This window comes from Crinia signifera, chromosome 3, assembly GCF_055691185.1.
Source record: "Crinia signifera chromosome 3, ASM5569118v1, whole genome shotgun sequence".
Classification (NCBI taxonomy): domain Eukaryota; kingdom Metazoa; phylum Chordata; class Amphibia; order Anura; family Myobatrachidae; genus Crinia; species Crinia signifera.
This window is the reverse complement of record NC_139219.1, coordinates 108,520,032-108,808,389: the sequence shown is the minus strand read 5'-3', so window position 1 is coordinate 108,808,389 and position 288,358 is coordinate 108,520,032. Positions and strand designations below refer to the sequence as shown.

Genomic DNA, 288,358 nt, shown 5'->3' with positions numbered 1-288,358 from the left:
AAAAATTCTTCCTCGCATTTCCCCTGAATCTTCCTCCCTCTAGTTTCAGTGCATGTCCTCGTGTTCTGTTGCTCCTCTTCCTGTGAAGAATGTCTCCCACCTGTACCTTGTTAAAGCCCTTGATATATTTGAAAGTTTCTATCATGTCCCCCCTTTCCCTTCTCTGCTCTAAAGTATACATATTAAGATCTTTTAGTCTTTCCTGGTACGTTTTGTGATGTAGGCCATGCACCATTTTAGTTGCTCTTCTTTGTACAGTCTCTAATGTATTTATATCCTTCTGGAGATATGGCCTCCAGAACTGAACACAATACTCTAGGTGAGGTCGTACCAATGACCTATACAGTGGCATTATTACTTCTTTCTTTCTACTGCTGATACCTCTCCCTATGCAACCAAGCATCTGACTTGCCTTCTTCATTGCTTTGTTACATTGCCTACCTGCTTTTAAGTCCCCTGAAATAGTGACACCTAGATCCCTCTCTTCCTCAGTAGTTTCCATTATAGTGCCATTTATACTATATTGAGTCTTTGGATTTCTGAGACCCAAGTGCATGATTTTGCATTTTTTGGCATTAAACTGTAGTTGCCATTCACTTGACCATTTCTCTAATCTGCCTAGATCCTCAATCATTTGTTTTACCCCTCCTGGTGTGTCTACCCTGTTGCATACCTTTGTGTCATCTGCAAAAAGGCACATTTTACCCTTAATTCCATTTGCAATATCACCAATAAAGATATTAAAAAGCACCGGTCCAAGTACAGATCCCTGGGGTACTCCACTTGTAACCTTTCCCTCCTTTGACTGTACTCCGTTTACTACAACTCTCTGTTTTCTGTCCTGCAACCACGCTCTTATCCATTCAACTATCTTAGAATCCAATCCCAAGCTTTCAAGTTTATTTAACAGTCTGCGATGTGGGACAGTGTCAAAAGCCTTACTAAAGTCTAGATAAGCTACATCTACAGCCCCACCTTGATCTATTACTTTAGTCACCAAGTCAAAAAAGTCAATAAGATTTGTTTGACATGATCTTCCCCCAGTAAACCCATGCTGTTTTGGATCCTGTAAATTGCTGGTTTTGAGATATTCTACAACTCTTTGTTTTAAGAGTGTTTCCATCAATTTCCCTACTACTGATGTAAGGCTCACTGGTCGATAGTTGCTTACCTCTTCCTTGCTTCCACTTTTGTGCAGTGGGACTACATTCGCTGTTTTCCAGTCCTCTGGGATTACTCCAGTAGCTAGTGACTGGTTGAATAATTCTGTTATTGGTTTTACCAGCTCCCCTTTAAGCTCTTTTAGTATCCTTGGATGTATCCCATCTGGCCCCATTGATTTATCCACTTTCAGTTTTGAGAGTTCTGTGAGGACTTTCTCCTCTGTAAATGTACTTGTCTCTCCCTCAGTTTTCTGACTATACTTGCAACTTAACTGTGGCCCCTTCCCCTCTCTTTCAGCAGTGAATACTGAGCAAAAATAATTATTAATATTATCTGCTATTACATTGTCCCCCTCAAGAAAACTTCCACTCTCTGTCTTCAGTCTAATTATTCCACTTTTTGTTTTTCTCCTTTCACTTATATACCTAAAAAAAGTTTTCCCCCCTTTACCCACTGACTGGGCCATTTTCTCTTCAGCCTGTGCTTTTGCACATCTGATTACCTTCTTAGCCTCCTTCTGTCTAACAAGATACACCTCTTTGTCCTCATTCTTCTGCGTCTGCTTAAATTTCTTAAAGGCCAACTTTTTTGCTTTTACAATACTTGCTTCTTCTTTTGCAAACCACAATGGCTTTCTTTTTCTTGTGTTTTTCCTAACTCTTTTGACACAAAGTTCTGTTGCTTTTAGAATTGCACTTTTTAATTTTTCCCACTTATCCTGCACTCCTTCCAAGTTCTTCCACTCTGCCAAAGAATCCCTTACAGAGTTTCCCATCTCTACAAAATCAGCCTTCCTAAAATCTAACACCTTTGTTTTTGTGTGCGATGAGTCAGTCTCTGTCTTTATTTTGAACCATACTGCTTGATGGTCACTGGATCCCAGATTTTCACCCACATTTATGTCAGATATTCTGTCACCATTTGTAAGTATTAAGTCTAATATTGCGTCCTTACGAGTGGGCTCTCTCACCAATTGCTGGAGGGATGCTCCTTGCAAGGAATTCAGCATGTCCCTACTTCTGGTGGAACTTGCAACAGGCAGCTCCCAGTTTACATCAGGTAGATTAAAGTCTCCCATGATTATCACCTCTCCTTTTAATGCCATTTTATTGATGTCCTGCAATAGGCTCTTGTCTAGTTCCTCTTCCTGACTTGGTGGTCTGTAGATCACCCCTATACGAAGAATCGCCTTCTCCCCTGTTTCTATGGTCACCCAAAGGGCCTCCGTTTTTTCTTCAATACTTTGTATTAAGGTAGTCTTTATATATTTTTTCACATATATTGCAACCCCTCCTCCAATTTTTCCCATTCTGTCCTTCCTAAATAAAGTATATCCTGGTATAGCTATGTCCCAGTCATGATTTTCATTGCACCATGTCTCTGTAATAGCCACAATATCCAGTTCATCCCTTGTCATTATTGCAATTAGTTCTGGGATTTTATTTCCTAAGCTCCTAGCATTTGCACACATAGCTCTTAAAGTTGTGTTTGTGCTTCTCCTGCTGCTAGCTATGTTCATCTTTCTGCCTATATCTATTTGGTTTTGATCGGCATTATCTTCTGTTGCAGTGGATAGGCTTTCTGTTCCATTTGCCTGCAGAGACAATACCTCTAGGTTGGGGGAGCAGATTTCTTCATTCTTATTTGGTTCACTGCCCCCCTCTGCTAGTTTAAATAGTTGCTTATGAAGCTTCCAAACTTCTCACTTAATATTCTCGTTCCCCTTGAAGATGGGTGCAGGCCATCACTTTTATATAAGGCTCTGTCTTGCCAGGTAGCTTGACTTTGACCTAAATATCCAAATCTCTCCTCGTTGCACCAATTCCTTAGCCAAACATTGAAGTTTCTAATTCTCAGAGTTCTATCTTCCCCTTGGTGTACTGGCAATACTTCTGAAAAAGTTACAGTGGTTGCCACCTGTTTTAGAGCAGTTCCTAACTTTCTAAATTCATCTTTTACGGCCATGACTTCAGCATTAACCAGGTCATTTGTGCCAAGGTGGACGATGACATCCACCTCCCCATCTTTTCTTGCTGCCTTTACAATTCTTAGCATGCGTTCTTTATCTCTTGGAGCTGTGGCTCCAGGTAAGCACCTTACTTGTTTCTCTACTTTAGTATCATTTCCCAGATTAACTCCTCTAATTATGGAATCTCCCAAAAGAAGAGCAGTCCTTTTTGGAGGTGAAATTTTCCTGGTCCTACAGTTAGAAGAGGTAGAAGTCCTCATATCTTCCTGTTCTTTATTGCCTATGTTGGTCATACATTCCAACCCTGCAAGAGCAGCATATGAGTTTTGCAGTGTGACCACTTGGGGAATGTGTCTGATGCCCTCTGTCAGTCTCTGCCTTTCAGAGCCCACAGCAGTCCAGGCAGAATGTCTTCTGGGGGCTCTCTGAGGCAGTGGTGGTTGCAAGGACACAGACATCCTACGTAGCTCAGCATGCAGTTTAGCTATCTCCTCCTGCAGCAAAGAAAATTGTTTGCAGATTGGACAGCAGCCGAGTCTCCAGAATGTCTCCCTCAAAACAAATGCATTACATCCACTGCACTGCACCAGGCCAAACATTGTATCAGATGTATGGTAATAACAATAATAATATGTTTTGGCTTTTGTGTTCAAACTCACCTTTTTCTGTATTCTAACTCACCTGCTTCTGTTTCCAACTCACAAGTCACTTAAATATTCAAGCTTCACTTTTTAGTATGCAAGCTTCTCTCTCAATGAGCAAGCTCTAATGAGTCTTGTCTCTACTTAAATAGTATGTCAGGCACCTGTTTACACTCAGCTCCTCCCCCTAATCTCTCTTCACACTTAGATTTAGCTCCTCCTCCTAGTATCTGTTCACACCTAGTAACAATACACTATACAGATACAGGCACAACCAAAATCACACTCAGATTTCTCCCTCAAAATTACAGTCTCTATATAGATAGACAGATAAAGAATACAAGACAGACAGAATGCAAGATAACTCACCTGCTTCTGTTTCCAACTCACAAGTCACTTAAATATTCAAGCTTCACTTTAGTATGCAAGCTTCTCTCTCAATGAGCAAGCTCTAATGAGTCTTGTCTCTACTTAAATAGTATGTCAGGCACCTGTTTACACTCAGCTCCTCCCCCTAATCTCTCTTCACACTTAGATTTAGCTCCTCCTCCTAGTATCTGTTCACACCTAGTAACAATACACTATACAGATACAGGCACAACCAAAATCACACTCAGATTTCTCCCTCAAAATTACAGTCTCTATATAGATAGACAGATAAAGAATACAAGACAGACAGAATGCAAGATAACTCACCTGCTTCTGTTTCCAACTCACAAGTCACTTAAATATTCAAGCTTCACTTTAGTATGCAAGCTTCTCTCTCAATGAGCAAGCTCTAATGAGTCTTGTCTCTACTTAAATAGTATGTCAGGCACCTGTTTACACTCAGCTCCTCCCCCTAATCTCTCTTCACACTTAGATTTAGCTCCTCCTCCTAGTATCTGTTCACACCTAGTAACAATACACTATACAGATACAGGCACAACCAAAATCACACTCAGATTTCTCCCTCAAAATTACAGTCTCTATATAGATAGACAGATAAAGAATACAAGACAGACAGAATGCAAGATAACTCACCTGCTTCTGTTTCCAACTCACAAGTCACTTAAATATTCAAGCTTCACTTTAGTATGCAAGCTTCTCTCTCAATGAGCAAGCTCTAATGAGTCTTGTCTCTACTTAAATAGTATGTCAGGCACCTGTTTACACTCAGCTCCTCCCCCTAATCTCTCTTCACACTTAGATTTAGCTCCTCCTCCTAGTATCTGTTCACACCTAGTAACAATACACTATACAGATACAGGCACAACCAAAATCACACTCAGATTTCTCCCTCAAAATTACAGTCTCTATATAGACAGATAAAGAATACAAGACAGACAGAATGCAAGATAACTCACCTGCTTCTGTTTCCAACTCACAAGTCACTTAAATATTCAAGCTTCACTTTAGTATGCAAGCTTCTCTCTCAATGAGCAAGCTCTAATGAGTCTTGTCTCTACTTAAATAGTATGTCAGGCACCTGTTTACACTCAGCTCCTCCCCCTAATCTCTCTTCACACTTAGATTTAGCTCCTCCTCCTAGTATCTGTTCACACCTAGTAACAATACACTATACAGATACAGGCACAACCAAAATCACACTCAGATTTCTCCCTCAAAATTACAGTCTCTATATAGATAGACAGATAAAGAATACAAGACAGACAGAATGCAAGATAACTCACCTGCTTCTGTTTCCAACTCACAAGTCACTTAAATATTCAAGCTTCACTTTAGTATGCAAGCTTCTCTCTCAATGAGCAAGCTCTAATGAGTCTTGTCTCTACTTAAATAGTATGTCAGGCACCTGTTTACACTCAGCTCCTCCCCCTAATCTCTCTTCACACTTAGATTTAGCTCCTCCTCCTAGTATCTGTTCACACCTAGTAACAATACACTATACAGATACAGGCACAACCAAAATCACACTCAGATTTCTCCCTCAAAATTACAGTCTCTATATAGATAGACAGATAAAGAATACAAGACAGACAGAATGCAAGATAACTCACCTGCTTCTGTTTCCAACTCACAAGTCACTTAAATATTCAAGCTTCACTTTAGTATGCAAGCTTCTCTCTCAATGAGCAAGCTCTAATGAGTCTTGTCTCTACTTAAATAGTATGTCAGGCACCTGTTTACACTCAGCTCCTCCCCCTAATCTCTCTTCACACTTAGATTTAGCTCCTCCTCCTAGTATCTGTTCACACCTAGTAACAATACACTATACAGATACAGGCACAACCAAAATCACACTCAGATTTCTCCCTCAAAATTACAGTCTCTATATAGATAGACAGATAAAGAATACAAGACAGACAGAATGCAAGATAACTCACCTGCTTCTGTTTCCAACTCACAAGTCACTTAAATATTCAAGCTTCACTTTAGTATGCAAGCTTCTCTCTCAATGAGCAAGCTCTAATGAGTCTTGTCTCTACTTAAATAGTATGTCAGGCACCTGTTTACACTCAGCTCCTCCCCCTAATCTCTCTTCACACTTAGATTTAGCTCCTCCTCCTAGTATCTGTTCACACCTAGTAACAATACACTATACAGATACAGGCACAACCAAAATCACACTCAGATTTCTCCCTCAAAATTACAGTCTCTATATAGATAGACAGATAAAGAATACAAGACAGACAGAATGCAAGATAACTCACCTGCTTCTGTTTCCAACTCACAAGTCACTTAAATATTCAAGCTTCACTTTAGTATGCAAGCTTCTCTCTCAATGAGCAAGCTCTAATGAGTCTTGTCTCTACTTAAATAGTATGTCAGGCACCTGTTTACACTCAGCTCCTCCCCCTAATCTCTCTTCACACTTAGATTTAGCTCCTCCTCCTAGTATCTGTTCACACCTAGTAACAATACACTATACAGATACAGGCACAACCAAAATCACACTCAGATTTCTCCCTCAAAATTACAGTCTCTATATAGATAGACAGATAAAGAATACAAGACAGACAGAATGCAAGATAACTCACCTGCTTCTGTTTCCAACTCACAAGTCACTTAAATATTCAAGCTTCACTTTAGTATGCAAGCTTCTCTCTCAATGAGCAAGCTCTAATGAGTCTTGTCTCTACTTAAATAGTATGTCAGGCACCTGTTTACACTCAGCTCCTCCCCCTAATCTCTCTTCACACTTAGATTTAGCTCCTCCTCCTAGTATCTGTTCACACCTAGTAACAATACACTATACAGATACAGGCACAACCAAAATCACACTCAGATTTCTCCCTCAAAATTACAGTCTCTATATAGATAGACAGATAAAGAATACAAGACAGACAGAATGCAAGATAACTCACCTGCTTCTGTTTCCAACTCACAAGTCACTTAAATATTCAAGCTTCACTTTAGTATGCAAGCTTCTCTCTCAATGAGCAAGCTCTAATGAGTCTTGTCTCTACTTAAATAGTATGTCAGGCACCTGTTTACACTCAGCTCCTCCCCCTAATCTCTCTTCACACTTAGATTTAGCTCCTCCTCCTAGTATCTGTTCACACCTAGTAACAATACACTATACAGATACAGGCACAACCAAAATCACACTCAGATTTCTCCCTCAAAATTACAGTCTCTATATAGATAGACAGATAAAGAATACAAGACAGACAGAATGCAAGATAACTCACCTGCTTCTGTTTCCAACTCACAAGTCACTTAAATATTCAAGCTTCACTTTAGTATGCAAGCTTCTCTCTCTCTCTTCTTTTCTGGCCCAGTAAATTTTGAAAACATGTGTTTCCTGGGTCGTACCCGGCTTCAGACCCCATTTTCACTGCATTGCAACCTGGATTATTCCTAGGTAAGCGCCATTTACACTGAACATGGGTCAGCTCTGCTTTTACCTGGATGCCATTAAAAATTGCATTTTAAGGCTGTTAAAGAGGAGTTCACAAATGTAACAAAAGCGAGGGGTGGGGTCTGCTCCCAACTTTGCAGCAATGATGGCAGATGGAGTAGCTGTGTTATAGTGCTGTTCTATACAGAAATAGAAGCTGAGGGTGAAGCTCTGGCTCACACTGCATGTCAAGCTGAGTGTCTTGATGCATATAAGGCTGTGAGCAGTCAGCAATATTATATGCAGTTCAGGCTGTTGCTGTAGTGAAGGCAGCAGGCTACAGTAGATGAATTAACTCTTCTGTGATGATCCATGTGGGATATCTGCGGGGAACTGACAGATGACATCATCTGCCAGTGCTACAGAAGCTCCAATCCGCTTATCTCTGCATAAACCAGGTCAAATAACCCATGTTGGGAATGTTTACGCTGCCACAGAAATTTTTAGCGCCTATTTACACCAAGCCCTGACCGGGGTTGATTCAGCAATAACCCAGGTAATTTATTTGGTGTAAAATGGGTGAGTCCGAACAGATACTTACTTTTTGGATTAGGTTAATAAATTAGAGATTATATTAAGCAGTGGTCTAAAATATGCAAATCAGGATTGGATACCTACTGTATAGGTTGAAACATGAGAAGAGAGCCAAAAATCTCATTTACATATGATGCTTTTTACCATTTTCCAGGCAGAGGAGATGGCATTTTCCATGTTTCTAGAAAAGGGATTGTTTATGTGACTGTATGAGGCTACAGGTATATGGGAAAGATGTGCTGTTGCAGTCTGTGAGGAATGAGCTGCAGTCTGTCTGTAAGATACTGAGTGTGTCTGTGTGAATGAACAATTATCTCCTGGGGGAGGAACGCTACTCCTGCCCCCCCTTGTCCAGACAAAGGAATTGAGCCAGAAAGATATAGCCCATTTTCAGGTGAAGCTCATAATATCAGTATAATCTTGCATTGCTGTTTGTATTTCTTCGGTGGCCCTGACCGGTAACTGCCTGCTATTTAGGATCAGAATATGTTAGCATAGTAATTTTTAGTATAGCTATATTGTAGCTTATTACATTGTATAAATGAATAAATGATTTATATTGTATTATAACTTGTTTAGTTTTAGAGTTATAGATATAGATGAAATAAACTGTAACAAGTAATAGGAAATGAACACACCAGAGAATTGACCTCAGCACCTTCAGTCTATCTCTCATATATTTAGCCAGATCTGTCACTCATCCCCTGTGTATATAACGCTGGGCGGGGTTGCAAGAGTGATTGACAGCGTTATACACAGAAAGTTTCTGCCGTAGGACACCCCGCCCCCGTCCAGCGTTATACACAAACAGGCCCCCCCCCCCCCCACCATAGGGAAAAGACCAGCGTTATACACACCACCACCCCATTGACATCACCTCCCCCCCCCCAGCCAGGGCTACAGTAAATGCCCACCATTATACACCACAGCCAACTGGTGTAGGTGAGCGGCGGGTCTGCCCTCAAACCACACACACACACACACACAAACATACACCCCCCCCAGCAACCCACACCCCCCTCCCCCGTGAGCGGGTCTGTCCGTACACCACCACCCCGGGCACGAGCGGGTCTGCCCTCAAACCCCCCCCCCCCCGCGAGTGGGTTTTTCCACACCCCATCCCCCACCCCGAGAGCGGGTCTGCCAGCCACACCCCCCCCCCCACCCACCTGTACGCACCCCTTCCCCCTGGGAGGGGGTCTGCCGGCAACCCCCCGGGATCAGCGGATATGCATGCACCACTCCCCCCCAGGATGAGCGGGTCTGCACGCAAATACGCATGAGGCCAGTGTGCATGCTAACCCTGCATATGCTGCTTTGATCGATGTGCCACCCCCACCATACAGTGATGGCAGATGGCAGGATGACTACTGCCTGCACCTGTTCCGACCTGATCTTCCACAGAACCTTGTGAATGAGTGGAAATGGTGGAAAAATATATGTTAGAGAAATCGTCCACTCCTGGTACAGGGCGTCTACTCCGCAGGACCCATTGGCTGGAACCCTGGAGAAGAACCGAGGCGTCTGCATTGCTCGCCATTGCCATGAGGTCTATTTGTGGTTGACCAAAGAGTTACATAGTAGGTAAGGCTGAATATAGACTTGCATCCATCTAATTCAACTTAGGTTTATAATAGCTAATCCCTAGTTATTTAGTATGTTCTGATAATTTAAATATAGATTGTTACTCATTGGTACCCATGGATGTTTTTAACCAATAAATGTTCATCCAACCTTATTTTAAACGTATTTATTGTGTCTGCCGACCACTTCTTTAGGAAGAGAGTTCCAAAGTTTGACTGCTTTAATGGTAAAAAAAAAAAAAATTCTACTAGATGAACAAAATCTTTTTCTTCTAATCTAAACTCGTACCCTCGTATCCTACTGTAGATCCCTTTCTAGCAGAAAAAAGGGTGTGTGATAGTTCCCTATATTGGCCCTATATATTTGTACATGTTGAGCATGCCCCCCCTTAAACGTCTCTTCTGTAGTGTAAATAGTCCCAAATTGCTTAATTTCTCCTCGTAGCTTAAATTATTCATTCCCCTAATAAGCTTTGTTGCTCTTCTTTGTTTTTGTTTTTCTAATTCTATGATGTCCTTTTTATTGTGTGGGGCCCAGCATTGTACTCCATATGCGAGGTGAGGTCTAACCAATGCTTTGTACAGTGGCATAATTACCTTGGAGTCCCTAGTTTCCATGCCCCTTTTTTGTTGATATATTACATTGAGCACTAAACCTCAGTTTGTTGTCTATTTGGACTCCTAGATACTTTTCAAGTACTGAATTAGCCAATTCCTCCCCGCTTAGGCTATAACGAGCACACTGGTTATGTCTCCTAAGGTGCATGACCTTGCATTTGTCCATATTGAACATCATCTTTCACTTTTTTGACCATTCATCTAGACTGTCAAGATTATTTTGAAGCATGGTGACATCTTCTGAGTTTTGTGTCGTCTGCAAAGATGGATACATTGCTGAATAACCCCATCCCAATATAGTTAATAAAAATGTTGAACAAAATCCCGAACCCTGTGGCACTCCAGGGTTCACTAGATTCCAGTTCCCATTCTCCAGGCAGGATGCAATCGGCTCAAGAAGTCTGCCAATTTATTGTCCTTCCCTGTTACATGGAGCACTAAGATTGATAACAGATGTTTTTCAGCCCAAAGCATTATGGCACAAATTTCTTCCAACAGCGGGCGGCTTCTTGTCCCTCCTTGTCTGTTGACATAAGAGACTGTGGTCGCGTTGTCTGAGAATACACGAAGGTGAGACCCTACAACATCTTTACTGAAGACTTCTATTGCCATACGAACCGCTCTTAGTTCTCTGTGATTTGGGGACAGTTCTTTTTCCTGGAGGGGACCAAACGCCCTGTCTGGTCTTGCCCAAACAGTGCACCCCCAACCTGTAGCCCTTGCTTCCGTTGTTAACTCCATGTATCGCGGACTTGATAAGGACATCGTTCTGGACGCCAGGCAATTGCTTCCCCACCAATGCAAGGACTTTATCACAGGCTGTGGCAAGCTGATCCGACGGTCTATCGACACCTGACCCTTGGTGTACCTGAGGAGATAACACTACAATGTCCTCATTTTCCATCTGGCCCAAGGGACAATATCCACTGTAGATCTCATCATTCCTAACAGGCTCACCGCTAAGCTTAGTAGCACTCTTCCATCCTCTTTAGAACCTCTGTATGGTCAGTGAGATTTCAACCTTAAGGCCCTCATACACTATGCGATTTTCAGCCGATTTCACCCGATGTCGGCACTTCGGGCCGATAAATCGGGTGAAATCGGGCCAAAATCGCATGTGTTTGACATCTGATCTATCTGATGCACGGTCCCGTGCGCATCGATCGTATTAGGGTGTCGGACCTGCTGAAGATAAGATATATCGGAATCTGGGCACATCTTGGGTGCTTTATAGCACCCACGATGTTTCAGATCCGATATATCTCCGGGTACCTCCTTCCGGCACTGTGGACCTCCTCCAACCCCCAGTGTAGAAGCAGCAGCACCTGGAACTTATGTCACAGAAAGTGACAGGCACCACGGGAGAGAAGAGGGCAGAGGGCAGCAGTGAGACTCTTCCCTGCTGATAGATGACAGCTCAGCACGCGCAGCAGAGCCCGGACCCCCCCTCTCCTGCTATTATATATGACAGCACAGGCAGCAGAGCAGAGTGGTCAAAGTGGGGGGGGGAGGAAGCCCTCAGAATGCACTCAGCATCACGTCCTGTACTGTCAATCATGCTACAGGTCCGTGCTGTGACATGGAGTAGGGAGTGCTTTGCTGTAGCTCCCACCGTCTATCTGCTAATTTATCCAGCGACGAGTGTACCCCAGTGTTTGCAGCTGAACCCCTGGTGACCCCCCTGATACCTCCCGCTCTGGTGTCAGTGCCGCGCTATGGAGGTCCCCTGCATTGTAGACTTGCTATGCCTCTGATCTGCACTCTGCAGGAAGCTGTATATAGCAAACAGTGGAGGCACTTCTAGCTCATTATCACACAAAAGACACAGGCAGTGGCGGTTTTTACCTATGGGCAGCCACCCCCCCGGTAAAATCCGCCACTGTCTCTGCCTAAAGTGAAGCCAGATGCAGTCTGTGAGACTGCACTGGCTTCACTGTGACTGCCAGTCACTCAAGGCATCCTATCTGGAAGTGTTCCCTCCCTCCGGGATGCCTCTCTGCGCAAATGCGCTGCAGCCCCCAAAACGGGTTCTGCATATGCGCAGTACCGCGGACCATACTGCACCGGAACCCGATCAAGCCTCCGGAGGCTGCTGCAAAGGCAGACCCAGGAGGCTTGGGCCAGCGCATGCGCAGTATGTATGAAATTACTGCGCATGCGCTGGCCCCATGCAGGGGACCGGGGTGCGCACGCGCGGCTTCCGGGGACAACATCCGGCGCATTGCGGCAGCCCCCCTCCATAATGGTAAGAGCCGCTACTGGACACAGGGGTCTGAAAGCTACGTTTCGGTCTATTTAATGACTGTTTTCAAGCTCATATAAACAGTAAATGGTACATACCTAAATAATCTCCACCAACACCGCGCCCAGGTCGTCAGCTCCCCGCTGCATGTCCGAGTCCAATGACATCACTGTCCAGCGACGTATACCGGCCGGTATGGACAGTGACGTCATTGGACTCGGACACGCAGCGGGGAGCTGACGACCTGGGCGCGGTGTTGGTGGAGATTATTTAGGTATGTACCATTTACTGTTTATATGAGCTTGAAAACGGTCATTAAATAGACCGAAACATAGCTTTCAGACCCGTGTCTTTTGTGTGATAATGAGCAGTTCAGTAATACCTGCAAGGTATAGCACTGTTCAGGCCACTCCCTAGAGCCATACCTTCAAATAAATCTCATGGCACATCCAATTTGCATCAGATAAATCTGATATGAAATCACATGTGATTTATCTGACACAAATTGGATGTAAAAAATGGCACATCAAGTGTCAAATTGTATGTAGGCCTCCTGGGAAGCTGCCGGGGAAATCAGATGCAATTTTACAGGTCAGATAAATCTCATAGTGTATGGGGGCCTTTACTGTATTGATGACTATACCTAGGAATTGGATTGTTTGAGTGGGGACCAGGTGGCTTTTTAACCAATTGACCAACCAGCCGTGATCCCGAAGAAATTGAATAACAGTTTCTGAGGCTAACACAGCTTTGTCCTCTGACCGTGCAGAGATCAGCAAATCGTCTAGATAAGCCCACACCAATTTTTTTTTCTTCCTGAGGCATTCGATGAGAACCACCAGGACTTTTGTAAACACCCTTGGTGAGGATGTGAGGCCAAATGGGAGGCAGGTAAACTGAAAATGGCTTCTTCCCATGCAGAATCTTAGATAATTCCTGTCTTCCAAATTCTGTCATTTAGGTTTCTTAAGTCTAAGATAGTCCTGAGTCCTCCAGAACTTTTCCTTATGACAAACAGATGCAAGTAGAAGCCTAGACCTCTCTCTGCCTCTGGAACATCTTCGACTGCACCTGAGTCTACTAGGTCCTTTATGCTTGACTTTAAAGCTTCCCTCCCCACCTCTAAGCTGGGAAGCTTCGAAACTAAAAATCTTTCCCATCTGGGATTTGAAAGGAATTCTAACCGATACCCCGTGGAGACTACCGCCCAACACGGACAGTCCCGGATAGGCTGCTTCCAACTTTGAGCAAACTTCAGCAATCTTCCGGCCACCGGGACCTTTTCCACGGGATATGGTTTGTCACTGATTCTGAGTGCCTGTTAACTGATTGTCGAAAAAAATGCTCTGGAGGTCCCAGGCGCATACCTCTCCTGAAATGGCCTACCAGCTTTGCACCTTGAAAAAGCTGCAGGAGCAGCGAAACGCGTTGGGTATTGGTACACCCTAACTGCTGCCAACATACACTTTTCCCAGTGTGAGTCTCCAGGTGCTAAATAAGAATAAGCAGGAATAAAACCCAACTGTTCTACAGTGGACTAGAGGATTGTCATAGAGGCACTACTACTTGCTGTGGAGGAACGCCACCTCTCTAATTTGCCACAAAATGAGATCCTACAAGTGCTCCCAGGCTCACTCATTCCCCTGTGGGAAAAGCCTGATAAATCCCTTTGGAGGAAGCACAGCGATTATATACGTAGGACTCCCTTGTATACACCTGACATCAGGACTCAACACCTTTTGGGCCCAAAAGGGAACGGGACTTCTTAGCCCCTTTTTTCTTTGTAGTAACAGGCACACTACAATAAACAAGAAATGATCACTAACTAATCTACAAAAAAAAAAAAAGGAGAGAATATAAACCAGTCCTCTAACAGAGGACTTACCTGGGCAGCAATGTGTTTGCCTTCTGAGTGGCTTCTTCCATGGTACCAGCACTTCCAATTACTGCTACTGCCCCCTATTCGGAAGAAGTCAGGACGGGACTAGTCACACACTGTGCGCCCGTCCCGCTCTCCCGGCACTGAAACTCAGCTTTACACATGCTGCCAGCCCATCACATGCCCCCCTCTGTGCGCGCCCTGCCATGACACCGCTGCTCGCAAGACCGCAACCGGCACCCAGCCGTACGGAGAGGGGAAGGACCGCCAAGCTCCAGCCTAAGGGAATCATGCAGGAGTCCACACCGCCGGCCATGACTCCACCAAGGATACGGCTCCACCATCCCATGCTGCCCAGGACCAGCAGCATAACACCTACTGGTAAGCAAAAAAAATAAATAAACCATAAACCCGCACTACCTGCTTTACATTAGGAGACAGGAAAAAGCCTAAACGCAAGGGTGAGGAGTTGGCTGATATAGAGGAGGAAGAAGAGGGGTGTGTCCTAGGGAAAAACTACCTGTCTACTATATGAGGGAGATATAGATAAATAGATAGATATAGATATGTCAGGAAGGGACCACCATTTGCTTGTTATAGCATTGATGGATTCTTGAATTGAGTGCCGCTACAAGCAAGTTCCATGACTAGACCAGGGTCACGGGTATAGTAATTGAAGTATGGTATATATTCCCCAGATTTCTGACGTGTTCAAAATACCCCAGGAGATTTGCGGTTTTCATTGTGAGCTGTTGGCTCTTTATAAGAACTGGTATATGGTCCTAGTTTGGATGGTTGAAGAGAGGGAAGGTTCCCCATCCATTAGGCCCAGTTTGGCTCTTTGGGCTGTTAGCCTGTCAGAAGGCTAATCAGTACCTCCATCTGTGGGGGGTTTGTGAAAAGGCTGCCAGACTGAAAGTTAGAGTTCTCTTCTGGGGAAAGTATACACTGTGCAGTTCTCTATGTGGGAGACAACCTGTTACCTCCAGAAACTACAAACTTTGACTGATATGCTTCTGCTATTTTTTTCTAGGGAGTTAGGAGATTATCCAGTGTTTAGTTACAGCCAGATGGAAAGGATTTATTTTATTTTGTTTTTGTGTGACATGTGCAGAGAGTTAGATTTGAGTGAGGTTTTTACTTCAAACTGATATCTATATTGCAGTGTAAGAATAGAGTAGCCAGTATTTACCCTGCAAAGAAACAAAATAACACCCAAATCTGCCTCGCTCTGCACGTTACAGACTTTTTTCTGGTCCGTTCGCAGCCAGCATTTGTAGTCACAGGGACCAATTTCTGCACATGTGCATACGCCTTATGGGTGCGGCCATGGCAAACAGACTGTGCGCTAGGTGCACGCACCCAAGGCTGCAGCTGGGGGGGGGGGCAAAAATGGCCATTTTTTTTGCGAAAATATCGCCAACACTTTTTTCACATCCTATTAAAAGTCACCCCAAATCTCAGGAGTGGATGTGGAATTCATCAACACACACACACACGTTATCAAGTCAGGAGCAGTGTGTTTCAAACAACAACAACATCACACCTGATTTCATTGCGGTCATGGAGAATGAATGCAAACACATTCTGGTCGAGGCTTTCAACAATTAAGAATAATTGGAGATATAAACATACACACACACACACTTACACATTGGACAGATACACAAAACACAACACATACATGTGTATAAATACATTAGGGGCCAATATAAGGAACTTTCAAACACCCTTTTTTCTGCTAGACAGGAATCTAGGATGCGTGGGCATGAGTTTAGATTAAAATAAAAAAGATTTTGTTCATCAAAAAGAAAAAATTTCTTTACAGTCAAACTTTGGAACTCTATGGGGGGTATGCAATGTTGGATCACGGCTGTCGGTACCCGCCGACAGCCGTGATCCAGGCCCGTTTGCGGTCAGATGGACCGCATAACGACAGAGGGGATTTTATGTCCCGCCTGCCGATGGGCGCAAAGGGGGCGTGTCCGCGAAAACGGCTGTGGATTGTCGATCTGCGGCCCAGATAACGACAATCCATGGCCATTATCGGCAGAATAGGCCCGACAGCTTATGAAGTCGGGCCCGTTCTGCCGTCATCCCACATCAATGCTGTCGTTAATGACAGCATTGAATAGGGAGCCGCCGCTATTTACCATGTTGGAAATAGTGGCGGCAGATTGCATATCCCCCTCTGTCTGGAGAAGTGGTGTCGGCAGATACTATAAATACGTTTAAAATAAGATTGGATAAACATTTATTGGTTAAAAACATCCACGGGTATGAATAAGTAACATAAGCTGTCTTTAAAATATCGGAAAATACTCACACAAGACACTACTAAATTTCTTATCCATGCACTCATTATATCCCGCATTGATTACTGCAGTCTCCTAACTGGTCTTGCCAAGAACACACTATCGTCACTGCAATCCATTTTAAATGCTGCTGCTAGACTGATCTTCCTAGCAAGACGCTCACCGTCTGATGATTCGCTATGGCAGTCCCTCCATTAGTTGCACGTATTATACTGTATTCAATATAAAACAATTCTACTCGCATATAAAAGCAATTAACCATACTGCACCAGCATCTATCTCTCCAATTATCACAAAATATGGTGGAGGGTTTAACAAATTACATTCTTGGGACTTTGGCACAGCATAAGATTAAATTTTACAGCAATTTTAGAAATAAAAAAAACCAAGGTTTCCCCGGGCGGGTCAGCACACATACAAACACACATATACATACTTGATAACTCTGTGCAAAATAAATATTGTTCTCTTGCTTTCAATTGTTGTATCTCTACCCAGTTTGACAAGACGCTCATACTTATCATGTCTTGTATCTAGCTCCTGTTGGAATGCTGCAAAAAGAAGGAAAAATATTCATAAACTAAGGGGTAAATTTACATTTCTCTACTGCATCTGAGAAAGTGATGGACAGAATCTGATTAGTTACTATGGAACATCTCTTATTTTTAAAACTATAGTAAATATACCTCTAATATTGGCAACAAATGAAATTATACTATTTACATTTACAAAATAAGAAAATAAAATATTAGTGTTCATTCTAGCACCCGCTATCTTTGATAACACATGCAGTTCCTCTTCCCTGCCTGGGGTGTCGCTGTCTGCTGTGGTGTTTCTAGCACAGGTCTGGTTTGCATATCAGTGCTGATACACAGATCACACTGTGCTAGAAACACCACAGCAGACAACGACACCCCAGACAGGGAAGAGGAACTGCATGGGTTTTCAAAGATAGCAGGTGCGAGAATGAACACTAACATATCAATGCTTCTTGAGTCACTGCATTATTATGATATGAAACGTCAGCATAATGAAAGTTACATATAAGAAGAAAGCATAATAAAAGGTGTTTATGTTCTAGACCAGTGTTTCCTAAACTCAATCCTCCAGGTTATCTTATGCTGGGTACTCACTTGACAACATGCAACATTTTACAATGTAGATCTCAATTTCCCTTGAACTAGCAAACAAACTATACAAGGCCCTATTCAGACACAGTTGCAGATTAGTGAAAAATCACAATTCGTTGACACATTTACCTGTGGGCGAACAATTTAAGTGCACTCAAGAGCTCCCCATTGAATTGTTGCCCTGGGAGAGCTGTGCCGATGCAACAGGGAAAAAAACGTTGACGGACCATTGGGCCTCATGGGGTCTAGACTATTTATGAATATAGTTAGTACTACTATTGTTTTATTACAGTTCTTCTAACCAGTTGTCTGAGCACTTTTTTTTTTGTGAACGTTTTAGTAGTGATTTTTTTTTTATGGGAGCTATACTGCCTAGAAACAGTCCCATTTGTTTTACCAACATGCTATGGGGGAAGGGTCACCAGGACCTTTTTTTTTGGCATGGGTGGGAGTAAAAAGGTATAGTTATGCCACTACCCACCCTGCATGTGTTTTTTTTATATTTACATTTGAATATTAAAGCTTATACCTACCATAAAGGCTTTGGGGATGGCAGTGAGGTAGGGGGAGGCAGGCGATGGTAGGGGATGGCAGTGAGGTAGGGGGGAGGCAGGCGATGGCAGTGAGGTAGAGGAAGCCTGCCTGATTACTCCTCAGATGTCTAAAACAGTGATGCAAGGAGTCTTAAGTAACAGACAATTCAACTGTTTTAGACCCCTTGGATCACTGACTGTGAGATCAGAGAAGTCATCAGCCTGATGGTCGACAACTTGGAGTCACAACCCAATTCTGAGATGGTCAGCACACACTTTGCAGTCAACACCCGCAGTTTGAGAACCAATGGTCTACAATATAATGGACCTTTATAATGTAAACTCTATTGACAATTAAATGCAGATTTGTGTAGTATAAAATGCTTTACAAACGATATTTCTAGAATACCAGCGCTAAAGAGGATATGCAGCTAGGGTGTCAAATGAAATTAGTGTTTGTCAATGACCAAAAACAAGATATTTGTGCAGAAAGTGTTACTCAAAACCTACAAGCGCTACCTCCAGTTCTATCTATCTCTCTCATATATATATATATATATATATATATATATATATATATATATATATATATATATATATATATATATATATATATATATATATATATATATATATATATTTTATTTTTTATTATATAATATATATAAAACACCATACAATTTAAGGAGTAAGGTACATAACTTATAAGACAGGTATCTGTTCCAGATGTCCCAATAAAGGGAAATCGATCTCACAGATCTGTAAAATAATCTCCAAGAACCCCACAATTGGAGTGTTTTGGAGATATAGAAGGACAACAATTGGTGCAATATTTCTTACAAAGTGGAAATTAATTTATTCAATGGGATGCTCTCACAGACATGTGATGTATATAAGGCACTTTATAATTCCACAAGGCAACAACAGCTGGGCTTTCCATACAACTTCAGAATCTTCATATAAGATATAGCATTTCTGAAAACAGATAGATCTCTTGTAAATTTCTCCATTGTGAGACGAATAAAGGAATTCTATTCTAAGGCATCCAAATGTCAATTTGATGGGATGGATTGGAGAGCAAAAGAAAAAAGGCAATTGGTGCAATATTTCAAGATAGACAGTAAAACCGTATTTTAAAACAATGCACTCACAAACTTGAATGGAATATAAAAGCACAAAACATGTCCATCAGGCAAATGCTGCTGGGCCAGTCTCACACCAGACTTCTCACCCACGATGGAACCAAGGGAGATCACTGGAATCCAGGTGCCGGCTCAAGGATCCACACGTCCAGGGAAGGGAATAACCAGGCAGCAGAACCACGATGGACCGTCACACACTTAACGCATTCGGACACTATTGTCCTTAGTCAGAAGTGTGTGTAAAGCCTCCTCAGATGCATAATTATACCCCCAACATACATAAATCAATTAGCAATATCCAGATTTTAAGATTGACCTGGTTTCCTGGGGTCAAACATTATTTCACATATATCTATGAAAACGCCGGAAGCGGAAATACATCATCCACCGCAACCGTAAATTGCCTCTGCGGTTCACTTGCGTTCCACGACGGCGCAGGATATTGCTACTTCCTGAAGGATCCAGGAACTGTTCTTAGATATTCACTTTGCGTTCCACTGATCGTGCAGTGCATATAGTTATATGGACATAGCGGCAAGTGTATACAAGTCCATTTGGGAGGCGGGATATTTCTAAAGAGATATGCAAAAGAGGCATAAATACTGAATATAAAAAGTTAACAGTAGAATAAAAACATAATTAAAACACAGTAGGGAAGGGCACTTGTTCAATAGGGAGGGCACCTTTTAATATTAGAAATTTACATTAGTAACAAAATAAAACACATACAGTATATAAAAAATTGCACACTGTACTAAGATTACACCCATTAAACATTAACTTACTCTGTTATGCCCATTACATATTCTATTGTAATGACAATTACACATTATGGCACATACTGTAATGCCTCTTACACCTTATACCAAACACCATAATGTCCATAAACACATGATGGCATACAACATAATACCCATTAAACATGATGGCATACTCTAAAAGTTCTCAGCGCGGTGGGGGGTAGTGGAAGGTCGCAAAGAGCCACACACAAAAAGGGCAGGGTGCATTTTGAGGTTTTACAAACTGGAGGGTGCGGCACCCTGCAAAAGTAGCTTATAGGGAACACTGGCTGTAATCACTGCTCCAGCAAGTGAGACTCCATGCTGTGGGCTACTATGTGCACAAAGACAAATATTATGATTAGAACTATTAAATAACAAAATTTTGGGATAACTTAATGGCAGATCTCATAATTTCCCTTTCTGGCTGCCCTGTCCTCCTGCTCCGCTGCCTGGACATGTTGAAAGTCACTTTGTCCGCATTCCTCGTCCACCTCTTCCTCCTGGTCCAGCAACACTGCACCCGAGGGGAGGCGAAGGGGCTGATCACAATCTGTATCCATCTCTAGCTGGAGCATAGTGGTTAGGGGTTAGTGGTGGTGGCAACCAGGTACATGGCTTTGCAACTGGAGCTGCTGCTGCTGCTGCTATGTGCGGGGGGATGCCGGGCTCTCACAGCAGCAGGGGGTTAGTGGTGGATGCAGCCGGGTACATCTGCTGTGTACAGGAGGAGCCAGAGCTGCTTTTGCAACTGAAGTACTAGTTCGCAATGCCGGCTCGAGTTTTGAAATAGCCACGGCGGACCTCCTCTGCCCAACTCTTACTGCAAGCGCACAACTGAAATTAAAATCAACAGGGTGTGCAAAAATGGTGGCTGACGTTCCACAGGTGTGTGTTGAAATGAGGCAATGCTCTTAGCCTCCAGTGGGGAATTGATAGAAAGAAAATTATAACACACACACACACTGTGGTGTGGCACCTCCCAATACAACGCCTCCTATGCCGACATAGGATCAGCTAAGGTCGAGAACCAGGACGTCACCAGTTCTCAAACAAACAAAGAGGTCAGAGTGTCAAAGACACCTCAAGATCTCAGACAGCACAAGCCGGAGTCCAGGGGTTGGTAATCTTTGCCAATGGTTCCTTTCAGGGTGTGGAAATAGCAGTCACCAAATGGAGTAGAGTCAAGCTGAAGCGCGTTTCTACCAATGTCTGTGGTCTTTATCAAGGCTGGATATAGAATCCCCATAAGGTTCTGGTTAAATACCGTCTCCATCATGGCTGAACAATTAACAGCTGAGCTGACTGATGTCATACTAAGCCAATCAGCAACTGTGCCGGCGGTCACGTTATTGGAAAAGACCCGATGACCTACATCAGCACGCAGTTCTCACCCGCTGCGGACGTAGGGTAATACAGGAACTTATTCCACTGACTATCTCCCGTGAACAGACCCGCGATCACTTGGTGTTCACATAATGAAATAGGAGCCACATGAATCCAGATACTCCGGGCGCCATGTTACTGCAAGCGCACCCAGCCACAACCATATTCTGCTCCCCCCCCCCTTCCCAAATAAAAAAATCTGGTCGCCATGGCAACCTGGCCCCCGGGGTTTGTCTAGCCCTGAGGTAAACATTACAGGTCATTATGTTTAGGACAAATGTTTGCCAATTTTCTCCGCAATTTTGACAAATTCACAGCATTACAGATAATATATTATTAATGTTGCCATTTAATATATTAACAGAAATACATTACAGATTACATTTGGCCTGATGGATAAACATTTGACCCCCACACAGAAGGAAATACTGAGTACCGGAAGAAGATGGTACTTGTCTCAAATGTGGCAAGGCAAATGCAGACATCCAGCACTGTATGTAGTACTGTTATAAACTAAAAAGATATTGGAACAAACTCTCTGAATAAGTAATAGATACTTCAAACATTATATTTTGAAAGACGATATGCTCGACTGGAATCAACTCATTTTATCAAAAATGGTCGCTATTTATTTTGACTCTTGATACATATTCTATTGACATTTGAAAATTCTAGCGCCATCGGATTTTATTAGTGCTATGTTTATCTTTGTGGACTATCCAAACATGAAAGTTATACTAGAAGGTGAATGTTATACCAGAAGAATGTGCTTGCATGTTATAGTAAAATATAATTCAGTGACTAGCATAGACATCTTACTCTCTCCCCCCCCCTCTCCCTCCCCTGTCTAGTGTGTTTTTTGTTGTTTATTTCTGTCAATGTTTTAGTATAAGTATTATTCCAACTAAGGGGGGTATTCAATGCTGTGGGTGAGCGGCGACAGCAAGCAGAGCTTCCTGCTCGCTGTCACCACTCACCCTGTCAGTATTCAACGCAGACCCCCTCATACGCCAATTCTCCCTCGCTCCATTTTTTGAGTGAAGGGGAATTGGCATATACGGCTCCTGAACTAACGAGACTCACGGCTAAATACAGCGAGTTTTCTGCATTAGCCGCAGGTCTCGCTGTTTTGGGGAATTCTCACCGTCCTGTGACAGCGAGGATTTCCCCAGAACATTGAATAGAGCGAGTGGCCGGCACGGGGGTTAAACAGCGAGGATCGCAGGTTTTCTGCAATCCTCGCTGGTTAACCCCCTCACCGGCCGCATTGAATACCTCCCATAATGTTGGCACTACATAACTCATAGATTATTTTGATCTTGAGATGAGATATAACATAATAACTCTTGTATAATTGAACGGTAAATTCATACTTTTAGTGAAATATATAAAAAGTTACAACATTATTTCTTGGAAAACTCACTGTAACAAAAATTATTCATCATATAATACTTTTTGTACAATGCTGACAATCTTACTTTCTGTATTTAAATTAATCAGAAATATCTTTCAATAAAAATTCTAAAAATAATAAATAACAGCGGACGACACCTCGCTGTATACTATAATCAGACATTCAGATGGCTTATTAGCCATTCAGAATGCTTTACAAGGTTCAAAAGTTAACTCAGATTTACAGAATCTGTTATTAGAGGGAATTGAATTTATTCTACTGAACAATTAGTTCAACGTCTAGGGTTAAAATAAATTAACCCTAGAATGTCTGTGTGCGCGCGCATGTAAATGTTGTAGGGAATATAGATTGTAAGCTCCACTGGGTCAGGGACTGATGTGAATGTTTAAATATTCTCTGTAAAGCGCTGTGGAATATGTGTGCGCTATATTAGAAACTGTTAATAATAGTAATAATAATGGTTTGGCAGGGGCATAGCTGGGGAGCAAATCTGGTTCAATGGTGGAGGTACATTGATGATGTGCTGTTCATCTGGAGGGGGGATGAGACAGTGCTAACCAGCTTCTGTAATCATCTCACTAACAATTTTAACATTATTTAACATTGACCGTTAGTAAAGTAGAAGTGAATTTTCTGGACTTGAAGATATATGTAGAAGATGGGAAATTTGAAACCATGGTATACTCAAAACCCTTCTTCTAGTAATCCACTGAGTAATCATTTAAAATAAATGGATCTCTAATGTTCCTAAAGGACAATTTGTCCGACTTCAACTAAATTGTTCAAATACTGAATAATAAGGGTACTTGTTTAGTTTCACGGCGGCAGTTACGTAGTGCTGTATTGAGAATACCAATACAGCACTATGTTGCCTACGTAAACTACGTATGTCCTGCCGTGAAATGAAACAGGTACCCTTTCTTCATTCATAGGATATTGCTATCCATCTGCACGGCTTGCTGTACTTTTAAAGCCAACCAACCTCTCACCACAACTTGCAGCTTTGTGGAGAACACCGACAGGAGCAAAAAAACTTTGTGTTGTAAGTGCTGTGGCCTGGCATTACCACGGATATAACCTTGGCAAACACTCATCCATAATACTATTAATTAAAAAGTTTGCAGGCAAAATCGAGAGTTGAATGAACTAATTACTATCATTGAATATGTTTTGTAGATACTGCTCTTAAAGTGTATATTTACGTATATTATCAATTATTTTCGTCTATAGGTGGCCGCCTAAGTATTTTTATGTATAAAAATAAATTGTATGTGAATTTTTTCTTTTGAAACAGTCTCCATTCTCATTATTGTGCATGAGTCTTCTTCCATGGTGTATCAGTCATTTATATTTATATATTAGCACAGTTTTCCCAATTCCTCTTGGATAATTATTATTACTCTGTGTAAGCTCCGGGTCCATGATTATACCTGGGCCCGGGCCTGACACTCATTTGCACTGACACTAGTGCATGTAGAAAGCTGCTGCTTATATAAACACCTTTATATATATTGAACATCAAAATTATTAGAGGGTACATTAGCGCCCAAGCCCACCACTGGCTTCCAGTGGTTGAATATAAAACAGACCTAATGACCAACACTGAATAGCCTCAGTGTCTAAATGGATTTGACAGTTTTAATTCAGGTTCTAGAAAATGGTATGTATTCAGTGTTGATCGTTAGGTCCGTTCTGCCAAAAACAGCATATTTTCCACCTGAATAAAAAAGTCTAGATGATTTGGACTATTCACTATAATTTTTTCTAGACAGTCTAAAGTATTTCCCCTGTCAACTCCTTTCGTTTGCCTTGCCTGTCTAATACCCCTTTTCCACTAGCCTAAATATCCCAAAATTCTGCATGGGAGTGTGAAAAACCCGGGATTTTAGGCAGGTGGAAACGCCCCCTGTAGAAATAACCCAGGTCGTGAGACAGGGAATTCCTACTCAGGTAGTGACCAAGGTTGAACACAGGTTCAACCTGGGTCACTGTGTAGTGTGAACGGGTAACCGGGGTCGATGCGACCCGGGTCCCGTTCACTACAGTGCAAAAGCCGGCGCTGGGAGATGCTTTCATCTCCCTGACCCCACCTCTTGGTGACATCACCCGCCCGGCATTATGCCGGGTGGGGACTCTAATGTGAATGGGTTTGCAAGCCGTGTTGCACCCAGGTTGTAGCCGGGTACAAAATCCCGGGTGCTCCCCGGCATGCAGATGGAAAAGGGGTATAAATGAGTAATTTAGACTTTTTGTTTCAAATTGTCTAAACTCAGTAATGTTAATCTGATTTAGCCTATTTGGTGTCCAATTGTCGAAATGGATTCTATAGTGGACATTCCACTCCAGGGCAGCTAGCAGGGGATTACTACATGCAGGGTGGGCAGCGGGTGCTGCATATCGGCTGGACAGGGACAGAAGCAGTATGGGAACAGGTGTGTACACAGAGACCCGGGAGGGATGGATAGGCAGGCATACAGTGTGTACCCAGTGACCCAGCACAGAGGGAGGGAGGGACGGACGGGGGACACAGCCACCGGGCCAGACAGTATAAAGGGGGAGCGGGTGTCCAGCGAACTCCCCTGCATGTGCATGAAAGAAGCAGGGGAGTTAGAAGAAACCACCAGTGCACCAGACCAATGCAGCACCACAGCACCTCTTCAATAAAAGGTAATGGCAGCAGTGTATGACTGTACAGGACTGCAGGCAAATTGGACATGCCCCCTTTCGCCTCAGTGGTGTTTTAGTGTGTCTCAGTATGCTTATTGCATACCAAACTATGTTGCCTGCTGTGACCATCTCCGTAGTAACACCTCACCTGCACTCCTGGACTCTACAGGTGCACAAGCAATCTGTACCTACGACCACCCCACACTATCACCTTCATCCCCAAACAGATTCATATAGCCTCCCCATTCCCAGGCAGAACCACAGGTAGCATGGCACCACTATTCCCACCCCAGAGCAGAGAAACTCCCCATTCCTAGGCAGCATAGCATGGCACTGCAGCGAGCTCCTATCCTCACCACCAGGCAGAGCAGCACCATCCCCACGAAGTCAGCAATGCTACCCTGGCACCCTTATCCCCACATCCAAGCAGTACAGCTTCCCTTTTCACACAGCAACCCTGCCGCCGGCATTATAGCACCACCCACATTCCAAACGCAGCTCCTGGCAGTACAGCTTGGGCAGCAGAGAACCCACTAAGTATGTACATTGGAGTACCTGTCAATAAATCGCTCCTTTTATGAACACCTTGTGTGGAGTAAAGATACCTTAATGTGATTACAACTACAATAATACCAGTGAGTTGGGCTATGCACCATTGTGATTTAAAAGGATAGTTATGAGTAGAGGTACGAATTCCCCTATATGGATACCTTGATGTGTGTTTTCTCCATCTGTTTAACGTGAGATCTGCTACGACATTTATCAAGTACAAAAGGTGGAAGATATCAACATACACACCCCTTTCACAGGAGTTTTTGCACTGAGGTGTTACAGTCTATTTATATCATAATTATTTATTGAACATACTACACCATATTATTGTTGCATGTTCCTTATTTTTCCCTATCGCATCATAAAAATTATTATGAAGTAATATTGGATCTAATAGAATCGTCACAGAATTACCACATTCATACAATAAAGGGAAGTTATAGTTTTACATATACTGTCATACAGGCAATATATTGTCATTATTAGCGTCTATCACCTTTTCCACGTATCACTTCCTGTTACAGTGATCTGCTTCTAAGAGGTGGTGACCCCCGATAAGGAGTTGAGATTGTTTGACGGCTGCGCGAGAGGGTGATAGATTAAATTCTTCTTTCTTGCTATTCGTCATTGTGATTATGTCACTCCAAATAGACTGGGGGCGATGAAGAGCCGGGTACACAACTGTAGCTCGATCCAATAAGGGTCCATCCCATATGCTTGTTCCACGTTCCAGCATAATAATATAACATAGACCTGACATACATCAAAGCTGTCATATAGATAGTGCGGCACGCCCTTACATTCTATTAACACTTTTCCCTCACTAACACTATCTCGCTCTTATTTTAATTACATTTCCTTTTTTTTTATTTTATCTATATCTATCTTCGGCTTCCTATCACTAATTATTAACACTATAGTATCTCACTGGCGTGCTGCACTGGGCTTCCTAGCTTATGATAGTTGTTGGGGTGCCGCACCCTGCACCTAGATATAGCGCTAGTGACCCCCAATATACAGAGAAGCCTTAAAGTGGCTGGGGGGCATATCATACACCTGCGCAGGTATATGTAACCAATATCTCTGAATTCTATTATCGTGTATTGTTCAAGATTGGTTACTAATACTATTCAGTGAGCTGGGGTAAAACAAAAAAAACAAAAAATGTCTCGTTTACATACATCAAAGCTGGTCATCCGAAAATCAGTAAAGACCGAAACCATAAGTGACGATCATGCGCCACAACGCGGATCATTTATAAGCCTAGGGCTAGCAATTTAGATAAGATTAATCATGTATATAAGCACCACCATTGCACTACCCATATATCTCTGTGAAAACAGAGTACATTTTAAAATCCACGACGCCATTGAACTTCCAGCAGAAGTAAGGGGGTGTAATGAACAGATATTAGCCTACTATGCAGATGTATGAATATCTCCTTTACCACCTAATCCTCTCCAAGCCGTCATGAAGATAGGACATCCTATCGAAATTAGTTGGCCAGAGAGAAGTATCTGTCCGTTTTTTAGTGGGATTGTGACTGTCAACTTTAACAGTTCTGCACCTTTACGACCATTACCCGCACCTCCAGGTGCTGTGTTTCCACCTTCCATCCCAGCTGTATGTAATGAATTGTCCAATAAATGTATTGACATTTTAATGAAAGAGGACATTGTCTTCCCTTTATATATACCCATTGGTGTGCGTATTATTATTGGGACATATTCTGATACCAAGTTAAAAGATACCTTTATATCCATGCACTAGCTGGTTATTTAGTGAGTATGGTACTCATCTATTTTTGACCACACGAGTGAGCACATGATGGACCCTGAATACATGTAAAGAAACCTTTACACATACACTTCTCCATCTTTGATCGTGAGTGGGGGTACGAATCTAGGTACCCGTCCATTATTGCTTTGAACTCCATATATAAAAATCCAGATGTTCCACAAAATTGTTATTTTAATTTCTTTTTGTATGCAACATCCAACGAGAGGTAACGGGTGGGATGAATTTAAGCACATACTTACCCAGAAATCAAGCCAAATATACCTTTATATACATGGAGCAGTTAGTTTACCAGTGAGTATGGTACACAACAACCATGAACACTTGGCTAAACATGTGGTGACCATTGGATGCATGTAAAGAAACCTTTACACATACATCTTTTCATATTACAGTGTGAATGAGGGCATGCTTTTTGGTACCCACCCTCTAGGGATCCTCATTTTGAAATTCTTGTAGACTGTCTACATACTGTATTTTGAGCTCTCATTTTTTACATGTAACATCCAACGAGAGTTATACGAATGTGACGGACCCTTGTTGGATCCAGCTACAGTTGTGTACCCGGCTCTTCATCACCCTGGTCTATTTCACGTGACATTTTACCAGTATAGGGATTGTGTGGTGATCCCTTTTTTAAGACTCAGCAGAAGAAGAGTGGTTGTGCCTTGGGACTGATCATCTTTTTTCTGCATCTGTCATTATGATTATGTCAGCAAATTAAGGGTCAGCATTTCAAGTCGGTATTTTGTACCCGCCGGCATATTGATCGTTATTTACACTCTACAGTGTCGGCCAAGTGATTGTCGGCAAATCTGGTATGATTCTTCAGAGCTATTATTCCTACATTAATCCTCCAAGTGTTAGGTGCCGTCTCTATGGCGCCTCTGGTGTCCGGCCGGCCTCCAGGAGACATGTCCCGTCGGCCGCTAGACAGCCGCAATTGTGTGCCGCTGTCAGACAGGCTGCGACTCCTCCGCCAGCACCTCCTCTCCCACAGCGGTTGCCTAGGCGACGGGGACGACAGGCAGCCGCAGGGAGTGTTGATTAGCACACCTGAGGCAGTGTCCAGCTGCTTGTTATCTGTTATCAGGGGCGGACACTCAGGTGGCTGGGAAGTCTTTATAGTTGTTTCATTTGGGCTGCCCTGGGGCTGGATACAGAGTTATATGGAGACTCTGCTATTGCTTTGTCACTGTATCTGGTCCCTGTCATTAAACCCATGTTGCCTGAACACCGGCGGGCGTTCCTGTACTACCCACTGGCTATCATCCTCCTCTGCTGCTTTTGCAAGTATCACCTAGCTTCTTTTGCAGTTTAGTGTTGGAGAGTATTAGCCGTTATAGTGTGTCATCTGTAGTCAGCCCCACTGTGCCTCTGCGGAGGTTGTGGCGTCAGGCCACACATGCTGTTCTTGTATATACTTCTGTTATTCCGTGTCAGTCTGTGTGTATTCTTTAAGAACTCACTTCTGTTTCTAGTATACATCTTAGTCTTGTCAAGTCCACTCCTGTTGATCATTTGGTATTTTGGCTCACGCTTCCAGGCTTCATTATTATGTCCTAGTCCTTGTCTTGTGCTTGCATGTTTTATGTGCCCTTCATGTTACTTATCTGTGATAGGTTAGATTTCTATAGGCAGTGTAGGTCCATATGCTACCGGTAGCTGCTCCGTTACCTTGGAGTCAAGTTCGCACTGCCACTTGTCGACAAAAGTCCTGGTGGCATACTAGTACCGGTAGACACATTAAGTCTTAAGGGAAAAAGGGCTGTTCTAGGCACGAAGGCTCACTGGTGTGATCTGTGGACTTGGGTCTGGGGGTTCTGGGTGGCTACCCAGAAGACGTCCAGAGGTCCAGCTCCTGGGATTCCATTCTGCCTGTTCGCCTGAAGACTCCATTCACCTGTCCTAATTCCCCTCTGCTGGAAGCATCTCTTGAGGACTTATCTGGATCTGTTACTCCCTCCTGGTGAGCATAACACCAAGGCTTTTTTAACCACTGTCTTCAGGAAGTGTAAAACTGTAGACACACGGGGCCAAATGTAATAGGGTGAGCGTTTTAGAAAGTGAGAGATTTTGGGAGAGTTTTCACCTTTTTTTTAAAGCAGCAATCAATTACACTGCAAAACCAGGTTGATTTTGCCATGTAATTGATTGCTGCTTTAAAAAACATGGGAAAACTCTCCCAAAATCTCTCACTTTCTGAAACTCTCACCCTTTTACATTTGGCCCACTGTGTGATGCTGGCTGATGATTTTGTCTATAGAATCAAAACTGAATAGAAAGTTAGTCTAGCCATGTCAGGCCACATTCGATAAAATTGATCTGTTTAAATTTGATCGGAGATTGAAGTTAAGATAACACTATAAACAAATTGTCTACCTATAAATATTCTTACTTTGTGTGACGGAATTTGAACATTAAATGTTTCAACAGTTATATGGAAACTACCATTGAAGAACTATCATGGACTATGAATTATAAGCACTGCAATTTAACACATGGAGAACGCTGTGGTATTCTTGAAGATGCCGTTAGTAACCAGTTGATTACCATCAAAAGTAAGGGATGTTTGCAAATAAGATTGGCAAATAACACAGTATTGTATACCATTCCAGGTTCATAAACATCATAGCGGCCAAAGATTCATTATATTATGGCATTTCTCAATTTTTATATAATTTTTTTTACAACCATAAGCCCAGTTGCAACCAACCTTTCTTACAGACACCACATCATTTATACTAAAACTGCAAGCTTGGTCACCATTAGCCATAAGATATCTGATGGGCACTGTTGCACTAGTATTCCCTGCTGACCCTGGGGGTTATTCAGAGCTACTGTGCTAACTCACAACCGTTTAGATGATTGAACGACTGCACATGTGTACGGATTGTGGTGTGTTTGCGTGAGGCCAAATATCGACACAAAAATAGTGAAAATATCTGATCGCAAAACATTTGCAGTTTTTTGGGAGGGTCAGAGAAAATGTGTGCCCAGGTGATTTAGGAAAGACTTTGAGAAGATACAGACTGGGAAAATCATTTGATGGAGAGTATTGCATATAGATATGCAACAGGACAGTGGATTGCACAATTTTCACAATTCGCTCACAAAATCATAGGGCGGGTTTTCACTCTAAATTGCGAAAGATGTGGGCCGGTCCCAGTGGCATGCAAATGGATGTTTAGGTAAAACATCCTTTCGCAGCCATTGTGAACATACGCGCCTTGCAAATGGTGGGCCGGCGTACCACCAGTCTCAAGGCGGGATCTGGTTCACTCGCAAGGATGCAAATTCGCATCCGAGCCAATAAACCAGAGTAACCCCCATAGACCACTTTCTAAGCTCTACTCAGCTGACTTACGCTCTGCGAAAATATATCATGGAAAAGAGAACATTAATACAAAATACTTACATTTAAAAGCAATGACGATAGGCAATGAAGACTCAGAATTACTTTCTTTATCATCCTTCCAATGAGATGGTTTAAAATCATGTTTGCTTTTGGTTAACACTCCACATCCTAGTTCCAGAAAAAAAATGGTTTAGCTCGCAATTTACAAATGTGTTCAAGTACATCTAGTCTCCTTACATAAAAACACCCCCTCTAGTCTAGGCAACTTTAGGCAAAAAAATTAAATAATTATATGTAATTTGCTGGTTTTCTTTGTGCGACTGTGGCTGCATCTGCATACAAAATGGTATGTGTGTTTCTGGAAAACACAGCAACATTCCATTTCTTATGTAAATACAGACACGTGGGGTATTTTGGTTCACTCACAAAGGCAAATTCCTTCTCAAATGGACAAAACCATGTGCACTGCAAGTGGGGCAGATGTAACGTGCAGAGAGAGTTAGATTTGGGTGGGGTTTTACTACAAAGTGAGATCTATACTGCAGTGTAAAAATAAAGTAGTCAGTATTTTCCCTGCACAGAAACAAAATAACTCCCCCAAATCTAATTCTTTCTGCACATGTTACATCTGCCCCCAGCAGTGCACATGGTTTTGTCCATTTGAGAAGGAATTTGCCTTTGCGAGTGAACCAGAATAAAGTCCAGTCACACACTGAATATATCACCGACTGCTGCAACTGTATTTTATTTACCATATACATGTCCAAATTTGCATTTGAACTGTAAATCACAATTTTCTTGTTTTGTTCTTTTGCTAATCTATGCATTGCCAGGCGATGCGGAACCCTTGTGATGCCATACAAACAAAATGTAATAATAAGCACCAGCTGTAGTACCAACTTTGTTGCCCCCACCATGTCGGTAGTGACAGGCATACACTACATTTCCCTCTCCTTCAGCCAGTTCTAACAACGTCTGAGGGACAAGCTGACATTTACCTTCTTTCTTCAGCTGGGGACCACTGGTCAGGATATTGTTGCACACCAGATTGAGCTGCAGCCCCAGCTTCTCAATCAGGGCATGGGTAGAGCTGGTTGAAAGAGCCAGAAATGAAAAGCAGTCCTGGGATTGCTGACAAGCTGGAGGCAACAACAGCCAGGAAAGTCACAGGTTGTTGATGGAGAAGGTGCACAGAGCCCATGAGAACCACTGCAGATTCATATTGAAGAGCAGAAATGGAGGTACACTGGAATCTGGCGTGCAGGGTGGTCTCAGGTGGCACTCTGGCTATGTAGATACTGCCAATGATGATTGGACGAGCTGAACACAAGCCAGAGTCCCTCACTGCTTGTAGTGCATAAAAAAAAATATACTGTATAACAGATTGCGATCACGGCAATGGCCCAGTCCCATAATAGTGCTCGAATTCTAGCTATAAAATTGCCACTTCCTAATTATTGCATGCTGCACATAACACAACTGTCAGGAATACCAAAATAGACATCTTCCAAGAGTTTACTCACACATATGAAGAGATGGGGATAGCAGAGGTAAACTGTGCCATAACTAGGGGTTATACAATAAGTGGAGAGCTCACACATGGTATCAGGGACAACTCACGTTGCCCCAATGCCCCTGCGTCTGGCTAGCAGAGTGCCTGGAACAAATTCCTGCAGTTCCCATTGCCGCTGCAGAGCTACTCGGAACATCCTTTTGATGCACCAGATGTACACCCTGCATCATGAAATGCCTCCCAAAGCATCCTGGGTAGTGTTCATTCTAGCACTATTGGAAAATAAATTACTCAAAAGGACTTGTGAATGATATCTTTTCCCACCATGGTAACTGTGTAGAGTTTGTATATTCTCCCCATGCTTGCATGGGTTTCCTCCGGGTACTCCGATTTCCCCCACAATCCAAAAATATACTGGTAAGTTAATTGGCTCACAACAAATTAACCATGTAATGTCTTTGTGAGTGTGTGTGATGTATTAAGGAATATAGGATGTAAACTTCACTGGGGTAGGGACTGATATGTAGTTCAAATAGTCTGTGTAAAGCGCTGCAAAATATGTGCACGCTATATAAATAACTGATAATAAATAAATATCCTCTAATGTGTGTATACACTCAATATCTTTAACAATCCCTGCTGTCTACTGAACAGGTCAATTTAGCTATATATCAAACAACCTACATGTTAAGCAACTCCTGACTTTACAGAATTATGTCATTTACCGATATTGTTCAGTGTGTTTACGGTACTTGTTTCCTATCTGGGCGCCCGCTAAGTTAATTGCGCACCATGCTATTCTCCGTAGAGAAATCTGATCGCATCGCATCGTGCACATACACGATATTGAACGATGCGATGCGATTTCCCATAGGAAACAATGTTAAATGGATTAATTTACCCAAATCAGCATAGGGAAGAATGGTAAATGGGCCAGAAACCCCCAAAAAACCCACAGAGCAGTGGAATGTCCCCCCAAAAGTAGTTGACGCCACCCCGCCATCAACGTGAACCCGAAGCGTGGCGAGCGCAGCGAGCCCGCGAGGGGCGGCGGTACGCGTCCTCCGACCTTTTCATGCCCTACTATCCACTAGGGCGTGGAGTGAGAATAGAATAGTGTGGCGAGCGCAGCGAGCCACCGAGCCCGAAGCGTGGCGAGCGCAGCGAGCCCCACGAGGGGACGCGGATACCTTCACAGGTAAACGCGTCCCTTCACGGGCTTCCCAGGAGTCCGCGTCGCCATGGACACCTGGGAAGCCCACGAGGGGACGCGTATAACTGTGAAGGTATCCGCGTCCGCTCGCCACGCTTCGGGCTCGGTGGCTCGCTGCGCTCGCCACACTATTCTATTCTCACTCCACGCCCTAGTGGATAGTAGGGCATGAAAAGGTCGGAGGACGCGTACCGCCGCCCCTCGCGGGCTCGCTGCGCTCGCCACGCTTCGGGTTCACGTTGATGGCGGGGTGGCGTCAACTACTTTTGGGGGGACATTTCAATGTTCAGGGGTGTTTTTGGCCCATTTACTATTGTTCCTATGATAATTTGGCTAAATTGAGCCATTTCACATTGTTTTCACAATCGAATCGGGTCGCATCGCATCGTTCAATATCGTGTATGTGTACGATGCGATGCGATCCGATTTCATTACGGTGCCGTACGTAGAAAACCTGGGCGCCCAGATAGGAAACAAGTACCGTGTTTACTTACATCAGCCATGGCCGATATAGTTAACGATGTCAGCAGTGGTCCAAGTCGTCTAGTGTGTATGGGCCTTAAATGATTGGTCCTTTACTAGGGACGGGCATCGGTGCAGTTACCATCGATGGTGATTCTGCAACCAGCCATCGATAGTTAAAAACTATGTGATGGACAACCATTGATCCATTCTCTTTGACTGACTGGCCCATTGGCACCTGCACCTTGAAGAAAGAAAAAATTAACATTGTTTCTGCTGTGCCTTCAATTTAGGGAAACCACGTGGTTCTCCCCATCAATGGCAAAGTATTCAACATCGGCCAATGGCCATCCCTACCATTAAAACTTGAGCATAACTGCATGAAACTTGCCAATGCCTGCATCAGAGGCCAGACTTTCCAAACTCTGATCCTCAAAGCACACTAACAATCCAACTTTTAGCACGATCAATGATTGAGCGAAGGTGACTTAATAATTAGTAGCTCTTGTTTGATTTAATCATCTCTGCAGAAGCCTTAATATGACTATAAACCTGCACTGCATACGTCAACAGTGATGTCGTTGGTCCTGCCACCTTAGCAGGTCACAGCTGGCATTTCAATCTGAAGGGTCAATGCCTCCTATTCCAACACTGTAGTAACCGCCTATGTTGTTTTTTTTTTTTTAAGATAAGAAAGCAGGGCACGGTATTAGTACTAAAAAACGCACACCAAAAAAACAAACAAAAAAAATCCCACAATATAACGCCGTCCACTCACGTTCTTTGTTGCTCATATTTGACCGATTCACCAACCAGTTCCTATATTATAAAACCAACGGATTTCCTAGTAGTTATTGCTGAGAGATTAACAGCCGACAGATTTCTCTAAAACCAAGCCCGGAGAGAGCCAGAGGACCTTAGCTCAGGACCCCGACAACAGAAATGCGTGCTTCTGTTATAAAACAGCGGCAGTCCTGTACGTTTGCCAGCAATGAAAATGACACGATTAAACGTGCAATGGTACACATATATCACATCAGTTAAATAGATTTCACATATATAAACCGCTAATATTCTATCTGGAAATGTCGTAAACACCTAATCCCGCTATGCACCATGGGAAGTGTAGTCCTTATAGGCGGGATGTACTAAAAGGATGATTGCAGAAAGGGATGATCGGGATGATTGAGTGCAGTTCACCTCCAATACACTAGATGTCACAATTTTTACTGATTTTCAACCTTTACGAACTAAAAAAAAAGTCTAAACATCAAATTATATGTCAGTCAGACCACTTAAGTGTCTTTTATCCTTATAATTGCAGTAAAAAGTGCATTATCCCATTTTTATTGTATATTTACCTATATTGTATATTTTCAGGGGGATGATGGCTCTATCTTTTCTATTTAAATGGGATGATCAAGTTTTTTTCGCAGATAATTATACCTGGGACCGTTTTCTATGTGTTTGCAGTGGGATGATGGCTCTATCTTTTGTATTTACGTGGGATGAGCACATTTTTATCTCAGATAATTACACCTGGGACGGTTTTCTATGCGTTTCAAGGGGGATGATGGCTATAACTATTTTATTTATGTGGGATGATCACGTTTTTATCGAAGATAATTATGCCTGGGACCGTTTTCTATGCGTTTCCCGGGGCGATGATGGCTATATCTTTTCTATTTTTGTGGGATGATCACGTTTTTATCGCAGATAATTATACCAGGGACCGTTTTCTATGCGTTTCCAGGGGGCTAATGGCTCTATCTTTTATATTTTTGTGGGATGATTACGTTTTTATCGCAGATAATTATACCAGGGAACGTTTTCTATGCGTTTCCAGGGGGATGATGGCTCTATCTTTTCTATTTTTGTAGGATGATCAAGTTTTTATCGGAGATAATTATACCTGGGACCATTTTATATGCATATCAAGGGGAATGATGGCTTTATCTTTCCTATTTACGTTGGATGATCACGATTTATCACAGATAATTATACCTGGGACTGTTTTATATGCCTTTCCATGGGGATGATGGCTATATCTTTTATATTTACGTGGGATGATCACCTTTTTATCGCAGATAATTATACCTGGGACCATTTTATATGCGTTTCCAGGGGTTATGATGGCTATTTATTTTCTATTTTTGTGGGATGATCACGTTTTTATCTCAGATAATTACACCTGGGACGGTTTTCTATGCGTTTCAAGGGGGATGATGGCTATATCTTTTGTATTTACGTGGGATAATCACGTTTTTATCGGAGATAATTATACCTGGGACCATTTTATATGCATATCAAGGGGAATGATGGCTTTATCTTTTCTATTTACATGGGATGATCACGTTTTTATCGCAGATAATTATGCCTGGGACCGTTTTCTATGCGTTTCCCGGGGCGATGATGGCTATTTCTTTTCTATTTTTGTGGGATGATCACGTTTTTTCGCAGATAATTATACCAGGGACTGTTTTCTATGCGTTTCCAGGGGGATGATGGCTCTAACTTTTATATTTACGTGGGATGATCACGTTTTTATCGCAGATAATTATACCTGGGACCATTTTATATGCGTTTCCAGGGGGATGATGGCTCTATCTTTTCAATTTAAATGGGATGATCAAGTTTTTATCAGAGATAATTATACCTGGGACCATTTTATATGCATATCAAGGGGAATGATGGCTTTATCTTTTCTATTTACGTTGGATGATCACGTTTTTATCGCAGATAATTATACCTGGGACTGTTTTATATGCATTTCCATGGGGATGATGGCTATATCTTTTATATTTACGTGGGATGATCACGTTTTTATCGCAGATAATTATACCTGGGACCATTTTATATGCGTTTCCAGGGGTTATGATGGCCATTTATTTTCTATTTTTGTGGGATGATCACGTTTTTATCGGAGATAATTATACCTGGGACAGTTTTATATGCGTTTCAAGGGGGATGATGGCTCTATCTTTTCTATTTAAATGGGATGATCACGTTTTTATCGGAGATAATTATACCTGGGACAGTTATCTATGCGTTTTCATGGGGATGATGGCTATATCTTTTCTATTTACGTGGGATGATCACATTTTCATCGCAGATAATTACACCTGGGACAGTTTTCTATGCATTTCCAGGGGGATGATGGCTATTTATTTTCTATTTTTGTGGGATGATCAAGTTTTTTTACAGATAATTACACCTGGGACAGTTTTATATGCATATCAAGGGGAATGATGGCTTTATCTTTTCTATTTACGTTGGATGATCACGTTTTTATCCCAGATAATTACACCTGGAACAGTTTTATATGCGTTTCAAGGGGGATGATGGCTCTTTCTTTTCTATTTAAATGGGATGATCATGTTTTTATCGGAGATAATTATACCTGGGACAGTTATCTATGCGTTTCCATGGGGATGATTGCTATATCTTTTCTATTTACGTGGGATGATCACATTTTCATCGCAGATAATTACACCTGGGACCGTTTTCTATGCGTTTCCATGGGGATGATGGCTATAACTATTTTATTTACGTGGGATGATCACGTTTTTATCGCAGATAATTATGCCTGGGACCGTTTTCTATGCGTTTCCAGGGTGATGATGGCTATTTCTTTTCTATTTTTGTGGGATGATCACGTTTTTATCGCAGATAATTATACCTGATACCGTTTTCTATGCGTTTCCAGGTGGATGATGGCTCTATGTTTTATATTTACGTGGGATGATCACGTTTTTATCGCAGATAAATATACCTGGGACCATTTTATATGCGTTTCCAGGGGGATGATGGCTCTCTCTTTTCTATTTAAATGGGATGACCAAGATTTTATCGGAGATAATTATACCTGGGACAGTTATCTATGCGTTTCCATGGGGATGATGGCTATATATTTTCTATTTACGTGGGATGATCACGTTTTCATCGCAGATAACTATACCTGGGACTGTTTTCTATACGTTTCCAGGGGGATGATGGCTATAACTATTTTATTTACGTGGGATGATCACGTTTTTATCGCAGATAATTATGCCTGGGACTGTTTTCTATGCGTTTCCAGGGGGATGATGGCTATTTATTTTCTCTTTTTGTGGGATGATCACGTTTTTATTGCAGATAATTATACCAGGGACCGTTTTCTATGCCTTTTCAGGAGGATGATGGCTCTATCTTTTATATTTACGTGGGATGATCACGTTTTTATCGCAGATAAATATACCTGGGACCATTTTATATGCGTTTCCAGGGGGATGATGGCTATTTATCTTCTATTTTTGTGGGATGATCACATTTTTATCGGAGATAACTATACCTGGGACTGTTTTCTATACGTTTCCAGGGGGATGATGGCTATAACTATTTTATTTACGTGGGATGATCACGTTTTTATCGCAGATAATTATGCCTGGGACCGTTTTATATGCGTTTCAAGGGGGATGATGGCTCTATCTTTTCTATTTAAATGGGATGACCACGTTTTTATCAGAGATAATTATACCTGGGACAGTTATCTATGCGTTTCCATGGGGATGATGGCTATATCTTTTCTATTTACGTGGGATGATCACATTTTCATCGCAGATAATTACACCTGGGACAGTTTTCTATGCGTTTCCATGGGGATGATGGCTATAACTATTTTATTTACGTGGGATGATCACGTTTTTATCGCAGATAATTATGCCTGGGACCGTTTTCTATGCGTTTCCAGGGTGATGATGGCGATTTCTTTTCTATTTTTGTGGCATGATCACGTTTTTATCGTAGATAATTATACCTGATACCGTTTTCTATACGTTTCCAGGGGGATGATGGCTCTATATTTTATATTTACGTGGGATGATCACGTTTTTATCGCAGATAAATATACCTGGGACCATTTTATATGCGTTTCCAGGGGGATGATGGCTGTATCTTTTCTATTTAAATGGGATGATCAAGTTTTTATCGGAGATAATTATACCTGGGAACGTTTTCTATGCGTTTCCAGGGGGATGATTACTATATCTTTTCTATTTACGTGGGATGATCACGTTTTCATCGCAGATAATTATACCTGGGACTGTTTTGTATGCATTTCCATGGGAATGATGGCTATATCTTTTATATTTACCTGGCATGATCACCTTTTTATCGCAGATAATTATACCTTGGACCATTTTATATGCGTTTCCAGGGGGATGATGGCTATTTGTTTTCTATTTTTGTGGGATGATCAAGTTTTTTTTACAGATAATTACACCTGGGACAGTTTTATATGCATATCAAGGGGAATGATGGCTTTATCTTTTCTATTTACGTTGGATGATCACATTTTTATTGCAGATAATTACACCTGGAACAGTTTTATATGCGTTTCAAGGGGGATGATGGCTCTTTCTTTTCTATTTAAATGGGATGATCATGTTTTTATCGGAGATAATTATACCTGGGACAGTTATCTATGCGTTTCCATGGGGATGATTGCTATATCTTTTCTATTTACGTGGGATGATCACATTTTCATCGCAGATAATTACACCTGGGACCGTTTTCTATGCGTTTCCATGGGGATGATGGCTATAACTATTTTATTTACGTGGGATGATCACGTTTTTATCGCAGATAATTATGCCTGGGACCGTTTTCTATGCGTTTCCAGGGTGATGATGGCTATTTCTTTTCTATTTTTGTGGGATGATCACGTTTTTATCGCAGATAATTATACCTGATACCGTTTTCTATGCGTTTCCAGGTGGATGATGGCTCTATCTTTTATATTTACGTGGGATGATCACGTTTTTATCGCAGATAAATATACCTGGGACCATTTTATATGCGTTTCCAGGGGGATGATGGCTCTCTCTTTTCTATTTAAATGGGATGATCAAGATTTTATCGGAGATAATTATACCTGGGACAGTTATCTATGCGTTTCCATGGGGATGATGGCTATATATTTTCTATTTACGTGGGATGATCACGTTTTCATCGCAGATAACTATACCTGGGACTGTTTTCTATACGTTTCCAGGGGGATGATGGCTATAACTATTTTATTTACGTGGGATGATCACGTTTTTATTGCAGATAATTATGCCTGGGACCGTTTTCTATGCGTTTCCAGGGGGATGATGGCTATTTATTTTCTCTTTTTGTGGGATGATCACGTTTTTATTGCAGATAATTATACCAGGGACCGTTTTCTATGCCTTTTCAGGAGGATGATGGCTCTATCTTTTATATTTACGTGGGATGATCACGTTTTTATCGCAGATAAATATACCTGGGACCATTTTATATGCGTTTCCAGGGGGATGATGGCTATTTATCTTCTATTTTTGTGGGATGATCACATTTTTATCGGAGATAACTATACCTGGGACTGTTTTCTATACGTTTCCAGGGGGATGATGGCTATAACTATTTTATTTACGTGGGATGATCACGTTTTTATCGCAGATAATTATGCCTGGGACCGTTTTATATGCGTTTCAAGGGGGATGATGGCTCTATCTTTTCTATTTAAATGGGATGACCACGTTTTTATCGGAGATAATTATACCTGGGACAGTTATCTATGCGTTTCCATGGGGATGATGGCTATATCTTTTCTATTTACGTGGGATGATCACATTTTCATCGCAGATAATTACACCTGGGACAGTTTTCTATGCGTTTCCATGGGGATGATGGCTATAACTATTTTATTTACGTGGGATGATCACGTTTTTATCGCAGATAATTATGCCTGAGACCGTTTTCTATGCGTTTCCAGGGTGATGATGGCGATTTCTTTTCTATTTTTGTGGCATGATCACGTTTTTATCGCAGATAATTATACCTGACACCGTTTTCTATGCGTTTCCAGGGGGATGATGGCTCTATATTTTATATTTACGTGGGATGATCATGTTTTTATCGCAGATAAATATACCTGGGACCATTTTATATGCGTTTCCAGGGGGATGATGGCTGTATCTTTTCTATTTAAATGGGATGATCAAGTTTTTATCGGAGATAATTATACCTGGGAACGTTTTCTATGCGTTTCCAGGGGGATGATTACTATATCTTTTCTATTTACGTGGGATGATCACGTTTTCATCGCAGATAATTATACCTGGGACTGTTTTATATGCATTTCCATGGGAATGATGGCTATATCTTTTATATATACCTGGCATGATCACAATTTTATCGCAGATAATTATACCTGGGACCATTTTATATGCGTTTCCAGGGGGATGATGGCTATTTGTTTTCTATTTTTGTGGGATGATCAAGTTTTTTTTACAGATAATTACACCTGGGACAGTTTTATATGCATATCAAGGGGAATGATGGCTTTATCTTTTCTATTTACGTTGGATGATCACGTTTTTATTGCAGATAATTACACCTGGAACAGTTTTATATGCGTTTCAAGGAGGATGATGGCTCTTTCTTTTCTATTTAAATGGGATGATCATGTTTTTATCGGAGATAATTATACCTGGGACAGTTATCTATGCGTTTCCATGGGGATGATTGCTATATCTTTTCTATTTACGTGGGATGATCACATTTTCATCGCAGATAATTACACCTGGGACCGTTTTCTATGCGTTTCCATGGGGATGATGGCTATAACTATTTTATTTACGTGGGATGATCACATTTTCATCGCAGATAATTACACCTGGGACCGTTTTCTATGCGTTTCCATGGGGATGATGGCTATAACTATTTTATTTACGTGGGATGATCACGTTTTTATCGCAGATAATTATGCCTGGGACCGTTTTCTATGCGTTTCCAGGGTGATGATGGCTATTTCTTTTCTATTTTTGTGGGATGATCACGTTTTTATCGCAGATAATTATACCTGATACCGTTTTCTATGCGTTTCCAGGTGGATGATGGCTCTATCTTTTATATTTACGTGGGATGATCACGTTTTTATCGCAGATAATTATACCTGATACCGTTTTCTATGCGTTTCCAGGTGGATGATGGCTCTATCTTTTCTATTTAAATGGGATGATCAAGATTTTATCGGAGATAATTATACCTGGGACAGTTATCTATGCGTTTCCATGGGGATGATGGCTATATCTTTTCTATTTACGTGGGATGATCACGTTTTCATCGCAGATAACTATACCTGGGACTGTTTTCTATACGTTTCCAGGGGGATGATGATAATAACTATTTTATTTACGTGGGATGATCACGTTTTTATCGCAGATAATTATGCCTGGGACCGTTTTCTATGCGTTTCCAGGGGGATGATGGCTATTTATTTTCTCTTTTTGTGGGATGATCACATTTTTATTGCAGATAATTATACCAGGGACCGTTTTCTATGCCTTTTCAGGAGGATGATGGCTCTATCTTTTATATTTACGTAGGATGATCACGTTTTTATCGCAGATAAATATACCTGGAACCATTTTATATGCGTTTCCAGGGGGATGATGGCTATTTCTCTTCTATTTTTGTGGGATGATCACGTTTTTATTGCAGATAATTACACCTGGGACAGTTTTCTATGCGTTTCCAGGGGGATGATGGCTCTATCTTTTCTATTTAAATGGGATGATCAAGTTTTTATCGGAGATAATTATACCTGGGAACGTTTTCTATGCGTTTCCAGTGGGATGATGGCTATATCTTTTCTATTTAAATGGGATGATCAAGTTTTTATCGCAGATAATTATACCTGGGACCATTTTATATGCATATCAAGGGGAATGATGGCTTTATCTTTTCTATTTACGTTGGATGATCACGTTTTTATCGCAGATAATTATACCTGGGACCGTTTTATATGCATTTCAAGGGGATGATGGCTATATCTTTTCTATTTACGTGGGATGATCACGTTTTTATCGCAGATAATTACACCTGGGACAGTTTTCTATGCGTTTCCATGGGGATGATGGCTATATCTTTTCTATTTACATGGGATGATCACGTTTTTATTGCAGATAATTACACCTGGGACAGTTATCTATGCGTTTCCATGGGGATGATGGCTATATTTTTTCTATTTACATGGGATGATCACATTTTCATCGCAGATAATTACACCTGGGACAGTTTTATATACTTTTCCAGGGGGATGATTACTATATCTTTTCTATTTACGTAGGATGATCGCGTTTTTATCGCAGATAATTATACCTGAGACAGTTTTCTATGCGTTCCCAGTGGGATGATGGCTATAACTATTTTATTTACGTAGGATGATTGCGTTTTTATCGCAGATAATACTACCTGGGACTGTTTTCTATGCGTTTCCAGTGGGACGATGGCGATACCTTTTTTATTTACAGGGGATGATAAGATTTTTATCGCAGAGAATTGTACCTGGGAATGTTTTCTATGCATTTCCATGGGGATGCCTATATCTTTTTTAATTTATGTGGGATGATCAGGTTTTTCTCGCAGAGATGTATACCTGGGACGGTTTTCTATGCGTTTCCAGGGGGAAGATGGCTATATCTTTTTTATTTACGTGGGATTATCATGTTTTTAATGCAGATATGTATACCTGGGACCATTTTCTATGCGTTTTCAGGGGGATGATGGCTATATCTTTTTTATTTACGTGGGATGATCATGTTTTTATCGCAGAGAATTGTACCTGGGAATGTTTTCTATGCATTTCCATGGGGATAATGCCTATATCTTTTTTATTTAGGTGGGATGATCAGGTTTTTCTTGCAGAGATGTATACCTGGTATTGTTTTCTATGCGTTTCCATGGGGAAGATGGCTATATCTTTTTTATTTAGGTGGGATGATCACGTTTTAATGCAGATGGCACTGTTTAAGGCAGACATGGAGCAGTGCAGCTCCCTCACCAGCCAGACTTTTTCGGCAACCCTCTGCCCACCCCCTCCTAAAACTGGCAGCCTAAGCAGGTAATACCTCCTGGCATGGAGTGCACCAACATACCGCACGGACCAGGTGGCATGGCAAGCGGGAGAAGCAGCCCGTGCTGCCCTCACGGCTCTCACCTCCAGCACAACGGCGGAGCTCCAGTCAGCGGCGGCCCTCCATGCTGGCGGGAGAAGTGGCAGCCACCGCAGCCCATACTGCCCTCTCCGGACCTGGCCCCAGAACCATGGCAGACGGAGTCACTGAAGACAGCCACAGAGCAGTGCGGCTCCCCTGCCCGCCCCCCCCCCCCTGACTTCCTCGGCTACCCCCTGCCCCACCTACTCCTAATACCAACAGATCAAGTAGGGGGTTTACTCCTGAAATGGAGTGCCCCGCCGCAATGCCTGGACCCGGCAGCGGTGGGAGAAGCGGCAGCTGCCGCAGCCCATGCTGCCAAGGCTCTACCCTCTCCGGAGGAGGCCCAGGTCCCGGGAACACGGCAGACCGCAGTCCATGCCTCAGAACAATGGCGGAGCATCAGACGGCGGCCCTCCATGCAGGAGGGAGAAGCAGCCGCGGCCCGCACCATCTCTCTCTCTCAAGACCTGGCCCTGAGCTGGCAAACATGGAAGAAATCTCCAAGCGGCGGCGGCCCTACACCCGATGCAACCGAATGGCGAGGAGGGAAGCACGCAGTGAGTACAGCCCTGTGGCGCACCATCCCCCACACGCACTGCCGCTCACAAAAGCCAGGCCCCCCCAGCCATGGAAGGCGACAGCTGAGGCCTGCTTTCCGCAAATCACGGCACCAAGGCGCCCAGGCACCCAGACCCAAACACTACAACTCAGATGTCCAGGCCCCCAGCATGTCACTCCTCAGCCCAGATGACCAGGCTCACAGCCCACCACGCAGCCCAGAAGCCCAGGCCCTCAGCACCTCACAAAACAGCCCAGACCTTTAGACTCACAGCCACCCACGCAGCCTAGACGTCCAGGCCCAAATCCCCTCACTCTGCAGCCGAGACATCCAGGCCCCCAGCACCCCACACCACAGCCCGGTTGTCCAGGCTCACATCACCACACACCGCAGCCCAGGTGCCCAAACTTAAGGCACCCCCACACGCAGCTCAGATGTCCTGGCTCACAACACGCCGCGACACATGGGTTTTTCACTGTTTTTTTTATCCGAATGTCGACACAGTCGACATGGACACAGTTGGCAATGAGAATCGGACCCTCGCATCGCTCGCCATGCTTCGGGCACGGTGCCTCGCTGTGCTCGGCACACTATTTTATTCTCCCACCACGCCCTAGTGGATGGTAGGGCATGAAATACCACCTGTCGGCACATGTCGGCTCAAAAAACAGTGAAAAACCCATGTCGACCTTATGACCAGTCGACCTTCCTCATGTCGACCTTTATGCAAATTCGACCTTAAGTCATGTCGACCTTGGCCCATGTCGACCTTAAGTCAGGTCGACCTTCCTGCCAGTCGACCTAGTGGGGTCGACCTAATGACTGTAGACCTAAGTTCATTCTAATAGATGACCGCATCCCCCCACCGCTGCCCACCAATGTGTATATTTTTATACACCCACCGCTGCCCACCAATGTGTATATTTTTATACACCCACCACTGCCCACCAATGTGTATATTTTTATACACCCACCGCTGCCCACCAATGTGTATATTTTTATACACCCACCACTGCCCACCAATGTGTATATATTATTTATACATCCACTGCCCACCAATGTGTATATATTTATACATCCACTGCCCACCAATGTGTATATTTTTATACATCCACTGCCCACCAATGTGTATATTTTTATATATCCACTGCTACCAATGTATATTTAAACACCACTGCCCACCAATGTTTATTAATAATAGGTGGTAACGTACAGATTACAGACACAGGCAAGCAATGTATATGTTACTGCCTATTATTCATAAACATTGGAGGGCAGTGGTGTTTAAATAAATATACATTGGTGGCAGTGGGCATATAAAAATATATACATTGCTGGACAGTGGGCATATAAAAATATATACATTGCTGGGCAGTGGGCATAGAAAAATATATACATTGCTGAGCAGTGGGCATAGCAAAATATATACAATGCTGGACAGTGGGCACAGAAAAATATATACATTGCTGAGCAGTGGGCATAGAAAAATATATACATTGTTGGACAGTGGGCATAGAAAAAGATATACATGGGTGGGCAGTGGGCATATAAAAATATACGCATTGCTGGGCAGTGGGCATAGAAAATATATATATATATTGGTGGGCCAAAATATCTGACGAAAATATTTACCTTTTTAACAATGGGGTTGGGCTTCCTATTTTGTCAGTTATGGGCCCCACAATTTCTGATGGCAGCCCTGGTCAGTCCCCCTTGACCACAAGCAATTTCAGTCCCCCCTGGCAACAAGCATGAAGCCCCTTGGCATCGAGCATGAAGTTCCTAGCAATGAGCATGTAGGTTAGTGGCACTTACTGTATGTGTCAAATGTGTAATGGGCATTACAGTTTGTTATGTAGTATGTAATGGGCATTACGGTGTGTTATATAGTGTGTAATTGGCATTACGGTTTGTTATATAGTATGTGTCACGACCACCATGTCTGCCACCCATGCCTCCCACACTGAGGTGCCATGATGCTGTGAACTCTGCCTGGGCCTTGCTGGACACGCTGCCTGGAGTGTACTGCACACACTTTCTGGTTCTGAAACCTGTCGCCTTCCCTGGCGGCGGCCATCTTCTTGGTTTCTCCAACCAGGCTGCACTACCAATTACCTTCAGCCAATTACAGTGCAGCTCTCCTTTTAAATACTGACCAGCTGGGCCAAACAGGCAGTCAGTACAATGATGTCCTTTCCCTAGGCATCTGACTCCCACTCCTGCTGAAAGCGCTGCTGCCTGTCAGCTATCTCCAGACTAAATCCACTCCTGCTCGCCTGCTGTGAAGACCATCCACCTGCAGAACCCTGCTGCCGCCTCACCAGACGGTTACTTCCACTGCAACTCTCTATGGTCACAGCTACTCAGGCCTGCTGCAATACTTCCCGGATTCATCCTATCATCCATCCAACCATCCAATCGTCCAACCATCCAAACATTCAATCATCCAATCTTTCATTCAATCATTCAATCTTCAATTCAATCATCTCTTCAAGTAAATTCTTCAAATCTACACTTCAAGTCATCTTCAGTTTTCAACCTCGTTATCCATCCACTACGAACTTTCCAATAAGTTTTATATATCATTGACTCTGGTTATTTCATATCTTCAGTATTACCTTTGTGCCACAGTTCATCTTCTGTATCGCAGTATCTTTATTAAAACTGGTTTTCTTTTATCCAATTGCATCCCTCCCTTCTGTCGTCTATGCAAAAACCTTACATCAAGGCACCTAGCCTCCGTTACACTCCAGCTGGTGCTACTGCTAGCATGACAGTTTGTACTGACTCCATGGAACCAGTATAAGGTCAAGAAAGAGACACTGCTTCTGTACAACAACTTGCGGCTCGTCTGGATTTACAGGTGACCGCGCAGGAGCTAATTTTTCAGGCTCGCCAAGGCCTGACACAAAGACTGGACATTCTCCAATCCATGGTGCAGAAAATCCAGGGTACTGTAATCACATCTGCACCATCGCCTGGATCTATGTCCACCGCGACAGGAGTTACTGCTCATCTACACCTACCCACTCCAGCTAAATTCGACGGCAATCCCAAAAACTGTAGGGGTTTCATAAATCAATGCTAAATTCATTTTGAACTCCAATCCTCGTATTTTCCCTTCAGACCGGACCAAGGTTGCCTATGTGATATCGCTACTTACAGGCCCAGCCCTCAATTGGGCATCTCCCTTATGGGAAAAAGCAGATCCACTGCTGTCAGACTCGATTTATCAGTACTTTTAAAATTATCTTCGATGAGCCAGGTCGAATTAGTTCTGATGCCACTGAGATACTACGCCTACGTCAAGGTTCCAGGACAGTGGGGTCAATACCTTATCCAGTTTAAAATTCTGGCAGCTGAGCTAGCATGGAACGAGGAGGCTTTCCTCGCAGCCTTCCTGAATGGCCTGCCGACAAAATTAAAGACGAACTAGCGGCTAGAGACCTGCCTTCCAAGTTGGAGGATCTAATCTCCTTATGCACTAAGATCGATCTAAGACTCAGAGAGAGACATCAAGAGAAAAGTCGGCATCTACCTATACCCAAAGCTCCACCACTACCGACGGAAGAACCTATGCAGGTTAACCGTTTCAAGTTGTCCTCAGCCGAACGAAGACGTCGGCATGATGAACATCTCTTGTCTCTATTGCGCTGATCCTCAGCATTCCATGGATTCTTGTCCCAAGAGACCGGGAAACGCCAGAACCTAACCTGTAAGAGAGCGGGCAGGTTTGGAGTTGTTACTACCTCTCCAGATACTAAAGACTATTTTTCAAGTATCACTACAAGTCAAACAACAGCTCCGACATTTACCAGCACTCCTGGACTCAGGAGCAGCGGAAAGTTTCATCACGGCTGATGTCGTCAAACGTTGGCAATTACCTACTGTTCCCCTTCAGCGTCCAGTATTTCTAACAGCTGTGGATGGGAGTCGTATATTAGGTGAGACTGTTACTTTGCAAACCTAACCTTTAACCCTACAAATTGGTCTGTTGCATATACAAAAAATACAGTTTCTTGTCATACCCAAGTCAACATACCCAATTGTTTTGGGACTCCCCTGGTTACGTGCCCATAACCCTAGTATCGATTGGGCCTCGTCCCAGGTCTTGGCGTGGGGTGCATCCTGCACCAAGTCCTGCCTTAAAACAGTGACACCATCCCGTCAAGTCACCCTCCAAATTCCAGAAGGGTTACCTACCTCATATAGAGACTTCGCTGACATATTCTGCAAGAAAGCTACTGACCAATTATCTCCTCATCGTCCATGGGACTGTCCCATCGAATTGCTACCAGGCAAAAATCCTCCACGAGGCCGTACTTACCCATTGTCCATGCCAGAGACACAAGCAATGTCAGAGTACATAAAAGAAAACCCCGCCAAAGGGTTCATTCGTCCTTCATCCTCTCCTGCTGGGGCTGGGTTTTTCTTCGTTAAGAAAAAGGATGGAGGGTTGTGGCCTTGTATCGATTACCGTGGCCTGAATGAAATCACCATTAAGAATCGTTATCCACTGTCACTTATTACAGAGATGTTCGATCGTATTAAGAGAGCCACCATCTTTACTAAGCTAGATCTACACAGAGCCTACAATCTTATCCGCATCCGGGAAGGAGATGAATGGAAAACTGCCTTCAATACTAGAGATGGACATTATGAGTATCTCGTTATGCCTTTTGGGTTGAGTAATGCTCCCGCAGTTTTCCAGTCCTATATGAATGAGCTATTGAGAGACCTTCTGTATAAACATGTTGTGGTTTATCTTGACGATATTCTTATATTTTCCAACAGTCATCAGGAGCATCAAGAACTCATCAGAGAAGTACTGTCACGCCTTAGAAAAAATCTTCTCTTCTGTAAGTTGGAGAAATGCATTTTCGAGGTGCCTTCTATACCCTTCCTGGGATATATCGTGTCAGGCTCTGGTCTAGAAATGGATCCAGCCAAAGTAGAGGCAATTCAGTCATGGCCTCAGTCTCATACTCTCCGAGGGGTCCAAAGGTTCCTCGGATTTGCGAACTATTACAGAAAATTTATCAAAGGATTTTCTACAATTGTTGCCCCCATCACTGCGCTCACTCGTAAAGGTGCCAAACCCTCTAAATGGAATCCTGAAGCTTCCAAGGCTTTTATCACTCTCAAGAGAAAATTCATCACAGCACCAGTGCTGGCCCAACCAGACGTCACTTTGCCTTTTACATTGGAGGTTGATGCCTCTTCCATCGGTGTAGGAGCTGTACTTTCCCAGACAAAGAGTGATGGACAGTTACACCCCTGTGGGTTTTTCTCAAAAAGATTCTCATCGGCTGAACAAAATTATGCCATAGGGGATCAGGAATTATTGGCCATCAAGATGGCACTAGAAGAATGGCGTTATTTATTGGAGGGGGCAGTTCATATTATTAATGTTGTTACCGATCATAAAAATTAGCTTTATCTAAAAATGCACAATGTCTTAATCCTCGGCAGGCCAGATGGGCATTATTCTCTGCCAGATTTAATTAGAAGTTGTCTTTCTCTCCAGGAGTAAAGAACTGCAAAGCAAATGCTCTTTCTAGGTCATGGGAAACAGAGGCGGAGTCCAGATCCTTTGAAGGAAGTCCTATTCTGGATCCAAGTGCCTTTGCTACTACCACAGTGTAAGTATCGGTGCCTCCAGGTAAAACGTTTGTCAGATCTAATTCAAGGAGTCAAGTCTTGTGGTGGGCCCACGATTCAAAATTCTCCGGGCACCCAGGGGTTCAAAAGACCTATGAATTATTGTCCCAAAAATATTGGTGGCCTGCTTTAAAAAAGGATGTGAAAGAGTATATTGCATCCTATCCTCATTTTGCCCAACATAAATCATATAATCTAGCACCAATAGGTCCATTGAGGCCACTCTCAATCCCACGGGGACCGTGGACTCATAGGTCGATGGACTTCATCACAGATCTACCATCCTCAGATGGTTATAGTACCATATGGGTGGTTATCGATCGATTCTCGAAAATGGCGCATTTCATACCTCTGAAGGGGTTACCTTCAGCTCCCAAGCTTGCTGATTTGTTTATAAAAGAAATCTTCAGAGTCCATGGATTACCCAAAGAGATTGTGTCCAATCGAGGGGTTCAGTTTGTGGCCAAATTCTGGAGAGCATTGTGTAAAATCCTCAAGATTCAACTCAACTTTAGTACAGCCTATAATCCACAATCTAATGGCCAAATGGAAAGAGTCAATCAGGATGTAGAAACATTTTTACGTTTACATGTGTCCTCTTCTCAAGATGATTGGGTTGAGGTATTGCCATGGGCCGAGTTTGGCCATAACAATCAGTATCACTCGTCTGCTTCTTCTACTCCTTTCTTTATTAACTATGGCTTCCATCCCAAGGTTCCTGAATTCCAGCGGCTTCCTTCGACATCTGTGCCAGCGGTAACCTTGACTCTCCAACAACTGCGTCACCATTGGAGAAAGGTCAGGAAATCCTTGGTCAGCGCCTCTCAAAGGTACAAAAAATTTGCCGATAGAAGAAGAAGAGCAGTTCCAAATTTAAAAGTAGTTGATAAGGTATGGCTGTCCACACGGAATCTTCACCTTCGGGTCCCCTCAATGAAGTTTGCACCACGGTTCATCTGTCCTTTTCCAATCATGCAGATCATCAACTCGGTCGCCTACAAATTAAAATGACCTCATTATTTAAGGGTTCCCAACTCTTTTCATGTCTCCTTACTCAAACCATTGATTCTAAACAAATATCATGCAAGTCTCCCCAAATCTCCTAAAGTCTTTACTCACAGGGGCGTGGAAAATGAAGTGGCTCGCATCCTGGACTCTCGTTTAAGGTACAAGAGACTCCAGTACCTGATCGACTGGAAAGGATATGGCCCAGAAGAGAGATCTTGGACCAATGCCACAGAGGTACACGCACCCAAACTAATCAAAGATTTTCATAGGAAATGTCCAGCTAAGCCTAAGAAGTGTCCTGGGGCCACTCGTAAAGGAAGGGGTGCTGTCACGACCACCATGTCTGCCACCCATGCCTCCCACACTGAGGCGCCATGATGCTGTGAACTCTGCCTGGGCCTTGCTGGACACGCTGCCTGGAGTGTACTGCACACACTTCCTGGTTCTGAAACCTGTCGCCTTCCCTGGCGGCGGCCATCTTGTTGGTTTCTCCAACCAGGCTGCACTACCAATTACCTTCAGCCAGTTACAGTGCAGCTCTCCTTTTAAATACTGACCAGCTGGGCCAAACAGGCAGCCAGTACAATGATGTCCTTTCCCTAGGCATCTGACTCCCACTCCTGCTGAAAGCGCTGCTGCCTGTCAGCTATCTCCAGACTAAATCCACTCCTGCTCGCCTGCTGTGAAGACCATCCACCTCCAGAACCCTGCTGCCGCCTCTACGGTCCGGACAAGGTTAGCCCCCCAAAGGGGATCACCCTTTCCTCACCTGACGGTTACTTCCACTGCAACTCTCAGTCATATACGACTGCTTTGTAACCCTCCGATGGTGTAACCATTCATATTAGGGGCCGTATATACGGCTGCTAATACGAATTATTTGTAGCAGTCTGCACGTATCAGTCAGATCCGTGCAGGCTGCAAGGTGTAAAAAAAATGTAAAAAAATAAATAAATGGAAAAAAAAACAAACGGCGTGGGGTCCCCCCACAGCCGAAACCAGCACCAGGCTGACGGAGCCTGGAGCCGGTAATAAAAAATCAGGGAACCCGACAAATAGGGGTTCCCTGATTTTTAACAACCAGCCCCAGGCTCCTGCTCTGGGGCTGGTTCCCAAAATACGGGGGACAAAATGACTGGGGGTCCCCCGTATCTTAAGAACCAGCCCCAGGCAAAACCAGCCAGCAGGGTAATTCCACAGCCGGGGGGAGACTTTTTATGCAAGTCCCCCCGGCCAAAGCATTCATCCCTACCGACCAGTCAGCCTGGCCAGGGGCCCTGGGGGAGTGGGGACCCCCCCAATGAAGGGGTCCCCCCCCTCCAGGACTTACCTGACCAGGCTGAAGCCTGGTACTGTCCCCGATGCCCCTGGGCGGTGGGCATCGGGCTGATTATGGTGTAAAAAAAAAAAAAGATAAAACTATTGTTTTTTACTGTGGCACTACAAGTGCCAGCAAGCTGGAACTTGGAGAACCACAAGTCCCAGCCTGCTGGGCATTAAAGGGCCCGCTAGCACTTGTAGTTCCACAGTTAAAAAAATAGTACACAAAACACACTGACACACATTTTAAATAAAAGTTTAATACACACATCACAAACACACTGATACTTACCTATCTTGATCCCGTCGGTAGGTCGCTGGCTCCGGTGTATTTGGCATTACGGCATGTGGCTTTGTGTGTAATGGGTATTACAAAGTTTGCTAAAATGTTCAATGGACATTACGTGTGTGTGGTATAACAGTAGCGCACGCAGGTGGTACCTCCAGGAATCTAAGGGCACTAGTCTGAAAGCTGAGGGTCCCCTTTTTCCATGGGTACAAGAATTTTAAAAATCGGCCCTGGGGAACCAGAGATATCTGACTTCAAAAGAGTGGTCCCCATCCAAGCCTGTTAATTGCTCTTCCCAGTCAAATATTTCAGGTTCTATCTGACTTAGAGTTTTCCTGAGGGTATATTCCAAAAGCTGGGACTCTCCCCCGTTGATGGACACTAGTACCATTGTCTCTACTGTTCCCAGAACCAGAGATATCAGCCTTCCAGCAGCTGGTTACTGATCCAGCTCCACACACCTGGTATATAGTTTTATATTCTCGTTGGCGTATTGCTCTGCCTCCTGAACTCTGATCACCTAGTCCCCAGTACCATTTGGTAGGTGGGATTCTCTCGTTTTTAATTCCATTAATCTAGTTCCGGGAACTGGCGATATCTGCAGTCAAGCAAGCTGTCCCACCAGAAAATGCTGAATAATAAGCCAACTCCACTATACACCCCTCCTCTGCGTATTAAACATCCTCTACCACCCTGGAAGTTATGCTTCAGGACCCCTTCATTCAGCCCAATGCCCCCTTCTCCCACCATCTGTGCAGTAAAGGGGCAATTAGTGGAAATTACTGATCCAGGCCCTACATGCTGAGCGGTTGATGTAATACCCCCTACCACCCACGGGACATCAAAGCTTCCGCTCATAGCACCCCCTACCCCTACCGCTGGAGGATCAGTAGGGGCCCCAATACAGTGCTATGCCCAGGGGTCTACACTGCTGTTAAATATATATCTAATTATAATTTATATACATTTGGTCTATCTATAATACTTTAACTGACTCGGCATATACTGGGTCACCTAAGTGTCCATCTCTGGAAACCCCCTTCTGAAAATCCTGCGTTTGCCCCTGTATAATGTTAAGCCGTGCCTCATTTTCACCGCAAGAGCCACGCCTTATGCAAATCGGGGGGCGCAAAACATGCCCTTGCTCCGGGCACCGTGGCACCTAGCTACACCACTGGATCATTGATATTTTGATGACGAGCTGACAGTCACTGACAGAGAGACTGAGACACAGTGTCTGTCATTGACTGTCACTGAAAGCTGAGCCTCAGTTTGCTCTGTATCGGGACCAGTAGCTGCCCTGCTTGCCTGCACTCACTGTTGGCAGGCCAAGGCAGCTAAGCTGTCTGCCGATGTATGTGGCAGACTGGATGATGGTTGCGTGTGTATGTGCTATGCTATAATAGTGCAGTGCAACCAAACATTCCTTAAGTGTGTCCTTCCTACCATGCTACATTATAAAACAATCTATACACAAAGCACAGAGAAGGAAGAACTAGAGATACTAGGCATGTCTCTATCACTCTCTCTCTCTCTCTCTCTCTATATATATATTATAAAAAGGTGGGGTTTACAGAGGTTTTACCACATTGGTTTCCCACCTAAGGAGCGCCCCATTTTAGGGTCCCTATATAAGGGAGATAAGATCAGAAATTTATGTTTCCCTCATTGTAAATATAAAATTAAAGTCATTATTTTTACTTATTGGTAAAACGGAAGTGAGCATCTGTCACTTCCCTAAATAAACCCAACCTGGACTCAGATCATTCTATCTCAGTCTGCGGGAGTCCCTGTATCGTCCAATCATTTACTGCTTTGTCGTGAGTGTTTACCTGTAAGGTGTACATAATATCTTATGACTGTAAATCTTTCTGAAGGACTTATATTCTAGTAATCATGCTGTAATAAACATAAGTTGTAGTTGTAGACCGTTTAGGTCAATACATTTGTGAAGCATATAGAAATAGAGTGATTTCTACCTGGACTGGTATTGGGAAACCAGGACCAAGGTATAATGTTGTAACAAATGAAGTGATATTGTAACTTTAATAATTTTATTGTAATGTTATTTTATTGTAATGTTGTAACAAATTAAGTTATATTGTAACTGTAGACTCCTGTATAGGAATTGGATAAGAATGTATATGGATTGTAGCTGATAAATTGCAACTGGGGGTGAATACCCCATTTATTTAGTAAGATGATCTACAAAAAGTCTATACTAAATTGGAGATATTAAATATAATTCTTCTATAATTGGTTTACCCGTATGGGGGCATCATACTGGAATAGTATCTAGAATAAGTTTTTATTTAATGACATGAAAGACCACTGGTAAAAAAAAGTTGCCACTGTAATTATCCCTCTTATAGGTGAACTATCCACTGGGTACAGAATATCTTGGTACCCCGAGACACATTTTTTAGAAGTGGGCAGTGCCCAATTATAAAGTTATCCATACGGTAGGTGACCTCCTATAGTTATTACGGTTGGGTGAAAGGTACACATTAATATAATAAGAAATAAATGAAAATAAATTATATCATGTTCCAGGCCAGCTGAGGACATCACCCAAACAGAGTCTGTGTTCAAATTAAAGACGTCACTTGTATAGAGTTCTGTCTTTATAAAGACATATTCTGTCAAATGACCAATAACTGGTACGTGTAAATATATCCTAACCTATATTCCACTCATTGGGGGAAATATACTTTAAAAATTGATGTATTTGTATTTAGAAATACACTTATTTTTTACATTTACTATCCCGAAAATACGGCAATTCGTAGTCGTATTGATAGCACAGTATTTTCGGGATAGTAAATGTCAAAAATAAGTGTATTTCTGGATACAAATACACCTACTTTTTTTTTACAAATTTCCTTTAGTAAATTTCCCCCATTGTATATAAATTAGACAGGCAGGGCAAGTGAAAGGGGTTGACAGGAGGAATGCTTTAGACCAGTGGTTCTTAACCTTGGTCCTCAAGGACCCTTAACAGTGCACGTTTTCCAGGAGGGGAGAGGGGGAGAGAGAGAGAGGGGGAGAAAACACTTAAATTGCATTAAAAGCTGCAATACCTATTGCTACCTGGACTGTTCTGTGGTATTTTCTGTGCTGCATATGGAACTTTGCTCCTGATGATGGTCCCGAAGAGGACGGAAACATTGGACCTTATTCTAATTCACTCTTTCTGACAAAATCCTTCTTAGATGGACAAAACCATGTGCACTGCAGGTGGGGCAGATGTAACATGTGCAGAGAGAATTAGATTTGGGTGGGGTTTTTTCTTCAAAGTGAGATCTATATTGCAGTGTAAAAATAAAGCAGCCAGTATTTTCCCTGCATAGAAACAAAATAACTCAACCAAATCTAATTCTATCTGCACATTTTACATCTGCCCCCCTGCAGTGCACATGGTTTTGTCCAGCTAAGAAGGAATTTGCCTCTAAGAGTGAACTAGAATAAAGCCCATTAAGTATTGACTCCTCTTTATAAATTATGTTGAATTATCATTAAAGTCACAGCAGCTTTTAATGCAATTTAAGCCTAGTGAGTGCTTCCTAACTTTCTCTATAAATTGGAGTATTCTTGGTTCTGGATGTCACCCCAGCGGATGGATTCTGTATTTGATGTGAATACGGTCTTTTTCCTAAATATATTCTAAGGGCACGGTCGTGCCATTATATTAATGCCGACTCAAACAAATTGAATTTTCCCATAGGGAACTTTTGAGATGGGGCATGGTGTTTGAGGGGCTACACCTCAAAAGTGACTGGACATACTGAGCTGAAATTTGGAAAAAACGCGTACAATCGTCAAACGATGCTGCATGCCAATTTCAGGGCAAAATAGTAAAAAATTAGGAATTGGGATGTAACATATGGTTGCTTACCTCTCCTTCAGGGAGAAAATGCTCTGTTCCTGGACTTCACTGGTAATGTATAATAGCCATCACCTGTGGTGAGCTACTTAATTGAAATAAAGGTGTTTCACCAATCCTACATTACCAGGGAAGTCCAGGAACAGAGCATTTTCTCCCTGAAGGAGAGGGTCAGCTATGCAACCCTGGTTTAAACTGTCACTTTTTTTCCTGACACTTCCTGATTGGCTTTTGGAGATGGTTTTTCCATATAGTCTATGATGGGATTTTTGGGAAGGCATAACTCAGGGTAGAGGAATAATTGAGACTTGGGGTTTGTTTTATTAGATAGAGCTTGTCCCAGGGTAGTGCCTTTTGGGGTTAAGGTTTTCCAGATAGTTAGTTTTTTTTTTAATTTAGTGAAACATGCCCCATTATAAAGATAGTGCATTTCAACTTGTTGCGTCTGCACAGTGGCCAGCAGCATGGGGTGCAAACAGATGAGCTTCACTTGGGTGTACCAAGATGGCCGATGGAGATGTGAGGGCTCTACAGAATACACAGGGAGAAGTGTCCTGACTCTGAGTGCTGAGGCTGCTGATGAGGAGGTGACACATTGTGCACAAAGTTAGAAAAGCTAAAAAGTGCCTATTATACCGGCAGGCAGATATCCTCTCCTGCAGCACCTACTCCGAGGCATCCTCCGTCCCCTACCATTCAGCCCAGGGACACAGAGCACGCGCCTACCCCTCCACTGCTTTCACTCATGGCTCCCCACCTTCTCATCCATGGCTCACCCCTGGTCACAAGCGCCCTTGCGCTCAACCCAGGGTTCCGGCTCCCACCTACTTTGAAAGGGGGAGTGCCGGTCCTTCCCTGCCTGTGCTGCACACTGCTGGAGCAGGAGCTGCCCCCTCCACCGCCAGCCCAGATTCTCATATATACTGTATAAAGGGGGGCATGCCTTTGCGGGACAGGGATATGGCTTCATGGGTCAGTGGTGTAGCCACTTAAAAGGGGATATGGCTTTGAGGGTGATATACGGTCATTTGGTCTACAGCATGATGGTCGACAAGCATTGGGTCGACATGGATTTAGGTTGACACAAGCATTAGGTCGACAGTGTCTAGGTCAACAGTCAAAAGGTCAACATGGGGTTTTTCACTGTTTTTTGAGCCAACGTGTACCGACAGGCCCTACCATCCACTAGGGCAGTGTTTTTCAACCACTGTGCCGTGGCACACTAGTGTGCCTTGAGCTGTTCTCAAGCGTGCCCCCAGATTTAGAGACAGGTTTAAGAACAGCCACCACCAATTCAACTGTTATTAACTAGTCTCTTCTTTTCATGTAAAGGGCCAATGTATTTTATTTTTGATACCTGTGGGGACCAGTGTGATTGTTTTTTATATGGGGGCTTATCGGTTTGTTTGTTTTCCTGTGGGTGCCAATGTGTTTGGCCCTGTGGGATCTCATGGTGTGCCTTGGCAATTTTAAAATCTTATTTAGTGTGCCGCAAGGTAAAAAGGTTGAAAATCACTGCACTAGGGCGTGGTGGGAGAATAAATTTGTCTGCCAAGCGCAGCAAGGCACCGTGCCCGAAGCATCACGAGCGAAGCGACCGATGCAAGGGGATGTGGTTCACTTGAAACTGTGTCCATGTCGACTGTGTTGACATTCAGGTAAAAAAAACTGTGAAAAACAACCTTGTGACTGTCGACCTAATGCTTGTGTCGACCTAATGACCTGTCAACAGTGTCCCATGTCGACCTTTCCCCATGTCGACCTAGTGGTGTTGAACTAATGCTTGTCGACCAACATGTTGTAGACCAAATTATCCCAACTCCTTTGAGGGACGGGCGGTACGTATATGTTAGTTGGGCGCCCAATTTGCATACGTACGCTTGCGGAAGAAAATCACATCGCATCGCGTGTCCCATTTTAGTGGAATGCGATGCGATTTTAGTACTTTATATGCATACTAATGTATGTAGTACAGTAAATATGTTTTGTTAATAAAGTTGTGGGAATAACCTGAAGCTGTAAATAACTGCTCCTGATCTCTCAGTCCCTCACTCTGAGGTAAAACAGTTCCAGACATGGATGCTACCCAGAGCGCTCCCAGTATTTTTGGCTTGAGAGGTGACCAAGGCGTTGTAAGAGGTGATGAGATGTCACTGTTTACTCTCCCATCAACTGAGGAGGAGGCACTCACCTTTTTTATGAGCCATAATTTGCTGCCACAGACCCAGACATGCATCAATGGACACCCCATGCGACTTTCCAGAAAGGAATGCACCTGGAGGTGCCATATAAAGGCCTGTCGCCGAAAGTTGGCAGTGCGTGCTGGGCTGTGGTACCCGTTCCAGCGGATTTTATATGCCTGGAGCCTCCTGCCTAAAATATCAATAAGATCCTGTCTGGGTCCTGTACAAAAAATTAGAAGGTCATCTATGTACCGTAGGTACAATAGTACACTCATAGCATTATGACTAGGGAGGCCAATACCGGGCCATTTTTTCAATCCCAGGATTTGGGATTGAAAAACTGTCAATCCCCGGATTTCTGGAATCCCGGGATTGGCCTCCTGATATGCCCAATAATTAATAAATTACCTCTAAGCATAGAGGAAATGTGCGGCGGGCCAGGGCATTCAGCGTTTGAGGCGAGGTAACTCGGCAGGCCGGGGAGGAGGCGGGTAACACTGTGTCCGGGCAGATGCGGTGGAGGAGGCGAGGTGACTCGGCGGGCCGGGGAGGAGGCTGGTAACTCGGTGTAGGGGCAGATGCGGTGTTGTGGGAATCAGTGTGTGGCTGTGCAGCGTGATGTGATCTCTCACATCACACTGGTCAGCTTCACAACCTTGTTGCTAGGCAGTGCAGAGTGATGTTAGAGGTCACGCTGCGCAACCATACAGTGTACAAACACCGCCGCGTCTGCCCAGACTTCAAGTTAACCACCTCCTCCCTGGCCCGCTCAGCAGTACACATGAGAAGGGGATCAAATGTGCCTTGTTGGAACAGTGTCTTCTCTACCTGGCACATGTACGCATTGGCGTACGATGGGGCCACGTTGGACCACATAGCAAAACGAAGCTGCTGTAAGTACATGCTGCCATTAAACATAAAATAGTTCCTAGTGAGGACCAAAGTTAACAATTTGATAAACAGTGACACAGGCGGACCATTATATGAAACACTAGTAGATATTAAGTCATGTACTGCTGCTATCCCCTGATCATGTGGGATACATGTGTATAAATTAGTAACATCTGCACTGCACATAATAATACCTGTTGGTAAAGGACTCAGATTTTGCAAACAATCGATTAACATATTTGTATCTTTTAGGTAGGATGCAGTGTATTGTATGCATGGATTTAGATGTGCATCAAGAAAGGTAGATATTGGCTGGTACAACGACCCTCTGGCAGATAGAATGGGTCTGCCAGGGTTTTTTTTGTAAGCTTTTATGTATTTTAGGTAGGGTGTAATATATTGGCACCAGCAGAAAATCTACCCTTAATGCAGTAGCAAAATCCTGTGAAATCCAACCATCATTTACCGCAACAGATAGTATACCATTGAGTTCTTTATTGTACTTTGCAGTGGGGTCATCTTTTAATAACTGGTAAATATCAACATTTTGTAATTGGCGAAGACATTCTGATACATAAGCAGATACCTCCTAAACAACCACGGCGCCCCACTTATCCGCGCCGCGGATTATAATGTCAGTACGTTTTCTGAGATCGTGCAAAGTCTTATGTTCAGCCTTAGATAAATTATGATATTTATGGGCATTGTCACTGTAGGTCAAATTTTCAGCTTGATCCATTACCTGCAAAAAGGTGCGTATAGAGACATTATTGGAGGGCGGATCAAATGTAGAATAAGGTTTTATCTTGCGCAGCTGGAAAGATACTATAGTGGGAGCAGGAGTTCACTGCATTTTGTTGTGCAAAATGCTCCTTTAATCTCAAAGTTCTCCCAAACTTAAAACAGTCTACCTTCCACTGAAATCCATCATGTCCAGTACTGGGTACATACGATAACCCTTTAGCCAAGATCTGTGTCTCTGAAGTGGTAAATGGAGTACTGGACAAGTTAAAGATCAGCTCCTGCTGATCTATTTTCCTCTGCTCCTTCCCCTGCCTCTTGTTTTGTTGGCCCCACCTAGTGAGCTTGGCGGGGGCCTGTCATTGGTGGCCCTTGTTTGTACGCCTAAAGAGTGTAATTGGGTTGATGCAGTGGTACGCGATGTGTCCATATCAATAGCTGAGGTGCTAGAACCCTCATAGTCAGTGAATTGTCTCCTATGGCGTTGCTGTGGGAGTGATGTTTTATATTTGCGCTGGGGTCTTGCTGTGCTCAGCCATGTTTACACCCTGTTCTGCTCATAGTCTAGCTGAACTTTCCTGCGCTTCTCCCGTTTGAACTTTATTAGATCTTTATGATATTGCCCAATTCCTTAGTTGAGTCATTGATTACCAATAACAACAAGTCCATAGCACATTTATTAAGCATACTTACCCACTTCTTGAAAAAAAGTGGGATTTTGTCATCCTATCGTGGGAGTATTTTTCACCTGAAAACCTCAGGGAATTTGCTTCTCCTTGTAATACTCAGATAGTGTTGAAGCATGGTAGATGTAATCCATTTCCCTCTTTTCAGGAAATAGCAGTCCTTATAAGTGTCATTGTACATTGAGCCAGTATGGACCTGGGAGCTCACTGCTTGAAAAATTGCTTCAGCTTCTGCCTTTGAATAGCTGAAGCAGTCGCCTGTATCCATTGCCAAAATTTACACCAGGTTCATTGAGATCCATGTTCATTCAATTTCTGTGAATAGAGTCCAATATGTTCCAATCCAGCCGAAGAAAAGTAGCTCAGCATAATGGAGGGTCCACTGTAGGTAAAAGTAGATAGATTGGGGGTGCCTTGATCAGCAATAATGCAGTCCTAGCAGGGATTGCAATAGCCATACATGTCCATGGAGAATCCGGCACTCCACATAAAACGTAATATTTACAGATGGCGCGGGTTTCCTAGCACGGCGCCCAATTTTTTCATCTTATGCCATTGTATCGCATGCTATATAGCCGCATACCATGCATGCGATGCGATTTTTTATTGTATAAGCACCCTAATGGGTGCTTACAATGTTAAAAGCAGCCCCAATACTATTTTTTATTGTATAAGCACCCTAATGGGTGCTTACAATGCTAAATGCACCCCCGCTATCAACGCGAACCCAAAGCGTGGTGAGCGGTGGCGGTACGCATCCTCCGACCTTTTCATACCCCCACTATCCACGTCGGTGTGGAGTTGAATCTAGATAGTGTGGCAAGCGCAGCGCGCCCGAAGCCTGGCGAGCGGTCGCGTATTACTTTACATGTATTCCGCGTCCGCTCGCCACGCTTCGGGCTCGGTGGCTCACTGCACTATATAAAATCCACTCCACACCGACGGGGATAGTGGGGGTATTAAAGGGTTGGAGGACGCGTACCGCTGTGCTCGCCATGCTTCGGGTTGGCGTTGATAGTGGAGGGGCATTTAACATTGTAAGGACCCATCTGGGTTGTTTTACAATAAAAAATCGTATACCATCGCATTGTATGGCATACAAATTTTTATTGTACAAAATCGCATTGCATCGCATACCATATTTAGTCTTATGGTATACAATGTGATGGGTGCCCTGCTAGGAAACAAGTACCGCTCCTCCTACTAACAGCATTAAAAATAATTATGCTCACCTGTGTACGTAAGGAGATTGCACGGTCACATCTCCGTCTGGCCCGGCACCATGTCGCGGTGTGTGCCATCACACATAGCACGCTCTCAATGAGAGCATCGCCTAGCAACGACCCACAGCGCGTCTACGTTGCCTAGATATATCAGCGACTGCTTTTTGTAAGAGTGGTGCCATGGAAGTCTGTATTGCTGAGATTAGGTCTCCATGAGAGATGTTAAGTGTGCTAAGTGTGGCAGGTGTACCTGAGTCCATAGATGAGGTTTCAGTATTCTGCTTCTTGGCTGCAGGTGTCCCCGGAGTAGAGTCTATAGCAGGCACAATGTTTTGCTCCACGCACCGTTTCTCTTGCCTTTGTATTTGCGCTGAGGGAGCTTGTTTAGCGGTGCCTTGAGGTTCTAAAAACTTCTCCATGCCAGATACTGTGCGCCGGGGGTGCGGGAGTGGGTCCTGTGTGTTGCGCAGGAGATCGCAGTGAGGAGACGCTGCTCACTCCTCCATGCCGCACCCGGAAGTCCACATCTTGGCAACTTAATCCACCTTCAGATTTAGGGGTTTTGAGTTTTGTTCTAGCTATTCTCATGCGCTTGTCTTGCAAAATCAACTTAGAAAACATCACATCTAACTTGGTTACGTCCTTTTTATGAATAGATATCGGGAGCATTTGCATACAATATAGAAGCTTTGGAAACATTATTGATTGGATTACAGCTATCCTGCCTAATAGTGCTATTAGAAGATTTTTCCACAAGTCTAATTTTGTAGTTATCAGGGAAATGATTGGGGGGAAATTTAAGGAATAAAGTTTGGATAGCTCCGCTCCAATCTGAATACCTAAATATTTGAAGTTAGAATTAGATATAGGAAAAGGTATATTCAATGCCGGAATAATTGTTACATCCGTGTTTCCTAGTGGTAGAATCTCAGACTTGGTTAGATTAACTTTGTAGCCAGTGATCTTCCCAAACGAGTCAATTAGATTCAACTATGCGGGTAGGGATTGGGCAGGTTTAGTTATGAATATTAACGTGTCGTCTGCAAACAGCGCGATTTTCAATTCCTCTGAATTGATTTGAATTCCATGTATTAACGGAGATGTTATCAGTGATAGCAAAAGGTTCTATAGCTATTGCAAATAGTAAGGGCAACAGGGGACACCACTGCTGCGTTCCTCTATTAAGTTGAAAGCGAGCTGAGAGTAAGCCATTACATGATATAGAAGAGATAGGGGAAGAGTAGAGGGTACGTATAACCGAAGTAAATTCCGTGGGAAAACCAAATCTATCCAATGTGTTAAACAGGTGTGGCCATAAGACCATATCGAATGCCTTCTCAGTGTCCAGTGTAATCACCATACTAGGTTCCAGCTCGGACGTGGAGGAGGCACTTGAGTGTTGTATAGCGGCTAGAAGTCTCATTAACTAGAAGCTATTAGCTAGAAGATATTAACCACTAAGTGTCTGTCACAACATTCAAGTATTTCAGTGTTACCTGCTTGTAAAATCCTGCTGGTTCTGTCTCATGCTGCTGACAGCTCTGTGTAATTTGAACTCTGCATGCTGATTACAGAACCTGGTCCACTCCATGCTGCAGGAAAGTTCTGTGTGATCTGAGCTCTGCTAATTAGTTACAACACCTGGTGAATCTCTCCTGCAAGAAGTTCTGTGTAAACTGACCATGCTCAGCCCTCGTTAATTAAGGCACCTGTGAGTATCCAGCTAATTGTGCTTCCTATAAAAAGGCAGTCTCTGGCAGACAGAAGCTGCCAGAGTATAGGTTCACACCGGCTCCAGCGTTCTTGTACCTTGTACAGTATTAGATTCCTGATTAAAACACATTTGACCTCGGCTTACCCCTTGACCAATCTCCTGCTTGATCTCTCGGTACCTGACCCGTGTTTCCCAGTGTATTACCTCGGCTTTCCCATTGACCAATCTTCTGCTTCATCCCAGTGTACCGCGAACTGTGTCCTCCTGTGTATGACCCGGCCTGACCTTGGATTCCCTTCCGTCTCATCCTTTGGTACCTGCTTGTCCGTTCTGATCTCGACCCGGCTAGACGACCACGTTTCCATATTCCCCACTTCTACTTCCAACTCACACAGGAAACCTGACCAGGGGGCCGCGACCGACGTGTCGGGCGCCGCTGAAGCCCAAATCCTGCTTGGAGGGGTCACTGGCAGAAAACCCCCAGCACTGTTAGACTCCGCGCCCCTGTGTCAGGTTGAGCCAATTCCCGAGTTGGTAGGAACAGTACTTCTGTATTGTGACAGAATACTCTGGCCCTAACTGGAATATGGATTCCGCCAGTGGTTTGTCTCATAAAGAACTCCTGGAACTCCTGCTGGCCAGGATTAACAAGCAAGAAAAGGACCAAGCTCTGATTATGCAAAGCTTGCAAAATCTGCAGCAGCAAATGGACCTCGCTCCATCCTCTCCAACACCAGTGATTTCTGATCCAGAGTCCATAAGGTTGCCTCGCCTGCTAATACAGCAGTTACAGGAGCTGCTGTCTAACGTCCTCACCTTTGTCACCAAACTGCTTGGCGAGTCTACTCTGGGTTTGGTGCTTGCGAGACCCTCAGATTCCACTCCAGGGAACCCCTTTGGCAAATACATCTGTGCCCTTTAAGGACAAGTACGTGAGTCGGCCTTGTCCCCAGTTGTCAGATGAGGAACGCTAGCGGCGCAGGTCCTTAAATTTATGTTTTTATTGTGGAGGCCAGGACCATTTGATTGGGGATTGCTCCCTCCGAGAGGCCAGAAATAAGGTTATTGCTTTCTGTGCCCACTCAGGAAGAGTTTCATGGCTATCACTGGGGTCCAAGAACTAAAATCTTTTTACCTAAAACCAGTAAAATTTAGATCTAGGCCCCGAGTGGGGGTCCACCGTCTCCAGCTCCGAGTAGGGGTCCACAGTCTTCATTTCCAGCCCCAGGAGGGGGCGTCTCAGAATGTCACAAGCCCCAGGAGGGGAATCCGAGTATCAAGACCCGAGATGGGAGTCCAAATATTAAACCCAAAGATGGGATTCTGTCTTGCCAGCCCCAGATAAGGGCCCTGTCAGTTCAGCCCAAGGAGGGGCTTCCGAGTATTGTGCTCCAGGAGCTTCCTAGTGTCTTGCCCAAAGAAGGGCTTCCTAGTGTCTTGCCCGAAGAGGGGTATCAAAGTGTTTTACCCCAAGTGGACTCTCACAGTGTCGAGTTCCGAGAGGGGTCTCAGAATGGCGAGCCCCAAGAAGGGGTACAGAGTCTTTTTCCTCGGAAGGGGTCTCGGAGGGTCATTTCCCAGGAGGGTTCTCAAAGTTTCAAGCCGCAGAAAGGGGTTCAGAGTGTCGTGCACCAGGAGGGGTCTCAGACTGTCAGACTCCAAGCAGGATCTCAGAGTACCACACCCCAAACAGGGTCTCTGAGCATTGCACCCCAGGAGGGTTTCCTGAGCACTGTACCCCAAGAGGGGTCTCTGAAAGAGGTACCCCAAAAAAGGCCTCTGAGTACACTACCCCAAGAGAAATCTCCGAGTGTTGCACCCCAAAAGGATCCTCTGAGTGTGGTTTCCCAGGTTGGGCCACTTAGCACTTTGCCTCAAGAAGGGGCCCTATATATCACCCCAGATGGGGGTTCCGAGTCATTCACCCCAGTTAGGGGTTCCAAGTCATTCACCCCAGTTAGGGGTTCCGAGTCATTCACACCATTTAGGGGTTCCGAGTCCGTCACCCCAGGTGGGGATTCCGAGTCCGCCACCCCAGGTGGGGGTTCCGAGTCAGTCACCCCAGGTGGGGGTTCCAGGTCTGTCACTTCTGGTAGAGATCCATCTGCCCTTGCCTCCGGGCATGAGGACCAATCTGCCCTTGCCTCCGGGCATGAGGATCCATCTGCCCTTGCCTCCGGGCATGAGGATCCATCTGCCCTTGCCTCCGGGCATGAGGACCCGTCTGCCCTTGCCCCTGGGCATGAGGATTTGTGTGTCGTGGCCTCCGGGCCGGTCTCTGTTGCTGCCGGGCCTGCCTCCGTGGTCTCCAGGTCTGCTTCCTTGGCCTCTGGGCCTTCCTCCGTGGCCTCTGGGCCTGTCTCCATTGCCTCCGTGGTCTCCAGGTATGCTTCCATGGCCTCTGGGCCTGTCTCCATTGCCTTCGTGGTCTCCGAGCCTGAGTCTATTGCTTCCATGACCTCTGGGCCTAAACATGTCAGCCAAGAAAAAATTTCTAGAGTGCCGATGCCTACTGTACTGGACATCTGTAAGGCTTCAGCAGTGCCTCAAGTTAAAAAGACATCTGTTGTGTCTAAGGTCCCACCAGGGTTGGCTATGACACAGAAGCCAGCTGAAGAGTCTTCTAAAGTCATTTGCTTTGATGGGAACATTGCTCATTACCAGGCTTTAGCTGATTACTACTTAGATGCCATGAACTTTGATCCATCCTCCGGGTTTAATCTGGCTAATATTGTAAAAATTATGATCTTATCCTTCCGAGGAGAAGCACTAGAATGGGTTAATCCACTTGTTGAAGCCAATGATCCTCGACTGCAAGATCTGATATCATTCTCCAGGGCCGTGATTGACAAATTTGGATTAAAGACTCCTTCATCTTCCTTGGATGAAAGTCTGTCCATGCCTCTTCAAAACCATGGGTCATCTAGACGGCATGCTGAGAGTACTAGTGCTTCTGGGAATTTTTTTTAACCAAGATCTGAATTAAAGAACTCAACAGTTAGGGGCATTCGCGTCGGCTCTTTAGCACTTCATGGTCCCAATGAATCATCAGCCAAAAAGTCTTTGATCTGCACCCCAGAACTAGACTCCAACTCAGATTATGATTCTGAACACGATGCCGCTCCCTTTCTGGGTGGTCTAGTGTTGGCCATAGCCCGTTTTGAAGAGCCGGAGGTGTCACCAGCCTTGAAAGGATCTAAGTGTTCTTCTAAGAAAAAGAAGTGCCGCAAGCGACCTGGAAAATTTCCTTGTGGGGTGTTCGGAGCCCACCCCTAGAGGGGGGGGGGGGGGGTAATGTCACAACATTCAAGTATTTCAGTGTTACCTGCTTGTAAAATCCTGCTGGTTCTGTCTCATGCTGCTGACAGCTCTGTGTAGTTTGAACTCTGCATGCTGATTACAGCACCTGGTCCACTCCATGCTGCAGGAAAGTTCTGTGTGATCTGAGCTCTGCTAATTAGTTACAACACCTGGTGAATCTCTCCTGCAAGAAGTTCTGTGTAAACTGACCATGCTCAGCCCTCGTTGATTAAGGCACCTGTGAGTATCCAGCTAATTGTGCTTCCTATAAAAAGGCAGTCTCTGGCAGACAGAAGCTGCCAGAGTATAGGTTCACACCGGCTCCAGCGTTCTTGTACCTTGTACAGTATTAGATTCCTGATTAAAACACATTTGACCTCGGCTTGCCCCTTGACCAATCTCCTGCTTGATCCCTCGGTACCTGACCCGTGTTTTGCCGTGTATTACCTCGGCTTTCCCATTGACCAATCTTCTGCTTCCTCCCAGTGTACCGCAAACTGTGTCCTCCTGTGTATGACCCAGCCTGACCTTGGATTCCCTTCCATCTCATCCTTTGGTACCTGCTTGTCCGTTCTGATCTCGAAACGGCTAGATGACCACATTTCCATATTCCCCACTTCTGCTTACAACTCACACGGGAAACCTGACCAGGGGGCCGCGACCGACGTGTCTGGCGCCGCTGAAGCCCAAATCCCGCTTGGAGGGGTCACTGGCAGAAAACCCCCGGCACGGTCAGACTCCGCGCCCCTCTGTCAGGTCGAGCCAATTCCCGAGTTGGTAGGAACAGTACTTCAGTATTGTGACAGTGAATTTTGGCTATAAATCCCGATTGGACTTTATTTAAAATATGGGGCATCGACAAACACCTTGTTTTAAGTGAACTGTGTTTATACCCCTGTACACATTGTACCTCTATCTCATTGATCTGTAATGCTTCAATAAAAGAAAATTGATTTAAAAAAAATATGGGGCATCGCCGGTTTTATCTTTTCTGCTAGGATTTTCGTAAATATCCTATAGTCTACGTTCAACAGGGAAATTGATCTATATGACCCTGGTAGATTTAAATTTCGACCTGCTTTTGGTAGGACCTTTATTAGAGCGTCAGAAAAATTAGCTGGGAGTAATTTTTGTTCTATTATAGAGTTGAAACATGCAGGTTTTATTAAGAGTTGTATTAATGATTGTTGTCTAGAACCGTGTAACAGATTAGTGAGTAATTTTCCTATCTTGTTTCCAAACATAAAATTTGGAGTGTATATTATACCCATGTAGTTGTAAAAACTCGTTAAAATGCAATATGGCTAATTGGTATAAAATTTTGTTGTCTGGTGTAGGGGATTGTTTGAACGCCTGAAAGTACTCTGATAATTTGACTTGTAGTTCAATATAGCTAGAAGTTTGCTTTTTCTTTAGATTTGAAATATATTCTATAACTTCTCTGCGCAATATGGCTTTAGCTGTCTGCCAGAATAAAATTGCTCTCCATGAGTCTGAGATTAAGAGACTTAGCTAGGTATGGTACTCCTATTTTCGAGAGTGAAGTGGCATTTCTGAGGGGAGGAAATCTATCTGGAACAGGTGATGATATAAGATTTAGGTCACCACATATTATCAAGTTGGTTGAATAATATGTATATAATTTAGTGAGTAAGTAAACAAAAAGAAAAAGGTTCTTTTATATAGGGTTAGTGCATATACATTACATATGGTTATCGAGGACCCAGCAATAGTAATGGAGGCAATCACATATCTGCCTAGAGGATCTACACACAACGATGAGGTCTGAATGTTCAGCATCTTTTTTGCCAAAATGACAACGCCACATGACTGTGTTTAAAGATGCCGATCCTAAAACTACCCAGTTTAATATCTGAAGTTTTTTTTTAACTTCCTCAGGCATTTAGTGCGTCTCCTGTAGGCAGACCATATCCAGATTTTGCTTGTTTAGATAAGTTTTCTCCTTTTAAACGGAGTATGGATCGCTTTGATATTCAATGAGCTTATATTAATTGACATTTTAAATTATAACCAGAGTATACACAGACAATAATCACCACACATAAATCGATAGGGATGGAAAGCTGATGGAAAGAAACAAAAGAATAATGGACATAGACAACTAGGGTAAACAAAACAGATACAGGTTGAGTATCCCTTATCCGAAATGCTCGGGACCAGGAGAATTTTGGATAACGGATTATTCCATATTTTGGAATATTTTAACATTTCAATGAGGTATCTTAAGGAATCTTGCATTTATGTTGTATAAACACACCAACCACATGAAATACACACAAACATATTTTATTTGTTCAAAAAACAAGGTTTCAAAATATGAAACAAAAAACTGCGGATTATACTTACCGATAATTCCTTTTCTTCCTAGAGATCCCATGGCAGCCAAGACCTTGGGATTTCATCCCTCTCCCTCTAGTTAGACAGGCTGTTTTTTCCTTAGGACCTCCCTCTGCCAGTATAAATCCCAGCTCCTCCCCATCCACCTTGTCTTTTTAGTGTCTCCTTTACTCAGTCCTGGAAAAAACACCACAAGGGGAGGGAAAACTAATGGCTGCCATGGGATCTCTAGGAAGAAAAGGAATTATCGGTAAGTATAATCCGCAGTTTTCTTCTACAATCCCCATGGCAGCCAAGACCTTGGGATAATACCAAAGCAAGAACAAAAGGGAGGGAAACTAAATCAATGCCAAAAAATAATTTTAATCCTCAAGGACACTTTGGAGCACTTGATCCCCAAAGCAAGACTTTGATACATTAAGAGCATAATGCTTTGCAAAAGTATGAAGGGATGACCAAGTTGCCGCACCGCAGATATCCTTAACCGAGGCTTGAGCCTTCCTTGCCCATGAAGTCGCCATGACCCTGGTAGAGTGTGCCTTTATAACACCGGGAACTTCTTTGTCTTCCCGCTGATAGATGAATATGATCAGTTCTCTGATCCACCTCGCCATCGTTTGTTTAGAGGGTGACAGACCCTTTCTCACCCCTTCTGGGATAACGAATAAATTCTTCGACTTCCTTATATCTTTAAGTCGGTCTAGGTAGACGGTGATACCTCTCACCAAGTCCAATGTGTGCCATTCCTCCTCCTTCCTATCCTTTGGGTCAGGATGAAAGGCTGGGAGTGTGATTTCTTGGTTAAGATGGAACGAACTGATTACCTTCGGTAGAAAATCGGGATGCGTCCTCAAGACTACCCGATCAGCAAAAATTCTTAGATAAGGCTTCTCAATATACAGCGCCTGAAGTTCACTGACCCTCCTAGCGGAAGTGATTGCGACTAGGAATACTATCTTCCAGGTGAGAAGTTTTAAAGGAGTCTCTGTTAATGGTTCAAATGGATCTCTCATAAGAGCATTCAAGACCAGGTTTAAGTCCCATGGAGCAACCAACGACCTTACTGAGGGTCTAATTCTTTTAACCGCATTGCAGAACCTCTTTATGAGGCTTTCCTCTGCCAGTTTTCTGTCCAGTAAGATACTTAAAGCAGAGATTTGCACTTTCAATGTCGATAAGGCCAAGCCAGCTGCATAGCCATTAAATAGAAACTGAAGCACTTCAGGATTGGAGGCTCGCTCAACTCTTTCCTCTGAGCCCTTCCAGTGAATAAACGCCTGCCACACTCTGTAGTATGCAAGTGACGATACTTCTTTTCTAGCTTTCAGTAACAAAGAGGTAACCTGTTCTGAAAGCCCCTCTTCTCTTAGCAGCTTCCTCTCAATATCCAGGCCTTTAGAGATAACATCTCTGGATTTGGATGACTTACAGGCCCCTGAGACAGAAGGTTTGGAATGACCGGGAGAGTCAATGGTTCCTGTATTGCCAGTTTCAGGACCGTCGAGAACCAAGATCTTCTTGGCCAGAAAGGAAGTATTATGATGACTGTCACTTTTTCCTGTACTATCTTTTTTAGCACTCTGTGGATCAACGGAAATGGAGGAAAGATGTATCCTAGGTGACATTTCCATGGAATCGAAAAGGCATCTACTGCTGATGTTTGGGGTAGATAGTACCTTGAGAAGTATCTCCTCACCTTTCTGTTGACATTTGTAGCCATCAGGTCTATATCTGGGACCCCGAACGACTTGACTATCTGTTGGAACACTTCTCCATTCAGCTCCTATTCGCCAGGGAGGATTTTGCTCCTGCTCAGGAAGTCCGCCAACACGTTCTCTTTGCCTGGCACATGGACCGCCGTAATAGAAAGAACATTCTCCTCTGCCCACCTCAGGATATTCGACATAACCGACATCAGTGCTCGACTCCTGGTGCCGCCTTGATGATTGACATGCGAGACTACTGTCATATTGTCTGAAAAAACTCTGATATGTTTCCTTCTGACTCTGTGCTCTAGGCCTATCAAGGCTCTCCAAACCGCTTCCACCTCCCTCCAGTTGGAAGACTTTCTGCTCTCTTCCTTTGACCAGGACCCTTGGATATTCTGATCTTCCATATGGGCCCCCCAGCCTGAGGCGCTTGCGTCTGTAGTTAACACAGAGAATTGAGGAAGACTTAGCGACACTGCCCTGTTCTCCATCTCTCGATCTGTCCACCATAACAGGGAGTCTCTTACTGCTTTCTCCACTCTGATGCTTTTTTTGAGTGGCCATTTTCTCTTTATGAAGGGGAGAAGCGCCCACTGGAACTTCCTTAACCTCCAATGAGCCCACGGGATTGTGCCGATGGTAGACATCATCGTGCCCAGAAGTTGGAGACATAACCTCAGCTGCGAGGATTCTGTGCCCATAATATCTTCTGCCAAGCTTCTGATCTTCTGACATCTTTCTCTTGACAGACAAGTCTCGAATCTTTCTGAGTCTATCAGAACCCCTAGAAACTGGATCGATCTTGTCGGTGTTAATTGGCTTTTTTGGAAGTTTATTATCCATCCTAGGCCTTGAAGCATCTCTATCACCATCTCTAAGTCTTCCATTACTTTCTTTTTTGAGGATGCCGCTATCAACAAGTCGTCCAGATAGGGCCAAATACGAATCTTTTTTCTTCTTAGGACGGCAATTATTGTAACTAGGACCTTCGTAAAGACTCGGGGAGACGTGGCTAGGCCAAAAGGCAGGCATGTGAACTGGAGGTGCTCCTTCATCACAAAAAATCTCAAAAACCTTCTGTCCTGGATCTTGACCGGCACATGGTAATATGCGTCTTTTAGATCTAGCGAGACCATAAAGTCTCCCTCTTCTATCCCCGCCAGAATAGTCTTCAGAGTCTCCATCCTGAAACTTCTCACATCTATAAAGCCGTTCAATCTTTTCAGATCTAAGATAATTCGAAAGCTTCCCGTACTCTTCTTCACCAAAAATATGTTTGAGTAGAAACCTTTCTTCTCCTGTCGGGCTGGAACTGATTCTACTGCTTTTATCTCTTTCAGCTGTTTTAACAGCTTTCTTAGCTCCATCCTTTCCAGCGCTGTTTTGGGTCTTCTGGATTCCCAAAAGACATCTCTTGTGGGTTGCCTTAGAAACTCTATCTCGTATCCCCTTTCTACAATGTCTATTACCCATCTGTCTTGTATCAGATCCTTCCAGAGGTTGGCAAAAGACAGTAGCCGAGCTCCCACCTCTGGTATTCTGTGGCTGTCATTGCCGACCTCCTCTTTTTGCAGACTGCCGAAAGGACTGCCTTGATAAGGGAAAAGAGCCCCTCTGACCATATGGTCTTCCCGGCCTGTAGACTTTAGCCTCTCTGTACTGTTGTCTAGACGAGGTTGGATATGGAAACTTGTTCCTCTTATCCTGAGGGAGTTTTAGTGATTTTCCTCCCGTCAACCTATGGATTAATGTATCCAATTTTGTTCCGAACAAGTGGGAGCCTTCAAACGGAAGAGCCACTAATCTGTTCTTCGAGTTAGCGTCGGCGGCCCACGACCTCAGCCAGAGCGCTCTCCTCGCCGTTACGCCTGCCGCCATAGACCTGGCTGCAAAAGATACAATGTCTAGTGAGGCCTCACAGACAAATTCCGTCGCCTTCTGCATGGTCTCCAATTTCTTTAATAAATATTGCTTGGAGACTCTCTTCTATATCTGAATGTAATTCGGTTCCCCATAGCCTCAGCGCCCTAGAGACTGATGCCACCGAAACTCCTGCTTTAAGGGACACCGCAGATGAGAAATGGAGCTTCTTGAAGGCTCCCTTCATTCTCCTATCCATAGGCTCCTTGAATGACGCCCCATCTTCTAGCGGGAGAGTGGTTCGGGAAGTAAGTTCTGCTACTGCCGCGTCCACTTTGGGTAGGGAACACCAATTCAAGAATACCTCATCTTTGACCGGATACATTCTGTCCACTCTGGACAGTTTACCTTGTCTCTTGTCCAAGTTAGACCACTCCTTTGTAATTAAATCCTTCATTACTTTATGAATTGGAAAATGTCGGTTCTTTTTGGACCGATCTTCAAACAGAATGTTCTCTCCTGTTTCCGTACTAACCGGCTCTTTATAGTTCATGGTTTTGTATATAGCTTTCAAAACACTCTCTACTTTCTCAAAACTGAAACTCCTAGCCTCTTCCTTAATCTCTCCAGATTCCTCAGAGGACACATAGTCTGCATCCGGAATTCCCCCTGACGCATCATCATCATCGTCATCATCATTATCATCGAATCCGGCCTGATCCCTAGATCTTTTACTCTGTGTTCCCAGATATTCTTCTTTGGAAACAAAAGAACTTCTCATCCATTCCATTAAGTCCAATAGGATTTTTGGTTGCTCAGGAGTAGGAACTTGCTGAACATCACATTTATCACATACTGATTTTGTCTGAGACCCGGAGAATACTTTATCGCAGACCATACAACTCTTATCAATGTTTTTCTTTTTTGCAATTTTCTTCTTGGGAACCACCGGATTGGCAGGCACACTACGAAACAGTAAAAAGCCTGTCACTATCATAATAAAAAATAAATCTTCCTACCTAACCTGTAATACCGGAGCTTACCTCACAGGGGCACTATCTGTCTTTGGGGGGGGAAGGCGAATCCATTCTAGCAGAAATAAACACGCAGTCCTATAATGGATATATTGAATTAAACCATGTCCAGCAGACACCACTCCAAGCGCTAACTGCAGCAGCAGTCAGCTTTACCTTATCCAGCAGTATAGAGCACCGGATGCAGCAACTTCTCTCACCAGCAGCCAACTGCATACTGCTGCCAGAACGTACAGGGATTTAAATAGCCTGTATGCTGCAGTCTTTTCCCGCTGCGCCCGCACCGGAAGTGTGTCATGCGCACGGATTTATGGGCAATGTAGTCCACGCTACTCAATAAGTCATACCCGGAAGTCGCGTCTGTAACGCTCTGACTTCTGGGTACTGTAGTCCGCGACCACGCATCCGGAAGTCGCGGACTTGCTGCCAGCCGCTGTAGCCGGCTTGTAAGATGCTCCAGGAGACTTACCCCCGCCGGAGCTCCGAGTCCTCAGCAGCCCTGGACAGGGCCCAACGCTGGCCACGCTTCCAGGCAGTTTTCACATGGGCAGGAGACCGCAAGTCCACGCTCCCATGCCGCTCTGTCCCCCAGAGTGCCCCTATACCTCAAGGTAAGCTCCCTGGAAAAAAACAAACCTGCTCTGCCTCTCTAACTAAACAAAAGGAGACAGGGAAAAAAAGACAAGGTGGATGGGGAGGAGCTGGGATTTATACTGGCAGAGGGAGGTCCTAAGGAAAAAACAGCCTGTCTAACTAGAGGGAGAGGGATGAAATCCCAAGGTCTTGGCTGCCATGGGGATCGTAGAAGAAATTTGTGTACTATCTCAGGCACTGAATGCAAAACCAAAAAAGAAGGGGAGAACTGCGCTAATTTTCTATTTCTGGCACCATGTAAGAACACACTTTCACACAGAATTTGTATTTAACCCCTTCACGACATATGACGTATATATACGTCATATAGAAACATAGAAACATAGAATTTGACGGCAGATAAGAACCACTTGGCCCATCTAGTCTGCCCCTTTTTTTAAACATGTTACCTCAAACCATATTTGATCCTTATTTTTTTGTAAGGATATCAATATGCTTATCCCAAGCATGTTTAAATTGTACTACTGTATTTGCGTCTACCACCTCTGTTGGGAGGCTATTCCACTTATCTACTACTCTTTCTGTGAAAAAATTCTTCCTCGCATTTCCCCTGAATCTTCCTCCCTCTAGTTTCAGTGCATGTCCTCGTGTTCTGTTGCTCCTCTTCCTGTGAAGAATGTCTCCCACCTGTACCTTGTTAAAGCCCTTGATATATTTGAAAGTTTCTATCATGTCCCCCCTTTCCCTTCTCTGCTCTAAAGTATACATATTAAGATCTTTTAGTCTTTCCTGGTACGTTTTGTGATGTAGGCTGTGATGTATGTCCGTTGCGGGGGAATCAAGCCAGCTCACGGAGTGAGCTGGCTTGAAAGAGAGCAGGTAATGGCTGTATATTACAGCCAGGTCCCTGCTCTCACGGCCACGAGCGGCGAGTTCGCCGATCGTGGCCGTTTAACCCTTTAAGCACCGCGGGCAAAGCGCCCGCAGTGCTTAAATAGCTGATCGGAGGGGGGGCGCCCCCCTCCGGCGCCCCCCGCAGCGAGATCGGAGGGTGCCGATCGGTTGCCATGGTAGCCAGGGGTCTAATGTAGACCCCTGTGCTGGCCGTGTATGCATACCTATTACATCCTGCCTCAGGCAGGATGTAATAGGAAGTGCATAAAATCACTACGTTCAGCCATAGAGCTCTATGGCTGAACCTAGTACAGGCGATCGCGCCCCCTAGTGGTCAAGTACACTAGGGGGCCTTGTAGTAAAAGTAAAAAAAAAAAATAAAATAAAGTTTAAAAATAAAAAAAAAATAAAAAAATATTAAAAGTTCAAATCACCCCCCTTTCCCCATTTCCCAAATAAAAATAAATAAAAAATAAAAAAAATAAACATATTTGGTATCGCCGCGTTCCTAAAAGTCCGATCTATTAAAATATAACATTAGTTATCCCGCACGGTTAAAGGCGTAAACGGAAAATAATCCCCAACGCCAAAACTACGTTTTTTGGTCGCATCGCGTACCCAAAAAAAAAAAACTAAAAGAGATCAGAAAGTCGCCCATATCCCAAAATGGTATTAATTAAAAAGTACACTTCAGCCCGCAAAAAATGAGCCCTCACCCAGGTCCGTAGGTGGAAAAATAAAAAAGTTATAAGCCGCAGAACATGGCGACGCAACGCAAATTAGAAAAACCGTAAAAGTTGCGATTTTTTTTTTTAGTGGTAAAACATAACGAAAACTATATAAGTTTGGTATCGCCAGAATCGTAACGACCCATAGAATAAAGATAACCCATCATTTTAAACGAACTATGAACTCCAAAAAAACCGTAACCAGCGCAAAATTGTGCAATGGCGTTTTTTTTTTTTTTTACCCCACATTGAATTATTTCCTGATTCCCCAGAATATTATACGGTACAGTAAATGGTACCATTACAAAGTACAACTTGTCCCGCAAAAAAAAAGCCCTCATGTGTCTATATAGCCGGAAAATTAAAAAAGTTACGCTTATTTGAACGCAAGGAGGAAAAAAAAAAAAAAATTACCTTAAAAGGCAATGTCGTGAAGGGGTTAAATGATGATTTATATATCCTCAAATTTTATTAGATGAAGTAAATGTTAAAATTTGTTTAGGTGGCCACCTATATGCAAAACAATGTTATACACAATAAAAGGTTATTCATACAAGTGATATTGGTTCACTTTAAAATAATAAGTATACACCTTGAATAATAATTTTCAGTCAATCAAGTTTTATAAAAGTCTTTGATGACTACAACATAAGTTCCTTTTACAGCCAATATGACGGCTGTATCGCTATTTCTGAAAGTACAGAGTTATTTGTATATGGACGCAAATTGATGGCGTCTCTCACCTGCGCCTCCATGCGCTGATGCTCCGGCTGATGGTATTGGAGTTGAGTGTCCCTCCAGTACGTGTGTGTGTGTGTGTGTGTGGGGAGGGGGGGGGGGAGCAGACCTGGGAAGATGATGTGCCGGTCTCTGCTTTTACCCTCCTGGGCTCTCACCGTTAGATGGTGTGCAGCGGCGCCTCTCTCACAGGCGCTGGACTTCTCAGTGACGATGCACGGGGGGAGTGGACCTAGGTGGTAGGTGTCCGGTCTTTGCTCATGCTCTCCTGGCTCGCACCGCTGTGTGAGCGGGCTGTGGCATCTCTCTCACTGACGCTAGGGCTGCCCGTACGTGCTGGAGTTCTCAAATCCTGCCAGAGAAGCTGGCAATGGAGGCAATGTGGTCGTCAGTCGCAGGTGTGTCGACCTTTTCTTGCTGCTGTAGTGAACAAGAAGATGTAGTGGCCCAAGGTGCCACTGGCTGGGGTTTTTCCCTAACGCGTTTTGCCCCTAACGGGGGCTTTTTCAAGGAGTGTTTACCGTTTGTCTTTTTTCACTTAATATACCCAGCTGTTAATTGTTCCTCCCTTCCAATTGGGCTGGAGGTATTGAACCATGTGCACTTAATTTTAACTCTTGTGTGAGTGAGCGTCTTGAATTTACATAGCTGTAGATTTTTTGTTTTTTATTTATTTCTAATGTCCTTTTTTATACACATATGCAAAGTAGAGAAAAATATAAAAAATATATAAATAAGTATACCAATCATCTCTATTTTATCTCAAATGTAGTTTCAAAAACATATATATATACAAAACTTTTCATTGTTACATGCTTAGTAGTGTGCAAAGAGACTATTAGGAGGATATTTTCCACATACTTTATTATGTTACTATACACGTTTCTACCAATTTTATACATAAATACTGTGTGTATGAAAAAGTGGCAGAATTTAGATACATATTGGATAAGTATAAGAGAAAGATGGAAAGAAAAGAGAAACAAGAAAAATAAAAGTAAGAATAAACATCAACAATAGCGAGTCCGGTCTTATTCTATCCTATCTTATTCCAGATGGATTAGAACTTGTAACCTCTTGTATACTGAGCTGTTGTTCTAACTACTTGAGCCACAGCGCTCTGGTATATTTTGCCAATTAATTTTGAACAATGACTTTTTGTGTACATATACAAATATAGACACATAAACTCGACATGCAATTACAATGGTGCTGATATTTTCATTTTTATACTAGGTCTTAGTTTTCTCCTATACATATCGTTTAAAAATCCCAATATTCAGTTTTATTTTTTTATTTAGAGAACATACAATCTATTCTTTTCTCAACATTTCTCATTTCAGTTATTTGTTTATTTATTTGGACAATTTTCAATCACCAACTTATTATTTTGATAGTACTCCATATATCTGTTCATATATTCTTTATTCAGAATTATCGGTCAATGAGTTTAGTTCTCCCCATGGCCAGATCTGCACACAGAGTCTGGTCCGTGCCATCTCCATCCGCAGTGCCGGTCTGCAGTTCGGTGATAGCCGGATATGGGAGTCACAGTGCTCCCCCGTATCTCCGTGCGGGTCCCCAATACAGAGATCCTATAAACCCATAACCAGGTCATTTAAAATAACCACTTATTCTACCTTGGCTTGTTTACATATTTAACTACACAAAGAGACCACATTTAAATAACTAATCCCATAAGGTAAATTCGGAACCGAATTGTTCCCATGCTCACAGACATCCAAGAATTTAATTATTACATAAAGGGTTCTAAATCTATATTGGCATTAAGCCCTGTAGGCAGTGTTCCCTCCCACACAACTTGACAAGCGTGCGCACAGACATTACAACAGAGCGCACAAAGCAGCAGTGGTCCGTTTTTGCAGTTGTGGACTCAATTAATGTGTGTTTCAACCAATAACTACATTGTGTGCTGTGTTTTGAATGTTTAAATGTTTAATATCATTTTGAAGTAAAGTTAACACAAATGCTGAACGTCATTTTTCAGTTATATATAATTGACGCACAAAAATGAAAATGTCCTTCCAAAGTTGCACAGCCAAAATATTTTGCCGCACACAGCCTTCGTAAAATTAGAGGGAACATTGCCTGTAGGTGTAAGAGTTTAAACAGGACACCTACCATCTAGGTCCGCTCCCCCCGTGCATCCTCACTGAGCAGTCCAGCGCCTGTGAGAGAGGCGCCGCCGCACACCATCTAACGGTGAGGGTCCGGGAGGGTAAGAGCAGAGACCGGCACATCATCATTCCCAGGTCTGCTCCCCCCCCACACACCCGTACCGGAGGGACACTCAACCCCAATACCATCAGCCGGAGCATCATCGCACGGAGGCGCAGATGAGAGACGCCATCAATTTGCATCCATATACAAATTACACTGTACTTTCTGAAATAGCGATACAGCTGTCATATTGGCTGTAAAAGGAACTTATGTTGTAGTCATCAAAGACTTTTATAAAACTTGATTGACTGAAAATTATTATCCAAGGTGTATACTTATTATTTTAAAGTGAACCAATATCACTTATATGAATAACCTTTTATTGTATATAACATTGTTTTGCATATAGGTGGCCACATAAACAAATCTTAACATTTACTTAATCTAATAAAATTTGAGGATATATAAATAATCATTTAAAAACAAATTCTGTGTGAAAGTGTGTTCTTACATGGTGCCAGAAATAGAAAATTAGCGCAGTTCTCCCCTTCTTTTTTTGGTTTTGCAATTCTTCAGCTACCTAGCTGGGCACAATGTGTATGTGTCCAGAATAAGGTTAGTTGTTGTGTACACACACTTGTACACTTGGAAAACTGCAGCTGAAATGTATTTACTATATTATCATACAAATATTAACTTCTCAATTTTATTGCAGATTTTTATTTCATTTTTCTATATTTGTATATAAGCGCCCCAATTGTGACACTATTGTATAGTGTCCTCTCCCCCTTCTACTGAATTTGAATGCCAAGCAATCATTTTCTTGCACATATTTAGTGCCAGTTACATGTTATTTCACCAGTTGTGCTGTTACAAATGTCCCCAGTAAGTTTTTTTCACTTTCTGGAATGTATGGTTTTTGGAATAATTCAGATAAAGGATATTCGGATAAGGGATACTCAACCTGTATTAAAGAGTGCAGCTAAATATTTTCTTAAGATGGACTTCCTATAACAACTCAATATGCATGTCGCCAGTACTCTGCACATTGGGAGAATAATTAGCTCTTATATACTAATTCAATTAACAGCTAAAACTCTGTATAACCACTCAGCTATCAAAAGATTAGTAGTAACAATAACTGTCTGATTTATTTAAAACCCCTATAGTGTAAGCTAAGGAGTGCAACCTGAATTAAAGTAACATATGAATGGAAAAGCAAAGGCAACTGTTTTTATAGTTACGTTTGTAATGAGATTCAAATCAACCTATGTATACCTTGTTCTCTCTAATGGAGAAGGGAGTCTTGCATCCTAAACAGGGATATGACATTACCTCACCCATCAGGGGTATCCGAGATATCTTCTAGATCATTCCTTACATGTTCTTGCGCTAGAAAGTCTTCGGCATCTTTAGCTGCAAGAAAGTCTTTGTATCCGAATCCTGAGAAAATCCTCAATCGAGCTGGGAACATCATATCGAATTTTCAGTTGGCTTTTACCAGGGAAGAGCAGACTGTAGTAAACAATCTTCTAGTATTTGGTTAACTCTATAGAAAAGTCTTGAAAAACTCGGATATTGTTACCATTCCACACTACTGGGTTAACTTTTCTAGAAGCAGTCCAGATCGCTTGTTTATGTAGAAAGTTTAAAACTCTAAATATCAGGACTCGTGGTTTCATCTGAGATTGGGGTGTAAAGGACTCTATGCACACGTTCTATAACAATGTCCGTACAAGCAGTTTCTATTTGGAGTAGTTTAGGCAGCATGTTACGCACAAAGTGTTCAAGCTAAGGGCCTTTTATCGATTCTGGGATCCTGTAAGCCTCATGTTATTACGTATAGATCTATTTTCAATATTTTCCAGGCTTTGAGTCTTTTGTTGTCTAATTATACAGTGTGAACTGTTTTTTGTAAGGTAGCAATGTTATCCATGTTATCCCCTATATGCGTTTCTGCTGTAGTAATGCGTTCTGCTAGGTGGCTTATTTGTGAGGTGATATCAGAAACTGCTTTCTGCAGTAAAGGTGCCATTACATACTGAATTGCTTGTGTAAGTTCTGCATAAGAAAAAGGGGGAGTACCTGGACCACCAAGAGTATCCTCCGAATCATAATCTGTACCTGGTGTCTGTTTCTTCACCGCTGGTGTCCCCTGGCTGGCGTCTAATCCTGACACCATTGTATGTTCTCTGCGTTTCTCCTGCCTCTGAGGTTGCGGCTGAGGTTGGGAGGAAGATCTTGCAGTCGATGAAGGTCCCAGGAATTTATTAATTGCGGGAACATTGCGAGGGGAGCGGGATCTGTTTCTGCGTGTTGTCGGCAGGGTTGATATGGTCTATATCGGTGTGGGGTATCATGTCCCTGGAAAGTTTAGTCACTCTTCCAGACCAAATGCAAAGGTCCCAGGAATTTATTGTTTTAAATAGGTGATAATTAAATTTATCAATCTGTGACCTTTTTGCTTTTGCAGTTTGGCAAAACCAATATTACAGCTTCCAAATCTGCTTTTAATTCCAGAGTGTGTGTTTGGGGGCCAGCAAGAATGGTAAAATATCTGGCTTTATGGCAGTCTGTAATATACAAGAAATGGTATTGTGCAGTTTAGCACATTGTTGCAGGGATTACAGATCAAGATGCCACTGCTATCAGAAAAGTCAAAACCGGTATTGTGGGGGTTAAGCCTGTAATCCTTGAAAGGTCTGGTGGGGTCTTATAATTGTATCATTGCTCACCTCTTGGTCTGTAATAAGATTTGTTGGTCCCAGCTGCTGCTATTATTAATCGGCGCATAACCCGGCCGTCAGATGTTCTTTAAATTTTTTGGCCCCAGTCTCAGTTCTGAAGCAGGCCTCAATACAAGGGGAAATAATCTGGGTTTTTTTTTTTTTTTTTGCGGTGACAGCGGGTGCTATACTAGCCGGAGGAATCCGGAGAGTCGGACGGCACCAGCGGGCGGATCAGCCGCCGGGTATAGCACTGCTGCAGAGGCTTGCGGCCTGGGCGGGGATCATGGCTGTATGAAGCACAGCCGCGAGGCGTGTAGTTGAGGGGATTGTGGCCACGGTTGGTGCCCGCAGCAAGCGGTAACAGCGGGTTCTATGCTAGCCAGTGGAATCCGGAGTCGGACGGCGCCAGCGGGCAGGAGTTCAGCCGCCAGGTATGACACCACTGTGGGGGCTTGCGGCCTGGGCGGGGATCGTGGCTGAATGAAGCACGGCCGTGAGGCATATAACTTAGGGGATCGTGGCAGCGGGTGACGCCCGCAGCAAGGACCTTGCAGAGGGGGAGCAGGAGTACCATTACTGGGGTTCCGGCAGAGTCAGCATGGGGTAAGCCAGAGCATGCAGCGGAGCTGTGGAGGGCGGCTGCTTACACCTCCATGCCAGAAACAGAAGTCAGTACATCCTTTTTACCAATGCAACTCTCTTGATCATACTACCTTGATCATAGAAAGGCTATAAATTGATCCCAAACTCATATAGAGTTGGCAGAGCCAACATTAAACGCTAAAGAGTTACAGATTAACCCGGGCAAACCAACCATAGCGTACCCAATTCAACTTATTATAACCAACTTTATTATTATTTGTAGGCTACTCTTGACGTTATCATTCCTGACGGCAGAGTTGAATTTCGTCTGTACGTTACATATATCACTATCACACAATACAACATTAACCATCCCTCACCCTGCCTATCCCACTAGGCATCCCTAATCCCCAGGAACCCCATTTATCCAAATCAACCCCAAATTTCATAACCATCCTTTCACTAGAGAGGGTATTTAACTTAAAGCCACCAATGAAACTTCACCAGCTCTCCAGGGCCTCTTTTTATATAAATAATTTTTATCCCTATGACCCCCTCCCCCCCCACTAAACCTTTCTTATTTTCAACATATCAGCTTATTGCATAACCACTATAACCTAGGATCAGCACAGACATAAATATCCAAAGGACAAACAACCCGAATAAGCCACCTCCTACTTCTTCAAAAATTGTTGCCTACTCGGGTACGCTTTATCTGGTGAGAAAAAAAATTAAGTTTCACCATTTATAATGATTCTTAACTTAGTGGGATATAGCATAGAATAATTGAGATTCAATTATCTTAGTCTAAGCTTAATGTCCCTGAATTTAGCTCTTTCCTACTGAACTTCTATTGGGAAATCCAGAAAAGCAGAAATCCTTTCCCCATTAAACGAGAGATCCCCTTCTCACATGCCATTCTTAGAATATTATCTCTGTCCTCAAAATAAAGTACTTTTGAATTATAAAAAGGACCGAGGGGCAGGCTGGAATCCAATGTGATCTCTCCACTGCGAAGAAAGGGGAGAATGCATTGCTGCAAAATTTTAGCTTTAAAAATTTAAAAGGATTACTACCTTCAACTCTCTCCTTGAAACCCACAAAACAGATGTTGTTTTGATGCAGTCTCTCCTCAAGATCAGACTGTTTAAATCATATCTAAGAGATTTGTCCTGCCATGGTTTTTTACTTGAGTCTGCAGGGGATCCATTACATCCTCCAACCCAGACACCCGATTTTCCACCTTGGTCATCCTTCCTCTCAATTTTTGGGCATCATCTCTCAGAAGCATAATATCAGCTTGCACTTTGTTAATTTGTTCAGCCAGCCATATTTCACAGGTATTAACAGCATCTAAAACTTCCTGTGTAACCTCAGATTGTTGAACACTGCTACCCTCATTAGAGGGAGTCGTTTGCGGGGTATTCCTCTGGGACCCACTCCCCACTTGCGTCTGGGAGCGGGAATATTTTTCTAGCTGTGTAGCAGCCGCACTCTGCCCAGTTTTCCCCATCATAAATACAAAAATAGGGTGGACAGACTTATCTGGATTCTCTCCAATATCATCTATATCCAAGGTCACCCCAACCTGAGTCACTCACAGAAATTAATCCATGCCTTGGTCTTTTATCTCAACCAAAACTTTGCACTCTTTTAGAGACTCAATAGCACATCAAAAAGATCTTGCATTTAAGCAGATGATTGTCCCTTTCTCAATGGTCACTCAGTATCGTAGTATGAAATATCTCTTTGATCTCACACACCACTTTTGACCCTAATTCTTCACTATGCACACTTTTTGTTACTGGTGACACCGGCTTCTGCTGCACAGTATTGTCAGATTATATTGATTTAGTTTCTTATATAGCGCAGCATATGCTGTTGCGCGTTACATAAGCCTAGTCACTGCAGCAACTTCCCCGCACAGAAAAATTCAAAAGAATAAGTGAGAATAGTACTTTTGATAACCAGCTGTAGCTGTGTGCATTAAACTTACCCTTAGGTTCTTATCCAGAAGGTCAGTGAAACATAGTGCATTCACCTTTTATTTCCTTCCTTGCTCCTCCGCTCTAGGGATATTATGTCAACTCTCCCCTGGCCTCTCCTGTCCCCTAAAAACTGAGCTTGGTGACAGGAATCAGATGTTGGAGGTGAGAGCCGGTGTGCCCTAAAGAATCCTGCCCCACTTGCTGAAAGAATTGGAGCCTGGGATCTTGTGCGGCTAACACGCTTTTACCAGGGTGCCCGAATTGCTTCTGGCTATCAGGGGCAGCTGGTAAGCGGCATGGACGGAATGCACGCTATGTGTCAGTGGTGTCTGGCGTGTAGAGCATTACCAGACTCTCCGCTTCTCCGGCCGGCAGGTCTTCTCACATCCGCCCACTCTAGCTGCATGTGGGAGGTGGCTCACTCAAGTAATCGGTTGCTGCTAGAGACAGAGACGCTGGAGCACCCAGACATCCACCCTTACATGCGCACTTCAGTGACCACTCCCTCCAGTTTGGGGGAAATATTTCAGTTTTAACGTCATTTTAATAAAAGATAAACTTTTATGATTGCTAGGTGCACCATATATAGGACAGCTTTTCCTCTTCTTGGTTATTATCAATAGACGCTAGCAGTACCAGGTACATGAACAGTAGCAGTTGATGAAGAGGCTGCAGATAACGATGGTGAGCCAGTAGATGACCAGTGTCACAAACCGCGGTGCGCAGCCCCGTTTGTGACCGCGTCCCTTACCATCACGATGGTCCGCCCTGCGCTCCAGGTCCAATGCCTGTGCTTCTTCCATGGATGGATCGTGGTGTAATGTCCCCTGTGCCTCCGTGGGCACTTGGCGATGCCCTCTGCCCATCTCATGCCAGACCTGCCCGGCGTGGGCGCCACCATGACATCTGCGACCAGCAATGTGTAACCAATCACACTGACCGCTGGTCTGAACTCTGACCTGTACACCTGTGTCAGAACCAAAGGTGTACACTGACACTTCTTGGTTGTGATTGATGCTGTGGCTTGCAGCCAATCACGAACAGGCAAGGGGGATATAGATCAGGCCTTGGGCCTAACTTCCTTGCCTTGAACAATTGCTTCTACCTGTTCCCTGAGTGTACTCCTGTGTCAGAGAAGTTCCCAAGGCTCCTGGCTATCCAGTCTCCAGCGATACCATCTCCAAGTGTCCTGCTGCGACTTACCTGGTTCCGTTCATCTCCAGAGACTCCTGCTAATTCCATTACTGCGGTTGAGTGAGCAAGCTATCCCCTGCAGAGGATACCGCTGGCACTGGATAGCAATCCCCACTAGCTCCCAGGCTAGACCCTTTGGCTCCCAGGCCAAACTACTTTTAAAACCATTAGTGACTTTTACCATCACAGTCCTGATCTGTCGACAGGCACTGTCTACATCACAGTCGACACTCAGCTTCTGCTGTCTCTCCTTGACTAACAACATCTGTCATCCCTGACGTCTATTAGTTGCTGCATCCAAGTATTGTCGCATGATCATCTGTTGTCGACATCCAGTGTCAACTGTTTTCCAAAGTGCCTCCAGAGACTCTGTCATTCTCTTCTGGTTGTCGACAACAGATGATCATGCGACGTGTACCAACGACTCCCAGGTCGTCACCTCCGGCTCCCAGGCCACCCTGCAGCTCCCAGTCTGCCAACTGTTATCACTGGCTCCCAGGCCGTCTTGCAGCTTCCAGGCTGCCAACTATTACCACCGGCTCCCAGGCCGCCTTGCAGATTCCAGGCTGCTAACTATCAACTCCGGCTCCCAGGCCGTCTACAATCATCCCCGGCTCTCAGGCCGTCTCAAAAGACATTCTCTCATACCTCCTGTGTCCTCACACCCAGCCTGCTTCCAGAGGATCAGGGCAGGGGGCCGCGACCTGCTCGTCAGATGCAGCCAAGTCCATAGTTCCTTGCTAGACTCCCTGGTGAATACCGCTGGCAAGTTAGACTCCACGCCCCTGCTTCTGGTCTCCGCCAACCCTCTGGTTCGCTGTTCCCAGGTCCCCAGTGCATGTCATATATAAAGCCTCCTGCTTTCTACTACCCAGCGCCCTCCACTGTTCCACCATGGTCACAGCCGGGAACACAGAATACCCCGATACGGACAACCAGGTAATCACTGTACTAATAACAGGAGTGGAAACTGACTGGAATCAGTAGGAGTGTATGCTAACTGGACACAGCAGGAGTGGAAGCTGCCTGAAAGCAGCAAGAATTAATGCAATAGCACTGCTAGAAGTCAGGGAATGCTGGAGCTGGTAATAGCAGATGGTCTGGAGACAGGAACATACAACTGGGGGTTTGACAATTGAAGCACTGGCAGAGTGCAGGAGTTTTCCCATCATTTTTATACCTGCAAGTAGACGGAGGATTGGCTGGATAATATCCAGGAACAAGCTGCAGTGGATTAGCTGGGAAATGTGATACTGGCAAACATGGCTGCACCCATTTTTGTCTGTGGAAAGGGAATTTACAAAGCAGTCCTGATTGGCCACCTAGCGGCCTTCGGAGTGAGAAGCGCTGAATGTTCGCGATGGTGCCGGGTGTTCCTTTTTTTTTTGCCAAGTGCTGTGGACTACTGCAGGAAAGAAGAGGATGTGATCTATGCCAGAGGAGCCTTGTGAGTATAATTTCCTTACACAGGTCCCTCTATGGATTTCTTCAGACAATAGACACCGGACCCCAGGATCAGCCGGGTACCCACAGCACAGGGGTACCGGGGACAGCACCAGGCTTCAGCCTGGGCAGGTAAGTTCTAGAGGGGGGGGGGGGGGCAGTAGGGTTAACGTTTTGGCCGCAGGACCTTATATAAAAAGTGTCCCCCGTCTGCAACATAGCCCTGCTGGCTGGTCAGGCCTGGTTCTTAAAATATGGGGGACCCCTATTCATTTTGATCCCCCCCTGTATTTTGGGAACCAGCCCGGGCCCCGGGGCTGGTTTTCAAAAATCAGCAGAGCCTTACGAAAATTTTTCCTGATTTCTTTTTAAAACCAGCCCCGACTCTTTGAGCCTGGTTACGGCCTGCACGGATCTGACTGATCCGTGCAGGCTTCTGCCAAACAAGCTAGGATAATGAAGTCTATTTTCCTTGCATATTTGGCTGTCAATTAGCGGCCGTTTTAAGCTAATTAGCGGCCGTAGTTACTTCGTAAATTAGGAATCACTTAGTAAATTAGGAATTACCATTCTTTTAAATGGTGATTCCTATCATATTCTATTGTTTCCCTTCATATTTGTAAATACAAATATGAATGTACCATCAATACGAATTGGTGTATTTTCGGGATAGTAAATCCTGAAAATACGAATGTGTAATAAATAGGTGTATTTCTGTATACTGAGTATGGAAAAGGCTCTCAGTCTTGTGTAGCTGGGCATTCTTGTGGTTACATCTAGCTTGGAGCAGTGCAAGTCCAGTATATGTCTGGCATTATGCTTGCATATGGGTTCAGAAATAGAACACTTATTGACCAAGGGTAAAAAAATTATTTGAACTTACCAAACAGAAGAACAAAGGTGGTATAAAAAATAGGATTTTGGGTACCTACCGGTAAATCCTTTTCTCGTAGTCCATATGGGATACTGGGTTATACTATGGGGATAGTGATCCTCCGCAGGAGACAGGCACATTAAAGCTTTCAGTGTGGGTGCACTGGCTCCTCCCCTCTATTTCCCTCCACTAGTCAGTTAATGAAAAACTGTGCCGAAGGAGAGCTATGTGAGGAGGTATGTGAACAATAACGTGGTGAGATTCTCACAGCACACCCAAACCAAAATAATAAACATAAAAAAACAAAGAGGTGAATCATAACAACTTCTGAGTTCACCATAATCCTTGAAGAAGGTCAATATATGACAACAAGCCCTAACCGTCTTAGTAACAGTGTCAGCAGAAAGCCGCACAGAGGTGGGCTCCCAGTATCCCATATGGACTAGGAGAAAAGGATTTACCGGTAGGTACCCAAAATCCTATTTTCTCTACCGTCCAATGGGATACTGGGTTATACTATGGGGAGGTCCCAAAGCTACCAGAATGGGCGGGAACGTGCAGAGTCTGCTGTAGAACCGCTTGTCCGAACTGGGAATCCTCCCTGGCCAGAGTGTCAAATCTATAAAACTTGACAAACGTGTTACTCCCTGACCAAGTTGTGGCCCTGCACAGCTGCAGAGCCGAAACCCCTCGGGCAGCCGCCCAAGAAGTCCCAACAGATCTTGTGGAATGAACCTTCAACGCTGGAGGAAGGGACAACCCAGCCGATGCATAGGACTGTTGTATCGTGCATCGAATCAACCGGGCTATGGTCCTTGTAGGAGGAGGATGCAGGAGAGCCCTTTTTTTTGCGCATCATACAATACAAACAAACTATCCGACTTCCGGATTCTAGCCGTACGTTTAACATACGCCTTGAGGGTATGTACCACATCCAAAGAGAGAGGGATATCAGGATGTACCGCGCTGGAAGGAACCACAATAGGTTGGTTCAGATGTAATGCGGACACAACCTTTGGCAGAAACTGCGGCCTGGTCCTGAGCTCTGCCCGATCCTCGTGGAATACCAGGTAAGGGCTTTTTTTAGACAATGCCACAAGCTCAGACACCTGCCTGGCTGAGGCTAAGGCCAGTAGGACAACAGTCTTCCAAGTAAGATGTTTCAACTCCGCTTGTTCCAAAGGAACGAACCAAGAGGACTTAAGGAAGGTGAGGACCACATCCAAGTCCCAAGGTGCGGTGGGTGGTACAAAGGGAGGCTGAATCCTCAGCATCCCTTGCAGGAAGGTGTGGACCTCCGGCAACAGCGCCAGTTTCTTCTGAAAAATACTGCCAGAGCCGAGTCCTGTACCTTTAAGGACCCCAACCGGAGGCCCAAGTCCAAACCGGCTTGAAGGAATCTTAACAGATTGTTAAGACGAAATACTGCTGGTGGCAAAGCATTTTTCTCACACCAGGCTATGAACTTCTTCCATATCACATGGTAGTGAGAAGCCGTGACTGGTTTCCTGGCACGCGTCATGGTTGTAATTACAGAGGGATGTAGTCCCTTGAGGCCTAATATCTGCCGCTCAACCTCCAGGCCGTTAAACGCAGCTGCGGTAAGTCCTGAAAGACAAACGGTCCCTGGAGGAGATCTTTTCTTAGAGGAAGACGCCACAGGTCTTCAAACTGCATGGCCTGAATGTCCCCGTACCAGGCCCTTCAAGGCCAGTCTGGAGCCACTAGAATGGCTTCTACTCTCTGGTGTCGAATCCTCTTTAGCACCCGTGCCAGCAACGGGAGCGGTGGGAACAGGTACACCAGCTGAAAATCCCACGTCCAAGTCAGGTCATCTACTGCTGTTGCCCCTGGATCCCTGGTCCGGGCACAGTACCTGTCCAGCTTGTGGTTCAACCGTGAGGCCCATAAGGTCGATCTGAGGGAGCCCCCAAAGATCTACCAGGTCCTGGAACACCTGAGGGTGAAGTCCCCACTCCCCGGGGTGGAGATCGTGACGACTGAGGAAATCCACCTCCCAGTTGTCGACTCCTGGTATAAAGATGGCCGACAGGGCTTTTACATGGAGTTCCGCCCAGGAGAATATCCTGGTGGTTTCCCTCATACAGGGCATGCTCCTTGTCCCTCCTTGGCGGTTGATGTAGGCAACCGTAGTTGCATTGTCCAACTGGACTTGTACCGCCCTGCCCTGCAGCATAGGCTCCGCCTGTAATAGGGCATAGTGAACAGCCCTCAGTTCGAGGTTGTTTATATGCAGCATGGATTCCATCGGAGACCAACGGCCTTGCAGGCGGACTCCCTGTATCACGGCTCCCCAGCCTCTGAGACTGGCATCTGTGGTAATCAGAAGCCAGTCCTTTATCTGGAAGCAGCGACCCGCCAATAGATTTGGCAAATCTAGCCACCACTGCAGGGAGAGTTTGGTCTGCGCAAACAGGCAAATCCTCCTGTGCATTTGCTGGGGGGATCCTGACCATTTCGTGAGGATATCCAGCTGAAAAGTCCTGGAGTGCAACCTGGCATACTGGATGGCTTCGAATGAAGCAACCATCTTGCCCAAGAGCCTCAGGCAGAGGTGCACCGAGACCCAAGGGTTTGATAGGACCTCTCTTACCAATTCCTGTAAAGCTGACGCCTTTTCAGCCGGCAGGAACACCTTCTGCTCCATTGTGTCCAGAGTCATACCCAGGAACACCATTCTCCGGCTCGGGAGCAACGAGGATTTTGGAATGTTTAAAATCCACTCGTGGTCTCTCAACACCTGCATAGTCAGATTTAACGCACTTCTCAGGGCCTCCTCCGATCCTGCCTTGATCAGCAGATCGTCCAGGTAGGGTATGACATTCACCTGCTGGAGCCTGAGAAGGACCATCATTTCTGCCATGAGCTTGGTAAAGACCCGCGGGGCAGTTGACAGCCCAAAGGGTAGCGCCTGAAACTGGTAATGGCTGTTTCCCACCGCAAATCTTAGAAAGACTTGATGGGGAGGCCAAATTGGGATGTTTAAATAGGCGTCCTTGATGTCTACAGAGGCCAGAAATTCCCCTTTTTCCAGGGAGGCAATCACCGACCTGAGCGACTCCATTTTGAATTTGAACACCTGCAGAAAGGGGTTCAGCGACTTCAGATTTAAAATGGGCCTTACTGAACCGTCCGGTTTGGGGACAAGGAACAGGTTTGAATAGTAACCCTGGCCTTGCTCCTGTCTTGGTACAGGTAGGATTACTTTGGACAGGAGGAGCTTGTGAATTGCTCCCTGAAAGAGCAACTGATCCTCCACTGAGGCTGGGAGGGCCGACTTGAAGTAGCGTCGAGGAGGGGGCCTGGCAAACTCCAGCCTGTAACCTAGCGAAATAAGACTCCTGGCCCAGGAATCTAGGCACGAGGCGTCCCACACCTTGCTGAAGTGTAACAGCCGGGCCCCCACCTTGAGACAGTCTCGTGGTGGGTGGACCCCGTCATGCTGCCGGCTTGGAAGCGGCAGGGGCGGTGGAACGGTCCTGATGACCTGAGGGGTTTGGCTTCCTGAATTTCCCTCTAGTGCCTCTGCTAGCATTAGAGGCGCCTCTGGCCTTAGGGTGGAACTTGGACCCACGAAAGGACTGCTGGGAGGGACCAGTGAAAGGGCGTTTTGCTGGAGTGGGTGCTGATGGGAGGAACGTGGATTTTCCTGCAGTAGCCTTAGAAATCCAGTCGTCCAGCTCACTACCAAAAAGCCTCTCCCCTAAGAAAGGTATGCTTTCCACACTATTCTTGGAATCCACATCAGCCACCCACTGGCGCAACCACAGAGCACGCCTAGCTGACACGGCCATTGCAGAATTCTGCACGTTTATAGCACCCAATTCCTTCTGTGCTTCACAAAGCACCCATGTCGTGTCCTGAAAGTGACGCAGGTTTTCACCTATCTGAGCCACAGACATGTCCCCCAACAAACCCTCTTGGATCTGCGTGGACCAAGTATAAATGGCCTTAGCCATCCAGCAACTGGCCAATACTGGGCGTTGTGAAGCCCCACTGGCCGTGAACATAGACTTAAGTGTTGCTTCAAGTCTCCTATCTGCACCATCCTTGAGGGTAGACACCCCAGGAACTGGCAACAGCACCTTATTTGAAAGGCGGGAAACAGAGGAATCCACCGCTGGCGGTTCCTCCTACTTTTTCCTACGAACAGGATCAAAGGGATACGCATTTGTGAACCTCTTTGAAAGCTGGAACCTCTTTTCAGGGTTCTGCCAAGCACCTTTAAAAGCACTTTCTAATTCAGCCTGTTCTGGGAAATACACTGGCTGTTTTTTCTGGGTCATTAAAAAGGAATCTCCCTCAGAGGGTTCCTCCATAGGAAGCTCTAACACTTCCCTAATGGCCTTAATTAAAGCCTCAGAACCATGAACTAAAGACTGCTCCTGAACAGTATCCTGTTCATTTGCCCCATCTCCCACTTCAAGGATGTCATCATCATCAGAGTCAGGGGCCATTGCAGTAGCAGGCCGCTTTGGAGGCTGAGCAGGGGGAGGGGTGAGAATATCAACCCTGGCAGATAACATGGCTAATTCCCTTTGCACCCTCTGCGTCTGCTGTGTATTTGCAGAGAGCTGGGAAGCAACAGAGTCCATCAGCGTTTTTATGCTGCTGGCCCAGGCAGGCTCTTGACTATCAGCCTGTGACCCAACCACAAGTTGTGGGGGCACCCCACTGACCTGAGTGGTTACACCACTGGGCTGTGGCAGCATACACGGCTCACAGGTAACCTGTGACTGTGAAGCTGGAATAAACTTTGTGCTGCACACCATGCATGTTAACTTTTTCACCATGATGAAGCAACGGGACACCCCCAGCAGCGCACACACACACACAACACCCACACCTGATGTACTGTAACTCTACACAGTATAAGTGTAATACACCTCTGTATTAGAGACTATGGTGTGTGTACAAGTGGTTAACTAGCCAGTGGGATAAACTCAGAGCAATATGAGGAGACCAGTACACCCTAAACCTTAACTCACGGATTTGAGTGAGCTGGTAACGCACAAAAAACACAGTGATATATCATACACAGTATAAATAACACAGCTAAGCAACGCTGCTGCGCTGTTATAACTTGCTGTCTCTGCCGCTGCTGCAAAGGATCAAATCCACCACGCCGCTGAGGAGCTATAATGGCGACCTCTGGATGCGTGAAGAAGCAGGAAGCAGAGACAGGGCGCGCCCAGCAGTGCCTGGTCCCGCTCTGAGCGAAGCCCCGCCCCCTTTACACGGAGCTGGCGCTTCCAGTATATTTAAACTGGCATAAGAAGCGCTTTTCACATAAAAATGTTTAAAAATGGTGGTCCAGCGGCATCACCCTATGCCAGTGTGATGAAGGGGGGGTCGCGCGGTCCCTGCGAGAGGGCCGCCGCCATCTTGCCGCACGGAACGGTTTTGGGGTGTCCCCTTGTGGGACCCCCAACCTGTACTCACCACAGAAGTATTCGGACCAGTCAGGGGGTGTGCCGCAGCTGGGGGGCCTGCTCGCTACAGCGCAATGCTGTGCGGTGACAGGCCCCACTCAGGACAGATTATCCTGCAGCATGGTCAGCTCTGCACCTTAAGAGGTCGGGGACTGACCCTACCCCTGACACCCTCGAAGTAGGACAGCTGCCTGGTCAAAGTAGCGCCCCAAAATAATAAACTAAATAAAATTTGAAGAAAAAGTCTGGAGCATCCAGAAAGCACTGCCTCTCCTGAGGCACATTTTTCTAAACTGACTAGTGGAGGGAGATAGAGGGGAGGAGACAGTGCACCCACACTGAAAGCTTTAATGTGCCTGTCTCTCCTGCGGAGGATCTCTATCCCCATAGTATAACCCAGTATCCCATTGGACGGTAGAGAAATACAGCATTTTTTTTTTTTTTTTTATGCATACTCACAATTTTGTATAAGCTTCATCACTGTGTTCACCAGGTAGTAGTTGGTTTACTAATAGTGGGACTGCATGGTCCAAGTTTGGTTATTATTGGCACACCAGATCTAATCTGGGGCAATTTTCCAGTTACAGAGTACATACTCAATAGAGCTTTATCCCAGTGCTTGTTAACCCATGCTGCCTTCTACTGGTGTTTAGGAATTTCACAGGGTGCAATACGACATAGTAATTTTGCACAACATTTTCCCTTTAACTTCAGAATGGTTTCTGCATACAGGGCGTTATTCTGGTTCACTCACAAAGGCACAATCACTCTCTAATGGACAAAACCACATGCACTGCAGGTGTGCAGAGATAGTTCGATTTGGGCGTTTTATTGTTTCTGTGCAGGGTAAATACTGGCTGCTTTATTTTTACACTGCAATATAGATATCAGTTTGAAGTACAAAACACACACAAATCTAACTCTCTATGCACATGCTACATCAGCTCCACCTGCAGTGCATATACTATAGTTTTGCCCATTAGAGAGTGATTGTGCCTTTGCGAGTAAACCAGTATAACCACCACAGTGCACAATAAATCCAAGCAAAAATCTGCATTATTTAGAACATCATTAACCCATTTTTTAAATAAATCAATTTTCCCAAATCTCTAAAGTAAAGAATTGAAAAAAAAAAAATGTTGATCACTAGATTTTATTTAAATGTAAAATATATACATATTTTTAAACACAAATAAAATAATGACATTCAAGTACATACAACGGTTTAATTGCTTAATGTTTGTTATGCTTTATTTTAATATAACATTTAAAAAGGGGGAATTTTATATAGAACATGATGGCTGGGAAGTGCAAGTTAGAATTGCATGACTGTACAACCACCACCATTACAAATTTTCACTTGCAGGCTTTGCAGGATTTGAGTACTGTATTAGATAAGTGTGGAAGAACAAAAGACAACATAAATACTCACAGGACAATCTATATTTTACAGGTATAATTGTGGCCCAGAACCAAACAATTTTTGCTTACAAAATAATAAAATTTATATTGTTATACATGCAAGAGTGTTATAAACAAATATATCATATTCCTGATAGCTTAGCTTTGCGAGAAACACCACACAAATGCCAAAGGTAATTTCAGACAAACTGGGAAAAATGACATATGAACTTTGAAAATTCTAATTTAGATGGATATTAGGATTGCAACATTCTGCTGAAACATTGACATGTTTAACACACCTTCAGATTAACAGATTATTCATGAAGACTTGACCCCACTAGGGATACTGATGCAATTAAATTTGGTGAATAATTTTTTGCAACTGAGTTGAGCAAATATGGAAACAGTCATACTGTGTGGTTTCATTTAAAGCACTTGTTTCTGAGCAAGGCATAATCAAATATTTTACTGAAGATATGGTAGATCTAGTGCAGATATAGTGCAGATCTGCACTATATTGTCTTGGCTGCCCTCTCTATTTCACTGCCAATTTGCGCTCACACGGGAGCGCGCATTGGCAGCGCATCGGGCTCGCAAGCCCTAAAAAAGCATGCAATATGGCTTCCGATGTTCACTATATCGGCAACATCGGAAGCCATATCTGCCCGTGTGTACACACTATTACAATAAGTAGTCCTCACTGGAGCATATCTCATAAAAAAAATAATTGCATTGCTAGACAATGGATGTAGTGCCAGGGTTAACACGGACCAATCTAGATGCATTTCTCAAATCCTGCAGTTGTTTAGCTGGCTTACCAACACCCTCTTCAAATCTCTTTTCAACAACAAGAAGAACAGTATCATACAAAAACGATGCATTTTGCCTTATGAATGATTTCTTTTCTGATTCTTGCTCACATCTCAAACTGTAATCTACATGTTGAATTGAAACCAGGATTATTTCCATTAAACTTTCCAGAAGAATCATGTGCAATTCTGGAAAGTACAGTTTAAGTGCTTCTTCTAAAAATGCCATGATCTGTTTTGTGAAGGCTACAACAGTGTAACTTAGGTTTACCCAACAGTCTTCACCTGTATACTGATCAAAACTGTTTATACAACAGTTTCGCATTTCTTCTTTAAGCTTTCCTAAAGCCTCAGGTGTCATGAGGTTCATTTTCCTCCACATTTCTTCAGAATTGCGATGTTTTGTGGCCTCAATAATAATATCTTTGTTGCTTTGCAAAGCAGCTTTTATGTCTTTCACTAGAAAGGAATGGAGTATGAAGGTTAGATCTAAACCTATTTCGCTAAGTTGCTTACAATGTTCTTTTGCAACTTTTACACACTCTGCTGCAGTAGAAAGGCTTTCCTTACTATCAAAGACCTGTTTGCTAAAAGCATCAACAAACATCTTCAAAGCAGAACGGGACCAAACAATGAAAGCAGAATAGCAGCCAATATTAATAGCAAAATCCATCTCAAACTCTTTGGCTGTCTCAAGCATGCTAGTAAAGAAGACATTACAAAGTTTATGTATATAAAGCAATGTTGCTCCCTCAATTCTCAGTTGACGTATAGCAGTATGCACTGCAACAGCTCTGTTCTTCAAGAATAACTCACATGCTTTGGTAGACTGACCCAAACGAATAAGCTGGGAGACTGCTCTACGTGTTGCCTTTGGTCCTCCTCTCAGAGACCTGTCTGGAGAAAGTTCAAAAACTAAAACATCAGTTAGCTGCCTAACACGCACATCAATTTTCGCTTTCAATTCTTGCACAGAATGACTTGAAGGTTTATCTTGTAAATAACTATTTAAATTGTCCAAAAGGTCAACCGCTGCTTCAAAGTGTCTCTGGGCTATACAGACATCCAAGTCTTCAGGGAGGTCTTGGATCCATTCCAAAGACAAGTCTACCTCCTCCTCTTCAGCTGGCTTTTCTGCATTCAAAAATGGGTTACGTGATACGTCTGCCACAGTAGGAGAACACAGAGCAGCGGCATCTTTTTTAGACTCTTCATTCAAAACTTTATTCTTTTTTGCATCTTCCAAAAACTGAAGCCACTCTTTCTTTATTTTTGCATTTTCTGCCTGAAAAATGCGACTCTCAGGAAACATCAGGATCTTGAACATATCTTTCATGGGTGGGTTTTCTTTTACATTCACTACAGCAAGGTCATCCAAGTTATGTAGTGCATCATATTTAAATGCATTTCTGCGACTTGGGAAGTACGTAGCTATAAGCAAACAGTCATTCATCAGAAAAGCATGAACTTTCTGAATAAGGGTCATATTATCAACATCAAATTCAGTCAGGTCCCCATTATATACCAAGTACCTATAGGGGAAAGTAAACAGATTACACATTTAAAAAAAAAAAATTCAAATAAGTTACATTAAAAGAGGAAACATTAACAAAAAAAACAACTTAATGGCAATGATAAAAATATACTATTTTGTTAGCTAATCTTGTCTATATTATAGTTTAATTTGACCTGTACTTGTTAATACTGGCATAATACTGAATTAAATAAGTGGATCCATTGATCCTTATACTATATAGTGGCTGGCAAAAAAAATCCTGCAAGTTAATTCAGTACTGTAGCATATTATATATGTAAATTCCAGAGACTAATTTAATGTGTACATGGATTTTTTAATGTATTAATCCTTTGAGTGCCAACGTTGCTGCAAGAGATCCTCAAAATATCAGCTAAGAATTACAGCGTCGATGGGTGAAATATTTAACTAAATTTAAATTAATTGACTTGGTTGTACTTGTATTTATTTTACTAAAAGAAGAGTCGCTGTGTGCAATGCTGGCATTTTGCACTTATGTTTTGAGGATCTCTCACAGCAACGTTGGCACTCAGGTTAAACTATATTTGTCTTAATATCACTGTATGAGCTCTCTCTAAGTGGTTATTTAACCAGTTCCTATATTTTTGATCTATATAGCAGGGTTAACAGGATGCATCCTTCTTAAATGCAGCAGCATATGGGAATAGTGGATAGTAATACAGAGGTAATATTTGTGTGATATATATATATATATATATATATATATATATATATATTATATTGGGTACTTGTTTCCTAGCACGGCCACACCGATTAAGATCGGGGTGGTCGTGCTGAAAAAAATCGGTCGATCGCATCGCATGCGATTTGGTCGCATGCGATGCGATCGACCGATCCGACCGATTTTTGACCCGATTTTTTCATTAAATCCAATGTAAATTGGGTCCCTGGGACCCAATTTTACATTGGATTGAATGAAAAAAATTCCAAACCCCCCCAAATTGAAGCGTGTACACAGCGCCCCACGATAGACGGCAACCCGAAGCGTGGCGAGCGCAGCGAGCCCGCGAGGGGCGGCGGTACGCGTCCTCCGACCTTTTCATGCCCTACTATCCACTAGGGCGTGGAGTGAGAATAGAATAGTGTGGCGAGCGCAGCGAGCCACCGAGCCCGAAGCGTGGCGAGCGCAGCGAGCCCCGCGAGGGGACGCGGATACCTTCACAGGTAATCGCGTCCCTTCGCGGGCTTCACAGTTGTCGGCGTCGCCACGGACACCTGTGAAGCCCGCGAAGGGACGCGTTTACCTGTGAAGGTATCCGCGTGCGCTCGCCACGCTTCGGGCTCGGTGGCTCGCTGCGCTCGCCACACTATTCTATTCTCACTCCACGCCCTAGTGGATAGTAGGGCATGAAAAGGTCGGAGGACGCGTACCGCCGCCCCTCGCGGGCTCGCTGCGCTCGCCACGCTTCGGGTTGCCGTCTATCGTGGGGCGACGACGGGGACATTTTTAATGTGAAATGGGTCATATTGACCCATTTCACATTTTTTAACATTTTTACACCATTTCAATGTTAAAATTTTTTTTAACATTGAATCCTATGTAAAAATCGGGTGCATCGCGTCGGGACCAATGTTAATGGTCCCGACCGACGCGATGCCCCCGATATTTTACAGTTCCCGACAAGATTTCAATGTTAAAATTTTTTTTAACATTGAAGTCAATGCAAATATCGGGGGCATCGCGTCGGTCGCGTCGGGACCAATGTTAATGGTCCCGACCGACGCGATGCCCCCGATTTTTGTTTCCTAGCCGGCAAAATGGACCTGATTTCAAAGGAAATCGGGTCCATCGGGCTAATCGTGTCCCTTAATTAAGGGACACGATTAGTTACGATTGTGGCCGTGCTAGGAAACAAGTACCTTATATTGTATAGACTTGGGTAATCAAATAAGTGCACAACATAATTTTATTAAAGGTTGAAATAGTAGTTTAGGCCACAAACAGTAGAATAATACATACAAACGATAACAGCAGGATGGGTTAATTATATAGCAAGTGTAAAGTGTATGGCTGCATGTGGTAACTGCTAATTACAGTGCATCTGGAAAGGATTCACAACACTTCACTTTTTCCCCCCAAATTTTTTTTGGTACTTATAGGTTAGTTGGGCGCCACTAAGCTATTTGCTTAGTGGGCTATTCTGCGTAAGGAAAATCGCATCGCATCTGCACTTGTAGTGTCATGCGAAGCATGCGATAGTAGAAATTAATGTTTTGTTTTTTTTCCGGTATATTTTTCCCGCTATTATCTTATCGCATCATTGACCACACATTGTACGACACAAACACTTGTAATGGGATGCGATATTAAGAATGAATGTATTCCCTTCTATTTTAGGTACCCCCCCATTATCCATACGACCCCATATTAACCCCCCCCCCCCAGCATGCACACCACCCCATAATGTTGAAAGCGCACCGTTGGCCCACTATCCACGTGAACCTAAAGTGCGGCGAGCGCAGCGGAACGCGTCCTCCGACCTTTTCATACCCCCACTATCCACGTCGGCGTGGAGTTGATTTTATATAGTGTGGCGAGCGCAGTGAGCAGACGCGGAATACATGTAAAGTAATCCTCACTGCGCCCGTCACACTTGTGGCCCCCTCATACGCTCAATGTGCTGTGTATACACTCCCGAATCAGGGTCCACAACGTTATAGGTATGATTGACCCTGGTGTGCTCGTAACCGGCCACTACCAACTCATCAGTTTTTTAGGCACACCAGCCACTATAGATGACACTCCCAGGGGCAACATATGTGGTTATCACATCCAGCAGGGTTGTGGCGTTTCTCTGCGTTCCACTTCTTTCATAAAGCAGGCCCCCATCTCTCGGCATATGCCACCGAAGACCCACTGCTGTGTCCCACGTTGTACTTTCTCTTAGTGTAGAGTAGGCTTTCCCAACCACGGTCCTCAAGGCACACCAGCAGTGCAGGTTTTGTAGATATCCAGGTTTGAGCAAAGGTGTCTTAATTAGTACCTCAGTGATTCTGATTAAACCATCTATGCTGAAGCCTGGATATCACTAAAACATGCACTGTTGATGTGCCTGGAGGACCGTGGTTGGGAAAGCCTGGTGTAGAGAGTTTCATCCATCTCTACAACAAGTCCCAGTCCTCCGGTCTGCTGCTGAGGGTGGGCAAGTAAGTCATAGGTACATGAGTCTCTCATTAAGGCATTGTACTGCACTGTCATGGCAATGCAGATCCCCAGCTCCCGCTCACAGTACGCCACACTAGACAGTTCATGCGCCAGGAATAATTGAAGCGTAGGAGCTTAACAAAGGGGAGACGGCAACCTGGGTACCACAGCCCAGCACGCACGGCCACCTTTTGGCGACAGGCCTTAATATGGCACCTCCAGGTACATTCATTTACTGACAGTCTCATGGTGTGTCCATTGACGTATGTATTATGTGCGGCATGTAGAATGCTGTGCTCCTTACTATGCACTGCTGTGGGGGGACACTGAGGCTCACTGTGCGGGACTTCTAAAGTCTGGGGAAAGGAGGCAGCTGGCATAAGGTATGTGGGGGGGGGGGGGGGGTTGAGGTGGACGGTTTGGCATATGTGACATGGCAGAGAGGAGGAGGCTGCCATAGCAATGTAGGTAAGCGCCACTTATGTAGCATAATATATATTAGACCAGGGTTTGACAGACCCCGGTGGCCAGGTCTGCACGGCAACCAGATTCTGCTTCCTGGCAACCATATTTTTTGGGGGAGGCCGGCCGGGTGCACTTGCCGTAACAGCCGAGCACTGCAGGTCCACCCCGGCTATTACAAAACTTGAGCATGTGGGGGCCTGGCCTAATCACAGTGCACCACTGAGCTCCTGCTGATCCCCGCTGCATCTGAGGTCTGAGCGCCTGATCTGTCTTCCGGATACCAGCCGCCCGATCCCTGCTGCCTGCAAACCAGGTCCCATACTGCCTTCCCGCCGGGTCTCCCACTTCCTACACACCTAATGCTTTGCTAACTCCTCCATTGCCTGCAGTTCCCAGGCAGTGGGGGTGCTGGCACCAGCTGCCATCCAGCTCCTTCCCCAGAGGCTGCATCCTCCTGTGGGGCAGGGACTTCTGGCTGGTCAGCACCCTGTGACAGCAGATGGATCATGTCTCCCAGCAGAGTGCTCTAAGAGCTGGCTTCTGCTGCTGCTGATAGTGCTGCACCTTGAGACGGGTGCTTCCCTCCTGAATGCTCTCTGCTGCCACTGTATTGCACCAAGAGAGTGGCCCTGCTGTCTGTGAGGTTGTCAGGTTCTCTCAGGACTCATGCTACTATACCCCTCTACCTTCCAGTCTGGTAAGTCCACTGTCCATTTTATCTAACTAAAGCCGCTTCCTTGACACCCCCCCTGCAGCTTCTGCCAGACCCCTGACTTCTACCACCCAAGGGTGGGTGCACCTTTTCTAATGCTAGGGACACACCTGACTGATTTGATAAACACTAATATAGTGTTCCCGCTAGGCTGTTTTAGCGGGGCGCTGCGCCCTGCCCGATTTTTAAAGTGCAAAATGCGCCCTGCCCCTATGGCAGCGCCCCGCTAAAACAGCCTGCATTGTCCCCTCTGTTGTGACCGGGGAAGCCTGGCGTCGCTGTACTTAGTGATGCCCGGCAGTGTACAGCCGTCCGGGTGGCCAGGATGCACCCCCTGTGCGTGACGTCGCCGGCCGGTCCCACCCCTTTTGCGTGACGCCGCCGGTCGGGCCCGCCCCTTTACGTGACGCCGCCGGCCGGGCCCGCCCCTTTACGCGACGCAGCCAGCCGGGCCGGCCCTTTTTCGTCACGGCGTGGCCCAGGCACGCCTCTTTTGTGACGTCGGCGGCTCGGGCACGCCCAAAACAGTGACGTCGGCGGGCCCGGTCCGACCCCCTCCCGCCCTGCCCACCCTAGTTCCTAGAAGGAACACTACTAATAGGAACTAAAGAACAGTATAATGGCAGTTATTCGGGTTCAATTTTTAACGTGTGCGCATGTGCAGATGCCTAGTGCAGAGCACATGGGAATGCCTTGTGTGCACGGGGGTGTGTGTGTGTGCGCGCACAGCTGACCTCAGTAGACCCGGGGGGGGGGGGGGGGGGGAGGGAAGAGAGAGGGAGAGGGGAGAGAGAGTGTTTAGGTAAAGTGAATATTTCTTGGCAACGTTTCGGGGCTATTTCACCCCTTTCTCAAGCCATATAACAAGTGCGTGTCCCACCCCGCTCTCACCGTGTGGATGACGTCACTGCCGTCAGCTGAGACGCGGTGAAGAGCCTGGGAGCTTCAGCGTCTGGTGACCATGGCAACCATCCTGGTTGCAGACGCTGTTTAATGTTCACCTGAAATGATATATACACAGATAAACGTTGATCAAATAAGAACAATAAGAGACATAGTGATGCAGTGAGAAATAATGTATGAATAAGTAATAGGTGGTGTGGATCAGTTGGTCACCAGCCTGTTGTTACAGTCATTAGGTCGACATGCATTTAGGTCAACATGCATTTATAGGTCAACATGGGTCATAAAGTCGACCTGGGTTAGGTCGACAGTCAAAATGTCGAAATGGTTTTTTTCACTGTTTTTGACCCGAATGTCGACATGGACACAGGTTAAAGTGCACCGCTGTGCTCGCCATGCTTTGAGCTTGGTGCCTCGCTACGCTTGGCACACTTCTTTGTTCTGCCGCCACGCCCTAGTGGATGGTATGGCATTAAATACCACCTGTCGCCTCAAAAAACAGTGAAAAACCCCATGTCGACCTAGTGACCCGGTCGGCCTAGACACTTGTCAACCTAATGACGGTCTAACAACTTGCTGGTGACCCAATGACCGTATCCTGTAATAGGACCCTGTCTAGCAGGCATATGTGCAATACAGGTGAATTAAACTTCGTCCTGTGACAAGCTAATATCTTGTATGATACAATCGGACAAAACATATATACTCCTTCTGACCTCTTCTATCAAAAACAGTCAGAACCATACTTAGGAAAATATGTGTGTGGAAAACGTGTATCTATATTTAAATTTAAAAAAAAACAACAGACAAGCATCTCTGCACTCGTGGACTGTGACATTCTGGACCTCTTTTTTATTTGAAAAAAATATTATATGTCTATACTAATGGGCTATTGTTGCCATAATGGATGAGTGCCAGTTGGCTGAGAATGAACCCAGATAAAACAGAAGTCCTGATAATAAACCACAGGACAAGACGACAGCATAGCCAACTGACAGGTCTTATGCTCGGGGCACAGCATTAAAAAGCTCTGATCACGTGCGGAATCTTGGTGTGGTCCTGGATAGTGGCCTGACACTTAAACATCAGGCGTCAGCCACAATCAAATCCTCATGCTATCATCTAAGGAATATAGCCAGAATCAAGCACTTAATTCCCTCAGAAGACCCGCCTAAAGTCATACATGCAGACTAGACTACTGCAATGCTACCTGGGTCTCCCATCAGAAGAATTGCACCGCTTGCAGCTGGTACAAAATGCAGCTGCCAGACTATTAACTAACCAGCCCTGCTCCTGCCACATAACTCCCATTCTCTACTCCCTTCACTGGCTACCTGTAAAATGGCGAATTGTTTTCAAGATTGGCTTACTCACTTTCAAGGCCCTACACGACCAATGCCCAAGGTACCTGCAGCAGCTGCTGATTCCTTAAGGTGGCCATACACACGCAGATTTATCTTTCAGATCTGGCTGGTTGGAACAAAAACATGGTTATGGATGAGAGCAAATGACTGTTGAACATTTGCTTGGAAATGCTGGAAAACTGTCACTCATCCATAACCATGTTTTTGTTCCAACCAGCAAGATCTGAAGATAAATCTAACTAGTGTATGGGCACCTTAAAGGCCCCCATACACTATGCGATTTTGGGACGATTTCATCACTTTGGGCTGATAACCGGCCCAAAATCGCAGGTGTGTGATATCTGATCCGATGCGCGGTCCCGTGCGCATCGGACCGGATCAGGGAGGTCGGACGGTCTGCACATAAGATCACGTCCGACCTCCCTGTATGCATATGCCTGCCCACCTGACAGGCATATGCATGCAGGCAACCGGGGGAGCAGTGGGACGGGCAGCGGGTCCCTGAGCGCTTGGCTGGCGGCGCCGGCGAGTGCTGACCTGGCCGGCGGTGTGATGATCACAGTCTCTCATTCTGCAGCGCTGCGGGACGGGACGCGCAGTGGCGGCGGGTATTAGATTTTTAAAAAACCTGTCAAATTACTGGCCGTTTTTAAAAAATCTAGGTATTTTAAAAATCTAATACCTGCCACTGCACGTCCCGTCCCGCAGCGCTGCTGAAAGAGAGACTGATCATCACACCGCCCCGGCCAGGTCAGCACCCGCCGCCCCCCCTGCACCTCACCGCTCGCCCCCTGCTTCCCGACATGTGATAAATCGCAAGCGATTTATCACATGTCAAATTTGGCTCATCAAGTGCCAAATTGTATGTGAGCCTCCCGGGGAGCTCCCGGGCGGCTCACAGGAGAATTGGGTCCGACTTGTCCTGAGGACAAGTCGGCCTAATGTATGGGGGCCTTTACTCTCCTACTCAATTACTACAATCAGTTGAAGGAGGACTATTAACAATACCCAGAATTTCCCTGAATTCATCTGAGCTTTCAACTTTGTTGCCCCAACTCTATGGAACTCTCTTCCTTGCACAGTGAGAGAAGCCTCCACTGTAGAATCCTTTAAAAATAGACTAAAAACTTACCTATTTACTCAAGCATTTTACTGATATCTACTGTTAAGCTTGTTTTGTATTTTAAGCTGTAAAGACAATGGTAAAGCACTTTGAGTCCTATTGGGAGAAAATCTCTATATAAATATCATCATCAATTATTATTACTATAATTCCCCAGTAATCATATCCAGGCTGCTTTGTAGTTAGGTTATTAGTAGCCGTTATAAGCCTATGGCAGGCATGCTGTGTCTTATAGCGTTACAAGTGAGCGACTTGGTGATGTGGTACAAGTGAGCAGCCAGCGACGTGGCATTTTGCTGAATTCAATCATAGCATCGCCACCATACGCCACAAAATTATTGATCAGGTCCCTGTGTCTCACTGGGAAGGGAACAGGGGCAAAAAGTTACTAAGTTAGAAGCCAAGTGGATATACCAACTAGACAAAGTGCACCCCAGAGATCTTAAGGAGTCACTCTGGCTAGGATGCTTTCTGTAATTACACATGGGTAACACTTGATGCCCAGTCTCTGGTAAGAAGACAAGTTGGCAATAGATTAGGACAGACAGAAGGCATCATACATAGCCTGGCCATATAGAATGGGTTCTAAAATAGGCGTAGCTTATCAGGCACTATAAGATCCAGCATGCCTGTCATAGGCTCATAACAGCTATTAATAACGTAACTACAAAGTAGCCTGAATATGACTACTGAGGAATTATGGCAACAATAGCCCATTAGAATACACATAGTAGAGTCTCTGTTAATTTTATAATAATTTTTTCAAATAAATTTATTTTTTTGCGCAGAGGTCCAGAATGTCGCAGTCCATGAGTGCAGAGATGTTGTTTTTAACATTTATATATAGATACACATTTTCCGCACACATATTTCCTAAATATGGTTCTGACTGTTTTTGATAGAAGAGGTCAGAAGGAGTATATATGTTTTCTCCGATTGTATCATAGAAGATATTACAGGATGTAGCCGGCTTCATCTTTGCAGGTGCTGGCGAAACCATCGCCAGCTCCCGCCAGGGGGGCACTTGCGCACGAGATGCCCCCGTGGCAACTGAGCTCCCCCCGTGTCCCCACCGCCGACGTTCCCACTCGCTGCCCTGACCCCACCCGTCTCTCTGAAGCGGAGACGGACATGGACCCGCTACACCACCGCCCAGAGACTGGGACGAGATGCAAACGTGTCCCAGTTTAATCCCTCTCCACTGGTGCTAACCAGAGGTGAGGTTCTGGCCGGTGCCGGGACTGAATGAGAGGCGCTCCATCTGTAGCTTGTTACAGGATGAAGTTTACTTCACCCGTATTGCACATATCCCTGCTAGACAGGGTTCTATTACTTATTCATACATGATTTCTCACTGGATCACTATGTCTGTTATTGTTGTTCTTATTTGATACATGTTTATCTGTGTATATATCATTTCAGGTGAACATTAAACAGTCTCTGCATGCAGGACGGTTGCTATGGTCATCAGACGCTGAAGCAAACAGCAGCTTAGCTGACGGCGGGGACTTCTGATGACGTCATCCACCCGGTGAGAGCAGGATGGGATGCACCAGGAACTTGCCGGTGACATGCTTCAGTGGCAGTAGAGGAGAAGCAATGGGGCAGATGTATGAAGCCTGGTGAAGAGATAAACTGGAGATAAAGTGGAAGGAGATAACGCACCAGCCAATCAGATCCCAACTGTCATATTTCAAACACAGCTGATTGGCTGGTGCGTTAACTCTTCCAAGTTATCTCCACTTTATCTCCAGTTTATCTCTTCTCCAGGCTTAATACATCTGCCCCAATATGTGTTAAGGTATTTAAGATTTTTTGTCACATTTTATTGCACTTGTATGGCTTGAGAAAGGGTTGAAATAGCCCTGAAACTTTGCCAATAAATATGCACTTTACTTGAAAACCGTCTGAGTGCCGCCTCCCAGCTATCTATTTGCTGGCCAGAGCCAGACCTGGTCGTTGGAAGGCACCTGGGCAAGTAACCTATAGCAACCAATTGAGTGCCGCTTTATTATATACACACAATCAAATAAAATGTTATTGTTTTGTACACTAGTCCCAACAGAAAAAAAGTCTAATTCACATTGTCTGGAACCTGACTTGAAACTGTCGGATCTATTTAGAGTCTTAGACAGTTTGACCCTGAATAGGCAAAATCAGAACAACATTACAGAGTTTAAACAATTAGACAAAAAAAAAAGTTTAAATCTACAACTTTAGACAGGCGAGGCAAACTAAATGAGTTGACAGGCAGAATGCTTTAGACTGGCGAGAAAAAAAAATGACCTTACATAGTAACATAGTAATTAAGGCTGAAAAAAGACGTTAGTCAATCGAGTTCAACATATCTAACTTGTAACTACTGACTTGAGTAAGTCATATCTATAGGATTCCCTTAGTGGTCAAAAATGCATCCAGTTTTGATTTAAATTCATTAACAGTCGTTGCTGTAATCACCCCCACTAGCAATGAGTTCCAGAGTTTTACTGCTCTAATGGTGAAGAATCCTCTTAATTCAGTACAGAATTTATTTTCCTCGAGCCTCAGTACATGCCCGCATGTCCTAAGTATAGGTCTGTTAGTGAACAAATCATGTCCTAATTCCATATGATTCTCAATCCTGTATTTGAACATACTAATATCACCTCTCAACCCCCATTTCCCGTAACATCGGGGTCTTAATATTGCATAATGGAGCAGTTTCAATGCTATTTTTGCTTAAGGATGGCGAATTAAAAGGCCGTCATTCCATAGGAGGCAGCCCTCATTCCGCGTCATTCTGCATGTAACATAATATGTGTAATGGTCTTAGCAAGATGTGTACTCAAAATATTGTTCATAGGTGTAATCATTTCAGAAATATATATATATATATATATATATATATATATATATATATATATATATATATATATATTTTATAATATATTATATTATAAGTCGTGCCCTTATATTAAGGCTGAATCCAACTAACTGATTTTTCCCATAGGGAACTTTTCGGATGGGGGCATGGTGTTTGAGGGACTGCACCTCAAAAGTGACTGGGCGTACTGAGCTGAAATTTGGCATGTATGCGTAGAATCGTCAACCGGTGCTGCGTGCCAAATTTCAGGTCGAAATATTAAAAAAAATAGGATTTTAATACCTACCGGTAAATCCTTTTCTCTGAGTTCTTATGGGATACAGGGAATTTGTTCATAACAATGGGGAAAAGAGGGTTTCCGTAGGAGACAGGCACATATAAACTTTTATACAGGGTGTACTGGCTCCTCCCCTCTGCTCCCCTCCCATCTAGCCAGTTAATAGAAAACTGTGCCGAAGGAGAAGAACAATATGAGAGGAATGTGTGTAATATTTAATGTGGTGAGATTCATCCAGCACACCCAAACATAACTTTCAACAAACAGATACCCTTGTAGCAACCACAAACACGTGGAAGTTTCAGGGCCTTATAGTATGTCAACTATTGACAACATTTGTAACACTTGGTGTCCCAACTGGGACAACTTTATGTCACCCAAGTGATAACACACTCATGAACAGCTGAGTTACATGATGTAAACGATAAGGTTATTCTAGTAACCTTCACCCTTGTTAACCGTCAAGGAACCAGGTTAATGAAAGGACCCAGTAATGGTCCACAGCTCACCAGAGTGAGTAAGGCAGAACTCCGCACAGCGGCGGGCGCCCTGTGTCCCATAAGAACTCAGAGAAAGGAATTTACAGATAGGTATTAAATATAGGATTTTGGGTACCTACCGGTAAATCCTTTTCTCGTAGTCCATATGGGATACTGGGATAGAGATCCTCTGCCGGACAGACAGGCACATTAAAGCTTTCAGTGTGGGTGCACTGGCTCCTCCCCTCTATCTCCCTCCATTAGTCAGTTAATGAAAAACTGTGCCGAAGGAGAGCTATGTGAACAATAACGTGGTGAGATTCTCACAGCACACCCAAACCAAAATAATAAACATAAAATAACAAAAGAGGTGAATCATAACAACTTCTGAGTTCACCATAAACATTGAAGAAGGTCAATATATGACAACAAGGCAACAAGCCCTCACCGTGTTAGTAACCATGTCGTTACAGCAGAAAGCCTCACAGAGGCGGGCTCCCAGTATCCCATATGGACTACGAGAAAAGGATTTACCGGTAGGTACCCAAAATCCTATTTTCTCTACCGTCCAATGGGATACTGGGTTAAACTATGGGGAGGTCACAAAGCTACCAAGACGGGCGGGAACGTGCGGAGTCTGCTGTAGAACCGCTTGTCCGAACTGGGAATCCTCCCTGGCCAGAGTGTCAAATCTGTAAAACTTGAAAACGTGTTACTCCCTGACCAAGTTGCGGCCCTGCACAGCTGCAGAGCCGAAACCCCTCGGGCGGCCGCCCAAGAAGTCCCAACAGACCTTGTGCAATGGGCCTTCAACGCTGGAGGAAGGGACAACCCAGCCGATGCATAGGACTGTTGTATCGTGCATCGAATCCACCGGGCTATGGTCCTAGTAGATGCAGGAGAGCCCTTCTTTTGCGCATTGTACAATACAAATAAACTATCCGACTTCCGGATTCTAGCCGTATGTTTAACATACATCCTGAGGGTATGTACCACATCCAAAGAGAGAGGGATATCAGGATGTACCACGCTGGAAGGAACCACAATAGGCTGGTTCAGATGAAATGCAGACACAACCTTGGAAACTGCGGCCTGGTCCTGAGCTCTGCCAGATCCTCGTGGAATACCAGTTAAGGGCTTTTACAAGACAATGCCCCAAGCTCAGACACCCGCCTGGCTGAGGCTAAGGCCAGTAGGACAACAGTCTTCCAAGTAAGATGTTTCAACTCCGATTGTTCCAACGGAACGAACCAAGAGGACTTAAGGAAGGTGAGGACCACATCCAAGTCCCAAGGCGCGGTGGGTGGTACAAAGGGAGGCTGAATCCTGAGCACCCCTTGCAGGAAGGTGTGGACCTCCGGCAACAGCGCCAGTTTGTTCTGAAAAAATACTGACAGAGCCGAGATCTGTACCTTCAAGGACCCCAACCGGAGGCCCAAGTCCAAACCGGCTTGAAGGAATCTTAACAGATTGTTAAGACGAAATACTGTGGTGGCAAAGCATTTTTCTCACACCAGGCTATGTACTTCTTCCATATCACATGGCAGTGAGAAGCCGTGACCGGTTTTCTGGCACGCGTCATGGTTGTAATTACAGAGGGATGTAGTCCCATGAGGCCCAATATCTGCCGCTCAACCTCCAGGCCCTTAAACGCAGCCGTGGTAAGTCCTGAAAGACAAACGGGCCCTAGAGGAGAAGATCTTTTCTTAGAGGAAGATGCCACGGGTCTTCTACCTGCATGGCCTGAATGTCCCCCGTACCAGGCCCTTCGAGGCCAGTCTGGAGCCACTAGAATGGCTTATACTCTCTGGTGGCGGATCCTCTTTAGCACCCGTGCCAGCAACGGGAGCGGTGGGAACAGATACACCAGCTGAAAATCCCACGTCCAAGTCAGGGCATCTACTGCTGTTGCCCCTGGATCCCTGGTCCGGGCACAGTACCTGTCCAGCTTGTGGTTCAACCGTGAGGCCATAAGGTCGATCTGAGGGAGCCCCCAAAGATCTACCAGGTCCTGGAACACCTGAGGGTGAAGTCCCCACTCCCCGGGGTGGAGATTGTGACGACTGAGGAAATCCGCCTACCAGTTGTCGACTCCTGGTATAAAGATGGCCGACAGGGCTTTTACATGGCGTTTCGCCCAGGAGAATATCCGGGTGGCTTCCCTCATACAGGGCATGCTCCTTGTCCTTCCTTGGCAGTTAATATAGGCAACCGTAGTTGCATTGTCCGACTGGACTTGTACCGCCCTGCCCTTTTAGAGAAAGGTTTGTCAGTCGCACAGAGGTAGGTTTATTGTAACAAACGGGTGGACCCTCATAGCATAATTGATTAATTGAATATATGTAAATGCGAGGGTGTGCTACCAGAGGCACAGACAGGATATTTTAAGGAGGACAGAAAAGAGTGCCTTTTCTTGGTGCACCTAGAGAAATAATACTTAGTAAAACATCACTTTTATTGAGTTCATTTAAAATAGTTGCGAAGATATAAAAAGGACTGGACAACACGTAAGACAACAAATAGTGATTTTTAAAAAGGATAAGAATCCTCACCTAGCGGGACCCCACTACCCGTTATCACCGTTATTATTTATAATAGATATAGTGTGGCACGGAAGACTTGTTTATATTACCAAAGTCATGTAATGTGGATAAGTCAGGTTTGTAACTTTATCATATACAATGTATCACAATAGTCCTGAGGCTCACTTAGTGCAGCCACCAGCACGCGCTTGAACACGGATGTGATGCCGTTTCAGCGCTGCTGTTAGGCTTGCTGGAGCCAGTAGTTCCACAACCTGCGTTCCAACCGCAGAGCTGAGTCTGAGGTGTGCCTGTGTGCACTCCCTCGCTCATGTGGATCTAGAACAGGCAGGGACACACACGGCTCTGGCGCCAGAGACCGTGTCAGTGTACTGATTGGGGACCATGTCCAACGGAAACCCCAATGTAGCCAACAACAAATATATATACAGTTTGTAAGTGGGGAGGGGAAAGTGGGGTATTAGACACACTAGGTGTGTAGTTAGTCGAGCGTACGCTTTCGTAAAAAAAGCTTCCTCAGGACCCTTATCATTATCATTGTCATTATCATCATCATCAGAGTCAGGGGCCATTGCAGTAGCAGGCCGCTTTGGAGGCTGAGCAGGGGGAGGGGTGAGAATATCAACCCTGGCAGACAACATGGCTAATTCCCTTTGCACCCTCTGCATCTGCTGTGTATTTGCAGAGAGCTGGGAAGCAACAGAGTCCATCAGCGTTTTTATGCTGCTGGCCCAGGCAGGCTCTTGATTATCAGCCTGTGACCCATCCACAAGTTGTGGGGGCACCCCACTGACCTGAGTGGCTACACCACTGGGCTGTGGTAGCATACACGGCTCACAGGTAACCTGTGACTGTGAAGCTGGAATTAACTTTGTGCTGCACACCATGCATGTTAACTTTTTCACCATGATGAAGCAACGGGACAACCCCAGCAGCGCACACACAACACCCACACCTGATGTACTGTAACTCTACACAGTATAAGTGTAATGCACCTCTGTATTAGGGACTATGGTGTATGTACAAGTGGTTAACTAGCCAGTGGGGTAGACTCAGAGCAATATGAGGAGACCAGTACAACCTAAACTTTAACTCACGGATTTGAGTGAGCTGGTAACGCACAAAACACAGTTATATGTTATATACAGTGTAAATAACACAGCCAAGCAACGCTGCTGCGCTGTTATAACTTGCTGTCTCTGCCGCTGCTGCAAAGGATCAAATCCACCACGCCGCTGAGGAGCTGTAATGGCGACCTCTGGATGCGTGGAGAAGCAGGAAGCAGAGACAGAGCGCGCCCAGCAGAGCCTAGTCCCGCTCTGAGCGAAGCCCCGCCCCCTTTACACGGAGCTGGCGCTTCCAGTATATTTAAACTGGCATAAGAAGCGCTTTACACATAAAATGGTTTAAAACGCTCTGGGCATCCCTGGTGGTCCAGCGGCATCACCCTATGCCAGTGTGATGATGGGGGGTCGCGCGGTCCCTGCGAGAGGGCCGCCGCTACTGCCGCAGCCATCTTGCCACACGGAGCGGTTTGGGGTGTACTCACCACAGAGGTCTTCGGACCAGTCAGGGGGTGTGCGGCAGCTGGGGGGCCTGCTCGCTACAGCGCAATGCTGTGCGGTGACAGGCCCCACTCAGGACAGATTATCCTGCAGCAGGGTCAGCTCTGCACCTTAAGAGGTCGGGGACTGACCCTACCCCTGTCACCCTCGAAGTAGGACAGCTGCCTGGTCAAAGCAACGCCCCAAAATAATAAACTAAATAAAATTTGAAGAAAAAATCTGGAGCATCCAGAAAGCACTGCCTCTCCTGAGGCACATTTTTCTAAACTGACTAGTGGAGGGAGATAGAGGGGAGGAGCCAGTGCACTCACACTGAAAGCTTTAATGTGCCTGTCTCTCCTGCGGAGGATCTCTATCCCCATAGTATAACCCAGTATCCCATTGGACGGTAGAGAAATCCTATTTTCTCTCTTACATTCTTATGGGATACAGGGAATTCGTTCATAACGATGGGGATATACCAAAGACATCAGAACGGGCGGGATTGTGCGGAGAATGCAACAGCACCGCTTGTCCAAACTGAGTATCTTCAGTGGCCAAAGCATCAAATTTGTAAAACTTGACAAAAAAAGTGTGTTGGCCTGACCATGTAGCGGCTCTACATAATTGTAAGGCCGACACTCCTCGGGCAGCCGCCCAGGAAGTCCCCACTGAACGAGTTGAGTGGGCTTTCATCCCAGCAGGCATAGGAAGCTTTGCTACCACATAAGCCTGTTTGATGGTTGCACAGATCCAGCGTGCAATAGACTGCTTGGAAGCAGGGCGCCCGATCTTTTGGGTCTCATATAAGACAAAAAGTCCTTCAGTCTTACGAATTCTAGCCGTTCTCCGGACATACACCCGGAGAACCCGAACCACATCCAAAGATGTTGGCACCTCAGACTGAGGGCCGCTAGCAGGAACCACAATTGGTTGATTCACGTGGAATGCTGACACCGCCTTGGGAAGAAAACGCGGATTAGTGCGTAATTCTGCCCTGTCTTCATAGAAGATCAAATAAGCGCTCTTGCAGGTTAACGCCCCCAGCTCAGAGACCCGCCTAGCCGAAGCTAAGGCTAATTTGACCACCGTCTTCCATGTAAGATATTTTAAATCTATCTCCTCCAGAGGTTCGAACCAGGAGGATCGAAGGAACGTCAGAACTACATCCAAGTCCCATGGTGGAGTTGGGGCCACAAAAGGAGGCTGTATGTGCAAAACGCCTTGTAGAAACGTCTGCACTTAAGGTATATTAGCCAGCTTCTTTTGGAAAAATACAGACAGTGCAGATACCTGCACTTTCAAGGAGCCTAAATGTAGGCCCAGATACAAGCCAGATTGAAGGAATCTGAGGAATCTATCAAGTTTAAACTCCGCCGGAGCAAACTTCCCTTGTTCACACCATCCTACATATCTCTTCCAGATATGGTGGTAATGTGCAGCCGTTACCGGCATCCTAGCACTCATCATGGTCTTGATAACTGATGTGTGAAATCCTTTCTCTGTTAGGATCTGCTGCTCAACCTTCAGGCCGTCAAACAAAGCTGCTCTAAGGCCTGGAAGAAGCACGGACCTTGCATGAGCAGGTCTCTTTGCAGAGGTAGACGCCACGAGTCCCTTTGAAGATCTGGATACCACGTTCTTCGTGGCCAGTCTGGAGCCACTAGGATGACCTCAGCTCCGTCTCTCCTTATCTTCCTTAGCACCCGAGCCACTAGGGGAATCGGTGGAAGACATAAATCAGGCTGTTGAACACCCACGGTATGGATAGGGCATCCACTCCCTTTGCCTGAGGGGCTCTCACCCTGGAGAAGTACCTGGACACCTTCCAATTGTGTCTTGATGCCAACATTTCTACTAGTGGGTTCCCCCACCGAGCCACCAGAGCACTGAACACCTGGTGGTGTAGGCTCCATTCCCCGGGGTGAAGCTCATGGCGACTGAGGAAGTCGGCTTCCCAGTTGTCCACCCCGGGTATGAAGATGGCCGACAGAGCCCGACAGTGACTCTATGCCCAAGACAGGATCTTTGTTGCTTCCCGCATGCAGGACCTGCTTTTGGTCCCGCCCTGCTTGTTCAGAAACGCCACAGTAGCGGCATTGTCTGATTGTATGCGGACCGCATGTCCGCTGAGGAGAGAGGCCGCCTCCAGGAGTGCATAATACACTGCACGTAACTCCAAGTTGTTGATATGGAGACGTGTTTCCAAGAGGGTCCATTTGCCCTGAAAGGACTGACCCATGGTCACAGCACCCCATCCCAGGAGGCTCGCATCTGTGGTGACTAAGACCCAATCTTGGATGCCAATCCTTCGCCCCGCCAGCAGGTTAGGCGTGTGGAGCCACCACTGGAGTGACAGTCTCGTCCGAGAAGACAACACAATCTTCTGATGCATCTGAAGATGTGAACCGAACCATTTGCTCAGTAGATCGAGCTGGAAGATCCTGTTGTGGAACCTCCCGAATTGAAGGGCCTCGAAAGAGGCCACCATCTTTCCTAGAAAGACAATGCACTGATGCACTGACACCTGCAGTGTTTTCAACAAGCCTGTGACCAGCTGTTGAATGGCCACAATCTTCTCTTGTGGCAGGAACACTCTCATGAGAGCCGTGTCCAACACCATCCCCAGGAACAGGAGTCTCTGAGAAGGGATCAGAGAGGACTTTGCTAAATTTAGGAGCCAACCGTGACCCAACAGGGTCTGCATGGTAATCTGTAAGGCCGCCTGCAATTCCTCCGACGACCGAGCCTTTACAAGCAGGTCGTCCAAGTATGGTGTTACACAGATCCCTTGTTTCCTGAGAACCACCATCATCTCCGCCATCACCTTGGTGAATATGCGCAGGGCTGAGGACAGGCCGAACGACAGTGCGCGGAACTGATAGTGATCGTTCAACAGCGCAAATCTCAGGTACTTTTGAGGAGGTGGCCAAATTGGGATGTGGAGGTAGGTGTCCTTCACATCCAAGGATGCCAAGAACTCCCCCTCCACCAGTGCTGCTATCACGGCCCGCAAGGACTCCATCTTGAACTTGGTCACAGTCAAGAATGGGTTTAGGGATTTTAGGTTCAGTATTGGGCGAACCGACCCGTCCGGTTTTGGGACAACAAACAAGTTTGAATAATAACCCTGACCCCTTTCTAGGGGAGGGACCGGGGCTATTACTCTGGCCTGCACCAGTTTTTGGATTGCGTGCTGCAATACCATTTGGTCCACCGGGGACACTGGAAGGCCTGATTTGAAAAACCTGTGGAGGTGGTTGTTTTGCAAACTCCAGCTTGTAGCCGTGCAAAATAAGACCCCGTACCCAAGAATTGACACCAGTCTGGCTCCCACCTCGACCGGAGCTATTGTTGGAGCCCCACCGTCATGCTGCAGGTTTACTTGCAGCTGCCCCGGATGGCCGCTCTGTGTTGGCCAAAGCAGCAGGCTTCCTGAATTTACCTCGGGAGCCTCTGGCTGCATTTGCACCACCCCCGGCTTTTGGGCGGAATTTGCCGGTCCGAAAGGACTGCTGGGTGTGAGAAGGGAAAGGACGCTTGGGCGCCTGTGGGGTCGATGGCAGGAAGGTGGACTTCCCTCCTGTGGCTTTAGAGATTAAAGCAGCCCATACACGCTGCTTTGTGGGCGTGCTTTCCGTGCTGTACTAGCACGGATCACATTGCATTGCATGTGCAAGCACATACTTTAGGTTTCATCACATTGCATCGAATTGCATGCGCAACGGATGCACATGCAATGCAATGCAATGTGATCCATGCTAGTACAGCACGGAAAGCACGCCCACAAAGCAGCGTATGGGCTGCTTAACTCATCTAAATCGCTGCCAAACAACCGTTCGCCTGTGAAGGGAAGGTTTTCAACGCTCCGTTTGGAGTCAGCATCAGCCACCCACTGCCGGAGCCAGAGGGATCTGCGACCCTATACCGCCATGGCTGAGTTACGGCCGTTAATGGCTCATAACTCTTTCTGCGCCTCACACAGAACTTTAGCTGTGTCCTGAATATGGTGTAATCTTTCAGACACCTGCGCTACTGTCATGTCACCCAGAAGGCCTTCCTGAATCTGGGAGGCCCATGTATATATAGACTTTGCCATATAACAGCTAGCTAAAACTGGACGCTGGCACGCGCCACTAGCAGTGAAAATGGACTTAAGTGTATTTTCCACCTTTCTGTTCGTGGTGTCTTTCAGAGAGGAAGACCCTGGTACTGGAAGAACCATCTTTTTTGCTAAACGAGACACAGAGGAATCCACCTCAGGTGGCTCCTCCCACACTTTCCGTCCCGCAGGATCAAATGGAAACGTGGTTGTAAATTTCTTAGCAACTTTAAACCTCATTTATGGGTTTTTCCATGCTGACTTAAACGTAGTCTCCAAGTCAGTCTGCTCAGGGAAAACAACCTGCTGTTTTTTCTGAGTGGCAAAGAAGGAATCCCCTTCAGGAGGACTCAGCTAAGGGAAGGTCAAGCACCTCCCTGATTGCCATAATCAATGGCTCTGTGCCCCGGAGCAGTGACTGTGAAGCATCAGGCTCCTCACCCTCCATGTCTGCTTCGTCATCCCCATTCTCCCCCCTGTCCTCTGCACCAGACTCAGGTGTTTGGGAGGGTGCACTTCTCTTACGAGATACCCCAGGAGTAGTCATTATATCAACTCTGGCAGAGAGGATAGCAAGCTCCCTCTGCGATCTCTGGGTCTGTGCTGCGGTAGTAGCTAACTGTGATGTTACAGTTTCTAGCATGGATTTCATCCCTGCTGCCCAGGCAGGCTCCTGTGAGCTGTCCTGTGTGCTACTTTGCTGTCCAGTAAGCTGTGGGGGAACCCCACTACTTTGAGGGGACATGCATGGCCCACAAGTAACTTGTGAGGAAGAAGCTGGCACAAACTTATCACTGCACACCATACATGTAAGTTTCCTCACCATTGTGACAAACAAACAATCTCCCCTCACACACAGAGCAAACACAGTGGATATGCAGTATGATTCAGACACAGATAATTACTATGTGTAGTACTATCTGTCCAGTCTATAGCTTAACAAGCTAGTGGGGTAGTGTACAGAGGGTAATGGAGGGGACCAATACACCAAACAACCTGAGCTCTCCAATTGTAAGAGCTGGTATACAGTACAATATAACAGTACTTTCAGTGTATGCAGGCAAGTGCACAAGTACACAAGCGCTGAAAACCTGATGCTGTCTCTGCTAGCAGATTCCCTTCTGTTCCACACCGCTGAGGAGTGTCTGGAGCAGTACAATGGCGATTCCAGCAGCCAGGGAAGAAGCAGGACGCAGGTTTTGGCGCCCTCACAGAGCTATGGTCCCGCTCTGAGTAAACTCAGCCCAGCGTAATGGCGCCGGAGCTTACCTGCATTTTTATACTAAGACTGACATTGAAAAATGTCCAACCCGTGGTAAACTGCCCTGGACAGTACAGGTGGCAGTACCCTGTCCCAGTGTAAGCGGGGGGTTGCGCGGTCCCTGTGCAGGGCACCGCCGCCACCATCTTGCCGCACAGTAACCCGGGGTCCCCACGGCGGGGGAACCCTGGGGTAGTACTCACCACACGACATCTTCAGACTGGACTAGGGGTATGCGGCATGCCAGGGGTGTGCGCGCTGCAGCTCAATGCCCGCAGTAACATCACCCACGCAGGACAGTGGTCCTGTGGCAGGGAAAGCTCGGTACCATGAAGTGGCCTGCAGCTGCACCCTTCCCCCAGTCTCCCACGTCGCAGGACTGCTGTTGAGTCCAAACAGCAGTCCCAAAATAATAAAGAAATTAAACAGAAGACAAAACTCTCTGGAGCTCTTCCTGATGCGTGCTTCTCCTGAGGCACATTTTCTTAAACTGGCTAGATGGGAGGGGAGGAGCCAGTACACCCTGTATAAAAGTTTATATGTGCCTGTCTCCTATGGAAACCCTCTTTTCCCCATCGTTATGAACGAATTCCCTGTATCCCATAAGAATGTAAGAGAAATTACCAATTGGGAGCGATCTAAACTTCCAACTGTCAGTTTTTTTCTGACACTTGAGAAATGACACTTTGTCACCTATGTTAGTCTATGAAGGTTTTTTTGGGAAGACATAACTCAGGGTAGAGGGACAATTGAGACTTGGGGTTTGTTTTATTAAGGTGCCCACAGACGCTACAATTGTACTGTGCTATGCGTTTTTGTCTGTACAATGGTTCTATACAATTTTTCTTCCAGCTTGCGATGCAATGTGCACTTGGATGCATGCGATGCGATGTGATGAACCCATGTTTGTAATGTTAAATTTCAGATGTAGTCTAAAAAGTACGTGCAGCACGTACTTTTTTAGACATACAATATCGGGCTCCCGGGAACGCGCATCACATCGCACAAGCCCATAAACACCATCCAATAATTGTACATAAGATGCAATTTGTGCTTAAAAAGTACAAAATGCATTCGATAATTGATGCGTCCGTGGGCACCTTAACACCTGCCTCACATGCGGTGCACATGGTTTTGTCCATCTAATGCCCCCCATACACGGTCCTTTTTTGTTCGGTCCGTTCTGTACTTTTAAAGTACACATCGGATCGGATCGCATCCCTAGTGCATGCAGTGTGCATGCACTGCGATCCGTTCCGTTGTGTACCTAGTACAAAAAGTATGTGCAGCACTGTGTGGGCATATGTGTGGCACTGTGGGGGGCATATCTGGCACTGTGGGGGGCTTATCTGGCATATCTTCATTGTCTCTACTCCTTCACAGGACACGTGTCAGCCTGCTCTGTGCCGTTCCAGTCCCGGTGCTGGAGGGGAGCAGAAGAGGAGCAGCAGAAGGTTAGGAAGCTCAGGTAAGTGCACTGAAGAGTGGAGGAGGGGGGAAGGCGGCTGCAGGGAACCTGGAACCAGAGGTCCGGACAGGATGAATGAAGAGTTGCAGAGAGGTGAATCATCCAGTGTCCCCCAAAAGCAGCCTCCTTTGAAGCACAGTGTGCCAGGTTAGTAGCTACTACATACACCCTGCAGCCTAACACCATACTTCCCCAAACCTGCCATTAAGAGGGACACCTCGCGCGCCCGGCTGTCTCCTAACTGCCCCCCTCACCACCACCACGGGACACTGTGGGACAGTTGGAAGGTATGCTAACACTACACCCCCCCAAGCCTAACTAACTATATACCCCCCTCCCCCACGGCGTAACTATAACTATTCATCCCACTCCCCACCAGCCTAACTATGCACCCCGCTCCCCACATCCAAACTTTAACTATATATCCCTGTCCCCTGCAGCCTAACTCTAGCAATACATACCTCCATAGACTAACCCTATCTATATACCCCCCCCACAACCCATTCTTCTCCCACCTGTAGCCTAAACCTAACATACACTCCCTTCCGCAGCCTAACCATACATCCTGCTTCAGCCTATAACACTAATCACACAGACACACACCCCACAGCATATAACCCTAACCATACACACCCCGCAGCCTATAACCCTAACCATACACACCCAGCAGTCTATGTCCCTAACCATACACACACACCCCGTAGCCTATAACCCTAACCATACACATCCCACAGTCTATAACCCTAACCATACACACAACGCAGCCTATAACCCTAACCATACATACACCCAGCTCTTTTCCGACGACTCCATCACCATCATGCCTGAGCTAAGTGAGGTCTGCTGCTCCTATGTTCATTTCTTTTAATTAATTGGGACGCCAGCACCTTAAATTACATTGTTTTACCATTAATTACATGTGATTTTTGTATATGACATTATGTGTTTATAAAATATTTTTGATATTTCAAATGAACTGAGACTTGTGCCATTATTGAAAAGGGACCTATATTACATTTAATTTTTAACTTTAATCAAAGGTATAATTGCTAATGCGGTGACAGCTTTCCAATTGTTTTCTTTTATTTCTTACAAGCTGGTTTGCTTGTTATCATTTGCGGCTTTCCTTGGCTATTCATTTTTAATTTTTTTCATTCATTTCATTTTTTTATTCAATATAGCACCAGAGGTATGGTGTCACTCACTACCTCCCTCCCTTATTTTTTTAGACTAAAATAGGTCACATTCCTCTTATTAGAATTTGATTGTACCCAAAAAACAAATGTGATTATTGCAGAAAGCCAAAATGGCTCCAGGAGGGCTGCTGCGCATGCACAGTCATGTGTAGCTCCTCCCACGGTCCTTTGCAGGAAGGGCTATGGGAGGAGGCACATACGCAGCAGCCCCCCATCGACACTCCCTTTAACTCCGGCGATCAAGTCTGGAGACCGCACCACTGCCATGCCAGAAGGGGGAGGCCTGGCTCTGTGTTCCTGCTCAGCATCTGCGGACACGGGAAAAGGGGAGCGGGTGCCTGGAACTCGCTGCTGGAGGGGAAACCATCAAGTCAGACAGAAGGAACAGATTGATCGCCATGCCCGGGAGGAACACTCAGCCTGGTGGAGTTCCATGACCTGGTAGGGTCAGCGTGTTATGTATAGGTAGGCATCATTGACTCCGCCACCTGTATCCTAACCCTGTACACAGACACACACACACACCCATAGCCTATCCATACATTCATACATATGTGCACACACACATATATGTAGCCTAACCCTATCCATACATACATACATACTCACTCACATACCTGCAGCTGATTCATGACCTGGTAGGGTCAATGGGGCAGATGTATTAAGCCTTAACAAGAGATAAATGCAAGTGTGATAAGGAGAGATAAACGTCCAGCCAATCAGCTCCTTACTGACTATTTTCAAACACAGCCTGTAACATGGCAGTTAGCAGGTGATTGGCTGGACGTTTATCTCTCTTTATCACCCTTGCATTTATCTCTTGTTATGGCTTAATACATCTGCCCCAGTGTGTCATGTACAGATGGGGCAGGTCCCATCTTTGCAGGTAATGGTGACGCCAGCCGCCATACCCCGCCAGCGCAATATCTATAGCGAGAAGGGGGCGCGAGCGTACCCTTCCGACTGAGATTCCAGCCGCTCCCCCGGGTCACCGCCGGCTTGTCGGCTGTCACCCAGGGTCCCCGCCGCCTGCCCGCACCCCCCCCCCCAAGCCTGTCCGTCTCCTTGAGGCGGAGACGGACAGGGTTCCCGTCGCCCCGCCGACGGAGATTGAGACGCGCGTGAGATGCACGCGTGTCTCAGTCAGATGGTGAGGCAGGCTGCTGGCAGATCGCCAGCGCTGATGTTCTGGCGATTCGCCAGCAAAGAAGAGGCCTGCCCCATCTGTATATCTTGGGATAGGCATCATTGACTGTGTGTGTGCGCGCAGGGTTATAACACAGTTGCCAAACACACACACACACACACATAGACTATCCATATATGCACACACACATACACACCCATAGCCTAAGCCTATCCATACACACCCACACACAGTATCCATACACACATAGCCTAACACCATCCACACAAACACATGTAGCCTACCCTATCTGCACACACGCCCATCCGCACACTCTATACATATCCATATATGCACACACACACACACACACACACACACACACAGGCTAACCCTATCAATTCATACACACGCAGCCTAAACCTATCCATACATTTGTAATTTGTTCTCTGCCCCAGGCAAGGGGCATGGTCTCATTAAAATGGGCATGGCCTCACCGGAGAAGAATACCTTACACCCCAGTTTTTGGCCCTGCACTTACAGACCTTTGCCAACACAGGAAGAACATTTTTTCACCATATTAATGTCCCCTGCACCATATGCCCCACACTGCAATTCCCATGATACATTATGCCCTACAGTATAGCTTCTACACACTGGGTGTCATGCTCATTGCCAGGGCTTTCATGCTCTGGGATGGGTGTCATACTCATTGCCAGGGGTTTGTAATGCTTGTAGCCAGTGGTAATGCTCATTGACAAGAGTGCGTTATTGTTAAACATTTTTAAAAATCCAATGTTTATTCTTACAGTTAAATTTTACATTTCTGAATTTAAAAAATAAATAAAAAAAAAAAAAAAAGCGCTGAAATTCCAAAGACAAAAAACCTCACGGTTTCACATGTCCCATTAAGGCTTCTTACACATGATATGGCATTTCCGAAACCTGTTGTAACTCTTCCACTCAAACGCCAAAAAGCAATGAAATTACGATCATTAAGGCTGACGCCTTAATGGACGTGTTTCTTGCGCAATACAGCCTGTGGGTAAGTGCAGATTCAGCACTCTCACAGAGGCCCTTATTCTGGTTGGTGCGGTAATGTCCGTGTGCGTTCGTGCCGCCGATGTTTTGTGTCTGCGCATGTGCAGAGGCATCTCTGCGCATGTGCGAACGGAACGCACGTCCAAATTCCGCATGAAATGTGTACACTACGAACAGGGGGTGGAGAGGGGAGTGAAGGGCTGTTTGGGCTCATTACCATATGTTTACACCCCGCGTTTCATGGGCAGTCCCATGAAAACGCTGGGCATACGTATGGTAATGCTGCCGTGACGCACGTGTAGGGGGCGGACATATGACATTGCCGGATGTCAGCTGCCCGCCCAGATCCCTGCTTTTGCACGGAGAAATGCCCGTGTGGTCTGAGGTTGCGGGAGCTGGCGGACCACTCGGTCCTGCATTCGATGGTCTGTGACCATCGAATGATGGGGGAGGTTCCAAGAGATGGAAGAGGTGTATCCGTGAGAAATCCACTCGTGCTCCGTGCGGTCAGCGGCTTACCGCATTCGGACGGAGTGAGCGATCCGTACGAAAGGCGGGGTTTAGGACGCACGGTCCTGGCCGCATATTCGGCTCCGTCCGCACCGACCAGAATAAGGCCCACAGTGAGATTGCTGTCACTCACACAATGGTGGAGCTGCTAATTCACAGATTTGTGTGCTCATTGGAATACACACATGCAGTCTATGCAACTGAAGGTCTGAGCAGTAAACAGAGCCGAGAGGATCTGGAAAAAGTGGTGTTGATTGGGGTAGGAGGCAGTGTGGTGCAGATGGGGAGGAATAGAAATGCGTAGATAGTAGGAAGGCTAAGCAGCATTGATGGGGACTAACGAAGCAGATGGGTGGGAAACAGTGGCACAGATTGGGGAAGGTAAGGCAGAGTGATGCGATTGGTTGGGAAACAATGGAGCAGTTGGAGGAAAGACAGCACTGATGCGGGAGGGGGTTCGGAGCAAAGGGGATAAAGGGAAAACAGAACAGCGCAGATGGAGAGGGGAGACAGCAGTACAGATGGAAGGAAACGGTCATGGATGAGGCGGGCAGAGCAGCATGGATGGAGGGGGAGACAGAGTATCGCTAATAGAGGGGAAGCCAGTGGCATTCGCCGGGCGGGGTTTGGTGGACTTGCAAGGCTGCGAATTCGCAGCCTTGCAAATCAACCTGAATAACCCCCATTGTTGCGGATGAGGGAATCCACACAGCAGTAGGTATCGGGGAAGACAGAGCAGCATGAAGGCATATGGGAGAAGAAAGTGTAGATGCATAGTAGTTGGGAGTATTATAGTTTTTGCAATTATGAAAGATGTTTCTGGTAACTGCAAGTGAATACTAAATGAAATGGATATAGGTAGTGAGTGTGAAAGATGTTGGACCCTCAGTGGGATAGTTCTAGTAATAGTGTTTATTCTAGCACCCGCTATCTTTGAAAACCCATGCAGTTCCTCTACCCTGTCTCGGGTGTTGCTGTCTGCTGTAGTGTTTCTAGCAAAGGTCTGGTTTGCAGTGCTGATATACAGATCACATTAGAAGCACTAGAGCAGACAGCTACACCCCAGGCAGGGATGAGGAACTGCATGAGTTTTCAAAGATGGCGGGTACTGAAATGAACACTATAGTAATTCAGTGGGCTAGACAGTTTTAGATGATTGCAGGTACTTATTAGGATGGGTGCGCCACATAACTGCTCAGACCTTCAGTTCCATAGACTGCATGTGTGTATTCCAATGAGCACACAAATCTGTGAATTAGCAGCTCCACCATTGTGTGAGTGACAGCAATCTCACTCTGTGAGAGTGCTGAATCTGCACTTACCCACAGGCTGTGATGGCGTACCATATCTGTATTGCGCAAGGAACACGTCCATTAAAGGGTCAGCCTTAATGATCGTAATTTATTGCTTTTTGGCGTTTGAGTGGAAGAGTTACAACAGGTTTCAGAAATGCCAGATCATGTGTAAGAAGCCTTAATTGGACATGTGAAACCGTGAGTTTTTTTTTGTCTTTTGGAATATATATATATATATATATATATATATATATATATATATATATATATATATATATATATATATATATATATATATATATACACATATACACACATACATACATACACACATACACACACATATACAGGTTGAGTATCCCGTATCCGAGTATCCGTTATCCGAATTATTCCGAAAACCATACATTCCAGAAAGTGAAAAAAAATATTTTTTTTTGCTAAAAACTCACTGGGGACATTTGTAACAGCACTACTGAGGACATGACATGTAACTGGCACTATATATGTACAAGAAAATTATTGCTTGGCATTCAAATTCAATATCTGATAGAACACAAATTTTGTTTCATGTTTTGAAACCTTGTTTTTTGAACAAATAAAATATATTTGTGTGTATTTTATGTGTTTATACAGCATACATGCAAGATACTTCAAAATACATAACTGAAATATTAAAATATTCCGAAATACGGAATAATCCGTTATCCAAAATTCTCCTGGTCCCGAGCATTTTGGATACGGGATACTCAACCTGTATGTATATATATATATATATATATATATATATATATATATATATATATATATATATATATATATATATATATATGGGGAAGAAAGGATGTATGGCGCCACTTGTGTCTTTAGACTGTGCAGATAATCTGGTAAGAAATTAGTGTATACTGGTACCCTTTTATAGAAAAGGGATGTCAGCTAACCTCTAAAAATGGGCACCTTGGTAAGGGGTGTCACAGAAAACAATTGCAATGGTTTGGATAGAGGTAAGCGACAATAAATACCTGTATAGTACACAGAAAGCTTTTTATAATAAAAAAGTTTTATTTAACATAAAAAAGTGCACAATAGCACTAAAAATGGAGAACAGACAAAAACATAATTAATATAGAAAAAACACCAAAGTAAAAAATGCGAAATATTTTAAAAAAAGGCCTACATATGATGTCGCTAAAAAATGGGGAGGTAAATATATTAGGAGGTTTAGAAATAAAGGACTTATCTTAATGGAGGAGTCAGCAGGCAGTACCCATTGCAATATATATATATATATATATATATATATATATATATATATATATATATATATATATATATATATATATAAATAATCTTTTTGCCCATTATAGTCAATTGGCATTCCTTTTCAGCAGACCAGACTGTCATTCCACTGTCATTACTTTTAGTACATCCCTTCGTTTCTCCAGTGAAAACACATTCAGCCAGGTTAACATATCTTGAATAGGCTAAATCAATTAGACTTATTTTTTTTTTAGGCAGACAATATGCTGTTTCTGACAAAACAGACATAACGACCAACACTGAATACCCCCATTGTCCAAAAACAATTGCACAGCTACCGCTACTTATTCAAAATCTGGTACCTGTGCCTGCTTTACCATCCAATGTCATGCCAAAAAGCTTGTTGGTCAAAACAAATTGCAAGTGGCTGATATAAAAGGGATCATCCCGTGAGAGCTATAAATGGCAAATATTTTGATCTTCGCTGCTTAACCCTTGCAAAACTAAAGCTACTTATTCAAATTGGTAAATTATAATATGGTGTATGTGATTACTCTGCAAGCATTTTTCATGCCCAAACCAGTGTTGAACCAGGGAAAATACAAATTTGTCACATGTGACAACCCTGTGTCGATTTCAGGCGTCAAATTTGCAGCACAAGACTGGAGCTCAAATAAAAGGCTAACTTCAGCCTCATGTACATGTTGATGCTGACTAGGGATGGACATGGCATTGTGATGTTTCACTCCAACCGATGTTTTGTTTCGATGGTAGTGGTTTTACCATTCAATGGTGGCATTCCGATGTTTGCCACTATTGAATGGTAAACATGTGATGGTGTTCCAATGACCCCCAGCCAGCCAAGTTGCAGTGCTTCTGCATATGTGTGGCAGCGCTAAAGATGGTTGCACATGTGCATAAAAGGAATTTTATGAAATATTTTCTATCAAATTCTTTTAACGTGATAGTCAGTGACCATCACTTCGAAAGATTCCATGGCAGAAGCCCAACCATCCCTCAAACTCGGGCAGGCACTGGCTGCTGCATAATATCGGAAAACTGCCAGGTGGAGTGCCCCCCAATTACATACTACACAACACATACACAATACAGACAAACAAATTGTGTGTACCTTCCTGGTGTCTCCAGCAGATTTTTGCAGCCCTCCACTTTCTCCAGCAGGGTCGGGTTACTCGATTTCTCCCCCTCTGCCTTGTGGTAAACAGCTTGCAGCTCCCGGGCGGCATCAGAGCGGTCTGTGTGCAGCAGGTTCTGGGCGACGATCTCCATAATCCCCTTCTGCTCGGTTAGGATATGACTGAGCTGATACATCTCACCCTCCAGGTAACTGATCTCCCTGGCCGTTTCGATGAACTGCCGGTAGTTCTGGTAGACGTTGCGCTTCAGGCTCTGCGCCGTTTCATCCGCAAGACTCTGGATACGCTGTCGGTGCTCCTGCAGATCGCGGTCCCCGTCTGACTGTTGGGAGAGGAGCTTTACGTATTGTTCAGCCTGAAAGTTTCCATACTCCAGCTGTCTTCTCAATCTCAGCACCGAGGCACTATTTTCCGACATTCTGAAACAAACAGCACAGCACCCAATGCAGGCACTTGAAAGATTCTTCCCGATACCGGAAAGAGCGGCCTCCTAATTTCCGGTAAATACGGAAGTCGTCTTCGTAGTGCTGCTAATCTCAAACTCCTCCATGATTGCTAAGGGCACGACTATACAATGTCATGCAACGTAATGTAAAGTTGAGTTTGTCATATAGTTCATGAGCCTTCTTACAGATTTACCGAAAATCATTTTGTTTATTTTTTTACTAGGAACATTTTGGTAAACATATCTCCTATTGCATTATCCTTCTTGGTATTTCACAGTGAGGTTGTGGCGTGGGTGGCTGCAGTTTAGCTGTGCAAAATAATGCAAAGACACGTGTTCTTAACTGGACCTCCAGGTAAGCCTATTCATTAATACAGATGAGAAACTGTTTTGTGCCTCCACTCCCACCTTCGGTGTTAGTTCATAGTTTATTGTATGAATTTAGGGTTCAAATTTGTGTAATGTATAATGGGGTAGATACACACCCTCCACATGCTGCATGGCAGTTGGGAGATTATCTCTAAATTGCTATTTTCACACCCTCCAACATGATCCATTCCATTAGGTACAAAGTGCTCTCCTTCTGGACTTCCTTAATTTAGGATTGCCTTCACCTTTGCTGGAACACCGGTATCATCACTGAACTAGGTCAACACAGGTGACTGCAATTAAGAGGGAAGTTCAGAAACCTTGCCTAATGGAATGGGTCATGTTGGAGGGTATGTATTTTGTTTATCAGAGCAGCGTAGAATAGCCATGCACAGCGTCAATTCACTGGGAAAAGGCATGGTAGCAGCAAATGGTAGTAGCATAACAATGGACTGCAGCTCAAGCAATAGCTTGGTAGAGACGGTTCTGTGTGGGTACATGGTCTCTGCAGATTCCAATGGGTCTGGCTGCCTCAATGGAATCTGCTTAAAATGTCCCTCTAAAATGGTCTGCCGCCTTGGAGGCGACCGATACTAGAGGTCCTACTGGATAGATACTAGATATCCTTTTGGGTATTGTATATCCCTACACAGAAATGACAGATTGCTGATAGAGAGAAATTGAAGGGGCACTCACCATTTTGAAAGCATAAACAAAGACCAACTATTATTCTCACATATCAGCAGCAGAGAGATACGCAATGTTTCCAGTGCAGCGATACATCTATACCATCAGAGATCATGAAGCCTATTAAACACTGCTTCTGTGTTTCGCCATTCTGTCCCTGAACCACAGGTACATACCTCCCAACATTACCCTCTCCAGGAGGGACACAATGCTCTGTTCCTGGACTTCCCTGGTAGGGTTACCACCTAGACCCTTTAATTCCGGACACATATTAATTATACAGATTCTGTGGCTGGCTGACTTCAAGACTCCACTTCACCTGATTTTAAACTGCCACAGAACCTGTGTAATTAACATGTGTCCGGAATTAAAGGGACTAGGTGGTAACCCTATTCCCTGGTAATATATGATTGTCACCACCTGTGGTGGAACAGCTTTCTTATCAATTACCTAGCTCCCCACAGGTGATGGTAATCATACATTACCAGGGAAGCCCAGGAGCAGAGCATTGTGTCCCTCCCTGTAGAAAATAATGTTGGGAGGTTTGCAGGTATTAAATTCAGGTTTGACCGACAGGCCAGTTGCAGGACATTTCCTGAAAGCTAAGCATCAGGGGTAGACAAAATGTTGACATATCAACTTTGTTCCAACATTGAAAAGAGGATGTGACCACAGATGAGGAGTCCCGTTAGATTTTTTGTTTAAATACCATAACTTCATCTAGGCTTAACGAGAATAATCCTTTGAACATTTCTTAAGGTGCCCACAGACGCATCGATCCCGGTGTGCGTTCTGTGCTTAACTAGCACACATAGCATCGCATCGTATGCCTTGTGCATGCGATGCTATACAATAAAAAGCTAGTACAAAAAGTATGTGCAGCACATACTTTTTGTACTGTGCGATGAGGTGCAGCAGGAGCGCGCACCCAATCGCATAGCATCGCCGGGATCGGGGCGTGTGTGGGCACCAATACGTTAATATTTTTTTTTGATACCCTGATATGATTTAATACGGCTAGTATTAAAACCTTTTTTGGTGGTGTATTATGAAATACATTTTTTTTTCACCGTTTTTGTTCCAGAGAATCTGTCTGTTTTCACTATCTACAGTAAACAAACAAATTTGATTGGTAACTATCTTCTGCTGGTACTGGGGTTGTCAAGCCCCAAAAGGGTATGGACAAATGCAAGTAGGTGTACCAGCGCAGGCTGAAAAAAAAAACTAAACTAAATGGTAGAATGGTATCTTGTACAATATATTTTATTATTCAAAAATAGCTGTAATTTAAATTCATGGAATTCCATAAAGATTAAAACAATATTAAAATAAATGGACATTCATTATCTCAATATTTGACATCACTACATATGCATGCAATTGTATGGGGCATATTACCATTCGGACATCAATGTAAATGGTCTCCCAATGGAGCAGCAGATGAACACCAGGTGGCCAATGAGTCCCAGAACAGAGTCCATAGATGAAATTAGGATTCCTCTGACAGGGGTGATGGTGGTAGACCTGGATGACTTAAACAAGTCTGGAGCTGCCTCGGAATCGCTTTGCTGGATAAGATGTTGGTGGAGATTAAATTGGACAGATAGATTGGAATAGTCCGTAGTCTGGGTAGCCTGGGATTAGTCTGAACCTTGAGCAATTTATACAATAAGCATTCACATATACCTGGCCTCTAATGTGATAACAGTAGGAGTTGGGGGGGGATAACCAACAAAAGAAAGAGAAACATTACGGAAAGAGAATGTGGGGAACTGAAATGCCCCTCTTGGGGGCACAATGAGGTGCCATACCATGGCGAACCTAGCGGGGTGGTGGTCAGGGGAGAAACAATAGACCGCCTTCCCGCAACCTGATATATTCAACAAATGTCTGCCCAACTCACTTATGACGCCTACCAATGTTGGGAATTAGAACAGTGTCTCTGTCTGAGGTGTGAAAGGATGAGACACAAAAAGGCAACCTTAAGTCTAAGTCATAAACTTTCAAACCTAATAGACAAACCGTGTCCAAGGATTGTAAAAACACTATACCACAATGCTGAGTATAGGCCTGCAACATATAAAAAACTAATATTTACGGCAGATCAGGAATGATGTCCATGTGTGGAAATATAGATACATCGCCGGGAATGGATGGTCAGTTCTTAGAGCCGACCACGGCCCAGTCCTGCTGGAGGCCGCTTTCAGGGGATGAAGTCGTAGGTGAAGATCCAGCGAAGTTCCAATTAGAGATGAGTTGTAATCCATCTTCCAAATTAGTGACCGCTGTCGTGGAGCCGTCTCGAGTAATCAGCAGTTTAGTAGGGAAGCCCCATCTATACTGGATGCCTTCCTTTCTCAGGATAGACATAATAGGGAAAAAGGAGCGTCTCTTAGCAAGAGTGGATTGGGATAAATCTCCAAACACCTGAATAGGGCCAAGAGAAGTGTGGGTGTCCTCCGAGGGTCTAGCAGCTTTCAATATCGCCACTTTAATATGGTAGTAGTGCATACGCAGCAGTACGTCTCTAGAAGAGCCTTCTGGTGCATTTCTGGACTTAGGCAGTCTATGTATTCGATCAATCAATAGATCTGCAGCGTTCGTTGTTGGGAGGAGCTTTTTGAATAAATCGACTGCGTAGTCGTTAAGACTGGAGTTTGAAATATTGTCAGGGATCCCTCTGAGTTTAATATTTTGTCGTCTCGATCTATCTTCCAAGTCTGCAACTTCGTCTCTCAGGAGCTCCACCTCAGCCCGTAGCGAGTCATGGTTGGAAATCAAGTCATTATGGGAGCTCACCACTTCGCCCATTTTGTTCTCTAGGTGGTCTGTTCGTCCCCCAATGTTGTCTATTGTTTGTTGGAAGGATTGAAGAGTGGAACGAAATTCCGCTGCTACTTCTGATTTAAACTGCTGTAACAGGAGCTTCATTGACCCCACTGTAAGGGCCTCTGAATTGCCCAGAGTGTCCTGTAAGGGGCTTTCCTGAGTGACAGCTCGGGGATCTGACACGCACATATGGGTCGAAGTGGAGGGGCCCATTGCTAGACGGCTGTTCGGTTTTGATTTAGAAGCTTGAGGTGAGGGCTTAAAGAAGGCTACTGGAGGTGCGGATTTATCTGCTTTGGGTTTTTTAGGTGCCATTTTGAGATTGTAGAGAAAAAAAAAAAACACCCTAGTATAGGAACGGGTTTGTGCGGGACAGCTCCACTTACAGTGAGTGCACTACATCAACACATTCAGCTCATTGGCTGCGGGAAGGGGTCAATGACAAGTTAAGTGTGCATGTGAGGTCTGCTTGGGTTAACCCAGGAGAGCCGCAGCCCCTCAGATGATGAAGTGTCTATCTGGACCTTGCACCATCCAATCTGGTGCTGCATATCAGATGGAGCTTTTGCGGACTGTCCTCAGAGGCCCCAGAACTAGAGGCGGTAGGTAGGGTTACGGGGAACAGATCCGCACCGAACCTTTTTATATACCACTGTAGCACCAGGTGCCCTTAAGGCTTATAGTATGGGGTGGGGGATCCACTCCTTAATGTTGTGATGGGATCTGTGCGGGGGTACAGTTAACCCCAGTGATTGAAGGGGTAGCTGAGGGTGCAGGCCAGAGGAGTGGTGTGGGAGACACACAGTGCCACTTACTGGCGCTTCTTGAGTCCAGCTGGTATCCCCCGGGGGCTGCCGCACACAGCTGGGACTCCGTTTCAAGATGGCCACCGCTACTATTAGGCAGGGAGGGTCCGTTCAGCTGATGGTCCCCCTGGTGCTCACAGCCGCCCTCCGCAGCCGGATTCCAGCAGCCGCCGGTCTCCTGACACTCTGGGGGGTGCTGCGCTTGTGAAGGGGAGCCTCGGCTGCGCTCCCACGTCTTTCGGCCGCAAAGAGCCGGCTCCGGAGCAGCGCTGCGGGCAGCTATGAAAATCGAGGCCCCGGCTCCACCTAGTGAGTAGGCCGCAACTCGCGGGGACTCCAGGGATGTACCCCGGCTCTGCGGCTCAGTTCTTCTGTTAGAGGGGGACTTGGGCACCTGAATAGGGGCTATTCGTAGGACTTATTAGTCACTGGGCATTAAAATTGGGCTTCAGGAGGGCGAGCCTTACAGATCCACGACCTCTCTCTCCTCAGCGTCCAGGCCACGCCCCCACATTTCCTCCTTTTAAAGCTCTCTCCAATCAATTGACAAGGATTTAACAATAAACCGCTTTGGTTCACTTAATAGTTAAAATATAGCATTTCTGAGCAGGCAGTGTTTTTTACTGATTACACATGTAACATGATTTCTCCGTCATTCCCTCTCGTGAAACAAAACAATAAGCAGCACAATTCAGATATTTACATGACTGGATTCACAACCAGGAAAACTATGCTAACACAGATTTAGAAAGAGAATTTCTGCAAGGCATTGATCCAGTTAGCTATTTACATATGCATGATCAAGAAATTCCAAATCGTATCAAAGAAAACCCCCTTTTATGGCCTGTTAATGGATGAACATAAGACATAAAAACAACCTGAATGCCCATAGGTCATTATTTATTCCACTTTTGGGTAATCCAGATTTTTATGTTATCCATATAGAATGGAAGTAGTTCTTAGAGTGGGAGATCTGGTTGACTCCCTAAACAGGAGGCCCTTGACGTTCCAGCGGTAAAATCAGGAGGTTGATGGCTTGTAATTTGAGCCCCCGGAGAGTTTTAGTACTTGGACATCACACAACACAGTTACGCTGACCGTCAGACAGAAGTTCAAGAAGATGTGTTTTTAATTACTTTACAATCCTCATATTTATACCATAAGATACTGTTCCTTCACGCCCATAAAGGAGTGCTTAGTACAAAAAACATACATATTCATATACAACACACCCCTAAGGTGGGGCTAACCATTAAAACTTTGGTTCAACGTAAAGAAAACGTAGGAATACGTAGGATAAATGGTATCTCTTACATCATTAAGGGAGTGAACCTCTATAGACTGGGAGTAGCTTCTATATTACGCTATCTATCACTGTTAACTCCCATAGAATGTATAGAACCTTCTAGAAACCTTGCCTTTTAAGGGAATGTCCATTCTTGCGTCGTGGCATTCATTCCACATCTGTTTTGAATCTATCTTAATTAGGTTTCTCTGGACAAAGAGAGACTTATACAGAACATATATTCATATTAACTGCTTCAACTCCTTGAAGATAGAACCATACATTTGTTCTAATTCTTATACTACATAATCCTTAATACTTTGTACTTATAGGAATCTTCATCTTATATAGACAATATAGTATTTAGTAAGATTCACTTTAACAAGGTCCTTGACGTTCCGGCTGTAGAATCATTCCCAATTGCATTTCTATATTCTCAACACTGTCAGCTCGATCACAAAATACTTTTCCTGCGCAGCCATCCTAGCGAGATTCCACTTGATTTTAGGCTAGCATGTATCATCTGCCTAGTAGTAAGAGGAAGGGTTGGTATATAGGAATCCCTTAATAGAAATAATCTTTCCACACATTTACCTCTATTTACAATTGCTTCCACCCAATCCATCCTAAATAGGAAATTAAACTTCATTAAAAATAAAGAAAATTGTGAGGGCGGGGGTGGGGGGGGGGTCAATCCAGCCTTGAAGAATGGTTTTCCTAACCGCTGCACTCAAAGATAGCAGTAGTTTTTTACTTTCTCTCCTCATGCGGATATTGGGATCAAATATGCCCAATACTGCCCATTCCGGGGTAAAAGGGACAAATGTAACTAGTTTGGCTTCCGCAAAACATTTTGCAAGAAGCCAAAAGTAGCAGATGATTGGACATGCTCATAAGCAATGATAAGTATCTGCATTGTCAAGGCGGCATTTTGGGCGGGTATGCGTTTCAGAGGTTCCCATGTGGAAGCGTCTGATAGGAGACAAATAAGAATTATGGTAACCATTGAGAGAGTTCTGTATACATAATAGATTTGAGTGTCTGTCAAGAATATAGAAGGCCCTTTTGCAATTGTGGTAAAGTCAATGAGGGAAAGTGGTCCAACCACGTGGACAGTCCACCCTTAACCTTAGCATAATCGAAAATTTGCCTAAAAAAGGTATAATAAATAGATGTAACCCTAGAGGTTGGTACTGAGTAAGAAAGCATGAGGTTGAATGTGTTATTCCAGTTCTTATATTATATTAGAAATGGGAGAGCACATGGGAAGCATAGAAACTAGCTTGCATAAATGCTAACTGATATGGGCTAATCAAAGAATATTGGGGGTTATTTTGGTTCACTCTTTCTGACAAAATCCTTCTTAGATGAACAAAACCATGTGCACTGCAGGTGGGGCAGATGTTAATTGTGCAGAGAGAATTAGATTTGGGTGGGGTTTTTCTTCAGTGAGATCTATATTGCAGTGTAAAAATAAAGCAGTCCGTATTTTCCCTGCACAGAAACAAAATAACTCACCCAAATCTAATTCTCTCTGCACATTTTACATCTGCCCCCCTGCATTGCACATGGTTTTGTCCATCTAAGAAGGATTTTGTCAGAAAGAGTGAACTAGAATAACCCCCATTGTGTGGATAATTCGGAGAAGCGTGGAAGCCGCTTTTTCCTCTTTCACAACCAATGAACCTATAGTCAAATGTATCCCTTCACCCTCCAAGTCACTAAAATGTGCCTTACTAAATTCACACTCTGTTTGCAATAAACTAACATCCGTCCATGACCTCTTCATCTCTGACAACTTCAGCCTGCTGGCCATTACAGAAACCTGGCTCACACAATCAGACACAGCTTCCTCTGCAGCACTGTCACATGGTGGTTTCCACTTCACACCCACACACACCTCCAGGCCCGGTAACATTAAATGAGATGGGGTAGGTATATTACTGTCCCATACACATACACAGTCCTACCACTGGTTCCTTCACTCACATTCACATCATTTGAAGTTCACTCTATCAGGGTTTTCACCCCTTTCTCTCTGCGTGTCGCATCTATCTATCGCCCACCTGGGCTTCCCAAACATCAATTTCTGGATGATTTCTCTGCCTGGCTCCCACACTTCTTATCTTCTGACAACTCCACCATCATCATGGATGATTTCAATATTGCTACACTTTCTCCTCATGCCTCTAAACTCCTCTCTCTAACCACCTCTCTTGGCCTCTCCCAATGGATCTTGTATTTCACTAGGCTATGCTCTTCTTCTGAATTGACTAATGCCCCATTCCCTCTCTAGGATCACAACCTTCTCACCTTCTCAACCTCCTCCATTTCTCCAAACTCTATAATACCTAATTCATGCATACCTCCTCTAACTCGCAGAAATACTAATGATACTGATTTTCAACAACTTTCTACCTCTCTCTAACAACTGCTCTCACCCATTTCTACACTTGCCTGTCCTTAGACAGCTGTAACCCACCTGAACCAGACTCTACAAACTGCCCTTGATGAAGCTGTTCCAGCTACTCCTCACATTCCACGTAGGCTTAAATGCCAACCGCGGCACTCTAAATTAACTAGACACCTGCAAAAACTATCACGTAGATATGAACGTCAGTGTTGTAAATCTCAAAATCCAAGTGACTTTGTCACATTTAAGACTACCTGCCACTCCTATCGTAATGCTCTAGACACTGCTAAACAAACTTTTTTTCAATATCTCATCTCTTCTCATGCCACTAACCCCAAGCGACCTTTTTAATACATTTAAATCTCTTCTTTGCCCTCCTTCACCCTCCCCACCTGCCAATATCATTGCACAAGAGCTTGATTCTTTCTTCAAGGAAAAAGATTGCTAAAATCCAAGGTGAAATGGCATGCTATTCCTCAGCAAGTGACTTGCTTACTTCCTTTCCTGAGCCCTTTGCCACTTTCTCTTCATTTGACCCCACAAGTGAGGATGAAGTATCCACACTCTTCTCATCTTCCTACTCCACTAACTCTCCTCTTGATCCTATACCCTTACAAGTCAGTAAATCTCTGTCTCCTGTGCTTATCCCAAGCTTAACTAAAATCTGTAACCTCTCTCTCTACTGGTATATTTCCTTCTCTGTTCAAGCACTTATTACTCCCATTCTAAAAAAACACAATTCTGATCCAAACTGTTTCTCTAACTACCGTCCTATCTCTCAGCTCCCATGCCTCTCCAAGCTACTTGAGAGACTTGCCTACACGTGCCTCACACACTTTCTTAATGCCTAGAACCTATTGGACCCAGTTCAGTCAGGCTTTCGCTCTCAACACTCCACTGAGAAAGCACTGACTAAAGTTGTCAATGATCTGGCCACTGTTAAGACTCTTTTCTCACTTCTTATTCTTCTAGATCTCTCAGCTGCCTTTGGCACTGTCAAGCACTCTCTTCTCATACAAACACTGCAATCCCTAGGTCTTCAGAACTTAGCCTTTTCTTGGTTCTCTTCCTACCTATCTAATAGCTCTTTCAGTGTTCGCTTCTCTCTTCTCTGATTCTACCTCTGTCCATTGGAGTACCACAAGGTTCAGTCTTGGGTCCTCTGCTTTTCTCAATCTATACCTCCTCACTTGGGAAACTAATCAACTCTTTTGGATTTCAGTATAACCTGTACACTGATGATACTCAAATCTATCTATACTCCCCTGAATTGTCATCATCAGTATTGCTCCGTGTCTCTGAATGTCTTTCTGCCATTTCATCTTGGATGTCATCTCGCCACCTCAAACTCAACATTTCCAAAACAGAATTAATTATATTCCCACCTGCCAATAGTAGTTACCAACCTGATATATCTATCACTGTTGAGAACACAACAATCAATCCTACTCCACAAGCTCACTGCCTATGGGTCATCCTCCGCTCTGAACTTTCCTTCATTCATTACAGTCAATCTGTCTCTAAATCGTGTTACATTCATCTAAAAACACGTATTCAAAATTTGTCCGTACCTTAAACAAGACACTGCAAAAACTCTAATCCATACACTCATATCATGCATTGATTATTGCAATGGCCTCCTTACCAGTCTTCCTAAGAAAAGACTCTCACCACTACAATACATTTTGAATGCAGCTGCGAGGCTGATCTTCCTGGCTAGATGGTCATTGTCTGCTGATCCGCTCTGCCAGTCCCTCCATTGGTTACCTGTATATTACTGCAGTCAATATAAAATACTTCTACTTACATACAAAGCCATCACTCTTACTACACTAACTCTTTGCTTATCCCAAAATATATCACCACCCGACCTCTCTGCTCTGCACAAGATCTGCGTCTCTCATCCACACTCATTATTCTCTCCCACTTAAACTTGCAGGATTTTTGTCGGGCAGCACCCACCTTATGCAATGCCCTTCCACGCACACTAAGGCTCTCCTCTAGCCTCCAAAATTTCAAGCGTTCCCTGAAAACTCAACTCTTCAGGCTAGCTTATCATATTCAGGACCCCCACACAACCTCCAGTAGCATTCATATTTAATTGCATCCCATCAGGACCCTCTAGTAATCTGATGGGACTGTCATGCTATGGAGTTCTATCCTTATGTATCCCTCCTATTATCCCTATAGAAAGCTTGCAAGCAGGACCCTCCTACCTCCATGTCGGTTTGTATCTACCCAGTTTGTTTAATCACTGTTGTTTCCCATTGTAAAGTGCAACGGAATGTGCTGCTCTATATAAGAAACTGTAAATAATAAATAAATAGAGGAGACTCCCGCTACATTTCAAGGTGAGAAGGGTTGAGCAGCCATGCCATCCAGAAAAGCTAGGATTTTGAGAAGAGGCAGAAATAGGGAATGGTAATGATTTTATGCCAGCCGAATGTCACATCTTTCTGGTTGACCATAAAAGGGTGTTAACTGTCATTACCTAAAAAGCCCTGGTCTACCAAAGTATTGGTGTAAACAGAGCCGGTGTGTAGCCAATCACATAAGTGTCTAAAGAGAGCAGCATGGTTATAGGTTACAAGGAGAGTTGGGTGGGAGGAGCCTGCACTAGGAATTGGAAATAATTATTAAAGAGATAGGAAAATTGGTAAAAAAACTGACTATAATTGACAGTGAATATTCTAGTCTAACATCACCTACCAGCCTATGCACAGGGCTGTAGCTTTAAGAAATGTGATGGTCAGTGGTGCACCCCGAGTATAAATATGTTTAATTGAAAACAAAAGAAGAAAAAGAAACTCGGGTGGGGTGCACTCTTAATCCTCAATCTAAGATTGCTCAGCTGCTCGAAAAAAGTTTATTTAAATTTTTTAGATATTTTTTATATGCCAAGTGAATTAATTTTTATTTATATTATGTACTTTAAAGTCCTAATGTGCAAAAAAATAAATTTTTCACAAATCAATGAATATATTGATTTATGCTGCGCAAGCAATTTTTATAAATAAATAAAGTAAAAAAAAATGTTTGTGTTTTTATTTTACAAGTTACTCCAATAGGAATATTTAATGGAAAGCACCAATATAATTAATTGCCTCTGTTTGCGAATTATCTATAGACAATTATGATGGGCCTGGTGCAAAAAGATTGGTGCAATAGACTCCAGTGTGTGTATTCCTACATAGAATGCACCAAATCGATGTAAGGCTGACCTTCATAAATCCTCAATGCCTTTACCACATTGGCATTATAGATTTTTTTCTCAATTAAATGAGATAAGGATTATAATCATCAGTCAGCAAATTAAATTCAAAAATCAAAACACAATAGTGTTTAAAATAAGTATCAAATTACACCATATACGGGAGAAAATTCAAGTGCACAACGCTGCCGGGTGATCAAGCTTTACGAAACGTACGTCCCCTAGACAGACAAGGACGTGGTCACGTGTGCACGCGTGACCGCTGGAGTGGCTTCCAGGCCGGAGCTTCGACAAGAGACAAGCGCTCCTGCGTGTCCCTGCGCCCAAGAGATCAGGGGCTGGTAACGTAGACCTTTCCCTGTAAAGCGGCTGTGCGCCATCGGTGCCGGCTTAGCTTTTGTTACAGGCAAATTGGTCTCTCCCTCTTTCTTATTCATTTAAAGCCTAAAATTGTGCACTTGATTTTTCTCCCGTACATGGTGTAATTTGATACTTATTTTAAACACTTGTATCCATTAATTTTGCGGTATTATTCCGCCTCAGTGTTCACCTTTGAAGTTTTTTTCAGACTGTTCATGTGTGAACCCTGCATACAATAATAGTGACAATAGCGGGTGTCTGTTTATCTCTCATATATAATCAAGTCTTTGCAGGATATAACAATTGCTTAAAGGATTCAGTCGCATGCCGCTATGCATTGTGGCAGATGCGGCTGACATATGTGCACATAAATTGATTATTCGTAATTGTTGTACTTGGACAATAATGTTCTGTCCACTTTAGTGCTTCATTAATTTATTGAGATTTTCTCTCAGTTTAATTGGTGTTCTTTAGCTGTGCTTTTGGCCCAGCAAAATCAATAATTGGGACACCTGTGGCCAAAAAACCTGCATGAAAGAGATATCACCAGTGACACATGTGCAGTACTGATTGGTTTCATGTTTGAGTGAATATATTGTTGCAAAATTGTGATATTGCAATCAAAGCCTTACTGTTCAACTAATGGTACTTCATTTTTTGATACAATTGTGTTTATAAACGCTGCTGGGCAAATTGACTAAATTTTAGTCTCATAAAAGCCAGCCGACCATGAAAGGAATTAATGCATGTGTACAAATGTAAATATTGTGTATTGTATATACTTTATTTGATTTTTGAATTTAATTTGCTGACTGATGATTATAATCCTTATCTCATTTAATTGAGAAAAAATCTATAATGCCAATGTGGTAAAGGCATTGAGGATTTATGAAGGTCAGCCTTACATAGATTTGGTGCATTCTATGTAGGAATACACACACAGGAGTCTATTGCACCAATCTTTTTGTACCAGCCCCATTATAATTGGTTATAGGTTACGACATCCGGAAAGTTAATGCCGCCATTAAATACTGGTTGCATAAGTTTCCTCAATGCAATTCGGGCACGTCCCCCCTTCCAAATAAACTTACGAAAAAGCATTGTGATTTGTTGGGTGTCTTTTTTTTTTTTAGTTAATAATACTGGAAGTATTTGTAAGGGGTATAGAAGTCTTGGGATGGCCACCATTTTCATAAGATTACCCCTCCCTACATAAGATAACGGAAGTCACTCCCACTTGGTAATATCGTTAAAGAAGCACTAGCTTTAGATATATTGAGGGAATATAAAATGGATGGCGGGATTACCTGGTATCAAATTCCTAGATATTAAATGTGTGAAGCCTGCCATGTTAATCTACAATGAGTCACCCATAAAGATGAGGTGGTTGAACCATAAATAAGCATGGCTTTTGATTAACCCCTTCCCGACATTTGACGTACATTTACGTCATGGTCGGGATGTACTTCCCGACACATGGCATAAATGTACGTCATGAATTTAAACTGTCACCGCGTCTAGAGACGCGGTGACAGAGGGACGATGTCTGCTGTCCCTGACAGCAGACATCTTCCCTCATTGCCCAGGGGGGGCAGCGATGCCCCCACCCATCGGCGATCGCTGTGATTGGCTGTTCAATGTGAACAGCCAATTACAGCGTTTTCTGTGTACCGGCGAATAACGTTCGCCGGTGACACAGGGATCGGTGGTGATTGGTGCTGTTAAGTACAGCACCAATCACCACCGGGTGTAAGGGTGTCACTGGGGGTCTCCCCACCTCACCCCACCTGCCCCCAAAGGCTGTGATTGGTCCGTCGGACCGACGGACCAATCACAGCCATTACACCTCAAATGAAATAACGGAGACAGCCCTGCAGCCGCCATTCCGGTCAGGAACAGCGTGCAGAGCGGTCTCCGTGCCCATCTGTGCCTATACTGACCTGATCAGCGTTGGTGGCATCCGTGCTGCCAGCTCCTGCTGTGACTTCCTGGTGCTTGTGCTGTTGGTGCTGCTGCAGCAGCGTCATTGTGTCAGAGATTTAAATTGTGTGATATAATTTTGTATCTGCTGCCCCCTGCTGCCCCCCTTTTGTGCTGATCAGTATAAACTAACTGATCAGCACCTTTTTTGGGGTGCAGGTTTTTTTTTTTTTATATATATACCCTGTCAGGTTGCACCCACAGTTGTGTGCCTGCTGCCCCTCACTGCTAATCAGTGTTGCATCACTGATCAGCAGTTTTTTTTTTTTTTGAGGGTGTTGTGGGTTTTTTTTTTTTTTAAAATTTACACCCACGGTGATTTTGTGGGTGTCCTGTGGCCGCAGAGCGCTGATCAGTGACGTACATCACTGATCAGCATTTTTGGCACAGGGTTGATCTTCTTTTTTTTTTTTTTTTTTTGATCAAATTACTGTTGCCTTTGACTCATCAGCATTTTTTTTAATTTTTTTTCTCTATCATTCTTATGGGATACAGGGAGTCGTTCATAACGATGGGGAAAAGAGCTTATCCGTAGGATACAGGCACATATAAAACTTTATACAGGGTGTACTGGCTCCTCCCCTCTGCTCCCCTCCCTCTAGCCTCAGTTTGAGAACTGTGCCTCAGGAGAAGCACATGTCAGGAAGAGCTCCAGAGAGTTTTATCTTCTGTTTTATTTCTTTATTATTTTGGGGCTGCTGTTTTGGACTTAACAGCAGTCCTGCGTCGTGGGAGACTAGGGGAAGGGTTCAGCTGCTGGCCACTTCAAGGTACCGAGCTGTCCCTGCCACAGGACCACCGTCCTGAGTGGGTGCTGTTACCGCGGGCATTGCGCTGCAGCGCGCACACCCCTGGCATGCCGCACACCCCTAGTCCAGTCTGAAGACGTCAGTGGTGAGTAATACCCCGGGGTCCCCCGCCGTGGGGTCCCCGGGTTACTGTGCGGCAAGATGGCGGCGGCGGTATGGCGGTGCCCTGCACAGGGACCGCGCAACCCCCTGCCTACACTGGGACAGGGTACTGCCTCCTGTATTGTCCAGGGCAGTTACCAAAGAGGTTTGGACATTTCCCAATGTCATTCTCAGTATAAAACGCAGGTAAGCTCCGGCGCCATTACGCTGGGCGGAGCTTACCCAGAGCGGGACCAGTGCTCTGTGGGCGCGCTTTTGGCTACATGCTACAGGAGCAGCCATCAGACAACACAGGACACTCCACAGTGTATGTGTTGCAGACAGAAGGCACATGACACTTTCCAGTATATGTGCTGCAGCGTTTAAAACTGCTATCTCTGTCAGAGTGTTAGCCCTGTTATACAGTGTATAATATGCATGTATTAAATGTACAGTGTATATATATGTCTTAAATGTACAGTATATATATGTCTGCTACCTGCACCATACAATGTGCACAGTTAAATACTGGTCCCCCTATTTCTGTGATAAACCCACTTGCTTTAGCACTTGCTTTAGTAGCCATCACAAGACTCAGCTCACCCTGTAACATGACACCTGTGTGCAGCTGGGGTGATGGGGGAAGGGTTCCTGCTGTGCAGAGAAACAAGCTCAAACATGAGCAGCACAGATATTGTTACTAACTGCTGTGTTTAGACCAGCAACATCAAAACCGGGGTCCCCTCATGTGAGTCCCCGGTTTTGCGTGCAGCATGGATATGGCGACTGCGGCGGCCATCTCGAACCGCATGGTCACCTGCATACAGACTGCCTCTGCACTATATCTGAAGCACCATTAAGACAGATAGCACCAAAACCTGCTCCCTCCCTGGGTGCTGAAAAAGCCAGTGCAGGGAATCTGCAATATTATATGTAAATATATATATATATATATATATATATATATATATTACGGTGGTGCTTTATACACTGCATTACCAGCCCTTCAGAGCGGTGGTAAGAGGTCAGTGTCCTTGTGTCCTTATCCCGCTGGCTTGATAGCTATGGTGCAGACACTGAAATGGTAAATGCTTCACATAATGCCTACTACACACTGTCATACATAGTCTGTGTCAATGTGTCTGGGTGGAAAGGCTCTCTCTCCAACATGTTGAGAAAGTTAACCTGCAGGTGGTGCAAGAATGTTTTCACTCCTGCTGTATTATCACAAGTGACTTGTCACGAGGTGTCCCCTTAACCAATGGGGGACAGTAAGTACACTCCCAGGAGTTTGCTTGACCCAGCCATATAAGACAAGGCTGGAGAAGATGTCCTCACCTCTATGGTGTAGTGGATGCTTGCTTTCCTCCTTTGGAGAAGCAAGGTGATTACTCTAATCCTCAGCGCATACCTGACCAACTACAGATGGCGCCGGCCTTATTATTGCTGGCGGAGCGCCAGGACCGTGTCCCTGGCGATCCGCCAGCAATCTGGCGCTCTGGCTGAATGAGACGCTCGTGCGTTTCCCACGCACGAGCGTCTCAATAGCCGGGCGGCGAGGCGGCGCGGCGGGTGCAGTCCTGCCCGTATCCAGCTTCAGGGAGACGGGCAGGGCTGCGGGGGGGCGGTGTGGACCGGCGGGGACCCGGGGAAGCCGGCGGGGACCCGGGAAAAGCACCGTCGGAACGGGACGCGCGTGCACCTCGTGCACGCGCGTCCCCTTCCGACATACAGATGGCGCGGGGCGGGGGATGGCGGGTGGCAAGTCCTCCGCCATCCCCAGCAAAGACAAGCCCGGCGCCATCTGTACACTGTGGATTGTGTGTGTCTATAGGTGTGTGATTCTAAGTACTGAGATTCACAGTTGCGCTTGACTAGGGTCAATAATAAAGCACTAACGGTGCAGTTACCATTAATGCATACACCCTGATAAGGGTGATATGACAGGGGTGCAGGTGTCTGAAAATTATACCGCTTTCAGGACACTCAGGCAGAGGTTCTGTGTGAGGCGCAGAAGGAGTTAGGTGCCATTAACGGCCATAACTCAGCGATGGCGGTATTGGGTCACAGACCCCTAAGGCTTCGGCTATGGATGTTGACTCCAAACGAAGTGTTGAAAAACCTTCCCTTCACGGGTGAACGGTGGTTGGGAAGCGTTTCAGATGAGTTAAATCTCAAAGCCACTGCAGGGAAGCCCATCTTCTTCCCTCGACACCATAGGCGCCCAAGCGTCCCTTTCCTATCACACCCAACAGTCCTTTCGGACCGGCTAATCCGGCCAAAAGCCAGGGGTGGTTTAAAGGCAACCAGAGGTTCCCGAGGTAGTTCAGGAAGCCTTCTGCTTCGGCCGGCACAGAGCGGCCATCCGGGGCGGCTGCAGGCAAACCCGCAGCATGACGGTGGGACTCCACCAATAACTCCGGCAGAGGTGGGAGCCAGACTGGCGTTCTTCGGCCATGTTTGGGAAGCCTCGTGCCTCAATGCATGGGGTACAGGCTCTTATGGCACACGGCTACAAGCTGGAGTGTGCAGTACAGCCACCTCAGAGGTTCTTCAAATCAGGCCTTCCAGCGTCCCCAGAGGACCAAATGGTGTTGCAGCAAGCAACCCAAAAGCTGGTACAGGCCAGGGTGATAAACCCGGTCCCTTCCCTAGAGAGGGGACAGGGTTATTACTCGAATTTATTTGTAGTTCCAAAACCGGACGGGTCAGTACGCCCGATTCTGAATTTAAAATCCCTGAATCCCTTCTTGAAGGTGACCAAATTCAAGATGGAGTCCTTGTGGGCCGTGATAGCGGCACTGGAGGAAGGGGAGTTCTTGGCGTCCTTAGACAGGAAGGACGCCTACCTTCACATCCCAATATGGGCCCCTCATCAGAAATACCTGAGGTTTGCGCTATTGAACGATCACTATCAGTTCGCGCACTGCCGTTCGGCCTGTCCTCAGCCCCGCACATATTCACCAAGGTGATGGCGGAGATGATGGTGGTTTTAAGCAAAGAAGGTACCTGTGGGATACCATACTTGGACGACCTGCTGGTAAAGGGCGCGGTCGCCAGAGGAATTGCAGGCAGCCTTACAGGTTACTATACTGACCCTGTCGGGTCATGGTTGGCTCCTGAACTTGACAAAGTCCTCTCTGATCCCTTCACAGAGACTCCAGTTCCTGGGGATGGTGCTGGACACAGCTCTCATGAGAGTGTCCCTGCCACAGGACAAGGTGGTAGACATTCAACAACTGGTCACAGACTTGTTGAAACCCCCCCCCAGGTGACGGTGCACCAGTGCATTGTCCTATTAGGAAAGATGGTAGCCTATTCGAGGCTCTCCATTTCGGGAGGTTTCACAGCAGGATTTTCCAGCTCGACCTCCTGGGAAAGTGGTCCGGTTCACACCGCCAGATGCATCGGCGGATTGTGTTGTCATCTCGGACCAGACTGTCGCTACAGTGGTGGCTCCACACGCCCAACCTGCTGGCAGGGCGTCGGAGTGGCATCCAGGATTGGGTCTTAGTCACCACGGATGCGAGCCTCACGGGATGGGGTGCAGTGACCATGGGTCAGTCCTTTCAGGGCAAGTGGACCCTATGGGAAACACGCCTCCAGATCAACAAACTGGAGTACGTGCTGTGTCTTACGCACTTCTGAAGGCGGCCCCTCTCCTCAGCGGTCAGGCGGTCCGCATCCAATCAGACAATGCCACTACTGTGGCATTCCTGAACAGACAGGGCGGGACCAAAAGCAGGCCCTGTATGAGGGAAGCATCAAAGATCCTGTCCTGGGCAGAGAGTCACTGTCAGGCTCTCTCGGACAACTGGGATGCAGACTTCCTCAGTCGCCACTAGCTCCATCCCGAGGAATGGAGTTTACACCACCAGATATTCAGTTCTCTGGTGACTCAGTGGGGGACCCCACTAGTAGACTTGATGGCATCAAGACACAATTGGAAAGTATCCAGGTACTTTCCAGGGCAACAGACCCTCAGATAGGAGTGGACGCCCTCTCCATACTGTGGATGTGCAACAGCCTGATGTATGTCTTCCCACCGATCCTACTAGTGGCTCGGGTGCTAAGGAAGATAAGAAGAGATGGAGCCGAGGTGATCCTTGGGGCTCCGGACTGGCCACAAAGAACGTGGTACCCAGAACTTCTAAGTCTGCAAAGGGATTCGTGGCGCCTACCTCTGCAAAGAGACCTGCTCATGCAAGGTCCGTGCGTCTTCCAGGCCTTGGAACAGCGGCGTTTGACGGCCTGGAAGTGGAGCGGCAGATCCTGACACAAAGGGGATTTCACACATCAGTCATCAAGGCTGCACATTACCAACATATCTGGAAGAGATATGTGGGTTGGTGTGAACAGGAAAGGCTTTTACTCTATCAGAGTTTAAACCTTGAAAGATTTCTCAGATTTCTTCAATCTGGTTTGGATCTGGGCCTACGTTTAGGCTCCTTGAAGGTGCAGGTATCTGCACCATCTGTCCTTTTCCAAAAGAAACTGGCTAATATACCTGAAGTGCATACATTCTGCAAGGAATATTGCAGATACAGCCTCCTTTTGTGGCCCCTACTCCACCATGGGACTTGGATGTCGTTCTGACGTTCCTAAAATCCTTCTGGCTTGAGCCATTGGAGACAATTGATCTGAAATATCGGACATGGAAGATGGTGGTCTTACTACCCCTAGCTTCGGCTAGGAGGGTCTCTGAGTTAGGGGCATTAACTTGCTAGAGCCATATTTGATCTTCTATGAAGACAGGGCAGAATTGCGCACAATTCCGCGTTTTCTGCCTGAAGTGGTGTCTGCGTTCCAGGTGAACCAGCCTATTGTGGTTCCTGCTAGTGGGCCTCATTCTGAGGTGCCAACATCTTTGGATGTGGTAAGGGTTCTCCGGTCTACATCAGGAGAACAGCGAGAATTCGCAAGACTAATGGACTTTTTGTCCTTTACGATGCCCAAAAGATCGGGCGTCCTGCTTCTAAGCAGTCTATTGCACGATGGATCTGTGCAACAATTAAACAGGCTTATGTGGTAGCAAAGCTTCCTATGCCTGCTGGGGTGAAAGCCCACTCAACTCGTTCAGTGGGGACTTCCTGGGCGGCTGCCCGAGGAGTATCGGCCTTACAACTGTGTAGAGCTGCCACATGGTCAGGCCAACACACTTTTGTCAAGTTTTACAAATTTGACGCTCTGGCCACTGAAAATACTCAGTTAGGGCAAGCGGTGCTGCGGCAATAGGTTCCGCACAATCCCGCCCGTTCTGATATCTTTGGTATATCCCCATCGTTATGAACGACTCCCTGTATCCCATAAGAATGATAGAGAAAATAGGATTTTAATACCTACCGGTAAATCCTTTTCTCGAAGTTCTTATGGGATACAGGGCGCCCGCCTCTGTGCGGAGGTTTGCCTTGCTCACTTCGTGAGATATGGACCAACACTGGGTCCGTCTGTTACCTTTTGTTCCTTGCGGACATAAAGGTGTAGGTTACTAAGGTAACTTACTGTTACATAGTGTACCTTTAAGGTCCACGGGTGTAGATTGTCACTTAGGTGATACTACTTATACATTGTTCCAGTTGGAACACAGTTCAAAACAGTTGTCAGGTTGACAAGTTCTTAGGCCCTTAGACTTCCCAGGTTCTGTGGTTGCTAATGTGGTCTATGTACGTTGAATGTATGTTGGGTGTGCTGGATGAATCTCACCACGGTAAATATAAACATATTCCTCTCATATTGTTCTTCTCCTTCGGCACAGTTCACTTAACTGAGGCTAGAGGGAGGGGAGCAGAGGGGAGGAGCCAGTACACCCTGTATAAAGTTTTTTATGTGCCTGTATCCTACGGATAAGCTCTTTTCCCCATCGTTATGAACGACTCCCTGTATCCCATAAGAACTTCGAGAAAAGGATTTACCGGTAGGTATTAAAATCCTATTTTTTTTTGGACGGTGCTGTGGAGTCTTTTTTTAAAAAAATTTTTACACCCACGGTGCTTTTGTGGGTGTCCTGTGCCCGCTGAGCGCTGATCAGTGACGTACATCACTGATCAGCATTTTTTATCTAATTTTTTTTTTTTTGGATCAAATTCCTGTTGTCTTTGACTCATCAGAAGTTTTTTTTTTAATTTTTTTTTTTATTTTTTATTTTTTGGAGGGTGGTGTGGAGTGTTTTTAAAAAAATTTTTTTTACACCCACGGTGCTTTTGTGGGTGACCTGTGCCCGCTGATCAGTGACGGACGTTAAATTCCGCCAGTACCTTCCCAATAAGAGGGCAAGGTATGGCATAAAAATGTATAAGCTGTGCGAAAGTACCTCAGGGTACACCCACAGGTTTAGGGTATATGAAGGGAAGGACACAAGAATTGAACCGCCAGAATGCCCCCCCTCCCTCGTAGGTGTTAGTGGAAAGATTGTCTGGGATTTAGTGCACCCCTTCCTGGATAAGGGTTATCACCTCTATGTGGATAACTTTTACACCAGCATCCCCCTGTTTAAGGCCCTTGGTTCAAGAGGTACAGCAGCTTGCGGTACTGTGCGCAAGAACCAAAGAGGCCTCCCAAAAATGCACGTTGCCCAATTACTGAGAAAGGGTGAAAGCAGGGCAATATGCACCGAAAATATGTTGTTGGTCAAATATAAGGACAAGAGGGATGTCCTTATACTGACAACAATTCACGGAGACAGTACCACCTCCGTCCCTGTACGAGGTACCAGTACCCACACCTCAAAACCTATTTGTATCCTTGATTACAATAAGTACATGGGCGGAGTGGATCTTTCAGATCAGGTACTGAAGCCGTACAGTGCCCTGCGGAAAACAAAAATATGGTATAAGAAGCTGGCCGTGTATATCATCCAGATGGCACTGTATAACGCTTACGTACTATTCCGTTCTACCAGCCAGACGGGGACATTTATGCACTTTCAAGAGGAAGTCATAAAGGGCCTAATATTTGGGAACCAGCAGGCAGCGGGCCCCAGTACTTCTAGTACTGGCCCCAGTACTTCTAGTACTGGCCCCCGTATTGTATCAGGGCAGCATTTTCCTAACGACATCCCCTCCACTGGAAAAAAGGGCAGGACACAAAAAATGTGCAAAATTTGCTATAAAAAGGGAATACGAAAGCAAACTATTTTCCACTGTGAAACTTGCCCCGACAAACCCGGCCTATGTATGAAGGAGTGCTTTAAAATATACCACACATCTATGGATTATTAGGTTCATCATTTCACCGTGCTTCGGGGGTCTTGCTAATGCGACATAGCACCCACCATTCATTCCACCAGAATGTGTGCTGCAAAATCCAAATATCACTCCTTCCCTTCTGAGTCCTGGTATTTTTTGGTCACATATGAGGCATTGCCGTACTCGGGAGAAATTGGGGCACAGATTTTGGGGTGCTTTGTCTCCTTCATTCCTTGTGAAAATGAAAAATTTTGAGCCAGAACTGCATTTTTGTGTAAAAAATGTAATTTTTCATTTTCACAGCCCAGTTGTACCACAATTGGTGAAACCCCTGGGGGTTTGAAATGTACACTATACCCCTAGATGAATTCCCTGCGGGGTGTAGTTTGCAAAATGGGGTCACTTGTGGGGGGTTCCACTGTATTGGTGCTTCGGGGATCTTGCTAATGCGACATAGCACCCACCATTCATTCCACCAGAATCTGTGCTGCAAAATCCAAATATCACTCCTTCCCTTCTGAGTCCTGCCATGCACCCAAATGGTATTTTTTGGTCACATATGAGGCATTGCCGTACTCGGGAGAAATTGGGGCACAGATTTTGGGGTGCTTTGTCTCCTTCATTCCTTGTGAAAATGAAAAATTTTGAGCCAGAACTGCATTTTTGTGTAAAATGTAATTTTTCATTTTCACAGCCCAGTTGTACCAAAATTGGTGAAACCCCTGGGGGTTTGAAATGTACACTATACCCCTAGATGAATTCCCTGAGGGGTGTAGTTTGCAAAATGGGGTCACTTGTGGGGGGGGGTTCCTAACTTTTAGCATCTTAGGGTGCCTAGAAACCTACATGGTGCCTAAAAAATAATCTCATAAAAAGGAGGCTCCAAAATCAAGTAGGTGCTCCTTCTATTATGAAGCCTGTGGTTTGGTCAACGTGCACACTATGGCCACATATAGGATATTTATGAAAACAAAAGAATTGGGGGAATCAATTTTTAGTCACATTTCTCTAGTAAAATCTACTGTGTTCCTTAGAAAAATGTATTAAAATTGAAAATCTGCAAAAAAAAATGAAATTTAGAAATTTCACCTACACTTTGTTTTAATTCCTGTGAAACACCTAAAGGGTTAACAAACTTCCAAAATGCTGTTTTGAATACTGTGAGGGGTGGTGCAGTTTTTGAAATGGCATCATTTATGGGGGTGTCTCACATACAAGTCCCTCAAAGTCACATCAGAACTGAACTGGTCCCTAAAAAAATCAGTGTTTGAAATTTTCTTGAAAATTTGAGAGTTTGCTATTCATATTTTAAGCCTCCTAGTGTCCAAAAAAATTAAAAGGAAGTTGAAATAATGATGGAAACATAAAGTATACATATGGTCTATGTTAGTTATTAACTATTTTGAGTGGTATGATTATTTGTCTCACAAGCAGAAAATTTAACATTTTGCAAATTGCTAAATTTTCAATTTTTTTACGACATTTTGGTATTTTTCACAAAAAAACACAGACTGTATCGACCAAAATTTACCACTAACTTGAAGTACAATGTGTCACGAGAAAACAATCTCAAAATCACTGGGATAAGTAAAAGCAAAAAAAAGTTATCCCCATTTAAGTGATACATGTCAGATTTGAAAAAAAGGGCTCTGTCAGGAAGGCAAAAACAGGCTGTGTCGGTAAGGGGTTAACCCCTTCCCGACATTTGACGTACATTTACGTCATGGCCGGGAGGTACTTCCCGACACATGGCATAAATGTACGTCATGAGTTTAAACTGTCACTGCGTCTCGAGACGCAGTGACAGAGGGACGATGTCTGCTGTCCCTGACAGCAGACATGTCCCTGCATGCCCAGGGGGGGCTGCGATGCCGCCCCCCCGTCGGCGATCGCTGTGATTGGCTGTTCAGTGTGAACAGCCATTCACAGCGTTTTCCTGTGTTACCAGCGAATCAGACGCTCGGTAACACAGGTGTCAATCACCGCCGGGCGTCAGGGGGCATGAGGGGGTCATCGGTGACGATGACACCTCACCCCACCCTCACCCCACCTGCCCCCAAGGCTGTGATTGGTCCGTGGGACCCACGGACCAATCACAGCCAAGGCGCGACATTAAAACTGACGGTGACTGCGCTGCAGACGCCATTCCGGTCTGGAATAGCGTGCAGAACGGTCACCGTGCCTGCCTGCCGTGAATACCGACCTGATCCTTGCTAATACTTACCTGATCCTTGCAAATACCTTACCTGATCACCTTATCACTGCTTGTAGCGTGCTGGACGCTTCCTGGATCTGACTTCCTGAGACTTCCTGCTGCTGCTGCAGTGTGATAGAGAGATAGAGAGATAGAGAGAGAGATAGAGAGAGATAGAGAGAGATAGAGAGATAGTGACAGAGAGAGCTATATTTTGTGTCTGCTACCCCCCCTTTTTGGGGGTGCAGGGGTTTTCTATATATAAATAACTGTCAGTGCTGCTGCTGCAGTGTCATACAGTGATAGATAGTGATAGATAGTGATAGATAGTGAGAGGTAGAGAGATAGAGAGATTTGTGTCTGCTACCCCCCCTTTTTGGGGGTGCAGGGGTTTTATTTTATATATATAACTGTCAGTGCTGCTGCTGCAGTGTCATAGAGTGATAGATAGTGATAGATAGTGAGAGATAGAGAGATAGAGAGAGATAGTGACAGAGAGTGATAGAGAGTGTATATTTTGTGTCTGCTACCCCCCCTTTTTGGGGGTGCAGTTTTTTTTATACATATAACTGTCAGTGCTGCTGCTGCAGTGTCCTAGAGTGAGAGATAGTGAGAGATAGAGAGAGATAGTGACAGAGAGTGATAGAGAGTGTATATTTTGTGTCTGCTACCCCCCCTTTTGTGCTGATCAGTATATCTGTGCTGATCAGCAACTTTTTGGGGGCGCAGAGGTTTTTTTTTTATATATATACCTGTCAGTTGCTGCCAGTTGCACTGTCAGTTGCACCAAAGGTTGTGCACCTGCTGTCCCTCACTGGTAATCAGTGTCGCATCACTGATCACCTTTTTTTTTTTTTGTGAGTGCTGTGGGGTCTTTTTTTAATTTTTTTTTTACACACACTGATTTTGTGGGTGTCCTGTGGCCACTGTGCGCCGATCAGTGACGTACATCACTGATCAGCTTTTTCGGCACAGGGTTGATCTATGTTTTTTTTTTTTTTGATCAGATTCCTGTTGCCTTTGAGCGCTGTTCAGTGACAGACGTTACTGACCAACATCTGTGCTCAATTTTTGGCGCAGGACCTTTTTTTTTTTTTTTTTTAACCCCTTCAATTTTTTATTTTTAACCCCTTCATTTTTTTTTTTTTTTATTGGTATAAAGTATTTTTTTTTTTCTGCACTACATACACACTACACACTACATACCCCCCGGGTTGAAATAAAGTTTGTACCCCCCCCTACACTATACACGTGTTGAAACATTTCACTACCAGTAACACAAAAATAAAAATGGCATCCCAAATGTCCTCCCAAATGTCCTCCCAGTCATCCAGGAGAATGTATTCAGTGGAGGAGGCATATGCCATGCTTGCCTCTGACTCTGACACAGGCAGTGATGCAAGCGGGGAATTTGAAGGATTCGTCTTAAGCTCCTCTTCCTCCTCTGGTGATGAGGGACCCCCTCAAAGACGCCCCCGTAGATCAGCTGAGATTCCCCCCCCAATAATTGATCTAGTATGGACCCCACCACCAGACAATTTTGAGCCCCAGGTTCCTGAGTTTTTGGCCATGCCAGGAATCCAATTTGATTCCACAGGTCTCAGAGAAATTGACTTTTTCAAATTATTTTTCTCTGATGATTTTATAAATTTAATGGTGGACCAAACTAATTTATATGCCCAGCAGTTTATTGCTCAAAACCCCACGTCATCATTTGCTAGGTGGACCCCTGTAGATGCAGTAGAGATGATGACGTTTTGGGGTCTGGTGTTTCATATGGGCATAGTAAAAAAGCCAGAAATTAGGCAATATTGGAGTACAGATGTTCTGTACAGTACTCCATTTTACCGTATGGCCATGCCCCGGACTCGATTTGAGACAATTCTTAAATTTATACATTACACCGATAATGCACAGTGCCCACCCAGAGATGATCCCACCTTTGACCGGCTATTCAAAGTCAGGCCGGTCATTGATCATTTCAGTGCCAAATTTGAAGAGGTGTACATCCCTGAAAAATTTATTTGTATCGACGAGTCCCTTATACATTTTAAAGGAAGGGTTAAATTCCGCCAGTACCTTCCCAGTAAGAGGGCAAGGTATGGCATAAAAATGTATAAACTGTGTGAAAGCACCTCAGGGTACACCCACAGGTTTAGGGTTTATGAAGGGAAGGATTCAAGAATTCAACCGCCAGAATGCCCCCCTCCCTCGTAGGTGTTAGTGGGAAAATTGTCTGGGATTTAGTGCACCCCTTCCTGGATAAAGGTTATCACCTCTATGTGGATAACTTTTACACTAGCATCCCCCTGTTTAAGGCCCTTGGTTCAAGAGGTACAGCAGCTTGCGGTACTGTGCGCAAGAACCAAAGAGGCCTCCCAAAAACGCACATTGCCCAAGTAATGAGAAGGGGTGAAAGCAGGGGAATATGCAACGAAAATATGTTGTTGGTCAAATATAAGGACAAGAGGGATGTCCTTATACTGACAACAATTCACGGAGACAGTACCACCTCCGTCCCTGTACGAGGTACCAGTACCCACACCTCAAAACCTAATTGTATCCTGGATTACAATAGGTACATGGGCGGAGTGGATCTTTCAGATCAGGTACTGAAGCCGTACAGTGCCCTGCGGAAAACAAAAATCTGGTACAAGAAGGTGGCCGTGTATATCATCCAGATGGCACTGTATAACGCTTACGTGCTATTCCGTTCTACCGGCCAGAGGGGGACATTTATGCACTTTCAAGAGGAAGTCATAAAGGGCCTAATATTTGGGAACCAGCAGGCAGAGGGCCCCAGTACTTCTAGTACTGGCCCCCGTATTGTACCAGGGCAGCATTTTCCTGATGAAATCCCCTCCACTGGAAAAAAGGGCAGGACACAAAAAAGGTGCAAAGTTTGCTATAAAAAGGGAATAAGAAAGCAAACTATTTTCCAGTGTGACACTTGCCCCGACAAACCCGGCCTATGTATAAAGGAGTGTTTTAAAATATACCACACATCTATGGAATATTAGGTTCATAATTTCACCGTGCTTCGGGGGTCTTGCTAATGCCACATAGCACCCACCATTCATTCCACCAGAATCTGAGCCGCAAAATCCAAAAATCACTCCTTCCCTTCTGAGTCCTGCCATGCACCCAACTGGTATTTTTTGGTCACATGTGAGGCATTGCCGTACTCGGGAGAAATTGGGGCACAGATTTTGGGGTGCTTTGTCTCCTTCATTCCTTGTGAAAATGAAAAATTTTGAGCCAGAACTGCATTTTGGTGTAAAAAAATGTAATTTTTCATGTTCACTGCCCAGTTTTATCAAAATTGGTGAAACCCCTGGGGGTTTGAAATGTACACTATACCCCTAGATGAATTCCCTGAGGGGTGTAGTTTGCAAAATGGGGTCACTTGTGGGGGGGTTCCACTGTATTGGTGCTTTGGGGGTCTTGCTAATGCGACATAGCACCCACCATCATTCCACCAGAATTTGTGCTGCAAAATCCAAATATCACTCCTTCCCTTCTGAGTCCTGCCACTTTTTGGTCACACATGAGGCATTGCCGTACTCGGGAGAAATTGGGGCACAGATTTTGGGGTGCTTTGTCTCCTTCATTCCTTCTGAAAATGAAACATTTTGAGCCAGAACTGCATTTTTGTGTAAAAAAATGTAATTTTTCATTTTCACTGCCCACTTGTATCAAAATTGGTGAAACCCCTGGGGGTTTGAAATGTACACTATACCCCTAGATGAATTCCCTGAGGGGTGTAGTTTGCAAAATGGGGTGACTTGTGGGGGGGTTCCACTGTATTGGTGCAACATAGCACCCACCATTCATTCCACCAGAATCTGTGCTGCAAAATCCAAAAATCACTCCTTCCATTCTGAGTCCTGCCATGCACCCAACTGGTATTTTTTGGTCACATGTGAGGCATTGCCGTACTCGGGAGAAATTGGGGCACAGATTTTGGGGTGCTTTTTCTCCTTCATACCTTCTGAAAATGAAAAATTTTGAGCCAGAACTGCATTTTTGTGTAAAAAATGTAATTTTTCATTTTCACTGCCCACTTGTATCAAAATTGGTGAAACCCCTGGGGGTTTTAAATGTACACTATACCCCTAGATGAATTCCCTGAGGGGTGTAGTTTGCAAAATGGGGTCACTTGTGGGGGGGTTCCACTGTATTGGTGCTTGGGGGGTCTTGCTAATGCGACATAGCACCCACCAAAATTCCACCAGAATCTGAGCTGCAAAATCCAAAAATCACTCCTTCCCTTTTGAGTCCTGCCATGCACCCAACTGGTATTTTTTGGTCACATGTGAGGCATTGCCGTACTCGGGAGAAATTGGGGCACAGATTTTGGGGTGCTTTTTCTCCTTCATACCTTCTGAAAATGAAAAATTTTGAGCCAGAACTGCATTTTTGTGTAAAAAATGTAATTTTTCATGTTCACTGCCCACTTGTATCAAAATTGGTGAAACCCCTGGGGGTTTGAAATGTACACTATACCCCTAGATGAATTCCCTGAGGGGTGTAGTTTGCAAAATGGGGTCACTTGTGGGGGGGTTCCACTGTATTGGTGCTTGGGGGGTCTTGCTAATGCGACATAGCACCCACCAAAATTCCACCAGAATCTGAGCTGCAAAATCCAAAAATCACTCCTTCCCTTCTGAGTCCTGCCATGCACCCAAATGGTATTTTTTGGTCACATGTGAGGCATTGCCGTACTCGGGAGAAATTGGGGCACAGATTTTGGGGTGCTTTGTCTCCTTCATACCTTCTGAAAATGAAAAATTTTGAGCCAGAACTGCATTTTTGTGTAAAAAAATGTAATTTTTCATTTTCACTGCCCACTTGTATCAAAATTGGTGAAACCCCTGGGGGTTTGAAATGTACACTGTACCCCTAGATGAATTCCCTGAGGGGTGTACTTTGCAAAATGGGGTGACTTGTGGGGGGGTTCCACTGTATTGGTGCAACATAGCACCCACCATTCATTCCACCAAAATCTGTGCTGCAAAATCCAAAAATCACTCCTTCCGTTCTGAGTCCTGCCATGCACCCAACTGGTATTTTTTGGTCACATGTGAGGCATTTCCGTACTCGGGAGAAATTGGGGCACAGATTTTGGGGTGCTTTTTCTCCTTCATACCTTCTGAAAATGAAAAATTTTGAGCCAGAACTGCATTTTTGTGTAAAAAAATGTAATTTTTCATTTTCACTGCCCACTTGTATCAAAATTGGTGAAACCCCTGGGGGTTTGAAATGTACACTATACCCCTAGATGAATTCCCTGAGGGGTGTAGTTTTCAAAATGGGGTGACTTGTGGGGGGGTTCCACTGTATTGGTGCTTGGGGGGTCTTGCTAATGCGACATAGCACCCACCAAAATTCCACCAGAATCTGAGCTGCAAAATCCAAAAATCACTCCTTCCGTTCTGAGTCCTGCCATGCACCCAACTGGTATTTTTTGGTCACATGTGAGGCATTGCCGTACTCGGGAGAAATTGGGGCACAGATTTTGGGGTGCTTTTTCTCCTTCATACCTTCTGAAAATGAAAAATTTCGAACCAGAACTGCATTTTTGTGTAAAAAATGTAATTTTTCATTTTCACTGCCCACTTGTATCAAAATTGGTGAAACCCCTGGGGGTTTGAAATGTACACTATACCCCTAGATGAATTCCCTGAGGGGTGTAGTTTTCAAAATGGGGTGACTTGTGGGGGGGTTCCACTGTATTGGTGCTTGGGGGGTCTTGCTAATGCGACATAGCACCCACCAAAATTCCACCAGAATCTGAGCCGCAAAATCGAAAAATCACTCCTTCCGTTCTGAGTCCTGCCATGCACCCAACTGGTATTTTTTGGTCACATGTGAGGCATTTCCGTACTCGGGAGAAATTGGGGCACATATTTTGGGGTGCTTTTTCTCCTTCATACCTTCTGAAAATGAAAAATTTTGAGCCAGAACTGCATTTTTGTGTAAAAAAATGTAATTTTTCATTTTCACTGCCCACTTGTATCAAAATTGGTGAAACCCCTGGGGGTTTGAAATGTACACTATACCCCTAGATGAATTCCCTGAGGGGTGTACTTTGCAAAATGGGGTGACTTGTGGGGGGGTTCCACTGTATTGGTGCAACATAGCACCCACCATTCATTCCACCAGAATCTGTGCTGCAAAATCCAAAAATCACTCCTTCCCTTCTGAGTCCTGCCATGCACCCAACTGGTATTTTTTGGTCACATGTGAGGCATTGCCGTACTCGGGAGAAATTGGGGCACAGATTTTGGGGTGCTTTTTCTCCTTCATACCTTCTGAAAATGAAAAATTTTGAGCCAGAACTGCATTTTTGTGTAAAAAAATGTAATTTTTCATTTTCACTGCCCACTTGTATCAAAATTGGTGAAACCCCTGGGGGTTTGAAATGTACACTATACCCCTAGATGAATTCCCTGAGGGGTGTACTTTGCAAAATGGGGTCACTTGTGGGGGGGTTCCACTGTATTGGTGCTTTGGGGGTCTTGCTAATGCGACATAGCACCCACCAAAATTCCACCAGAATCTGAGCTGCAAAATCCAAAAATCACTCCTTCCCTTCTGAGTCCTGCCATGCACCCAACTGGTATTTTTTGGTCACATGTGAGGCATTGCCGTACTCGGGAGAAATTGGGGCACAGATTTTGGGGTGCTTTGTCTCCTTCATACCTTCTGAAAATGACAAATTTGGAGCCAGAACTGTATTTTTGTGTAAAAAAAATAATTTTTCATTTTCACTGCCCAGTTGTACCACAATTGGTGAAACCCCTGGGGGTTTGAAATGTACACTATACCCCTAGATGAATTCCCTGAGGGGTGTAGTTTGCAAAATGGGGTCACTTGTGGGGGGGTTCCTAACTTTTAGCATCTTATGGTGCCTAGAAACCTACATGGTGCCTAAAAAATAATCTCATAAAAAGGAGGCTCCAAAATCAAGTAGGTGCTCCTTCTATTATGAAGCCTGTGGTTTGGTCACCGTGCACACTAGGGCCACATATAGGATATTTATGAAACAAAAGAATTGGGGGAATCAATTTTCAGTCACATTTCTCTAGTAAAATGTACTGTGTTCCTTAGAAAAATGTATTAAAATTGCAAATCTGCAAAAAAAAGAAATTTTGAAATTTCACCTACACTTTGTTTTAATTCCTGTGAAACACCTAAAGGGTTAACAAACTTCCAAAATGCTGTTTTGAATACTGTGAGGGGTGCAGTTTTTGAAAATGGCATCATTTATGGGGGTGTCTCACATACAAGTCCCTCAAAGTCACATCAGAAACTGAACTGGTCCCTAAAAAAATCAGTGTTTGAAATTTTCTTGAAAATTTGAGAATTTGCTATTCATATTGTAAGCCTCCTAGTGTCCCAAAAAATTAAAAGGAAGTTGAAATAATGATGTCAACATAAAGTAGACATATGGTCTATGTTAGTTATTCACTATTTTGAGTGGTAAGATTATTTGTCTCACAAGCAGAAAATTTAACATTTTGCAAATCGCTAAATTTTCCATTTTTTCACGATATTTTGGTATTTTTCACAAAAAAACACAGACTGTATCGACCCAAATTTACCACTAATTTGAAGTACAATGTGTCACGAAAAAACAATCTCAAAATCACTGGGATAAGTAAAAGCAAAAAAAGTTATCCCCACTTAAGTGAGACATGTCAGATTTGAAAAAAAGGGCTCTGTCAGGAACGCAAAAACTGCTCTGTCAGGAAGGGGTTAAAAATCGGGTCGCATCGCATGCGATCAGATCCGATGCGATCAATACGATGCCCTATGTTGTAAATCTTGGGTGACCCTGATAATACACAAGTACCCAAATATATATACACATACTGTACATTTATTTTTCATTATTGCTTTCGTTTGTATGAATATAAGAATCAAGGATCACGGTGCGGTTTATATTATAGATGTTACTGATATACCCTATAGATTGGAAGCTTGCAGCAGAGCCCTCTTACCTCCAAGTCTGTCTATTGTTACCCAGTTTGTTTTATCACTGTCTACTATTGTAAAGTGCAACGGAATCTGAGTCTGTGTATTTGTGACTAACCATAATAGTCCTGTAAGCTATTTGTCATAGGAGAATCAGTTAAAACATTTTCGCTCTGACCATACTAATTAAGAAGGATTAGAACCTGTAAATTTTTGTCTTTTGTTTGCCTTGAGCACGCGTGGAACTTGAAAACTTATTACAATGTTATTTATATGTATTTAATGTTTTTTCATGTTTTCTCATGCATCCAACAATCTTTTAAATCTAACTAATAAAAGTTAAATCTTAATTCTTACAAACATTTCTACTATCATTTATTTCACAAGTGTGCCCCAAAAACCTTATAGCATTCCCTGTAGTCACTCCTTGACTCTTTTCTTTAGTTCGGTCTCTGAACTCCTTTGGGAGCACCACCAACCTTATACCACTGTCAGTATATATACCATCAGCTGTTATTATGTTGGTTCTTACCTAAATTTCACTATATAGTATTTATTTTTCACACTAACCTGTGCCAACCCGTCCCGTTTCAAAGGAAATATACATCTCTCAGAAAAATTCTAGGTTTTTAATGGTCACACTATAGAAAGAAATGTATAAAAATATGAAATTTCAAAGACACATATAAGGTGCTCCCATAAGTTTGCCATACATTGGAATTGGCCAGATCTAATGTGGGGTAACATGAAAAAGAAGAAGAAACAGAGGTTCATGTTGTGGTCGTGGTATATGTGTATTTGCACACATGCTCCCATCGGGGCATGAATGCCCATGCACAGTGGCCACCACATATATAGACACATTCTGGGATGGAAATATTTTTAAGATATTTTTCAAAGGTACACATGAATCGATAGGGATCTATGGTAATATGGGGCCTTGAAGACAGACGTCTGTTTGACCATACTGCCTCGCAGTTATTTACATTTTGCTACTTCTAACTTGAGTTACTGTATTCCGGGGTACTTTACCAGTATGTTGCCTGCCATTGCACTGATCCTTTATGCCGAGCTTTTCTTTCTAAGTTTATCTATTTTATTTGGTGCATTTTAATTAATGTATTTAAGTGGAGTGCCACGACTAAATGGTAATAATTACTTGTTAAAAAGATATTTAAAGTGCAGTGTGCAATTATTCTAAGCTTCCTAGAGTGCAAGCTAATTCAACATTATCCATCTTATTGTTTAGGGTTAGTGCAATAATATTGGCTAATTATACTGTGCCCTTACATTAATTACCACCATTTATTTAACTAAAAGTGCTGCTATCTGATCCGAACTATATGAGTACTAATTACTATCATAATGTGTATTACCTATACACTGGGAAAGAGCTCGGACCACCGATGCCATATTTTGTGATATTTATACATAGTGTTTCTACAGATTTATACATATTTTTCATGTTTAAGTGTATAGGTCACCAATGCTTTCCAGCAAGCTGGGTTCGGGCCATTCTTTGCCATCCAGCTTCTGGCAATTATTACTTTGGCAAGTGCACATACGTTTGTAATATACTGCCTATCGCTAGGCTCAAGTTGCCTCAGCTCTATTATATTGAGCAGACAGCCTCTTGGGGACAGTACTGCTCTGGATATTCCTGAATCCACTAGGGTTTGAATTACTTCCGCCCAAAATGCAGACACGGTTTGGCACTGCCAAAGAAGATGAAAGAAAGTGCCCGCATACCGGTTACACTTCGGGCACATTATGGATGTACGTCCATTGAATTTTACCATGCGGGTTGCTGACATATAAACTCTATGCATTATAAAGTATTAAACCTGTTGTACCCTGAGTGCATTCGTAGCCTGTGCAATATTGGAGACCGCAAAACAGTCGTTTGTATAAAGTCGTTTGTATAATCTGCTAACTAATTTTTCACCCCCACCTATCGCAATTATAGTTTTTATCGGGGATTCTCCTATACTTGGGAGACCCCCCCCCCCCCCCAGAAACTGTGCCCCCGTTGACGCCTTCAACTGCAAATACCGATAAAGGCATGATTTAGGGAGACAGAATTCCATTTTTAATTCCGCAAAGGTTTTTAACCGAACCGAGAGGTCTAATTGGATGGTGCAATTTTTAGTAACGCCGGAACGCACATCCAGATGTTTTCCCATTATAAAGTATACAAATAAATGATACAAATGGCATATTTAATGAGATGCGAAAACGGGAAAATGTTACTAAAAATCGCACACATGCAGACCAGGCTCTGACAGGCGAATTTGAGATCTGTGCATGGTCCGGCCTTAAAAAAATGACGAGATTGCCCCCTTCCATAACCAGCCCCAGGCTCATTGAGCCGGACTTGGTTCCAAAAATACGGGGGACAAAAAGTGTAGGGGTCCCCCGTATTTCTGAAACAAGCCCTGTACTTTTGGAATGGTCCTGGTTCCAAAAATCTGGGGGACAAAAAATCTGAAACCAGCACCAGGCTCCAACAGCCCACGGTGTCATGCCACGGTGTCATGCCACAGCTGGGGGACACACTTTTTACATAACGTCCCCCGGCCGTACCATGAGCACCATCGCTGGTCAGAATTAGACAGGGTACTTGGGGGAGTGGGTACCCCCCCCCAATAAAGGGCTCCCCCCCAGGCTTCATCCGTCCAGGGCTGAAGCACGGGGCTGTCACCAGCATCCCTGACCATTGGACGCCGGCCTGATAGTGTTAAATAATTCATACATAACATTGCTTTATACAGGTGAACTACAAGTCCCAGCGTGCAGGGCATTAAATGGCCCAATTGGACTTGTAGTCCACCTGTAAAAAGAATGTTAAAATAAAACACACACACAGAAAAGTAGAACTTTATTACACACACACACCTCACTTTTACACCTATATACCTAACGAACCAGGGTCCAGCGCTGCCCTCCCTCCTCCAGAGCCAGCTCACCCCGCACTGACAGTGGGGTGAGCTGGCTTCCTCTGGCGCTGATAACAGCTTCTATAGCGTTGTTCCACCGCTATAAAGGCTGCTAGCGTGGTTGGTCGATGCGTCTTCATGGAGACGCATAGCTCAGTCCTGATTGGCTGAGTTATGCATCTCCATGGAGATGCATGGAGCTAACAATGCTAGCAGCCTCTATAGCACTGGGACATTGGAGGAAGCACTGGACCTTTTATCAGTAAGTATATTGGTGTAAAAATGAGGTATGTATAGTTATTACACACAGTTCACCTGTATAAAGCAATGTTATGTGTTAATGATTTAACACTATCAGGCCAGCGTCCAATGGCCAGGGACACCGGTGACAGCCCCGTGCTTCAGCCCTGGACAGGTGAAGCCTGTGGGGGGGGGGGGGTGTCCTCACTCCCCCAGGTACCCCATCCAATGCTGACCAGCCACAGTGCTCATGGTACAGCCGGGGGACCTTATGTGAAAAGTGTCCCCCGGCTGTGGCATGACATTGCGGGCTGTTGGAGCCTGGTGCTGGTTTCAAAATACGGGGGACCCCCATATTTTTTCTGCCCCTCCCACCCCCCCCCCCATATTTTTGGAACCAGGACCGGTCCAAGAGTCCGGGGCTGGTTTCAGAAATACGGGGGGACCCCTACGCTTTTTGGCTGGTTATGCTCAGGAGTGGGGACCTCATGCCAATTTTTTTAACACTAAATCACACATTTCCTCAAAGTCGCACATTTCCATGACTAAAAATCACACATGATCGCACTTTATCACACCTTTTTGCCCGGATTTCGCAACCAATTAAATATGCGTATTCCGGAGGGAAAAAAAGGACGATTTTGAAAAGTAACTAAAACTCGCATCCTATTAAATGTCACCCTCTGTGTTTGTTTCTTTATAAATAATGTTTCATCTGTGTTCTCTAAACCTGCTTTTTAATGTTCTTGTTGTTCTTCCTACATGCTGAAGCAAGCAGGGGTATTGTAACACATACACAATAATTATATTCACAACTCCCCAGGGTCCCTGTCCAGGCTGACCAGTCAGAGGGCTAATACTTCGGCCGGGGGAGTTTGTATAAAAAGTTTTCCCCAGTTGTGACGTTATCTTGCTGGCTGGTTGGGCCCGGTGATGGTTCACAAAATACAGGGGAATTCTATTAATTTTGTTCCCCATATTTTGTGAACCAGGACTGGCCCTTGAGCCTGGTGCAGGTTTGAAAAATTACAGGGAACCCCTATTTGGATTGTTTTCTGAATTTTTAAAACCAGGAGTCTTTAAACCTATGGCTTTTTTATAAATAATAATATATATATATTTTTTTTTTACGATGTAGCCTGCATGGATCTGACTGATCCCTGCAGGTACAATGCAGCCTGTATGGATCTGACTGATCCGTGCAGGCTAAAGCCAAATACACATGTAAAATGAGTTGTACTGTATTTTCCAGGAGTATTTTCATAACCATTACATAGGCCGGTTAGTAAATTAGGAATGACCATTTAACTGTATGGTGATTCTGACTTGTATTCTATTGATGGCATATGCATTTGTATTCCTGATTAGGAATATGAATATGCCTGTTAAAATAATATGAATAGGTGTATTTTGGCCATAGTAAATTCCCAGAATACGTATTTCCATATGACTGCCTATGAACAAGCCCCTTTCAGGTGTATTCTCTTTAGTAAATTTCCCTCTACACATCATCTTCTCAATCTGTATACAAGGTGAACACTGATCGCCAATGCAGGACCTCCCACACAGCCGTCAGGTTGGTCTATGGGGCTAATTCATACTTATTTACATGGCAAATTGGTTCTCAAAATGAGAACAACTTTGTGCAATGCAGGTGGGGAACATGCAGAGAAAGTTAGATTTGGGTGGGGTGTGTTGAAACTGAAATCTAAATTGCAGTGTATGTATAAAACAGACAGTACTACTTGCCTACATGCATTTCTCCTCTATAGTGCCTCATCAAGCCCCACCCCATTGCAGGAAATACTGCAACTTGAAGGTGTACGTAGAGGGGAAAACGTAATAAGCCACACCCCCTCCATGCACACCCGTGAATGAAATTAGAAGATGCAGGGAGAATGTGAGGGCCCCATTAAATGTGGGAAGATTGCCCACCCTTCCGGGGGGCGGGTGGTGGACCCATCTTTTGGGTCCCTCCTGGCCATTGGGAAGGGAGGGAAGTATGCTCTCTGAACATGTTACATTTGCCTCACCTGCAGTGCAAATGGCTTTGCGCATTTTGAGAACAAATTTCTATCTCTCCATCTCCAGTTATACCAGAACATAGAATATTTTACATCAAGTAACTAGCTATGGAACAAGTTCAGACAAAACAGTTTAGGCCCATCAGATCATAAAAAAAATTGAATCTAAAGATTCACTCTTTGTTTTAAGGAAAAACATTCTAAAGTTGCTTTCTGTTTTACGTTGGATTAGGCACTAAGCCACAGAATTCCATGTATTAATAAGACAGGAGGTTTAATGTGCATGCAAGCATCATATTTGCAGGAGCCCTAGTCGTCCCAGCTTTGCCACGATTAGGACGTACAGCTGAGGGTTTATATATGTGTATGTGGAACAAGGAATATGGATTTTTTTTCATTACTCTACTGGTTACAATGAACAGTATCTATTTTACAGTGTGTTTTAAAACATTATTAGTATAAGCTAACTTTTCCAATTCCTTTAAAAAATCATCCATCTGTACATTGCCTGATTAACGGTGGGACCCAGAGTGACAGAACCTGATGGTTAAAACGTAATTATTTATTAACAGTTTCTTATATAGCGCATACATATTCCGCAGTGCTTTACAGAGAATATTTGAACATTCACATCAGTCCCTGCCCCAGTGGATCTTACAATCTATATAACCTACCAATTTTACACGCACACACAGACATTCTAGGGTGAATTTAGTTGGGAGCCAATTAACCTACCAGTATATTTTCTGGATTATGGGACGAAACCCACTCAAGTACAGATGGATCCCCTGTCATCCGGGGCTTGCCATAGCCTCTCCTCTGGCGTGCGCTGGCGGGACAGGGGCTACACTGAACTGGGACACACATGCGTCTCACACGCACCAGCGTCCCAGTCTCTCGACGGCGGCGCAGCGAGTACCTGCCCGTCTCCGCTTCAAGGCGACCATCAGGGTTTGGGGGGAGTCGGGGCCCCGCGGCAAGCTCCGTTGGCATGGGGCGCGCGAGCCGGCCATCTGTATGGGGAGAATATTCAGACTCCACACAGTTAGGGCCATAGTTGGAATCGAACCCATGACCTCAGCACTGTAAGGCAATAATGCTAACCATTACACCATCTGTACTGCTTAATACTTAGTCTCTCTCTACTTTTTCTTTCTTTAAAATCTGATTATATCTCCCCTTTTGTCTTGTTCAGATTATGCCTTGAGATTATGATCTGCAAATATATCATAATGTATTGATTATGGTTTTATTTTTTTAAGGTATTGGAAAAACAACTTTAATACAGAAAACATCTGAAGTGTTAAAATCATATGGAATCTCTATTGATGGATTCTATACAGAAGAAGTTCAACAAGGAGGCCGTAGAATAGGATTTGATGTTGTTACCATGAAAGGAAAACGTGGACATTTGGCAAGGACGTGGTAGGAAAATAATATTTTTGCTCACAAAGCAAACTATTTTTATTAAAATTATAGAAATTTTGTTTCCAAATCACATCCGTATACATTTTATTGTATATTTTTTTGAATATATACAATTGGTATGATTACATTTAATACAGGTTGAGTATCCCTTATCCAAAATTCTCAGGACCAGAAGTATTTCAGATAAAGTATTATTCTGTATTTCAGAATATTTTTATATTCCAATGATGTATCTTGAGGTGTCTTGTATGTGTGTTGTACAAACACATCCAACACATGAAATACTGTTAGCAAGTAACCTGAGCGCAGCTGACACTACGGTTTGGGTTTTTGCTGTTGCAGTGGTGACAGGCTGTCTGTTCACAGCAGGGAATCCGGCACTGGATTTGTGCTCACAGTCTGTGATGTCTGAGTGGGGCGTGGCAGCACCTACTATATAAACCTTCCTCTCAGGCTAGGCAGGTGCTGCAGAATCCTAGTCAGATAGCCAGTCAGCCTTGTCCTGTGCCTAGTTAGTTTCTAGCAATTGTATTGTATGTTGATTACAGTAATATAGGTCTTGGAGTCTGCGTTTTTGCCCCTTGATCCAGACCTAGCCATAATCAGGAGTTGAGACTGTAATTGCTGAGTCCCTGTGCCACCTTGTGGATCCAGCTAGGTTGCTGTTACACTCCCTCATTTCCTGTGTTACCTCTCACTGTGCAGCACTCGCTGGTGTCAGCTTGGTGGCAGCTAGCTGAACTTGTGTGCTGCAGGTGAGCTCAGGTCCTGATATCTTACCCTTTCCCTCAGTGCAGAGCCCATGGGGGTCAGCTTGGTGGCAGTTAGCTGAACCCGTGTACTGCAAGCGAGGGGTACGGGTTTAGGATATTTTCATATGGTCTGCTTCATCTCTGACCTAGGAATCTATAGGCCTCCCTTTGTAGTACCCTGTTGGGACTGGGGTTGCCTATAGCAACAAGTACATTCACGTGTCAAAGTATTACACCAAGCTCCACTATAGTTGTCTCTCCTGTTACCAGTCCTGGTAGCAGCCCTGGTACCGCTGAAGCCTCTGCTCGCATCAGCGGTCCCAGGGATGCATTGTGCATGTGACGTCACTGCGCACCTCAAGGACTGAGTGGCGTCTGTTCACAGATGGGAGATGAGTGACTGAGCGGCTGCGGAGGAAAGGCTGAGTGGCTGAAAAAATGCAGAAGGAAAGCGGCAGTTGTGCTTAAAGTATAAGGAGATTGAGGGGCATGATGTAGCTGTTTCCATGGCTATCCACGCTAATAGAAATATAGTTGATCCATACTGAACTTTCATATTATTACACATTTTCGGTTCTATTTAATTAAATGGACTACACATCTGGAATAAATCTATACCTAGTATAATCTAGCATTATATATCAATGCCCTTAGTGGCAATCGTAAAAAAAAAAAAAAACTAAATAATTAAATAAATAAATAAATCACATTATTTACAAGCTAAATATTATAATATAGTGCAGTTATTATAATGTATCCAAAGACATAAGTGTTCAGTGCAGTATTTAAACAGCAAAATACGTCAATCCAATACATATAAATACTATTACGTAACTATTTGTGCGCATTTTTAACAGTGTATAGTGTCCTTAAATTTAGTGATCAACTGGACTATATTTATACTTATTATGTCCGCTATTTTAATAACTATTCTATACTGTTTACGTTAATTATGCAACGGTAAGAAAATCCTATTCTAGAGCTTGACAAAGAAAGAGACACTTTGATTATTAATAGTGCTAATAGTGCATTAAAGGAAAAATCGGATTATTTGGACATATTATAATATTTGCACTATATTATTTAGCTTGATCTTTATTTGATGATCTTTATTTTATAATGCAGGTCACAACATACCAAATGAATCCCATAGGCAAGCATAAACAGACTCTTGAAAATGCAGTTTTCCCTACTATAGCCCGGCCTATTACTTGGGCAGCTAATCCACCATCAAAAGCATTTGCACTTTGCCCTGTAAACCCTTATATCAGGAAATCACATGTTCTGCTGATTTACATACCTGGCTTCTGCTACTGCTCCAAAACCTGGTCTGGATCGCCACAGACCACTTGAACTCCAGTAATTACCATTAATCAAAGGAAAAGATACTTTACTGTCCTGCTGTCGGTCTGACTCTCCTCACAGTCGGCCAGATTTACTAAGCTTCAAAAGTGATAAAATGGAGAGCGATAAACAACCAGCTAATCAGCTCCTGCCTGATCTTTTTCAAAACACAGTCTATGATATGGCAGGTAGGAGCTGATTGGCTGGATGTTTATCACTCTCCAATTTATCACTTTTGAAGCTTAGTGCATCTGGCCCTGTGTCCGTACACACTGTCTGGTGCAAGATTATGGCAAGTATTCAATGCCCCGACGAGTGCAGGGGCAGTGTACGCTGTCAAGCTTTTGCCTGCGCTTGCCGTGCTTCTCCAGTCTGCTGGATTCACCTAGCTTGCTGCCCCCTGATGGCGAAAATAGCCCAATATGTCGACACAGCGACAGCAGGCAGGATGGTAGACGCCCGGCATATTATACCCCTTTCAGACCGCACTTAAAAACTGGTATTTTGCAGATTTTTAACCGTTTCAAAACAGTAATCTGTGCGGTCTGAAAGGTGCAGAACCACTTTACCGTTTTACAAAAGCCGTTTTTGTAAAACTGTTAAAATGGAGGGTCCTACCCGTTTCAGACCCGGTATTTTGGCATCAAAATAAGGTCTGAAACCGTATTTAGGACCCAGCCCAATGAGCTGGGTCCTATATTCAGTGCAGTGAATATTTAATGAGAGCTCATTAAATATTCATAGCACTGGAGACCGAGCCGCCCCCCGCGCGCGGGGGTTAACATCCCAACCAACCCAGAGATTTGTGCGGTATGTAATAAGTAAATGCACGGCAAGAGTGCATACAGAGCGATGCGAGTAACATACCGCTGCCAGGGTATAATAAACATCACAAGACTGACAGTGATGTTAACCCGCGGGGGAGAGGGGGGGGGGGGGGGTTACGACCGCACTGGCTTTGACCCGGTATTTAGAAAGTTTCCAAAAAACGGGTCTGCCAGTGTCAAAACCGGCACTTAAACGGTAATATACTGTTTAAGAGATGTGGTGTGAAAGGGGTTTTACCTGGCAGACCCGTTTTTGGAAACGTTTTCAAATACAGGGTCAAAGCCAGTTATGTGGTCTGAAAGCAGCATTAGACAGGCAGGAGGGGGACAAGGTGTCCACTGCAGAAGCACGGAGGGCTGCAGCACACATTTATCCACTGCAGGGAGGGACGGGTGACCCAGGCAGTAGTGTGCGCTGAGCTATTCCCGCTTTGTGCATATCTAATGAGCGGGACCCAGCGCAGTGCATATTTAATGAGCGAGTCCCCTGCATAAATAATGGGGGAAAAATAAAACAAAAATATTGAAATATATTAAAGTGGTGCTTGTAAAGAAATAAAATTAGCAAGATCCTTCAAATAATAAAAAAAACTGACTTGTAGACACCAAAAAAAATGAATAAAAACGATTTATTTTAGAAGTACAAATTTCGGTTCACCTTAAAAAAGGTGTTGAATGCAGAATGAAGAACTTAAAAAAAAAAAAAAAAACAGTGAACACAATTCTCCATTTTGGCACTGAATACACTTTCAGCAAAATAAGCCAAAAACACCATACAAATACAAAAGCGAATAGCAGTGACTATGAAACAGTGAATTGGCTTTCGGCATACAGTGATCATTAAAAATGTCGAACATCATTTTCGGAGGAAAAATTCACAGATTTGCTAAAAACAGCCCTGTTCACCAAAAAAACTAACAAACAAAAAAAAAAACGATGAATCAAGAGCATTGAATACTACCCTATGTATCCATCTTTATGTGAAGATTGCTATTGGGCACTGTGTGGACCTTTAACAGATCAGGTACCTGGCCTCTAGCAAGGGGAAAATAAAAACAAACAAAAACAAAACAGTGGGGACCCACGCCTCTTACAACCTGGTTTAACCTCTTCCTGGATTTTACTCCTTGGATGTAACTCCACACTTATAAATATTTTGTTGTATTTTTATCATATCGGCTTTTGTACTTTTTGTATTTTCTCAATTGCAAATTTTCTATTACAGTGCTGATCAGACGTTTAGTAATCGGGAATGCAGAGTTGGACGATATATTGTGGATCTTAAATCTTTTGAGCATTTGGTACTTCCTCTATTGAATGTTAATGTGAGTACTCTTTTTTTTATTATTATTATTATTATTATTATTATTATTTGTTATTATTTTTAAACATAAGATGGTTCAATAAAGCTTTCATTTACAAATGTACATTAATATCCAATAGTTTTTTTTCGCAATCATTGAATATTAAAATATTGCTAATTTCAGGGAAGTTTATTTTATATTATATATTGGAATGTTTTGTGGCTTGCCATAAACCTTGTTCTTGTTTATGATTGTAGAAAAAAAAAAGATAAAGTACTTCTGAACAGATATGAAACAATACAATTAATTCACTTTAAACCAGGGCTGTGAGTGGTTCAACAGGGTTGTAATTATTAGGGGTGTCGGTGGAGAAGAAGGGTGGTTCCTCCCAGAAATTTGTATGTGTATTCTACTTCACATGTGGTGTTGCTATGGGCAACCAATCAGAATCTACTTCTTATTTATTTAGCACCCTCTAGAAGAAAGTAGACAGGATCTGATTGGTTGCCCATAGCAACATCACATGTGAAGTAGAATACACATCTTCGTTATATTCTCCCATAGTAACATAATTAAGGTTGAAGAAATAATTTAGACCATAGAGTTCAAACTAATTGACTTGAAACTACTGACTTGAGTAAGTCATATCTATAGGATTCCCTCAGTAGCCAAAAATGTATCCAGTTTTGATTTAAATTAAATTCATGAACAGTAGTTGCTTTAAACATCCCCACCGAACAAATCATCTCTCATTTCCTTATGATTTCCAATTAGAGATGGGTCGTTCGCGAACGCACCGGATCTTTTTAACAGATCCCATCCAAGAACGAATGATCCGGCGATCCCAAAAAGGTGATCCGTTTCAGTTTACAATGCATTTTCCTGATCTCAGTGCTGCCACCTGTGGCAGCTGAGATGTACTACCTCTGTTGTCTGAGTACAGTGCTGTGACTACAAGTGATAGAAAGATTAGCTGCTGCTGCCAGGGATGGCCATCGGTGCAGATGCCATCGATGGTTGCCATCGATGGCGATTCTGCACCCAGCCATCGATCAGTGTTTTTACTCGGTCATGTATATTCCCCTTTTTTTTGTTTTTTTAAGCAAGCTGAGGATCCGTCTAAATGATCTGTATATTTCCACTGAGAGATCCGTCGGATCCCGGCTCAGCTTAATGATCCGTTCTGCCCATCTCTATTTCCAATATTTTATTTGAACATGCTAATCATATAACCTCTCAACCTCCGTTTCTCCAGTGAAAACCTATTCAGCCTAATTAACCTATCTTGGTATTCTAGTGAATGAGACATTTTACTAGCTTAGTCACCCTTCTCTGTACCTGTTCCAATTCATTTTTGTCCTTTTTAAGGTATGTGCCCAGAACTGAAGTCAGTATTCCAAGTGTGGTCTCACCAATGCCTTGAAAAGAGGCACTATCACATTGGCATCCCTTGAATCCATTCCCTTTTTAATGCATGCCAATATCCTGTATGCTTTTCCTGCTGCATTTGAGCAGTGTGCACTGTTACCCAATTTTTCATCTACTGTATGATGACCTCCAAGCTGTTCTCTACAGATAAATTCCCTATAATAACTCCATTTAGCCTATAAGTAGCTTGTTTATTTTTGTTCCCATAATTAATTACTTTACATTTATCAATGTTAAACTGCATTTTCCACCTCTCCGCCCACTTTTCCAGTTTAAGTCACTTTTTAGTGTATCCACATCCTCTCTTGAGTACATTTTCTTACTCTATTTTGTGTCAGCAAATATTGCAATATTACTCCCTGTTACTTCCTATATCATTAATATATTAAACAAGATGGGTCCCAATATTGAACCTTATGGGACTCCACTTTGGACCTTACCCCAGTTGGAATGTATGCCATTTACCACCACTCTGTCCCCAATTGTGCAACCAGTTTTTAATCCAATTACAATTTTTTTCTCCTAATCCTAACCCTAAATTACCTAATATTATTAATAACTTTTATGATACACTGTGAAATCAAGAAGTATTACATCAACAGATTTCCCTAATTCGACCCCCACTACTGACTTCCTCATAGAAGCTTATTAAATTAGTCTGACATGATCTATTTTTGATGAACCTATGCTGAGCCTTACTTATCACCTTCTCCTGGTCGAAGAAATTTTGGATACTATCTCTTATTATTCCTTCTAATATTTTCCTCACAATGGATGTAAGGCTGACCGGTCTATAATTTTCAGGATTAGTTTTGCTACCTTTCTTCCATATTGGTACTACGTTAGCTATGCGCCAGTCCATTATTGATTCATCAAATATCAGATATATCAGGTAGTGCTATTACAGAACTCAATTCTTTTAGCATCTTAGGGTATATTTAGTCCGTGCCAGGAGATTTGTTACTATTTAGGTTCGGTCATCTATTTTTGACTATTTCCTTGTTCAAACATTTTGGGATCAATCAAGAGCTGAGCATTTAATCTGTGGGAGATCCTCTGAACATTCTTCCCTTGTATATACCGAAGCAAAAAAAAAAAAAATCATTGAATAAGTCCACTTTATCTTTTCCTTATATTACCAGGGTACCCTGCTTATTTTTTAGTGGCCCAATATTTTCCTTCCTTAATCCTTTCTCATTTATATAACTAGAATTTTCTGGGATTAGATTTACATTCAGTCTCTAATTTAACCATCTTGATTGTATTTTTACATTTCTTATTACATTCTTTATATGCGGCAAATGTTTAGTTCGTCCCATCTTGTTTAAATGCTTTGAATGCCCTCCTTTTTTTTTAGCTATTTCAAATTTGAATGCCCTCCTGCAGTATTTTTTTTTTAAAGTTTACCACCTTATAGTAGTAAGAACATCAAATACAACAGAAAATACTTAGGCGCTTATTGAGAAATATATACCCAACACAAAATAAATAATTAAAAATATATTCTGTAAATAAAAAACTTTATTTTATAGATGTTACTCTAGCAGCGGGCTTCTGGCGTTTTGGTTTCACCACGCCTAATGTATAAACCCTGTTTTCCATTGTATTCCGCTTCTGTCACCCTATAATTATGAGACATAACCATAGGGCAGTGGTAGCCAACTCTAGCCCTCGAGAGCTACCAACAGTTCACATTTTCCAGACAACCTAGCTGCTGCACTCATTAATCACTGACACATTTTAAAAGATCCACAGATGGAGCTAATTAGCTCACTTGGGATTCTGTGAAGAGACCTGCAAAACATGCACTGTTGGTAGCTCTCGAGGACTAGGTTGGCTACCCCAGCCATAGGGTGACGGAAGCGGCTGGGACGCTGCCCGCATCTGATCTCCTTGGTTACCAGCTATACTCTTCATTTTTTACTGTTTGTATTTGGAATTTATCTGTCATATACAAAGTGACCAATAGGGACATAGCTTCTCATATAACACACAATACAGATAATTATATTCCATCTCTGCACAGTTCTAGCACTGGATACATTGTATTAAATGATAAAGGATCAAATGCGTATTATGTATCAGTGTGTATACCAGTGACCTCTTTATTTTATAACACCACTCATTCATTGAATCTGTATAATAATAAATTACTAACACATTAACCCCCGCCACGTCAGGATTGTCATATCCTTTTTAAATTGTCCTCATACGTCTTATGTGTTATGTGTTTGCTTTTATACTCTCGCAGTATTTTATTCGAATAAGACATTAAAAGTTATACTTTATTATCTTTTCTTTGTGCATCGCTTATGGACATTCTCTTCTTTCACCTTGAACTGATGCATCTTTTTGTGTCTGGTGGTAGCACACATCCATAACATATGGACCTGAGTCCTTATTATCAATCAGGAGGTAATTTAATAAATGGTATTAAGCAAATCATTTTTCCAGTGCGATTGACATCCTTGTTCTTTTTTTTGTTCCCCCTCCCTGTCACGCCGTCACTTAGGTGAAAGTGTGGTAAACACAGAATAAGGCCCAGAGCCCTGGTTAACCTTTATGTGGGACTTTGGTGTGGTATATGTAATACTGAGCCACGCATAACTGAGGTGGAAAACCGTGTATTAGGGCTTGAGGATGTGATTGATCCCCTCAGACACAAGTTATAATCATGTCAGGTCAAATTTCAGAGATGCGGTTCAAACTGTCAGATATAGAAGGGAGACTGCATCAAAATAATGTTTGATTTTGGGCTTTGAAGAAAGAGCAGAAGGTAGCAACCCTAAGAAAATTCTCGAGGACTGGCTAAAGCAAAATTTTGGGAATGACGTATTCTCCCCCTTCTTTGTCATAGAAAGAGCCCTGATTCCGGGGGGGGACCTCCACGTACACTAATAGCAAAGATTCTACACTTTAATGACAGAGATATGATTCTAAGGATGGCATATGTGAAGATGGACCTCACTTATAATGGTGGAAGGATTTCAGTCTTCCCGGACTTTCCCATTGAAGTACAGATGGAGAGAGCAAAGTTCAGTGATATTAAATCGAGGCTGAGAGAACGAAGGGCCTTATTCTAGTTCACTCTTAGAGGCAAATTCCTTCTCAGTTGGACAAAACCATGTGCACAGCAGGCGAGGCAGATAGTTAGATTTGGGTGGTATTTTACTTCAAAGTGAGATCTATATTGCAGTGTAGAAATAAAGCAGCCAGTATTTTCCCTGCACCGAAACAAAATAACTCCCCAAAATCTAATTCTATCTGCACCTGTTACATCTGCCCCCTGCTGTGCACATGGTTTTGTCTATCTGAGAAGGAATTTGCCTCTAAGAGTAAACTAGAATAAGGCCCTAAATCTCAAGTATTCAATTATATACCCTACTTAGTTTCCCCATTAGCAATGATTCTTAGCTAAGTTTTTTCTCTCACCCACTAAAGCGGCAGGTTTGCTGCATATAGCTCACCCGAGCAGGCAACAATTAATGAAGTAAAAATGTTTTCTGTAGGAGAAATATATTAACTGGGAAATTGTGTTATCAAATTTATATATCTACCTTGCATCTTGATCCTAGAAATGGTGTCTGTGGGCATATGATCTTAACAAAGAAATATTGAGCTCGGGAGGGGTTCTTCAGGATAAAAAGCAGTTATATCTAATTATGAGACGCTGGAGAGCCGGATGAGCTCTTTGGGTGGTTACAGTTAATTGCCTCGAACAAAAGAATGGGGGGAAATGGGGATTGCCTCAAAGAAATGGTTTCCTAAGGAAATAGGTATGCCTAGTTGGCTAGGTTATACAGGGAGGGGGTTGGGGGGAGGGTTAATGTTTGTTGTGTCGCAGTGTGTTAGTGTTGTATATAACCTGCAATCAAATCTCAACCTTGTGATCAATAGAATAGGAGGCCTTTGTCTCTGAAAAGGGGACCGGATAAATCTCTCAGTTGGAAATCCTCCTGTATATTTACTAAAGAAGTGAGAAATGGTTAGATTAATGACCTGGAATGTTTGTGGTCTTAACGATAAAGTAAAACAATCTCTGGTACTTAAACAATATAAGGATCTAGAGGCCGATATAATACAGTATGTCTCCAGGAGATCCATTTATGTGTGTAAAAGTTGCTGGTATTGAGACGTCCTTGGTTAGGTGCGGCATATCACACACCATTTACCTCTTCTTCCAGGGGAGTTTAAATTCTAATAAAAAAAACCTCTGTTTTGAATTTTTTTTTAATGTCTCCTCTCCATTTTCGTAAAGGTTTTGAGAGCGGCAGTTGAATTTGCTGCCTCATGCCCAGACAGTCATATTATAAGTTTGGGCAATTTCAATACAGTAATGAATCCAAACATGGATAGATGGCGTAAGGAAGGGGGGTAGCTAAAACAAGGCCGAGTGGCGTAAGGAAGAGGGGTAGCTAAAACAAGGGCGAGTGGCGTAAGGAAGGGGGTAGCTAAAACAAGGGCGAGGGTGAGTGGCGAGTGGTGGTGGGATGTGTGGAGGGATAGATACCCTGATGTATATAACTTTTCCTGCTACTCCCCCACTTATGGAACATTTTCAACAATATACATGATACTCACCTCAAAGCAGTTGTTGATAATAATGCAGATTGAGTTGGAGACCCACCGTGGCTTTAAGTACTAGAGACTTCACCCCTACTGGGTGGCTCAGTTGGGTAATTTAGACAATGTTGGGGTAGAGATAGACCGCTTTTTTGGAACTAATATCGGTTCAGCTAATCCTATATGTATTTGGGACACATTCGAAGCCTATCTTAGAGGAAGTATGATTAAGAAATTTGTTTTAGTAAAAAGGTGTTGAGAAAAGGCTATGGTGCTAGAATCAAAAATGGTAGACCTCGAGCAAATATATATTCAGGATAAAATGGAGTCAGCTAGGTTAGAATGGCTGGTGGCCCAGAAACACTGGGTGGAACATCTACAAGAAGTGGTTGGTTGTAGATTGCTAGTGAATTCCCACCAGAGATATTTTAAATACATTTTTTGCATACCTATTAAGGGTTGACAGTCCTTTAAATAGCGTGGCAGATCTATTCAGATACAGGGGAACTGTTAACGTCGGGATGCAGTTTAAATCCCGGCGGTCGGGATCCCGGCATTCAGAATCGCGACGCTGGAATCCCGACCGCCAAAATCCCGACACTTTCTCCCTCCGTGGGTTTCCGCGACACCCCTGGAGGGAGAATAAATTAGCATGCCGAGCGTAGCGAGGCACCGGGCCTGCTGCGTGGCGAGCGCAGCGAGCCCGCAAGGGGGGGCGATCCACGTCCCCCCCTTGTCGGGATTTCGGCGGTCGGGATTTTGAACGCCGGGCCGCCGGGATTTCATACTAAATCCGTTAACGTCCACGCCCAAGATTGCTGGGGTTTTTGTCAGGCACTTTACTGAAGTCTATCAAACTAAAGATAGAGTAGGTATAGATGAGATAGAGAAATATCTGGTAACAATTACTCTTTTGATGCAATAAAAGTGTTTGATTCAGCTGACTGGCCATATCTAAAGTGCGTTTTAAATACCTTTGATTTTGGACATGGTTTTGTCGAGTGGGTTTTTTGTTATATCAGAAACCAAGTGCTAGAATAGCTATTAATGGGTTTGTTATGGATTCATTTCCCCTCTCTTTCGATACACGGCAGGGGTGCCCTTTGTCACCCCTACTATTTGCGGTTTCAATTGAACCAATAGCATGTATCCTAAGGCAAATATTGGTAGATCCAGGTCTCGGAGTGGGGTTGAACCAGAACTTGGTCTCCCTTTATGCGGATTACATTTTGATAGGCCTCTTGGAGTATTCAAGGGTCCTGCCAATAGTACTTAAGGCCATTCAGGATTTTGGTAATGTTTCAGGTTTAACAATAAATAAGAAATACCTAATATTTTGGTAATGACCAAAGAGGGTAATGATAAAATTATGATTGATCCAATCCTACCTATAGTTGAGAGACTTAAGAACCTTGGTGTTCTGATGTTTAAAGATCCAAAATAATTTGTGATAGACAATATTGATCCCTTCATAAATGAAATAAAGATCAAATGCAAAAGTTGGATGAAACTGCCCCTAAGTTTTAGGGCGTGTGAACTTGGTAAAGATGGCAATACTACCAAAAGTTCTGTATATAATTCAGAAAGCCCTTATTTTTTATTCAGGATGAGATATTTAGAAAGATTAACAGTATAATCTCATCCTTTCTATGGAGGAAAAAACGTCCTAGAGTTAAATTGGCTACATTATATAGAGAGCATGAACAGGGTGGTCTGGCAATGTCAAATTTTAAACTTTACTATATGGCCACCCAGCTGGTTCATTTACATACCTGGATTGAGGTATGTAAATGAAGTGTAGAACTGTTAAACCTTGTTGAGAATACTGCCCCGGTCAAAAATGTGTTTCAAAATGCTATACTGTATATACAGGATTTTATGCAACAGGAGGAGTTAGTGGGACTCAGATTTAACTGGAAATCTGAGATCCCAGCAATTATGGAAAACCATTGGAGGGAGGCCTTGTCAAGACCAAGGGTGGTTACTAATGCCTACAGAATACAACAAATACAGTACAATATTTTACATAGAACATATTTAAACACCAGCACAGCTTAGTAAATTTTAGGCTAAAAGTGAAGACAAAAAGTCACAAAGGTTTAACTGCGCTTTTGAGGAAAGATGACCACAATTAATAGTTAGGACAACATTTTTATTTACAATTTAAAAATCACTAAAAAAACCATACAAAGATAATTAAAAATTGCATGTGATGGTGCTAGCCTGATTGAATATAAAGCTCCACTTTGATATATGGGTTAGCTTTTTTGGAAATTGCACCCCGCTAATCCTTCTTTGCAGGCCCTGTTCCTATTGGACTCCAATGGGCACACAAAGTTTTTTTGGGAGGAGGGAAAGAAATTTTGGGAGGGGGGACAGTCAATGTCACTCACATATCTGGGATGGTTGCCACTGCTGTAGATAGTATTGGAGTGGTCCCCATGTTGTTGTAGTGCTTTCCACACTTCCTCTTGAGATACCCCAATTCTTTAAAGTGTCCTCTTTTTGGTTCCTGGTTCAGGGTCTTTGGGCATTATGTGTGTCAGGGCATTATGTGTGTCATGTGTATAAGGGCATTAACCCCTTCCCGACATTTGACGTACATTTACGTCATGGTCGGGATGTACTTCCCGACACATGGCATAAATGTACGTCATGACTTTAAAGTGTCACTGCGTCTAGAGACGCAGTGACAGAGGGACGATGTCTGCTGTCCCTGACAGCAGACATGTCCCTGCATGCCCAGGGGGGGCTGCGATGCCACCCCCCCGTCGGCGATCGCTGTGATTGGCTGTTCAGTGTGAACAGCCATTCACAGCATTTTCCTGTGTTACCAGCGAATCAGATGCTCGGTAACACAGGTGTCAATCACCGCCGGGCGTCAGGGGGCATGAGGGGGTCATCGGTGACGACGACACCTCACCCCACCTGCCCCCAAGGCTGTGATTTGGTCCGTGGGACCCACGGACCAATCACAGCCAAGGCGCGACATTTAAACTAACGGTGACTGCACTGCAGACGCCATTCCGGTCTGGAATTGCGTGCAGAGCGGTCACCGTGCCTATCTGCTGTGATACTGACCTGATCCTTGCAAATACTTACCTGATCCTTGCAAATACCTTACCTGATCACCTGATCACTGCTTGTAGCGTGCTGGATGCTTCCTGGATCTGACTTCTTGTGACTTCCTGCTGCTGCTGCAGTGTGATAGAGAGATAGAGAGAGAGATAGAGAGAGATAGAGAGATAGTGACAGAGTGCTATATTTTGTGTCTGCTACCCCCCCTTTTTGGGGGTGCAGGTTTTTTTTTATATATATATATAACTGTCAGTGCTGCTGCTGCAGTGTCATAGAGTGATAGATAATGAGAGATAGAGAGATAGTGATAGAGAGTGCTATATTTTGTGTCTGCTACCCCCCCTTTTTGGGGCTGCAGGTTTTTTTTTATATATATAACTGTCAGTGCTGCTGCTGCAGTGTCATAGAGTGATAGATAGTGAGAGATAGAGAGATAGTGATAGAGAGTGCTATATTTTGTGTCTGCTACCCCCCCTTTTTGGGGCTGCAGGGTTTTTTTTTATATATATAACTGTCAGTGCTGCTGCTGCAGTGTCATAGAGTGATAGATAGTGAGAGATAGAGAGATAGATAGAGAGAGATAGTGACAGAGAGTGATAGAGAGTGCTATATTTTGTGTCTGCTACCCCCCCTTTTGTGCTGATCAGTATATCTGTGCTGATCAGCAACTTTTTGGGGGTGCAGGGTTTTTTTTTATATACAGTATACCTGTCAGTTGCTGCCAGTTGCACTGTCAGTTGCACCAAAGGTTGTGCACCTGCTGCCCCTCACTGGTAATCAGTGTCGCATCAGTGATCACCTTTTTTTTTTTTTTTTGAGGGTGCTGTGGGGTCTTTTTTTTAATTTTTTTTTTACACACACTGTGATTTTGTGGGTGTCCTGTGGCCACTGTGCGCTGATCAGTGACGTACATCACTGATCAGCTTTTTCGGCACAGGGTTGATCTTTTTTTTTTTTTGATCAAATTCCTGTTGCCTTTGAGCGCTGTTCAGTGACTGACATTACTGACCAACATCTGTGCTCAATTTTTGGCGCAGACCTTTTTTTTTTTTTTTTTTCTGCACTACATACACACTACACACTACATACTACATTGAAATAAAGTTTGTACCCCCCCTACACTATACACGTGTTGAAACATTTCACTACCAGAAACACAAAAATAAAAATGGCATCCCAAATGTCATCCCAGTCATCCAGAAGAATGTATTCAGCGGAGGAGGCATATGCCATGCTTGCCTCTGACTCTGACACAGCCAGTGAGGCAAGCGGGGAATTTGAAGGATTCATCTTAAGCTCCTCTTCCTCCTCTAGTGATAAGGGACCCCCTCAAAGACGCCCCCGTAGAGCAGCTGAGACCCCCCCCCCCAATAATTGAACTCGTATGGACCCCACCACCAGACAATTTTGAGCCCCAGGTTCCTGAGTTTTTGGCCATCCCAGTAATCCAATTTGATTCCACAGGTCTCAGAGAAATTGACTTTTTCAAATTATTTTTTTCTGATGATTTTATAAATTTAATGGTGGACCAAACTAATTTATATGCCCAGCAGTTTATTGCTCAAAACCCCACGTCATCATTTGCTAGGTGGACCCCTGTAGATGCAGTAGAGATGATGACGTTTTGGGGTCTGGTGTTTCATATGGGCATAGTAAAAAAGCCAGAAATTAGGCAATATTGGAGTACAGATGTTCTGTACAGCACCCCACTTTACCGTATGGCCATGACCCGGACTCGTTTTGAGTTAATCCTTAAATTTTTGCATTACAACGATAATGCACAGTGCCCACCCAGAGATGATCCCACCTTTGACCGGCTATTCAAAGTCAGGCCGGTCATTGATCACTTCAGTGCCAAATTTGAAGAGATGTACATCCCAGATAAATTCATTTGCATAGACGAGTCCCTTATACATTTTAAAGGAAGGGTTAAATTCCGCCAGTACCTTCCCAGTAAGAGGGCAAGGTATGGCATAAAAATGTATAAGCTGTGTGAAAGCACCTCAGGGTACACTCACAGGTTTAGGGTATATGAAGGGAAGGATTCAAGAATTGAACCGCCAGAATGCCCCCCCTCCCTCGTAGGTGTTAGTGGAAAAATTGTCTGGGATTTAGTGCACCCCTTCCTGGATAAAGGTTATCACCTCTATGTGGATAACTTTTACACCAGCATCCCCCTGTTTAAGGCCCTTGGTTCAAGAGGTACAGCAGCTTGCGGTACTGTGCGCAAGAACCAAAGAGGCCTCCCAAAAACGCACATTGCCCAAGTAATAAGAAGGGGTGAAAGCAGGGGAATATGCACCGAAAATATGTTGTTGGTCAAATATAAGGACAAGAGGGATGTCCTTATACTGACAACAATTCACGGAGACAGTACCACCTCCGTCCCTGTACGAGGTACCAGTACCCACACCTCAAAACCTAATTGTATCCTGGATTACAATAGGTACATGGGCGGAGTGGATCTTTCAGATCAGGTACTGAAGCCGTACAGTGCCCTGCGGAAAACAAAAATCTGGTACAAGAAGCTGGCCGTGTATATCATCCAGATGGCACTGTATAACGCTTACGTGCTATTCCGTTCTACCAGCCAGAGGGGGACATTTATGCACTTTCAAGAGGAAGTCATAAAGGGCCTAATATTTGGGAACCAGCAGGCAGAGGGCCCCAGTACTTCTAGTACTGGCCCCCGTATTGTACCAGGGCAGCATTTTCCTGATGAAATCCCCTCCACTGGAAAAAAGGGCAGGACACAAAAAAGGTGCAAAGTTTGCTATAAAAAGGGAATAAGAAAGCAAACTATTTTCCAGTGTGACACTTGCCCCGACAAACCCGGCCTATGTATAAAGAAGTGTTTTAAAATATACCACACATCTATGGATTATTAGGTTCATAATTTCACCGTGCTTGGGGGGTCTTGCTAATGCCACATAGCACCCACCATTCATTCCACCAGAATCTGAGCCGCAAAATCCAAAAATCACTCCTTCCCTTCTGAGTCCTGCCATGCACCCAACTGGTATTTTTTGGTCACATGTGAGGCATTGCCGTACTCGGGAGAAATTGGGGCACAGATTTTGGGGTGCTTTTTCTCCTTCATACCTTCTGAAAATGAAAAATTTTGAGCCAGAACTGCATTTTTGTGTAAAAAAAATGTAATTTTTCATTTTCACTGCCCAGTTGTATCAAAATTGGTGAAACCCCTGGGGGTTTGAAATGTACACTATACCCCTAGATGAATTCCCTGAGGGGTGTAGTTTGCACAATGGGGTCACTTGTGGGGGGGTTCCACTGTATTGGTGCTTTGGGGGTCTTGCTAATGCGACATAGCACCCACCAACATTCCACCAGAATCTGTGCTGCAAAATCCAAATATCACTCCTTCCCTTCTGAGTCCTGCCACTTTTTGGTCACACATGAGGCATTGCCGTACTCGGGAGAAATTGGGGCACAGATTTTGGGGTGCTTTTTCTCCTTCATACCTTCTGAAAATGAAAAATTTTGAGCCAGAACGGCATTTTTGTGTAAAAAAATTAATTTTTAATTTTCACTGCCCAGTTGTATCAAAATTGGTGAAACCCCTGGGGGTTTGAAATGTACACTATACCCCTAGTTGAATTCCCTGAGGGGTGTAGTTTGCACAATGGGGTCACTTGTGGGGGGCTTCCACTGTATTGGTGCTTTGGGGGTCTTGCTAATGCGACATAGCACCCATCAAAATTCCACCAGAATCTGAGCTGCAAAATACAAAAATCACTCCTTCCCTTCTGAGTCCTGCCATGCACCCAAATGGTATTTTTTGGTCACATATGAGGCATTGCCGTACTCGGGAGAAATTGTGGCACAGATTTTGGGGTGCTTTGTCTCCTTCATTCCTTGTGAAAATGAAAAATTTTGAGCCAGAACTGCATTTTTGTGTAAAAAAATGTAATTTTTCATTTGCACAGCCCAGTTGTATCAAAATTGGTGAAACCCCTGGGGGTTTGAAATGTACACTATACCCCTAGATGAATTCCCTGAGGGGTGTAGTTTGCAAAATGGGGTCACTTGTGGGGGGCTTCCACTGTATTGGTGCTTTGGGGGTCTTGCTAATGCGACATAGCACCCACCAAAATTCCACCAGAATCTGAGCTGCAAAATCCAAAAATCACTCCTTCCCTTCTGAGTCCTGCCATGCACCCAAATGGTATTTTTTGGTCACATGTGAGGCATTGCCGTACTCGGGAGAAATTGGGGCACAGATTTTGGGGTGCTTTGTCTCCTTCATTCCTTGTGAAAATGAAAAATTTTGAGTCAGAACTGCATTTTTGTGTAAAAAAATGTAATTTTTCATTTGCACAGCCCAGTTGTATCAAAATTGGTGAAACCCCTGGGGGTTTGAAATGTACACTATACCCCTAGATGAATTCCCTGAGGGGTGTAGTTTGCAAAATGGGGTCACTTGTGGGGGGGTTCCACTGTATTGGTGCTTGGGGGGTCTTGCTAATGCGACATAGCACCCACCAACATTCCACCAGAATCTGAGCTGCAAAATCCAAAAATCACTCCTTCCCTTCTGAGTCCTGCCATGCACCCAAATGGTATTTTTTGGTCACATGTGAGGCATTGCCGTACTCGGGAGAAATTGGGGCACAGATTTTGGGGTGCTTTGTCTCCTTCATTCCTTGTGAAAATGAAAAATTTTAAGCCAGAACTGCATTTTTGTGTAAAAAATGTAATTTTTCATTTGCACAGCCCAGTTGTATCAAAATTGGTGAAACCCCTGGGGGTTTGAAATGTACACTATACCCCTAGATGAATTCCCTGAGGGGTGTAGTTTGCAAAATGGGGTCACTTGTGGGGGGGGTTCCACTGTATTGGTGCTTGGGGGGTCTTGCTAATGCGACATAGCACCCACCAACATTCCACCAGAATCTGAGCTGCAAAATCCAAAAATCACTCCTTCCCTTCTGAGTCCTGCCATGCACCCAAATGGTATTTTTTGGTCACATGTGAGGCATTGCCGTACTCGGGAGAAATTGGGGCACAGATTTTGGGGTGCTTTGTCTCCTTCATTCCTTGTGAAAATGAAAAATTGAGCCAGAACTGCATTTTTGTGTAAAAAAATTAATTTTTCATTTTCACTGCCCAGTTGTACCACAATTGGTGAAACCCCTGGGGGTTTGAAATGTACACTATACCCCTAGATGAATTCCCTGAGGGGTGTAGTTTGCAAAATGGGGTCACTTGTGGGGGGGTTCCTAAATTTTAGCATCTTATGGTGCCTAGAAACCTACATGGTGCCTAAAAAATAATCTCATAAAAAGGAGGCTCCAAAATCAAGTAGGTGCTCCTTCTATTATGAAGCCTGTGGTTTGGTCAACGTGCACACTAGGGCCACATATAGGATATTTATGAAAACAAAAGAATTGGGGGAATCAATTTTTAGTCACATTTCTCTAGTAAAATCTACTGTGTTCCTTAGAAAAATGTATTAAAATTGCAAATCTGCAAAAAAAAATGAAATTTTGAAATTTCACCTACACTTTGTTTTAATTCCTGTGAAACACCTAAAGGGTTAACAAACTTCCAAAATGCTGTTTTGAATACTGTGAGGGGTGCAGTTTTTGAAATGGCATCATTTATGGGGGTGTCTCACATACAAGTCCCTCAAAGTCACATCAGAACTGAACTGGTCCCTAAAAAAATCAGTGTTTGAAATTTTCTTGAAAATTTGAAAATTTGCTATTTATATTGTAAGCCTCCTAGTGTCCAAAAAAATAAAAGGAAGTTGAAATAATGATGGAAACATAAAGTAGACATATGGTCTATGTTAGTTATTAACTATTTTGAGTGATATGATTATTTGTCTCACAAGCAGAAAATTTAACATTTTGCAAATTGCTAAATTTTCCATTTTTTTACGACATTTTGGTATTTTTCACAAAAAAACACAGACTGTATCGACCCAAATTTACCACTAATTTGAAGTACAATGTGCCACGAGAAAACAATCTCAAAATCACTGGGATAAGTAAAAGCAAAAAAAAGTTATCCCCACTTAAGTGATACATGTCAGATTTGAAAAAAAGGGCTCTGTCAGGAAGGCAAAAACATGCTGTGTCAGGAAGGGGTTAATAATGTGCGACATGTGTAACAGGCATTATGTGTGTCATGTGTATAAGGGCATTAATAATGTGCAACATATGTGTAATGGGCATTATGTGTGTCATGTGTATAAGGGCATTAATAATGTGCGGCTTATAAAATGTTGTCAATACAACTCTCCTGCCTGTACTGGTGACTAAACCATGAAACGGAGTATGATTATCCTATACCTCTGTATGATTATCCTATTTCGCTGAATTGCCCTCACAATATCTCATTACTGGTTAATGCGGCTCACAAGACGATCAACCATGAGCAGTGCCACACTGTTATAATATTAATACTTAGATTCTAAAGTGAATTTTTTTTCGTCGGCAGCTGAGGGCAATTATTGAATTCACACAATTCACCTGTTAGTGTTCTCAGAACAGAACCGTAGGTTCTCTATTCACCATCTGACATGTATATCTAGTTATATAGTATAGCCATATAGGATGGTCCTTAAATATAATACATGGAGTAAGACACGTGCAGTATATAATATATTGTCGGCATTATGCAAGAAGCCGTTTGTTAATCAATTAGCGGCGCCGCCGCCGTATATACTGTATATAAATCAGGGCGCATAACTTCCATTGCTGGATTGGAAATTACAGATATACACAATAACAGGTGCAACAGATATACACAATAACAGGTGCAAAACAGTTTACACTATTTCAATGATTTTCAGCATGAATGCTGACACACGTTTAACGAACAGCCTCTAGCGGGTAGGGCCGGTCACATGGAGCATGTGTACCGTGTCCCCCCGTGAACATCCTGACATACGTTTTGCATTAGAGCTTAATCATACTGTAGCTTAATCATTAAGCATATGCTATATAAGCAATGATTAGCCAGTTCTGAGTGCCCCTTGTAGGAATTATTTTTCTTCTTTTTTGCTAAATGTTCATATTAATTCCTCTCTGTAAATATACAAACCTGAATTAATAGGTACAATTACATACAGAGACTATCTGGCAACCATATTATCAGACTGTGCTGATTAATCTTTTTGTCCAAATTAAATAACAGCAGTTTATATCATTTGTTTTCTGCATTTTAACCTATACTGTATTTGTATATGTTCTATTTTGTGACCATAGATATGCTTGATAACTGCTGCACATACAGATGACCAGCAGTCAGAATACTGACTCTGGCATCCCAATGCAGGGAATCTCAACAGGAGTCCAGTATACATACCTTTCCCCTGCCCTCCTCTAATCCCCCTTTGCCATGGCCTAACGTTAACCCTCCCCCTCTGCTAGTTCCTTGCTAGTGTATTACCCTAACCTTCGTACCTGCTGCCTTAAACCTATCCTCCTCCTCCCCCTTTGCAAAATAACCCCAAGTCCCCTGCTGGAACCTAACACTAACCCTCCCTCTGTCCATTCATAACCCTATCCAGCCCTGGATACCAATAAGTGCAGAGCCGGCCTTATTCATAGGCAAACTAGGCAATTGCCTAGGGCATTTGGAATGCCCAATGGCATCAGCAGCGTCTGCTGATTAAAATGATATGCAGCATTTTGCAGCATGCCTATATTCTGCATATGAAATAGTGTATTCATGGAAACCACTGTAACATAGCATTCCGTATGCAGGTACAGCCACAGTCGCACACAGAATATAGGCATGCCGCATATCATTTTAATCATTGGAAGCTCCTCGTGTGTGCTGGTCATAACAGTGCAAATAAGATTAATTTTCAGCAAAAAAAGCACCCAACATTAGCAGAACTGGCCAGGAGCTGCATGGCTTATTGAGTCAAGATGTATGAGGAAACATCTGTAGCCAAGCAGAGGCAGAGGTCACAGTGTTAGCGGCTGTGCGAGTGCTGTCTGCGGGTGGGTTGGTTGTGCAATAGTGTTCGGCATATGTGTAAGGGGCATTATGTGTGTCATGTATAAATGCATTAATAATTTGTGACAGGCATTATGTGTGTCATGTGTATAAGGGCATTAATAATGTGCAACATATGTGTAATGGGCATTATGTGTGTCATGTGTATAAGGGCATTAATAATGTGCGACGTGTAACAGGCATTATGTGTGTCATGTGTATAAGGGCATTAATAATGTGCAACATATGTGTAAGGGGCATTATTTGGTACTTGTGTATTTTGGCGGCGCCCCCGATGTCCGTCGTACGACGGACAGATCGCATCGCATGCATGCGATTTTGACCCCCGATACGACCAAAAATCGTATAAGCACCCTAAAGGGTGCTTTACAGCACCCAAATGGGTGCTTACAATGTTAAATGCACCCCCACGCCACCCCCCCACTATAAACGTGAACCCGAAGCGTGGCGAGCGCAGCGAGCCCGCGAGGGGCGGCGGTACGCATCCTACGACCTTTTCAAACCCCCACTATCCACGTCGGCGTGGAGTTGAGAATAGAATAGTGTGGCGAGCGGACGCGGATACCTTCACAGGTAAACGCGTCCCTTCGCGGGCTTCACAGGTATCCACGTCCCCTCGTGGGGCTCGCTGCGCTCGCCACGCTTCGGGCACGGTGGCTCGCTGCGCTCGCCACACTATTCTATTCTCAACTCCACGCCGACGTGGATAGTGGGGGTATGAAAAGGTCGTAGGACGCGTAACGACGCCCCTCACGGGCTCGCTGCGCTCGCCACGCTTCGGGTTCACGTTTATAGTGGGGGGGTGGCGTGGGGGTGCATTTAACATTGTAAGCACCCAATTGGGTGCTTAACATTGTATAAGCACCCATTAGGGTGCTTATACAATGTTTAATCGCATCGCATCGTATGGCATTGTATGCCATGTACAATGGCATACAATTTCAAAATTGTATGCCATCGTGCACTATCGTATGATATCGCGTCGCATCGCATACCATCGTATACGTTATGGTATGCGATGCGATGGGCGCCGCCAAAATACACAAGTACCCATTATTTTTGTCATTATGTGTATGAAGGGCATTAATAAAGGTTGGCATAATGTGTAAGGGGCATTATGGTTATAAGGACATTAATGTGTGTCATGTGTAAGGGGCATTACTGTGTGGTATTATCATGGGTGCGCTGAGAGAAAGGGGTAGGGGGTACAAATTACCCAGGCCAAAGTCTGATGGAAGGTCCCAGTGGGGGCCCCAGGCCCCTCCTCTTAAGTGACAGCAGCAGCTGCAGCTCTTCTCCTCTGCCCAGCACACACTGCTTTGTGCTGGGTTGCAGTGTGGCCATGGAGGTGCTTAAAATACATATTTTCTCAGGAATTTTTTCTAAGGGTATAATGCGAATAATGTGAGGAGTAATGTATATAAGGTAAAGTGGTACTACTGTGTGATGTAACGTGAATAAGGGACACCATCGCATGATATAATGTGAATAAAGTGGCACTACTGTGTGGCATAATTTGAATTGGGGGTACTATTGTGTGGCCATGCCCCTTCCCAGCAAGAACACACCCCTGTTTGGGCTGCGCACCGTATGTGTGCACCGTTTCTATTTAAAATATTGCGGGTAGGAGCGCCAAAATGATGACTGCTATGATGAGGGTTGATGGTGCTGGGAAAGGGGAGCAGGGTCAGAGGCGGAACTAGTGGCGTTGCTAGGGGGTACCAAACAAAATCTTGCCTAGGGCGTCATTTAGGCTAAGGCCGGCTTTGAATAAGTGAGATGCTTGCAGCTGGGATCCCAACATCCTCATCGATGTTTGGATTCCAGCACCAGTGTTGTGACCACTAGTTGGGATAGCGACTTTGGTAATCTGACTGCCAGCATCCTATGATGTATGAATTGGAGCATCAGTGTATGTATGAATGAATGGGAGCTTCAAAGTATGTATGTATGGGTTGGGATCATTTGGTCTACAGCATGATGGTCGACAGTCATTAGGTCAACATGGGTCTAGGTCGACATGGTTCTAGGTCGAAAGGTCGTTAGTTCGACAGGTCATTAGTTCGACAATGTTTAGGTCGACAGTCAAAAGGTCGACATGGGGTTTTTCACAATTTTTTGACCTGAATGTCAACACAGTTAAAGTGCACCGCATCCCCTTGCATCACTCGCTGCGCTCACGATGCATCGGGCACTGTGCCTCGCTGCGCTCGGCACATTATTTTATTCTCCCACCACACCCTAGTGGATGGTAGGGCATGAAATACCGCCTCACATGTCGGCTCAAAAAAAACAGAAAAACCCCATGTCGACATTTTGACTGTCGACCTAGACGATGTCGAACTAATGACCTGTCAAACTAACGACCTGTTGAACTAATGACAATTTGACCTAGAACCATGTCGGCCTTTTTCTATGTTGACCTAGACCCATGTCGACCTTTTCCCACGTCGACCTAATGGTGTCGACCTAATGACTGTCGACCATCATGCTGTAGACCAAATGGCTGCATCCCGTATCTATGTATGTATGTATGTGTGAATGGGAGCGTCAGTGCATGTATGTATGAATGAATGGGAGGATCAGTGCATATATGAATGAATGGGAGCTTTAGTGCATGTATATATGTATGAATGAATGGGAGCTTTAGTGCATGTATGTATGAATGGGAGCTTTAGTGCATGTATGTATGAATGAATGGGAGCTTCAGTGTATGTATGAATGAATGGGAGCTTCAGCGCGGGTATGTATGAATGGGAGCTTTAGTATATGAATGAATGGGAGCTTTAGGCAGGTATATACTGTATGTATGTATGAAAGGGAGTATCACTGCGTGCATGTATGTATGTATGTATTAATGGGAGCATCAGTGTATGTATGAATGAGAGCGACAGTACATACAGTATATGTATTGTACTTAAATCAGAGAATGCATAATATGTGTTCTTTGAGGCCACGTCCCTCACATTGATGACCACACCTACCAGTGGTTGTATTTTGGCTTAATCCATGTGGCAAAATGGGAATTTTGTCTTAATTTGTGTGGCATAACGTGAATTTTGAATCAATCTGTGTGCCATAGTGTGAAGTTGGGCTCATTCCATGTGGCATAATGTGTAAGAGGCAAGTAAAGTATAAGGGGGTTACTATTGTGTTGCATGATTTGTATAAGGGGTATATGGTGTTTTAAACTTAGGTGACCACATAAAAGGTGCTGAAATGTTGTCTACCAAGTTTTGGCTTTCAGTATTTTTTTTATGACTGGAGTGCCGCCTCACCCTGCAAGTATCTTAGGATATAGCATCCTGCAGGTGCACCTTTTGGAGGGCACCCGCTAATATACCTCCCTACATTTTTCCATTGCCAGCCCGCTGCCTTTTCCAGGCATATGTAATTAGTTGAAAGTATTTACACAAATAGAGACATGAGCAGACCACCCAAACAGAACACTGGTCACGCCCCCCACATTATTAGGTGCTGGCCACAACCCCAATTATTGCACATAATAGGCCCTTGATCATTTTCAATTCCAGGCCCATTTAGACCTTAATCTGGCACTGCCCTGGACACCCTTACACTTTGATTTATCATATACTTAATAGCCATGCATTCAAAACAAATTCCTTTTGTATCTGATAGAATAAGGAATATATTAACAAACTAGTCCTTTTGGGGCTTTGAAAAGCAGGTAATTTATTTTAAATTAAGTCAATGTTGCAATATTTTTGCACAATGAAGAACAATTTGTGTATTTGTTTGTACGGTAGTTAATGTTCTTTTTTTTTTCTAAACTCTTTCCAGGGCCCGGGGACATCCGAAGATACCAGACACAAATCTGTGTGTGTTATAGATGAGATTGGAAAAATGGAACTCTTTAGTCATTCATTTACCCATGCTGTACCTAGAATATTGGATTGCCTAGGGACTGTAGTACTTGGAACTATTCCAGTAGCCAAAGGACAACCTCTCCCTTTTGTTGACAAAATAAGAACGCGCCAGGATGTTAAAGTGTTTCATGTAAGTTTTCTACACTAACTAGTTAAAAACCAGTCAAAATGATGGCTTCAGAAATGTACTTTCACTTGGAGCTGTGACCGTTTTTACTTCCACTTTGAGCTGTGACATTTTTTAGTGCCCACAAACTCTCCTCCCCAACCCCATTCCCTCTTCACAGCTCCCTCTCCAAGTTTGAAACATCAGATCAGTGCCCCTGCTTTCAATTTCTGTAATTACATTTTTTAGCACACAAAGAAGTAATTTTGGCCATCGAGTGGCCTCTAATTGTCACGGACGATGCTTCACCTCATAAAGGTGAAGAGTCTTTTGCCTTTTATTATTATTTATATATATATATACACACTGTGCATGCACAAACTTAAAGGGGATCTGGATGATAGGTCAACGCTATATAGTTGACATGCACAATGTCAACATAAATTAAAGGTTGACATAAGCAAAAGGTTGACATGGCAATGCCCAATACATAAAAATATTGACACATTGAGTTTTTAGCAATTTTTTTTCTAAAATTTTTGTTGACCTATTTCTTACTTAACCACCTTTGTGGACTGGGATTGCGAATGGTAGCGTGTGCGGAGCATTGCCATAGTGCAGTGAGATACCTGTCCTGAAACATTGCAAGTGAGGTGTGGTATACTAATTTGTGATCCATGTGCCATGTGTGGACATCAACACCAACAAAAGGAAAAACGGTACTTGTTTCCTAGCACGGCGCCCGTTGGGTCCCATCGCATACCTTAACTTAAGGTATGCGATGGGACCCGACTGACCCGATTTCGGGCTTTTTAACAGCTTTCCCAACAATGTAAAAATCGGGTCCATCGCATGCCATTATAATGGCATGCGATGCAACCGACCCGATTTTACATTGTATGTAATGTTAAATGGCCGTTTAAAATCGGGTCCATTGCATGCCATTATAATGGCATGCGATGCGACCAATGCGATGGACCCGATTTTACATAGGAACCAATGTTCAATGGCCCCCCATACCAGATTTTTCATTGTATAGCCACCCAGATGGGTAATTTGTATGTGAAATAACCCCCCTATTGTTAACGCCACCCCACGATGAACACCAACCCGAAGCGTGGCGAGCGGCGGCGGTACACGTCCTCCGACCTTTTCATACCCCCACTATCCACGTCGGCGTGGAGTTGATTATAAATAGTGTGACGAGCGCAGTGAGCCACCGAGCCCGAAGCGTGGCAAGCTGACGCGTAATACGTCTGAAGTAATGCGCGTCCCCTCGCGGGGCTCGCTGCGCTCGCCACGCTTCGGGCTCTATTAAGAGTGTAAACATTATTTCCTAACCTAGATTTTTCTTTTCAGGTGCTTTGTGTTCTTTGTTCTATTCTGTTATTCTGTGTCTCTACTGTGTTCCCTAACCCCAATCACTTTTCCCTTTTTAACAAGCAGCGCTCACTTATCAATTGGTTTACGGTTTTATTTTATTTGAGCTGCTTTCTTCCTATAATTAGCGCAGTGCCTAAGTATCTTTAAAGTATTACGCAAAGGCTATGAATACTTTTGTACATGTGATTTCTTAGGGTCTGGTTCAGACCTTTTCACTAGGCTGCGTGTATACTCATAGTCTAGCAAACAGGTCATGGCCACCCATCACCCCACTGAACACCCACCCCTCTATCATCATCTGTGCCATGCCACCCACATCCCCTCGCTAGCATGTGAGGGAATATGTACGAGAACATATCCCCTCGCATGCGGCTGAAGGGGATAGAAATCAATCGATGGTCAGCAACCATCTAATGATTTTGCTCCCCTTCGGTAATAAAAGTCAGTCTAGACTGACTTTTATATCGAAAAGGGGGTGGGCGCTGACATGTGACCTCAGCTGTCCAACCTGTGCAATCATCAACTCGCCTGCCTTTTCATGGGGATGCCAATAAAATGCTGGCCTTTCCCCTGCAGTCGTTCCCTGGCACCCCCATTCTGTCCTTCCTGGAGTGAACGGCTCTGTGGATTTGTAACTCGCTGAAGCCATTAGCTCCGGGGGTTTGTGCATGCACATATTCATGCATGCACATGCACAAATCCCCCACTGTCGGAGAAGGGGCCAGATTCAGACCCGAACGAACAGGTCTGAATTTTATTTCAAAATTTGCAAAAATCTCCCAAAAACTTTTTTCACGTTGTCATTATGGGGTATTGTGTGTAGAATTTTGAGGGGGAAAATAATTATTCCGTTATACTGTATTAATGTAATATAAAATGTGAAAAAAGTGAAGCACTGTGACTACTTTCCAGATGCACTGTATGTATATAAATGTGGTAGCATAAGCTTCACTGGAGCATGGATTGATGTGCATGACCTAATATTTTCTATGAAGTGCCATACAAAAGGTGTGCAATATATACATAATTAGAAGAATACAAATCAACATGTTATGCTGGCCACACATCAGACCAACTTTCCTCCAACCATCCAACTAGTTGCTTGGATGGAATAAAAATATGGCACTGGATGGGAGCAAATGTAATATTTACTTCAGAAATTTGCTCCCAAAATCTGAAAAAAGGACAAAACTGGAGCTCAGACACGGTACTATGTTGAACCTGTTTGATTTAAACAATTTGACAGAATGTTTTTGTCCATATTTCTGGGTTTTCAAGCACATTTCTGATTGTCCTTTGCTCCCATCCAGTACCATATTTTTATTCCATCCAAGCAACTACTGTAGTTGCATGGTTGGAGGAAAGTTGGTCTGATGTGTGGCCAGCAGAAGTGAGCATAATAAAATTCAGAGCTATCAACTAGTGGTCACATTGAGACACTAATCAAATTGGTTAAATATATTTGATTTAAACAATTTATCTGAATAACCATTCTTGCCTATTTTCTGGATTTTGGGGAGTAATGGTTGATTGTAATTTGCTCCAATGGACAGGTAATTTTATAATGTTTAACCAGTAGTGGTCCCTGAAGTCATGGAGATTCAGATCTCTTGCCTGGAGGTGTAGTTTTTGCTAGTGAGATAGAACCACACCCCAAGGAAAAAAGCATATTTTGACAAAATAATAAAATAATAACATTCTGAATGTCAACATGTACTCTGTGTACTCTAAAGTGATCTATCCCCAAAGTCGATGTATTCCATCTATTCCCCCTCATATAATACTGTACATAGGGAGGGTTCCTTTAAATATAAATGTCTGTCTATCATGGCTAGAGACCTCATTTACCAATGCTCTCCAATATTAGGGGAATCAAAGGCAAACCATTTTCTTGCTATAAGTAGTCAGGCAAAGGACATATCTATACACAGTGTGTGTGTGTGTGTGTGTGTGTGTGTGTGTGTGTGTGTGTGTGTGTGTGTATCTATATATATATTATAAGGGCACGTCGTGCCCTTATATTAAGGCTGTGTGGATCAAACGGATTTTTCCCATATGGAACATTTTTTAAGATGGGGGCATGGTGTTTGAGGGGCTGTAACTCAAAAGTGACTGGACGTACTGACTTGAAATTTGGCATGGACGAGTAGAATCTCCAGTGCTGCCAAATTTCAGGGCGAAATAGTAAAAAATTTGCAATTGGGAGCGATCTAAACTTCCAACTGTCAGTTTTTTTCCTGCCACTTCAGAAATTGCAACTTGTAATGATAGTCTATGAGGTGATTTTTGGGAAGGCATAACTCAGGGTAGAGGAAGAATTAAAACTTGGGGTTTGTTTTATTAGATAGATATTGTCCCAGTATAGTGCTTGTTGGGGTTAAGGTTTACCAGACAGTTACAGTTTTTTTTTTTTTTTTAATTTAGTGAAACTCCCCTCATTATAGAAATAGGAGTTTCCAACTTGTTCCAGCAGGGAGAGTATTCAGATTGGCTTCACTTGGGTATACCAAGATGGCCGAAGGTGAAGCTATGTGAAGTTCTGTGGTCAGAAGAACCTTCTGCAGGTCCCCTCCATAATAAACTTCTGCCTGGCTAGCGTTGAGGTAATAGGTGGGGGGACAGTGAGTGGGTGGCGCTGGCGACTCATTCATATTCCGGACACCATGCACTATGTGTACAGATCTGGGGACTGTATGGATGCCTAAGCATGTGGGGGAGGGGGGGCACCCGCGGATGGGGGTGTACTCGCAGGTGCCCGCTCCCCCCGCGAGTGCAACCCTACCCGCGGGTGCCCACCACCACCCGCGAGTGCACCCCCACCCGTGGGTGCCCCCCTCCTCCCGTGAGTGCAACCCCACCCACTGGTGCCCCTCCTCCCCCCGCAAGTGTACCCCAACATGCGGGTGCCCCCCCGAGTACAACTCCAGCTGCGGGTGCCCTCCACCTCCCCCCGCGAGTGCACCCCACCCGCAGGTGCCCCCTCCAACCACGAGTACACCCCCATCCACGGGTGCTCCCCCTGAGAGTACAACCCCACCCATGGGTGCCCCCCCTCCCCCCGCGAGTACAACCCCACCTGCAAAATACACTGCACCCATGGTTACCCACCCCGTGGGTGCCCTCCCCTCCGAAATACACCCCCAGCCGCGGGTGCCCCCCACAAGTACACCCCCATCCGTGGGTGCTCCCCCTCCCCCCGCAAATACACCCCCACCTGCGGGTGCCCCCCCTCACCCCGCGAGTACACCCCCACCTCTTTTATCAGACCAAATTTAACTGCACACGTGACCATTCACATAACAGGAGAGTGCTAGCTCCTAGAGATAGACTGACACTGTAATGGAAACTGCTGCGCTATATAAGACACAGTAACGGAATCTGCTGCCGCTTTTTAAGAGACTGTAATGGAATCTGCTGCGCTATATAAGACACTGTGACGGGATCTGCTGTGCTATATAAGACAATGTAACGGAATCTGCTGCGCTATAGAAGACACTGTGACAGGATCTGCTGTGCTATATAAGACGATGTAACGCAAACTGCTGCGCTATATAAGACACTGTAACGGAATCTGCTGCGCTATATAAAGACGCTGTAATGGAATCTGCTGCCGTTATATAAGACAAGTAATGGAATCTGCTGCCGCTATATAAGACAAGTAATGAAATCTGCTGCCGCTATATAAGACACTGTAACAGAATCTGCTGCGCTATATAAGACGCCGTAAGGGAATCTGCTGCTCTATATAAGACACCGTAACGGAATCTGCTGCCGCAATATAAGACACTGTAACGGAATCTGCTGCCGCTATACAAGACACCGTAACGGAATCTGCTGCTCTATATAAGACGCTGTAACGAAATATGCTGCTCTATATAAGACGCTGTAATGGAGTCTGCCGCGCTATATAAGACACGTAACGGCACACCACTGTGTGTACGCTATGCCCCCTGTGTGTACGCTGTGGCCCTTAGTGTGTACGCTGTGGACCCCCTTGTATGCTGTGCCCCCGTGTACTCTGTGCCCCCCCTTGTACGCTGTGCCCCACCCACCGTGTGTACGCTGCCCCTGTGTGTACGCTGCCCCCATGTGTACGCTGTGTCCCCCCGTGTGTACGCTGTGCCCCCTCGCCCCATGTGTACGCTGTGCCCCTCCGCCTTAGTACGCCGTGCCCCCCCTTCCCCCGTGTGTACGCAGGGAGAGGTACGCGGACACCCCCCCTCCTCCCTGCAAGCCAGCCACGGGATTCCCAGGATTTGCGTGCACGACTCAAGTCATAGTGATTTCTTCAATGTCTCTACTCATGCACAGGACACATGTCACCCTGCTCTGTGCCGTTCCAGTCCTAGCTGCTGGAGGGGAGCAGAAGAGGAGAACCGCACGGTGCCAGCAGCAGAAGGTTAGGTAGCTCAGGAGAGTGCACTGGACAGCAGAGGAAGGGGAAGAAGGCTGCAGGAAACCTGGAACCAGAGGTCCGGACAGGATGAATGAAGAGTTGCAGAGAGGTGAATCATCCAGAGTGTCCCTCAAAAGCAGCCTCCTTTGAATCACAGTGGGCCAGGTTAGTCGCTACTACATTCACCCTGAAGCCTAACACCATACCTCCCCAAACCTGCCATTAAGAGGGATACCTTGCGCTCCCGGCTCCCAACTGCCACCACCACCACCACGGGACACTGTGGGACAGTTGGAAGGTATGCTAACACTATCCCCCAGCCTAACTCTAACTATATACCCCCCTCCCCCATGGCGTAACTATAACTATACATACCACTCCCCACCAGCCTAAAACTAACTATACATCCCGCGCCCCACAGTCTGATACTCACTATACATCCCACTCCCCACATCTTAACTTTAACTATACATCTCTGTCCCCTGCAGCCTAACTGCATAGACTAACCATATCTAAACACCCCCCACAACCCAACCATTCTCCTCCCACCTGCAGCCTAACCCCACCCATCCTCACAGCCTAAACCTAACATACGCTCCCCTCCGCAGCCTAACCATACATCCTACTTCAACCTACTGTATATAACACTAATCACACAGACACACACGCCGCAGCATATAACCCTAACCATACACACACCCCACAGCCTATAACACTAACCATACACACACCCCACAGCCTATAACCCTAACCATACACACCGCACAGCCTATAACCCTAACAATACACAACCTGCAGCCTATTTCCCTAACCATAAACACCCAACAGCCTATAACCCTAACCATACACACACCCCCCGCAGCCTATGACTCTAACCATACACACACACCCCCAGCCTATAACCCTAACCATACACAACCCACAGCCTATTACCCTAACCATAAACACCCTGCAGCCTATAACCCTAACCATACACAACCCACATCCTATTACCCTAACCATACACACACACCCCAGCCTATAACCCTAACCATGCACACCCCCCACAGCCTATAACCCTAACCATGCACACACTCCACAGCCTATAACCCTAACCATACAGACACCCTGCAGCCTATAACCCTAACCATACACATACCCCACAGCCTGTAACCCTAACCATACACCCCCCCAGCCTATAACCCTAACCATGTACACACCCCGCAGCCTATTACCCTAACCATACATACACCCTGCAGCCTATAACCCTAACCATACACACACACACACACATGCAGCCTATAATCCTAACCATAAACACACACACCCCCCGCAGCCTATAACCCTAACCACACACACACCCCGCAGCCTATAACCCTACTCATACATACACCTCCGCAGCGTATAACCCTAACCATACACCCCCGCCCACAGCCTATTACCCTAACCGTACACACCCCACAGCCTATATTCCTAACCATACACACACCCCGCAGCCTATAACCCTAACCATACACACACCCTGCAGCCTATAACCCTACCATACACACACACCGCAGCCTATAACCCTAACCATACACACACACACCGCAGCCTATAACCCTAACCATACACACACACCGCAGCCTATAACCCTAACCATACACACACACCGCAGCCTATAACCCTAACCATACATACACCCCGCAGCCTATAACCCAAACCATACACACATCCTGCAGCCTATAACCCTTACCATACACACACACACCCTGCAGCCTATGATCCTAACCATACACACCGCACAGCCTATAACCCTAACCATACACCCCCCCCCCTGCAGCCTATTACCCTAACCATACACACACACCGCAGCATATAACCCTAACCATACACACACACCTCGCAGCCTATAACCCTAACCATACACACACACCCTGCAGCCTATAAACCTAACCATACACACAGGGCAGCCTATAAACCTAACCATACACCCCCTTAGCCTATAACACTAACCATACACACACCCAAAGCCTATAACCCTAACAATACACCCCCCGCAGCCTATAACCCTAACCATACACACCTATGCAGCCTATAAACATACCCATACACACCGCGCAGCCTATAACCCTAACCATACACCCCTCCAGCCTATAATCCTAACCATACACACACTCCACAGCCTATAACCCTAACCATACATCCCCCACGCAGACTATAACCCTAACCATACCCCCCCCGCAGCCTATTACCGTAACCATACACACCCCGCATCCTATAACCCCCTCAGTGCCCCTATGTATACTGTCCCCCCTCTCCCTTCAGTGACCCCATGTGTACACTGTCCCCCTCTCACCGGCCCTTGCGGCCTTCTCCCCCCACACCTCCTGCACGCACCTGTCACCCGGCCGACCAGTGACCGGTAGCTTTCATCTGCTCTGGGGCTTCTCACCCACCGACCTTCCCTCCCCGTCCTGCACAAACCGGCTAGGCCTTGGTCTCTCACTGCGGCTTCCTCACTACTACTGCCTGCTCTGTCAAACCTCAACTAAACCCCCCTTCTACTCCCGCACCTCTGGATACCCGCTTTGGGCTCTGACCATGAACCAGCTGTTTTCCGCCGGCTCCATCACCATCCTGCCTGAGCTTCAAGTGAGGTCTGCTGCTGATACGTTCATTACTTTTAATTAATTGGGACACCAACACCTTAAGTTACATTATACAAAAAAAACAAGTATAGGATATGGCCTTTCTATGGCGCAATGCAGCCTCTAGTCCGTACTAATCCTCGGTTATCACCCAATAACCAAACACAATAGTAAGCAAAAAACAACAAGTGGATTTTCCAAACTTTTAAGGCGCAATCAGTCCAGATATTATCCGACCGTTAGAAGGCTCTTTCAGTCTCTCTTGTCTGGTTGATCCAGTGTTTCTCGGGAAAAATCAGAAACAATAACAACCGTCAGTTAAATACAAATCGATAAGGGACGGTTTTAACTGTTGGTGAGGAAGCGAAGAAATGTAAGTGGGCGTACCCTACTCACAGTGTGACGGGTGGTGTAAATACACGTAGCGGGTACTTGTCCTGCCGGTAAGTCTTCTATGATCTCTTTCAGTGGGGATAGCAATGCATGTACATATGGCGGGTATTGATCCTGCTGTTGGATTTTCTAGGATTTCCACTTAACCTCTCAGTGACGTATGTGTCGTGAAAAATAAAAATAAACAACAATGTGTGACTCTATTTCAGTGCACAAATTATTTTTAAAGTGTGTTTAACACTAGAGTGTCTCCACAGGCGCACCTCACTCACTTAGAAACAGGGTGAGGTACACGTATAGAGGTTTCTTTGTGTTCAAAAAGTATTTAGTGCAATTCAAGTGATAGGCGCACCTCACTCACTTAAGAACAGGGTGAGGTACACATATAAAGGTTTCTTGATATTCAAACGATATAAAGTGCAGCTAACAGTGATAGGCGCACCTCACTCACTTGGAATCGGGGTGAGGCACACTTATAAAGGTTTCTTTATACTCCAAAGAGCATTTAGGTGCAATAAAGGTGATAGGCGTACCCCACTCACGGTTCTTATGGGGATTCGAAAGCCCGTAGCAGTTTCTTTGCCTTTTGTGTGTGTTAGGTTAGAGTTTTCTGATGGTTATCAGGATTCTCTCCATCCGAGGGATGTGTATACAAATAAAGAAGAAAAAACAATGTGTAGACCTATAACTGGCTCCCCGTAAATCTATTCTGGTGAAAGATTTTTGATTCACCCACTTAGATTAGTAAGATTACTCAGAGTGCTCTCGTACCGAAACTCACACTGGGTGGTGCTCTTAACAAGTGCATAAAGGTATCTTTCTTGTAAGTGTCACAACTCCGTGCAATCTTTTCCTTCACCAAAGAGAAATCAATAGTACCCCGTGATGCTGGGAGGACTTGGAATGAAGGTGGCGTACCCGGACTTACAGTTAGACTAATGTCTAAACTCCTATAATGGTTTCTTTAACTCTGTATCTGCTGGTCATCTGTTTCAAAGGTATTTCTTCCAGATATATAGCCGGCATGTGCAGAGTAAGAAAAAAGTGTTTTCAAAAACCAATCCCACCACATGGGATTTTCTCAACACTGTGACAATAGACTATTATCTCCTTCATAAAAATTGATTTTATTGTCACTATAAAAGATCCTCCATCCCCATGATGGTTGGATCACACAGTCCAAAAAACAGTTGAAAAGACCCACAATGGTCAAACATGGAATATAAAATACAACAAGACAAAAATAAAAAATAAAAAATAATGATAATTAAGAAAAATCTTTTCTAAAAAGTTAAAAAAGAGAAATCCAATACATACATCCAATGTTGGGCATAAAGAGGTGATGGCTGCTCACTCTCCACACTGGCTGTCGACGCGTTTCGGTGTTACCACCTTTCTCAAGACATGCGCATGTCTTGAGAAAGGTGGTAACACCGAAACGCGTCGACAGCCAGTGTGGAGAGTGAGCAGCCATCACCTCTTTATGCCCAACATTGGATGTATGTATTGGATTTCTCTTTTTTAACTTTTTAGAAAAGATTTTTCTTAATTATCATTATTTTTTATTTTTTATTTTTGTCTTGTTGTATTTTATATTCCATGTTTGACCATTGTGGGTCTTTTCAACTGTTTTTTGGACTGTGTGATCCAACCATCATGGGGATGGAGGATCTTTTATAGTGACAATAAAATCAATTTTTATGAAGGAGATAATAGTCTATTGTCACAGTGTTGAGAAAATCCCATGTGGTGGGATTGGTTTTTGAAAACACTTTTTTCTTACTCTGCACATGCCGGCTATATATCTGGAAGAAATACCTTTGAAACAGATGACCAGCAGATACAGAGTTAAAGAAACCATTATAGGAGTTTAGACATTAGTCTAACTGTAAGTCCGGGTACGCCACCTTCATTCCAAGTCCTCCCAGCATCACGGGGTACTATTGATTTCTCTTTGGTGAAGGAAAAGATTGCACGGAGTTGTGACACTTACAAGAAAGATACCTTTATGCACTTGTTAAGAGCACCACCCAGTGTGAGTTTCGGTACGAGAGCACTCTGAGTAATCTTACTAATCTAAGTGGGTGAATCAAAAATCTTTCACCAGAATAGATTTACGGGGAGCCAGTTATAGGTCTACACATTGTTTTTTCTTCTTTATTTGTATACACATCCCTCGGATGGAGAGAATCCTGATAACCATCAGAAAACTCTAACCTAACACACACAAAAGGCAAAGAAACTGCTACGGGCTTTCGAATCCCCATAAGAACCGTGAGTGGGGTACGCCTATCACCTTTATTGCACCTAAATGCTCTTTGGAGTATAAAGAAACCTTTATAAGTGTGCCTCACCCCGATTCCAAGTGAGTGAGGTGCGCCTATCACTGTTAGCTGCACTTTATATCGTTTGAATATCAAGAAACCTTTATATGTGTACCTCACCCTGTTCTTAAGTGAGTGAGGTGCGCCTATCACTTGAATTGCACTAAATACTTTTTGAACACAAAGAAACCTCTATACGTGTACCTCACCCTGTTTCTAAGTGAGTGAGGTGCGCCTGTGGAGACACTCTAGTGTTAAACACACTTTAAAAATAATTTGTGCACTGAAATAGAGTCACACATTGTTGTTTATTTTTATTTTTCACGACACATACGTCACTGAGAGGTTAAGTGGAAATCCTAGAAAATCCAACAGCAGGATCAATACCCGCCATATGTACATGCATTGCTATCCCCACTGAAAGAGATCATAGAAGACTTACCGGCAGGACAAGTACCCGCTACGTGTATTTACACCACCCGTCACACTGTGAGTAGGGTACGCCCACTTACATTTCTTCGCTTCCTCACCAACAGTTAAAACCGTCCCTTATCGATTTGTATTTAACTGACGGTTGTTATTGTTTCTGATTTTTCCCGAGAAACACTGGATCAACCAGACAAGAGAGACTGAAAGAGCCTTCTAACGGTCGGATAATATCTGGACTGATTGCGCCTTAAAAGTTTGGAAAATCCACTTGTTGTTTTTTGCTTACCTTAAGTTACATTGTTTGACCATTAATTACATTTGATTTATGTATATTTTTGTTATTGACTTTATTATGTGTTTATAAAATATTTTTGTTATTTCAATTGAACGGAGTCTTGTGCCATTATTGAAAAGGGGACCTATATTACATTTAATTTTCAACTTTAATCAAAGGTATAATTGCTAATGCTGTGACAGCTTTCCAATTGTTTTATTTTATTTGAGATCCACCAGCAGGCTGTACACTTCCGGTATCACTCTAATTGGTTCTGAAGTGACTTAGGAACCCTACCAGACCACTGTGTGAACAGCCGATATTGGTCTCAGACATTACTGTTGTACTATCTGCCCACATTTGGCGACCTTATATGTCCAATGCCAATTATGGTTCTTTATTGAGACATACCAGACCACTGTGAACAGCTGATATTGGTCTCAGACCTTACTGTTGTACTATCTACCCACATTTGGCGACTGTATACGTCCACTGCCACATATGGTCCATTATTGAGATATACTCCCTTAAGTGTTGGATACTGTATGAAATCCTGTAACCTGCTGAAGTGTTAATACGTCTTGCTGACTTACTGTCCGCTAAGCCCCTGATGAAGTCAATTCGTTGACGAAACGCGTTGGGCCTACTACATCATCTGTACCAATAACAGACCTGCTGTATTTTTAAAGCTTGAAGTCTTTGTGAAGACTATGTATTAAATGTTCAATTTTAAACTGTTGAGTTTTCTTTAGCGCACTCTAAACCACTTCTGTATCTCTATTTGCCTATTTGGACTCGGCTAACAGGGGTCCATTAGAGTTGCTGCTTCTTTATCATCGTTGGGCGCGGTTTGGGTACTTTTCCTGTGATATATATATATATATGTTGCGGGGTAGCGGCACTCACATCACATCAATAATCAGATACTGTAGTCTGTAGTATATCAACATTTCGCTAACTTTATTAGCGTCTTCAGGATAAATATGAACATTAAAATCGCTCACCTTAAATAAGGAGAATCACCCATGTGCAAGCAGACGCCGGGACCCGTCTCCGCCTCCAGCCACTACGTCAAGGGGCGGGGCTTCACGTCGGGACTCGGCGCTGAACGTGTGATGTCACTGCGCTTTTAAAGTGTAAAGATACACCATCACCATACAAAGCAATGTAAAGATGCAACACTAGAGGGAAGAACAAAAAGAAAAGGCATATGTATTATACATACAGTATGATACAGTCATAGTACAACAAAACGCAACAGTACCATAAACATTAAAGGCAGGCAATATGATTAACACTTATAGATCTGTAGATACATCAGGGTATGTGCTTTATAAAAAACAAGCAAGGGAAATATTTTCATTTAACCCTTTGGGGCTAATGACATCCAATTGATGTATCCAATAGTTTTCTTTACGAATTAATGCTAAATTTCTATCACCACCCGTTCTCATGGGTGGGATATGGTCAACCATTCTATATTTGATACAGGAGATGGCACGTTTGTTCTCAGCGAAATGGCGAGCCACAGGTTGCTCACTTGTGCCAGTTTCAATGGCAGCACGTATCGCAGACCTGTGGGCCGCCATTCTCTCCTTGAACTTACACTGGGTTTTCCCAATGTAAGACAAACCACAAGGGCACAAAATTTGGTAAACAACATGGGTAGAATTACAATCCAGGCGATGTCTGATCTTGTATATTTTTCCCGAATGCGGGTGATAAAAAAAGTCGCCAGGTATCATGTATTTACATGTAGCACAAGCACATCAAATGCAACCCATTTTAGATTGTGATAAAAAATTTTCTTTTTTAATTTTGCCTACACCTGTCACGTCTGCTTTGACCAAATGATCCCTCAAGTTTTTATTTATTTTGTAGCAGGGCATAATTTTATAGTCACTCAGATGTAGTGCTGGGTCACTAGAGACTAATGGCCAGATCTTTTTGACTACGTTGGTAATGTCATGATGAATTGAACCTGCTGACATATATGGCATTTTATTGGTCAAGGGTTCTTTAATACGTTTTTTTAAAAGGTCATGGCGGGGCATTGTGAGTGCTTTTTCTCTATTTTTCATAAGGGATTTTCTCCCTCGGCCAGCAGGGGACACTGCAGAGTCATGACGTATGGGATAGCGTTGGTGCTGTGGAGTCGGCACTTTAAGATGCTTTTGAAGTGGCTGGCTCCTCCCCCCTCTATCCCCACCAAGCCCCAGTCTTAGTAAAAGTGCCCGATGGAGTCGGTCACTGCGTGGGAGTCTCCTTAAGGAGACTCAGTTTTTTAACTAAGAAATTAATTTTTTACTTTTATTTTTTACTGAGGACAGGCATCTGCCTGCTACGTGGGACCTGGAGGGGTCCGGTCGACACTGCACGCAGTGTTTCCTCCGGTACCCAGGTCACCAGAGCCACCGCTCTGGGGACCCGTAGCGGCTGCACGCAGCTTAGCAGGACGGGCCCAAGGCTTCTCCCCCGCACTCCAGGAGCTGCCTACGGGTAAGCGGCGCTGAGCGCCATTAGCAGGGGGCCGGCTGACGTGAGCGCGTCAGCCGCGACGGAGACAGCCGCAGCTTACAGTGCTCGCGGCGTTCTCCATTACTGCTATTTTTAAAATTGGAACCACTGAACGGCGCGGGAAGGACGCGCCAGAAGAGGGGCGGAGTTTACTCTTCCTCTCTCCGTCGGCGCCATTGTTCGGAACAAGCAGCAAGTCTCCTGCACGCGGTGACACTGTGAGTCTTAAGGGGGTAATTTGGGGCACCGTTATATATATTGGTAGCCTTTATTGGGAGGGTTGTGGCTCCTCTCTCCCTATCGAAGCACAAGCTTCAGCTGTCCTGTACTTTCTACTTCTGTGTGAGTGTGTGGTATTGTTATATACTGTTTGTCATGGCTGACAGGACCACTTCTTCTAAGGCAGCCCAAAAGGTTTACACCTGTAAGGCTTGCAGGGGTCAATACACTCAACATGTAAAGGGAGTATCCCTTTGTGAGTCATGCTATGCCTCTAAGCAGGGAACCAGTGTGAGCCATTCACCTTTACCTCAGTCTCCCTTACAGTCCTCAGAGGCTTGGCAGGCTATTCTGGCTAACCTCACAGCCGAACTAGCGGCATCAAAGCGGGATAGGGAGGTTTTTCAGTCCCAATTGACTCAAATTTCCTCCACAGTGGATTCACTGCAGCAGTCTGTGACTGCCTCAGTACAGGTTAGGCCATCCTCTCCGGGAACCGGGAAGAGGAAGGCTACTTCAGTGGTTTTAGTCCCAGATGATGATATCCAACTGGACCCTGACTACATAGACGAACCCTATCAGAATGTACCTGCTGATGATCTAGATCAGGGGTGGCCAACCCGCGGCTCGCGAGCCGCATGAGGCTCTTCTCCCCTTTATCTGCGGCTCGGCGGGTTGGGCGTGCACGCCGCCACATAAGCAGAGACCCAAACACAATGTGAGAGTATTGTGTTGAACTGACGCTGGAGACGCTGTTGCTGCCGCCGGTGTCCTCCTAGTGCGACAGCTCATGCGCAGGGTCACTCCTTGTGCGGACCGTCAGTTCTGTGAATGCCGAAGCCGCGGCCGCATGGGGAGTGATCCGGGGCATGTGCTGTCGTGCTCGGAGGTTGCTGGCGGCAGCAGCGTCTCCAGCACCAGTTCAATACTATTCAAATCCTCCCCCAGACAGCAGCAATTCTGCAGAGGGATGGAAGAGCCAGTGACAGTTGGATTATTCCTCCCTCCTCCCCTTTAACTTTTTCTGTGCTGCAAAGCACTACTGGGAAGAGTGCAGGAGGCAGGGAGCTGCTGGGAGAGACTGGCCAGGAAGTAACTGTGGAGTGCCAGCTTAAGTTGCACATGCAGCAATTTCTTCCAGGACCACTGGCTCTGTGCAGTGTGCACCCCGGGAACATGGAGATAACAAGATGCTGAATGCTGACCTTTGGTCTGCGAGTGTCCAGTAGCAATGGTGGTTGCAGAGTGGACACTGCACCCTGTTACCAGCATGGCCTTGAATTTCTCCTGTCACTAGATATAAAGGACGCGTACCTGCATGTCCCAATCTGGGAACCTCATCAGCGATTCTTGAGATTCGCCCTGCAGGATCGTCATTTCCAGTTCAGGGGACTACCCTTCGGACTTTCTTCCGCTCCTCGGGTTTTTACAAAAATAATGGCCTGTATGACCAAGGCCCTTCGTCTGCAGGGGATAACTATTATCCCCTACTTAGACGACCTCCTCCTCAAAGCTCCAACTCGGGAAAAGCTTATGGCAGACGCCATGACAACTTGCAGGTTTTTAGTGAAAAATGGGTGGATTGTGAACTTCAAAAAATCCCAACTCAACCCATCGCAACGCCTACAATTTCTGGGCCTCATATTGGACACAGTAGAGGAAAGGATTTTCCTACCACCGGACAAGATCATAGCTCTACAAGCAAAGGTCAGACAGGTTCTGCATCAGCGAAGACTCTCAGCACATCTGTGCACTCAACTCCTGGGTCTGATGGTAGCTGCGTTCGAGGCGGTCCCATACGGTCGCTTCCATTCTCGGACTTTCCAAGAGAATCTACTATCACAATGGTCGGGCTCACACCTGCAGATTCACAAGTGTATCATCCTGTTTCAGAAGGCTCGCTCATCCCTTCTTTGGTGGCTTCACACTCCAAACCTGCTTCAGGGATGCAGTTTCAGCCCTTGCACATGGACAGTCGTCACAACAGACGCCAGCCTCAAGGGCTGGGGAGCAGTCGCCCTAGGCCACCGGTTCCAAGGACGCTGGTCGCTGCAGGAGGCAAAGCTTCCGATCAATATCTTGGAACTAAGAGCCATCAGACTAACTTTAGTGCAGGCTCACAGCCTGCTCCGAGGTCTACAGATCAGGATACAATCAGACAACGTGACCGCGGTCGCATATATAAATCGACAAGGGGGCACCAAGAGCAGGGCAGGCATGCGAGAAGTCCGTCCCATACTAGAATGGGCAGAAGCCCACGCCAAGGCCTTTTCAGCAATATTTATTCCGGGAGTGGAAAATTGGCAGGCGGACTATCTAAGTCGCCAAACGTTTCTTCCAGGGGAGTGGTCCCTTCACCTGGAGGTCTTCCATCAACTGACTCTTCGGTGGGGGACCCCCAACATAGACCTGATGGCCTCCATATTGAATCATCAGGTTCCTCTCTACTGTGCCAGGTCCCTGGATCCAGGAGCAGTGGCAGTCGACGCCCTATCAATACCATGGCACTACCAACTGGTATACATATTTCCACCATTCCCGTTGCTTCCAAGAGTCCTGAAGAAACTGAAAAGAGAAACAACAGCCATCTTAATTGCCCCGAATTGGCCGAGGAGGGCATGGTACTCGGATCTAAACCTAATGTCAATAGACAGCCCATGGCTTCTACCTCAAAGAGAAGACTTGCTTCTCCAAGGACCATTCACCTTCCAAAACTTACGTCTTCTGCATTTAACGGCATGGTTGTTGAGGCCGAATTGCTGAAACGCAGAGGTATCCCATCCAGGGTTATTCCAACAATGCTCGATGCTAGGAAGAGTGTGACTTCGGCCCATTACCACAGGATTTGGAAGACCTACATTTCCTGGTGCGAAAAGCTCGGCTATCCTAAGGCGGTGTTTAGCCTACATAGGTTACTGGAATTTCTCCAGGAAGGTCTGGACAAAGGTCTTCGTTTAGCCTCTCTGAAGGTGCAACTGGCGGCGCTATCTGTCTTCTTTCACCGCAGGGTAGCGGTCATTCCAGAGATACAGACGTTTTTAAAGGGGGTGTTGAGGCTTCATCCTCCCTTCAGATCGCCCACTGAACCCTGGGACTTATCAGTGGTTTTGCGATACTTGCAATCGGACCTTTTTGAACCGTTAGATTCGGTACATCTAAAATATGTCACCTGGAAGACTGTTATGCTAGTTGCATTAGCTTCAGCTCGTCGTGTTTCGGAACTTGGGGCCTTATCATGTCGCCCCCCTTTCTTACAGTTCTACACTGACAGGGCAGAATTAAGGACTAATAGTTCTTTTCTTCCTAAGGTGGTTTCATCTTAACCAGCCGATTATCATTCCAGCTTTCACCGAAGACTCTGCTTCCCTAGATGCTGTAAGGGCATTGCGAATATACTTGGAAAAAACGTCAGCATTGCGGAAGACTGACAGTCTTTTTGTTCTCTATTGTCATGAACGCAGGGGATGGCCTGTGTCCAAGAGAACGTTGGCTCGTTGGATGTGCCTCACCATTAAAGAGGCCTACAGACATGCAAACAGGAATGTGCCTTCAGCCATTACGGCTCATTCGACAAGGTCGGTTAGCACGTCATGGGCCCTGGCAAGAGGGGTGTCCCTCTCCCAGGTGTGCAGAGCTGCGACCTGGGCAAGTGCAAACACCTTTGCCCGGTTCTATAAATTTGACGCCTTTGCCAAAGCTGAAGCATCTTTTGGCAGGGCTGTTCTGGGGGAATCTCAGTGCTCTCCCACCCGGGAGTAGTGCTTTGGTATTCTTCCCATACGTCATGACTCTGCAGTGTCCCCTGCTGGCCGAGGGAGAAATAAGGAATTTGGTACTCACCGATAATTCCCTTTCTCCAAGGCAGCAGGGGACACTGCACGCCCTCCCAGCGCTGTTTTCCTGCCAGGTTATATAAGTTACTACCGTGTTCCTACAAGTTGGTCTTTCCTCAGGAAGACTCAGTTTGCCATGCCTATGTATCATACATGTTGTAGTTATGTTGGGTGATTCTGTTATCTATACCTTACTAACGCTCAGATCGTTCATCTGATTAAATATTACATGATTTATGTCGTTCATCTGATTAAATATTACATGATTTATGTTGTTGTATGTCATGTCTTGTATCCTCCTCCTTCTAGTTCTTCTTGCCTTTTTTTCTCTTTCTCTCTCGGTCACAGTTTTACTAGGACTGGGGCTTGGTGGGGATAGAGGGGGGAGGAGCCAGCCACTTCAAAAGCATCTTAAAGTGCCGACTCCACCGCACCAACGCTATCCCATACGTCATGACTCTGCAGTGTCCCCTGCTGCCTTAGAGAAAGGGAATTATCGGTGAGTACCAAATTCCTTATTTCTGTCATATCCCCGATCTTGAAATTTAGCAATCAGAGCATCTACCTGTTTAGTAGCATTGTCAATATTATCATTAATTCTACAAGTCCTGATCATCTGTGAGAAAGGCAGACCCAGCTTCAATTTTTCAGGATGACAACTAGATCTATGTAACAAAGAATTCCTATCAGTTGATTTGATGTACACAGTAGTCTGTATATCAGAATTGATGCACTTAATAGCTACATCCAAGAAATTAGTGGAGAATTTGTCCATGTCCATAGTGAATTTCACAGGGCTGTTGGATGAATTATGTACATCAATCAGATTTTTAAAAGAATCTGCATACCCAGTCCATATGATGAACAAGTCATCAATAAAGCGTGAAAAAAATAGGATCTGGGTACTGATGGAGCTATCAGAAAATATATCATCTTCCACCATGAACATGTAACAATTAGCATAGCTCGGGGCCACTGAGGACCCCGTAGCACACCCAAGGAGTTGCAGATAAAATCTGCCATCAAATAAAAAATAATTTTCGGTTAGTATGAATAACAGTAAGTCCATAAAAAATTCAATGTATCCCTCAGTGAAGATGCCCTCAGATTGAAGAAGCCGTTTAACTGCAAGCATACCAGAATTGTGGGGTATGATAGTATACAAGCTTGAAACTCAAAAACCCGGTGATATAAGGGAACTGCAGGAAGCCAAAATGAAGGCCCCCTCCAAAAAACAGGATAATGGGGGGGGATAAGAAGGAGAGGAGCAAAAACTCCAAAATACCATTTGTGATGGAATATACAGTGAGGAGCAAAAATACTGTTAAAAATATTAAAAATTTGTGGAACATGGTCAAAACTGACCCTGACCTTAAATGTTTCCACAAAAAAGAACTCATGCCCAGTTTTAAAGGTGGGAGGAACATTAAGGACCAGGTGATGATAACAGATATCACCGGGTTTTTGAGTTCACCCAGTAGAGAACATTTTTTAACAAGAGGCAACGGTAATTTTAAATGTACTGGATGTACGACATGCTCCTACTTAATACCAGGGGATCACTTCAATCATCCCCAATCTGGCAAAAAAATCTCAATTAGATGGCCCCTTACATGCTCCACGACCTTTACTGTCTACACCATCACATGCCCATGTGGTTTGGTGTATGTAGGCAAGACCGAATGCGCCTTCAAAACCAGGATGGCCCAACATCGATCGGCCATTAGGGCAGCATGGAAAAAGTGATCAACCGGTGGCCCGCCATTATATAGAAAATAAACACACCATGGCATCATTGAAGTACAGAATGATAGACCATGTACCCCCTCAATTAGAGGAGGGGACCGCGGCAAAAAATAGTTGCGGTTGGAATCTAGATGGATTCACCGGTTGGACACGGTAGCACCCCGGGGGTTAAATGAATCCCTAAGCTTAATCAATTTCCTGTAAATGGGGAGGCTCACCAGGGCGGGAGTAGTCGAAGCAGACAAACATAGTGACGCCATAGGGCAATTAGACCGATTTGAATAATGTAAAGGTCACATCAGGGGCGAATTTAGGGGCCAGGCCGCCCCTAGGCACAACATTTTTTGCCCCCCCCCCTATTTTAATGCAGGGTTGCCGACTTTTTCTGTCGGAGAGGAGACTTCCAGCTGCAGTTCGGGGGGCGGGGCTTGAGCTATACATCATTAAGCCCCGCCCCAGGATGGTAAAAACCCCAATTCACAGATCTACGTGGAGGGGGCGGGGCTAAAATGACGCGATTTTAGCTCCGCCCCCTCCTCTGAGACCCGCGGATTGATGGATTTCAATCCAAAGGTATGGGGAAGACGCCGCAATCGGGGGGTGGCGTGGGGGTCCCCCAGAATCCGGGAGGGTTGCCCACCTTTCCGGGGGGCCGGGAGGAGGACCAGATTTTCGGGATCCTCCCGGTAATTCCGGGAGGGTCGGCAACCCTGTTTTAATGTAATCATAAATGTATATATATTTTGTTATTTATATATTTCATAAAAATTTAACTGTAGCCCACCTTCATATTTTTTTAAGCACTCTGGACTGCTCACTGTACGGAGGACCCGAAGGGAGGCACTTATTAGTACAGTGATTAGCACAGTGTCTCCATCAGTCTCTCTCCGGCTCACACACTGTGACTGACTGAGCGCAGGAAGGATCTGCGCGCCAATCAGCTCAGCTGCTGGATACACAGCAGCCAATAGACTGTGTGTGTGGAGTAGCCAATGGGCGGGAGCCGGCAGCAATGAGCCATTTTCGGACGCGCAGGGGACCGTCGGATCCAGCCACTAAGCGGTGATGTAATGCATGGCAGAGTGGTGGGCAGTGGCGGGTGATGAGCGGCGCTGCCGCCGACATAGGATAATTTGCGGCAGCGGCGCTGCCGCCGACATAGGATAATTTGCGGCGGCGGCGCTCGTCACTTGCCACTGCCCACCCGCTGTGCCATTTAACAGAATGTCAGCCTGCCTGCCGCCCTTAATTAGTGCCGCCCTGAGGCCGGTGCCTCACGGGCCTAGGCACAAATCCGGCCCTGGGTCACATAAAAGATTTTTTGACATTTGCAATTATTAACCATGTCTAGATAAGGTTTAACAGAGCAGAGGATGAGGGGTGTCATTAATTAATTTTTACAATAATTTTTTTCATAATGAATATATGTAGTTTTATCCTATTTTCTTTTTGCACTTATATGATCTTTCAGGGAACATAGTCCCTGGAATGCTATTAAATTGGTACACTAAATATTGACCAGATCCATATAGAGCGTTTTAATTAGATTTTACACAGGATCGCACATCAGGGGGTTAATTTTAACATATAAACAGCGCACAACAACATGAGGATATACAAAGAGATACACGGCAAATGAACACACTGTGATGTTTATTTAATAATATTTATTGCACTGTACACTAGGTAAATAACATGAGATAGATGCGTGAAAATGCCTGCAAACTTGTATTTTATGTATGTATTTTTATTTACAGCGGTTGCCATGGAGCCGCCGATGCTGCCGGGATCGTGTCACTTCCGGATGGCGCCACTACACGTGACCGGAAGTTGATGGAGCCCCGGGACGGCCAGACGGAGCGGGCACCGCGCACGGGGGTACAGCGTCACGGGGGAGGGGGGGGGGAGTTTATGCACTTTAAGATTGTATATAAATATGTGTCACTGTGAGTGACTGTGTTGGTCCTGAGGAAGTGGATTTGGTCCACGAAACTTAGACAGACAATAAAGGATGTGGTTTTCACGTTGATTCACTAAAGCTTACAGTCTCCTGAGTGCCTCCTTACAGAGCAGTATATATATATATATATATATATATATATATATATATATATATATATATGCATTCAATAAATGAAGATGCGGCGACTGATTGCTCAAAAATAGTAAATACTATGTGTGCTGGTCCGCACTTGTTAAGAAACCATAAAAAAGTATGTATTAGAAGTGGACACAATAAATATTTCACTATGGATAAAAAATGTCAAAAGGTACGTATAAAAAATATATAAGCATTTATTTAAACAAAGTAGACGATATTTCCTAAAAGATTAAACAGACAATGAATAAAAATGTTCTAACCTAAAATGATCCTAAAATCAATTATAAGGTGCAATAAGAGAGAAAGGGTAGCTTAACTTATAGAGATGAGACAGGAGGGCTAGAGAGTCCCAACGCGTTTCGTCCTTCTGACTTTATCAAGGGGTGCAAGTAGACTGAGGCCAGACCTATATTTATACTGGTATACCTCCTGTTTCTAGAGTGACATCACTTCCTGTCACTCATTAGTAACATCTTAGATAACGGGGTGAACGACACTAAATATACTGATCACCTGTATCTATATAGTGGGGCGCTATAATATTAATAAAAGCAGCATGAACAGATGAAAGAAACGAATAATAAAACTGCAGAAAAAGCTTAATTGGATGTGTGCGCGGTACTTCCGCCACACATCCGGTGTCCGGGTAGCGCTAGTGCGCATGCGCCCTTGTCTAGTTCATCTAGATGCCAGGCTTCCAGTGCAGGACCGATCCGCGCTACTGCGCATGCGTCCGTGACGTCCGGGTTCTCTAGTGGTTAGAGCGGCGTCTTCAGGCTGTGCATGGCGTCTGTATTCTCTGTATAGTTCTTTGTATCGTTCTTAATGCGGCGGCCATTTTAGTGCAGACCACTGGTCCTTTCTTATGCTCAGGAATAGCGGTGGCCATTTTCTAACAGGTTTTTCTTATGGCAATATAGATTGAGATAGAAAAAAGCACGTAAATTGCATTGTAATAATAAAATATATTGCTTACATTTATAATTCGTATGTTAATGTGACTGGTCGACGTGGAGTGGGTAATTAGAGGTGTTAACCATATTAAATAGAAACCCTGTGGGCATTGAGCAATTTTTAAAAATGGCAAGTGCACAGAGTGATAAGTGCACAAAGTGACTAGTGCTTAATACATTGAAATAATTGATTAGATTGTATATTAAAAGTGATGTGCTTATAAATAATTCAAGGGTAGCATAATTAATTATATTTATTTTATTAGTGAATGACAATAACGTAAATAATAATTAGGTATAGTAAATATAATTTATTTATCATTTAAAACCCTCCCTTCGATACCACACTGTTGTTTATATGTGACAATGACCAAAGTTCACCGGCGTAGGCTACAGCACTGAATTTTCCCGGGTGGTCTCCCATCCCGGTACTTGTCCAGCCCCAACACTGCTTAGCTTCCAAGATCGGACGAGATTGGGCGTGTACCAGTAATGTGGTGTGACTGTAGGAGCTTGAACAGGTCTAATGCATAGTCGTCCGAATCAGTGGTTCTTAAGGGAGGGTATTCTAAAGTGATCGTGCTTAGTGGGAATTAAAAAAGGGGTGATAAAATAAGTTAGCGGCAAATAAGACCTTATAAAAATGGGGCAATTTCATAACTTTCATTAAAACCGTCTGGATGCATGGTTTTAAGTTCGAATATCCAGAACATCTCTCTTTGCGAAAGTTTATTGGCTAGGTCACCTCCTCTGGGGCCTAGTCTCACGTGTTCGATTGCCTTGAAAGTGAGTCCTTCTGGGTTAGCATCATGCTGCGTCTGGAAATGTTTGTAAATCGCATGGGTATCCACTTTGTTCTTAATGTTCCTGCAGTGTTCTTGTATGCGTAGTTTTAGTATTCGTTTTGTTTTGCCAACATATTTTAATTGGCAAGGACACTCTAGCAGATAAATCACCGAAGATGTATTACAGTTCATGAAATCTTTAATTTTATATTCCTTGCTGATATCTGAGTTCGTGAAGCTTTTCCTGTTCGGGTGTACATGCTTGCATATATTACATTTGCCGCACTTGTATGTTCCTTTACATTTTGGTCCCGATGGGTCTTGGTCACCTTTAGTGGTTAAAAGACTGGGTGCCAGGATGTCTTTCAGGTTTCTGGATTTCTTGAAGATTAATGCTGGTCGTTGGGGGAGAATCTCCTTAAGTATTGGATCCATTAGAAGGATATTCCAATGGTCGTTCAAAGATTTTCTTATTTTTGGTTCATGTTGGCTGAAGGTAGTTATAAAGGCTGTGGAATTGTTTTTTTCATTTTTTGTTGTTTTATACTGTAGGAGTTCCTCTCTGTTTGTGTTTTGAATTCTTGATGTTGCTTGTTGTAAAATATTTTGGGGGTAGTCTTTCTCTTCAAACCTTTTCTTATATACTTCTAATTGTTTTGCACAGTCCTCCTCTTTACTGCAGTTCCTCTTTATCCTATGGAACTGGGAGTAAGGTATATTTTCTTTCCACTTCCGTTGGTGGTTGCTGTTAAAATGTAAATAACTGTTGGTGTCCACTGTTTTGACAAAGTTGAGTGTGTTGACTGACTTATTTTCCCCTTGTAGTATCAGGTCCAGGAATTTAATTTGGTTTCCGTTGAAGTTTGATGTAAATTTCAGATTCACAAGGGAAAATATATATGTAATATATAATCAGGCGCAAGTGGTTAATTAAATAATTAATATAAGAAACAATATATTAAATGGCAGCTCCCAATGGATTCCCAGCAGGGGATCCAATGAAACAAAATCTAGGGGATATAATTATTCTAATCAAATAATTATAGAGAGCGCACTGAATTAAGCACAAATATTTATTAAAAAACAATAGATGAAAAGCTCATATAAACGATCACAATTATTTAATAAAATATAACAATAAAATCAATAGGATATAAAATAGTTATAGACCACTGGGCAATCACTGATGCCCCACCCAATGCTATATGAATAATGTCCAGTTGCTCTTACCCACTAAGGATGATGTTATGTCCAATAGCGGGGAACTTGTAATTGAGTTTGATGAGATATGAGAAGACAAAGTCCATCCAGTAAGTTTATGGAAATATGTGATGTTTGATTGGGGGAAAAAAAAAAAACGGAGGGGGATTTGTAGAGATGAAAAGGTGACTCGCAGAGCAGCCTCGCTGTTGGAAATAGATGTATCTGTGCTACAACCGGCAGATGATGGTAATGAGCCGGGAGCACTCCATAGTGAACCAGCGGCGCGGCTAGGTGTATGTTGGAGAAGTCTGTCTCATCTACCACCGTGACGTTCTGGGGAAGAGAGCCAACGGTGGGAGTGACGGGGTACCTGCCGCACTTGGTCTCGGGGTCTGGAGCGAGTCACACCTCGTCGGGGAGCCTGTGGATGGTAAAGTCCGGGATCGCCACAGGTCACCCTTCTGCTCACAGGTATCAGCCCCGAGGATAGGAAATAAATCTGGTGATTTGAAGCAAAGTGGTGGGTAAAGGTGAGTGCCGGGTGGTCCTCCCGGTCTTAACGCGTTTCTCCGTCGTGGGATCAGACGGTTTCCTCAGATTGCCCATGGGTGGGGCATCAGTGATTGCCCAGTGGTCTATAACTATTTTATATCCTATTGATTTTATTGTTATATTTTATTAAATAATTGTGATCGTTTATATGAGCTTTTCATCTATTGTTTTTTAATAAATATTTGTGCTTAATTCAGTGCGCTCTCTATAATTATTTGATTAGAATAATTATATCCCCTAGATTAAATTTCAGATTCAACTGGTTACCTCCTATGTATTTCAAAAATTCTTCAAAAGTTTCTTCCGTACCTTCCCAAATGATTAAAATGTCATCTATATAACGTTTATAAAATTTGACATTATTCTTAAAAACGTGATCGGTATAGATAAAACGTCTCTCCCAGCTTCCCATAAAAAGATTTGCAAAACTAGGGGCAAATGTCGTCCCCATTGCGGTCCCGCATTTTTGTAAAAAGAACTGGTCTAAAAATTTAAAATAATTGTGACTTAAGATGAACTTCATTGCATCGCATATGAAGGTTTTGTGATTCAGATCCAATTCGGTGTCTTCTTCAAGAAATTCTTTGCACGCGTTTATTCCCATCTCATGATCAATGCATGTGTAAAGGGACTGGACATCAATGGTTGCCCAGTTAAAGGAATTGTCCCATTCAAAATTTTTTAAAAGGTTTAAAACTGTGGTAGTGTCCTTTAAAAATGCCGGGAGGTCTCTTACATATTTACTCAGGAATATGTCCACATATTCCGAGAGTCCGGATGTAAGGGAGTCTATTCCTGCCACGATAGGGCGACCAGGCGGATTCTCTAGAGTCTTATGTATCTTGGGCAGGAAATAAAAAATGGGGGTGATGGGGTTGGTCTTCATCAGGAACTGGTACTCTTCTTTTGTGATAGTATTGCTCCGAAGGCCTTGTAGGAGTAAAGTGCGTAGTTCATCGGTGAAAGTTTCCGTGGGGTCCCTCTTGAGTGCCGTATAGGAAGATGTGTCCCCCAGGAGTCTGTTAGCTTCCTTCTCATAATTTTCACGGTCCATAATGACCAACCCCCCCCCCTTATCAGCCGGTTTGAGGACTAATTCCTTATTTTCCTTAAGTGCTTTGAGTGCTTCCCTCTCCTTGTTGGACAGGTTCTTCTGCTGTATTGGTTGTGCTTCATTTTCACATAGGTCCTTTTTAACGAGGTCGAAGAAGATGTTGATGTGGTTCCCTTTAGATTCGATCGGATAGTATTTTGAAGTGGGTTTTAACCCTGATTTTGACCTATTCTCGTAGTTACTTATTGCCGCGTTTTCTTTTCTTGCAAAATGTCTCTTAAGTGTTAATTTTCTAACAAACTTGTTCAGGTCTATATATGTTTCAAATTTGTTCATTCCGCCGGTTGGTGCGAAGTTTAGTCCCTTGCTTAGTAGTGATGCTTCTGCTGTTGTCAGGTCATGTTTGGAAAGGTTAAAAATCCCTTTAGGTTTTGCCGTTATTGCAGGTTTCTTTTCTTGAGGTCTCTTCCTCCTTCCGCTCCGTTTGCCTCTTCGTCTGTTAGTCTTCGTTTGAGTGGTGATGCGTGTTTGATGTTCTCTTTCAGATTCGTTCTAAAGGTGACCAAGACCCATCGGGACCAAAATGTAAAGGAGCATACAAGTGCGGCAAATGTAATATATGCAAGCATGTACACCCGAACAGGAAAAGCTTCACGAACTCAGATATCAGCAAGGAATATAAAATTAAAGATTTCATGAACTGTAATACATCTTCGGTGATTTATCTGCTAGAGTGTCCTTGCCAATTAAAATATGTTGGCAAAACAAAACGAATACTAAAACTACGCATACAAGAACACTGCAGGAACATTAAGAACAAAGTGGATACCCATGCGATTTACAAACATTTCCAGACGCAGCATGACGCCAACCCAGAAGGACTCACTTTCAAGGCAATCGAACACGTGAGACTAGGCCCCAGAGGAGGCGACCTAGCCAATAAACTTTCGCAAAGAGAGATGTTCTGGATATTCGAACTTAAAACCATGCATCCAGACGGTTTTAATGAAAGTTATGAAATTGCCCCGTTTTTATAAGGTCTTATTTGCCGCTAACTTATTTTATCACCCCTTTTTTAATTCCCACTAAGCACGATCACTTTAGAATACCCTCCCTTAAGAACCACTACTAAGCAAGGGACTAAACTTCGCACCAACCGGCGGAATGAACAAATTTGAAACATATATAGACCTGAACAAGTTTGTTAGAAAATTAACACTTAAGAGACATTTTGCAAGAAAAGAAAACGCGGCAATAAGTAACTACGAGAATAGGTCAAAATCAGGGTTAAAACCCACTTCAAAATACTATCCGATCGAATCTAAAGGGAACCACATCAACATCTTCTTCGACCTCGTTAAAAAGGACCTATGTGAAAATGAAGCACAACCAATACAGCAGAAGAACCTATCCAACAAGGAGAGGGAAGCACTCAAAGCACTTAAGGAAAATAAGGAATTAGTCCTCAAACCGGCTGATAAGGGGGGGGGGGGTTGGTCATTATGGACCGTGAAAATTATGAGAAGGAAGCTAACAGACTCCTGGGGGACACATCTTCCTATACGGCACTCAAGAGGGACCCCACGGAAACTTTCACCGATGAACTACGCACTTTACTCCTACAAGGCCTTCGGAGCAATACTATCACAAAAGAAGAGTACCAGTTCCTGATGAAGACCAACCCCATCACCCCCATTTTTTATTTCCTGCCCAAGATACATAAGACTCTAGAGAATCCGCCTGGTCGCCCTATCGTGGCAGGAATAGACTCCCTTACATCCGGACTCTCGGAATATGTGGACATATTCCTGAGTAAATATGTAAGAGACCTCCCGGCATTTTTAAAGGACACTACCACAGTTTTAAACCTTTTAAAAAATTTTGAATGGGACAATTCCTTTAACTGGGCAACCATTGATGTCCAGTCCCTTTACACATGCATTGATCATGAGATGGGAATAAACGCGTGCAAAGAATTTCTTGAAGAAGACACCGAATTGAATCTGAATCACAAAACCTTCATATGCGATGCAATGAAGTTCATCTTAAGTCACAATTATTTTAAATTTTTAGACCAGTTCTTTTTACAAAAATGCGGGACCGCAATGGGGACGACATTTGCCCCTAGTTTTGCAAATCTTTTTATGGGAAGCTGGGAGAGACGTTTTATCTATACCGATCACGTTTTTAAGAATAATGTCAAATTTTATAAACGTTATATAGATGACATTTTAATCATTTGGGAAGGTACGGAAGAAACTTTTGAAGAATTTTTGAAATACATAGGAGGTAACCAGTTGAATCTGAAATTTACATCAAACTTCAACGGAAACCAAATTGAATTCCTGGACCTGATACTACAAGGGGAAAATAAGTCAGTCAACACACTCAACTTTGTCAAAACAGTGGACACCAACAGTTATTTACATTTTAACAGCAACCACCAACGGAAGTGGAAAGAAAATATACCTTACTCCCAGTTCCATAGGATAAAGAGGAACTGCAGTAAAGAGGAGGACTGTGCAAAACAATTAGAAGTATATAAGAAAAGGTTTGAAGAGAAAGACTACCCCCAAAATATTTTACAACAAGCAACATCAAGAATTCAAAACACAAACAGAGAGGAACTCCTACAGTATAAAACAACAAAAAATGAAAAAAACAATTCCACAGCCTTTATAACTACCTTCAGCCAACATGAACCAAAAATAAGAAAATCTTTGAACGACCATTGGAATATCCTTCTAATGGATCCAATACTTAAGGAGATTCTCCCCCAACGACCAGCATTAATCTTCAAGAAATCCAGAAACCTGAAAGACATCCTGGCACCCAGTCTTTTAACCACTAAAGGTGACCAAGACCCATCGGGACCAAAATGTAAAGGAGCATACAAGTGCGGCAAATGTAATATATGCAAGCATGTACACCCGAACAGGAAAAGCTTCACGAACTCAGATATCAGCAAGGAATATAAAATTAAAGATTTCATGAACTGTAATACATCTTCGGTGATTTATCTGCTAGAGTGTCCTTGCCAATTAAAATATGTTGGCAAAACAAAACGAATACTAAAACTACGCATACAAGAACACTGCAGGAACATTAAGAACAAAGTGGATACCCATGCGATTTACAAACATTTCCAGACGCAGCATGACGCCAACCCAGAAGGACTCACTTTCAAGGCAATCGAACACGTGAGACTAGGCCCCAGAGGAGGCGACCTAGCCAATAAACTTTCGCAAAGAGAGATGTTCTGGATATTCGAACTTAAAACCATGCATCCAGACGGTTTTAATGAAAGTTATGAAATTGACCCGTTTTTATAAGGTCTTATTTGCCGCTAACTTATTTTATCACCCCTTTTTTAATTCCCACTAAGCACGATCACTTTAGAATACCCTCCCTTAAGAACCACTGATTCGGACGACTATGCATTAGACCTGTTCAAGCTCCTACAGTCACACCACATTACTGGTACACGCCCAATCTCGTCCGATCTTGGAAGCTAAGCAGTGTTGGGGCTGGACAAGTACCGGGATGGGAGACCACCCGGGAAAATTCAGTGCTGTAGCCTACGCCGGTGAACTTTGGTCATTGTCACATATAAACAACAGTGTGGTATCGAAGGGAGGGTTTCAAATGATAAATAAATTATATTATTATTTACGTTATTGTCATTCACTAATAAAATAAATATAATTAATTATGCTACCCTTGAATTATTTATAAGCACATCACTTTTAATATACAATCTAATCAATTATTTCAATGTATTAAGCACTAGTCACTTTGTGCACTTATCACTCTGTGCACTTGCCATTTTTAAAAATTGCTCAATGCCCACAGGGTTTCTATTTAATATGGTTAACACCTCTAATTACCCACTCCACGTCGACCAGTCACATTAACATACGAATTATAAATGTAAGCAATATATTTTATTATTACAATGCAATTTACGTGCTTTTTTCTATCTCATTCTATATTGCCATAAGAAAAACCTGTTAGAAAATGGCCACCGCTATTCCTGAGCATAAGAAAGGACCAGTGGTCTGCACTAAAATGGCCGCCGCATTAAGAACGATACAAAGAACTATACAGAGAATACAGACGCCATGCACAGCCTGAAGACGCCGCTCTAACCACTAGAGAACCCGGACGTCACGGACGTATGCGCAGTAGCGCCGATCGGTCCTGCACTGGAAGCCTGGCATCTAGATGAACTAGACGCGGGCGCATGCGCACTAGCGCTACCCGGACACCGGATGTGTGGCGGAAGTACCGCGCACACATCCAATTAAGCTTTTTCTGCAGTTTTATTATTCGTTTCTTTCATCTGTTCATGCTGCTTTTATTAATATTATAGCGCCCCACTATATAGATACAGGTGATCAGTATATTTAGTGTCGTTCACCCCGTTATCTAAGATGTTACTAATGAGTGACAGGAAGTGATGTCACTCTAGAAACAGGAGGTATACCAGTATAAATATAGGTCTGGCCTCAGTCTACTTGCACCCCTTGATAAAGTCAGAAGGACGAAACGCGTTGGGACTCTCTAGCCCTCCTGTCTCATCTCTATAAGTTAAGCTACCCTTTCTCTCTTATTGCACCTTATAATTGATTTTAGGATCATTTTAGGTTAGAACATTTTTATTCATTGTCTGTTTAATCTTTTAGGAAATATCGTCTACTTTGTTTAAATAAATGCTTATATATTTTTTATACGTACCTTTTGACATTTTTTATCCATAGTGAAATATTTATCGTGTTTTTAGGTCCACTTCTAATACATACTTTTTTATGGTTTATTAACAAGTGCGGACCAGCACACATAGTATTTACTATTTTTGAGCAATCAGTCGCCGCATCTTCATTTATTGAATGCATACATTTTATCTCTAGTAACTTACCATTACTTTTACCCTTGAAGATTGGCTGACACCCCATAATTAGAAGGGGGACATTGCCTATTGATACCTGGTGCCTGGACTGAGGGTACACACGTGGTGCCACTCATTCTTTGTTTACATATATATATATATATAAAGCAGCAGTGGGTTCCGGCACTCACTCAAATATATGGCTGTCCCTGTTGCCCTCCGTGGTTAGGAAACATGCAGTTCCCAAATAGCAGCACGGTCCGGCGGCACTCAGGAAAAAATAACTCACAACAGCAGCCTGTGTGTAGTCTTCAATAAGCTTTACTTATTTTCGTCAGGACAAAGTAATGCAAAACAACTCACCATATTTATGTGCTCCTCTTCACCATCTGAATCAAGCCGGGACACGGCATACAGCACGCCTCCTGAGCTGTCCCATCATGATGACGTCACCCAGTGTGTCAATCACCAGTTAAAACTTTTCAAAGCTACAAATAGAAACAGGCATACATACGGATAAGCAGCAATAGAATAATGTATAAGCAGCAACATAATTATAAAAAACAGTTTAAACCTAAGGTCTCATTAAGACCATGTGGGCTAAGTGAGTCCAATCTGAAGATCCACTCAGCTTCACGCTGTAGCAAGATCTTCGATCTGTTGCCTCCTCTAGCCAGAGGGGGGACATGATCAATTATCCTGTGTTTCAAGGCAGTGGGAGAATGTCCCATGATGGCATAGTGCCGGGCAACAGGCTGTTCACTTGAGCCTTTAAGGACCGCAGTCCTAATTGCCATACGATGTTGCGCCATGCGCGTTTTAAATTGACAGTCGGTTTTCCCCACATAGTACTTGCCGCAAGGGCACACTAATACATATATAACGAACTGAGTGGAACATGTAACTCTAAATTTAATGGGGAACGTTTTGTTTTTAAAGGGATGTTTAATAGTTTCACCGGTCCACATGTAGCTACATGTGACGCACCCGGTGCACTTGACACATCCTAACTTGGGAGCACTAAAGAATGGAACAGGAGAAGTTTTTTAAAAGTTAGTGATATCACTATGTATTAGGAGGTCACATAAATTACGACCCCTGGAGTAACTGGTGACCAATTTTTTGTTGCAAAGACCAGGCAAATCACTGTCTGTAGTTACAATGGGCCAGTAGGTTTGAACCGCTGTACTGGCTTTACTGCTGGCCGTATTAAACCAATTGGGCCAGAAAATCCTATTGGTGACAGATTGTTTAGTTTTTCTTTTAAGGGTTTTGGATCTCGAGGTGGCAAGAACCTTCTTCTTAGTGAGGATTAACTGATCATAATTGTACCCACGTTCCAAGAATTTTTGGACCATTTGGTCCAACTGGATGTGCAGATCTTCAGCATCACTGCATATTCTGCGAACTCGCAGCATCTGCGAATAAGGGAGACCCCTAATAACAGATGAAGGATGGAAACTGCTGGGTGACAGCAACATATTTCTGTCTGTAGGTTTAACAAATAAGGATGTTTATAGTAACCCATTGTTTGTACTGATGCGCACAACTAAGAAATCGATCTGACTATCAGACGATGTACAGGTCAATTTGATGGGACTGTTGCTATTATTTTGTCGGTCAATAACGGCATTAAGGCTGGCTAACGAGCCATTCCACAGCAGGATCATATCGTCTATATATCTTGCATAATATAAGACATTGCTGGTAACCTCTTGATCTGAAAAGAAAATGTCACGCTCAACCATCATCATATAGGTGTTAGTGTACGATGGGGCCACTGAAGACCCCATCGCACAACCGGTCAGTTGCAGGAAAAATTGGCCATTAAAATAGAAATAATTTTTCTTAAGCACCATTTCTAGTAAGTCACAGAAAAAAATCACCTCAGGAGCCTGGTACCAAGGGCTGTTAGAAATTAGATGACGTGTGGCAGCTATACCCTCAGGGTGTGGAATGCTAGTGTATAGTGAGGTGACATCTATACTACATAGCAAGCAGCCATTAGGAATACTGCCCACTTCCTTGAGGGCTAACAGTAACGCTGTGGTATCTTGCAGATAATACTGGGAATGCTGCACAGCTGTTTGTAAGTATATATCCAAAAAAGCTGATACTGGTTGAAAAATAGACCCCCTGGCAGAGATGATCGGTCTACCAGGGGGTTTCACCAGACACTTGTGAATTTTCGGGAGTGTGTACAACAACGGCCTCCTAGGAAATTCACAAGTTAATAATCTGTTAGTGTTAGGGGTAATGACCCCCGAAGTCACAGCTGCAACCAAGTAATTACCAAGCTCCCTCTTAAATGCATTGGTAGGATCACCAGATAACAGTTGATATGTATCAATGTCAGACAGTTGGCGTTCAATCTCACATCTATAGTCTGATACATTTTGTACAACAATCGCACCGCCCTTATCGGCGGCGCGAATAACAATATCACGTCTATTGCTGAGAGATTTTAATGCATCATATTCAACTTTATTGAGATTAGAATGACGAGCCAACGCTAATTCCTCCAATGGATTGATGGAGGACTCCACAACCTGTACAAAGGATTTGATGGAAGCATTTGAAGAGGGGGGATCATAACTGGACTTAGGAGCTAATTTAAACAGTTCTGGTGGTAATGGGTCCTGTGTAGATGTACTGTCCTTAATGCCAAAGTGCTCCTGAAGTTTAAGTTGACGATTTAATTTGAATGTCTCAACCTTCCAACGAAAGGGATCAAAGCGTGTTGTGGGCACAAAACTCAGTCCCTTCTGTAAAACAATCTGTTCACTTGGGGATAGCGGAGTGGAAGAAAGATTGAAAATCACTTCTTGTTGCTGGGGGGTTTCCTTGCCCTTGATGCGCCTCCATTGTCCACCTCGACGACAGGGTCCCCGTCGCCTGCTCTCTGGGCGCGGGTCCGTACAGCTAAAGGGATAAATGGCTTCCTAGCCCCCCCTCTGGAGCGGTCTCTCCCTTGTTCATAATCACTAGCTGAGTTGGCTGATTCGTTAGACGACGCTGCATGGATACCTCTGCCAGATTTATAGCGATTGGCAAAGCGTTGCGGGCGGGGGTTGCCCGTAAGCCATCCATACACATTGTTTGTATCATAATCGTGATTAACTTTGAGAAACTTCTCTTTTTTGTATTTAATGAGATCGCGTCTGTACTTCTCAGTCTGTAACTGAATCTTATCTAGCCACTTCTTAGCAGGATCATTAAGCAAAGTAGTTTTGTGACTGGCATCAAATGCTGCTACTTTCTCCTTAGTCAGATTTAGTTCCCGGGTTGATTCTTCTATCACAAGCAATAATAAATCAAAGGAGCACTTATTCAAAATTGCGTACCATTTTTTGCAAAATGGTACGTTGTGATGCCCGATGGTGGGTATATTTGAAATGCGGAAGCCCCGCGGAATTTTTTTGTCAGTGAAATATTCTGACAAAGTTGCAGCATGATAGTAGAAGTCCAATTCACGTCTCTTTAATCTAATGTACTCATGATATAGATCTGCGGCCGAGGTGTTTTCAGGAGCATTGAGTATGCGCTCCTTATAGACAATTTTATCTGCTTCCAAATCAGAATATGAGTGGGTTGCATCCTTGTCCAGGACCACTCTCTCAAAGGTGCTTTCCATATTTAAGTACACCGATACTATGCAGCAATTTGTAGTGTTGTGCGGCTACTGCGGACTCAATATATCTAAGCAGTGATATATATTATATCTATAAAAGTGCAAGTGGAAAAAAGGAAAAACCACCCAAAACAGGCAAAACAGTATATAATATAAATAATATAGAAGGATACCACAATCAGGCTCAAAAATGATTTTTGAAAAAAAGAAAAACGATAGACCCACGAACACTCCCTTTGGAGCAGTAATTTATTCCGATCACCTCCGCGTCTCAAGGGGGGATATGGTCAATTGGAATAACCCCCAAATCCCGCATTTTATGTTTGGCAACGGCGAAGTGTCGCGCCACCGGTGGTGTGTTTGTTGTCAATGCATAGATAGGCTTTTTTTAATAGATGATGAATGGGCTGCTACTCGCACCTTTAAAAGTCGAATGGGTTTACCCACATAAATCTGTTTGCATGGATATGTGATCATGTATATTACAAAACGGCTGTCACAATTCAAATGATGTTGTATAGGATGTGACTTGCCATTTTTGGGGTCAACAAAGCATCTAAAAGCACCATGTCTGGATTGTAACCAGGTCCTATTTCTTATAGAGAGAAGGGGGGTTTATAGGAACTGGCTACCTGTTGGCGCTATTGCAGCCTTGAGTCTGTACTAACCCACAGCTATCACCCAATAGCAATATACAAGATAATACAATACAACAAGATTTGGGATTCCAGGCTTCTAAGGCGCAAAGATCAGTAGTAGGACTATCAGACGGCGACGTTGCTCTTGGTCTTGTCGCTATCTTGAATGTTCATACTCGGTGAAATATGGAAACAGAACAGAAATGGGGAGAAAGCCAACTGTTATGTGTTGTTCCTCATTCAAACTACAAATAGATGTAAGAGAAGAATTGATGGGCGTACCCCACTCACGGTATAAGCGGAGGGGTATAGGCACGTAGCGTTATCTTTAGGGACCCTCTGGTTCTTTTACGTCAGCCTTTCGTTCTCCCCGTGTATGTGCATACAGGTGAATAAACAAAAATTGCGTGTTAGTGTGTGTACTTTGTTTAGTTCCTCGAGCAAGACTTCCAAAGGAACCGAACAGAGTTTTTTTCCTTTTTGTGGGCGTACCTCACTCACCAAGTGAACGGTGGGGGTACACCTATAAAGGTTTCTTTGTGGGAAAAACTGAAAAATTGAAACAGGATGGGCGTACCCCACTCACGGTATTTCAGATGGTAAACAGGCCCGTAGCAGGTTCTTTGTTTGGCGTCCTCTGTCTACTCAATGAATTGTGGCGATTCCCATCCAATCGACATAAATAAAGTGAAGCATATATACAATGTGTAAAATATCATTCAGTGTTTATAGATACAAATAATTATCGCTGAAAAGTGAATGTGTACAGGGAGCGTACCACGACTCACACTATGAAGTGCTGTTTTAAGTGTAAAAAGGTATCTTTATATGTAAGAACCGTAAACCTCCACCATGTGAGACAAGAAAGGCAGCAAATACCAGGGGATTTCTTCTAATAAAGAAGGAGACGGAGAAGTTTGTGCGTACCAGACTTACGATTTAGTAAGTCTTGAAACTCTCATAACGGTTTCTTTGTTCTTGTATTTCTTATACCAGTATCACCATTGGGTCCATAACAGATGTATACCCTGAAAAATGATGAATATAATTAGCCGTAGAAAGTCCACTTCAAACATCAAAAAAATTCTTGCCAGGTGTTTTTTTTTATAAAGGTAAAAAATTCTTTATTCCAAAACCACATCCTCTGTCCCCATGACAGACGAATGGACCATAAAAACAGGGGGGTACAATCTGAAGACCACACACGATCACAATACAAGCAAAAAAGAAAAGAAAATGAAAAGAAAGGACTTCCAAGGAAATCCAACAACATCCAGATAAAATTCTTTAAGAAACAAAAGTACTTGAAAAAAGAGATACGTACATCCAATGTTGGGGTTCTTTGGTATAGATGGTGATGGCTGCTCACACTCAACACTGCCAGTGTTAAGTGTGAGCAGCCATCGCCATCTATACCAAAGAACCCCAACATTGGATGTACGTAACTCTTTTTTCAAGTACTTTTGTTTTTTAAAGAATTTTATCTGGATGTTGTTGGATTTCCTTGGAAGTCCTTTCTTTTTTTTTTGCTTGTATTGTGATCGTGTGTGGTCTTCAGATTGTTCCCCCCTGTTTTTATGGTCCATTCGTCTGTCATGGGGACAGAGGATGTGGTTTTGGAATAAAGAATTTTTTACCTTTATAAAAAAAACACCTGGCAAGAATTTTTTTTGATGTTTGAAGTGGACTTTCTACGGCTAATTATATTCATCATTTTTCTGGGTATACATCTGTTATGGACCCAATGGTGATACTGGTATAAGAAATACAAGAACAAAGAAACCGTTATGAGAGTTTCAAGACTTACTAAATCGTAAGTCTGGTACGCACAAACTTCTCCGTCTCCTTCTTTATTAGAAGAAATCCCCTGGTATTTGCTGCCTTTCTTGTCTCACATGGTGGAGGTTTACGGTTCTTACGTATAAAGATACCTTTATACACTTAAAACAGCACTTCATAGTGTGAGTCGTGGTACGCTCCCTGTACACATTCACTTTTCAGCGATAATTATTTGTATCTATAAACACTGAATGATATTTTACACATTGTATATATGCTTCACTTTATTTATGTCGATTGGATGGGAATCGCCACAATTCATTGAGTAGACAGAGGACGCCAAACAAAGAACCTGCTACGGGCCTGTTTACCATCTGAAATACCGTGAGTGGGGTACGCCCATCCTGTTTCAATTTTTCAGTTTTTCCCACAAAGAAACCTTTATAGGTGTACCCCCACCGTTCACTTGGTGAGTGAGGTACGCCCACAAAAAGGAAAAAAACTCTGTTCGGTTCCTTTGGAAGTCTTGCTCGAGGAACTAAACAAAGTACACACACTAACACGCAATTTTTGTTTGTTCACCTGTATGCACATACACGGGGCGAACGAAAGGTTGACGTAAAAGAACCAGAGGGTCCCTAAAGATAACGCTACGTGCCTATACCCCTCCGCTTATACCGTGAGTGGGGTACGCCCATCAATTCTTCTCTTACATCTATTTGTAGTTTGAATGAGGAACAACACATAACAGTTGGCTTTCTCCCCATTTCTGTTCTGTTTTCATATTTCACAGAGTATGAACATTCAAGATAGCGACAAGACCAAGAGCAACGTCGCCGTCTGATAGTCCTACTACTGATCTTTGCACCTTAGAAGCCTGGAATCCCAAATCTTGTTGTATCCTATTTCTTATAGGCCCAATATCGGAAGGGGCCAACAAATCCTTAAGTTTTCGGCTTATTTTGTAGCAAAATAAAGGAGGTTTTTGACAGAATTTGCCAATATCATCTGATTATACGATGATATGCCAATGTCTCAATAGTTTTGCGTATGTGTGCTGAAGCAATTGAAAAAGTGCTGGAAAACATAAGTCTGTTACTGTCCATTTGTTTATCCCTTTTCACAAAGGTCTGTTCTCGCGGGATTTGCAAACAGTGGGTAATTGCTTCCTTGATTTCTTTTTGATCATATCCACGTTGGATAAAATGATCGCCCATCTCTGTAAAAGCTTGCGGGAGGGCATCCACATCAGATGTTGCCCTCACTAAACGTAGAAGCTGGGATAGCGGCAAACCCTTTTTCAAGGGCAGTGGATAGAATGAATATGCTGACAGCAGGGAATTTTTGTCAGTGGGTTTCTTGTAAATGGACATATGAATCCCATTCATGGTAGACGTAATGCAAACATCTAAATAACTTATTGTGGTTTCACTAAATGAAAGAGTAAGCCTGATTGTGGTATCCAATGCATTAAGGGTGTCAATGAAATCAGTCAGCATCTGTACACTGTACAGTTAATGCCCAGGGAAGATCACAGTATGCGGCAGTTGAAGTGCAGCTGGATCAGCCTGTCAGTCGGGATACAAGGGGTCGCGCCTCCTTGCCGGACGGGCTCGTTAGTACGGAGACTGATGGCATATACCTCTAGAAGGAAAAGCAGATCAAAATGCATTCAAGTAAGGAAGTGGGGGCACAACCACGAAGTGTACGGTTGGTGTACGCTTCGCTAAGGAGCTTTGTCAGGACCAACCTGAGTGGTGCCTGGAAGCCCAATATGTACCTGCCTAGTCATAAGTATTCATTAGATGCAAAATCGCTGGTGCGGGTCTGATCACAAGGAAGTTAGTTCATTGGTTGCTGTGATGACGCCAAATCGGGCTGTCATTCTAAATGGGAGTGTATGTTGACAACATAGATACAACATAAAGGCCCTTATTCTGATTGACGCGGACTTTACCGCATACTTTCGGATCGCGTCTTTACGGCGTCTGCGCATGCGTGGAGAACGCAACGCGCATGTGCCACGCCTTGACTCGGTACCAGTTCGGCCAGATCCCGTCCAGAACTGTTCACCGCTATCATTCGGGAAATAGGGGCGTATTATGGGCGTCATGCGGAATGACACATGGGCGTAGTTTCAAAGTGGGCAAAACGGGGCGGAAACATGGGCGGACACGGGGGAGTACACTTATGTTGGGGGGCGTACATTCGGAAACCACTCCGAATGCACGCGATCAAAAAGGGCAGAAATGTGCGGTGTCCACAAGTGTACTATTGCTTTGCGGACACCACTCGTTCATGCGGTAGGCGAACGTACGCCTAATGACTACAACCATTAACACCTGAACCCAATAGAATCTACTCCTTTACTCATTACTCACTAATAGGCCGCTTGTCAGTGCTTTAATTGAAACCATTGCTGCTTCAATTGCTGTAAGGGTTAATGTGTGCAATGCATGTGTTAGGCATGCTTGTAAGGATATATTGGCATCTAATTGATTCCAATTCCAAATAAGCTGTTTTTTATGAGGATAGGTAATTGAATAAGTGGGTCATGTGATGTATTGCAGAATTGACATAATAGTGGGTTGTTTGGCGTAAATACTCCGCTTACGGGCGGTAGCACCGCTTGGCTCCCGTTCGGATGCGGTATTTCCGAGCATACTCTGTAATACTCAGTAATACCGTGCAGAATCGGAGTGTTTCTCCCGCACACGCATGGTTTGTATGTCGTCCGTAAACACGCCCTGTTCTTAAAGAGTGAGTCCGTCCGAATGCGGAGGACACGTGGGCGTTTCTACGGACGATGGCCGCACGCGGCAAAACACCGTGGCGTGCGGACCGCACCGTAAGAATGCGGGAATATCCGCACCGATCAGAATAAGGGCCACAGTTAGATAATAGACCGGGTTTAATTGAGATAGATATATAAATTTATACCCTGATGTTTGTCCCGTGTTCAGATGGTTACAGAGTATAGAGTTACGAACGTAACATGACTTGAAAGGCCCACGTAGGGCTGTCAGTCATTCTATATACGAATGCATATTGGCAATATTGAAACAGAATGTTTCATTACATATTGAAGTACTGTAGTTTCAAAATGCATCAATGAGGTATTTTTTAAGTTCTTACGCATGTGCTAAGATTATGTGTGATAATACGGCATATATCAGTCCCTATCCCTGATGAATAAGAATTGAATAATTGGAAAGAGAGGAGTTATGTTGTTAGATGCTTAAGGACAAAAATGTGTCTTCCAACAATTTGTATGTCAACTGGTGAATTAACAATACTGAAATACAACTAAGTATGAATATACAAGGTGTAAGAAATTAATTTGAAAAGAATATGTCGATTAAAGAACAGACAGGTCTGTTAAAGTGAGTATATCTTGAAAGAGAAAAATATCAATATCTATGGTGAAGAAGAGAGACTCCAAAGTATATCATACTAAAGAGACAGTTTGGTGCTCTTTCTAACCTCTGCGTGCCTCGGGGTAGGTGTGATATATTTAGACACACATCCCCTTGGTACACCAAGATGGGAGCAAGTACCATGTGACTCATAACTTATAGGTTCATAGTGGAGCATATCCACTAATATGTAGGTCAATGTGATCTATATTAGTGTGCGCCACAGTTGACGCGTTACCCAAGGTTTAAATGATTGACCCTTGGAATATGGTGCGGCTATTTGGGATATATATATTTTTCAGAGGAGATGCATCATATGCTATCACGTAAGTGTTTAAAAGAAATAGAAAGGATGAGGAAGGGGGGTGTGTTCCTGGGATTAATAATAAATCTAAATGTGGGTGAAGGAAAGTTACTTTATAAAAATATATATGTTGGTGAGATACATGCAAAAATAAATAAAGAAGACTGCTACTAGATATTGGATCAGAAGGAGATATGGTATAAAAACATAAATATATTAAAAATAAAGTATAGTGGGGATACCAATGTGTGAAAACCAGTGGAAATTAAAACAAATATAAAAGAGTGCAACAAACCGTGTAAAAAAAAAAAGGCCACAATATTTGTGTACTATGGATGTGTATGTGTGATAAAAAATTATTAGAAGGACAGTGGTTGTAAGGAAAAAGCAACAGAAAATATACATATTTTCCTTTAATTTTGATGGTTTCAGATCATAGAAAAACCGTATAGTTATTTTCTTCATTAAGGCCTACTGGGGACATGGATCCCATCAGGAATATTAACCGAGTTTCTTGTCTCAAGAGTTCCCTGTCCCAGTCTCCTCTGCGTATGTTCATCATAATTTTACTCATCCCATATGCTTTGAGGCCATTTGGACTGCCATGATGGTATCTCAAAAAGTGTTTCGCCACTGGTGTTAAAGTTTTGATTTTGTTTTGGCACATTCTTGATGCTGAGTAGATGTTCTGATATCCTCTTTTTGAGTGGCCTGCGTGTCTTGCCGATGTAAAGTTTACCGCAGGGACATTCCAAATTGTAAATCACACCTGCAGTGTTGTATGTGATATATTCTTGTATTTTCCAGGTCTTCTCGAATTTGTCGGTGTAGGTATCACGTGGTATCATGTAAGCACAAACTCTACATGTACCGCATTTGAAAGAACTATTTTTGTTAATTTTGACCGTGGTTTCTTTCTCAAGGTGACTATGAACTAGAATGTCCCTTAGATTATTGCTGCGTCTCCAGCTTATATCCACTCTGTCCCCAAGAATTTCTTTCAAATCCTCATCAGTCAAGGATATCGAGATGTTTGTTTAAAACTCTCTATCTCTCGCCATTCTTTGCAGAAAGTACCTACAAAGCATATTTTCTCAACCTGGTCAGATGTTTTATCTTGGGGGATGAGGAGCTGTTCTCTCTTGTACTGTCACACTTCTTTTCTGGCTCTGCGGATCGATCTTTTGCTATATCCTTTTTAAGTGTCATATCCAGTTCATCTGCTCTTTTGTTGTAAGTATTATCCTGTGAGCAGTTGCATTTGGTCCGCAGGTATTCCCCTTTGGGGAGTCCTTTTATCACTGCGCTTTTCTGATGTAGCAAGGAATTAGTGGAGGTCTTCTTACGAAACATATCGGTAGTGATCGATCCATCGGGCTCGATACTTATGCAGAGGTCCAAGTATTCCAACTCCTCCTGGCTCACATGATATGTAAGTGTGAGGTTCAAATCATTGTTGTTAAGCATGTTTATAAATTCTTGAAATAGACTGATTTCGCCTTCCCTAACAATGAGCAGATTGTCTATATATCTTAACCACACCAGTATGTATTTGGTATAAGTTTCCTGATTTTTTTGTGAAGACCCTCTCACGTTTCACCACCCCAGGTACAGGTTCGCATATGTGGGGGCACAAGTGCTCCCCATAGTGGTCCCCTGTACCTGGAGATAGAACTGGTCCTTACACACAAATTAGTTCAAGACAAATTGTAATAATTTGATGATAAAATTGTGGAGGGGTGTATCTTTATCCATGTTTAGAAAATACTCAGCCGCCTGTATACCATATCTATGAATGATGCTGGTATACAGGCTCTCCAAATCGCAGGTGATCAGCCATGTGTCTGGATTCAGAGTGATGTCCTGTATTTTATTAAGGACATCCATTGTATCCCGTTTCTCTTTTTCCTTCAAAAAAATTTTCTCTGTCCTAAATCCATGTCCAGTGGTAGCACACCCTTTTCATGCTGGCACATATTTACACCATGATTATTGAAGGGGTCACCAAGTATATTTAAAACCATACCGTCCTGTGCGATTAACATCCTCTCTTGTACCATCTTTTTAATACCCTTCTGGCACCACCTCAACACTCTCCTGAGAGCTGCAGCTATGTATCGTCATGACCCACAAACACACCCACGATCGGGGGGGGGGGGGGGGGCTGGAGTAGCTCACCAAAAGCAGCAGGCTTCTGTCCCCAAAGCAGACACTGCAGGCTGGACAGGCAAGGGTGTGCAAGACAGGCAGGAGGGGTTCCCAACAACCGTTAGAGGTTCCGCAGTCTCTGGTGTCACCCAGGTTTCCTGCATCCCAGATGGTGACCCCATAGTGTTAGGGACCTGCTCGACAAGAGGTGACCTGGATGATTGGTGGGCAGGCCAATATCACTGGCCAATACTAACAACCTCCCCCTGTTGACCATTTTCATATTGGCCATGTGACCCTGTCCACCTTTTGACTCTGTCTATTGCATGTCAACCTTTTGGGGTAGACCTATTGACTGTCTATCTAGACACTGTAGATATATCAACTGGATCCAATTGAGTACATTTAGTAAGGGATATTATTTAAGTTGTGTGAGCAGTTTTCTGTTTCTCTTTACACTGTTTGATAGGAACAGGGAAGAAATTACAGACTAGATAGGCCAAAACCAAGTGCTTCTAATATGCTGTCAAATTTTATGTTTTTATGATGGAGCAGATATTGTGTTGGATATGATTGTGCATCTGCAGTCACATCACAATTTAAAGTAGCTTATGAGGCCCCAACATTTATTTTTAAACAAAGACTGTATTTTTTTTCTTTTTAAATTGCATTTACTGTATATCAAGACTGTAAACAAAACACATTCTGTTATGTTAATTTTGTGAAGGGTGCATAGTGTTTGAATAGATATATCTTAAAAAGTATTAGTGATATAAAACTGAAATTTGGCATGTCAGTGGAGAACAAAATAGTAAACGTGACAAATGTGTACACTTTTTCCACTTCCTATATTGCAAATATTATAAAACAACATCAAAATGTTATATTGTAATGATTTGTCAGTCATCGCATGCTCTTCATGCCTTCCGCTATAATCAGTTTTTGTAGGCACACTTTGTACATCAGAACCTTGTTTGATTCTGAAAAATAATGTCCAGGCTGAGAGGTAAATTTAGTAAAGCTTATATAAGTGAAAAATGGGGATGTTGCCCATAGCAACCAATCAAATTGTAGCCATCAATTATCTATTGCATCCTCGAAAATTCTAGAATCTGATTGAATGCTGCAGTATGTGCAACATCACCACTTTTTTTCTTTTTAGGAAGCTTTATCAAATGCATCCCTGAGTCTGTTGTTGGACTTCTTTCATTGATACTAGAATTGACAGCTTCAGATTACTTCTCATAATTCTGTAAATTATACAAGTACAGTTTGTTTATTTACAGTATATTTTTTTTTATCTTTTAGATTACGAGAGAAAATAGAGATGACCTGCTACAAGAAATTGTGAACTTTGTTAAGGACTGCTGCAAATAAGTGCTTAAATTCAGTGGAGCACAGGATCCATAACTGATTATCATTGGTCTTTACATTAAACAGAATATTTCTATGCATGGCGAACTCAAACATATTAAAATAATTTGACAGTAATGTAGTTTCTTAATTAGTTATCCTAAACTATTAAAATAAAAACTGTGTAATGTGGTCCAATGTTGTTTTAACTCTGCATTAGTTTTCTACGCTAACATTCCTAAAAAAAATGTGTGTATATATATATATATATATATATATATATATATAGAGATAGATAGATAGATAGATAGATACAGTACAGATGTACCACCGCACTTGCCATTCCTAAGAATGGGGTGCAACACTTCCCAGGTTGGGGTGCAGTGGCCTGTGACCACACACTCTAGTAAATACAAATACAGGGGGCCCAGCACACACTACAACAAACTAACTCACCTTAACATACAAATAATCAAATAAATAATGGGAGTTCATAAATTGATCAATGCATTTAAGCTTGTAGCCCATCGCCAAGGGACCCCATTTCACTGCAAATCCTACACTAACAACTGGTCTCTCAAGAACCTGGCAACTACTGATACATCATAGCTAACATGAACATGTGTTTTTTCTTGGTTTAAAGCTCACCTGCCAACTACCTTATGGCTTTTAAAGATAAGGCAATCACCTAACACACTTGATGAATATTAAAGGGGCAGCTGTCACAGGTTTCAGATGAATGAGCTTATCTAGGGTGCATGAGAAAGCTATGATCACAGTAATAGAGGTTAATTAAAAATGAACCCACATATATAGAGATACAGATGTACCAACACACGCAATTCCTAAGAATGGGGTGCAAACAGCACCCACACTTCCCAGGTTGGGGTGCAGTGTCCTGTGACCACACACTCTAGTAAATACAAATACAAGGGGCCCAGCACTCGCCACAACAAACTAACTCACCTTAACATACAAATAATCAAATAAATAATGGGGTTTTAGTTCATGAATTGATCAATGCATTTAAGCTTGCAGCCCATTATTTAATTGATTATTTGTATGTTAAGGTGAGTTTGTTGTAGTAAGTGTTGTAGTAAGCGCTGGACCCCCTGTATTTGTGTGTATCAGTGACATGCAGTGAGGTCAGTGACTGGTGAGGCACTGGCTAGTATCAGAGCCAGATTTACACACATACAGTATAGACTGGATAGGTTAACCATTTAATTGAAATTGAACAATAACATACAGTATATTTCACTGCATCTTCACAGGATTTACAGAAAAGAAGAGCTTATAGCCAACAACATGTTTTCAGAGGTGACAGCTGCACACCCTGGTGGTATAGGGAGGGTTGACGGTAGGTGTCCAAGGGCGCCTACCTGGTGCTGGCAGAAGCTGCAGGGGGGAGGACACAGCCCTCTCTTGTTGCTGCTTACTTGTAAATGAAGTCCATTCGCCTATCCTTCTGGACAAATATTTTAGTGACTTTGGTATATAAATCCTCTCTATTTTCTTTTAGTTTTAGAAGACTTTCTGTCTCAATAGAGATGATTGCCAGGGATGAACGTCGTTCTTGATCCGGCCTATTCCGGGTGTAGGTTTTCAGTCGTTTCAAAGCAGAGAATGACCTTTTGACGGATGCTGTTGTAGGCGGTATAGTGAGCACCAACTGGAGTAGCTATACCGCCTCGGGAACTGTTTGCACAAGATTATTCTGAGACAAAAAGCTGAGGAGCTGTCCAGGTGATTTGCATTCGTTCCTCACCATTTCTGTGCTGTACAATCCGATAAGTTCAGCCTTTAGTTTAACAAAGTCAAAGTATTTGGCATAATTTGATAGGCTCTTTAGTTTTGTGTCATCAAAATGTTGTGACATGTCAGAAAATTTTGTGCAATCGACCAAATTCAGCCAAATTATCAAATCTAGCCTTTATTTGAACACTGACATTGTCCAAAATGTTATAAAACATTCTTCGCCTCTCATCTCTCTTCACCTGGTTACTACTAGCATTGTCTGTCAGGTCAAGTGTGACACATTTCTGCTCAAATCGGTCATAAAAATGGTCAAACTCTTGTCTATGGTGTTCTACTGATCACATTGTGTCACGGATTCGTGCACAGCAGAACCCAATGTCCATTATTTTATTCTGCAGCACATGAAAGAGTGTGTCGGTTTCACTGAAAATGCCCTCATATGACGGGGTGTGGCTTGGTGTAGTATGGTGTAGCAGCAAGCACGCTGCAGCTCCCTCCATGATCCGTACTACCATGCTATAATACACCCTGGTGAAGTTTAAAGGACGCTTAAAAAAACTCTAAGGAAGCCCCCAGAAACACTCTCAATGTGTGGCTACAAGAATTTGCTTTTTTGTCTCACCTTGTGCCCGCTTTGGTTTTGCTTTTTTTTCATATTGTCTGCTCTACACTTCTAGAAGATAATCTGAAGGGGAAGTCACTCTGAAAAATAGTACTTTCTGAGTAAATGTACACTGCAAGGCCCCCTCCAAATTGAGTAATACCGCTGCGGATAGGCGCCTGTTGGGAAGCTGCTCACCCCTATACCTGTGACACAAGTGAAAGGAAAGCTATTGGTTTTGTTTCAACCCTTGTTTGCAATCACTCCTCTCACCCCCTCCTTCCTCGCCTTGCTACAATTGAACATGGGGAAAACTGGTACCGCTGCTGTGGCAGCTGCTAAACTAGAAAAATTCTCACGCAATACCCAGTCATCCAGATCTAATACACAAAGTGTTCCAAGTTCTCCAGCCCCACACTCTGAAATAGACAACTCTTTGAATGAGCCAGTCCACTCTACCCAGCAAATAATACAAGCTATAACGGAATCTGAGCATAGGGTCACGGAAAAAATTGGCCAAGTATAGTCAGATATGTCCCTGCTCAGACAAGATTTGCAGAAAATGCGTGAGCGAGTAACCAAAACAGAGAATCGTATATCACAGCTGGAGGATGATTCCACCCCACTAAAAAGAAAAATGGAGGATTTATCAACCCAAGTGGCAACAATCCAATCAAAACTCTCGGATATGGAGGGCAGACTGAGGCAGAATAACATACGCATAGTAGGCCTCCCAGAGAGAACCGAGGGCTCTGACCCAGGAAAATTTGTCGAAGATTGGATGATACAACTATTCTCTAAGGAAGTATTTTCACAGAATACTGGGGGGAGAGCCTAAGCCTGAAAACCCCTGCAAGAACTTTAATAGTTTGCTTCTTACACTTTAAAGACAGGGACGCTGTGCTACGTTTGGCCCGTCTAAAAGGTGCACTGCTGTACGACAATCATGCAGTCTCTCTGTACCCCGATTTTGCTATAGAGGTACAGAAAAGCCGGGCCTGCTTCACACAGGTCAAACGCAAACTGAGAGACAAAAATATAAAATACTCAATGCAGTTTCCAGCGAGACTTAGAGTTGTTTATGAAGACTCAACCCATTTTTTTCAACAGTGCCATAGAAGCGGAAAAAATTGGTGGAGGAGCGACTTCGTACGATGTGAAGACTTGGGGGTCTATATGCATATTAATTTTTTTTTTTTTGGCTCTTGGAGCTAAAGTAGGAGAATTTTGCAATGAAGTAGACTCTCCACCATAACATGTGGCTATACTGGGGAATAATGCTCTACATGCATATATATATGTAACCCCTGTAGATACTTGTCAACATAACATGTGTCTTTATTGGGGGAATAATGCATATATAATGCTTTATATGTTTTCCATATATGCGTGCATATGTGTAACCCTCACTCGATGGCATACACACTCGATGGCATAATATTTCATGTACTATGGTGGTTAAATTTCTCTTCTTGTACTCTCATTTTTTCTTATTTAAGACGATGCTGATTAGGTTACAGAAAATTGTGGATCTATGTGATGAGGTAGATCCTCATGGCTCTTGGAGCTAAAGTAGGAGAATTTTTGCGATGAAGTGGACTCTCCACCATAACATGTGGCTATATTGGGGGAATAATGCTTTGTGTCCTCCATATATGCATATATATATGTAACCCTTATAGAGGATTCAGTATGAAATCCCGGCGGTCGGGCTTCCGGCGTTCAAAATCCCGACGCCGGAATCCCGACCGCCGAAATCCCGACAAGGGGGGACGTGGACGCAGCGGGCCCGGTGCCTCGCTACGCTTGGCACGCTAATTTATTCTCCCTCCACGGGTGTTGTGGACACCCACGGAGGGAGAAACTGTCGGGATTTCGACGGTCGGGATTCCGGCTTCGGGATTCTGAACGCCGGGATCCCGACCGCCGGGATTTAAACTGCATCCCCACTAGTCGGCATAACATCACAATATGGGGGAAATTTACCAATATGAAAAACCTAGTTTTTCGTATTGGTATTTCCCCTACGGCTGCATACGACTGTTTCAGTCGTATGCAAAGTCGTGTTCCGGAGGGGAAATTACAAAGCAGTCAGATACGACTGCTTTGTAACCCTCCGATGGTGTAACCATTCGTATTAGCTGGCCATATATACGGCTGCTAATACGAATGTTTCTAGCAGTCTGCACGGATCAGTCAGATCCGTGCAGGCTGCAGAGTGTAAAAAAAAAAAGGCGTGGGGTCCCCCCCACAGCTGAAACCAGCACCAGGCTGACGGAGCCTGGAGCCGGTAATTAAAAATCAGGGAACCCGACAAATAGGGGTTCCCCGATTTTTAACAACCAGCCCCAGGCTCCTGCTCTGGGGCTGGTTTCCAAAATACGGGGGACAAAATGACTAGGGGTCCCCCGTATTTTAAGAACCAGCCCCAGGCAAAACCAGCCAGCAGGGTAATGCCACAGCCGGGGGGAGACTTTTTATACAAGTCCCCCCCGCTAGGCGGCCAATAGAATTCATTCTGAGGAGAGGCGCCGAGTATGAAATATCTCAGAATCTCTCCTCAGTGCGATGCGGAGACTGCGGTAACCGGCGACAGCTTGAACATTACCTGGATTACGGCGTACCAAGAGAAGACTTCTTCAGCACAGGACCAGGTGAGTAGGATTTCCTTCCACAGCTCCAACATGGATTTCTTCGGACCCGGACACCGCCATGGACCTGGAGGATGACACGGACCGCCGACATGGACCTGGAGGACAACACGGACCGCCGACATGGACCTGGAGGACGACACAGGACACCAGGACAGAGGGCTACCTACGTGATCAAGAAAGGTAAGTATCAGTATGTGAGTTATGTATGTATTAAACTTTTATTTTCATTGTGTCCGTGTGTGTTTATTGTACTATTTTTTTAACTGTGGAACTACACATTTTAATGCCCAGCAGGCTGGGACTTGTGGTTCTCCAAGTCCCAGCTTGCTGGCACTTGTAGTGCCACAGTAAAAAACAATAGTTTAATCTTTTTTTTTACACTTGAATCAGCCCGATGCCCACCACCCAGGGGCATCGGGGACAGTACCAGGCTTCAGCCTGGTCAGGTAAGTCCTGGAGGGGGGGGACCCCTTCATTGGGGGGGGGTCCCCACTCCCCCAGGGCCCCTGGCCAGGCTGACTGGTCGATAGGGATGAATGCTTTGGCCGGGGGATTTGTATAAAAAGTTTCCCCCGGCTGTGGCATTACCCTGCTGGCTGGTTTTGCCTGGGGCTGGTTCTTAAAATACGGGGGACCCCTAGTCATTTTGTCCCCCGTATTTTGGGAACCAGCCCCAGAGCAGGAGCCTGGGGCTGGTTGTTAAAAATCGGGGAACCCCTATTTGTCGGGTTCCCTGATTTTTAATTACCGGCCCAGGCTCCGTCAGCCTGGTGCTGGTTACAGCTGTGGGGGGGACCCCACGCTGGTTTTTTTTTATTTAATTTTTCTATTTTTTTACACTAAAGCCTGCACGGATCTGACTGAGCTGTGCAGGCTTAAAGCAAATACGACAGGGAAAGCAGGGTGTATTTTCCTGTCGTATTTGCGTGGGTGTTTTACACCACTTAGCAGCCGTATTATCAGTACGGCTGCTTAGTAAATCAGGAATCACCATTCTTTTGAATGGTGATTTCTGTCGTATCCTATCGATGGTGTAGACATTCGTATTTGTAAATATAAATACGAATGTTCCATCTTTAGGAATACGAATTGTTGTATTTTCGGGATTGTAAATCCCGAAAATACAAATTCGTAAAAAAAGGTGTATTTCTCCCTACGAATACACCTTTTTTCTACGAATCCATTTTGGTAAATGTCCCCCTATGTGTCTATAGTAGGGGAATAGTGCTTTATATGTCCTCCATATATGTGTGCATATATGTAACCCTTATATATACTTGATGGCATAATGCTTCATGTACTGTGGTGGTTAAATTCTTCTTCTTGTACTTCCTTTTTTATATATTTAAGACAACGCTGAATATGTTACATAAAGTTGTGGATCTATGTGATGAGGAAGATTCTTCAGCTAAGCAAGCTGTAGATACATACAGCAATCAATTATTATTTTTTCAACCCTCTGAGAGGTTCTAGTAGTTAAAGCAGGAGAATATAGACACACGCTGGCATACATTTGGTGTATTTGTGTAGTTAATTCTTCCTCCTTCGGGGATCTACCACTTAAGAGGGTGATGAATATGTTAGACCAACCTATGGATCCATGTGATGAGGTGGATTCTTCAGCTTCAGCTAAGCAAGCTATAGATACATTATTATTTTTTTCGAGATGATTGTCCCTTCACCAGGGTAATGACTAAGCAAAGGGGGTGTAATCATATGCTACAGATAGAGGTGGGAAATTATTCCCTGCATCTCCCAAAAGGGTTAGCTAGTTTATTTTATCCATGGACTTAGGTATTCCTCTGGGGGAGGTTATACAGGGCGGGCTAGGGCGGGTACCAGGGATGATGTTTGGGATTTTGTTTATAAATGTATGTTTAGTTTTTTTTTTACTTTATTGTCACCTGTCGTTGCATCACGGATGTGTAAGGTCATTAAGGAAAATGTTGGAATTCAATTTGTTTGGTTATTACAATGATATACTTGTAGAGGCTAGAGCTAAGGCAGCCGAGCTCACTAAAATTATGAACCAAAATAGGAATAGCATACAATGACTAAGCGAAAACCTGGACTTCTGAGGAAACCGCCAATACCAAATGACGGAGAAACGCGTCAAGATCCCCTGCTAATTGCTTTATTATTGGAAATCGCCATCGGGTACGGAATACAAACAATATAGCTGCATCATCTGTGTTCATGTCCTGGTTCCGGCATAATACTTGCTAAATAACAGCAGAGTTTGCCTGAAAGTGCCGCTGCGGAGGAACAGGAGAGAGCTGGTAACAGTGGTTCTAAGACTGCATTCATGAGTGTCCGCCCCCGGCTGACTGAGAGCGGACTACTTGCAGATGCAGTAGAAAGTGAGCTGGTCTCACGCTGCGGTCTGATCATCTTTACAGCAACCCACTGCCAGCCTGTACACCCCCGTGGCTTTCTGCAACCCAGGTTCAGTATGTCAGCAGCCTTTTAAAAGTGATCTATACCATCATAAATGATTACCACCAATCTTTAACCAATTATATACGAGACTGTGTCTGAACTACTGAAGTAACTGTGCATGTTTAAAGTTACAGCATAATCAAAGAAGCCAGTTATAACAGTATAATACCAGATTGGAGTATAAATATCACTAATGGTTCATTTCATGGAAACAGCTACACCTGAGTGATTAATTATATGGACCATCCAACTGATAATAATATAAACCACTTGGTTGATATTTAGAGACTTGGCTCTGAACTGCAGCGTATCTGAGATATATTCAAAAATACTATTACCCTATATGGCTTTTTCCTATGTTTTTTATATGTGATATGCATCCATGTTTTGGATTTTTTTATGTGATTTAATAATAAATTATTTTTGATAATTGAAAATTCAATAGGTGTCATATGTGCGCTCTCTTGAACAATATATTGTTTATATTTGTAGATGTAAAAGGAAGATATGTATTTCTTAAAGCCGTTGTAAATTACAAATCCCTTTACATAATGGTGATTTACATCCCGCCGCCATATAATAACGAGGTCCTCCATGAACTACTAAAATTTATAGCGGATTACCCTGAAATTCCCACATTATGTATGGGGGATTTTAATAATGTTATGTGCAAAATTACTGATAGATGGAAAGAGTGTGGAGCAAAAATGACTACTCTGAATAAAGGTGTTCCCACTGCCTTCTCAAAAATAATAGAAGAAATGGGTTTGATAGATATCTGGAGGCAAAGGAATCAAGAGATTTTACAGTTCTCATGCTATTCAGCTACACATAACACCTATTCATGAATAGATCTCGCCCTGATATCCCCTATCTTAGCTCCCGCAATTATCGAAGTAAAATATCTTGCTCAGGGGATTTCTGACCACTCCCCCATTTTTTTGACTATCGATCTAACTCTGGATCATGGAGAGGTGACCTGGAAACTAAACCCCTTTTGACTGGAGCTTATGGGTACTGACAGGGGTCTGGTTCAGGAATGGGAGGGATACATTATGGATAATAGGCATTATTCTAATACTGATATTAAACATGATGCCTTAAAAGCGGTGATGCGGGGGGACATTTATTAAAAAGATCACAGAGATAAAAAGAAAGGGAAAGATAGACAACTTGGTAAATAAATATCAGCAGCGCGAAAGGGAATATATTAGCTCTGGGAATGGCAGTGTTAGAACACAGCTAATTGAAGCAAAACAGGAGTGGGTGGAATTGTTATATAATAAGACAAGAAGACAGATGCAGTTTTCCAGGCATAGGCATTATTATAAGACAGATATAGGGGGTAGTTACCTGGCATACTTGGCTAAAGGTGAAAGTGGTAATAAAACGATAGCTAGTATTAAAAATCTCCATGGGAAAATATGCTACAGGGCCGGGGAACAGGTGGAGGTTTTTTCTGGATACTACTCTGACCTATATGATTCAGAGCAATTATTTAATGAAAAAGAGCTAGAGGAGTACCTGAGTCCAATAGCTATGCCATCCCTCTCCCAGGAGGACTCCTATCTACTAGAAACTCCTTTCACTAGGGAGGAGGTAGACCAGAATATATCATCTCTCCCCACCTCTAAGGCACCGGGAAGGGATGGTATTCCATCTGAAGTCTACAAAAAATTTGCAGACTTCTTTGTCCCCATCTTACAGAGTTATTTAACTCACTATTAGAATGGGGTTCACTCCCAGCCACCATGTCAGAGGCACTGATTATACTGATAATAAAAAAAGATAAGGATCCCCTACTCCCTGAATCATATAGGCCAATCTCCTTGTTAAATACTGATGTGAAAATATTGTCGAGAATGCTAGCTACGCGGCATAATAGAATAATAACCACCCTAGTACACCCAGATCAATCAGGGTTTATGCCGGAAAGAGCTACAGCACAAAATCTGCGATGTTTATACTATCATCTACAGAGAGGTCAGAGCTTAAAGTCGGAAGCATTGATTGTGTCTTTGGACGCAGCCAAGGCTTTCGACACCGTGGACTGGAATTATATGTGGGCTGTGTTACGAAAATTGGCATTCGGACCCCACTTCGTTAAGTGGATTCAGTTGCTCTATGCATCCCCAGTGGCCAGGGCCGGATTAACAATGGGCCTGATGGAGCTACAGCTCCAGGCCCACTCTCCAAATAGGCACATTTTGTAGCTGAGGGCCAGGGCTTTCCAACGAGCCCAGCCTCGTGTCGCTAGCCCCCCAGGAACCGGAGATACCGCCAGGCAAACCTGGAACGTTTTCCCCATAGGTTAACATGGGACCCGCTTATTATGACCTCCACCCGGTTCCAACGGCTGCCAGTTCCCCCTCTGGCATCACAGAAGCTCGAGGTTGATCTAATTTGAACTGAAATCGCTGGGCCTTCAATCTGATACCTGGTCCATATGGGTTCATTGGTTCTAGAGATATTGCGAGTAAACCATTTTTTTTTTTCATTTCTGAACTGTCATTTCATGGATGTTCATGTTGTTTGAGGACAGATGGGTCAGTTGGTTCCTAAGATATAGCTGGTTGTTTAAAGGGGGGCGGGGTTGGTTTTCTCTCCCCTCACACCAGAAAATGCAGGGACAAGTGTAAAAGGGGCCAGTCCGGGAATGTCCTTGCATGATCCTGGGACCATATTCCCGGGTTAATCCCTGCATTTTCTGGTCTGAAAGGGGTATTATTTCAAGTAGCAGTGCTCTGAATACAGCCGGGCAGCCCCCTGCTCTCTGCCGGGCTGTCAATGGCTGTCATTTCTGCCCAGCGACGGCTGTCCCCCAGTTACCACGAGCATGTATTCCCCCTTGGCAATGAGCATGTAATCCCACATGGCAACAAGCATGGAACCCCTGGCAATGAGCATGGAACCCCTGGCAATGAATATGGAACCCCTGGCAATGAACATGTAGGTAAGGAACACTTATGTAGCATACATTTTAATATGAATTATGGTGTTTGGCATAATACATAACGGAGATTATGGTGTGTGTCTTAACATGTAATGGGCATTATGGTGTAAATTTTTAATGCGCCCCAATGCCCCTATTTATGAAGCATATTGTGCATTATTGCTCAATCTGTTTGGTATAGTGCAGGCATGTCCAAACTATGGCCCTCCAGCTGTTGTGAAACTACAAGTCCCATCATGCATTGCCACAGTTTTGCTATTAGGGAATGCTAAAACTATGTCAAGGCATGCTGGGATGTGTAGTTTCACAACAGCTGGAGGGCCACTGTTTGGATATGCCTGGTGTAGTGTGTATTTTGGCTCAATCCATGTGGCACAATGTGAATTTTGCCTTAATCTGTGTGGCATAACGTGAATTGTGACTCTATCTGTGTGCCATAGTGTGAATTTTGGCTCACTCTGTGTGAATTTTGGCTCATTCCATGTGGCATAATGTAATAGCGGCAAGTACAGTATAAGGGGGTTACTATTGTGTTGCATGATTTGTATAAGGGGTATATGGTGTTGTAAACTTAGGTGACCACATAAAAGGTGCTGAAATGTTTTCTACCAAGTTTCGGCTTTCAGTATTTTTTTTATGACGGCAGTGCTGCCTCACCCTGCAAGTATCTTAGTACATTGACGTCCTGCGGGTGCACCTTTGGAGTGCATCTGCCAATATATCTCCCTGCATTTTTCTTACGCCAGCCCCCTGCCTTTTCCAGGCATATATAATTAGTTGAAAGTATTTACACAAATAGTCACACCCATGAGCAGACCACTCAAACAGAACACTGGTCATGCCACCCACATTATTAGGTGCTGGCCACAACCCCTATTATTGCGCATAATAGGCCCTTGATCATTCAGCTCCAGGCCCATTTAGACCTTAATCTGGCTCTGCCAGTGGCAAGAGTCTCCGTAAATGGCTACATTTCAAAATCATTCCAGTTGAAACGTGGCACACGACAGGGCTTTCCCCTAACCCCGGCATTATTTTCATTAGTCATAGAACCACTCGCATTCTTAATTCGGGCTGATCCAGAAATAAGGGGTATTCAAATTGGGGAGGTAGAGGAAGTTATAGCCCTTTACGCAGATGATATGCTGCTTTTCTTGCAAGATGCTGTGAAATCCCTACAGCAAACGCTGGAAGTGGTGAATACATTTGGGGACTTCTCTGGCCTACGTATTAATTGGGATAAATCAAATATATTACCAATTTCAGGTCACATACCTGAAGGTCAGCAGCCTGTATCTTTACTAAAGTGGATTACGAAAATTAAATACTTAGGTATATGGATTACTCCCTGCCCAAAGAGTTACGTGGACCTCAATGTCCACCCAGTAACAGACGGATTCAAAGATCGCATGCACACATAAAAAAAGCTACCCATGACATTAACTGGGCGAATAAATATATTTAAAATGATAATACAGCCAAAATATTTGTACATCAGGCAGAACTCGCCCATATACATTCCAAAAAAAGTGTTCAATGCAATAGAAAAATTAATAGGTTCCTTTATATAGAATGATAAGTCACCACGCATAGCAATCAAAATGCTATACAAATCAAAAAATCAGGGTGGTCGGGCTCTCCCAAATTTGAGAAACTATTATATGGCGGCTTAAGCGGCACATCTTGTGAGTTGGGCTAAAAACTTAAAGGTATCCGGTACTACAAGAATTTCTTAAAGAACTGGTAGGCCAATGGTCTTCCCCACTAGCACTACTTCTGTCAGGAACTTCTACATATAAACTTCCCCGTATTCTTCGTCAGGCGGTCCTAATATGGAGATCTCTTCACTCTGTAGGAGAATGGTCAGGGACAGACGCGGAATCACCACTGTGGTTCAACAGAAAATTTTTAGAGCTAGAAAAACTATCTTCCAACAATATATGGTACCAAAATGATATTATAGTTATCGGCCAAATTTACACTAATGGGTTATTTAAGACCTTTGGACAATTGCAAGAAGAATTCAAACCCCAAATGAATATTTCTTCAGATACTTGCAATTAAGGCACGCAATCCAAGCCCAATTTGGTGGACTCAGGATAGAAATGCTCCAAAACTTGGGTAATAAAGGTCGGGTATCTAGTTTATACAACACCCTGAATATATGCCATCATTCACCCCCAATGGAGAAATTAAAAATAAAATGGGAGATGGATTTGGGCTCAATACTGTTGGAAGACTGGGAAGCCATAGTAGGATCTATTTAGTATGCAACCGCATCAGTTAGATATCAACAAATACATTATTTTTCACTCAATAGAATTTATCGTACTCCACTGGGGATGTATAAGGCTGGAATAAGAGAGGATGATAGCTGCCCGAGATGTAGGGCATCAAAGGCCGATTTCCTACATATTATTTGGGCCTGCTCAGAAATATATTCCTTCTGGGAAAAGGTTTGGAATGATATTGGAATGACAATTCAGGCCATAACTCAACTCAATCCCAGAGCTTGTCTGTTGGGTCTAGAAATAGGGGGGGGATCATCACTCACCAATGCTCTATTCCTATGTTACCAGTTTGATTACAATGGCGAAAGTGGTGATAGCCGTACGTGGTTTTCAACCAAAAGCCCAGCATTGGCAGGGTGGAGAGCATTGGTTAGCGAAACTATGAAGCATGAAAAACATATGTTCTATACAAGAAACACAAAAAAGAAATTTAATGATAAATGGGATAGATGGCGTGACTACTATCTTTTATGGCAGGAAAAGGAACAGGAGGAGATAATAATTCCAGTGTGAATATTGTTAAAGGCATAGCAATAGGTTTGATTGGTAGAACGGAGGCATGTATACTCCAGACCTCTGTAAGTTTCACTGTTACAACATACATTCAATATACATTCACAATCACAGAGAATCACATATATAATACATAATTCAAAACCATTAGAGCACTATAAAGAGAATTATTTAATTGGTAGAACTAATTGCACAAAAAATACACTAGACACAAAATAAATGACATATATAAGAAATACAAAAAAAGGGGGAGGGGGGAGGGGAAGAGGGAGGGAAGGGGGGAAGAGGGAGGGAAGGGGGGAAAAAGAGAAAAAAGCTTTGAGACCCGGACGACACAACACATATATACAATTTAAAATGTATTATCATTAGACAGTCATGAAGAGGATTTTTTTTCCTCTTTCTCTTCCTTATTTTTCTCTTTAATAATTAAACCTGTTGAATTTATTGCACAAATGTATACATCAATATAAAATATGAAAAATAAATGCACTACTAGTATCCCAATAATTATACACCAGCTTTAAGAATTGGTCTGTAAACACAAGAACAACAAACAAATATACAATAAGCTCCACAAAATATTGAATACATTAAAGCATTGAATAGACTAAATGACCTAAACAGACGTGGTTTATTTATTTATTTTAAAAAAATTGTTGGGGGGGGGGGGCTACTGCGGTGGGGGGGGGGGGGGGGAGGGTGTAATGGGATGTACTGTGATTGTAAATTAGATGGAGTCTGGAGGTGACTCAAAAGGGAACCCGACAAGGCTTTTTGGGGCACACTTATAAGTAATTAACAAAATATATAATGCAAATGTAATGATGTCTGTATATTAAAACGTAACTTTTACTGATACAGCGTTTAAAATAAAGGTATGGTCCCTCCACTTCAAGGGAAAAATCGAAAACAAAACCCAACCAATGATGGGTTTATAAATACGTGCAGCGAAAATTATTTCATATTTTACACCAACTGTTCATTTTGCAATACACAATATCGACATATAGAAAATTGTTAGTTGTGGATGGAAATGACAGTTGTGATAGCGCAGGACACACCTCCCCAGGTGTTCTGAGGATGTGAAAAATTGAGAGGAAATCAAGTATATAATGAGAAGATGGGGTAAAGGGGATAGTAATGAGGCTTAAACTCTCACCGCGCTCTGGCCTCTACTGATATAATTGATTACAGCACCGACTATTCCCTGTTAGTTCCCCAGACAGGTACTGGGCCGGCCCACCACTGTTTAGCTTCTGGGTTCGGATGGTGCCAGGCGCTTACAGTGGGGTATGGCTGTAAAGTAAAATAATTAAGAGAGTAGCGCTGGTGGGAGTGAGAGTAGAAGTGACAAAGAGTGGGAGAGAGAGAGGGGGATGAATGTACCCTCGGTCCAATGAAGGATAGTGTTCGAGGTGTCAGAAATTGGAAGGTCTGATCACCTGGTTCACCCCGGGGTTTGTTAACACACTGTTTATTGAGCAGAACAATTTCGGTTCGATCAATGATCGGATCACTGATTGGTTCCTGCAGGGGAGGTTCTGTTTAGGGGTATTAGTCACCCTGAGCCAGTCTCCACACCCTGTGATAGTCTCTTAGATTATGCAATAATGACCGCCAGGTTCACATAGAAATACTGTTATAAGATTAAATAACAGACGGTATACTAGTATCACAGGTTAGGCTGGTTTAGCTTTGAAATATCGCTGCAGGCGATATGGAGTCACATCAATTCCTTAATTATAAGTAAAGAAAAGAAAAATGACAGTTAAACATCCTGTTAAACATTTGAATTAGCAGTCAACCAAGTTAGGTCATGCAGGTTGAGTCTCTACTGGAACTGCATATACATGAACACCGCTTCAACCACCAAATTCACAGAAAAATGCTGTTGTGGGGTTGAATAGTAAACATTATGGTAATGTCACATGATAGAAAAGTTAAAGTCACATATATTGCCAACAAATTATCAAACAGCAATCTGCTTGAACAGCATATATATATCAACCGTTTTAACATGCATCTATTCAGCACAGAGACGGCGTGTAACGTGCCGGTATTAAAGGCTCATCAATATTGGTGACTGTATACACTGTAGGTGCACTGTGTTGCCAGTGCTGAGATTAGTAACTGATGTCTGGCGGGGGGAATGACCGCTCGCAATGCGGCTGGGTGTCTGGAATGGAGGCGCATATGCGATTGATCACCCTGGGGTGGGGGGATGGGGGGATGGCAAGGAATGTCTCCCTTTGCTGGGGGGGCTGGCAGGCTCGAGCCTGCTTTACCTTCCTGCTGCTAGGAGCGCAGCGGGTGCCGGAGCAGCGTGTCACATCACGCGTCAGTGACCAAGCGTCAAGCGAAACACGTGTCTGACGCAGGACACACCCCCCTGAGGACTCCCTCTCCGTTGTCTCATCCCGGACACGCCGCTCCGGCACCCGCTGCACCTCACTCGCAGGGAGGACACGCTGCTCCGGCACCCGCTGCGCTCCTAGCAGCAGGAAGGTAAAGCAGGCTCGAGCCTGCCAGCCCCCCCAGCAAAGGGAGACATTCCTTGCCATCCCCCCATCCCCCCACCCCAGGGTGATCAATCGCATATGCGCCTCCATTCCAGACACCCAGCCGCATTGCGAGCGGTCATTCCCCCCGCCAGACATCAGTTACTAATCTCAGCACTGGCAACACAGTGCACCTACAGTGTATACAGTCACCAATATTGATGAGCCTTTAATACCGGCACGTTACACGCCGTCTCTGTGCTGAATAGATGCATGTTAAAACGGTTGATATATATATGCTGTTCAAGCAGATTGCTGTTTGATAATTTGTTGGCAATATATGTGACTTTAACTTTTCTATCATGTGACATTACCATAATGTTTACTATTCAACCCCACAACAGCATTTTTCTGTGAATTTGGTGGTTGAAGCGGTGTTCATGTATATGCAGTTCCAGTAGAGACTCAACCTGCATGACCTAACTTGGTTGACTGCTAATTCAAATGTTTAACAGGATGTTTAACTGTCATTTTTCTTTTCTTTACTTATAATTAAGGAATTGATGTGACTCCATATCGCCTGCAGCGATATTTCAAAGCTAAACCAGCCTAACCTGTGATACTAGTATACCGTCTGTTATTTAATCTTATAACAGTATTTCTATGTGAACCTGGCGGTCATTATTGCATAATCTAAGAGACTATCACAGGGTGTGGAGACTGGCTCAGGGTGACTAATACCCCTAAACAGAACCTCCCCTGCAGGAACCAATCAGTGATCCGATCATTGATCGAACCGAAATTGTTCTGCTCAATAAACAGTGTGTTAACAAACCCCGGGGTGAACCAGGTGATCAGACCTTCCAATTTCTGACACCTCGAACACTATCCTTCATTGGACCGAGGGTACATTCATCCCCCTCTCTCTCTCCCACTCTTTGTCACTTCTACTCTCACTCCCACCAGCGCTACTCTCTTAATTATTTTACTTTACAGCCATACCCCACTGTAAGCGCCTGGCACCATCCGAACCCAGAAGCTAAACAGTGGTGGGCCGGCCCAGTACCTGTCTGGGGAACTAACAGGGAATAGTCGGTGCTGTAATCAATTATATCAGTAGAGGCCAGAGCGCGGTGAGAGTTTAAGCCTCATTACTATCCCCTTTACCCCATCTTCTCATTATATACTTGATTTCCTCTCAATTTTTCACATCCTCAGAACACCTGGGGAGGTGTGTCCTGCGCTATCACAACTGTCATTTCCATCCACAACTAACAATTTTCTATATGTCGATATTGTGTATTGCAAAATGAACAGTTGGTGTAAAATATGAAATAATTTTCGCTGCACGTATTTATAAACCCATCATTGGTTGGGTTTTGTTTTCGATTTTTCCCTTGAAGTGGAGGGACCATACCTTTATTTTAAACGCTGTATCAGTAAAAGTTACGTTTTAATATACAGACATCATTACATTTGCATTATATATTTTGTTAATTACTTATAAGTGTGCCCCAAAAAGCCTTGTCGGGTTCCCTTTTGAGTCACCTCCAGACTCCATTTTTTTCAGTTCTACCATTGAACTCTTCTTTTGGGAGCACCACCAACCGCAGACCACAGCCATAAAATCTTATAGAAAAGGAGCCACGGTGTGCATGTTGGTTACTATAAATTCATACCATTTATTATTTTTTACCCAAATACCTGTGCCAATCCAACCCAACCCCACAAGAATTGTAAATTAGATGTCAAGTGTTGTATGTAAAATGTAATGTACCTAATGTTTGTAATGTATTGTCATTTAAATGTGAAATTGAATAAAGAAAAGTAAATTTAAAAAAAGGAAATGCCCTCATATGCCATTATGAAGAAGCATGTGGATGCTTTTGACAGCCAGTGATCATATCCACTGGCCGTGATCCGGGTCTCATTGTCCCATCTATTGGGATTTTCTTGTATAATCTTAAACATAGCGCGTATATCACTTTATATGTATATATATATGTATAATCTTAATCATAGCGTATATATATGCAGATTGGTACATGCTGATAGTCTGCACTAGTCTATAGTTTGAGCTCCATGCATGCTGCTCTTGGCAAATGTCGCTTCATGACATCATCAAGTAGGTGAGTGTGCTTGGTCGATTTATTGAAAAATGCTGAAAGTCCCTCAAGTGTTGTAAAAAAAAAATTAACATTTAGACATGCATTTTGCTGAATGCGAGAGCACTAGGTTTAATTTGTGTGCATAACAATGGGTAAACATTGCCTCAGGTATCTGGTAGCCTAGATCTACTTTAATAGCTTGTAGGGCACTCCTTGGCTTGAGTGGCCTTTTTGTCACACCACAGTAACCAAGCCTGGCTAACTCAGTCGGTAGAGCATGAGCCTCTTAATCTCAGGGTCGTGAGTTCAAGCCCCACGTTGGGCGGTGTTTTTTCCGAAAATTCTACAGGCGAGATCTCTGTCACTACACAACCAAACGTGTTTTATTTGAAACTTAAAAGAGGTGTACATCAGTGTGTGAAACCAAGCAGGAATCTCAGGATCTACTGAATGTGGAAACCTTGCTTTGGTTTTATAGATTGAAGGGCAATCCTTGCCTTGCCATGATGCCATAACACTGTAAAAAAGCCTAGCTAGCTGAGTCAATAGCGAATAAGTCTCCAAATCTAAGAGTCATTTGCTTTGAGCACAGCATTGGGTGGTGTTTATTCTCTTTTCAGATCCATGCCTCCCTCATGGCAGGCGAGAATTCTACCACTAAACCACAAGATTCTACCACAAAATCATTGTATGTTGAATTCTATACCTGCACCACCAAAATGCAAAGAGCCAGGCACTCTAACAAAATATATCGCTGTTTCAGGTGTACATCAGTGGGGGAAACCATGCAGGAATATCAGGATCTACTGAATGTAGAAACCTTGCTTTGGTTTAATACTGTGGATTGAAGGGCAAGCCTTGCCTTGCCTTGATGCCACAACACTGTAGCAAAGCCTGGCCAGCTTAGTCAATAGAAATAAAACTCCCAAGCTAAGAGTCATATGCTTTGAGTACAACATTTGTTTGGTGTTTATTCCCTTTTCAGATCCAGACCTCTCTCATGGCAGGTGGGAATTCTACCACTAAACCCCAAGATTCTACCTCTAAATCATTGTATGTGGAATTCTATACCTGCACCACCAAATTTGCAAAGAGCTAGCCACTCTTTAACAAAATATACCATAATTTCAGAAAACCTTGAGTACTGCATTGCCCGGGAATCAAACCCGGGCCTCCCGCGTGGCAGGCGAGAATTCTACCACTGAACAACCAATGCTTCACATGTATTTTCCTTGTTACTTACCCATTTTCATCAATGTGTGAAACCAAGCATGAATCTCAGAGTGTACTGAAAGTGGGAGCCTAGATCTACTTTAATAGCTTGTAGGGAACTCCTTGGCTTGAGTGGCCTTTTTGTCACATCACAGTAACCAATCCTGGCTAGCTCAGTTGGTAGAGCCTGAGACTCTTAATCTCAGGGTCGTGGGTTCGAGCCTCACGTTGGGAGGTGTTTTTTCCAAAAAATTCTACAGGCGAGATCTCTGTCACTACACAACCAAACGTGTTTTATTTGAAACTTAAAAGAGGTGTACATCAGTGTGTGAAACCAAGCAGGAATCTCAGGATCTACTGAATGTGGAAACCTTGCTTTGGTTTTATAGATTGAAGGGCAATCCTTGCCTTGCCATGATGCCATAACACTGTAAAAAAGCCTAGCTAGCTGAGTCAATAGCGAATAAGACTCCAAATCTAAGAGTCATTTGCTTTGAGCACAACATTGGGTGGAGTTTATTCCCTTTTCAGATCCATGCCTCCCTCATGGCAGACGAGAATTCTACCACTAAACCACAAGATTCTACGACTAAATAATTGTATGTTGAATTCTACACCTGCACCACCAACATGCAAAGAGCCAGGCACTCTAACAAAATATATCACTGTTTCAGGTGTACATCAGTGTGTGAAACCATGCAGGAATATCAGGATCTACTGAATGTAGAAACCTTGCTTTGGTTTAATACTGTAGATTGAAGGGCAAGCCTTGCCTTGCCTTGATGCCACAACACTGTAACAAAGCCTGGCCAGCTTAGTCAATAGAAATAAAACTCCCAAGCTAAGAGTCATATGCTTTGAGTACAACATTTGTTTGGTGTTTATTCCCTTTTCAGATCCAGACCTCTCTCATGGCAGGTGGGAATTCTACCACTATACCCCAAGATTCTACCTCTAAATCATTGTATGTGGAATTCTATACCTTCACCACCAAAATGCAAAGAGCCAGCCACTCTTTAACAAAATATACCATAATTTCAGAAAACCTTGAGTACTGAATTGGCCGGGAACCGAACCCGGGCCTCCGGAGGGGCAGACGAGAATTCTTCCACTGAACAACCAATGCTACACGTGTATTTTCATTGTTACTTACCCATTTTAATCAATGTGTGAAACCAAGCATGAATCTCAGAGTGTACTGAATGTGGTAGCCTAAAAATACTTTAATAGCTTGTAGGGAACTCCTTGGCTTGAGTGGCCTTTTTGTCACACCACAGTAACCAATCCTGGCTAGCTCAGTTGGTAGAGCATGAGACTCTTAATCTCAGGGTCGTGGGTTTGAGCCTCACATTGGGAGGTGTTTTTTCCCAGAATTCTACAGGTGGGATCTCTGTCACTACACAACCAAACGTGTTTTATTTGAAACTTAAAAGAGTGTGTGTGAAACCAAGCGGGAGTCTCAGGATCTACTGAATGTGGAAACCTTGCTTTGGTTTTATAGATTGAAGGGCAATCCTTACCTTGCAATGATTCCATAACACTGTAAAAAAGCCTAGCTAGCTGAGTCAATAGCGAATAAGACTCCAAATCTAAGAGTCATTTGCTGTGAGCACAACGTTGGGTGGTGTTTATTCCCTTTTCAGATCCATGCCTCCCTCATGGCAGGCGAGAATTCTACCACTAAACCTCAAGATTCTACCACTATATCATTGTATGTTGAATTCTACACCTGCACCACCAACATGCAAAGAGCCAGGCACTCTAACAAAATATATCAGTGTTTCAGGTGTACATCAGTGGGTGAAACCATGCAGGAATATCAGGATCTACTAAATGTAGAAACCTTGCTTTGGTTTAATACTGTAGATTGAAGGGCAAGCCTTGCCTTGATGCCAGAACACTGTAACAAAGCCTGGCCAGCTTAGTCAATAGAAATAAAACTCCCAAGCTAAGAGTCATATGCTTTGAGTACAACATTTGTTTGGTGTTTATTCCCTTTTCAGATCCATGCCTCCCTCATGGCAGGTGAGAATTCTACCACTAAACCACAAGATTCTACCACTAAATCATTGTATGTTGAATTCTATACCTGCACCACTAAAATGCAAAGAGCCAGGCACTCTAACAAAATATATCGCTCTTTCAGGTGTACATCAGTGGGTGAAACCATGAAGGAATATCAGGATCTACTAAATGTGGAAACCTTGCTTTGGTTTAATACTGTAGATTGAAGGGCAAGCCTTGCCTTGCCTTGATGCCACGACACTGTAACAAAGCCTGGCCAGCTTAGTCAATAGAAATACAACTCCCAAGCTAAGAGTCATATGCTTTGAGTACAACATTTGTTTGTTGTTTATTCCCTTTTCAGATCCAGACCTCTCTCATGGCAGGCGGGAATTCTACCACGAAACCCCAAGATTCTACCTCTAAATCATTGTATGTGGAATTCTATACCTGCACCACCAAAATGCAAAGCGCTAGCCACTCTTTAACAAAATATACCATAATTTCAGAAAAACTAGAGTATTGCATTGGCCGGGTATCAAACCCGTGACTCATGCATGGCAGGCGTAAATTCTACCACTGAACAACCAAAGCTTCACATGTATTTTCATGTTACTTACCCATTTTCATCAATGTGTGAAACCAAGCATGAATCTCAGACTGTACTGAATGTGGTAGCCTAGATCTACTTTAATAGCTTGTAGGGCACTCCTTGGCTTGAGTGGCCTTTTTGTCACACACCGCTGTAACCAATCCTGGCTAGCTCAGTCGGTAGAGCATAAGACTCTTAATCTTGTGGTCGTGGATTCGAGCCTCAAGTTAGGTGGTGTTTTTTCCCTAAATTCTACAGGCGAGATCTCTGTCACTACACAACCAAATGTGTTTTATTTGAAAATTCGAAACTTAAAGAGTACAGCCCTTGACATTGTTGAGGGTTGAGATACTTTTGGCCACGCCCCTTTTGCCTAGAAGTCCCTAAACCCATTGAAATAGCATTGGGGGTTTAAATTCGTTAGGCCCCGCCCCTTTGGGTCCAGACGCCCAGAATACCATTCATAGTATAGACCTCGACATGGCTGAGGGTTGACATACTTTTGGCCACGCCCCTTTTGCCTAGAAGACCCTAAACCATTGAAATAACATTGGGGATTTAAATTCGTTAGGCCCCGCCCCTTTGGGTCGCGAAGCCCAGAATACCATTCATAGTATAGACCTCGACATGGCTGAGGGTTGACATACTTTTGGCCACGCCCCTTTTGCCTAGAAGCCCCTAAACCCATTGAAATAGCATTGGGGGTTTAAATTCGTTAGGCCCCGCCCCTTTGGGTCGCGAAGCCCAGAATACCATTCATAGTATAGACCTCGACATGGCTGAGGGTTGACATACTTTTGGCCACGCCTCTTTTGCCTAGAAGGCCCTAAACCCATTGAAATAGCATTGGGGGTTTAAATTCGTTAGGCCCCGCCCCTTTGGGTCCAGAAGCCCAGAATACCATTCATAGTATAGACCTCGACATGGCTGAGGCTTGATATTTTTTTGGCCACGCCCCTTTTGCCAAAAGCCCCTAAACCAATTGAAATAGCATTGGGGGTTTCAATTCGTTAGGCCCCGCCCCTTTGGGTCCAGAAGCCCAGAATACCATTCATAGTATAGACCTCGACATGGCTGAGGGTTGACATACTTTTGGCCACGCCCCTTTTGCCTAGAAGCCCCTTAACCCATTGAAATAGCATTGGAGGTTTAAATTCGTTAGGCCCCGCCCCTTTGGGTCCAGAAGCCCAGAATACCATTCATAGTATAGACCTCGACATGGCAGAGGGTTGACATACTTTTGGCCAGGCCCCTTTTGCCTAGAAGCCCCTAAACCCATTGAAATAGCATTGGGGTTTTAAATTCGTTAGGCCCCGCCCCTTTTTGGGTTCAGAAGCCCAGAATACCATTCATAGTATAGACCTCGACATGGCTGAGAGTTGACATACTTTTGGCCACGCCCCTTTTGCCTAGAAGCCCCTTAACCCATTGAAATGGCATTGGGGGTTTAAATTCGTTAGACCCCGCCCCTTTGGGTCCAGAAGCCCAGAATACCATTCATAGTATAGACCTCGACATGGCTGAGGGTTGAGATACTTTTGGCCACGCCCCTTTTGCCTAGAAGCCCCTAAACCCATTGAAATAGCATTGGGGGTTTAAATTCGTTAGGCCCCGCCCCTTTGGGTCCAGAAGCCCAGAATACCATTCATAGTATAGACCTCGACATGGCTGAGGGTTGAGATACATTTGGCCACGCCCCTTTTGCCAAAAGCCCCTAAACCAATTGAAATAGCATTGGGGGTTTAAATTCGTTAGGCCCCGCCCCTTTAGGTCCAGAAGCCCAGAATACCATTCATAGTATAGAACTCGACATGGCTGAGGGTTGAGATACTTTTGGCCACGCCCCTTTTGCCTAGAAGCCCCTAAACCCATTGAAATAGCATTGGGGGTTTAAATTCGTTAGGCCCCGCCCCTTTGGGTCCAGAAGCCCAGAATACCATTCATAGTATAGACCTCGACATGGCTGAGGGTTGACATACTTTTGGCCACGCCCCTTTTGCCTAGAAGCTCCTAAACCCATTGAAAAAGCATTCGGGGTTTAAATTCGTTAGGCCCCGCCCCTTTGGGTCGCGAAGCCCAGAATACCATTCATAGTATAGACCTCGACATGGCTGAGGGTTGACATACTTTTGGCCACGCCCCTTTTGCCTAGAAGCCCCTAAACCCATTGAAATAGCATTGGGGGTTTAAATTCGTTAGGCCCCGCCCCTTTGGGTCCAGAAGCCCAGAATACCATTCATAGTATAGAACTCGACATGGCTGAGGGTTGACATACTTTTGGCCACGCCCCTTTTGCCTAAAAGCCCCTTAACCCATTGAAATGGCATTGGGGGTTTAAATTCGTTAGGCCCCGCCCCTATGGGTCCAGAAGCCCAGAATACCATTCATAGTATAGACCTCGACATGGCTGAGGGTTGAGATACTTTTGGCCACGCCCCTTTTGCCAAAAGCCTCTAAACCAATTGAAATAGCATTGGGGTTTAAATTCGTTAGGCCCCGCCCTTTTTGGTCCAGAAGCCCAGAATACCATTCATAGTATAGACCTCGACATGGCTGAGGGTTAACATGCTTTTGGCCACGCCCCTTTTGCCTAGAAGCCCCTAAACCCATTGAAATAGCATTGGGGGTTTAAATTCGTTAGGCCCCGCCCCTTTGGGTCCAGAAGCCCAGAATACCATTCATAGTATATACCTCGACATGGCTGAGGGTTGAGATACTTTTGGCCACGCCCCTTTTGCCTAGAAGCCCCTAAACTTATTGAAATAACATTGGGGGTTTAAATTCGTTAGGCCCCGCCCCTTTGGGTCGTGAAGCCCAGATTACCATTCAAAGTATAGACCTCGACATGGCTGAGGGTTGACATACTTTTGGCCACGCCCCTTTTGCCTAGAAGCCCCTAAACCCATTCAAATAGCATTGGGGGTTTAAATTCGTTAGGCCCCGCCCCTTTGGGTCCTGAAGCCCAGAACACCATTCATAATATAGACCTCGACATGGCTGAGGGTTGAGATACTTTTGGCCACGCCCCTTTTGCCAACAGCCCCTAAACCAATTGGAAAAGCATTGAGGGTTTAAATTCGTTAGGCCCCGCCCCTTTAGGTCCAGAAGCCCAGAATACCATTCATAGTATAGACCTCGACATGGCTGAGGGTTGAGATACTTTTGGCCACGCCCCTTTTGCCAAAAGCCCCTAAACCAATTAAAAAAGCATTGGGGGTTTAAATTCGTTAGGCCCCGCCCCTTAGGTTCGCGAAGCCCAGAATACCATTCATAGTATAGAACTCTACATGGCTGAGGGTTGAGATACTTTTGGCCACGCCCCTTTTGCCTAGAAGCCCCTAAACCCATTGAAATAGCATTGGGGGTTTAAATTCGTTAGGCCCCGCCCCTTTGGGTCCAGAAGCCCAGAATACCATTCATAGTATATACCTCGACATGGCTGAGGGTTGAGATACTTTTGGCCACGCCCCTTTTGCCTAGAAGCCCCTAAACTTATTGAAATAACATTGGGGGTTTAAATTCGTTAGGCCCCGCCCCTTTAGGTCGTGAAGCCCAGATTACCATTCAAAGTATAGACCTCGACATGGCTGAGGGTTGACATACTTTTGGCCACGCCCCTTTTGCCTAGAAGCCCCTAAACCCATTCAAATAGCATTGGGGGTTTAAATTCGTTAGGCCCCGCCCCTTTGGGTCCTGAAGCCCAGAACACCATTCATATTATAGACCTCGACATGGCTGAGGGTTGAGATACTTTTGGCCACGCCCCTTTTGCCAAAAGCCCCTAAACCAATTGAAAAAGCATTGAGGGTTTAAATTCGTTAGGCCCCGCCCCTTTAGGTCCAGAAGCCCAGAATACCATTCATAGTATAGACCTCGACATGGCTGAGGGTTGAGATACTTTTGGCCACGCCCCTTTTGCCAAAAGCCCCTAAACCAATTGAAAAAGCATTGGGGGTTTAAATTCGTTAGGCCCCGCCCCTTAGGTTCGCGAAGCCCAGAATACCATTCATAGTATAGAACTCTACATGGCTGAGGGTTGAGATACTTTTGGCCACGCCCCTTTTGCCTAGAAGCCCCTAAACCCATTGAAATAGCATTTGGGTTTAAATTCGTTAGGCCCCGCCCCTTTGGGTCCAGAAGCCCAGAATACCATTCATAGTATAGACCTCGACATGGCTGAGGGTTGACATACTTTTGGCCACGCCCCTTTTGCCTAGAAGCCCCTAAACCCATTGAAATAGCATTGGGGGTTTAAATTCGTTAGGCCCCGCCCCTTTGGGTCCAGAAGCCCAGAATACCATTCATAGTATAGACCTCGACATGGCTGAGGCTTATTATATTTTTGGCCACGCCCCTTTTGCCAAAAGCCCCTAAACCAATTGAAATAGCATTGGGGGTTTAAATTCGTTAGGCCCCGCCCCTTTGGGTCCAGAAGCCCAGAATACCATTCATAGTATAGACCTCGACATGGCTGAGGGTTGACATACTTTTGGCCACGCCCCTTTTGCCTAGAAGCCCCTTAACCCATTGAAATAGCATTGGGGGTTTAAATTAGTTAGGCCCCGCCCCTTTGGGTACAGAAGCCCAGAATCCCATTCATAGTATAGACTTCGACATGGCTGAGTGTTGAGATACTTTTGGCCACACCCCTTTTGCCTAGAAGCCCCTAAACCCATTGAAATAGCATTGGGGGTTTAAATTCGTTAGGCCGTGCCCCTTTGGGTCCAGAAGCCCAGAATACCATTCATAGTATAGACCTCGACATGGCTGAGGGTTGAGATACATTTGGCCACGCCCCTTTTGCCAAAAGCCCCTAAACCAATTGAAATAGCATTGGGGGTTTAAATTCGTTAGGCCCCGCCCCTTTAGGTCCAGAAGCCCAGAATACCATTCATAGTATAGACCTCGACATGGCTGAGGGTTGAGATACTTTTGGCCACGCCCCTTTTGCCAAAAGCCTCTAAACCAATTGAAATAGCATTGGGGGTTTAAATTCGTTAGGCCCCGCCCCTTTGGGTCCAGAAGCCCAGATTACCATTCATAGTATAGACCTCGACATGGCTGAGGGTTGACATACTTTTGGCCATGCCCCTTTTGCCAAGAAGCCCCTAAACCCATTGAAATAGCATTGGGGGTTTAAATTCGTTAGGCCCCGCCCCTTTGGGTCGCGAAGCCCAGATTACCATTCAAAGTATAGACCTCGACATGGCTGAGGGTTGACATACTTTTGGCCACGCCCCTTTTGTCTAGAAGCCCCTAAACCCATTCAAATAGCATTGGGGGTTTAAATTCGTTAGGCCCCGCCCCTTTGGGTCCTGAAGCCCAGAACACCATTCATAATATAGACCTCGACATGGCTGAGGGTTGAGATACTTTTGGCCACGCCCCTTTTGCCAAAAGCCCCTAAACCAATTGAAAAAGCATTGAGGGTTTAAATTCGTTAGGCCCCGCCCCTTTAGGTCCAGAAGCCCAGAATACCATTCATAGTATAGACCTCGACATGGCTGAGGGTTGAGATACTTTTGGCCACGCCCCTTTTGCCAAAAGCCCCTAAACCAATTAAAAAAGCATTGGGGGTTTAAATTCGTTAGGCCCCGCCCCTTAGGTTCGCGAAGCCCAGAATACCATTCATAGTATAGAACTCTACATGGCTGAGGGTTGAGATACTTTTGGCCACGCCCCTTTTGCCTAGAAGCCCCTAAACCCATTGAAATAGCATTGGGGGTTTAAATTCGTTAGGCCCCGCCCCTTTGGGTCCAGAAGCCCAGAATACCATTCATAGTATATACCTCGACATGGCTGAGGGTTGAGATACTTTTGGCCACGCCCCTTTTGCCTAGAAGCCCCTAAACTTATTGAAATAACATTGGGGGTTTAAATTCGTTAGGCCCCGCCCCTTTAGGTCGTGAAGCCCAGATTACCATTCAAAGTATAGACCTCGACATGGCTGAGGGTTGACATACTTTTGGCCACGCCCCTTTTGCCTAGAAGCCCCTAAACCCATTCAAATAGCATTGGGGGTTTAAATTCGTTAGGCCCCGCCCCTTTGGGTCCTGAAGCCCAGAACACCATTCATATTATAGACCTCGACATGGCTGAGGGTTGAGATACTTTTGGCCACGCCCCTTTTGCCAAAAGCCCCTAAACCAATTGAAAAAGCATTGAGGGTTTAAATTCGTTAGGCCCCGCCCCTTTAGGTCCAGAAGCCCAGAATACCATTCATAGTATAGACCTCGACATGGCTGAGGGTTGAGATACTTTTGGCCACGCCCCTTTTGCCAAAAGCCCCTAAACCAATTGAAAAAGCATTGGGGGTTTAAATTCGTTAGGCCCCGCCCCTTAGGTTCGCGAAGCCCAGAATACCATTCATAGTATAGAACTCTACATGGCTGAGGGTTGAGATACTTTTGGCCACGCCCCTTTTGCCTAGAAGCCCCTAAACCCATTGAAATAGCATTTGGGTTTAAATTCGTTAGGCCCCGCCCCTTTGGGTCCAGAAGCCCAGAATACCATTCATAGTATAGACCTCGACATGGCTGAGGGTTGACATACTTTTGGCCACGCCCCTTTTGCCTAGAAGCCCCTAAACCCATTGAAATAGCATTGGGGGTTTAAATTCGTTAGGCCCCGCCCCTTTGGGTCCAGAAGCCCAGAATACCATTCATAGTATAGACCTCGACATGGCTGAGGCTTATTATATTTTTGGCCACGCCCCTTTTGCCAAAAGCCCCTAAACCAATTGAAATAGCATTGGGGGTTTAAATTCGTTAGGCCCCGCCCCTTTGGGTCCAGAAGCCCAGAATACCATTCATAGTATAGACCTCGACATGGCTGAGGGTTGACATACTTTTGGCCACGCCCCTTTTGCCTAGAAGCCCCTTAACCCATTGAAATAGCATTGGGGGTTTAAATTAGTTAGGCCCCGCACTTTGGGTACAGAAGCCCAGAATCCCATTCATAGTATAGACTTCGACATGGCTGAGTGTTGAGATACTTTTGGCCACACCCCTTTTGCCTAGAAGCCCCTAAACCCATTGAAATAGCATTGGGGGTTTAAATTCGTTAGGCCGTGCCCCTTTGGGTCCAGAAGCCCAGAATACCATTCATAGTATAGACCTCGACATGGCTGAGGGTTGAGATACATTTGGCCACGCCCCTTTTGCCAAAAGCCCCTAAACCAATTGAAATAGCATTGGGGGTTTAAATTCGTTAGGCCCCGCCCCTTTAGGTCCAGAAGCCCAGAATACCATTCATAGTATAGACCTCGACATGGCTGAGGGTTGAGATACTTTTGGCCACGCCCCTTTTGCCAAAAGCCTCTAAACCAATTGAAATAGCATTGGGGGTTTAAATTCGTTAGGCCCCGCCCCTTTGGGTCCAGAAGCCCAGATTACCATTCATAGTATAGACCTCGACATGGCTGAGGGTTGACATACTTTTGGCCATGCCCCTTTTGCCAAGAAGCCCCTAAACCCATTGAAATAGCATTGGGGGTTTAAATTCGTTAGGCCCCGCCCCTTTGGGTCGCGAAGCCCAGAATACCATTCATAGTATAGACCTCGACATGGCTGAGGGTTGACATACTTTTGGCCACGCCCCTTTTGCCTAGAAGCCCCTAAACTTCTTGAAATAGCATTGGGGGTTTAAATTCGTTAGGCCCCGCCCCTTTGGGTCCAGAAGCCCAGAATACCATTCATAGTATAGACCTCGACATGGCTGAGGGTTGACATACTTTTGGCCACGCCCCTTTTGCCTAGAAGCCCCTTAACCCATTGAAATGGCATTGGGGGTTTAAATTCGTTAGGCCCCGCCCCTTTGGGTCCAGAAGCCCAGAATACCATTCATAGTATAGACCTCGACATGGCTGAGGGTTGAGATACTTTTGGCCACGCCCCTTTTGCCTAGAAGCCCCTAAACCCATTGAAATAGCATTGGGGGTTGAAATTCGTTAGGCCCCGCCCCTTTGGGTCCAGAAGCCCAGAATACCATTCATAGTATAGACCTCGACATGGCTGAGGGTTGAGATACATCTGGCCACGCCCCTTTTGCCAAAAGCCCCTAAACCAATTGAAATAGCATTGGGGGTTTAAATTCGTTAGGCCCCGCCCCTTTAGGTCCAGAAGCCCAGAATACCATTCATAGTATAGACCTCGACATGGCTGAGGGTTGAGATACTTTTGGCCACGCCCCTTTTGCCTAGAAGCCCCTAAACCCATTGAAATAGCATTTGGGGTTTAAATTCGTTAGGCCCCGCCCCTTTGGGTCCAGAAGCCCAGAATACCATTCATAGTATAGACCTCGACATGGCTGAGGGTTGACATACTTTTGGCCACGCCCCCTTTGCCTAGAAGCCCCTAAACCCATTGAAATAGCATTGGGGGTTTAAATTCGTTAGGCCCAGCCCCTTTGGGTCGCGAAGACCAGAATACCATTCATAGTATAGACCTCGACATGGCTGAGGGTTGACATACTTTTGGCCACGCCCCTTTTGCCTAGAAGCCCCTAAACCCATTGAAATAGCATTGGGGGTTTAAATTCGTTAGGCCCCGCCCCTTTGGGTCCAGAAGCCCAGAATAACATTCATAGTATAGACCTCGACATGGCTGAGGGTTGAGATACTTTTGGCCACGCCCCTTTTGCCAAAAGCCTCTAAACCAATTGAAATAGCATTGGGGGTTTAAATTCGTTAGGCCCCGCCCCTTTAGGTCCAGAAGCCCAGATTACCATTCATAGTATAGACCTCGACATGGCTGAGGGTTGACATACTTTTGGCCATGCCCGTTTTGCCAAGAAGCCCCTAAACCCATTGAAATAGCATTGGGGGTTTAAATTCGTTAGGCCCCGCCCCTTTGGGTCCAGAAGCCCAGAATACCATTCATAGTATATACCTCGACATGGCTGGGGGTTGAGATACTTTTGGCCACGCCCCTTTTGCCTAGAAGCCCCTAAACTTATTGAAATAGCATTGGGGGTTTAAATTCGTTAGGCCCCGCTACTTTGGGTCCAGAAGCCCAGAATACCATTCATAGTATAGACCTCGACATGGCTGAGGGTTGAGAAACTTTTGGCCACGCCCCTTTTGCCTAGAAGCCCCTAAACCCATTGAAATAGCATTGGGGGTTTAAATTCGTTAGGCCCCGCCCCTTTGGGTCCAGAAGCCCAGAATACCATTCATAGTATAGACCTTGACATGGCTGAGGGTTGAGATACTTTTGGCCACGCCCCTTTTGCCTAGAAGCTCCTAAACTTATTGAAATAGCATTGGGGGTTTAAATTCGTTAGGCCCCGCCCCTTTGGGTCCAGAAGCCCAGAATACCATTCATAGTATAGACCTCGACATGGCTGAGGGTTGACATACTTTTGGCCACGCCCCCTTTGCCTAGAAGCCCCTAAACCCATTGAAATAGCATTGGGGGTTTAAATTCGTTAGGCCCCGCCCCTTTGGGTCGCGAAGACCAGAATACCACTCATAGTATAGACCTCGACATGGCTGAGGGTTGACATACTTTTGGCCACGCCCCTTTTGCCTAGAAGCCCCTTAAACCCATTGAAATAGCATTGGGGGTTTAAATTCGTTAGGCCCCGCCCCTTTGGGTCCAGAAGCCCAGAATACCATTCATGGTATAGACCTCGACATGGCTGAGGGTTGAGATACTTTTGGCCACGCCCCTTTTGCCTAGAAGCCCCTAAACTTATTGAAATAGCATTGGGGGGTTTAAATTCGTTAGGCCCCGCCCCTTTGGGTCCAGAAGCCCAGAATACCATTCATAGTATAGACCTCGACATGGCTGAGGGTTGAGATACTTTTGGCCACGCCCCTTTTGCCTAGAAGCACCTAAACCCATTGAAATAGCATTGGGGGTTTAAATTCGTTAGGCCCCGCCCCTTTGGGTCCAGAAGCCCAGAATACCAAACATAGTATAGACCTCGACATGGCTGATTGTTGACATACTTTTGGCAACGCCCCTTTTGCCAAAAGCCCCTAAACCAATTGAAATAGCATTGTGGGTTTAAATTCGTTAGGCCCCGCCCCTTTGGGTCCAGAAGCCCAGAATACCATGCATAGTATAGACCTCGACATGGCTGAGGGTTGAGATACTTTTGGCCATGCCCCTTTTGCCTAGAAGCCCCTAAACCCATTGAAATAGCATTGGGGGTTTAACTTTGTTAGGCCCCGCCCCTTTGGGTCCAGAAGCCCAGAATGCCATTCAAAGTTTAGAGCTCGACATGGCTGAGGGTTGAAATACTTTTGGCCACGCCCCTTTTGCCTAGAAGCCCCTAAACCCATTGAAATAGCGTTGAGGGTTTAAATTTGTTAGGCCCCGCCCCTTTGGGTCGCGAAGCCCAGAATACCATTCATAGTATATACCTCGACATGGCTGAGGGTTGAGATACTTTTGGCCACGCCCCTTTTGCCAAAAGCCTCTAAACCAATTGAAATAGCATTGGGGATTTAAATTCGTTAGGCCCCGCCCCTTTGGGTCCAGAAGCCCAGAATACCATTCATAGTATAGACCTCGACATGGCTGAGGGTTGACATACTTTTGGCCACGCCCTTTTTGCCTAGAAGCCCCTTAACCCATTGAAATGGCATTGGGGGTTTAAATTCGTTAGGCCCCGCCCCTTTGGGTCCAGAAGCCCAGAATACCATTCATAGTATAGACCTCGACATGGCTGAGGGTTGAGATACTTTTGGCCACGCCCCTTTTGCCTAGAAGCCCCTAAACCCATTGAAATAGCATTGGGGGTTTAAATTCGTTAGGCCCCGCGCCTTTGGGTCCAGAAGCCCAGAATACCATTCATAGTATAGACCTTGACATGGCTGAGGGTTGAGATACTTTTGGCCACGCCCCTTTTGCCTAGAAGCTCCTAAACTTATTGAAATAGCATTGGGGGTTTAAATTCGTTAGGCCCCGCCCCTTTGGGTCCAGAAGCCCAGAATACCATTCATAGTATAGACCTCGACATGGCTGAGGGTTGACATACTTTTGGCCACGCCCCCTTTGCCTAGAAGCCCCTAAACCCATTGAAATAGCATTGGGGGTTTAAATTCGTTAGGCCCCGCCCCTTTGGGTCGCGAAGACCAGAATACCATTCATAGTATAGACCTCGACATGGCTGAGGGTTGACATACTTTTGGCCACGCCCCTTTTGCCTAGAAGCCCCTAAACTTATTGAAATAGCATTGGGGGTTTAAATTCGTTAGGCCCCGCTACTTTGGGTCCAGAAGCCCAGAATACCATTCATAGTATAGACCTCGACATGGCTGAGGGTTGAGAAACTTTTGGCCACGCCCCTTTTGCCTAGAAGCCCCTAAACCCATTGAAATAGCATTGGGGGTTTAAATTCGTTAGGCCCCGCCCCTTTGGGTCCAGAAGCCCAGAATACCATTCATAGTATAGACCTTGACATGGCTGAGGGTTGAGATACTTTTGGCCACGCCCCTTTTGCCTAGAAGCTCCTAAACTTATTGAAATAGCATTGGGGGTTTAAATTCGTTAGGCCCCGCCCCTTTGGGTCCAGAAGCCCAGAATACCATTCATAGTATAGACCTCGACATGGCTGAGGGTTGACATACTTTTGGCCACGCCCCCTTTGCCTAGAAGCCCCTAAACCCATTGAAATAGCATTGGGGGTTTAAATTCGTTAGGCCCCGCCCCTTTGGGTCCAGAAGCCCAGAATACCATGCATAGTATAGACCTCGACATGGCTGAGGGTTGAGATACTTTTGGCCACGCCCCTTTTGCCTAGAAGCCCCTAAACCCATTGAAATAGCATTGGGGGTTTAACTTTGTTAGGCCCCGCCCCTTTGGGTCCAGAAGCCCAGAATGCCATTCAAAGTTTAGACCTCGACATGGCTGAGGGTTGAAATACTTTTGGCCACGCCCCTTTTGCCTAGAAGCCCCTAAACCCATTGAAATAGCGTTGAGGGTTTAAATTTGTTAGGCCCCGCCCCTTTGGGTCGCGAAGCCCAGAATACCATTCATAGTATATACCTCGACATGGCTGAGGGTTGAGATACTTTTGGCCACGCCCCTTTTGCCAAAAGCCTCTAAACCAATTGAAATAGCATTGGGGATTTAAATTCGTTAGGCCCCGCCCCTTTGGGTCCAGAAGCCCAGAATACCATTCATAGTATAGACCTCGACATGGCTGAGGGTTGACATACTTTTGGCCACGCCCCTTTTGCCTAGAAGCCCCTTAACCCATTGAAATGGCATTGGGGGTTTAAATTCGTTAGGCCCCGCCCCTTTGGGTCCAGAAGCCCAGAATACCATTCATAGTATAGACCTCGACATGGCTGAGGGTTGAGATACTTTTGGCCACGCCCATTTTGCCTAGAAGCCCCTAAACCCATTGAAATAGCATTGGGGGTTTAAATTCGTTAGGCCCCGCCCCTTTGGGTCCAGAAGCCCAGAATACCATTCATAGTATAGACCTCGACATGGCTGAGGGTTGAGATACATCTGGCCACGCCCCTTTTGCCAAAAGCCCCTAAACCAATTGAAATAGCATTGGGGGTTTAAATTCGTTAGGCCCCGCCCCTTTAGGTCCAGAAGCCCAGAATACCATTCATAGTATAGACCTCGACATGGCTGAGGGTTGAGATACTTTTGGCCACGCCCCTTTTGCCTAGAAGCCCCTAAACCCATTGAAATAGCATTTGGGGTTTAAATTCGTTAGGCCCCGCCCCTTTGGGTCCAGAAGCCCAGAATACCATTCAAAGTATAGACCTCGACATGGCTGAGGGTTGACATACTTTTGGCCACGCCCCCTTTGCCTAGAAGCCCCTAAACCCATTGAAATAGCATTGGGGGTTTAAATTCGTTAGGCCCCGCCCCTTTGGGTCGCGAAGACCAGAATACCATTCATAGTATAGACCTCGACATGGCTGAGGGTTGACATACTTTTGGCCACGCCCCTTTTGCCTAGAAGCCCCTTAAACCCATTGAAATAGCATTGGGGGTTTAAATTCGTTAGGCCCCGCCCCTTTGGGTCCAGAAGCCCAGAATACCATTCATGGTATAGACCTCGACATGGCTGAGGGTTGAGATACTTTTGGCCACGCCCCTTTTGCCTAGAAGCCCCTAAACTTATTGAAATAGCATTGGGGGGTTTAAATTCGTTAGGCCCCGCCCCTTTGGGTCCAGAAGCCCAGAATACCATTCATAGTATAGACCTCGACATGGCTGAGGGTTGAGATACTTTTGGCCACGCCCCTTTTGTCTAGAAGCCCCTAAACCCATTGAAATAGCATTGGGGGTTTAAATTCGTTAGGCCCCGCTACTTTGGGTCCAGAAGCCCAGAATACCATTCATAGTATAGACCTCGACATGGCTGAGGGATGAGATACTTTTGGCAACGCCCCTTTTGCCTAGAAGCCCCTAAACCTATTGAAATAGCATTGGGGGTTTAAATTCGTTAGGCCCCGCCCCTTTGGGTCCAGAAGCCCAGAATACCATTCATAGTATAGACCTCGACATGGCTGAGGGTTGAGATACTTTTGGCCACGCCCCTTTTGCCTAGAAGCCCCTAAACCCATTGAAATAGCATTGGGGGTTTAAATTCGTTAGGCCCCGCCCCTTTGGGTCCAGAAGCCCAGAATACCATTCATAGTATAGACCTCGACATGGCTGAGGGTTGAGATACTTTTGGCCACGCCCCTTTTGCCTAGAAGCCCCTAAACTTATTGAAATAGCATTGGGGGTTTAAATTCGTTAGGGCCCGCCCCTTTGGGTCCAGAAGCCCAGAATACCATTCATAGTATAGACCTCGACATGGCTGAGGGTTGAGATACTTTTGGCCACGCCCCTTTTGCCTAGAAGCCCCTAAACCCATTGAAATAGCATTGGGGGTTTAAATTCGTTAGGCCCCGCTACTTTGGGTCCAGAAGCCCAGAATACCATTCATAGTATAGACCTCGACATGGCTGAGGGTTGAGATACTTTTGGCCACGCCCCTTTTGCCTAGAAGCCCCTAAACCCATTGAAATAGCATTGGGGGTTTAAATTCGTTAGGCCCCGCCCCTTTGGGTCCAGAAGCCCAGAATACCATTCATAGTATAGACCTCGACATGGCTGAGGGTTGAGATACTTTTGGCCACGCCCCTTTTGCCTAGAAGCCCCTAAACTTATTGAAATAGCATTGTGGGTTTAAATTCGTTAGGCCCCGCCCCTTTGGGTCCAGAAGCCCAGAATACCATTCATAGTATAGACCTCGACATGGCTGAGGGTTGAGATACTTTTGGCCACGCCCCTTTTGCCTAGAAGCCCCTAAACTTATTGAAATAGCATTGGGGGTTTAAATTCGTTAGGCCCCGCCCCTTTGGGTCCAGAAGCCCAGAATACCATTCATAGTATAGACCTCGACATGGCTGAGGGTTAAGATACTTTTGGCCACGCCCCTTTTGCCTAGAAGCACCTAAACCCATTGAAATAGCATTGGGGGTTTAAATTCGTTAGGCCCCGCCCCTTTGGGTCCAGAAGCCCAGAATACCAAACATAGTATAGACCTCGACATGGCTGATTGTTGACATACTTTTGGCAACGCCCCTTTTGCAAAAAGCCCCTAAACCAATTGAAATAGCATTGGGGGTTTAACTTTGTTAGGCCCCGCCCCTTTGGGTCCAGAAGCCCAGAATGCCATTCATAGTTTAGACCTCGACATGGCTGAGGGTTGAAATACTTTTGGCCACGCCCCTTTTGCCTAGAAGCCCCTAAACCCATTGAAATAGCGTTGAGGGTTTAAATTTGTTAGGCCCCGCCCCTTTGGGTCGCGAAGCCCAGAATACCATTCATAGTATAGACCACGACATTGCTGAGGGTTGAGATACTTTTGGCCACGCCCCTTTTGCCAAAAGCCTCTAAACCAATTGAAATAGCATTGGGGATTTAAATTCGTTAGGCCCCGCCCCTTTGGGTCCAGAAGCCCAGAATACCATTCATAGTATAGACCTCGACATGGCTGAGGGTTGACATACTTTTGGCCACGCCCCTTTTGCCTAGAAGCCCCTAAACCCATTGAAATAGCATTGGGGGTTTAAATTCGTTAGGCCCCGCCCCTTTGGGTCCAGAAGCCCAGAATACCATTCATAGTATAGACCTCGACATGGCTGAGGGTTGAGATACTTTTGGCCACGCCCCTTTTGCCTAGAAGCCCCTAAACCTATTGAAATAGCATTGGGGATTTAAATTCGTTAGGCCCCGCCCCTTTGGGTCGCGAAGCCCAGAATACCATTCATAGTATAGACCTCGACATGGCTGAGGGTTGACATACTTTTGGCCACGCCCCTTTTGCCTAGAAGCCCCTAAACCCATTGAAATAGCATTGGGGGTTTAAATTCGTTAGGCCCCGCCCCTTTGGGTCCAGAAGCCCAGAATACCATTCATAGTATAGACCTCGACATGGCTGAGGGTTGACATACTTTTGGCCACGCCCCTTTTGCCTAGAAGGCCCTAAACCCATTGAAATAGCATTGGGGTTTAAATTCGTTAGGCCCCGCCCCTTTGGGTCCAGAAGCCCAGAATACCATTCATAGTATAGACCTCGACATGGCTGAGGCTTGATTTTTTTTTGGCCACGCCCCTTTTGCCAAAAGCCCCTAAACCAATTGAAAAAGCATTGAGGGTTTAAATTCGTTAGGCCCCGCCCCTTTAGGTCCAGAAGCCCAGAATACCATTCATAGTATAGACCTCGACATGGCTGAGGGTTGAGATACTTTTGGCCACGCCCCTTTTGCCAAAAGCCCCTAAACCAATTAAAAAAGCATTGGGGGTTTAAATTCGTTAGGCCCCGCCCCTTAGGTTCGCGAAGCCCAGAATACCATTCATAGTATAGAACTCTACATGGCTGAGGGTTGAGATACTTTTGGCCACGCCCCTTTTGCCTAGAAGCCCCTAAACCCATTGAAATAGCATTGGGGGTTTAAATTCGTTAGGCCCCGCCCCTTTGGGTCCAGAAGCCCAGAATACCATTCATAGTATATACCTCGACATGGCTGAGGGTTGAGATACTTTTGGCCACGCCCCTTTTGCCTAGAAGCCCCTAAACTTATTGAAATAACATTGGGGGTTTAAATTCGTTAGGCCCCGCCCCTTTAGGTCGTGAAGCCCAGATTACCATTCAAAGTATAGACCTCGACATGGCTGAGGGTTGACATACTTTTGGCCACGCCCCTTTTGCCTAGAAGCCCCTAAACCCATTCAAATAGCATTGGGGGTTTAAATTCGTTAGGCCCCGCCCCTTTGGGTCCTGAAGCCCAGAACACCATTCATATTATAGACCTCGACATGGCTGAGGGTTGAGATACTTTTGGCCACGCCCCTTTTGCCAAAAGCCCCTAAACCAATTGAAAAAGCATTGAGGGTTTAAATTCGTTAGGCCCCGCCCCTTTAGGTCCAGAAGCCCAGAATACCATTCATAGTATAGACCTCGACATGGCTGAGGGTTGAGATACTTTTGGCCACGCCCCTTTTGCCAAAAGCCCCTAAACCAATTGAAATAGCATTGGGGGTTTAAATTCGTTAGGCCCCGCCCCTTTGGGTCCAGAAGCCCAGAATACCATTCATAGTATAGACCTCGACATGGCTGAGGGTTGACATACTTTTGGCCACGCCCCTTTTGCCTAGAAGCCCCTTAACCCATTGAAATAGCATTGGGGGTTTAAATTAGTTAGGCCCCGCCCCTTTGGGTACAGAAGCCCAGAATCCCATTCATAGTATAGACTTCGACATGGCTGAGTGTTGAGATACTTTTGGCCACACCCCTTTTGCCTAGAAGCCCCTAAACCCATTGAAATAGCATTGGGGGTTTAAATTCGTTAGGCCGTGCCCCTTTGGGTCCAGAAGCCCAGAATACCATTCATAGTATAGACCTCGACATGGCTGAGGGTTGAGATACATTTGGCCACGCCCCTTTTGCCAAAAGCCCCTAAACCAATTGAAATAGCATTGGGGGTTTAAATTCGTTAGGCCCCGCCCCTTTAGGTCCAGAAGCCCAGAATACCATTCATAGTATAGACCTCGACATGGCTGAGGGTTGAGATACTTTTGGCCACGCCCCTTTTGCCAAAAGCCTCTAAACCAATTGAAATAGCATTGGGGGTTTAAATTCGTTAGGCCCCGCCCCTTTGGGTCCAGAAGCCCAGATTACCATTCATAGTATAGACCTCGACATGGCTGAGGGTTGACATACTTTTGGCCATGCCCCTTTTGCCAAGAAGCCCCTAAACCCATTGAAATAGCATTGGGGGTTTAAATTCGTTAGGCCCCGCCCCTTTGGGTCGCGAAGCCCAGAATACCATTCATAGTATAGACCTCGACATGGCTGAGGGTTGACATACTTTTGGCCACGCCCCTTTTGCCTAGAAGCCCCTAAACTTCTTGAAATAGCATTGGGGGTTTAAATTCGTTAGGCCCCGCCCCTTTGGGTCCAGAAGCCCAGAATACCATTCATAGTATAGACCTCGACATGGCTGAGGGTTGACATACTTTTGGCCACGCCCCTTTTGCCTAGAAGCCCCTTAACCCATTGAAATGGCATTGGGGGTTTAAATTCGTTAGGCCCCGCCCCTTTGGGTCCAGAAGCCCAGAATACCATTCATAGTATAGACCTCGACATGGCTGAGGGTTGAGATACTTTTGGCCACGCCCCTTTTGCCTAGAAGCCCCTAAACCCATTGAAATAGCATTGGGGGTTGAAATTCGTTAGGCCCCGCCCCTTTGGGTCCAGAAGCCCAGAATACCATTCATAGTATAGACCTCGACATGGCTGAGGGTTGAGATACATCTGGCCACGCCCCTTTTGCCAAAAGCCCCTAAACCAATTGAAATAGCATTGGGGGTTTAAATTCGTTAGGCCCCGCCCCTTTAGGTCCAGAAGCCCAGAATACCATTCATAGTATAGACCTCGACATGGCTGAGGGTTGAGATACTTTTGGCCACGCCCCTTTTGCCTAGAAGCCCCTAAACCCATTGAAATAGCATTTGGGGTTTAAATTCGTTAGGCCCCGCCCCTTTGGGTCCAGAAGCCCAGAATACCATTCATAGTATAGACCTCGACATGGCTGAGGGTTGACATACTTTTGGCCACGCCCCCTTTGCCTAGAAGCCCCTAAACCCATTGAAATAGCATTGGGGGTTTAAATTCGTTAGGCCCAGCCCCTTTGGGTCGCGAAGACCAGAATACCATTCATAGTATAGACCTCGACATGGCTGAGGGTTGACATACTTTTGGCCACGCCCCTTTTGCCTAGAAGCCCCTAAACCCATTGAAATAGCATTGGGGGTTTAAATTCGTTAGGCCCCGCCCCTTTGGGTCCAGAAGCCCAGAATAACATTCATAGTATAGACCTCGACATGGCTGAGGGTTAAGATACTTTTGGCCACGCCCCTTTTGCCAAAAGCCTCTAAACCAATTGAAATAGCATTGGGGGTTTAAATTCGTTAGGCCCCGCCCCTTTAGGTCCAGAAGCCCAGATTACCATTCATAGTATAGACCTCGACATGGCTGAGGGTTGACATACTTTTGGCCATGCCCGTTTTGCCAAGAAGCCCCTAAACCCATTGAAATAGCATTGGGGGTTTAAATTCGTTAGGCCCCGCCCCTTTGGGTCCAGAAGCCCAGAATACCATTCATAGTATATACCTCGACATGGCTGGGGGTTGAGATACTTTTGGCCACGCCCCTTTTGCCTAGAAGCCCCTAAACTTATTGAAATAGCATTGGGGGTTTAAATTCGTTAGGCCCCGCTACTTTGGGTCCAGAAGCCCAGAATACCATTCATAGTATAGACCTCGACATGGCTGAGGGTTGAGAAACTTTTGGCCACGCCCCTTTTGCCTAGAAGCCCCTAAACCCATTGAAATAGCATTGGGGGTTTAAATTCGTTAGGCCCCGCCCCTTTGGGTCCAGAAGCCCAGAATACCATTCATAGTATAGACCTTGACATGGCTGAGGGTTGAGATACTTTTGGCCACGCCCCTTTTGCCTAGAAGCTCCTAAACTTATTGAAATAGCATTGGGGGTTTAAATTCGTTAGGCCCCGCCCCTTTGGGTCCAGAAGCCCAGAATACCATTCATAGTATAGACCTCGACATGGCTGAGGGTTGACATACTTTTGGCCACGCCCCCTTTGCCTAGAAGCCCCTAAACCCATTGAAATAGCATTGGGGGTTTAAATTCGTTAGGCCCCGCCCCTTTGGGTCGCGAAGACCAGAATACCACTCATAGTATAGACCTCGACATGGCTGAGGGTTGACATACTTTTGGCCACGCCCCTTTTGCCTAGAAGCCCCTTAAACCCATTGAAATAGCATTGGGGGTTTAAATTCGTTAGGCCCCGCCCCTTTGGGTCCAGAAGCCCAGAATACCATTCATGGTATAGACCTCGACATGGCTGAGGGTTGAGATACTTTTGGCCACGCCCCTTTTGCCTAGAAGCCCCTAAACTTATTGAAATAGCATTGGGGGGTTTAAATTCGTTAGGCCCCGCCCCTTTGGGTCCAGAAGCCCAGAATACCATTCATAGTATAGACCTCGACATGGCTGAGGGTTGAGATACTTTTGGCCACGCCCCTTTTGCCTAGAAGCACCTAAACCCATTGAAATAGCATTGGGGGTTTAAATTCGTTAGGCCCCGCCCCTTTGGGTCCAGAAGCCCAGAATACCAAACATAGTATAGACCTCGACATGGCTGATTGTTGACATACTTTTGGCAACGCCCCTTTTGCCAAAAGCCCCTAAACCAATTGAAATAGCATTGTGGGTTTAAATTCGTTAGGCCCCGCCCCTTTGGGTCCAGAAGCCCAGAATACCATGCATAGTATAGACCTCGACATGGCTGAGGGTTGAGATACTTTTGGCCATGCCCCTTTTGCCTAGAAGCCCCTAAACCCATTGAAATAGCATTGGGGGTTTAACTTTGTTAGGCCCCGCCCCTTTGGGTCCAGAAGCCCAGAATGCCATTCAAAGTTTAGAGCTCGACATGGCTGAGGGTTGAAATACTTTTGGCCACGCCCCTTTTGCCTAGAAGCCCCTAAACCCATTGAAATAGCGTTGAGGGTTTAAATTTGTTAGGCCCCGCCCCTTTGGGTCGCGAAGCCCAGAATACCATTCATAGTATATACCTCGACATGGCTGAGGGTTGAGATACTTTTGGCCACGCCCCTTTTGCCAAAAGCCTCTAAACCAATTGAAATAGCATTGGGGATTTAAATTCGTTAGGCCCCGCCCCTTTGGGTCCAGAAGCCCAGAATACCATTCATAGTATAGACCTCGACATGGCTGAGGGTTGACATACTTTTGGCCACGCCCTTTTTGCCTAGAAGCCCCTTAACCCATTGAAATGGCATTGGGGGTTTAAATTCGTTAGGCCCCGCCCCTTTGGGTCCAGAAGCCCAGAATACCATTCATAGTATAGACCTCGACATGGCTGAGGGTTGAGATACTTTTGGCCACGCCCCTTTTGCCTAGAAGCCCCTAAACCCATTGAAATAGCATTGGGGGTTTAAATTCGTTAGGCCCCGCCCCTTTGGGTCCAGAAGCCCAGAATACCATTCATAGTATAGACCTTGACATGGCTGAGGGTTGAGATACTTTTGGCCACGCCCCTTTTGCCTAGAAGCTCCTAAACTTATTGAAATAGCATTGGGGGTTTAAATTCGTTAGGCCCCGCCCCTTTGGGTCCAGAAGCCCAGAATACCATTCATAGTATAGACCTCGACATGGCTGAGGGTTGACATACTTTTGGCCACGCCCCCTTTGCCTAGAAGCCCCTAAACCCATTGAAATAGCATTGGGGGTTTAAATTCGTTAGGCCCCGCCCCTTTGGGTCGCGAAGACCAGAATACCATTCATAGTATAGACCTCGACATGGCTGAGGGTTGACATACTTTTGGCCACGCCCCTTTTGCCTAGAAGCCCCTAAACTTATTGAAATAGCATTGGGGGTTTAAATTCGTTAGGCCCCGCTACTTTGGGTCCAGAAGCCCAGAATACCATTCATAGTATAGACCTCGACATGGCTGAGGGTTGAGAAACTTTTGGCCACGCCCCTTTTGCCTAGAAGCCCCTAAACCCATTGAAATAGCATTGGGGGTTTAAATTCGTTAGGCCCCGCCCCTTTGGGTCCAGAAGCCCAGAATACCATTCATAGTATAGACCTTGACATGGCTGAGGGTTGAGATACTTTTGGCCACGCCCCTTTTGCCTAGAAGCTCCTAAACTTATTGAAATAGCATTGGGGGTTTAAATTCGTTAGGCCCCGCCCCTTTGGGTCCAGAAGCCCAGAATACCATTCATAGTATAGACCTCGACATGGCTGAGGGTTGATATACTTTTGGCCACGCCCCCTTTGCCTAGAAGCCCCTAAACCCATTGAAATAGCATTGGGGGTTTAAATTCGTTAGGCCCCGCCCCTTTGGGTCCAGAAGCCCAGAATACCATGCATAGTATAGACCTCGACATGGCTGAGGGTTGAGATACTTTTGGCCACGCCCCTTTTGCCTAGAAGCCCCTAAACCCATTGAAATAGCATTGGGGGTTTAACTTTGTTAGGCCCCGCCCCTTTGGGTCCAGAAGCCCAGAATGCCATTCAAAGTTTAGACCTCGACATGGCTGAGGGTTGAAATACTTTTGGCCACGCCCCTTTTGCCTAGAAGCCCCTAAACCCATTGAAATAGCGTTGAGGGTTTAAATTTGTTAGGCCCCGCCCCTTTGGGTCGCGAAGCCCAGAATACCATTCATAGTATATACCTCGACATGGCTGAGGGTTGAGATACTTTTGGCCACGCCCCTTTTGCCAAAAGCCTCTAAACCAATTGAAATAGCATTGGGGATTTAAATTCGTTAGGCCCCGCCCCTTTGGGTCCAGAAGCCCAGAATACCATTCATAGTATAGACCTCGACATGGCTGAGGGTTGACATACTTTTGGCCACGCCCCTTTTGCCTAGAAGCCCCTTAACCCATTGAAATGGCATTGGGGGTTTAAATTCGTTAGGCCCCGCCCCTTTGGGTCCAGAAGCCCAGAATACCATTCATAGTATAGACCTCGACATGGCTGAGGGTTGAGATACTTTTGGCCACGCCCATTTTGCCTAGAAGCCCCTAAACCCATTGAAATAGCATTGGGGGTTTAAATTCGTTAGGCCCCGCCCCTTTGGGTCCAGAAGCCCAGAATACCATTCATAGTATAGACCTCGACATGGCTGAGGGTTGAGATACATCTGGCCACGCCCCTTTTGCCAAAAGCCCCTAAACCAATTGAAATAGCATTGGGGGTTTAAATTCGTTAGGCCCCGCCCCTTTAGGTCCAGAAGCCCAGAATACCATTCATAGTATAGACCTCGACATGGCTGAGGGTTGAGATACTTTTGGCCACGCCCCTTTTGCCTAGAAGCCCCTAAACCCATTGAAATAGCATTTGGGGTTTAAATTCGTTAGGCCCCGCCCCTTTGGGTCCAGAAGCCCAGAATACCATTCATAGTATAGACCTCGACATGGCTGAGGGTTGACATACTTTTGGCCACGCCCCCTTTGCCTAGAAGCCCCTAAACCCATTGAAATAGCATTGGGGGTTTAAATTCGTTAGGCCCCGCCCCTTTGGGTCGCGAAGACCAGAATACCATTCATAGTATAGACCTCGACATGGCTGAGGGTTGACATACTTTTGGCCACGCCCCTTTTGCCTAGAAGCCCCTTAAACCCATTGAAATAGCATTGGGGGTTTAAATTCGTTAGGCCCCGCCCCTTTGGGTCCAGAAGCCCAGAATACCATTCATGGTATAGACCTCGACATGGCTGAGGGTTGAGATACTTTTGGCCACGCCCCTTTTGCCTAGAAGCCCCTAAACTTATTGAAATAGCATTGGGGGGTTTAAATTCGTTAGGCCCCGCCCCTTTGGGTCCAGAAGCCCAGAATACCATTCATAGTATAGACCTCGACATGGCTGAGGGTTGAGATACTTTTGGCCACGCCCCTTTTGTCTAGAAGCCCCTAAACCCATTGAAATAGCATTGGGGGTTTAAATTCGTTAGGCCCCGCTACTTTGGGTCCAGAAGCCCAGAATACCATTCATAGTATAGACCTCGACATGGCTGAGGGATGAGATACTTTTGGCAACGCCCCTTTTGCCTAGAAGCCCCTAAACCTATTGAAATAGCATTGGGGGTTTAAATTCGTTAGGCCCCGCCCCTTTGGGTCCAGAAGCCCAGAATACCATTCATAGTATAGACCTCGACATGGCTGAGGGTTGAGATACTTTTGGCCACGCCCCTTTTGCCTAGAAGCCCCTAAACCCATTGAAATAGCATTGGGGGTTTAAATTCGTTAGGCCCCGCCCCTTTGGGTCCAGAAGCCCAGAATACCATTCATAGTATAGACCTCGACATGGCTGAGGGTTGAGATACTTTTGGCCACGCCCCTTTTGCCTAGAAGCCCCTAAACTTATTGAAATAGCATTGGGGGTTTAAATTCGTTAGGCCCCGCCCCTTTGGGTCCAGAAGCCCAGAATACCATTCATAGTATAGACCTCGACATGGCTGAGGGTTGAGATACTTTTGGCCACGCCCCTTTTGCCTAGAAGCCCCTAAACCCATTGAAATAGCATTGGGGGTTTAAATTCGTTAGGCCCCGCTACTTTGGGTCCAGAAGCCCAGAATACCATTCATAGTATAGACCTCGACATGGCTGAGGGTTGAGATACTTTTGGCCACGCCCCTTTTGCCTAGAAGCCCCTAAACCCATTGAAATAGCATTGGGGGTTTAAATTCGTTAGGCCCCGCCCCTTTGGGTCCAGAAGCCCAGAATACCATTCATAGTATAGACCTCGACATGGCTGAGGGTTGAGATACTTTTGGCCACGCCCCTTTTGCCTAGAAGCCCCTAAACTTATTGAAATAGCATTGTGGGTTTAAATTCGTTAGGCCCCGCCCCTTTGGGTCCAGAAGCCCAGAATACCATTCATAGTATAGACCTCGACATGGCTGAGGGTTGAGATACTTTTGGCCACGCCCCTTTTGCCTAGAAGCCCCTAAACTTATTGAAATAGCATTGGGGGTTTAAATTCGTTAGGCCCCGCCCCTTTGGGTCCAGAAGCCCAGAATACCATTCATAGTATAGACCTCGACATGGCTGAGGGTTAAGATACTTTTGGCCACGCCCCTTTTGCCTAGAAGCACCTAAACCCATTGAAATAGCATTGGGGGTTTAAATTCGTTAGGCCCCGCCCCTTTGGGTCCAGAAGCCCAGAATACCAAACATAGTATAGACCTCGACATGGCTGATTGTTGACATACTTTTGGCAACGCCCCTTTTGCAAAAAGCCCCTAAACCAATTGAAATAGCATTGGGGGTTTAAATTCGTTAGGCCCCGCCCCTTTGGGTCCAGAAGCCCAGAATACCATTCATAGTATAGACCTCGACATGGCTGAGGGTTGACATACTTTTGGCCACGCCCCTTTTGCCTAGAAGGCCCTAAACCCATTGAAATAGCGTTGAGGGTTTAAATTTGTTAGGCCCCGCCCCTTTGGGTCGCGAAGCCCAGAATACCATTCATAGTATAGACCTCGACATTGCTGAGGGTTGAGATACTTTTGGCCACGCCCCTTTTGCCAAAAGCCTCTAAACCAATTGAAATAGCATTGGGGATTTAAATTCGTTAGGCCCCGCCCCTTTGGGTCCAGAAGCCCAGAATACCATTCATAGTATAGACCTCGACATGGCTGAGGGTTGACATACTTTTGGCCACGCCCCTTTTGCCTAGAAGCCCCTAAACCCATTGAAATAGCATTGGGGGTTTAAATTCGTTAGGCCCCGCCCCTTTGGGTCCAGAAGCCCAGAATACCATTCATAGTATAGACCTCGACATGGCTGAGGGTTGAGATACTTTTGGCCACGCCCCTTTTGCCTAGAAGCCCCTAAACCTATTGAAATAGCATTGGGGATTTAAATTCGTTAGGCCCCGCCCCTTTGGGTCGCGAAGCCCAGAATACCATTCATAGTATAGACCTCGACATGGCTGAGGGTTGACATACTTTTGGCCACGCCCCTTTTGCCTAGAAGCCCCTAAACCCATTGAAATAGCATTGGGGGTTTAAATTCGTTAGGCCCCGCCCCTTTGGGTCCAGAAGCCCAGAATACCATTCATAGTATAGACCTCGACATGGCTGAGGGTTGACATACTTTTGGCCACGCCCCTTTTGCCTAGAAGGCCCTAAACCCATTGAAATAGCATTGGGGTTTAAATTCGTTAGGCCCCGCCCCTTTGGGTCCAGAAGCCCAGAATACCATTCATAGTATAGACCTCGACATGGCTGAGGCTTGATTTTTTTTTGGCCACGCCCCTTTTGCCAAAAGCCCCTAAACCAATTGAAATAGCATTGGGGGTTTCAATTCGTTAGGCCACGCCCCTTTGGGTCCAGAAGCCCAGAATACCATTCATAGTATAGACCTCAACATGGCTGAGGGTTGACATACTTTTGGCCACGCCCCTTTTGCCTAGAAGCCCCTTAACCCATTGAAATAGCATTGGGGGTTTAAATTCGTTAGGCCCCGCCCCTTTGGGTCCAGAAGCCCAGAATACCATTCATAGTATAGACCTCGACATGGCTGAGGGTTGAGATACTTTTGGCCACGCCCCTTTTGCCAAAAGCCCCTAAACCAATTGAAATAGCATTGGGGGTTTAAATTCGTTAGGCCCCACCCCTTTAGGTCCAGAAGCCCAGAATACCATTCATAGTATAGACCTCGACATGGCTGAGGGTTGACATACTTTTGGCCACGCCCCTTTTGCCTAGAAGACCCTAAACCCAATTGAAATAGCATTGGGGATTTAAATTCGTTAGGCCCCGCCCCTTTGGGTCGCGAAGCCCAGAATACCATTCATAGTATAGACCTCGACATGGCAGAGGGTTGACATACTTTTGGCCACGCCCCTTTTGCCTAGAAGCCCCTAAACCCATTGAAATAGCATTGGGGGTTTAAATTCGTTAGGCCCCGCCCCTTTGGGTTCAGAAGCCCAGAATACCATTCATAGTATAGACCTCGACATGGCTGAGGGTTGACATACTTTTGGCCACGCCCCTTTTGCCTAGAAGCCCCTTAACCCATTGAAATGGCATTGGGGGTTTAAATTCGTTAGACCCCGCCCCTTTGGGTCCAGAAGCCCAGAATACCATTCATAGTATAGACCTCGACATGGCTGAGGGTTGAGATACTTTTGGCCACGCCCCTTTTGCCTAGAAGCCCCTAAACCCATTGAAATAGCATTGGGGGTTTAAATTCGTTAGGCCCCGCCCCTTTGGGTTCAGAAGCCCAGAATACCATTCATAGTATAGACCTCGACATGGCTGAGGGTTGAGATACATTTGGCCACGCCCCTTTTGCCAAAAGCCCCTAAACCAATTGAAATAGCATTGGGGGTTTAAATTCGTTAGGCCCCGCCCCTTTAGGTCCAGAAGCCCAGAATACCATTCATAGTATAGACCTCGACATGGCTGAGGGTTGACATACTTTTGGCCACGCCCCTTTTGCCTAGAAGCCCCTAAACCCATTGAAATAGCATTGGGGGTTTAAATTCGTTAGGCCCCGCCCCTTTGGGTCCAGAAGCCCAGAATACCATTCATAGTATAGACCTCGACATGGCTGAGGGTTGACATACTTTTGGCCACGCCCCTTTTGCCTAGAAGCCCCTAAACCCATTGAAATAGCATTGGGGGTTTAAATTCGTTAGGCCCCGCCCCTTTGGGTCCAGAAGCCCAGAATACCATTCATAGTATAGACCTCGACATGGCTGAGGGTTGACATACTTTTGGCCACGCCCCTTTTGCCTAGAAGCCCCTTAACCCATTGAAATGGCATTGGGGGTTTAAATTCGTTAGACCCCGCCCCTTTGGGTCCAGAAGCCCAGAATACCATTCATAGTATAGACCTCGACATGGCTGAGGGTTGACATACTTTTGGCCACGCCCCTTTTGCCTAGAAGCCCCTAAACCCATTGAAAAAACATTGGGGGTTTAAATTCGTTAGGCCCTGCCCCTTTGGGTCGCGAAGCCCAGAATACCATTCATAGTATAGACCTCGACATGGCTGAGGGTTGACATACTTTTGGCCACGCCCCTTTTGCCTAGAAGCCCCTAAACCCATTGAAATAGCATTGGGGGTTTAAATTCGTTAGACCCCGCCCCTTTGGGTCCAGAAGCCCAGAATACCATTCATAGTATAGACCTCGACATGGCTGAGGGTTGAGATACTTTTGGCCACGCCCCTTTTGCCAAAAGCCTCTAAACCAATTGAAATAGCATTGGGGGTTTAAATTCGTTAGGCCCCGCCCTTTTTGGTCCAGAAGCCCAGAATACCATTCATAGTATAGACCTCGACATGGCTGAGGGTTAACATACTTTTGGCCACGCCCCTTTTGCCTAGAAGCCCCTAAACCCATTGAAATAGCATTGGGGGTTTAAATTCGTTAGGCCCCGCCCCTTTGGGTCCAGAAGCCCAGAATACCATTCATAGTATATACCTCGACATGGCTGAGGGTTGAGATACTTTTGGCCACGCCCCTTTTGCCTAGAAGCCCCTAAACTTATTGAAATAACATTGGGGGTTTAAATTCGTTAGGCCCCGCCCCTTTGGGTCGCGAAGCCCAGATTACCATTCAAAGTATAGACCTCGACATGGCTGAGGGTTGACATACTTTTGGCCACGCCCCTTTTGCCTAGAAGCCCCTAAACCCATTCAAATAGCATTGGGGGTTTAAATTCGTTAGGCCCCGCCCCTTTGGGTCCTGAAGCCCAGAACACCATTCATATTATAGACCTCGACATGGCTGAGGGTTGAGATACTTTTGGCCACGCCCCTTTTGCCAAAAGCCCCTAAACCAATTGAAAAAGCATTGGGGGTTTAAATTCGTTAGGCCCCGCCCCTTTAGGTCCAGAAGCCCAGAATACCATTCATAGCATAGACCTCGACATGGCTGAGGGTTGAGATACTTTTGGCCACGCCCCTTTTGCCTAGAAGCCCCTAAACCCATTGAAAAAGCATTGGGGGTTTAAATTCGTTAGGCCCCGCCCCTTAGGTTCGCGAAGCCCAGAATACCATTCATAGTATAGACCTCGACATGGCTGAGGCTTGATATATTTTTGGCCACGCCCCTTTTGCCAAAAGCCCCTAAACCAATTGAAATAGCATTGGGGGTTTAAATTCGTTAGGCCCCGCCCCTTTGGGCCCAGAAGCCCAGAATACCATTCATAGTATAGACCTCGACATGGCTGAGGGTTGACATACTTTTGGCCACGCCCCTTTTGCCTAGAAGCCCCTTAACCCATTGAAATAGCATTGGGGGTTTAAATTAGTTAGGCCCCGCTCCTTTGGGTACAGAAGCCCAGAATCCCATTCATAGTATAGACTTCGACATGTCTGAGGGTTGAGATACTTTTGGCCACGCCCCTTTTGCCTAGAAGCCCCTAAACCCATTGAAATAGCATTGGGGGTTTAAATTCGTTAGGCTGTGCCCCTTTGGGTCCAGAAGCCCAGATTACCATTCATAGTATAGACCTCGACATGGCTGAGGGTTGAGATACATTTGACCACGCCCCTTTTGCCAAAAGCCCCTAAACCAATTGAAATAGCATTGGGGGTTTAAATTCGTTAGGCCCCGCCCCTTTAGGTCCAGAAGCCCAGAATACCATTCATAGTATAGACCTCGACATGGCTGAGGGTTGAGATACTTTTGGCCACGCCCCTTTTGCCTAGAAGCCCCTAAACCCATTGAAATAGCATTGGGGGTTTAAATTCGTTAGGCCCCGCCCCTTTGGGTCCAGAAGCCCAGAATACCATTCATAGTATAGACCTCGACATGGCTGAGGGTTGTGATACTTTTGGCCACGCCCCTTTTGCCTATTAGACCCTAAACCCATTGAAATAGCATTTAGGATTTAAATCCGTTAGGCCCCGCCCCTTTGGGTCGCGAAGCCCAGAATACCATTCATAGTATAGACCTCGACATGGCTGAGGGTTGACATACTTTTGGCCACGCCCCTTTTGCCTAGAAGCCCCTAAACTTCTTGAAATAGCATTGGGGGTTTAAATTCGTTAGGCCCGGCCCC

At 44.4% G+C, this 288,358-nt stretch overlaps 3 protein-coding genes and 4 pseudogenes across 7 annotated transcripts in view; 3 read left to right on the top strand and 4 right to left on the bottom strand.

Moving 5' to 3' along the window:
* Window positions 1-32,705, bottom strand: part of TSNAX (translin associated factor X) — a gene marked incomplete at its 5' end in the record, with an annotated part of 68,925 nt that extends 36,220 nt beyond the window's left edge. The window contains 3 exons of the mRNA XM_083174550.1: window positions 17,226-17,340; window positions 31,608-31,715; window positions 32,546-32,705. Coding sequence (XP_083030676.1) covers window positions 17,226-17,340; window positions 31,608-31,715; window positions 32,546-32,705 — 383 coding nt within the window. The remainder of the gene's footprint in view (window positions 1-17,225; window positions 17,341-31,607; window positions 31,716-32,545) is intronic.
* Window positions 32,706-95,693: 62,988 nt separating this feature from the next.
* Window positions 95,694-128,680, bottom strand: EXOC8 (exocyst complex component 8). Its single transcript, XM_083176364.1, has 2 exons — window positions 128,131-128,680; window positions 95,694-98,301 (listed from the first exon to the last, which is right to left on the bottom strand). Exons 1-2 carry the CDS (start codon window positions 128,571-128,573, stop codon window positions 96,696-96,698), a joined length of 2,049 nt encoding a protein of 682 aa, XP_083032490.1. The 5' UTR covers window positions 128,574-128,680; the 3' UTR covers window positions 95,694-96,695.
* NTPCR (nucleoside-triphosphatase, cancer-related) lies at window positions 128,108-237,816 on the top strand. Of its 5 annotated transcripts, none has more exons than XM_083176365.1 (6): window positions 128,108-128,655; window positions 128,825-128,955; window positions 167,251-167,413; window positions 171,565-171,664; window positions 192,509-192,724; window positions 198,395-201,139. In XM_083176365.1, the coding sequence occupies exons 2-6, from the start codon at window positions 128,922-128,924 to the stop codon at window positions 198,485-198,487; spliced, it is 606 nt and encodes a 201-aa protein (XP_083032491.1). In that variant the 5' UTR covers window positions 128,108-128,655; window positions 128,825-128,921; the 3' UTR covers window positions 198,488-201,139. The 5 variants fall into 5 exon arrangements, 3 of the variants coding, with proteins under 3 accessions (XP_083032491.1, XP_083032493.1, XP_083032494.1); XR_014471645.1 differs by lacking the exon at window positions 128,108-128,655 and adding an exon at window positions 214,581-214,705 and having other exon boundaries at window positions 128,679-128,955; window positions 198,395-198,644; XR_014471646.1 differs by lacking the exons at window positions 128,108-128,655; window positions 198,395-201,139 and adding exons at window positions 214,581-214,701; window positions 237,584-237,816 and having other exon boundaries at window positions 128,680-128,955.
* On the bottom strand, window positions 216,265-216,388 carry LOC146065133 (5S ribosomal RNA; annotated as a pseudogene).
* On the top strand, window positions 222,928-223,051 carry LOC146065121 (5S ribosomal RNA; annotated as a pseudogene).
* Window positions 237,817-252,025: 14,209 nt separating the features above from the next.
* Window positions 252,026-252,144, bottom strand: LOC146065399 (5S ribosomal RNA; annotated as a pseudogene).
* Window positions 252,145-254,326: 2,182 nt separating this feature from the next.
* Window positions 254,327-254,445, top strand: LOC146065388 (5S ribosomal RNA; annotated as a pseudogene).
* Window positions 254,446-288,358: the final 33,913 nt, after the last annotated feature.

Bases quoted from the DNA above. Each gene is read 5' to 3' on its own strand.
- EXOC8 (XM_083176364.1), bottom strand. From the start codon at position 128,573: ATGTCGGAAAATAGTGCCTCGGTGCTGAGATTGAGAAGACAGCTGGAG. The intron at 98,302-128,130 runs GTACACACAATT...TTTCCCCTATAG, and splicing joins CTGCTGGAGACACCAGGAAG to GTACTTGGTATATAATGGGG.
- NTPCR (XM_083176365.1), top strand. From the start codon at position 128,922: ATGCAAAGACACGTGTTCTTAACTGGACCTCCAG. The intron at 167,414-171,564 runs GTAGGAAAATAA...TTTCTATTACAG, and splicing joins GGACATTTGGCAAGGACGTG to TGCTGATCAGACGTTTAGTA. The intron at 171,665-192,508 runs GTGAGTACTCTT...AACTCTTTCCAG, and splicing joins TTCCTCTATTGAATGTTAAT to GGCCCGGGGACATCCGAAGA.